Source organism: Dendrobates tinctorius, unplaced genomic scaffold, assembly GCF_039654945.1.
Source record: "Dendrobates tinctorius isolate UK_male_01 unplaced genomic scaffold, ASM3965494v1 ptg000024l, whole genome shotgun sequence".
Classification (NCBI taxonomy): domain Eukaryota; kingdom Metazoa; phylum Chordata; class Amphibia; order Anura; family Dendrobatidae; genus Dendrobates; species Dendrobates tinctorius.
This window is the reverse complement of record NW_027361692.1, coordinates 5,631,190-5,919,547: the sequence shown is the minus strand read 5'-3', so window position 1 is coordinate 5,919,547 and position 288,358 is coordinate 5,631,190. Positions and strand designations below refer to the sequence as shown.

General features: G+C 40.6%; 1 protein-coding gene across 3 annotated transcripts; it reads right to left on the bottom strand.

Annotated features, from left to right (window-relative positions):
- Positions 1–51,016: 51,016 nt before the first annotated feature.
- On the bottom strand, positions 51,017–272,089 carry COL12A1 (collagen type XII alpha 1 chain). 3 transcript variants are annotated; one of them, XM_073569320.1, is made up of 66 exons: positions 271,902–272,089; positions 262,594–262,704; positions 250,141–250,257; positions 248,261–248,404; positions 245,311–245,370; positions 242,895–243,158; positions 242,598–242,762; positions 240,765–240,938; positions 239,492–239,782; positions 238,747–239,349; positions 237,386–237,658; positions 236,119–236,391; positions 235,715–235,987; positions 210,601–210,870; positions 207,140–207,406; positions 206,059–206,251; positions 201,206–201,324; positions 198,876–199,025; positions 197,962–198,081; positions 197,666–197,830; positions 194,969–195,118; positions 194,169–194,308; positions 191,739–191,868; positions 187,667–187,812; positions 187,073–187,202; positions 186,803–186,942; positions 184,756–184,888; positions 183,594–183,736; positions 183,378–183,510; positions 183,259–183,285; positions 181,701–181,843; positions 156,358–156,487; positions 150,893–151,032; positions 150,515–150,644; positions 149,240–149,382; positions 148,968–149,097; positions 132,687–132,829; positions 129,968–130,097; positions 129,527–129,646; positions 129,278–129,424; positions 122,379–122,495; positions 121,436–121,582; positions 121,134–121,208; positions 120,634–120,773; positions 119,482–119,605; positions 119,135–119,278; positions 115,516–115,680; positions 113,281–113,319; positions 113,051–113,189; positions 111,086–111,228; positions 110,010–110,119; positions 87,757–87,903; positions 86,504–86,581; positions 79,869–79,955; positions 79,407–79,460; positions 75,630–75,725; positions 75,292–75,345; positions 75,068–75,121; positions 68,487–68,540; positions 67,776–67,847; positions 64,819–64,854; positions 64,444–64,510; positions 60,695–60,883; positions 60,435–60,512; positions 56,703–56,873; positions 51,017–51,988 (listed from the first exon to the last, which is right to left on the bottom strand). In XM_073569320.1, exons 2-66 carry the CDS (start codon positions 262,664–262,666, stop codon positions 51,828–51,830), a joined length of 9,363 nt encoding a protein of 3,120 aa, XP_073425421.1. In that variant the 5' UTR covers positions 262,667–262,704; positions 271,902–272,089; the 3' UTR covers positions 51,017–51,827. The 3 variants fall into 3 exon arrangements, with proteins under 3 accessions (XP_073425421.1, XP_073425424.1, XP_073425423.1); XM_073569322.1 differs by lacking the exon at positions 51,017–51,988 and adding an exon at positions 52,754–53,160 and having other exon boundaries at positions 271,902–272,088; XM_073569323.1 differs by lacking the exons at positions 201,206–201,324; positions 206,059–206,251; positions 207,140–207,406; ... (10 more) ...; positions 248,261–248,404; positions 250,141–250,257 and having other exon boundaries at positions 271,902–272,061.
- Positions 272,090–288,358: the final 16,269 nt, after the last annotated feature.

The following is a 288,358-nucleotide window of genomic DNA, read 5'->3' as shown; positions in this document are numbered from 1 at the left end:
GAGGGGGATGAATGGAAGGTGGCATTTATCACCAGGGACGGCCACTACGAGTATCTGGTGATGCCCTTCGGGCTCTGTAATGCTCCTGCCATTTTCCAGGACTTTGTAAACAATATTCCGGGACATGCTCACCACCTCGATCGTAGTCTATCTGGATGATATTCTTATCTACTCTTCAGATATAGACTCCCACCAGAGAGATGTTTGCAAAGTCTTTGACCTACGGACAAGCTCCCTCTATGCCAAGTTGAAGAAGTGTGTGTTTGAGCAGGACACCTTGCCTTTCCTGGGCTATATCATCTCCACCCAGGGATTGGCTATGCATCGTGCCAAGCTACAGGCTGTGATGGACTGGCAGGAACCACATTCTCTCAAAGTGGTGCAGTGCTTTATGGGGTTTAAGAAGTAAGGTTTCTCCTTGCGGAGAGTGACATGCCAGCTGTGGCTTGTCAAGGTAAGGAGACTTATTCGCCGTGCAATGCTCCTCTGGGAAAATAATATGCAAATTGCCTCTTCAGAAAGAAAGAGGACTTTTACTCTACAGCGCCACCTATTGGTAGTAGCGATCCTACAAGTCACAATCAACCCTTTAACGAGTCTTGTAGTATGACTTAGGATACAAGCCAAATCAGAATCTCAATTTGCAGACACGGTGTTTCGAGCTGTTGGCTCTCGTCAGTGCAAAGTATGAGATCTGATTTGGCAAGGTGAGAGGCTCTGGACTAGGGTCTAAGAAGTAAGGTTTCTCCTTGTGGAGAGTGACATGCCAGCTGTGGCTTGTCAAGGTAAGGAGACTTATTCGCCGTGCAATGCTCCTCTGGGAAAATAATATGCAAATTGCCTCTTCAGAAAGAAAGAGGACTTTTACTCTACAGCGCCACCTATTGGTAGTAGCGATCCTACAAGTCACAATCAACCCTTTAACGAGTCTTGTAGTATGACTTAGGATACAAGCCAAATCAGAATCTCAATTTGCAGACACGGTGTTTCGAGCTGTTGGCTCTCGTCAGTGCAAAGTATGAGATCTGATTTGGCAAGGTGAGAGGCTCTGGACTAGGGTCTAAGAAGTAAGGTTTCTCCTTGCGGAGGTTTATTATGGGGTTTATTTATGGGGTTTATTAACTATTATCGTCAGTTCATTCCCAACTTTGGTAGCTCCCTTGGTAGCCCTCACCAAGAAGGGAGCAAATCCCAAATTGTAGTAGGAGGAGGTCTCCAAAGCCTTCCTCTCTATTAAGTCCCACTTCGCTAGCGCTCTCATTTTACATTGCCCCGATGTAGATAAACCATTTATAATGGAAGTGGATGCCTCACCCGTCGGTGCTGGAGCAGTCCTCTTCCAAAAAGTTGCTCAAGGTCGGAAGCATCCTTGCTTCTTTTTCTCCAAGACCTTCACACCGGCAGAGAGAAATTATTCCATTGGGGACAGGTAGTTGCTAGCTATGAAGTTAGCTTTCTCGGAGTGGAGAAACCTCCTGAAGGGGGCTCATTTTTCATTCCAAGTTTACAATGACCACAAGAATTTGGTGTACCTACAAACCGCCCAGCGGCTAAATTCTCGCCAGGCTAGATGGTCCCTGTTCTTCTCCTGGTTCCATTTCACCCTTCATTTTCTCTCCGGGGAGAAGAACATTCGTGCCGAGGTTCTCTCACACTCAGTAGTGTCATCAGAGGAGGAGTAGCCTTGGTTATTTGTCCCTTCTGAGAGCCTGAGGACCATGGCCCCGGTTTCGCTTGAGTCTGTGCCCCGGGGCAAGACTTTTGTGCCACCTAATTTGCGACCAGAGGTTCTCTCTTGGGCTCACTCATCCAGGGTGGGTGGACATTTTGGGACCAAGAGGACATCTGAGCTTCTGGTGAGGACGTACTGGTGGCCACATATGGCCGGTGACGTCGGACACTATATTTGGGAGTGCGTCTCCTGCGCCAAGAATAGGTCTTCTCAACATTGGCCTGCTGGGCTACTCTACCCCCTGCCAGTGGCGGACAGGCCCTGGGAAATGGTCGGGATGGACTTTGTGGTGGGTTTACCCAAGTCCCGTAGTTGCACAGTCATCTGGGTAGTCACCGACCATTTTTCTAAAATGGTGCACCTGCTGCCACTTCCGTGGGTACCTTCTGCACGGGCCTTGGCCCCGTTGTTCATTAAGCATGTTTTTTGCCTACATGGCATGCCTGACAAAATTGTCAGTGACCGGGGTCCCCAGTTTGTGTCTTGGTTCTGGAGAGAGCTTTGTCGCCTACTCAGCATTGAGCTGAATCTCTCTTCAGCTTACCATCCCGAGATGAACAGGTTGGTAGAGAGGGCCAACCAGACCCTGGTCACATACCTGCAACATCTTGTTTCGGCCAGGTAGGATGACTGGGCATCCTTGCTACCGTGGGCAGATTTTGCACTGAATAACACCGTAGATGACTCTACTGGACAGACCCCATTCCTCATTAACTACGGCCCATCGGCGTGTCCCTGTGCCCTTTCCCGTGTCGTCCACTGATTCTAGGGTGGCAGACTGGGCGGTGGAGGCATGTGACATTTGGGACCGCAGATGCCATCCGGGCCTCCAAGGAGAGAATGAGGGTCTACGCACCCTGGATGAATTTGCACCCCCTATAAATAGAACACCACAGCACAGACGGCGATAACCCTGGCACACCCTGCAAACACGTTTCCTGCAGCGGTGCTCCAGGTGCGCCGAACGTCTGTGGAGAAAATCCAATCTACACGAAGATTTCATCCATTATAAGTTTATGCTTAGAACATACAACACTGCCCTTCACCTCTCCAAACAAACCTATTTCAACACCCTCATCACCTCACTGTCCAATAACCCGAAACATCTCTTTGACACTTTTCATTCTCTACTCAACCCAAGAGTAAAGGCCCCAACCACGGAGCTCCGAGCTGATGATCTGGCCAATTACGTCAAAGAAAAAATTGACCAGATTCGACAGGAAATTATCTCCCAATCATCTCATACCATGCACCATCCTCCCTTCCCCACTGCATCTAGCTCACTCTGTGATTTTGAACCAGCCACAGAAGAAGAAGTAAGCAGGCTCCTTGCATCTTCTCGCCCAACCACTTGCACCAGGTTCCCATTTCCGTCACATCTCCTCCAGTCCGTTTCCCCTGCTGTCACCCCTCACTTAACTAAAATATTTAACCTCTCTCTCTCTTCTGGTATCTTTCCCTCCTCATTTAAGCATGCCATCATACATCCACTACTTAAAAAACCATCTCTCGACCAAAACTGTGCCACTAACTATAGACCTGTCTCTAATCTTCCCTTCATCTCTAAACTCCTGGAACGCCTGGTCCACTCCCGTCTTATCGCTATCTCTTTGATAACTCTCTTCTCGACCCTCTCCAATCCGGTTTCCGCTCTTTACACTCTACTGAAACTGCCCTCACTAAAGTCTCTAATGATCTACTAACAGCTAAATCAAATGGTCATTACTCCATGCTAATTCTCTTGGATCTCTCTGCAGCATTCGACACTGTGGATCATCAGCTCCTCCTCACTATGCTCTGTTCCATTGGCCTCAAGGACACCGTTCTCTCCTGGCTCTCCTCCTATCTCTCTGACCGCTCTTTTACTGTATCTTTTGCCGGTTCCTCCTCCTCTCAGCTTCCCCTTACTGTTGGGGTTCCTCAAGGATCGGTTCTAGGCCCCCTCCTCTTCTCCTTGTACACTGCCCCTATTGGTCAAACAATCAGTTTGACCTATTGGTCAAACAATCAGTACCATCTCTATGCTGATGGCACCCAATTATATGCTTCTTCTCCTGACATCACGCCAGCCTTTCTAACACCGGCTATTGTTTAAACACTGTGTCTAACATCATGTCTTCACTATATCTGAAACTGAACCTGTCAAAGATTGAACTCCTTGTGTTTCCTCCCTCTACTAATGAACCTATACCCGACATTGCCATTTCTGTGTGTGGTTCCACTATTACTCCCCAGCAACGTTCCCGCTGTCTTGGGGTCATACTTGACTCCAAGCTTTCCTTTGCCCCCCACATCCGTTCACTGGCTCACTCTTATCATCTGCACCTCAAAAACATTTTTAGAATTCGACCTTTTCTTACTTTTGACTCTGCAAAAACTCTTACTGTTTCTCTTATTCATTCTCGTCTCGACTATTGTAACTCTCTTCTAATCGGTCTCCCTCTTACCAAACTCTCTCCTCTCTAATCTGTCTTGAATGCTGCAGCCAGGATCATATTCCTCACTAGTGTTGAGCGATACCTTCCGATATTGTGAAATATCGGATCGGATTGGATCGGACCGATACCAAAAAAGTATTGGATATCGCCGATTCCGATACCGGAAACCAATGCAAGTCAATGGGACAGAAATATCAGAATTAAAATAAACCTTGCTTTCCTTGTAGGTTAATTCTACATGAAGAAAAACAACTAATAATAATGTAGAATGTATTGGGGGAGGTGGAGGAGACATTAAAGGCATAGAGGTTTAACCCAATCACATGGAATAGCAGGAATAAAAAAAAAAATTTTAAGACGTTCGGAGTTACAAAGATATTGACTATGTTAACCTTTTTTATATTTTGTCAGATATGTATGTTTCACTACTTCCATGCTCTTCACCTTCTTTTTTACTTCTCCCACACTTTCTCTTTCATGATCCTCAGCAGCGCAGCATCTTTTTCATCAACTTCTTCACCTTATTCATCTTCTTCTTCTTCACCTTCTTCCTATTACTCTTCTTTTACATGCTTCATATTCTTCTTATTCAACTATTATTCTTCTTCGTATTCTACTTCTTCATCTTCTTCCTATTATTCTTCTTTGTCATATTCTTATTTTTGACAGGCATTCCTGTAGTTGTTATCTATAAAAGTTTGAAGATTACACCAGCCGTTCTGCCTGTCACAAAAGATTTACAACAGGATTTGTCCGCGTTCAGTTTGGCCTGCAGCAGCAGGCATTTTCCAGGGGCACCACGAGGAGGAACAGACTCACCCCCATACACCGCTTAGTCTTCTTCTGCTTATAATTTAGATAATATCTTTTGCTCTGATTTTTAGTCTTATGCTTAATGTTCTTCTGCTTTTTGTTCTGCTTTTTGTTCTTCTGCTTCTTGGTCTTCTGTATCTTGTTGTTCTGTATCTTGGTGGTTGTCTTCATGTTCTTTGTCCTCTTGGTCATATTCTTCAGGGTCATCTTTTTGGTTTTCTTTGGGGTGGTCTTCAGGGTCATGGTCAGGGAGATCCAGAGTGATTACCAAAAACCATTTCAAAAAGTTTGAACTTGGAAATGTAGCAGAAGGTACAAGAAGGCTGAGGAACTGCTGAGAACCAGCTGATGGTACTGGAACCCGGAAGGGTAGCAGAAGGAACAAGAGCCAATGGAACTACCGAGGACCAGCTGATGGTACTGTAACCCGGTTACTAAGCAGGAGGTACCTGTGCTAGAAAGCACTACCAAGGACCAGCAGATGTTTCTGGAACTCGGATACTGAGAAGGAGGCACCTAAGCCAAAGGCACTGCCGAGAACCAGCTGACGGTGCTGGAACCCGGATGGGTAGCAGAAGGTACCCATGAAAAACAAAGTTGCAAGGCCACTAGCCGGCCGCAGTTATCGAAACCCACAGTCCTACAGGGGGTGCTTGTCCTATTGGCACTACGGATCCAGCCTTTATTGCCAGAACCCGCATCCCACATACTAAGCACCTAAACTGTAGGCACCATAGAGTCGGCTAACCCGACCGCAACACAACAGGACAATGTATTGGTGCCAAAGTGACGTTGACACTTCCCTGAAACAGCTGACGATGCTGGAACCCAGAAGGGCAGCAGAAGGAACAAGAGCCAATGGCACTACCGAGGACCAGCTGACGGTACTGGAACCCGGTGACTAAGCAGGAGGTACCTGTGCTAGAAAGCACTACCAAGGACCAGCAGACGTTGCTGGAACTCGGATACCGAGATGGAGGCACCTAAGCCAAAGGCACTGCCGAGAACCAGCTGACGGTGCTGGAACCCGGAGGGGCAGCAGAAGGAACAAGAGGCAATGGAACTAATGAGGACCAGCTGACGGTGCTGGTACCCAGATGGGTAGCAGAAGCTACAAGAGCCAATGGCACTACAGAGGACCAGCTGACGGTACTGGAACCCGGTGACTAAACAGGAGGTACCTGTGCTAGAAAGCACTACCAAAGACCAGCAGACGTTGCTAGAACTCGGATACCGAGAAGGAGGCACCTAGACCAAAGGCACTACCGAGAGCCAGCTGACGGTGCTGGAACCCGGATGGGTAGCAGAAGCTGCAAGAGCAAATGGAACTAGCGAGGACCAGCTGACGGTGCTGGAACCCGGAGGGGCAGCAGAAGGAACAAGAGCCAATGGCACAACCGTGGACCAGCTGACGGTGCTGGAACACGGTTACTAAGCTGGAGGTACCTATGCTACAAAGCACTACCAAGGACCAGCTGACGTTGCTGGAACTCAGATACCGAGATGGAGGCACCTAAGCCAAAGGCACTGCCAAGAAGCAGCTGATGGTGCTGGAACCCGGAGGGGTAGCAGAAGGTGCCCATGAAAAACAAAGTTGCAATGCTGCGAGCCGGCCGCAGTTACCGAAACCCACAGTCCTACAGGAGGTGCTTGTCCTATTGCCACTATGGAACCAGCCTTTATTGCCAGAACCCGCAGCCCACATAGGAAGCACCTAAACTGCAGGCACCATAGAGTCGGCTAACCCAACCGTAACACGACAGGACAACGTATTGGTGACAAAGTGACGTTGACACCTCCCGGAAACAGCTGGCGTGCTGGAACCAGGCTGGCCAGGAAGGACAACCTGTATCAAACACACTTCTGAGCAGCAACTGGTGGCATTGGAGCCCAGAGATTACAGTTCAAACAGAGTGGAGGAAGAGTCCTAATTGCAGCAAGTTTAAAATCTTTAGTTGTGTGAGTGTGGACAGAGCAGGAGACATTGCCGTACACACAGCTGGGGATTAGCTGACATTACTGAACCCCAATAACACTGGAGCATATGTTGACTGTGCAGACGGCACTTCTGAGCAGCAACTGGCAGTGTTGGAGCCCAGGATCAATCATGGTGTAGGCTGAGGCCTACTTGGAGCAAGTTTAAAATCTGATGTAGCTTGAATGTGGAGGGAGCAGGAGATAGTGCCGGACACACAGCAGGGGGGCAGCTGGCGTTACTGAACCCTACTAACACAGGAGCTAGTGTTTTTCTCTGTGCAGACGGCACTTCTGAGCAACAACTGGTGGTGTTGGAGCCCAGGATCAATCATGGTGTAGGCTGTGGCCTAATTGGAGCAAGTTTAATATCTGATGTTGTAGTGTGAATGTGGAGGGAGCAGGAGATATTGCCGGACACACAGCAGGGGAGCAGCTGGCGTTACTGAACCCCACTAATACAGGAGCTAGTGCTTTTCTCTGTGCAGATGGCACTTCTGAGCAACAACTGGTGGTGTTGGAGCCCAGGGTCAATCAAGGAGTAGGCTGAGGCCTACTTGGAGCAAGTTTAATATCTGATGTAGTTTGAATGTGGAGGGAGCAGGAGATATTGCCGTACACACAGCAGGGGAGCAGCTGGCGTTACTGAACCCCACTAACACAGGAGCTAGTGTTTTTCTCTGTGCAGACGGCACTTCCGAGCAGCAACTGGCGGTGTTGGAGCCCAGGATCAATCATGGTGTAGGCTGAGGCCTACTTGGAGCAAGTTTAAAATCTGATGTAGTTTGAATGTGGAGGGAGCAGGAGATATTGCCATACACACAGCAGGGGAGCAGCTGGCGTTACTGAACCCCACTAACACAGGAGCTAGTGTTTTTTTCTGTGCAGACGGCACTTCTGAGCCACAACTGGTGGTGTTGGAGCCCAGGATCAATCATGGTGTAGGCTGAGGCCTACTTGGAGCAAGTTTAATATCTGATGTAGTCTGAATGTGGAGGGAGCAGGAGACTGTTATGAATGAGTCACCGAAGGAGAAAAAAGCAAAAATACAAGCTAAGTCCAGAAAACCGGAGAGGTTGGTAGTTATCGGATTGCAGACCCATGATCCTATCCACATCAACTAACAGTAGCCGTGGGGGGTTCCTACGATGCCCTAGACCCCTCTATCACAGCCGGAGAACTAAATAGGCCTAAAGAAAGAAAGGGGAAATCTAAACTGCCCCAGAGCAGACCCCAAAGCAATAGGCAGCCCCCCACATATAATGACGGTGAAGCAAGATGAAAACACTAACACAGATAGAAAGATAGGTTGAGCAAACGATGGGGCCCAAGCTAACTAAAAAGGACAGGATAGAAAAGCTGCTGTCTGCAATCCGCAAAAAACCCTACCAAAAAATGTCCCAACCGTCTGATAGGAAAAACAGGCCCTGAAGTCGCTAGGACTTCAAAATGACTATATCAGCACTCAGGTAAATTCTGAAGACAGAGCAAAGAGACAAACTAATCAGAGACAAAAATGGAACTCAGCACACCCCCCGACCGGCGATGGCTGAACTCCAAAAAGCAAGGTAAACAAAACAAAACTAATAAGTTCAATAGCAGAGCAAAAACTTATCTTTGGGAAGCAGGAATCAGACTGGTCTCCAAGAATCGAGCAGAGAAATCACCAGCGATTCAGAAGGGCGTCGGCTGCCTTATATCCAGTCAGCAGTTCCTGTTACCCAGTCATCATCTACCAGATCAGGTGTTTGGTAATCAGCCTCACTACCTTCCTTCACCAGAAGAGGGAGTTCATCAGACATCGACGGTGAAGAGGAAAATGAACTCACAACAGTACCTCCCCCTTGAGGAGGGGTCACCGAACCCTCATCCACGCCACCAGGGCGATCAGGATGGGCCCGATGAAAGGCACGAACCAATATTTCGGCATGAATATCAGATGCAGGGACCCAAGAATTATCCTCCTGGCCATAACCCTTCCATTTAACCAAATACTGGAGTCTCCATCTAGCCAGGCGAGAATCCAGTATCTTCTCAACCTCATATTCCACATTACCTTCAACCAATACCGGGTCAGGAGGTGCCACCACAGGAACTACTGGCTCAACAAACCTCTTTAACAGAGACTTATGAAACACGTTATGGATCTTAAATGTAACAGGAAGAGCCAATCGAAAAGAGACTGGATTAAGAATCTCCAAAATCTTGTAAGGTCCAATAAATCTAGGTTTAAACTTTGGAGAAGCCACCTTCATAGCGATATTCTTTGATGACAATCAAACCATATCACCCACCTTAAACTGGGACCAATGGTCCTATGCCGGTTGGAAAACGGCTGGGCCTTTCCCTGGGAGAGAGACAACTTATCCACCACTTGGTCCCAGATCTGGTGCATTCTCTCCACCACAGTGTCAACACCTGGGCAGGCAGAAGGCTCCACCTGCCCTGAAGAGAATCGAGGATGAAACCCAAAGTTACAAAAAAAGGTGACATCAAAGTGGCAGAACTAGCTCTATTATTTAAAGCAAATTCGGCCAAGGGCAAAAATGAAACCCAATCATCCTGATCAGCAGAAATAAAACATCTCAAATACGACTCCAAAGTCTGGTTTGTTCTCTCCGTCTGCCCATTGGTCTGAGGGTGAAACGCAGAGGAGAAGGACAACTGAATTCCCAGCATGGAACAGAAAGTCCTCCAAAATCTAGACACAAACTGAACTCCTCTGTCAGATACAATGTTCACAGGAATCCCGTGCAAGCGAACCACCTGTTGCAAAAACAAGGGCACCAACTCTGAGGAAGATGGCAGCTTAGGGAGTGGTACAAGATGGACCATCTTAGAGAATCTATCACAAATCACCCAAATAACAGTCATTCTCTGAGAGACAGAGATAAAATCCATTGAAATATGGGTCCATGGCCTCCTGGGCACCGGCAAAGGCATCAACAACCCACTAGAGCGAGAACAAGGTTTAGCCCGAGAGCAAGTCCCACAGGACTGCACAAAATTCCTGACATCACGAGACAAGGCAGGCCACCAAAAAGACCGACTCACCAAATCTCTAGTACCAAAAATACCTGGATGACCAGCCAATGCAGAGCAATGAACTTCAGACATCACTCTCTTCCTCCACTGGTCAGGAACATACAATTTTCCAATGGGACAACGCTTAGGTTTGTCCTCCTGAAACTCTTCCAGAGCACGTCTCAAATCGGGCGAGATGGCAGAAAGAACTACCCCCTCACCTAAGATGGTAGCAGGCTTGGTTACAACAGGAGAATCAGCAAAGAAACTCCTAGAGAGGGCGTCTGCCTTGACATTCTTAGTGCCCAGAAGAAAAGAGACCACAAAATCAAAACGTGTGAAAAACAAGACCCACCTAGCCTGTCTAGGATTCAAGCGTTTGGCCGACTCCAGGTAAATCAAATTCTTGTGGTCAGTAAGGACCACGACTTGATGTTTAGCTCCCTCCAACCAATCTCTCCACTCCTCAAATGCCCATTTCATGGCTAACAGTTCCCGATTCCCCACATCATAGTTACGTTCGGATGGGGAGAACTTTCGGGAAAAGAAAGCACAGGGATTCATTTTAGATGTTACAGGATCCTTTTGGGACAAAACAGCTCCTGCACCAATCTCAGAAGTGTCCACCTCTACCTGAAACGGGAGTGAGACATCAGGTTGCCGCAAAACCAGAGCAGAAGTGAGCCTTCGCTTCAGCTCCTGAAAGGAAGAAACAGCCTCCGGAGACCAATTCAGCACATCAGCACCCTTCTTAGTCAAATCAGTCAATGGTTTGGCAATACCAGAAAAATTAGCTATAAATTTACGATAAAAATTAGCAAAACCCAAAAACTTCTGGAGGGCATTCAAAGAAGTGGGCTGAACCCAATCATAAATGGCCTATACCTTGACCGGGTCCATTTCAATAGTTGACGGAGACAAAATAAATCCCAAAAATGAAATCCTCTGTACACCAAAAAGGCATTTCGATCCCTTGACATACAGGGAATTCTCCCTCAAAATCTGGAACACAGTCCGAACATGTTCCACATGAGAGTCCCAATCCTTGGAAAAGATCAAAATATCATCCAGATAGATGATCAAAAATTTATCCACCAAGTCTCGGAAAATATCATTCAAGAAGCACTGGAAGACAGAAGGGGCATTAGTGAGCCCAAAAGACATCACCAGGTACTCAAAATGTCCCTCCGGAGTATTAAATGCCGTCTTCCATTCATCCCCATGCTTAATGCGAATAAGATTATACGCCCCCCTGAGGTCAAGCTTTGTAAACCAGCAAGCACCTTTAACTCTGGAGAATAGATCAGAAATCAGGGGTAACGGATACTGATATTTAACAGTAATTTTGTTGAGGGAACAATAATCAATACAAGGCCTTAATGACCCATCTTTCTTAGCCACGAAAAAAAATCCAGCACCTAAGGGTGAAGAGGATGGTCTAATATGACCCTTCTCCAACGACTCCTTAATATAGGATCGCATAGCCTCGTGCTCGGGTACAGATAAATTGAAAAGTCGACCCTTGGGAAATTTAACCCAGGGCTCAGCTCAATTGCACAGTCATAACTCCTATGAGGAGGCAAAGACACAGACTCATTCTCACTAAATACATCATAAAAATCAGCCAAATAGTCAGTAACATCATGCGACTGGGGAGAGGTGGAGAAAACAGGAGCATCACTAAGGGCACACCGACAACCCCAACTCACCACAGACACAGATTTCCAATCCAAAACTGGATTATGGATTTGCAACCAGGGAAACCCCAGAACAATGGTATCCTGCAAATTATGCAACACCAAAAATCTGCAATTCTCTTGATGGTCTGGGGCGACCCGCATTACCACCTGGGTCCAAAACTGAGGTTTATTCTTCGCCAAAGGAGTAGCATCAATACCCCTCAAAGGGATAGGTGTCCGCAGAGGTGTCATAGGAAATCCACAATGTTTAGCAAAATCCAAGTCTATCAGGTTCAGAGCTGCTCCCGAATCCACAAAAGCCTTAGCGGAAAATGTGGACAGGGAGCAGATCAGAGTAATTGCCAGAAGAAACTTAGGTTGAACACCACCCACAGCAAATGTGTGTGCAAAATGTTTCTCTCGTTTAGGGCAGACAGAAATGATATGCGAGGCATCACCACAGAAGAAACACAGCTTATTAAGCCTTCTGAACTCCCGACGCTGCACCCCAGACAAAACTCTATCACATTGCATAGGTTCAGACATTTGTTCAACAGGTGGCAACACCTCTCATGCGGTTTTGCGTTCACGCAAACGCCGACCAACCTGAATGGCTAATGACATAGAATCGTCAAGACCAGAGGGAACAGGAAATCCCACCCTAGTATCTTTTACGGTTTCTGACAAACCCTTCCGAAAGAGAGCTGCACCATCATTCCAGGTAGTAAGGACCGCCCACTTTCAGAATTTTTGACAGTACAACTCTGCAGAATCCTGACCCTGGCTCAATGCCAACAGGGCCTTTTCAGCCTGATCAATAGCATTAGGTTCATCATCCAGCAACCCCAAGGATTGAAAAAATGCGTTCACATTAGTAAGAATAGGATCATCAGGTTTCAAAGAAAACGCTCAATCCTGGGGATCGCCGCACAGCAAAGAGATGACAATTTTAACCTGCTGCGCGGAGCTCCCCGACGAGTTAGGCTTCAAGGCAAAAAATAATTTACAATTATTTTTAAAATTCAAAAATTTAGACCGATCCCCAAAAAACACATCAGGAGTAGGGATCTTTGGTTCAGCAGCATGTGAATGAGCAGGATAGGCGGAAATTCCCCGCACTTCAGCAGTGAGCTGCTCCACACGATCAGACAATTGCTTCATCTCCATTGAGAAAAAAAAAAAATTCCCCCTGCGGCCTCAGAGACATAGAGGAAAAAGTATACACAAAAAAAAAGTATTCTGACAAACTCTTTTTTTTTTTTTTTTACAATTCTTTCCTGCTATTGAGTACCCTAGGATCTGCGATATGGCTGGTGATTCTGTTATGAATGAGTCACCGAAGGAGGAAAAAACAAAAATACAAGCTAAGTCCAGAAAACCGGAGAGGTTGGTAGCTATCGGATTGCAGACCCCTGATCCTATCCACAACAGCTAACAGTAGCCGTGGGGGGTTCCTACGATGCCCTAGACTCCTCGATCACAGCCGGAGAACTAAATAGGCCTAAAGAAAGAAAGGGGAAATCTAAACTGCCCCAGAGCAGACCCCAAAGCAATAGGCAGCCCCCCACATATAATGACGGTGAAGCAAGATGAAAACACTAACACAGATAGAAAGATAGGTTGACCAAGCGATGGGGCCCAAGCTAACTAAAAAGGACAGGATAGAAAAGCTGCTGTCTGCAATCCGCAAAAAACCCTACCAAAAAATGTCCCAACCGTCTGATAGGAAAAACAGGCCCTGAAGTCGCTAGGACTTCAAAATGACTATATCAGCACTCAGGTAAATTTTGAAGACAGAGCAAAGAGACAAACTGATCAGAGACAAAAATGGAACTCAGCACACCCCCGACCGGGGATAACTGAACTCCAAAAAACAAGGTAAACAAAACAAAACTAATAAGTTCAATAGCAGAGCAAAATCTTATCTTAAGGAAGCAGGAATCAGACTGGTCTCCAAGAATCCAGCAGAGAAATCACCAGCGACTCAGAAGGGCGTCAGCTGCCTTATATCCAGTCAGCAGTTCCTGTTACCCAGTCATCATCTACCAGATCAGGTGTTTGGTAATCAGCCTCACTACCTTCCTTCACCAGAAGAGGGAGTTCATCAGACATCGACGGTGAAGGGGAAAATGAACTCACAACAGGAGAAATTGCTGTACACACAGCAGGGGAGCAGCTGACGTTACTGAACCCCACTAACACAGGAGCTAGTGTTTTTCTCTGTGCAGATGGCACTTCTGAGCAACAACTGGCGGTGTTGGAGCCCAGGGTCAATCAAGGAATAGGCTGAGGCCTAACTGGAGCAAGTTTAATATCTGATGCGGGGTGAATGTGGCGGGAGCAGGAGATATTGCCGTACACACAGCAGGGGAGCAGCTGGCGTTACTGAACCCCACTAACACAGGAGCTAGCGTTTTTTTCTGTGCAGACGGCACTTCAGAGCAGCAACTGGTCATGTTGGAGCCCAGGGATTACAGTTCAGGTGGTAGAAACATGAACACAACAGGAGACCTGGATACTGTTGCCAACCAATTATTTAATCTGGAAGAGGACTGGCAATTTCAGGTGAGATCCAGGCCTTGTTCATTTTCAGAAAAGTAAGCCGGTCAACGTTATTGGAGGATATTCGCATGCGACGGTCTGTTAGTACACCACCTGCGGCACTAAAGAAGCGTTCCGATAATACACTACCAGCAGGGCAAGCCTGCACCTCCAATTATTACTGTCTAAGTCATTCCAGAGCTCCCGCGCTGTGTGGCTTCGATTCCCCAAAGAAATTAATTTCAGTACGGCCTGTTGACGTTTGGCCACGGCTGTGCTCATATCGGTCGTAACAGGTAATCGTTCACGGGTCCATGTGGAGGTAGACAGTAACGGCTCCTGCAGCGCTGATTCTGAGGAACTGGAGTATGAGGAGGAGTCAATGTGTACAGACTGGATTCCTGCAATCCTTGGAGTTGGCAGAACTCGAACAGCGCCACTCTCAAGATCTGTACCCGGCTCCACAACATTGACCCAATGGGCAGTGAGGGAAAGGTATCGTCCCTGTCCATGGTTACTGGTCCACGCATCGGTGGTCAGGTGGACCTTGCTACTGACGGCGTTTAGTAGCGCATGTTTAATTTTTCCCTCTACATGCTTTTGCAGGGCAGGGACGGCTTGCCTGCTGAAATAAAAGCGGCTGGGCACGGTGTATTGTGGGACTGCCAATGCCATGAAGTTACGGAAGGTGTCAGTCTCCACCAGCCTGAATGAGAGCATTTCAAGGGCCAGTAGTTTTGCAATGCCAGCATTCAGAGCCTGTGCTCGGGGGTGGTTTGCCGAGTATGGCCGCCTTTTCTCCCATGCCATCCTACCGATGGCTGTAGAGTGGCCTGGGAGAGTGAGGATGACAGGGAACGTGGTGCTGTGGGTGGAATGTCACTGGGTCTCTGGACAACAGTGCCAGAGGTTCTTCCATGGCGATCCTGTGAGGAAGCCAAACCAGATGTGTGTGAGCTGGAGGAAGAGGCTACAACACGAGCTGAAGAGGTGGTAGGTGGTGCTGTAGGTTGGCCTACATCTTCAGTGTGTCTTTGTAACTCCACCACGTGCTTGGTCCGCACATGTTTCCACATATTTGTGGTATTGAGGTTGCTGACACTTTTCCCTCTTTTGACTTTCTGATGACACAGCTTGCATTTGACAAAGCAAATCTAATGGATGCTGAAGTGGAGGCTACAGGCAACCAAGTCTGCCCCCTCCCTCTCCCTCCTGTTTTGGCCATTCGGGGAATCTCATCCTCAGAGCTGCTCCCACCACCTTCCTGTTCCTCATGCCATGATGGGTCAAGGACCTCATCATCTACACTCCCCTCTTCAAACACCAGCTTCTCCTGGGTAGTCTCGCCAGCACAGTACGCACCAGAAAGTGGCACCTGAGTCTCATCATCTGATGCGCACTGAGGTGTGCTGACCATAGGCACTGGCCCACCCGCCTCTTCAGATTCAGAGGGACAAAGCAGTTGCGCATCACTGCATACTCCCTCTTCTTCACATTCTAGAATACTGCTTGGCTGGCCCTCTGTTTCCAAGACAAGAGATTCAGGGAACAGAAGTAGAGATGGCTCCTGTCCAGGGCTCTCTGACTGCCTGGGCAATTTGGCAGGTGGTGAAGAGACAGATGGTTGCTCTTCAGTGCTTTGGACCTGAGAGGATGTGGAAGTAATTGAAGTCGATGCGTTAGCTGCCATCCATCCGACAACGGCTTCAATTTGTTCCTCCCGCAGCAGTGGCTTACGGCGAGCTCCTACAAAGCTGCGCATAAAGGACTGTTGCCTGCTAAAACTGGGGGATGCTGAGTCACTGGTGCCCACAGCAGGCACAGAATCCCCACGTCCTCTCCCTGCTGAAACTCCACGCCCACGACCACATGCCTTACTCCCTGCCTTCTTCATCTTGGTAGACTGATAAAGATAGGCAGAAAAGTACTAAGGGGGGGCTTAGTGTGCTTATTCCTGAACAGCTGCTAACTGGTAAAAGAAACACTAATTTTATAAAGTGTGTGGACTACACTTTAATATGAGCTAATGTGGCCTACACAACTGTCAAGTGGAGTGTTTGGTGAACTTTATTTACGTGTTTTTTTTCGAAGAAACAAAAAGGATGTGACCAAAGATGTGAAAGCGATAGTATCACAAACTTTTTGGAGCTATTACAATGCAGGAAGGTAACCTACAATACAATAGATGAGGCTCCAAAAAATAGGCTAATACTAATCTGGCTGGGGCTGCAGGGCACAAGCCAGAAAAAAGGCTCCTCTATCTACTCCTATATAGTGTTTGCAACCAATCTAGCTGGACACAGATGGAAGCACACTAATAGGAGAAATTCAGGAAAAATAAGCAGCACTACAGCAAAAAAGAACAATGTATGAGGCAGTGACCCACGCTGAGCGGACTACAACCAGAGGTGGCTGCAGAACACACTACAGCATGAGCTGCACTCACACACAGAGACCTCACAGACAGTCGTGAACAGTGCAGAGAACTGTGCACTAGCACTGAAAGGCTGCAGAAAGGCTTTGCTGTCTACTCCTATATAGTGTTTGCAACCAATGTAGATGGATACGTATGGATGCACACTAATAGGAGAATTAATGAAAAATGAGCAGCAATAAAACAAAAATTAGTATGTACAGTTGTGGCCAAAAGTATTGACACCCCTGCAATTCTGTCAGATAATACTCAGTTTCTTCCTGAAAATGATTGCAAACACAAATTCTTTGGTGTTATTATTTTCATTTAATTTGTCTTAAATGAAAAAACACAAAAGAGAATGAAGCAAAAAGCAAAACATTCATCATTTCACACAAAACTCCAAAAATGGGCCAGACAAAAGTATTGGCACCCTCAGCCTAATACTTGGTTGCACAACCTTTAGCCAAAATAACTGCGACCAACCGCTTCCGGTAATCATCAATGAGTTTCTTACAATGCTCTGCTGGAATTTTAGACCATTCTTCTTTGGCAAACTGCTCCAGGTCCCTGATATTAGAAGGGTGCCTTCTCCAAACTGCCATTTTTAGATCTCTCCACAGGTGTTCTATGGGATTCTGGTCTGGACTCATTGCTGACCACCTTAGAAGCCTCCAGCGCTTTCTCTCAAACCATTTTCTAGTGCTTTTTGAAGTGTGTTTTGGGTCATTGTCCTGCTGGAAGACCCATGACCTCTGAGGGAGACCCAACTTTCTCACACTGGGCCCTACATTATGCTGCAAAATTTGTTGGTAGTCTTCAGACTTCATAGTGTCATGCACACGGTCAAGCAGTCCAGTGCCAGAGGCAGCAAAGCAACCCCAAAACATCAGGGAACCTACGCCACATTGTAGGGACTGTGCTTTTTTCATGGAATGCCTCTTTTTTTCTCATGTAAACTCTATTTTGTCTCATCTGACCAGAGAACATTCTTCCAAAATGTTTTACGCTTTTTCAGGTAAGTTTTGGCAAACTCCAGCCTGGCTTTTTTATGTCTCGGGGTAAGAAGTGGGGTTTTCCTGGGTCTCCTACCATACAGTCCCTTTTCATTCAGATGCCGACGGATAGTACGGGTTGATACTGTTGTACCCTCGGACTGCTGGGCAGCTTGAACTTGTTTGGATGTTAGTCGAGGTTCTTTATCCAACATCCGCACAATCTTGCGTTGAAATCTCTTGTCAATTTTTCTTTTCCGTCCACATCTAGAGAGGTTAGCCGCAGTGCCATGGACTTTAAACTTCTTGATGACACTGCGCACGGTAGACACAGGAACATTCAGGTCTTTGGAGATGGACTTGTAGCCTTGTGATTCCTCATGCTTCCTGACAATTTGGTTTCTCAAGTCCTCAGACAGTTCTTTGGTCTTCTTTCTTTTCTCCATGCTCAATGTGGTACAGATAAGGACACAGGACAGAGGTTGAGTCAACTTTAATCCATGTCAACTGGCTGCAAGTGTGATTTAGTTATTGCCAACACCTGTTAGGTGCCACAGGTAAGTTACAGGTGCTGTTAATTACACAAATTAGAGAAACATCACATGATTTTTCGAACAGTGCCAATACTTTTGTCCACCCTCTTTTTCATGTTTGGTGTGGAATTATATCCAATTTGGCTTTAGGACAATTCTTTCTGTGTTTTTTCATTTAAGACAAATTAAATGAAGATAATAATACCAAAGAATTTGTGTTTGCAATCATTTTCAGGAAGAAACTGAGTATTATCTGACAAAATTGCAGGGGTGTCAATACTTTTGGCCACAACTGTATGAGGCAGTGACGCACGCTGAGAGGTCTACAACCAGAGGTGAGTGCAGGACACACTACAGCGTGAGCTACACTCACACAGACCTTGCAGACAGCTGTGAACAGCGCTGCAAGGCAAAAGAAAGCTTCTCACAGGGGTTGCTAAACTAGCCTGGGTAAAGCACAATCTAGCAAATCGATATTTCTAACTGTCCCTCAGAGTCACAAGAGCAGCGTCCTGTCCTTAACTGAATTCACAGCAGGGTGAACCCAAAATGGCGGTGGCGGCTTTTATAGTGCATCATGACATCATTTCAGCAGCCAATCACAGCTATGCCATTAGTTAACATGCCTACATGCCTAACAGGATGTGCCCACACTTCTTAGGATTCCTCATTGGCTGAATCAAATCAAACTGGCTCAAAGCTTTATGGGAACTTCCGATTCCGGTATTCGATATGCAAAAAGTATCGGAACTCAGTATCGGAATTCCGATACCACGAATATCGTCCGATACCCGATATTTGCGGTATCGGAATGCTCAACACTATTCCTCACCAATCGTTATACCGATGCCTGTACCTTGTGCCAGTCATTACACTGGCTACCCATCCACTCCAGAACTCAGTATAAACTTATTACCCTCACCCACAAAGTCCTCCATGGCTCAGCACCACCCTACATCTCCTCCCTTGTTTCAGTATACCACCCTACCCGCGCCCTCCGTTCTGCTGATGACCTGAGGTTAGCATCCTCAATAATCAGAACCTCCCACTCCCGTCTCCAAGACTTTACACGTGCTGCGCCAATTCTTTGGCATGCACTTCCCAGGTCAATACGATTAGTCCCCAATCCCCACAACTTTAAGCGTGCCCTGAAAATGCATTTACTCAGACTGGCCTATCACCTCAACACATTAACCTAATCTATTCCTGTGTGACACAGCCAAAAGTTTTTCCATAACCAGGTTCCCCGCATCATGTTCCCACATGCTTTATGCATCCATTAGCCCTCTGTGTCTGTACTGTTACACACTTAACATTATGGCTGGTCCATACAATCAGGGCAACTGTTACCACCCACCTTTCGTGTCTACCTCTTTCCTCATAGACTGTAAGCTTGCGAGCAGGGCCCTCATTCCTCTTGGTATTTGTTATAATCTATGTGATTATTGTTATGCTGTAATGTCTATTGTCTGTACAAATCCCTTCTGAAATGTAAAGTGCTGCGGAATATGTTGGCGCTATAGAAATAAAATTTATTATTATTATTATTACGCTGATGCACACCAGCGCCCCACTCTGACCTCTGCTCCTGGTGACTTAGTGTGGCTCTTCACCTGTAACATCAGGCTGCGAGTTAACTCCACTAAATTTGCGCCTCACTGCATAGGTCCCTTCAAGGTCCTGGAACAGTTTAATCCTGTGGTTTATCGTCTGGCCCTTCCCCCACACCTAGGTTTCACCGACACCTTTCATGTGTCCCTCCTAAAACCTGTTAACATGTCCCGGTTTTCTGAGTCATCTGCCGGGACATCAGGTTCATCCATGGATGATTATGAGGTGAACGCTATTGTGGGGTGCAAGGTGGTATGTGGTGAAAAGTACTATCTGGTGGATTGGAAGGGTCATGGCCCAGAGGATAGGACCTGGGAGGCTATTGAGCACATTCGTGCTCCTCAGCTCATTGCAGCTTTTCAGCATAGCAAGGCCCAAGGAGGGTGGTAATGTTAGGTGTGGAGTTCCCGCCACTGCACAGGGAGAATCTCGAGCCATGTCATCTGCGGTCTCCCATTCTTTTTCCGCTGCAGAGGTTTCTGCTCAGCAGAGACTTTGGTCCCAGTATCTTGCTCAGGCTAATGCTATGCATTTGGTTGCTGCTGCTGCCCCAGGTTCAGCTATAGCATCCTGCATTAGTTAGCAGCGAGCAGACGCACCTGGGACTAAGTCCTGCTTTTCTCCATCTGAGCATGCCCGTGAGATGACCGCTCATTGGTGGTTGGAAGTCACATGCTCAGGTCCTCAAGCAGCTTGGATTGGGTCATCAGCAAGGTCCTGGAAGGCTGCGGTTATAAAAGGATCGCATGGACGCACGGCCGTGCGCTAGTATATTCCATGTGAAGCGAGTGTTGTATGCACGTATGAATGTCTCTGGTGAATGACTCATTATGAAACCCCTACCCTTGGTACGCATGTGTTGTGCATCCTTGCTAGTTAGAGCTTAGATTGATTGTGCAGGTAGGAGGCAGAATCAGGCCTAGCATCAGCGCTAAGTAGTGGCTTGCCTTTACGCCACTGTGCATGTGGTCTGCACTCCACAGTAACCAGCATCGATTAGTGGCATTCGCAGGTGCGACGCCACGCACTTAGTGGGTCTAGAGGGACTCTAACCCTGTGTCTTTGGGACAGAGTCCTGTGACTGTACACTAGCGCTCACTTTGCCGAGCTCTGTGAGCTTTAACAGGCTGCGGCATTTATATTTTGCGGTAGTGCGGTTCTGTGAAGCAACAGAGTCCGCCTCTGTACACACCGGGTGACGTTAACCCGCGTGTTTTCATCTATTATACCACCATATAGCATCCACCATTACCAGGTATCATCTCTGCACGGTGGACCCCGGGCTGCGAAAGCACTTTATTACTACCTTATTATTTGGTGCATTCCGCCAGCCCTAACAATAGGTGAGTGAAGCACCAACAACATAATGTATACGCGCAGACTGAAGGTGATGAGCGCACTTAGGTTTTTAGTATACTTATATTTTTCTGTCTACAGTGTTTAACAAGAAACAGACATGAAACTTTTTGGCATTTATCCAATATAAAAATGCTTGGCGTTTTGTGAAAAGACAATCTTAAAGTTCTGATGAAGGATCAACCATGAATACTTACTTTAATCTTATAATTTCTTTTAATTATGTACGCCAGCGCAATCTACTTTAATGGTAAAATAGAAAGCACTATTAAGCAAATATGTGCATGCATGACTAAATCATCTGGAAACAAACAAAACATAATCTAAAATTACAATTTAACCCTTTTTAGTGTCATAGTCATAAAGGAAGTTTGAACCTTTTGATCTCATTAATAAGGTTAGAAAATGGTAATTAGAAAGGAAATCATTAACCTAGATCTCCAGAATTATAAGGGTAAAAAAAAATAAAATAGGAAACGTATTGAGAAAACAGAAATCAAAGGAGAGAATCAAACAATAAGTGGGAAAAAAGCCAAGGAAGAAATGCACAAATTGAAGACATAAACGTAACAAACAAAATGGAAAAAAGTCTGCGAGTATCCAACTGGAGGATGAAACATATTTTTTAGAGAAACTGGACATAGATGGAAGGTTTACAATATTTATTAAATAGTTTAACATTTCTGAGGACGTTTCCCAATAACTCCCACTCACAAAGAAAACGGATCGGTGGTTAGTGGATGCAGTATGTGTAGGGATTTGGAAAGTGCTGAGAATATATTTGTCCCAGATGTATAGCTACAGAGATGAGTTTACAAAAATATGCAGTCCATATGCAAAACAGATCACATGAGCATTTTTACACACTGACCAATGCAAGTCAATGGGGCAGTCTGCATGAACACTGACCAATGGTCCGCATGTTAAAAATTGTAGCATGCACCACTTTGATCCATATTTCAGATAAGTCACCCATTATAAGGCAATGAATGCACAAAAAATGGATCACACCCAGATTACCATCTGGAGAACATCAGTTTTTCATAGATTCATTGTAATTATTAAGATGAAAAACTCACATTTGCATATGCTTGTCTGAACCCACATGAAGTATTTCACAATTTCTAGTATTCGATGTTTCCAAATAATATACTAACAGTGATACAGAAAATATCTATTCAAAATGCGTTTAGTTTTTCCACAAAAAGTCTAAAAGTCAGAGACCATGCAATCCAAATTTTGGGGGAAATGCAAAGTGAAATTGATTATTTTAGAATCAATTTAGTCATCTCTAATATTTGCAAGAAAAATTGTGATTTTTTTTTTTGTTTGTCCTTCTGAACACTTTTTAAAGAGTAGTGAGAAAGTGGGCAAGGTTAAACAGGAAGGGACAGGAGAACCATACATCTAACAGATCAGTCAGATCAATGTTTGTTATGCAAAATATATCTCTAGTAAATTACAATTTAATCTTCGGAAATCATCCCGTATATTTATCATCTTTTCACTCATCTGAAAGTATATAGAAATGAGAAACACGTTGCGCCCAAAATGTTCAAAAACATTATGTGTTACTAAAAGTTAACTATAATAATAATAGGTGTAATAAATAATTGACATTACTGGAATTTCAGAAATGTGTCATCTACATTTTACATTATATCATGTAACCTAAAGAGGATCTATCACTAGATTTTACAATACAAACTTCATACGTTACTAAATAGATCTCTTAGACCTAATGAGACTGTTGTACTTACTTTGAAAATACATGTCAAAATAGCTGTATAATCCTAATACTAAAATAAGCATTTCATTTCTATCCAGCTAATAAGCAATAGAGCTTATGAGTCCACATATGTGCAGCCTCCACCCACCCAGCCTGACTGACAGCTGCAGCTTGTACAGAGCAGCGTGAGATCTCAGCAGCAGGAGAGACACTGAGGAGCTGACAAAAAGGCTAGGTGGGCAGGGATTGTGTTTGCACTGGAGGACAGTGGAAGTGGCAGAAAGGTATCGACATTTTTAAGTGTTTCTTTCAGTGTCATGTGATTGTGACCAGGGGGACAAGTGTATCTGATTGCTTACAAAATTATTTATCATCTTTTTCTTTAAGTAATGATTTATATTATTTGTATTTTCCCATGAATTCCCTTATGGTTAGTGTATTGCATGTTATGATTGAACCATTGCATTGGTTCCATGTAACGGTGAAGCTGTAACTATTAACTTGGAGAATTTAGTTTGGCGTGCAGCAAAACCTTTGCCAATAGTTCTGTCACTAATGTGATCCCTTGCATATGTATGATGCGAATATGCAATATTTTGCTATGATATTAGAAAAGAGTAAACACTAATTGTTGGGATTCTTACAAGTTACAAATACTATAATCACTTCCAAGCAGTGTTGCAATAATGTTGTGAAGCACACGGTCTAAGATGAATAAATATTTCCGAGGTTTCTGTAGAAGCTTTGCGCATTAATAACTTGAGTGATATAGTATTTCAATTTATCTCAGGATTAACCACAAATCTAAGCAATTACATTTGTGGTAATGATGTAACTGGTATTTTTAGGTCTTGAGAAACTAAATAGGAATATTCTAAATTCAATTTGTGTCCATGAAACTTGTGTGATAAGGATGGCAGAAAGAAAACAGAATAGTGGAAATTTTAACAATATACTCAATCCTAATTGAATTCAATTGCAATTAACAATGGCAATGTACAATCTTTGTATTAGATATAAGTGCAGTGACTTAGATCAGATAAAAAAATCATAATCCTAAAATGACTTTGATTCCAACAGTGTTTCACCCTCTATTCGCTCCAGCAGGAGTCTCTGAGGCTTGAGTCCACTCATTGTGTTACCAAGTCTTCAAAATTCTTGAGCTACAAACTAACCCCCCACCCTCAGCTGCTGATTGACAGTTTTTACCCTAATAGCAGTATATATAATTATAGCAGGAGGGATGCTTCTGATGGCTGTCATGGTTAACAAGTGATGCTGATATCTTATACTTAAAGAGTTTTTCGACTACCTGACAACTTCTTACTAATACCCTCAGGGTACTGAATAATAATTTAAAAAACCTCTATACATAGCTCTCTGACTGGCGGCATCCCTTCAATATCAGTGTTTTGTCCCTAGCTGGTCACCTCAACAATAAACAATGTCATGTGACTGCTGTTCGACTGTCCCAACAAAATGGAAAAACAACTGTGATGAAATATTAAAGACCACCGCCGATCAGCAGATGTTGATTCACCGCAATTGTGGCATGACATTGTTTATGATATGTGTCTGGCAGGTGACACAGAGCTGAGATTGAAGGAATGGCACTGGTCCTGGAGAATAGTTTTTAACAACATATTAGATGGGATAGTATGTCATCGCGATCAGCCGCGCTCACGGGGAGAGCGCAGCTGATCACGGCCAGGTGTCAGCTGATTATCACACCTGACACCCGTCACTATGTACCAGGAGTGGTCACAGACCTCTCCCGACACATTAACCCCTGGAACACTGCAATCAAACATGATCGCAGTGTTCCGGGGCATAGGGAAGCATCACGCAGGGAGGGTTGTTCCAAGGGCCTCCTCCCTGCAGACCCCCGAATCCAAGATGGCCACGGGGGCCTTCCGGGTCCTGCAGGGAGGTCGCTTCTCAGTGCCTGCAGTAAAAAAAAAAATGTGTAAAAGTATTTTTTTTTAAATTCCTAAATAAAGAAAAAAATATATATTCCCTAATAAATTATTTTTTTTTGTAAATAAAAAAAGCAATGAAAGTACACATATTTAGTATCGCCACGTCCGTAACTACCCGCCCTTTAAAACTGTCACACTAGTTAACCCCTTTAGCAAACCCCTTAAAAAAAAAAATGCTTTATCATCATACCGCCGAACAAAAAGTGCAATAACGCACGATCAAAAAGACAGATATAATAAAACATGGTACCGCTGAAAATGACATCTTATCCCACAAAAAACGAGCCACCATACAGTGTCATCAGCGAATAAATAAAAAAGTTATAGCTCGCAGAGCAAAGCGATGCAAAAAAATTATTTTTTATATAAAATTGGTTTTATTGTATAAAAGCACCAAAACATAAAAAAAAATTAATGAGGTATCGCTGTAATCGTACTGACCCGAAGAATAAAAGTGCTTTATCAATTTTACCACATGCGGAACAGTGTAAACACCCCCCCTAAAAAAAAAAAGAGATTAATGAAATGCTGGTCATTCTGTCTTCCAAAAATCAGAATAATAATATAATAACTTTTATTTTTATATAGCGCTAACATATTATGCAGCGCTTTACAATTTGCACACATTATCATCACTGTCCCCAATGGGGCTCACAATCTAGATTCCCTATCAGGATGTCTTTGGAATGTGGGAGAACATACAAACTCCTTGCAGATGTTATCCTTAGTGAACCCAAGACCCCAGCGCTGCAAGGCTACAGTGCTATCCACTGAGCCACCGTGCCGCCCCCATAAAAAGCGATCAAAAAATGTCACATGCCCAAAAATGGTACCAATAAAAACGTCAACTCATCCCACAAAAAATAAGACCTCACATGACTCTGTGGGTCAAAACACGGAAAAATTATAGCTCTCAAAATGTGGTGATGCAAAAACTATTTTTTGCAATAAAAAAGTGTCTTTTAGTGTGTGACAGATGTCCAACATAAAAACCCGCTATAAATAGTAAATCAAACCCCCCTTTATCACCCCCTTAGGGAAAAATAATAAAATTGAAAAAATGTATCTATTTCCATTTTCCCATTAGGGTTAGGGTTAGGGTTAGAGCTAGGGTTACGGTTGGGATTAGTGTTAGGGGTGTGTTGGGGTTAGGATTGGAGTTAGAATTGGGGGGTTTCCACTGTTTAGGCACATCAGGGTCTCTCCAAATGCAACACGGCGTCTGATCTCAATTCCACAGTGGGGTGACTTGTGGGGGGTTTCCACTGTTTAGACACATCAGGGGCTCTCCAAACGCGACATGACACCCACAGACTATTCCATCAAAGTCTGCATTCCAAATCATCACTACTTCCCTTCCAAGCCCTGACGTGTGCCCACATATGGCGTATCAGCGTACTCAGGACAAATTGGACAACAATTTTTGGGGTCCTGTTTCCCTTGGGAAAATAAATATTGGGGGTGAAAAGATCATTTTTGTGGAAAAAATATGATTTTTTAATTTTACGGCTCTCCAACCGCGACATGGCGTCCAGCCAATTCTGCATTGAAAAAGTCAAATGGCGCTCATTCCCTTCCGAGCTTTGCCTTGCGCCCAAACAGTGGTTTACCCCCACATATGGGGTATCAGCGTTCTCAGGACACATTGCAAAATAACTTTTGGGGTCCCGTTTCCCTTGGGAAAATAAAAATTGCGGGTAAAAATATCATTTTTGTGGAAAAAATATGATTTTTTAAATTTTACGGCTGCACATTATAAACTTCTGTGAAGCACTTGGAGGTTCAAATTGCTCAACACACATCTAGATAAGTTCCTTGGGGGTACAGTTTCCAAAATGGGGTCACTTGTGGGGGGTTTCCACTGTTTAGGCACATCAGGGGCTCTCCAAACAAGACATGGTGTCCGATCTCAATTCCAGCCAATTCTGTGTTGAAAAAGTCAAATGGCGCTCCTTCCCTTCTGAGCTCTGCCATGTGCCGAAACAGTGGTTCCCCACCACATAGCGTGTATGGGTGTCCACCAAATAACATCCAGTGGAAGTGTGTGCGGAGTCTTGTCAGCTTGTTTTACCTCCAAACATGCTCATACACAACTCGCTCCCCAGGATGGTGCTCTGGGTGTCACGGTCACGTGTGTCTGGACGCAGCTAGTACTGCAAGGCGAACCCATAAGACACCTGTGACCCTGGATACAGCGCCTCCAGTGGGGCAAATTTAAATAATAAAATGTGCAGCTGGATACGCCGCCTCCAACTGGCGAATTTAGGTATTACATGTTATACATACAGTAGTCTGGAAACCCCGCCTCCAGTACGGCGAATTTAAATAACAAAGGGGGAACCTGGGTAACATTAACAATGGTGGGCCCTGCAATAGGGAATAGGAAAGTGGAGACCTGTACTCCCCTGAGCCAGTGTCCCTACACCCTATGCCGGTTCCGCACTGGGCGACGCACAGGAACCTAAAAACCCTAGCTCGCCCTGAACCTAAACCCTCACTAGGGAATTGGTCGGTGCGGAAACTAATCCCACCACTGCACTAAACACACATGAGGGAAAATGACAATACAGGGGAAACACCACTTAGCTTTGCTCTGTTGCGTATGCTCCTAGCAACAGAGCCCACCACCTGTGTGCATCTTCTCCTCCACCCGGATCATCACCATAACTGGATACTTCACCATAGTGCAGCCTTGGAGCAGAGTCCACCACCAATTGCTGAAGTCCAGTAACAGAGTCCCAAAGATGAGTTCAGCTCCTGCCCAAAAAGTCAAGCATGCTTGAGTCCAGCTCTCAGCAACCAAGTCCCGCATGCTGAGTGCAACTTTCTCCATAGTCTTCACTACACCAAGCCATGCAAGCACTTCCTGCTGACACCATAAACTGTGACTCCACCACGCCATGCCAGCCCTTCTTGCAGACCACAAAGCTGCCACTCGTCCCCTCTGGCTGGGTTGCACAGGACTCATGTTCAGCTCCTTCCTTCACCCAGGCTTCCTTGTGAAAGACTAACACACAATATCACCAACAGTCATCAAATACACCTGAACTCTTTTATAGCCTCACACCTGATTTATAATTACGTGCACTAGACCAAAGAAACTAAAGTGCACTACCACTCACCACCACCGGGGCAACTTAGAATGAATGACACCACGTGTAATAATTCTAATGGCCACCGGGGGCAATCACATCACTTTGGCACCTAGCCAAAGGAAAAAACGTTCACTTATCCATTTAATCTGTCAGATCCATGCTGGATCATGACACTGGGGATGTGCAACGCCACCAGAACATACGTTGCCAATACCAGCGGTGCCCATTTGTCATTAACCTAAAGTAAAGGTAGTTGCAGAGGTGATCTCTGGATCTGGGCGTCCCCTCTGTAGGTGGTTCCCTGATGAGGAGCGGTCTTGAGGGTCCAGAGGCCCCTCATTGAGGGAGAGTACTGTCATGATCCAGGTTGGATATGACAGGTTTTGAATAAGTAACCTTTTTTTTCCTTTGAGCTGGTTGCTTAGAGTTGGCTTTGCCCCTGGTGGCCAATAGGGTTATTGCACAGTGGTGAATTTGTTCTAGTTTGCCCCCGGTGGTGGTGAGCGTTATTGCACGGGAATCTCTAAGAGGTGTGAAACTCTGGCTCCTAACTATAAAGGTGTATCAGGTGTTCTCACTCGCTGTTGGTGATATTGGTCTTTTCCAACCATCCTTGGTGAAGGAAGGAACTTGAGAAGAGTCCCGGCAGCTCAGTCAGAATCCTGGAGTGGCAGCTATGGTGTCAGCGAGGAGTTCTTGCAAAGCATGGAGGAGTGGCAGCTATGGTGTCTGTGTGGAGTTCTTGCAAAGCTTAGTGGAGTGGCAGCTGTGCTGTCAGCGAGGAGTTCTTGCAAAGCTTGGTGGAGTGGCAGCTGTGGTGAAAGCTGCACTCATATGCTGGACTCTGTTGCTGGAAGAGAGCTGCACTCAGATGCTGGACTCTGTTGCTGGAAAGCTGCACTCAGATGCTTGACTCTGTTGCTGTAAAGCTGCACTCAGATGCAGGACTCTGTTGCTGGAAAGCTGCAGTCAGGTGATGGATCCGGTTGGAGGAAAAGATGCACTCTGGTGTCGGACTCTGTTGCTTGGAGCATTAGCAACAGAGCAAAGCTAAGTGGTGTTTCCCTGCTTGTCACTTTCCTCAATGTGTGTTTTAGTGCAGTGGTGGGATTAGTTTCTGCACCATCCACTTCACTAGTAAGGGATTGGTTCAGGGCGAGCTAGGGATTTCAGGTATCCTGATCGGCGCCTGGTGCGGAACCGGCCTAGGGATTGTTAGGAGTGTAGTGACACTGACTGAGGGGAGTGCAGGGGGTCTCCACGTCCCCGTTCCCTATCACAGGGCCACCATTGTAATTGTTTTCCTGGTTTTCCCCTTTATTCTGAAATTCGCCCTGCTGGAGGCGGTGTATCCAGACATACGTGTACTACTGAAATTTGCCTGCTGGAGGCGGTGTATCCGGCTGCATGTTCTATTATTTAAATTCGCCCTGCTGGAGGCGGGGTATCCAGGGTCACGCGTGTCATAAATTCGCCCTGCTGGAGGCGGTTTGTCCAGTCACAAGTGACCATGACATCAAGCACCTGAAGGGTTAATAAACTTCTTGAATGTAGTTTTGAGCAATTTTTAGAATGGTGTCACTTTAGGTATTTTCTATCATATAGACTCCTCAAAGTGATTTCAAATGTGATGTGGTCCCTAAAAAAATGGTGTTGCAAAAATGAGAAATCACTGGTCAACTTTTAACCTTTATAACTAGAGTTGAGCGAAACAGGTCAGTCAGATTCAAAAGTCACCGACTTTCGCCAAAGTCAGGTTTCATGAAACGAAACCCGACCACAGTGTGAAGTCAGCCATGCGGTCGGCGACCCAAGCGCCAAAGTCGGGTTTCGCCGAATGCTTGCTCGTGACTTTTTTCAGCCAATGAGAGAAGCGGAGTGTAGCGGAGCGGGAGCGGAGCTGGAGTGGGAGTGGAAGAGAGAGGGAGAGAGAGAAGAGAGAGAGAGATTTCGTCGCCTCTAGGGTTAAAATTCATGCCAGGTGTGTTTACAGTCCTCCACTCACTGCCGACTTTTCTCCCCATTGACTTGCATTGGGTTTCGTGCTTCACGACTTTTCCCTATAGTCGGCCGATTTCGTTCGACTGGACTTTTGAGAAAGTCGGGTTTCATGAAACTCGACTCGACCCTAAAAAAGGCAAAGTCGCTCATCTCTATTTATAACTTCCTAACAAAAAAAATTTTGGTTCCAAAATTGTGCTGATGTAAAGTAAACATGTGGGAAATGTTACTTATTAAGTTTTTGTGTGCCATATCTCTGTGATTTAAGGGCATGAAAAATCAAAATTGGAAAATTGCAAAACTTTCAAATTTTTGACAAATTTCCTTCTTTTTCACAAATAAACGCAAGTGATATCAAAGAAATTTTACCACTAACATGAAGTCCAATATGTCACGAGAAAACAGAATCACCAGGATCCATGGAAGCGTTCCAGAGTTATTACCTCATAAAGGGACAGGACAGTGGTCAGAATTGCAAAAATTGGCCCGGTCATTAACATGCAAACCACACTTGGGTGTAAAGGGGTTAAGACGTACATTTTTCCTCCAAATTTGGGAGGAAAATGGGTGTGCGTCTTATAATCCGAAGTGAGCTTACCGGCAGCGGTGGAGTGGGTTCACAGGAGGCTGCGTCGCTTCTTCAGGAGACCATTGGCAGCCAGAGCGGGGCAATGTTGGGGTGCCTGGGATCTCAGAAGGGTGTCACTACTGGTGTGCAGAGTCCATGTTCCTTATGATATCCCTGTGGTGAGCTTTGGGAAAATAGCCAGCAGAGGCAGAACATGAGCAGATTGAGATTTTGGGAGATGAGACCCTGCCTCCTGTGACCCCATTCAAACGCAGACACCACTGAGGAATATAAGACTCACCACCATTTTATTTAAAACATTTATTCCTATTTTACACCCCAAAATTTGGAGTGCACTTTCTGGTCCAGTACTTTCCTTAAGCGACATATCTCAGAAATAAATCAGATAATCTGCTGCAGAAGCTCCAGATGTAAAGGTTTCTTTTGAATTCAGCAAATGAAATGCATTTATTGTGTAATAAAAACTCTGCATTACACTTTGTGTATTACTCTTATGTGATCTTTGTATGATGTCATTTATTGGGATTCTTCATGGCTTATTCCCAGAGGGTGAAGACCATCCCTGGTCATGTAAGTGCTACACAATGACAAGGCCTATTACAAGGTGAAGCTCTCATAACTGAAAAGCGCATTCTCTAAGCCATCCTCCTGTGTCATCACGTATAACGTGAACACATTTTCAGCCTCTAAAACATTGATAGTACTTATTTTACCATCGAAGGACATAGTAACTTTGGGCTTTAAAGATAGCATTTTGGGGGGATTTTTTTAACTGCATTTTAAGAGCCATTACTGTTCCCCTTATTTTTGGAAACTTTTTATTTTTTAATCACCTTATTTTTTTATCATTGTTTTTGTATTGCTACATCAGAATCTAAACTTTTAATTGACTAGATATTCTTCAATTTTTTTACAGAGCTGTTTGTGCAAGATAGATGTGTTAACTGTATAGTTCAAGTTGCTACAATTATGGTGATAACAAATGTGTGTACTTACTTTCAATTGTAAAACATTTTTTATGGAGAAAAAAGATTTTTACTGGTTTTTATTTTATTGTTTATTGTATATATTTTTGAACTCCTTGAAGGGAACCTGTCATGTCACCAAATGCTATTAACTAGCAGATATATAGTTAATTTACTGAGATAAAATTAAATGAATTCCTCTCGGGAGCTGCCAGCCTCCAGTCACAGAGGTGTGCCCAAAGTGGCTACAGTCACCACTCACAGCACCACGCATTATACTGTGAGCACCTGCTGTAAGCTGGCCCCAACACTTTGATCGACAGCTTGCTCTGCACATATGCACTGCAGAGCGAGCTGTCACTTGATTTTCTGGGGTGCTCTTACAGCTGCCGCTCGCTATATCCATGCAATATGGCTGAAAACAGGCGGCTCCCGGGAGGAAAAAAAATCATTTTCTTTCAGTACCTACACTTTCAGTAAGCTGAAAACACAGTATTATAATGCTACTAACCTGCAGATTAACCCTATATCTGCAGGTTAATAGCATTTGGGAACATGACAATTCCCTTTAATGTAATATCTAATCCTGCAAAGTGCCTCTTCAACATGTAAGATGACATGCACTCTAGTGCCACCTATGTAAGCAACATCCTAAATGTCATTATCAACCCTTTAACCCTTTAATAAGCCTTGCCACATGACTTAGGATGAAAACCAAATCAGAATTTTTGCAGACACATGTTTTTGGGGTGTTGCTCCTTCTCAGTGCAGAACAGGAGACATGATTGGGCAGTATGAGAGGCCACTGACTGTGGCCTAAGTGGCAATATCTATCCTTGTGAAAAGTGACATTCAGGGAATGCTAGTGTAAGTGAAAGGTCTCTTATACAGCCAAATCAGGTCTCTTGTTTTCTACTAAGGAGGGGCAACACCCCAAAACACGTCTGCAAATAGAAATTCCAGTTTGGCTTTTATCCTAAGTCATGTAACAAGACTCGTTAAAGGGTCGATATTGACATTTAGGATTGCTACTTCCAGTAGGTGGAACTAGAGTTTAAGTTGGGAATTTGCATATTTAATTACCCAGGGAAACATTGCATGGCCTATAAGTCTCCTTACACTGGCGTATCAGGCATTTCACTCTCCACAAGGAGAGATTTTACCCCTTAAACCTAACTCTAATCTTGGCAGATCCAGTTGAGTAACACATGTAATATGCACTATTAGTGATGAGGACAAATCCCTGCACCTGCTCCATCCCCACACCGTACATTTACCATACATACTGATAAATACATAGCAATAGCACTTATATTGTACTAGATGGTGGCCCGATTCTAATGCATCGGGTATTCTAGAATATGTATTTAGTTTATTTATGAAGATTTAAGAATAATGCAATGAATGCACAGGATTTTCCAGGTAAAGTCACCAGGCGCGGCACCAATCAGAAAAGCGTGGTTCAAATCCAGCGGCAATTCGTGGGTGGACTGCACCTGCCACTGATTGGTCGCGCCCGGATACCGCTGGTCACAGGCATCAGCTGATGAGAGAGTACTACTTTCATCATCATAAGCATGCTGACACTGATGAGTCACATCAGCGATTCAACCGCTATCCACGTCACCAGGCTACACACTGCAGAAGCTTGATTACTCTCCTATTGTGTGTGTGAGATAGGAGAGTAAACATACTCCTGCAGTGTGTAGCGCTGAGCTCCTGTAAAAAAAGGTCACTGGAGTTCATAGCTGATGAACCCCGATGACCTCACTTATGGCACCGTTCGCTGTGTGAGAACATTTTACATCTCACAGCTTTCCCAGTGACATAGGAAGAGGAAATAATAAAAGAAAGTGTACAGATAGTTTGTATGATAGTACTTTTGTTACCATACTTTTACCAATAGTCATATTTGTTGAGGTCATTTTCACATTACTAAGGCTTTGTTTATGCTGAAGAGTTTGAAAAGAGTCACATATAGTCCTAGGAGACCTCAGCATGTCATATGCATCTTTTCAGGGAAATTGGAGCACTTGAGATTCATGCGAATCGATTCGTCATGAATCATGAGTGAACCCGAACTATAAAGTTCAAGGTTCGTACCTTGTGTCTGGTGCTGAACTCCATACATGGACCGTTTTAGTGTTCGGAGCTCGGATGCTGAGGATAGCAAAAGAAAAAGTGTCATGCTAGGTGAAGGATAAGTAAGTGAACCACAACGGAGAAAGGGAGGAGGAGCTAAAACACTAGGGAAGTGGGGAGTGGAGACCCATAGGCAGATCTAAAATCACCCTGTCTGCCCTAATTGTCCCAATATAGGTTCTACTATCATTTTACAGCACCAAAGTTTGGGTCCCCATTGAATTCTAATGGGTTCGGGTGCATGTCAAGTTCAGGTACAGTTCGGGTACACAATCCAAACGTTGAAATTCACTTGAACACGAGGAACCTGAACATCCACAGTTTGTTTATCTCTATTAGCTATATAATATGATACACTAAGAAAACTCATTATAGTATCTTGGTTCAGCTAAAATATCATACAGGCATTATTCTAACAGCTAGACAAGAGTGAAGAAACCTAAGGTACCTAATCAAAATGTCCCCTTATTGACTGGCTTGCCTATATACACACTATTTAAGTATAATATACCAAGATACTGTGTGCAAATATCAAGTATATACAAGTTAGAAATCTCTTTGTGTTATATTCTTACTAATCGTTAGTAATTATAACTAGGAAACATCTTTGGTGGTCATAAACCCTCAATAGTTGTTATTTCGCCCAACTTCCTGTTTCCCCATGCACCTAGATTCTTTTTTTTCAGACAAGAAGTAATGAGTTCTCAATGAGGAGAACAAAGTCCCAATGCGACATCTCTGGATTAGTATATTATTTGTTAACACAAAATAGTCCTGATTCAACAGAAATGTGCAGGCTACAACCAATCAGTGGTAACTGATTGGCTGCAGCCATTATAAGATATTGTATGAACAATTAGTAGAGATCTGAAAATCTTTTGAAAATCGCCAATTTTTCTCAAAAGATTTCATTTGCAGCTAATAAATTTGCAAGAATCTCAATACTGGAAAGCTTGTTATTGCTATGAAAATACACATGTGGAGAGGGAATACAGAGAGGAAAAAAGAGAGACAACTAATGACCATAATAGCTAACACTCTTCAGGAGAGAACGAGGACCCTGCTGATCATAAGAGCTAACACTCTACAAGAGAGAGCAACAGGACCTAGCTGACCATAACACTTACACTCTACAGGAGAGAGAGAGAGGGCCCTGCTGACCATAATAGCTTACATTCTACAGGAGAGAGAGAACCATGCTGATCACAAGAGCTTACACTCTATAAATGAGAAAGACTCATGCATTGACTCTGGAGATGGGAAGTAAATCTGCAGTATAAAATGTGCTCCACTGGGAACTGATGATCTGTGATGGCCCAGGTACTAGCCACCACTGTAAAATGTATGATAATAGATAGGTCTTAGTTGCAGGGCATTATGGCACTTTATGTGGCAACACAAAATTATGATAGCCTGCTCTCTGATGCTTCAGTGATGTGGGAAATGGTGTCCGGCAAGTTTTTTTTGTGAACCACGAGTTGAATCTCAAAAGGTTCAAATTTACGTGAAACAGCCAAACAGAAAATTCGGCACAATGGGATAGAACCGCGGTGTAAGTCTGGGAGGTGACTAAAGTTTTTTTTCCCTAATTCCACACTGTGGCCACATACAGAATGTTCTACGTTTAACAAAATTGACATAATTTGCAAATCTTTAGAGTATTCATTTCAACTCCACCACTTCAAATTTGTCTAAAGTAGCACCTTAATGTTAAAGTTGCTGGAAATGATGCCAATGTTACTTATTAAGTACAGTAGTTTACTTTCGAATGTTAGTTAAAAGCCAGTGACTAGGGTGTCAGATGTCGCAATTCGATGCAAAAATTTTGAACAAATTGTGACTTTTAGAATTTTAGAACAAAGCAGACCAATGTTTCAAAAATCATGGCGGAGAATTTTACACAAATTGCAACTTTTTATGCATTTCATAAATTGTTGCAAAATAAATGTTTTGTTACTGTAACGTGTCTAGAATATACAACTGTTTTGTGACTTTTATGAAGGAAATGCAATCATATGTTGTATTTCTCGCTAAAAGGTCATACATGTCCTCTTTTCTCATAGATACTAAAATATGGTGTTATAAATGATTAAAGCATTTTTTAAATTTGTCTTGCAAAAATTGCAGTGATAAATGTTCCCCAATATGTTTTAATGTAGGGGAAACTCTTAAAACTATGTAAGCCATAAATACTTAGAATTCTTTACTTGTATATATTAGTTCACACATATGATCTATTAATATACTGTAATTATTGACAGAAGTAGCCAAGCATTGTAAGGCTCACCACCTGATGAGAATTCCTTTTATTAATTGATTGAATAGAATATAGTCTTTGATGACCTGTGTATTGAAGAAAGCATATTTTTTAAATCATGGGATAAAATAGGTCTAACATACACCAGAATTCCACTAAAATCAGGGTATTGAGAGGATCAGGTTTGGAAATAAATGTAAAATGTGTCCCAAATAATCCCAGGGGTTCTCTATAGTATAGTCATTCACATACCTTCGGTTGTAGAGGAACAATAAAGTGTTTTATGTGTGCTTGTACTATTATTTGGCAGGTTTACATTCTTTTATTATTGGCTCTTACGTTATATATGACCTATGCTTGTTTGAATAATGAGACCCACACACAATACATTTTCCCATTCTATAATTTGAAACTCGTTTAATAAGATCTTATTTCAGAACACTGAAAATAAAGTGTAGTTTGCCTATTTAATAGAAACCATATATTTATTGATGCTTGCTGTGTCTTATTAGGTAAAATTCTTTAGGATGTGAACTGTTAAGCAGCAAAATGCTTTTTTGGAATGTCATTACATAAAGTTTCAAAAATATCACTAGCCCATTTACAGGAATTCATGTAACAAGCTATCCTAGAAATGAATCCCTAAACACTTATTGGATTTTGGAAAGAAGACTCAGTGGTTTGGGGTAGCAAATGAGGAGGAGAATGAGATGCTGTCATTGATAACAAATTGACAAATTGTCACTATGTAAATTAGACCAAAATGTTTTTATGGACAATGTAACTAGAACTACCATGCATTTCATGCTTGGGGAATGTTCTACAGTGAAAAAATTACAGGGTAGATAAAACTGGTAACATTACTCAAGTGTATTTATTGCTAAGGATGGGCAGACCCGTGGATGTTCTGGTCCGTCAGGTACCACCGAACTTTATTAAAAAGTTTGGTTCTGGTACTAGAACAGTACTTTTACTCGAGCCTGTTCTATGATGAAAACATGAAATACATGAAATATGAATGGCAATATTTAGTGCATAGATTTGATAATTCATGTATACCCAGTAACCGTGAAAAAGTGCCTTATCATGGCTGCTGGGTATACATGAATTGATCAATTTATGCACTAGGTATTCTCAATTTTTCCTTTTTTCTAGAGCAGTAATGCAATTCATATGTCATAGATTTCACATTTTCATGCTATAGCGCTACAGAGTGCAACTTTATTTGTCGGATAAATATGGAGATGAGTACTCTTAGTTTGCACTTGTACACACCAGTTTTCTGTCTGGAAGTGACAGGGAATTGTTTGCTAATTATGCTAACCTGTCCACTGATAATCCATAATGCTGATGTCACACAACGATCCCCAACTCTGCTACATCTGGTCGCATTGCTGAGCAATGACAAATGTTACCGCTCAGCGTCATCTGATTTCTGGGCTGAGCAGTGACATTACTGATGTCACTGCTCAACAATTCAACCAAATGTAGCAGAGTTGGGGATCGTCGTGGGACATCAGCATTATGAATTATTGGCGGACAGGTTAGAATACCTTTGATTTTTTATTTTTACGTTAATAAACGGGTAAAAGAGGGTCGGGGAGTGTTTCATTCAAATAAAGGACTTTTTACTTACTGGGTTGGCGTTACAGTGGCGGGTATCCGCCGGTCATCTGAGACTCACCGCGCAGTGACTGCTTCGGCATCCCGGCCCGCTGCTGGTCAGGGGCGTGCTCGCTCCTCTCCGGCACTTCCTGTTTCCCAGCCTGCTGCTGGGTTCCGGTGTTCACGCATGTTCCCTGGTCGGCTTAGGTCATGGGCGCGCACGTCTCCTGCACTCTATGGGGCTGTTGCATCCTGACCCGGAAGTACCTCTCCTCCAATATCAGTAACGTACGGGGCATTTCTTGTCATTTCCTCCTTTGGGCCATGCCTGATTATCTTGTTAGTTTCACTAGCTCAGGCCCCTGTTGTACTCTATATTGTTTTCCTTTTGCCCGTGTAACTCTGCCTAGCCCTTGTCTCTCCCACAGTGCCTCCTGCCATCCAAGCTCCTCGTGGTCCCTGGATCCTGCTAACCCTGCCTAGCTCTTGTCTCCCCTACAGTGCCCCCGATCGTCTGGGCTCCCCATGGTCCTTCGACCTTGCTCCTTCTCTCCAGTCTTTTTGTCTCATGTCCTCAGTACTCATCCAGCCTTGCCTGGATTCCTAATTCCTCGTGTGGCTACCCTTTGTGTTCCGGTTCCCCATGTGTCACCTTATCTTTGTCCTCCTAGTCTGCTCCTCATGCTGCTACACTCTGTGCTTCGGTCCTTTCAAGTCGCCTTCTCGGTACCAGCAGTCATGGTATTTGAACCCCCTGGGCTTGCCCCTGACAGTCCCTGTATAGGGGTTGGCCCACTAGGATCAGCTCACCCAGGGGAGGTTCGGTACCATGGCCCTGAGGGTCCACTCTTGGATAACCTATTCTATAGTGTTACAGTTAGTAAACGGGCTGTGTGACAGATGCCTCTCCATTACTAACCCCTGGGCTTGATGTCAGCTGACATTACAAAGTTGACATCAACCCCAAAACTATTACCCCACTTGCCAACACACCAGAGCAAGTGGCAGGAGCTGGGTAAAGTGCCAGAATTGGAGCATCTAATGGGTGTTCCTTTTTTGGGGCAGCTGAGGGCTGCTATTTTTAGGCTGGGGAGGGCCAATATTCAAGGACCCTTCACAGCCTAAGAATTCCAAACCCTAACTGTCTGCTTTAGATTGGATGGTTATCAAAAATTGGGAGGAACCTACGCCATTTTTTTAAATTTATTTAAATTGTTAGAAAAAAAACTTGGGGTCCCTCCTATTTTAAATAACCAACAAAGGCTATATAGACAGTTGCGTACTGATATTAGTAGGCTGAGAAGGGGCCATGGATATTGGCTCCCTCCAAGACTAATAACATCAGTCCTCAGCCTCCCCAGAAATGATACATCCATTAGATGCACCAATTCTGGTGCTTAGCCTAGACTCTTCCTACTTTCTCTGGTGCATAGGCAACTGGGGTAATGATTTTGGGGTTGATGACAGCTGTTTTATGTCCTCTGACATCAAGCCCAGGGGTTAGTAATGGAGAGGAGTCTACTGTATCAGATACCCTCATTTCTGACTCAGTAGTGAAAAGTAATAAAGACACACACAGAAAAAGTCATTTCATTCAACAAAACACTCCATGACAAGTTCCCTCTTTTTACCATTTATTAACCTAAAAATAAAAATAAAAAATCATAGTAATTCACACGTATGTATAATGTTGATGTCCCACTATGATCTCCATTTCAGCTATATCTGGTTGCATTGCAGAGTGATGACATCAGTAATGTTACTGCTCAGCAAGACAGCCAGATCTCATTGAGAACACGGCTAAGTGTGACTAGTGTTAGCCTTAATGACATCACTGCCGGCCACATGCAGACACGTTCTCATGCTGAGCTCAGTGTGAGCTAGTTACCAGGCTGACCAGTAACACTTGTCACCGCTCAGCAATGCAAACAGATGTAACAAAGTTGGGGATCATTGTGGGACATCAACATTATGGATTATCAGTAGACAGGTGTGGATTTCTATGATTTTTTATATTTATTTTTAGGTTAATAAACCTAAAAATAAAAATAAACCCCTGGGGTTGGAGTCAGTGAACATAAAACAGCTGACATCAACCCGAAGCTATTACCCCACTTGAAAATGAACCAGGGCAAGTAGGAAGAGCCAGGCAAAGTGCCAGAATTGGCACATCTAATGGATGCGCCTTTTCTGTAGTGGCTGTGGGCTGCTACTTTTAGGCTAGGGAGGGTAAATATCCACGGTCTCTTCCCAGTCTGAGAATACCAGCCACAAGTTGTCTGTTTTAGCTTGGCTGGTTATGAAAAATGTGGGGGATGCCATGCCATTTTTAAAATAATTTACTTAAATAATTTATTAACATGGTGTGGTGATGCATCTACTTTTGATAACCAGCCAAGATAAAGCTGACAACTGAGGGCTGCAGCCCAAAGCTGTCAGCTTTAACTGTACTGAATATCAAGAATAGAGAGACCCCAGGTCTTTTTTCTATTATTCTTTTACACTGTGTGCCAACCAGTCACGGCCAATAGTTGACATAGCTGTGATGGGTCAGGAAATGCCCACAAAGGAAAAGCTTGTTGATTGGCTGCGCTACAACCTTTCAACAAGCTTTGCTCTGGCAGAAGTCTTTGTTCCGGTTCTCTCATCTCTATTTATTTACAGTTATGTATCTTTTTATAGGTAAAACAGAACAAGTTTTATTACCATGTTTGTGCCTCCTAAAGAGATAGTAGACTATCTATGCATTTTCTTTCTTTCTTAATTGTTTTTCTTCTTATACAAAATCATTACAAATTATTACAAATTTCTTGATCCCACTTTAATTTAGCCTTAAGGCTAGCATCTTGAGTATAATTTGACATTAGTATTTGGAATATTTTATCATTAAGAACTTGAGTGTAATATTGTAACTCCTTTTCCTAAGCTAGAACTGCATCTCTAAGTTTCAAAAAATGAAAACAGGTTGAGTGCTTTATCTTTACTGTTAAACGGAATTTAGTGACCCTCCTAAAATAAAAGGGGAAATGAAAAATAACCCAATATAAACCACAAAATTGCCTATCATCTAACAATAATGACGTAGATTAATATTGCCAGACATGAATTGCCTTAAAAAGTATTCAATGTTCCACAGTTTCTTCACATTATATGCACAAACTTAGTTGTTTTTTTATTTGGACTTTATGTGATATACCAACACAGAATACCAAGTCTTTGTGATGTGCAAAGGAATTTATCCATGGTTTTCTAAATAATTTAAAGACCCCCCCCCCCCGAGTCAATACTTTGTATAATGATCTTTCACTGAAATTATTGCTGCAAGTCTTTTGAGGTAGGCCTCTACTAGCTTTGTACATCTAGAGGCTGAAATTTATGCCTATACTTATTTGCAAACTAGCTCTAGCTCAGTGAACGTGGATGGAGAGCATCAGTGAATGTCTGGACTTTGAATTTGCCATTCAAAGACAAGAATTTGCTTGATTTAAACCATTCCATTGTAGCTCTGGTAGTATGTTTAGGGTCAATGTACTGATGGAAGGTGACCTACGCCCCTAGTCTCAAGTCTTTTGCAGCCTCTAACAGGTTTTCCTCCAAAATTGCCCTGCATTTAGCACCATCCATCTTCCCATTAACTTTGAACAGCTTCCCTGTCCCTGCTGAATAAATGCATCCCCATATCATGATGTTGCCACCACCACCACTATGATAGTGGGGATGGTGTTTTTAGGTTGAAGTGCAGTGTTAGTTTTCCACCACGCAAAGCATTTTGCATTTAGCCCAAAAGTTCTACGTTGGTCTCATCTGACCAGAGCACCTTCTTCCACATGCCATGTAGAGGAAACAGCTAGCATGTGGATGAAAGTGCTTCAAGTTTGGCACATTGTGGATCACATTGCTTGGTAGTTTATACATTTTTTTATTAGTATTTGCCTTCTAATCTTACAAATATGTCTTTATTCTTATTTTGCTCACCATATGCAGGTGTGTGTATGTGTGATTCTTATGAGAACTTGTAGATGCTGATTTGAATAAACACATAAGGCCTTAATTATCAAAGATGTCATGTCTCAAAGAAAAATTGAATTTGCTGTGCATAGCAAACAATCACAACAAAACTCATTTTGGCAATGCAGTTTAAATATTGAAAGCTGAGCTATGATTAATAACTATGGGCAACAAAGTTTTTTCTTTCAGTTTCTCCTAAATCTTCCCAATGTCATTATGACAGCACAAAACTTGTTAGAAATCAGGACCAGAAATGTCAAAATGTCCCAGTAATACAATTCTAGCATTTTACAGAAACTTACAGAACTATTGCTATGTTATTCATTTTAAAAGGCCTTTATGAAAAAGACTTGCCCAAAAACACTGCATTTGCAGAAGAGGTCAGAATCTTGGAATAACATTATATGAATTTAGTACCAGGCTCTCACGCAGGAAAACGATGAAGAAATACATCAGGATAAGACTTTGCCCACAAACAGCAACCTTGTACGCCTTCAGAGTCCTCCTGGATGGAGAAAGAAAACTGTTGTGAAGAAGAAGCGGAGAGTGGTGGTCATGGGGGATTCCCTGTTGAGAGGAACAGAGGCCGCTATCCGCAGACCGGATATAACGTCAAGAGAAATGTGCTGTCTTCCAGGTGCAAAAATTAAAGATGTGTCTGACAGGATATCAGGACTCTTCAGACCTACAGATGACTACCCATTCCTGCTACTACATGTGGGGACAAATGACACCGCAAGAAACGACCTGGAAACCATCTGCAGAGACTTTGAAGACTTAGGCAAGAAAGTGAAAGAACTGGGAGCGCAGGTGGTCTTCTCTTCCATCCTCCCAGTGGATGGCCATGGAACAAGGAGGTGGAATAAGATTCTGCAGGTGAACAACTGGCTACGTCGATGGTGCCGTCAGCAACGATTTGGATTTATGGATCATGGAGTGAATTACCTCTACGATGGACTACTTGCTAGAGATGGGGTGCACCTTACGAAGACTGGAAAACATGTATTTGAAAGTCGCCTTGCTACACTTGTAAGGAGAGCTTTAAACTAGAACAACATGGGAAGGGAAGCAAAAGACCAGAAAAAGCCATACACCTGACAAATGCTATTGAGAACTCTGCTATTAGAAGTGGAACGGAAGAACAAAGACAAAAGAATCTAATTAATAAAAATATTGGAGAAAGAGAGACCAATCACAAACTAAAATGTTTCTATACTAATGCACAAAGCATGGGCAACAAACAAGGAGAATTGGAACTACTAACACAGGAAAAGACATATGATGTCATTGGAATCACTGAAACTTGGTGGGACAATACACATGATTGGAATACAAGACTAGAAGGATACAACTTATTTGCAAGAAACAGACTTGATAAACGAGGAGGAGGTGTCGCATTGTATGTTAGAAACGCGTATATCTGCACAGAGATTGAAGCTTCAGAGACAGGGAGTTCAGTGGAAACTGTTTGGGTAAGAATACAAGGACAGAACAATGGAAAGGACACCATTGTAGGCATTTACTACAGGCCGCCTGTGCAAGCTGAAGATATGGATGAACTCTTTATGCATCAAATGGCCAAGTTCTCCAAAAAATATGACATAGTTGTCATGGGAGATTTCAACTATCCAGACATTTGTTGGGAATCTCTCTCAGGCAAAACTAACAGGTCAAGGAAATTCTTATCCTCTCTTGCTGACAACTTTATCTTCCAAAAGGTAGGGGAGAAAACAAGGGGAACTGCTACCTTGGATCTAATCCTTATAAACAGGGAGGAAATGGTTGAGGAGGTAAAAGTGGCTGGGACCCTAGGAGGTAGCGACCATGCTATTTTAGAATTTTGGATAACTAGAGGAGGAAGACCTGTGAAGACTCAGACGTCAAGGTTAGATTTCAGAAAGGCAGATTTTAAGGGATTCAGAATGAGAATTGGAGGGATCCAATGGCTGGATATCCTTAAAGACAAAAATGTCCAGGAAGGATGGGAAATCTTGAAAATTGAAATTCTCAAAGCACAATTGTTAACAATTCCGAAAAGAGGGAAGAATAGGAAGCATTTAAGGAAGCCAGGATGGATGAACACAGAACTTAAGCACATGCTAAAAAGGAGGAAAAAAATGTTTATAAAATGGAAAGAAGGAGGCATATCTAAAGAAGAATATAATGGTGTCTGCAGAACCTGCAGGGTACAAATCAGATTAACTAAAGCTGACAATGAATTGAGGCTTGCAAGAGATGTCAGAAGCAATAATAAAGGATTTTGGGGATATGTCAAAAGTAAAAGAAAAGTCAAAGATGCTATAGGATTTTTACAGGATGAAAATGATGAAATGGTAAGACAGGATGTTGAGAAGGCCGAACTTTTAAATTCCTATTTTGCATCTGTTTTCTCTCAGAAAGGAAATGTAACATCAACTGTTCTTCACTGTCCTATTAAGGGAATAGAAGCATCCAGGATATCTATAAACAGAAAGATAGTGAGGAAACACTTAGCTAACCTAAATGAATTCAAGTCTCCAGGTCCAGATGAATTACACCCCAGAGTACTGAAGGAGATAGCAGAAGAAATTTTTGAACCCCTCTCCATAATCTTTGAAAATTCTTGGAGAACAGGAGAAGTCCCAGAAGACTGAAGAAGAGCAAATGTTGTTCCTATCTTCAAAAAGGGGAAGAAGGTGGACCCAGGCAACTATAGGCCGGTGAGTCTGACTTCTATACCAGGAAAGATCTTTGAACTTATTATTAAACAACATGTATGTCAGTACCTGGATAAGAATGAAGTGATTAAACAGAGTCAGCATGGGTATGTAACTAATAAGTCATGTCAGACTAACTTAATTTCCTTCTATGACGGAATCACTGATTGGGTGGATCAAGGAAATCCTGTAGATATAGTAAATCTTGACTTCAGCAAAGCATTTGACAAAGTATCTCATACAATCCTTATTGAAAAAATGACTAAGTATGGAATGGACAAGGCAACTGTTAGGTGGATTCATAACTGGCTTAGTGATCGGACCCATAGAGTGGTCATAAATGGCTGACATCCAGTTGGAAGAATGTCTCAAGTGGGGTACCACAGGGCTCTGTCCTGGGCCCTGTATTGTTCAACATCTTTATCAACGGTTTAGATGAAGGAATTGAGGGTAAACTGATTAAATTTGCTGATGACACAAAGCTAGGAGGGATAGCTAATACTAGAGAAGAGAAAGAGGATTCAAAAAGATATAAATAAACTGGAGCAGTGGGCAGCAACTAACAGAATGGTTTTTAACAGGGAAAAATGCAAAGTACTACATCTGGGCAATAAAAATGAAAAAAGCATATACAGAATGGGAGGAATAGGACTAAGCAACAGCACATGTGAAAAAGACTTGGGTATACTAATAGATCACAGACTGAATATGAGTCAACAGTGTGATGCAGCAGCAAAAAAGGCAAATGCAATTCTAGGATGTATTAACAGAAGCATACAGTCTAGATCACGTGAAGTCATTATTTCCCTCTACTCCTCTTTGGTCAGACCTCATCTGGAATATTGTGTCCAGTTTTGGGCACCACATTTTGAAAAAGACATCAACAAACTGGAGCAAGTTCAGAAAAGAGCGACCAGAATGGTGACCGGTCTGCAAACCCTGTCTTATGAGGAAAGGTTGCAGGATTTGGGAATGTTTAGTTTGCAAAAGAGAAGACTGAGAGGAGACTTAATAGCTGTCTACAAATATCTAAAGGGCTGTCACATTGTAGAAGGATCAACTTTATTCTCATTTGCACAAGGAAAGACTAGAAGCAATGGGATGAAACTGAATGGGAGGAGACACAGATTAGATATTAGAAAAAACTTTTTGACAGTTAGAGTGATCAATGAGTGGAACAAGCTGCCACGAGAAGTGGTGTGTTCTCTTTCAATGGAAGTCTTCAAACAGAGGCTGGACAGACATCTGACTGGGATGATTTAGCGAATCCTGCTTTGAGCAGGGGGTTGGACCAGATGGCCCAGGAGGTCCCTTCCAACTCTACAATTCTATGATTCTATGAATTTGTAAAATTCAGTTTGTTTGATGGAATGTTGAGGAACTTAGATATTTTCAAGTGATTGTGGAATTGCTTATACAGCTCGGGCAAAAATTAAGAGACCACTGCACACTTTTATAAAAATCAGCTTCTTTACATGTCTGACAGCCATTCCATTCCAGTGTCAGTTGAATTCCAACCAGAGTACACCTCATTCTACTTAATGTGCTTCTGATTAGGTGATCACCTAAACCAAATCTTACAGTATTTAACAAGGGAAAGTATAAAAAACCCTGCTTTGGTGTTCACAATCATCTTGCAGTAGGACAAGCTGGATGGCAAAACAAATGCTAGTAATGTCCCAAAAGTAATAGGCATGAAAAATAACTTTTATCCATGCCAATGGAGTTGAAAAGAAAAGTCTTGAGTGAGGAAAAGAAGGGCTCAATTCTGACTTTACTAGCAGAGGGATACAGTGAGCGTCATGTTGCCTCCATCCTTAAAATTTCAAAGACGGCAGTCCATTACAACAAGGTCAAGCAGCAGTCATTGGGGACAACAAAGCTACAGTCCGGCAGAGCAAAAACGACTCTCCACTGACCGGGATGGCTACCATCTTATTCGAATGTCACTCAGCAACCACAGGATGACATCAAGTGACCTACAAAAGGAATGGCAAATGGCAGCTGGGGTGAAGGGCACGGCAAGAACAGTTCATAACAGGCTCCTAGAGGCATGGCTCATGTTATGTAAAGCTAGAAAAAAGCCTTTCATCAATGAGAAGCAAAGGAGAGCCAGGCTGAAGTTTGCCAAAGACCATAAGGGTTGGATCATAGAGGCCTGCGTGTGGCAAGGGAATATGAACTAAGCTTCACAAACATGTGATAAACCACGGTTAATTTACTTTTTAAGGGGGGACAATCACTTTTTCACACAGGGCCTTGTAGGTTTGGATTTCTTTTCCCTTAATAATAAAGACCTTCACTTAAATCTGCATTTTGTGCTTACTTGTGATATCTTTGTCTAATATTTCAATTCATTTGGTGATCTGAAACATTTAAGTGTGAAAAAACATGCAGAAGAATATGAATTCCAGGAAGGGAAACCACTTTTTCACACCGCTGTAAATTGAAGTCATTGAGCTTTGCTGGTTAATTATTACTGATGTGTATTTATTATATACCATACATACATACCGTATGTTAAAGGAGGTTTCCAAAAGCAATATCAGATATACAATATAGCACAATATAGTCTTTAAGGAACATCTACTCACATTGAGAACATGGAAGATGAGTAGGTGAATTAGCTTACATGTATTTCCATAATTAAAGAATATTATATTGACACTGCCAAAACCACACTTTGGAGGTAGCTAACCCATCAAAGAACATTGCATTAAGACTATGGTTGACACAAGAAAGATACAGTTTTTTCTTTATGGGAAACAGCTAAATTGCATACTCTTTGCCAATAGAGTATTGCAATAAGCTTTCATACATAGTTGCTATCCTTAAAGTGGACCTTTCAATGGATTTTTTTTTTATTTTAATTGAGTACCTCATCCAATTGGTGCTATGTCACTGATTCTGAAACAGTTTTTCTTTTTATTCTGTGCCCCTCTGTTTCAAAGTTATGCCCACTGGCAATAAAAATGCTAATTTTCTCTTCAACCAACTTAGCTTATACCACACACATTTTCTGTGGGTGTGGCAGAATTTTGATTGGCCATTATCAGAGAAGAAAAAGCACAAAACCACACAAAGAATTGAGCTGTACAGTATATACCATACCAGGGGAATAACTTTGGAGGGAGAGGTACAGAAAATAAAGAAAAACTGTTCCAGAATCGGTAGAGCAGCATCAATTGAAGGACATACTCAGTTTAATTTAAATATTAGTAGAAAGGAGATGCACACAGCTGTATAGAATGGAAAAGGTGCTGGCTGAATTGGAATTATCCAAGGTTCGATATGTAAAAGTTAAATCAACTGCACTGTTTGCAACAAAAACATTTTTTAATGAATTAACGTGAATAATAATACCACAACAAAATTTACTGGTGAGAAGACAGAGATCAAATAGCGTATTATTATTATTATTATTATTTATTGTTATAGCGCCATTTATTCCATGGCGCTTTACATGTGAGGGGGGTATACATAAAAACAAGTACAATAATCTTAAACAATACAAGTCATAACTGGTACAGGAGGAGAGAGGACCCTGCCCGCGAGGGCTCACAATCTTCAAGGGATGGGTGATAATACAGTAGGCGAGGGTAGAGCTGGTCGTGCAGCGGTTTGGTCGATCGGTGGTTACTGCAGGTTATAGGCTTGTCGGAAGAGGTGGGTCTTCAGGCTCTTTTTGAAGGTTTCGATGGTAGGTGAGAGTCTGATATGTTGTGGTAGAGAGTTCCAGAGTAGGGGTGATGCGCGAGAGAAATCTTGTATGCGATTGTGGGAAGAGGAGATAAGAGGGGAGTAGAGAAGGAGATCTTGTGAGGATCGGAGGTTGCGTGCAGGAAAGTACCGGGAGACGAGGTCACAGATGTATGGAGGAGACAAGTTGTGGATGGCTTTGTATGTCATGGTTAGGGTTTTGTAATGGAGTCTCTGGGCAATTGGGAGCCAGTGAAGGGATTGACAGAGGGGAGAAGCTGGGGAATAGCGGGGGGACAGGTGGATTAGTCGGGCAGCAGAGTTTAGAATAGATTGGAGGGGTGCGAGAGTGTTTGAGGGGAGGCCGCAGAGCATGAGGTTGCAGTAGTCAAGGCGAGAGATGATGAGGGCATGGACTAGGGTTTTTGCAGATTCTTGGGTGAGGAATGAACGGATGCGTGAAATATTTTTGAGTTGAAGTCGGCAGGAAGTGGAAAGGGTTTGAATATGTGGTTTGAAGGAGAGATCAGCATCAAGGATTACTCCGAGGCAGCGAGCTTGTGGGACTGGGGAGAGTGGGCAGTCATTTACTGTAATTGATAGGTTCGTAGGGGGGGTCACGTGAGATGGGGGAAAGATGATGAATTCTGTTTTGTCCATGTTGAGTTTCAGATATCTAGTGGAGAAGAAGGATGAAATAGTGGACAGACATTGAGGGATTCTGGTTAGTAGGGAGGTGATATCTGGTCCGGAGATGTAGATCTGTGTGTCATCAGCATAAAGATGATACTGAAAGCCATGAGATTCTATGAGCTGTCCCAGGCCAAAGGTGTAAATAGAGAACGTATGATGTTTCAACCCCGTTTGGGTCTTTTTCAAACAACAACGCTACAATTATCTCATACTGGCCTTGTGCTTTGTTGTGCTATCGCTTTACTGTGTGACCACTTTTTGGATCCCTGGTCACCAAACCTTAAGCAAGAAACCCAAGTATACTTCAGCTCTATATTGCTACACAACAAAGCACAAGGCCAGCATGAGATAATTCTAGCCTTGTTTGCGAAAGACCCAAACGGGGTCTAAACATTAGATGCTATTTGATCTCTGTCTTCTCACCAGTGAATTTTGTTGTGGTGTTATTCACATTAATTCATTAAAAAAAATTGTTGCAAAGAGTGCGGCTGATTTATCTTTTAGTTTAATTTAAAAACATAAACTGAAAAGTCCTCATTATGGAGAGGAAGCCCCCCTAAAGGCTATACCAAGTGGTGAATGTAACACTTATGTGGCGCAAACAAAGGAGAAGTTGCTCCACATCTATGGACAGGATGGACTGTGCACATATTTACTCGGCATGACTTCTCTCATGAACCATATTGTTAGAAAAGAGGAAGACAATATGGATGTCATCTTTCTTCTCCAAAGATAAGGGACAAGTAAGAGCTTTCCCTGAGGGTCTTTTCAGATGGATGATCTACAGTGGAGTAAATAAGTATTTGATACACTGCTGATTTTGCAAGTTTTACCACCCACAAAGAATGGAGAGGTCTGTCATTTTTATCATAGCGACACATCAACTGTGAGAGAGAGAGAGAATCTAAAAATAAAAGCCAAAAAATACCATTGTGTGATTTTTAAGTAATTAAATTGCATTTTATTGCATGAAATAAGTATTTGATCTCCTACCAACCAGCAAGAATTCTGTTTCTCACAGACCTGTTACTTTTTCTTTAAGAAGCCCTCCTACTCTGCACCCATTACCTGTATTAATTTCACATTTGAACTCATTGCCTGTATAAAAGACACCTTTCCACACACGCAATCAATCACCCTCCAACTTCTCCACCATGGCCAAGACCAAATAGCTATCTAAGAACACAAGGGACACAATTGTAGACCTGCACAAGGCTGGGATGGGATACAGGACAATAGGCAAGCAACTTCGTGAGAAGGCAACAACTGTTGGCACAATTATTAGAAAATGGAAGAATCACAAGATGACCGTTAATTTTTATTGGTCTTGGGCTCCATGCAAGAGCTCGCCTCGTTGGGTAAGGATGATTTTGAGAAAGGTCAGGAATCAGCCAAGAATTACATGGGAGGACCTGGTCAATGACCTGAAAAGAGCTGGGACCACAGTCTCAAACATTAACATTAGTAACACACTATGCTGTCAGGTATTAAAATACTGCAGGGTACACAAGGTCCCCCTGCTCACACTAGCACATATCCAGACCCATTTGAAGTTCGCCACTGACCATCTGGATGCATTTGGAGGAAGAAGGACAAGTACAAGACCAAAAACACAGTCCTAACCGTGAAGCATGATGGGGGAAACATCATAATTAGGGAATGCTTTTCTGCAAAGTGGACAGGGCGACTGGACCGAATTAAAGGAAGGATGAAAGGGGTCATGTATCAAGAGATTTTGGTCAACAACCTCCTTCCCTCAATAAGAGCATTGAAGATTGGTCGTGACTGGGTCTTCCAGCATGACAATGACCCAAAACACACAGCCAGGGCAACTAAGGAGTAGCTCCGTGAGAAGAATTTCAAGGTCCTGGAGTGCCTAGCCCGTCTTTAGACCTGAACGCAATAGAAAATCTTTGAAAGGCGGTGAAACTCAATGTTGCCCAGTGACAGCCCCGAATCTTAAAAAGATCTGGAGAAGATCTGTATGGAGGAGTGGGCCAAAATCACTGCTGCAGTGTGTGCAAACTTGGTCAAGAACTACAGGGAACATTTGACCTCTGTGATTCCAAACAAAGGTTTCTGCATCAAATATTAAGTTCTGTTTTTCAATTGTATCAAATACTTATTTTGTGCAATACAATGCAAATTAAATAATTATGTAAAAATCATGCAATTTGATTTTCTGGATTTTTTTAATATTCTGCTTCTCACAGTTGAAGTGAACCTACGATAAAATTTACAGACCTCTCCATTCTTTGTAGGTGGGAGAACCATTAATTATTCCATTAATAATACAGCAACATGCAAGGTCATTTGTGCCTCATTGAAATGGAGTGTTACTAAATATTCTATTCATGGACAGAACTCAAAAAATGATCTATGATGTATAACTAATTAGGTGTATAAATTGTATGATTTTTTTATGAAATAACACATCGGAAAAAATGTATCTCTTTTCAGTAGTTTTATTGAAAAAACGCCTCTTTTTTCAGAAATAAATAAAAATATAAGGCAGTGAAATTCACAATTTGCAGTTAAAAATCTTGAAATAGCAAACCTATTTTCATAGTCTTCAAACTGCTTTGAGAACTAAGAAACTAAGAAACTTTGAGAACATTATATTCTGAAAATTGTCCATACTAAATATACAGTACATACATGCAATTTCATTTTCTGCAGGATCGACTGCAAGTTGACATAAATGTAACTGTTAATGTGTCTACAATATAATCCTGAACCTAATGGGCACAGTATATTTAGCTATGCAAAACGTTTTCTGGATGCTTAAAGGTAGGCAGAGTATACAAGCATTATATCCCAGGCTTTGGATGGGAGGGCTAATGACGGAACAGATGGTATGGCTTCTTGGGTGGAAATATGGTTTTGATGTAGGGTACAGGCAACATTGTTCAGACACAAAGCTGCTTGGAAGTTTGTTCCTGGTTTTGGTTTGTACTAAGTAACATTGCAATAAAATTATCATCTTTATTCACACATTTTGCAATCGACACTGCAAGCACAACCTATTTTACACGCAATTATAAAGAGCATCAGACAGGAAGCTGAATGTGGTTCATATGATGAGATCTACATGATGTAGCACTCACAGAAAATGGCTTGTGTACATATATTTAAGTGCATTTCACGACTGCAGTATTCTGAAGTGACTTGTTCAAATATCCAATCTGCTTACTTTGCATGTATCTGCTGATCAAGGTCAGAAGTGAATGACACACATAGTAAACAAAATACAAAACTATTTATGATTTCTCTACATTCTTTCTTAAGGATCTTCTCCACCGCATATGTTCAGCATATTCATGATGGTCATAGTCCTCATCCTCTGATCTTTCTTGCGGCATTGGGACTACGTAAGCTTGATTGTCAGGCTCAACGGCTCCACTTTCAGGTTGGTAAGGTTCTAGTTGAAAATATTTGTCCGATTGAACAAGACAATTATCTTATAACATTGATTCAAAGGAACAGTAAATATAATTTGGCTTTGGTTGTTTAGAGTAGTTCATTGCCAGACTTTATATATCTATATGCATATATATATATATATATATATATATATATATATATATATACACACACATACATATATATATATATATATATGTATATATAAACAATGCACGTACATATTTATGCATTTACATTGTATATATGTATGTATATATAAATTTATATGCATATCAATATATATAGATATATATGTATATATAGATATATATACCTATATACTGTATGTCTATATCTATATATGCATGTGTGTATGTTTATGCATCATATGGTCAATTAACAATTTTAGAATTGTTAAACATTTAAGACAATTAGAATTATGCACCAGTTAAAATCAGTGTACTATAAATCAGTTCAGGGTTATTTAAAAGATCAGAGATTTTACTGAAAGGTATGCATTGTGCCATGATATATCTTTCAGATTGCTACACCTGTAATAATTTAATGATAATTGTTTTGTGAATTGTCACATAATAAATAATGGAGTACAATATAAGAGCATACACTAGATCTGTGCCTGACAAGGAATAACATTGTAAAGTTCATGAGGGATAAGGGGGTCAATAGTTATTCTAGCAGACAGCAAGCAGCAGGCTTTAATGTATTAGCTTAGGGTAAAAAATGTTAACTGATTTTAGTGGATATGATCCCATAGAAATCATTTACAAGCCACAATTAGTTTATTATTTACAGACATCATTTCTATTTCCTTATGTTAAATCTCTATATATAGGGTTACCTCAGATACAGTAGTTAGTAGTTATAATGACCTCTTGCGTAACTGAGGCCCTATGTCTTTCATATATTTGACATGACTTTTTCACTACAGAAAGCAAAGAGACTTTGTAAGTTCACATCGCTGTCTTGGATCCCATTGGAATGCTGTTAGTATAAAGAACAGTTTCCCTTTTAAATGATGGCAGTATAGGTCATTAGCTATATCCATGGTGAAATTTCCCAAAAGAATCATTTCAGATTAAGTACGTGCGCAAACATCTCAGAAACAGGATTTTCATGAATTCAAACTGTAAGCAGCACTGGAGGCTTAGAAAATGTGTTAGCCGGAACCTGAAACAGGTCAAAGATGAGGTTAGTATTTAAAAGTAAGAGATGAAAATACATTGTCTTCCTCCTATACACTACTACAGACTCTACAATCTATTACTATCCACTTTGTTGTCTCCTGTATAGTTTAATTTTATAGGTTTTGGGAATTTCTCTATGAACAGTTAAAAAATGAAAATGTCTCAATTATTTTTTGAGACATAAAATCAGATTTGCTCAAATCGTCATGGGCCCCACAACCCAGCGGGTGATGCCATCTGATGAAGATTGGCCTAGCTGATGGCAAAAAGTATAGAATCCATGGAGTATGTAAGTATGCATTCTGTAAATGGATGTAAATCTTGGTTAAAAGGTTCTACAGCATTCATATTATTATTTGTTACAATTTGAATCTGTCAACAAGTTTTTTTTACCTCATTTGAGAGCAGCATGATGTAGGGGCAGAGACTCTGATTCCAGCTATGTGTCATTTACTGGGCTGGTGGGCCAGTGGGCCGCTGGCCCTTTAAAACTTCCGACTAGGCCCTGTGTCTTTCTCTAGTTGCATGTGCTGACAAGTGCCGCGGCAGCCCACGTCAGTGTGTGAGCTTGGCCCCCGCTCGTGCTTGCACGCATAGCTGCAGCCCTCATCAGTGCGGGCAAGCAGGAGTGCACGTGTGTGCTTCCAGGGAGAGAAAAGGAAGCAGCTGCAGTCAACATGGTGACAGCTTCTCCTGCTCTGTTCTGCTTCCCAGGCAGAGAAGGAGAGACTGGGGGATGTGCTGGGGCAGTGCTGCTGTGAGCAGGAGAAGCTGATGAGCTGCACATGGACATCAGCCTCCCCTGCACCACAGAGGAGAGTGTGTGATGTGTGTATGAGGTATCTGTTGTGTGTCTGATACTTGTTTTTTTGAAAAGTGTTTGTTTGTGGTAGCTGCATTATGTATGTGTGTGTTATCTGTAGTGTGTGTGAGTTATCTGTAGTGTATGTGTGTTTGTTACTTGTGTGTGAGGCATCTGTAGTGTATGTGTGTGTAATACTTATGCGTGAAGCCTCTGTAGTATACAGTATGTGTGTGTAATATTTGTGTGTATCTGTAGTCTGTGTGATACTTGTCCAGCATGCATGTGCTGTGTATATGATGTGTACCTGCTGAGCATACAGCACATGTATACTGCAGTATATGCATGTATGATGTTTGTGCCTGTGTGCCCATATGAGGTGTTTGTAACAACCCTGTGTTTTCCAGCATCTATAATGCTGTAGATAAGCCCCCCGAACTGACCCGCAAGTGAAGAAAAATACGTTTTAACATACTCATCCTGGGGGCGGGGGGGGAATTACAGAATGCTGTAGATAAGCCCTGAAAGGCAGTGGCCGCATCTTACAGGTGACAGGTTCCCTTTAACACAGTCCCATTACATACCATCCTCTCTAGTTACACATGGTGCCGTCCCTTATTATATAGCTTCCTCTGCTGTTATGTACAGTGCTATCTCTTACATAATGTATTCTTGTTATTTTTGTTATTCACAGTGCCCTCTTTTATTACATAGTCCGCTCTCTTGTTAGATATAAAATGACTGCTGATGGAGGAGCCAGTGACCAGACTACCAGTCCATGCGCTCCTCCATTAGAAAAGAAGCTTTCCCATGCTCCATCAGCCATCATTGCATTATATATCTAACAAGAGAGGACGGTATGTAATAAAAAACAGGGCTCTATATAATCCAATATGTAAGGGACGGTACTGTACATAGCAATAGAGGACACTGTATAAGGGACGGCAATGTACATAACAAAGGAGACTATGTAATATATATACATGTATGTGAGAGTGGCAATATTATTAGAGAGAGAGAGAAAGTGCTTTGTCACCATAAAAGGAGGGGGCCCAGACACATTTCTTGCACAGGGGCCCAAAGCTGTCAGTGTCCGCCCCTGGTGCTGTATAGTTGTATATAATGTGTGTAAGTTCCTATATTTATACATTATGCAGTATTGAAAATTGTATGTAATGTAGTGTTGCCCTTTATGGCGATGTTCGGGTATAGAGAAACATAAGCCCCAATTCATCAGTGTTTTCAGCCAGTTATAGAGACGCGCCTTCAGTCACCGCTCAGTACATAGTGAGCGGTGGCTGTAACCGTGCACCATCTCTAACTGATAGCCGGCTCTGTACTGATGCACTGCTGAGCCGGTTGTCAGTCAGTTCCGGGGGCTATGAATTGAGTGGTGACTGAAGTTGCTCTGGCTGCTTCTGTATAGCTAAAAACTGGAGGCTTCTGGGATGAATAAAGTTCAAATTAACCCCATATCTGTAAGATTAATAGCATGTGACTGGTTCACTTTAAAGTGGTTGTACCCCAATTTGTCAACTAAAATACAAGTGTATTTACTTCAGGACCAGCGCAGATATCATGACATTGTTTATGGCACAGGAGCAGCCTGCTATCAAACTGTACTAGGAAGGCTGCAGATCATCAATGTCCTCTGATAGTATGCAGCGCTTATGTCCATAAACAATATCATGAGACTGCTGGGGGACACAGCGCTCAGTGCAGAGGAGTTATGGATCCAGCTGGTAAGAATCCATTATTTATTTTATTGCGCAGACTAGGTGCATTCAAAAGGGGTTGTCTTCTAGTGATCAATCCCTATAATGTGGATACTAAACGCTTTGTCTGATCAGTGCTGTATTTTTTAGCATAGTCTGCAGTGTGATATAGTCAGCTGGCCGTCTGTATTGAACTGTTGTCTATTCACGCTATGGCCTCTGCAGGTTTACATGTTTCAAGTTGATTGGTGTAACAAGTAAAGCAAAAGTTCTCACAACCTGCCAGTGTTCTACGATTTGGGTGAGGACATTCATTATATGTGGGCAGGTGAATATTTTAGTCCTCCCCTGTCTACCCATCCACACCACTAACTGACAGCTATGTACACTGTGGATAGGCATAAATCTGCCAATCTGTAGTAGGGGCAAGGTAACATGGAGCTCATGAATATGGTGGACTAAATGATAATTGCCTGCTGATAAAACAGTGATTTCATCAAAACTACTCTAAGCAAACCAGTAAGTGATACATTGCTGGAAACAGGGCCTCTTCCCCACCGTTATGGTGTTTCAACAAACATTAGGTGGAAAAACTTGGTGATAGATTCCCTTTAAGTGGTGATACACTGGAGAATAAAATCATAAATTAGATTTTGTTTCATATTTACAGTAGAGTCTACTGTATTTCTAGAACACCAGATGCAGTGTATAATATACAGTGTATATTACATATTTAATCTACTATGAAATATCTAATATTTGGCAGATATTTATGAAATTAATTATCCTAGTAGATCAGGGATAATTTTCACTTTCTTTTTAGTCTAATGAATATTCTTATCTGCTTATAAGCAGACAATTATTGAAGACTTTGTAGACTTTGTAGGATACAACAAAAATATATATACTTGTTTTAACTGTGTTAGTAAAACTAGTATTAATTTTTCCACAGGAATATTAGCTAATAGGAAGTAAGAAAGTACTGAAATTACATATTTGCCTGCATACCTGGGTATCCTTGACCGTTGTAAGGAATGCTTGCACATAGTGATGCATCACAGTAGCCTGGTGGACCTGTTGGACCTCTTACACCATGGTTACCTGGACGACCAGGAGGTCCTGGTGGCCCGGAAGAGCCTTGAGATCCTGGTGGTCCTGTCCTAGAGTCACCTGGTGGTCCTGATTTTGAAGAAAGAAATACAAAACCATTTGAGGTTTGTTTTCTATTGTTTTAAAGCACAACTAATAATACATTTGGCTCACAAACCGTCTAGACATGAGTACAACGTAAAGACAAAAAATTTAAATTTGACATATGTTTCTAATGAAGGAACCAAAAATTAAGACTGCTGGCTATGATTCTCTAGGCTTTGCAATGAGTGTAACATATACACTGCCTATTTTGTATAAAATATGAATTGGCAAGAAACAACCGATTTAACAGTATCAATGAATTCTCAGGTTTGTTTCCACCGCTAAGATGTAATAATAACCTCCAGGGAAACTACTACATTTGAAAGCGCACTGAATTTCAATTAAAATTTAGAAGTGCATCAACTTTGCTACTCTGTGGCCCAAGGACAGATGAAGTAATGTTGTTTTTGGAGCAATCATTATTATGGTAAGCTAAAATGTAAATCTTGAACCAAGTGAGGATAAAATAGTTGCAAGCTTGTACATGTTGTAATGAAAAAATCATGTTTCAACTACAGAATAAAATACAGAAACAACCCAAAAAATGTTCTGGAGCCAAGTCTCCAGCCTATAAAAAGTCAGTATGGTGAGGAACAGATTAGAGTGCTGCAAATTTGGATTGTAGGACTATTTGTAATCTAGTAATCCTGTAACATCATAATAGCATGATAGGAAACGTAGGTTTAGGATTAACAATACAAATCTGTTTCCATGTTAAAGAGTTTTAGATTTCATTTTACAAAGGAGAAATGGTTTTGTTGATTTCACCATCTATTACACCAGTAGCCATGTTTTTAATTTGCAAACAAATAATACATATATTGTTGTTTTTAGAAAAAATATTTATATTATACATGTTTTATTTGATTTACGCTAACTAGGAGAAGGCAGGCTAAAGCACCATTCCCAAATTTTATTTTTTTCAGCGCTGGAGTGGTGCTTCTAATCTAAGGTTCCTGACTCTAGTTGAATACTTTCCTGCCACCATCTTCACTTTCTATATGCTGCTCCCGAGGCACCATATTGTGACTGTTATTTCTCACTGGCCAGAATTCAGAAGTGATGGTCACAAGCTCTCAATGCAAGTCGATGAGGGCCAAAATAAGGCTTTCATAGACTTGTATTGAAAAGTGTTGAAAAGTGACCTCAGGTTTGCGCCGACAAATATTGGAGCAATTCAGCAGGTCACAAACTGCCACAGACCGGCAGGAGCAGCAGCAATATAAGATGAAGACAGCGTCAAGTAAGTAGAAGTATAGGTGTACTTTCAATAGAAGCACCACTCCAACGCTGCAATAAAAAAAATGCTGAAGTGGTGCTTTAAAAACATGAAGAGCTACACTTAGGTCCATATATATTTGGACAGAGACAACATTTTTCTAATTTTGGTTCTAGACATTACCACAATGAATTTTAAACAAAACCATTCAGATGCAGTTGAAGTTAAGACTTTCAGCTTTCATTTGAGGGTATCCACATTAAAATTGGATGAAGGGTTTAGGAGTTTCAGCTCCTTAACATGTGCCACCCTGTTTTTAAAGGGACCAAAAGTAATTGGACAGATTAAATAATTGTAAATAAAATGTTCATTTCTAGTACTTTGTTGAAAACCCTTTGTTGGCAATGACTGCCTGAAGTCTTGAACTCATGGACATCACCAGACGCTGTGTTTCCTCCTTTTTGATGCTCTGCCAGGCCTTCACTGCGGTGGTTTTCAGTTGCTGTTTGTTTGTGGGCCTTTCTGTCTGAAGTTTAGTCTTTAATAAGTGAAATGCATGCTCAATTGGGTTGAGATCAGGTGACTGACTTGGCCATTCAAGAATATTCCACTTCTTTGCTTTAATAAACTCCTGGGTTGCTTTGGCTTTATGTTTTGGATCATTGTGCATCTGAAGTATGAAACGACGACCAATCAGTTTGGCTGCATTTGGCTGGATCTGAGCACACAGTATGGCTCTGAATACCTCAGAATTCATTCGGCTGCTTCTGACCTGTGTCACATCATCAATAAACACTAGTGACCCAGTGCCACTGGCAGCCATGCATGCCCAAGCCATCACACTGCCTCTGCCGTGTTTTATAAATGATGTGGTACGCTTTGGATCATGAGCTGTACCATGCCTTCGCCATACTTTTCTCTTTCCATCATTCTGGTAGAGGTTGATCTTGGTTTCATCTGTCCAAAGAATGTTCTTCCAGAACTGTGCTGGCTTTTTTAGATGTTTTTTTTAGCAAAGTCCAGTCTAGCCTTTTGATTCTTGATGCTTATGAGTGGCTTGCACCGTGCAGTGAACCCTCTGTATTTACTTTCATGCAGTCTTCTCTTTATCATAGATTTGGATATTGATATGCCTACCTAATGGAGAGTGTTGTTCACTTGGTTGGCTGTTGTGAAGGGGTTTCTCTTCACCATGGAGATTATTCTGCGATCATCCACCACTGTTGTCTTCCGTGTCTTCCGCCCAGGTCTTTTTGCATTGATGAGTTCACCAGTGCTTTCTTTCTTTCTCAGGATGTACCAAACTGTAGATTTTGCCACTCCTAATGTTGTAGCAATTTCTCGGATGGGTTTTTTCTGTTTTTGCAGCTTAAGGATGGCTTGTTTCACCTGCATGGAGAGCTCCTTTGACCGCTGTTTCCTTCACAGCAAAACCTTCCAAATGCAAGCACCACACCTCAAATCAACTCCATGCCTTTTATCTGCTTAAGTAAGAATGACATAACGAAGGGATTGCCCACACCTGTCCATGAAATAGCCTTGGAGTCAATTGTCCAATTACTTTTGGTCTCTTTAAAAACAGGGTGGCACATGTTAAGGAGCTGAAACTCCTAAACCCTTCATCCAATTTTAATGTGGATACCCTCAAATGAAAGCTGAAAGTCTGAACTTCAACGGAATCTGAATTGTTTTGTTTAAAATTCATTGTGGTAATATCTAGAACCAAAATTAGAAAAATGTTGTCTCTGTCCAAATATATATGGACCTAACTGTAGCTTCCAAAACTCTGAGAAAGGGGCACTAACTAAAGTAAGTCAATTAATTGAAGATTCACCTAATTAATATATAGAGCAGTAAAAGAGAAAAGTTTTTAGAACATACTTCATGTTTTCTGTTCACTGCTCCATAAAACACTGCAGTCAGAACACCCTCATTATCTCATAACACACGGCATTTACACCAATTGACTGTATATTTGGTTTCCCTAGTAGTGGTGTTACATTATGATCCTACCAAAATTATTGGACAGATAATATTTTCTGTTTTTTTTACAGGTCATCATTTTTTTAACATCGTAGTGTATAAACAGTGCAATATTGGAAATTTCTACAAGAAGGATTTTTTCATCAATTGATATTATTTTGTATAAATGGTGATTTTAGAATAAATCAATGATAAACAGAAATGAAACGCCTCTGACTGTGGCAAAATATTTATGCTTTAGAAGATATTACGTCACATAAAGTATCTAATCTTTGTATTTAACTAGGGCAGTTAGTAACATAATGTCCATAAATGAAAAAGCTGAATGCTGTATATATACCAACCTGGAGGTCCTGTAAGCCCTCTTGGTCCTTGTGATCCAATTCCAGGGTTGCCTCTCTCTCCCTTTTCTCCTGGTAAGCCTAAACAATGTGTGCAATGAGAAAGAATCACTGTGGATTCTGCAATATTGACATTTCAGCCATGGTTATATGTTACCTTAACTACAGTAATATTTTCACAAAAAAAGCACTTTTTTAGTTTTGTTTTTAATAATAAAATTGTGTGTAACAATGAAGAACTGTAATTTCACATATACACTCACCTCTTTCTCCAGGTGGTCCTTGAAGACCAGGTGTTCCTGGAAATCCAGAACTGCCAGAAGATCCAGGTTCACCTCTTGGTCCAGCATTGCCTGGAGGGCCTGGTGGACCTGTAGGTCCTGGTTGATTACGATTGGAATAATAGTCATTTGGAATCTGGTTCAGCATTTGATTAAATCTGCTCATTTGACCTAAAAAAATAAAAATGTAACATTAGATGTAAGCAGTAACTTTTGACTAATGTCTTACTTTTCCAATAAAGCATAACTTAGCTTGAAACACTGAGATATCTAGGTAATATTGCTTAGAAGCTAAACATCAAACATCAGCAGACTTTGTGTATTTAGAAATGTATAATATAGGTGTTCTGAGAGCAGGAGAGCAAAGAAATCCCTGAAGAAAACTATAATGAAAACATTTAATGTAGGTAGGCATAGTACAAAGCGTAGTCTGGGATTTTACTCAGAGGCAGGCTAGGTGGTTCAAGTGCTTATCTGTCTTAAGCTTTCATTCAGACTTTCTGGCACTGAAAGCCTTGCTGTATTGCAGGAAAGTAATCATTAGTCAATAATCTTGACAGTCTACTGTTAACACAAAAAGAAATCTTATTTCCTTTGTTAGTATTAAATTCCTTAATGCAGCATGTACCTGTTGAGTTATGCAGAAGGTGGAAAGGATAATTATATAGCAGAGATAAGTAAGGCAGTCTTCTTAGCCATTAGAAAAGTTCTGCTTCTTTGGTTCTTGAATTTTCAAAATTAGCAGTATTTCAAATTCCATACTTACCCCCTTAAACCCTGGGCCATTTTCCATTTTTGCGTTTTCATTTTTTGCTCCCCTTCTTCCCAGAGCCATAACTCTTTTATTTTTAGGTCAATACGGCCATCTGAGGGCTTGTTTTTTGTGGGACAAGTTGTTTTTTTTAAACCACACCATTGGTTTTAACATATCGTGTACTGGAAAATGGGAACAAAATTACAAGTGCGGTGAAACTGCAAAATAAAAGTGCAATTCCACAGTTGTTGGGTTTTTTTTTTTAGAAATAAGTCCAGCTCACCGTAGTAGACATCCTTAGGTGTTTGGATCACGAGGAATACTGTGTCAAAGCGTGAAGCAATCAAAACATGACAAATCCAGCTCAAGGAACATGTGAACAAACTTCTTTCTTTATTCACCAAAAAGTGCTCAGCAGAGGGTAAAACAACATCAGCGTTGACAGTTACATGATATGCGACATCAACGCGTTTCAGGTGGCTATGCACCCTTAATCAAGATTAAGGGTGCGCAGCCACGCTAAATGTGTCGATGTTGCATATCATGTAACTGTCAATGCTGATGTTGTTTTACCCTCTGCTGAGCACTTTTTGGTGAATAAAGAAAGAAGTTTGTTCACAAGTTCACTGAGCTGAATTTCTCATGTTTTGTTTTGTTTTTTACCATGTTCACTAAATGCTAAAACTAACCTACCACTATGATTCTCCAGGTCATTACAAGTTCAAAGACACTGAACATGTATAGGTTCTTTTTTACTTAAGTGATGAAAAAAATCCCAAATTTGTAAAAATAAAAAATGGCGCCATTTTCCGAGACCTGCAGCGTCACCATTTTTCGTGATCTGGGGCTGGGTGAGGGCTTATTTTTTGCATGCCAAGGTGACATTTTTAATGATACAATTTTGGTGTAGATAATAATGCTTTAGTCGACCGTTCTTGCATTTTATTGCAATGTTTTGGCGACCAAAAAAATGTAGTTCTGGCCTTACGAAATATGTGGATTTTGATATTGATTATATTATTATGAATGGGGCAAAAGGTGGGTGACTTGAACTTTTATATATTTATAAAAACTTTTTTTTTACTTTTTGCTTGCTTCAATAGTCTCCATGGTATACTAGAAACTGCAGTACTTTGATCACCTCTGCTACACACATGTAATGATCAGATCACCTGTGTGTAGCAGAAATGCTCACTTGCTATGAGAGCTGACCATGGAGCAGTGCTCATAGCAATCTAGCAATGACAGCCACAGAGGTCTGCTGCAGTCCTCTGGTTGTCATGCTGACCCACCAGTGACCCGCGATCATGTGACGAGGTCACCTATGGTTGGAGCCAATGACATGCTTCTTGTAAGTGCGAGCTAAATGCCACTGTCAGAGATTGCGATTCCACCCACGGCTGTTGTGGGCACATGTAAACTGTATAAATCAGCTGTTATATGCCAGGAAAGGTGCAGGCTCAGCACCAGAGCCCGCACTAAACAGGGGGAGTCTGACATTTGCGTTACGGCATATGTTGGAAAGGGGTTAAACATTTTAATGAGTTCTGCAAAATATAATACATATGAATAACCAATTTAATATTATGTTGCAAATTACTTTAAAATTGTATCACTAATCACATTCATGTACTGATAAACTTATGTGTGCCCATCTCCAGAAGTGAAAATTTGAATCATGATTTTTCAATGGGTTAACTTTGTTGTAGCATGAAAAGCAAGCACTTATGCAACTTTCACCCCAATCAGCTGTAATCTTTGGGTGTTTGATCACAACCTTGAGCAATGTAACCCTTTTCATTACTCAATTAAATGGGTATTCTCAAATGTTTTAATTGCTTTAAACAGTCAGAAAAGCAAGTCAATTGAAAACTTACTTACTTTCATACTATCTATCTGCTGTCATTCTCCCACAATGACTGCTTTTATCTTTTACAGTGTACAATACAAAATAATATTGTGGTACCGTGTTAGCCAGAAAAATAGATGTAAATACTTATGTCCCCCAAAAAATTGAGAAAAGTATACAAGGAGTGATACCTTTATTGGCTAACCAGAGAAATTATATTTGCAAATATAATTTCTTTGGTTAGCCAATAAAGGTATCACTCCTTGAATACTTTTCTCAATTTTTGGGGGGGACATAAGCATCTTTTATATTGTACAGCTCGTTTCCATGGAGCTTAGCCTCCAAAACCCAGGAATAGAGTGTGCAGTAATTACAATTCAGGAAAGAGGTTGACTCCTAGCATACCAGCCTCCTCTCACCAGCCCATTGATTTCTATACAGCAGTTAGCTGCTTACCTCCCTCTTGTCTGAAGAGATGACCTGTTATATATTTTTGTAAATATAGTAAAAACAGCACACACATTCCAGAACAAACCCCTGATGTCTAAATGTGTTACAGCAGAACTTGTACTGAGCTTTATAGTTCTGCTAATTCTACAGTTCCACTTTCAACAAAGCTGTGACAGCCCACCCTGTCAGAACCCAGAAAGTAAGTAGACGGTAAGGAGACTGCATAGTTAACAATTCATATGTAATGGAAGTATTAAAGAAAAAAAAAGATTCAGTATAATTAGTATTCTTTTCATATAAACCTCTGCATATTCTCTGCTTAAGTGTACAGTGGACGGTCCTAATGAGTGTGCATAGAGAGATGCCTAATGGACTCCTAAACAGAATTGCTACATTCTCTATTGACAAGTCATAAACATGATCCTTTAAGGCACTTTTAATCTGCTTAAATCAGCAGATCCATACAGAAGACCAGTCTGATGTAGAGTACTAACTCTGGCTATTGTGTTACATACTGTATTAGTCTTAGTACTACTGTTCAAAAATTTATACAATACACGTTTCACATGATACAGACATATTTAAGGTTAATAGAGGCTAATATGTTCATTCATACCCATCAATGCCAATAATTCCAAATTGTAACTAACAATGAACAAGGTAATTGCACAAACTTACTGTTTATCATCTGTTCACAAACTTGTCGTGCAACCGACCTCATCATATTCTGAGAAGCCATATCACCCTTAAATTCAAAAAGCAACAACCATATCATGAATATAAAGAAGATGCTGGATGTTAAACTTAACAATACTGCACAGTAAGTAAAAGGTACAAGTTAAGGGGAGAAGTTTTGATATTTTGGTTTAAATGAGCGTAAACATTTTAAACCAAATTCACCCTATGCAATCAAAGTCTTGCCCCATTAGACAACCCCTCAGAAGAGCATAAAAGCCCCCAATTACAAAATGGCCCATTTCTAGCATGCAAGTATCATCTTTAGTAACCAAGCACCTAGGAAGTAGTGCAAGACTGATACATCTATTTACATACCCTTTCACCCTTGTCTCCTTTCAGTCCTGAAGGACCCTGTGAAAAAATTACACTTGATTATAATTACTGAAATAATATATATATATATATATATATAATATGTCATTATATATATATAATATCATTAAAGTTAACCCCTTGCATACAGTTTATCTGCTGTAGAGTAAACTCAAAGATTTATTGAACAGTGGAGCAAGTATTTGTGAACTCCAGCACATTGTGTACTGGTCATGCAACAGTGAATCAGCAGACTGGAACTGTGAGACAATAGGACATGCTTTCTGGCCATCACAGCCATTACTTAAACTGATTAAGCTAAATGCCAACCATAAACTCATGTTCATTCGCATTAATCCCTCAATTATTCCATCATGTCTACTTTCCTATTTGATAAATGCTGAATAATCAGCCTTTAAACTGAAACACAGAAACATCTGCGAGCCACCCTTATTAATTTGATGTTACCCTTTTATCCTGGCATGCTAATGTTCACAAGCATTTAATATACCACAATAATTAAAACCAGTAGTGAACATCAAAGTCAATACATTTTTGAACAACAATGCCATCTCCCCACATAATACTTGCCGGCATATTTCTATCTGAAGAATAGTAAAGAGTGGCTTATTTTATCCTCTCGCCTCCACACAGAATACTCCATGCATGGTTCAATCCAGTAACACAAATAAAATCTTTAATACGGTGAAGTCTCTCTGATCTTTTATCCACAAAGTAGGATGAGCTTTTATGTTTGAAGGTTTTCTACGTCCCAATATTTCAGCTTTAATGTGACAACACAAGCACCCTTTCTTTTTGGATACAATCTCTTTTCACAATCCACTAGCTTTTAAGTTAGCTTTAGTTACAACTTGAAATCCATGGCTGTAGTCTATTCTGCTTAGGCTTTGTTCACATTTTTAGCTTCCATTTAATTTATATGATGGGGAAACTTACCAATTTATAAGTCAAATGAATGCTGTGAGGAATACCTAACAGTGGCATCCGTCATCCGTAGCCTATAAAAGTAGCCTACTAACAGATATGTCATGTGCTTTTCAATTATTTTTCATCATGTATCTGATAATCGGACACCATAATATCCTATGTATATAGATGTCACTGTAGGGCATACGTTGAGTGCATTCATTGGCATCCAGACAGATACATAATGAAAAGTTATTGAAAATCTCATGAAGTATAGCTTAAAGGGAACCTGTCACCTGTTTTGGCCGCTATAAGAAGGGGCCACAGCCTTTCAGGGCTTATCTACAGTGTTCTATAATGCCGTAGATAAGCCCCCAGTCCGACCTGAAAGATAAGAAAAATAAGTTTCATTATACTCACTGAGGGGGCATCGCGCTCCTGCACAAGTACATTTATCTACCCTGTTGAGGACAGAGCAAAGTACTGCAAGGCAGAGAAGTACACCTGCGCAGAAGTGTGATGCCGGGAGCGATGAATCAACAGCAGGATGGCATCGCAAGAAGATGGGAGGCACCGGACCCGGACCTGCGACACCCATCGGACCGGACTGCATCGGACCGCCTCCAAGTGAGTATAATAAAACTTATCTTTCTTATCTTGCAGGTCAGACCGGGGGCTTATCTACAGCATTATAGAATGCTGTAGATAAGCCCTGAAAGGCAGCAGCCGCATCTTATAGCGGCCAAAACAGGTGACAGGTGCACTTTAATCAGATCCTTTTAACACATGGTTTACAGAGCAATCAATCACCCATAGATTATAGTATCTATTCAATGGATGTTTTTTAGAGGATTCTGTATATGAAAGAGTGTAGTCTACTCTGCTATTTGATGCTTCAAACTATGTTGACATGCAATGGACTGACAAATGCCCCAAACACACTCTTTTAGCCTGTTTGTTAGGCTATTATTACAGTACAGTCATGTTTAGAATAAGGCTGTGTGCACACGATGCAGATTTGCAGCGGTTCCGCAGCGGATTTTACAGCGCAGAAACGTTGCATTTCTGCATTGTGATGTACAGTAGCCTTAAAATCAATGTAAAAAAAAACCGCTGTGCAGACGCTGTGGATTTTTCCGCGCGGTTTTCCCGCGGTACAAAATCCGCAGCATGTTACTTCTTTTGTGCGGTTTTCCATCTCCCCTGTCACCAAATCCGCAGGGGGAAAACCGCGATGGAAAACCGCACAAAAACCGCATGAAAACTGCATCAAAAATGGAAGAAATCCGCAGGAAAAATGCAGGTAATTTGACCTGCGGATTTCTTCCATTCTGCGCGAAAAAATCCGCAGGGCCAAAAAGTACGTGTGCACTCAGCCTACCAGGTCACTTTCTCCAACAAAATCAACAGTGTCATCTACAGCAAATCATACAATTCTATGCAAGATTCAAGAAATCTAAAAACTCACAACAGGAATATGCCATGATTTTTGTACATCAAAGATTTGGGAAAATTACTGCACCAGAAATAATCATCCATGAATAATCTCTAATTGACAAGCTTCACTATGACCTATTCAGTTAAGTAAATCATTATAAATTTTGTCAAAATATTGTTTCTACCAGTGAAGCACTTTCTTTTTTTACCCAAACTGATGTCTCATTAACCACTGTCTCATTTTAGTTATTACTCCAAAGGAAAATTGTCTGCAAGAGATTGGATATCACTTATTCTAAATGACATATAATTTAAGGAAGGAGGCAGCAATGAAACTCAGGCACATTTTAGGAAATGTGCTGATCTAGCTCTTAGTATTTACACAGTGTAGAACTATATATTTTGGCAGATGATCTTGGTACTGTTTCAAATGGAAAATGATTACCTCAAATTCCAACAATCAACTACTGCAACTGTTAAAAAGATGTAGTGCAGAATTATACTTCCAAAGGTTTGGCTTTCCATTACGATGTTTATTAGGTTACAAAATAAGAGCTGATATTTGTTCTCAATCAGCAGAAAATTATTTTACTTACCGGTAAACCATTATCTCCCTGTTTTCCGGGCATTCCGCTTGGGCCTGGTGCTCCTTGAACTCCTGGTGCTCCCTGCAAAATAAAGTGGTACATGTGATACAGGTTGTTACACAAAATTTTATCAGATGTTTATAAACAGAATAGTCAGGGGTCTTAGAACATGATCAGACTGCTTGATCATATTTCTTGCACCAGCAGATGCTTCCACTCTACAGTGTAACCCAGCGGCCACAATGGCATCCAAAGTGTGTAAAGGGGGCTTTACACTTAGCGATATCGCTAGCAATATCAATAAAGCGTCACCGATTTTGTGACGCAGCAGCGATATTGCTAGCGATATCGCTACATGTGATACTTACCTCCAACCGGCTCCCCCGCTGGCTATTGCTAATCGCGCGAGATCGGCCTGGTCCATTTCTCGTCGTCGGCTTCCTGCTGGCGCCGACGAGCGAGCCATGGATGGAGGCAGAAGACGGTCACCCTCGCCACGTCTGAAAGGTGAGTATGACCGCTGCTGCATCGCTAGTGAGTTTTGCCTGTTTGGCAGCTCACTAGCGACCATTTAGCGACGCACCAGCGATCCTGACTGGGTCATATCATGGTCGGGATCGCTGGTGCATCGCAAAATGTAATGGGGCCTTAAGCACTAGGAGGAGTTAATACTCTAGCAATGTACAATCTGGTATAATTGCATGATGTTATACTACTTACCACTGGCCCAGGTGGACCTCGGGGTCCGACAGCCCCATCTTTGCCTGTAAAACCCTAAAGAAGGAAACAAAAAAAACCTTCTGTTAGATAAACGCCTTAAAATACAGTGCAAAGGAAAATCTAGATTACATCTACTAAGTGTAAATCAATCACATGTTGATCATTCTTTGTATTGTACTTAAGAATGTGCAAATGTCTTGTAAAAGGAAACAAAAAAAGAAAAAAAACAGCTTGAGAGGGCCAAATATTACATCTCTCTGCACTACACTCCTCACTCTTGTATGAGCATTTAACATAATGCATATTTTTCCTTTACTTGCTGGCATAATGTTTAACAGGCATAATGACTCCAACTTAAAGGGCTTGTTTAGCATTTTTTTCATATCTGGTCATGAGCTGTGCCATATATTGCAGTTCAAAATCGTCTACTTAATGGAGTTGCACGGACACATATGTGTCACTGCTTCTGGCAAAAAAGCAGACATTTTTTCTTACTCTTTTCAATGCTTTTGATTACTCATTTATTCAGTTATAGGATTAAAATACCCTGATGAAGCCTAAAAGCCTGATAGGAGGTATACCATGAAGGTTAATTGTTGTTGAAAACAATGCAAAGCTAAATGACCAATACACATTACATTAATGATAATTGGTTTGGCTTTTGTCCTAAGTCATGTGGCAAGGCTCGTTAAAGGGTCGATACTGACTTTTAAGATTGCTACTTCCAATGGGTGGCATTAAATAGAGGGGGAAAAGGAGTATTGTGGTGAAAAACATTATTTTATTGTGTAAAATAAAATATTGCATCCCCTTGAGAAAGCGGTGAATAACATGCGAAACGCATGTTGGGGTCTCTCCGGTCCGGTACCCTCTAACAGCTGTGCTTCATTTGTGGTAAGCTATACCCTAGCTTGTCTAATATATATTGCCACTTGGCCTCTTGGAACCTGCACATGGTCTAATACTGTATCAAATATAGGGCTTCTTCCACTGTAATACTGATGATAGATCACTAGGCTCTTGCTGTTAGTTGGCACCATTCGTTTGTTCCATCTGCTATGTATTTTACTGTTTTGTATTATTGAATATATATTTATACAATAAAATAATCTTTTCAACCACAATAGTCCTTTTTCTACTCTATTTAATGCTATATATGGAGTTGATTTTTCCCCCTTTGGGATCCTTTACACAATTACTGTAGGTGCAATTTATTTTGCATACAACATGCAACCTTGTTTTTGTCTTCACTCCAATAGGTGGCATTAGAGTTCAAGTCCTCTTCCTCTATGAAAAGGCAATTTTCATATTAATGTTTAAGGAACACATTGAAGAGAGTGACAGACTCCCCCGCTTTCATTTTAAGCTGCTTCTTTTCCACCAGATATAGATTGCTGCCAGAGGCATTTTGCCAATTGCATGTTTTCCTCTATTCATTTTTAAATATGAACGTGTATTGGGGGTGAGAGATATAGTTGTCAGTCGAATAAGCTTTGAGTTGACAGTTGTCTAGCATGTGTGGTCACCTGTGGTTTCAAAGTTTTATTAACATTATGGCATCCAGTTTGTTAGGTGCCAGGATTCTCCCGCTGCATGGGGTAGATCCCAAGCCTTTTCTGCCTCTGTGGTCTTGCATTCTGCTTCGGCCACAGTGGCTGCTGTTGAGCAAAGATGTTGGTCCCAGCGTCTTGCTCAGGCTTGTGCTGTTCGTTTGGTCATTGCTGGCATTCCAGCCAAGTCTATGGTAACCAGTGATAGGTAGCAGCAAAAAGACGCTCTGAGGCTAAGTCCAGAAATCACCTTACTGAGCATGCTCGTGATGTGGCGATGTCTCATTGGTGGTCGGTCGTCAGCTGCTCTTGTGATGTGGCAGCTCCGGATTAGTCCACAAGCAAGGTCCTGTCCAACTAGACATGGCCTGAACATATAAAATGTCCTCCGAGGCATATGCTGACGCATTAGTGTCATTTGTGTTATGCGTGTGAGCGGATACACTACCACTCTGTGTGTATGTGTGCCACTTCTAGCACGGCGATTGAGTGTCTAGGTAGGCAGTGTAGGGTGGGAACTCCCACTTGGCTTAGCATCTGACTCCGGTCTTGTGTGTGGTTAGCACAGCTGAGTTTCAGAGCAAGCACAACCACCAGCCTAGACATCCCTGGGGGTAGTGATAGGGACCCCAACTAGCGTCATTGTTGCTCTACTCCTGTGACGTCTATTGTCTAACAGGGTATAGCTCTAAGTGCTCTGTTGTACAGTACTGTTCTGTGGAGTAACAGAGCTCAGCTCTAAGAGCCCTCTTGTACAGTACCGCTCTGTGGAGTAACAGAGCTAGGTACTTTGCGCTCTGTTCAGATTGAGTGACGTTTAACTCAGTGTGTTTAAAGTGCTTGCTCGCAGCCTCGCTCCACTATTGCTCACTAGCTGCGGTTTACCATCTCTGTATGGTGGACCCCTGGTTGCGATCGCACTTAATCATAATTTATATTTAATGCGACCCTCCAACCCTAATACAGTTAAGATTCTACAACCTAATCTGTTACTTAGTCTAAAAAAACAAACATTCCATCACATTTCCAAAGAATTAGTTACGCTAATGCACTATAATAAGTCATTGCATTCTATTTCTTGATTATTTATGCAGTCTATAGACATCAAATAGATGTTAGCAGTTAGTTATCATCTGAGGTTTCACTATTGTCAAATGTCTGTCTTTCAAATATGTATATTACATAAATAAATGAAGACAAGTATCTCTCAGACATCCCTGGGATTGCTTATCTAAGGGAAAATAAAAGTTCCAAAAAGTTAAAATTCAGCATTTTGGGTTTTCCACTTCCCCAACCCCAACAATTGAATTTGTTTGGAACCACTAGTAAAAGTCTAATGTCTAAAGACAGCTGAGATAAAATATTAGGCAACAAATAACTTTCAGAGACCTAGCATACCAAACAACTATATTAAATAAAATTGTTAGCTGCCCACACAGCATAATAAAGTCTCTAAAAATGAATGAAATAATGTTTTCTATTAGTAGAACGTGATAAGACTAATGAATATAAGCTAGATCTCTAACATGTAATAATGGTTAGACTGACGTGATATTTACACTCAGCAGCAACAATCTCTGACACGTTATTTTGATCAGTCTTTTATCTTCATTTTCCCAATGAACTTTTAAAATGAATCACTGATGTTAGAATCTTATATGAATTCAAGAAAACTTTATAGTGTGATTTGTGTAGTAAACCCAAAGCAAGTGTTTATATCTCCTCTGTTTTATCATCCCCGCTTCCAGCTTTTTGTTTTGGTGACAATCCAAACAAAACTTGCTTTGTATAATTCCCTATTCCCTCCTCAAACAAGACAATAAATGGCCCATCACTCCAGAGGAGTGTGCATGTGACTCACTAGTCAGCAGTTCTTCAAGCTATAACACTTTCCGTATCCATAGGCGTTCAGGTAACTACATGACAAACATGCATTCATTTTGTAACACATGGAGTTTTTAAGGAATATTGATCTTGAAACTAATTCTTAAATAAAGTGTGACTTAGTAGGAGTTCCTATGGGTCTCTGTAATAATACCTCTGTGCCAGTTTGTTACCATATAGTGTCTACAAATTGTGCAGCACAGATTTGCTTGGCTGTTTTCACATCATCTCCTTTTAGTAGCCAGAACTTGGAAGCAGCTAGTCCTTTTCAAGAAAAACGACTAGGCAAAAATGTGTGCATAACTTGCTACATGTCACAAATAGATAATGTGCCAAATTTGTTTGCACATCCCATACCATCGGCCATGACAGTGACCGCTGCACTTAAGACTTATAACCTAGTATTACCTTTTCTTTTTATCAGCAAGCCTGGGGAGACATCGCCTGTGCTTAACGCTGCAATGATGATGTTGTACCAGGTAGGTTAATAAAAAGAAGAGCTGCTGATGTTGGCAGATAAGATGCATGCTCCCGTTCCCATGCAGCAGCCATTGAAAGTGTACCCTTATATCTTTATTACATCTCACTTTTGTGGCTGATGTAAAGCATTTCATTTCTTGGACAAAGCATTTTATTGAAAAAAGCACGTCAGGTGTGGTGGGTTCCTGGATACTCTTATTGCAGGTAATGTTACCTTTATATATTGTCTTTATGTGCCTGGTTTATCACGAAGGGTTAGCAATAGCAATTACCAGGAGAAGCATATTATCTGTTGTTACAATCTACATAACTCTAAGACATATTTTAGCATTATTAATTATATATACTGATATATCTTTCCTATCCTACTATGCGCTGCATGGCTGTGAGCTGCAGCAGTCTTTCTAGCAATATACTGTGTTCATTATATATAATTTTTTACACAAAGTTCCTTGTATACTGTTATCATGTTAAGATACACTTATATTGTTAGACATTCAAACTACTTAATAAGCTATATTACTTTGTACAGTATACAGCTTTGGCAAAAATTAAGAGACCACTTTTAAATGTTCAGTTTATCTGATTTTTCTCTTTACAGGTATATTTTTGAGTAAAATGTAAATTGTTATTTTAGTCTTTAAACTACTGACAACATATCTCTGAATTTCCAAGCAGTAAATTTTGTATTTTTTTACTGACAACAAAAAATGGTCAAAATTTAAAAAAACAAACAAACAGTGGTTTCAGACCTCAAATAATGCCAAGCAAACAAGTTCATAATAATTTAGAAACAACAATACTAATGTTTTAACTCAGGAAGAGTTCAGAAATCAATATTTAGTGGAATAACCATGATTCTTAAAAACAGCTTTCATGCGTCTTGGCATGCTTGCCACCAGTCTTTCACACGGCTTCTGGCACAAAAATGTAAGCAGTTCTTTGTTTGATGGCTTGTGACTATCCATCATCCTCTTGATTACATTCCAGAGGGTTTCAATGGGGTTCAACTCTGGAGAATGGGCTGCCCATGACAGGGATTTGATGTCGAAGTCTCTTAATTTTTGCCAGAGCTGAATTGTTTTATACCTTTATTCACCTTTTCTCTGAATTTGTACTGCCCTGTTTTTACATATTCTAAGTTTTATTTTAATAATGAACATCAATAAAGAATTTTAGCCTTCTCAAAAAGCTTAATTTTTAGGTGTTGTGTTTTTAATATGCTTTTGGCTTAACAAGTTATGATTGAGGATTTTGGTGTATTGATGTAAAGGACTGTGCAAATTGATTTGCACAAGTAACAATATGTATTTTTATGGTTTCAAATAGTAACCATGAGAAGAACCCTCATTGTGTCTTCTTATACTATCAGAGGCACATGGAGAACATTGCAGACTGTAGACATCAAGTTACAGATCTTTATTTTATGTCATGTGTAAATAAGGCCTTAATTATATCAACATCAGCAAGTTTACATAATAATGTAAAGAAAAAAGATGACTGACACTATGAAAACCTAATGAAATAATGGGGGAGATTTATAAAAAGTAATGCAAATTATAACAGTGGAGTAGCTGTCTATAGCACCCAATTCCTCCTTGGCTTTTGTGAGCAACTGCCCCAAATTTTAATCAACAATCTTTGATTAATTACTTCTATGTCTTGCATCATGATTAACCCAGTATTAATACAAAAAAGAATATAATGTAAATATCATACTGCATATTAAATATCTATAATGCATGTATAATATGGTTTATTAGTCTAATGTTACTGTCCACATGGCAAGATTAGTCTTTGTCACTCCACAGGAATCCTGCAGCCCAGATGTAAAGGAAACAAATGTGTTAAATATATTGGCTAACCCAAATAATCCCTCGTTTTGTTTGGCAATGAAAAAATCCCAGATTTTCCCTCCCAGACTACTCTTTTGATGCCTGAAGAGCACAAGTCTAAAAATATAGATTTGCAGGATTTTGAACTGTGTTTGCTAAGCAATTATGTAATGTATTGGATTCTTAGTTATTAAGATGAACTAAACAATTTAAGCAAGAAAAAGAAAATTTTGGAAAGTTTCTATTTGGATAATTTATTGCAAGAAAGGATTACAGAAGAAGGACAGTTTGGCTGAGCAGAATGTTTTCCAACCACCGCATCAAGCTGCTTGCAGGTCATTTGTATAATGTGTAAGGATTAACTCTACAAGTAGTTGTGATCTGCAACTCATTAAAAGATCCAAGATGATTTGCAAGATGTTTTAGAACTGCATGTTTAGGGGATGCATTAATTTCTCACAACGGTATTATTAATAATTTGTAGTTAGCCCAGTTGACCCTCTGCACTAGGGTGACCTTTGATCCTACTGTCTCATCTTTTAAGTTTGCAACAAATGACGTTTATGACAAGCTCAACTCTCCCTACAAATAACCCGTACATTCATGAATAAGGAAAATATAAAACAGTTCCTCCATCAAAAATAGGGCTGGTTAAAACAGATGAGATAGCTGAGCTACAACAAAATCCTTGCAAAAGTTATTATAAACATTTAGCTTTGCTTTTTCCTTATTATGCTTGATGATCAGGCATACTTTTTAAGGCCATCATTGACCAACTTTACATTGCATTAAACAATACAAGAGTGATAAAAAGTTGAACATGGGAACATACCCTTGGTCCTGGTGGTCCCATAGGTCCAGGTGGTCCCGTTACACCAGGAGATCCCTTAAAATAGATTTTAAAAAATCAATGGTGACGACACATTTATTAAGTAGTACTCAAAAAATGGTGTGCCGATATTATTAAAAAAGGCTAAATGAAAATTTGTACCTTCTTAAATATAGAATTTAGCAAATAAAATTATAAACTTATAGAAACTTAAGCAACTAATTTACCATTCTTCCTGGCAATCCAGGGTCACCTTGATCACCCTTGAATCCCTGACGGCCCTAAACAAATATGTGAAATATAGATGATTCATTACAACCTATGAATGACTTTATAATGTCACATCATTTAATATGTAATCTCAAAATATTTAAAACACTTTCAACATGAAATACTTATCAGGATTGGGAGTGTAATTTCAGACATGCTGTACATCATTATGCTATACCTAGATCTATATCAGCTTATACATAATTATGAATTACCACCAAATATTTTACATGAATACTTAGAATGTAATATATTTTATGACATTTTTGACAAATTCCCATTTTTTCCAACTTACAGGTTCTCCAGGAATGGAAAGTCCAGGAGGTCCTTGAGGTCCAGGAGGCCCTTGTGGACCAGGTAAACCTTGCTCACCTCGTTGTCCTGGGGGGCCCTATAATTTAGGTTCACAAAATACATAAAAGAGTTAATATCAGCATAATAGTTCCTCTCCCCTACCATTCCTTCCCAATCTTTATGAGTGTCTGTTAAATGATGAGTCTGCTTCTGGTGAACAAATTAATAACCCTTTATTGAAGCTCCTCAACATGTATCTTCTATTTCAAACATAGGATTTGTTAAAAATTAATTTTACATACAATTCTGGTATGCTTGGAATGTATTTCACAGTGTAACTCACCTAGCTTAATTCTAGTACAATTATTAACAACTTGTATTTATACGTTTCACTATGATGTCCACTACCACTGTCACTTTTAATATGAAAGCTTCAATGTATTATTGCATGTCACCAATCAAATAGTAGTTTACATTTCCTTTGATTTCTTTTTGGTAAATATATCTAGATGCTCCAGATTGTGAGCTTCTGACATATACAATTCTATTCGTTCCTCCACTGCTTTAGGAGAATGATGTAGCTTATTTCCAAAAAAACACCTCCCATTTTCCTTTCTACTTTTTTTTCTTTAAAACCACCCCCCATATTTAACAATTGGGTGTGAAGTTATTTTAAAGGCCCTTTAACCCTCATAACCTAATAGATTTCTTCAAGTTCCATATTTGATACAGGAAAGATGTATATCTTTGTACCGTCAGCCATCTATGAACTGTTCCAATATACCATAACTGTCCATCACTCTCCCATAATGATAGTTCTGCGTCATGTGACTTGTCTTATCTATTGCATTACTTCTGTGCTGTGTTATGCATAAATATGTGAATCTTCAGATTTTGTATTAGTCAATGCCTGATGAAGAGACCTGAGTAGTCTCGAAAGCTTGCAATTTGTTATTTCAGTTAGACATTAAAAGGTATCAACCACTGAGGACTCTCAATTCTGAATTTTTTTTTAAAGTCCCATATTCACCAGATTAAATCTGTCCTAATTGTTTTAGTCTAGGCAGATGTTGCTAGAAAACAAATTGTTTAAAGATACAAAACCTTTTTTTCCTGGGACTGAATGAATACATAACAACTAGAACTGTCATATATACAGATGAGCAAATTTAAAAAAAAAAAATGATTTGGGTTTGATTTGTCCAAATTGGACGAAAAGCTCAATTTGAAGAAAATCAGTTAGTTACAAATCAAATGTGCCCTGAATAGATGTTTATTGTGCTCTGGGATCTTTCAAAACCCCAAAGCTATATAAAGGGAAGGCCAGGAAAAACAATGTAATATAACAAAACATTATATTCATTGGTCCTAGACTGCCACCACAGCTCTCCACCAAGTCCTCCGGTCTTTCTCTTTTTTCGACCTCAGGATCTCCTTCAGGTCTTTCATTTTCTTTCTTCTTATAAGGTCTTCATGTGCTTATTAACCCTCATATGAAGACATTGATCACAACATGTGTTAGGGTTGGCAGATTGCATTAAATAAAAATATAAATAAAGTGCAATCGCAACCCGGAGTCCACCATGCAGAGATGTAACCTGCTGCTAGTGAGAGTAATGATGGAAAAAAACAGTGAGCATTACCTTAAGCACACAGTATTAACGCCACACAGTGTGATCGGAATGCAGAGTACCAAGCTCAGTTACTTCACTGAGAGGTACTGCCCTAAGAATGGTAAGTACTATACCCTGTTGATGTCACAGGGGTGTTTGCCCGTGGATTGAGCTATCTCTGCAACTAAACTGTGCTAACCGCACACATGAATGAAGCAGATGCTGAGCCAAAAGAAAGAACTCTTTTTGACCTCACTCCTAATGTCATTGTTTGAATTGTCTTAACTTGTATTGAATTTATTGTCTGTACATGTCCCCGCTTAATTGTAAAGTGCTGCGGAATATGTTGGCGCTATATAAATAAAAATTATTATTAATTATTAACTCTTATGACGCTAGGTACAATACCCCTTTGCCTTCATAGAGAAGTAAAACAAGGGTTTAACTTGCTAACCACACACAAGAATGAAACAGATGCGAAGCCAAGCAGCTAGTTACCCCAATCTTGACGCTACTGACTGACCAGCATCCTAACCATGTAGCAGGCTAGAGACTCAGGCGTTGAGCCATGGGTACAAAACCGCATAGGAGTGCTACCTGCCCGCCAACGTGTACTGTCTTTGAGCACAGACAGACACACAGAAACTTGCAGATTGGTAGAGTATCCACCTATACAGACCAAACATAAATGACACTAGCACGCTAGGCTCCACCCAAAACACTCACGCCCAGTTGATCGAGGTGTTGCCCATGGGCCAACCTGGAGCTGCCACATCACCAGAGCAACTAACGTCCAACGACCAATGGGAAGACGCCACATCACGGACATGCTCAGTAAGGTGATCTCTGGACTTAGACCCCAGAGCGCAAGGCTGCACCTGTTTATCACCGGTTACCATAGACTTGGCTGGAGAGCCAGAAGTAACCAAACGTATACCACGAGCCTGAGCAAGACGCTGGGACCGACATGTGTGCTGAGCAGCAATTGCAGTGGCCGAATTTGAATTGGAGACCGCAGGACCAGATAATTCTTGGGATCTATCCCTCGCAGCCAGACAATCCCGACGCCTAACAACATATCATTGATGTCCCACATGAACAATTGAGGCCTATTCAGTGCAGGAAAACTCAAAGAGAAGACGAAAGACCATGAATTATAAGGAGATCCAGAGGCCAGAAAAGGGAAAGACCAGATGATCTGGTGGCAAGCCACTGTGGCATAGCAGGTTAAGTGAGATTCAAATTGTAAATATTCACATTAATTTGAGTAACAGATTCTCTTTAACATTGACAGTCATTATCCACGATGGTCTAAGAAGTTTAATTAGATGTTAACCAAGAAAAATCCTAGATCTTTACTGTTAATGTATATTAATACTATATATCCCAGGAGGTCTCGGTCAGATTTGAAAGCAGGTCAGTAATTTTCCTGATGTGGCCAGATGGGGGCTTACAGGTAATAGGAAACCCCCTTAATTTTGCCAATGACAATTAAAATTCACTCTTAGGGTTATGGAATTTTTCAAACATTACATTTTCAGGTATTTATTAAAATGTAACGATGAATATAAGAAATTTTCAGAAAACTACAATAGTCCCACAGATGTCGATTTCAATGCCGAACTGGTCTGACCAAAAGCTGCTATATATTAATCCCATCAGTTGTTTCAATAAAATGTTTATTTTTCCTTTATTTTAGAAAAAAAAAAGAAAACATGCTCCATGTTTTTTTTAACTCTGGGAATTTAGCACTAATTAGAACCAGTCTGTTTTCTTACATTATCACTCCACTCCTGTAGGTCTATGTGTTCCCTTACTGTTCGCAGTTTTTATGAGGTCAGAGAGCAGCTTCTATAGGACCTGAGGGTGCTGACTTATTCCTCCAAGTGGGAGAAGCCTAGGAATAGTTTTCTGCTATCACCCACTACAATGTTGCTATTCATTCCTGTCTACTGCTCACATTCTGATGACCAATTGTAAGGGAGATATTTTACATCAGTTATAAAGAACGATATAAAGCTAATCCATAAAAAAATAATAACTATTATCCAGTATTGAAAAACCAGGCTTCACTTTAAAAAATATAAATACTGTATATATCGATCATATAATTCTAAATACTAATCAAAACATCATATACACAACATAATATCAGATTTACTTACAGATGGTCCATCTACACCTCTGTCACCTCTGGGACCTTTGCTACCAGGCATACCCTAAAAATGAGAGGGTAGTTTTGTAATTCCGTTATATCAGACATAAATCTTTTAACTCCTAATAAAAAGCCTTGAGCACTCAGAGGATTAAGATATGTATTTCCTTTGACTTTAACATACGGCATTTGGCAAAAAGCCACCAGAAATTCTTCCCTTACAAAGATTCCCATTTCATTATATCTGCCAATTTTAGTCAACAGCTCTAATGAATCTAGAGCACAGAATCCTTATGTGTATTCAACAAAAAAGATGGTAAGAAGAAGATAGCCAAGGGGCTTAAAATAATTGTCACAGATCTTGGAGAAACACCAAAAAATAGGAAACTTTAGAAATCAATAAGAGAAAAACACTTTTTTTGTTATTTGACTTTTTGAGTCGAGAAAAGAAGACAAATTAATAAATGCTTACAGATGGGCCAGCTGGCCCTGGGGCTCCGACACTGTCTTGGGCACAAGTACAGGCATGTGGCAGAGCTGGGCACTTAGCTTCATCTCTCTGAAAAAGATTGAGCAACACTTTGATGAAAAGACATTAAATATATATTGTAGTTATCACCAACATATAAGCGCATGTTCTTGTTATCAAATGCCAAGTTCTTAAGCAAGAATCCACAGCCTCTTATAAGTTCAGCTGAAACTTTTCTATCCAGAACCAATTACTATAATCCATTATTTTCTGGTGATGCATTTTATGCAGTACCCAAAGACAGGTATAAACAGTCAGGTTATTTATAGTCATATTATACATATTTTATTATATCTTATCTCTTAAAAAATTAAAGCAGTTTTCCCCTTTCATCTTTTTATAAAAAATTATGGGGCAGAGCCACCAAGCTCAGTAATGGGCTGCAGCAGCAGCTTATACACAATCATCGGAGAAGTGACAGATATAGCGCTGAACCGCAGGAGAGTGAGTACTGGTTGATTTTGTAACTAAGATTTTTTACAAACAGATGAAAGGGTAAAAACTCTTCAACGCAAAATTGGTTCTTCACAATCTCTGATTTGACACCTTAAGATAATCAAGGCACTTGAAGGAACATATTAGGCCCACAAGATTTGAAGATTTAAAGAGATATGTAAGCTCCAAAATCTTCTACAGTAGTCAATTACATTTACCTTGCCCCATGGTATAATAAATAACCAAGTAGTATGCACCCATGAAAACATATTCTTTATTTGATGTGAAATATGAAAACTAAAATAAATTAGAAACAAACACACTACTGGACAGTTAATAATGGGGATGCTGTACAGTGCAAATAAAGCATAGTGAAGTGCTTATCATATCAAATAAATCTACAGAGACAATAGTACAAGGGGTAACACATCCCCCACAGTATGGCTGAATAGATTACAGCATGACAGCATTACTTACATGAAATTAGCTTTTAAAAGCGTCCCCACTGCCACAACACACATTTTGTCTTTGTACTTCATCAAGGGACGCTATTACAAGCTAATTTCTTGTAGTAATGCTGGCATGCTGTAATCTATTCGGCCATTCTGTGGAGGATGTGTTAAGGCCCCTTTACATTTAGCGATGCACCAGCGATCCCGACCACGATACGACCCGGTCAGGATCGCTGGTGCATCGCTAAATGGTCGCTAGTGAGCTGCCACACAGGCAGATCTCACAGCGATGTAGCAACGCAGCAACAGTCGTTACTTTCCTTTCAGACGCGGCGATCCTGACGTCCTCCGTCCGCGTCCACGCATTGCTCGTCGGCGCCAGCAGGAAGCCCAGCAGGAAGCTCCTGATGAGAAATGGACCCGGCCGATCTCACGCGATCAGAGACAGACAGCGGGGGAGTCGGTAGGAGGTAAGTATCACAAATAACGATATCGCTAGCAATATCGCTGTTGCATCACAAAATCGGTGACGCTTTAGTGATATCGCTATGTGTAAAGGCCCCTTTACCCCTTGTACTACTGTCTCTGTAGATTTATTTGATAAGATAAGCATTTTGCTATGCTTTATTTGCACTGTACAGCGTCCCTATTATTAACTGTCCACCAGTAGTGGGTTTGTTTCTAATTTATTTTGGTTTTAATATGTCACAATATATTTTAATAGGTGTATACTCTTTAGTTATTCATTTGACCGTTTTTGTGCACAGTGTTAATTTATATGAGTTTAACTACCCCAAATTTAAGTTCTAGTGTTTTTTTTCTTGTTGCCCATGGTATAATAGTAAAGTAATATATTCACATGTAAAACATCATATATCTGTCTATCTATCAAAATTTATCTACCATCTACTTGTCTATCTATATCTGATCTACGTATCTACGTTATTTATATCGTTATTTATATACCTATGTGATCTACTGTATCTATTTCATCTCTATCTAAATCTATCTATCCAGTATCTATCCCAAACTAAATCTGACTACCATCTATCTTTCTATCTATACAGTGGCATTTAAAAGTTTGGGCACCCCTGGTCAAAATTACTGTTATTGTGACCAGTTAAGCAAGTTGAAGATGGAATGATCTCTAAAAGGGCTAAAGTTAAAGATGACACATTTTCTCTGTATTTTAGGCCAAAAAAATTATATATTGTCATTTTTTCCCTTTTTTAAAATTACAATAAGGAAAATAGGTCAATGCAAAAGTTTGGGGACCCTGCATAGTTAGTACCTAGTAGCACTCCCTTTTAAAAATATCACAGCTTGTAAATGCTTTTTGTAGCCAGCCAAGAGTCTTTCAATTCTTGTTTGATGGATTTTCATCCATTCTTCCTAGGAAAATTCTTCCATTTCTGTGAGATTCCTGGGTCGTCTTGCATGCACTGCTATTTTGAGGGCTAGCCACAGATTTTCAATGATGATCGAATCGGGGGACTGTGAGGGCCATTGAAAAACCTCTAGCTATCGCCTTTTGAGGTAGTCTATTGTGGATTTTGATGTGTGTGATCATTATCCATTTGTAGAAGCCATCCTGTTTTCTAATTCAGCTTTTTTACACATGGTGTTATGTTTGCATCAAGAATTTGTTGAAATTTCATTGACTCCATTCTTCCCACTACCTGTGAAATGTTCCCTGTGCCATTGTCTGCAACACAACTCCAAAGCATGATTGATCCATCCCCATGCTTAATGGTTGGAGAGATGTTCTTTTCCTGAAATTCTATGCAATTTTTTCTCTGCACATACCTTTGATCATTGCGACCAAAGAGTTTTATTTTAACTTCAATGATTCACAGGACTTGTTTCTAAAATGCATTGGGCTTGTTTAGATGTCTTTTGCATACCTCTGATGCTAAATTTTATGGTGAGGGTGCAGGAGAGGTTTTCTTCTGATGACTCTTCCATGAAGGCCATATTTGATAAGGTGTCTCTGAACAGTAGAACAATTACCACAACTCCAGAATCTGCTAAATCTTTCTGAAGGTCTTTTGCAGTCAAGTGGGAGTTCTGATATGCCTTTCTAGCAATCCTACAAGCAGCTCTCTCTGAAATTTTGCTTGGCCTTCCAGACCTTATCTTGACCTCCACTGTTCCTGTAAACTGCTATTTCTGAATTACATATTGAACTGAGGAAAGGACAACTTGAAAACGCTTTGCTATCTTCTTATAGCCTTCTCCTGCTTTGTGGGCCTCCACCATTTTCATTTTCAGAGTGCTAGGCAACTGCTTAGAAGAACCCTGGTGGCTGTTTTTTCGCACAAGGTTAGAGGAGGCTATGTGTTTCTAAACCTGTGGAATCTGCATCAGCTGGCTTTTCCTAACATTGAGGGTGAACAAGCCATATCCCTTACAGGCTAATTAAGGTCTGAAACCTTGGTCAAAGTTATCTGAGCACACAAATCTCCAAAGGTGCCCAAACTTTAGCATCGGACCATTTTTCTTTTTGTAATTTTTAAAATGTGAAAAAATGACAATGTGTATTACTTTTTAGCCTAAAATACAAAACAAATGTGTCATCTTTAACTTTAGGCTTTTTAGAGATCATTTTATCTTCGACTTGCTTAACTGTTCACAATAACAGTAATTTTGACCCCGGGGTGCCTAAACTTTTGCATGCCATTGAGTGACATGTAAAAGTTTGGGCACCCCTTGTCAAAACTACAGATATTGTGAAGAGTTGAGCAAGTTGAAGATGAAATTATCTCTAAAAGCGCTAAAGTTAAAGATGGCACATTTTCTTAGTATTTTAGGCAAAATATATATATATTTTCATCCTTTAAAATTTAAAAATTACAAAAAAAGAAAATGGGCTGATGCATACATCTGGGAACCCAGCATGTTTAATACCTAGTAGAACCCCTTTTTTCAAGTATCACAGCTTGTAAACTCTTTTTGTAGCCAGACAAGAGTCGTTAAATTCTTGTTTGAGGGATTTTCATCCATTCTTCCTTGGAAAATTCTTCCAGTTCTGTGAGATTCCTGGCTCATCTTGCATTCTCTGCTATTTTGAAATCTAGCCACAGATTTGCAATGATATTCAGATGAAGGGACTCTGAGGGCCATTGTTAAACCTTAAGCTTGCGCCTTTTGAGGCAGTCTATTGTAGATTTTGACATGTGTCTGGGATCATTTTCCATTTATAGAAGCCATCCTCTTTTCAGCTTCAGCTTTTTTACAAATGGTGTTATGTTTGCATAAAGAATTTATTGACATTTCATTGAATCCATTCTTCTCTCTACCCGTGAAAAGTTTACCGTGCCGATAGCTACAACACAACCTCAAAGCATCATTGATCCTCCCCATTGCTTAATATTTGGCGAGAAGCTCTTTTCCTGAAATTCTGTGCCCTTTTTTCTACACACATACCTTTGATCATTGTGGCCAAACAGTTCTATTTTAACCTCATCGGTCCACAGTACTTACAGTATTTCCTGAGCGGCACGGTGGCTCAGTGGTTAGCGCTGCAGCGCTGGGGTCCTGGGTTCGAATCCCACCAAGGACAACATCTGCAAGGAGTTTGTATGTTCTCCCCGTGTTTGCGTGGGTTTCCTCTGGGTACTCCGGTTTCCTCCCACACTCTAAAGACATACTAATAGGGAATTTAGATTGTGAGCCCCATCGGGGACAGTGATGATAATGTGTGTGCAAACTGTAAAGCGCTGCGGAATATGTTAGCGCTATATAAAAATAAAGATTATTATTAAGATTATTATTTCCAAAATGCATCAGGCATGTTTAGATGTTCTTTTGCATACTTCAGAAGCTAAATGTTATCTTGAGGATGCAGGAGAGGTTTTCTTCTGATGACTTTTCTATGAAGACCATATTTGTGCAAGTGTCTCTGAACAGTAGAACAACGTACCACAACTGCAGAGTCTGCTAAATATTTCTGGAGGTCTTTTGCATTCAAGTGGGGGGGGGTTCTGATTTGCCTCTCTAGCAATACTACAAACAGCTCTCATTGAAATTTTGCCTGGTCTTCCAGACCTTATCTTGACCTCTACTGTTCCCGTTATCTGCCATTTCTTAATTACATTTAGAACTGAGGAAAGAGCAACTTGAAAATGCTTTGCGATCTTCTTATAGCCTTCTCCTGCTTTGTGGGCCTCCAACATTTACATTTTCATAGTGCTAGGCAGCTGCTTAGAAGAACCCATGGCTGGTGTTTTTTGACACAAGGTTAGATGCGGCTGTTTTTTTTTCATAAAAATTGAAAACTTGCATCACCAGTCCTTTCCAAATGATGATAGTGAACAAGACATAACCCTAACAGGCTAATTAAGGTCTGAAACATTGGTCAAAGTTATCTGAGCTCACAAATCTACAACGATGAGCAAACTTTTGCATCAGCCCATTTTACTTTTTGAAATTTCTAAAATGTAAAAGATGAAAATAATTATTTTTCTAAAATATAAAGGAAATGTGTCATCAAATTTACGCCTTTTAGAGATCATTTCATCTTAATCTTGCTTAACTGTTCACAATAACAGTAATTTTTACAGGGGGGAGTAAACTTTTACATGCCACTGAATCCTGAATTTATATTAAAGCTGAAAATTGTACATACTGACACCATCATGTGTGATACCCATAACGTTACAAATGAGATTGTAACTAAGTTAATTGCATACAGTGCTGGGAATTATCCCTGCAGACACAATATACCGTACTTTATTGTTTATATTTGGCTAATAGTGGGCTAATACATGATGTAAGAGATGCCAAAAATGGTCTGAAGAATTACTTTTCCAAAGCATATTAATTTCCTATGTACAACAGCCAAAAATGCATTTGCTTTTGTAGTCCCAATTTTGTATATCTTAGCAGATTGCTAGAGTCATCTGATTTCCGAAAAGCCTTTGTGTTTGTGCAAGGTTTTTAAATAAATGACATTCAAATTGGCTACCAGTTTACATCTTTTCCTGCACTAAGTATGGGCATAATTGTGTAATCATTCAGATGATAAAAACATAGCAAATGCACCAAATGATTTATTGGACTGCACTACTTTAATACTTTTACCAGAAGAAAGCCTTGAGGCTTTGGCAGTTTAATCCTGTTTTTCGACTGCCACTATGCGATACTCAAGTCTTGCAAAATTTTGTGGGAGATTTATGAGGACATTACACAATCCTGAACCAATATTTCTACCAAAATGACTGGAAACAATATAATCTCTTTAAACTATATTAAATCCATTGTCAGACAGTGCACCTCAATTCCTCAAAGAGAGAACGCAATAATTCAAATATCATGTGCTTATAATTCACCTTAATGAAAATCTTATATATATATATATATATATATATATATATATATGACATTTAATGGTAGAGAGAGATTAAATCAATGAAAAACAGGTCAATGTCTCCCAAAACATCCTTTTAAAAAAAAAACATTTATTTTGCTACCTGCACAGTCACATTAAAGTTTGGCACCGGTACTTGAGGGAACCCAATGGCCTATCTGCTACATAAATTGCACTTGTTAACTCGGGTGCCCTGTCATGTATTTTGAAGTCTTGGTAAAAAAAAAAGTATATTTCGATATATTCCTTAACTGCACAGAAAGTATGTTTTGCTACTGAAGCCATAGGATTACCACATGTAAAAATATTTATGCAAGACTTACCATAGACGGAATATCACAGCATCTATCGCGGCTTGTCCAGGTTACAGTACATACAATGTCAAACATCTGGAGAAGGAACTGGGAATAAGGCAAAGACTTGTTTACTTGTCATGTCACTTGTGTATTTCTTTATCAGACATTTCAAGACATTTGCTAAGCATCCACATCTGAACAGATGACAAATGAACATCTGCAGCTGATTACATGGCGTGATGTCATCTCGTAAGTGAATGTAAGTTCTACTTGTTTGGCAAGCTGCTTCTTTGTAAGATTCATTGTTTTGGCTATATTTGATGTGGCACATAAAAATTGTGTGAAAGTATTACACCTTGATATATTGCCAACACTGTCCCAGCTCTTGCGTTTTCAATGCATAGTGTTTTATTGTACTTCTGTCTGTACTTTGAGTGGGTGTATATGCACTAAAATTGTGGATGAGGTATGGATATTTTTAAACTAGAAAGACTTCAATGATGTGAAGCCTTAAAAACTTTTTATTAATGTCAATCTCTGAATAAATGTTCTGTTTTAGGAAATAAACATTAATGGAATCAATGATTTGAACAAATGAGTACACAACAAGCCAAAAAGAAAGTTTGATGTTTCTGTTGTTTCCATAATTATACTTTCTTGACCAGTAAAAAAGAATTACTGACAGAAAAACCATGGTAGATGACTATACAGAAAGAGTCCATCTATAGTACTACAGATGTTGTGACCAACAGAACGGCTCTGATATGCTATGACAATAGTGTAATATGCCACGAATATTAAATGTAATGAGAATGGGCCTCGAGTATAGAGCGCTGTGGTGCATTAACATACTGCAGCAGCCATCATGTTAATAGCTGCTACATCATTGTGTGATCTTTTAGCTAAAAAATACAGAATCATCTCTAACTCCCTCAAATATATACCTAGTTGGCTTCCTTGCTTAGTCTATGTTATTTCAACAAGTGGAAAGGCAAACATAGCTTAACGACACCTCAAAAATCCATGTGTGTGATATTATCCAATCTGACTGACCAATAATTCCTCAATAAAAGACATCAGGGTACATGTGTGCCTCCTCACATCCTATAGATACATATCTAATGTATATGTCCATCTCAATGGTTATATTGGTAAGACTGCATTCTAGCTACACAAATGACATTAGGCTGTAATAGACAATAGAGAGGAAAGTCCAGCCAAACAAATCTACTTGGATACTTGGCAACCTATAATTTTTTTCTATTAAAACAGTGACTTACTGGAGCAGATTTCTTGTCTCCCTTGAGCTTCCCAAGTACTTCGAACCCGTCAGTTGTAATGTTGCCAGCTGCCTTGATTGGTTTCTCCCCCACTTCATTACAGTCAATAAATATTTTTACATACGTAGGAGACACCACAACATTGACCTAAAGGCAATGACATTTTAAATCAGGTTCTAAAAAAAATGAAAGACATTTCTGAATTGAAATGGAATAGCAAATGTCTAAAAGTAAATCTTATCTTAAAATCTTATCTTAAAACATTTACATAAAAATAATGTAACACGTATGTACACATGCACATGGAATTATCGTCATACTCTAAAGAACTTTTGTCATCCGGTCACATTATTCATTGAGTCCTGCTTTCTTCCCCCCTTTCTCAATGTCTGTCAATACTCTATATGTTACTCTAACAAGTATGTACTTTAGCAGGGAAAAATGACTCTTTTCTGTCTCCATTGTATCTATTATGACTAGAACAGAAGAAAAAGACAATTTTACACCAAAAGGGTAATCAATTTAAAGCTTAGCTGAGCAAAGCCACCCACTTAAAGCTTCTATTTATCAAAAAACAGAAATAAACTGTGAAAATACAAAACTTCTGTAGAAAACTGTAAACTAATAAAGCAACAGCAATATATAAGGCATAAAAAATGTGCCTTTTATCACTAAAATGGGATATTTTTAAAACAAGTTACAAAATCCTCAGTTACAAATCCTATAATGACTCTTCTTCTTTCTCTTTAAATAAACCAATTAATATATGTACTTCGTTTTGAACGCTGTCCACACATTCTGGTATATACAGATATTATCCCATTATACTACGCAACTTCAGAACATTATTAACCACAGATGTATTAAAATCTAATTAGTTGAGTTTGTTTGCGAAATGGATAGGCTTTCATTGTAATTGCTCCATATAAACCATAATTATTTCCAGTATGCTGGACAATCCTTTGTAAAGTATACCAAATTAGATGTTATCCCATCCAATGTTCCATAGACTAGTTGGATTGTGCTGTATTGCTATTAATACGAAATATAAAATTAGTTAAAACAGAAGGTTGGGCTATCTATACAGTGGCTAAAGGTGTCCTCACTATCAGAGTTGCCTGAGTCTATCTCTACTACATCATCAGCAGAGTTAGCTTAAGGCCCTATTACACACATCAATGTCCCAGCGATCCCACCAATGATCCAACGTGGATGGGATTGCTGGGACATAGTTAGGTAATCGCTGGTGAGCTGTCACATAGACAGACCCACCAGCGATCAGGACCAGCGAGGAATCTGGTATCCAATGTAAACAGTGGGTATCTAAGAGCCGCGCAGCTCTTAGTTACCCGATATTTACCTTGGAAACCAGAGTGCACAAAGGTTTCCAAGGTAAACAGCGGTGTCTAAGAGCCGCGCAGCTCTTAGTTACCCGCTGTTTACGTTGGATACCAGCTTCCAGCGTCGCTGATCGCTGTTCTCCCGCTGCCACACGCAGCGATGCATGCTGGCCAGAGGGAGACCAACGATCAAAAAATGGCCCAGGACCATCCTGCACGATCAGTGATACCCAGCGAGATTGATAGCGAGATCGCTGTGGCGTCACAAAATCAGCGATCTCGCTAGCGATCTCGCTGTGTGTGACAGGGCCTTTATTAAGTGGGGTCATTAGGTAAATCAACATGGCCTCAGTTACTACCGTAACTCCTCCATATACTTACCTCGGGTCCAATTCAATTCTAAACACAGTCAGAATATCGCATTTGCCAAGCATATAACATTGCTGACACTAAAAGCTATAAACAGCCACTAGTGTCACCTAAAGCAGAAGAACTCTCAGGCATTATGAAATGTAGGGGTCTTTTTTTAGGTTGGAAAAGGGTTTATGGTCTGGTCATCTGAATTCAATTAGAGTGTTTACAGCAAGTGTTTTATCCAGATTATTAACAATGATGTAATAGACAAAAGGTGGGTTAATAAAACTCCAATTTATATGACAGAGAATATGTACTTACACGACTGGAGACGACCACATTGCTCACTAATTTGTCAAAAAATCAATAGAATATGGCAGAATAGCATGTAAAATATAGGCACAAAAAGAAAGGTTTTTGGAAGTTTTTTATTTTTATTCCTACATATTAAAAAAAAAATTTCTGCAAAGAGAAGACTGGTAACATTTTGGGTGATGTACACTTCATCAGGTTATGAATATTATATATTTGAGATATCCCTCTTGGACAGAAAAGAATATCCACTTTTTCTAGTATATGGAAGTATCATTAGTCTTCTCTTTCCAGTGTAAATTTTTTGGATATAAGGAAACAAAAATTAAACGTATTAGAAAATGTTCCTTTTTGTACCTATTTTTGATGTTCTACTCCTCCATACACTATTAATTTTTTGACTATATACAATGAGGTGTCTATAGTAGTTCATACTAATGATTTATAGTGGCGCTAGTTGTACAATAATTTCCCTGGTGTCTAAGACACTGGCTTGAGCTGAGACTTTTTGCACTATTTTCAACGTAATAGTAGTTTTTTTTCTTTTCCATTCAGTGTAGGTTTTATTATTTATAATGAGACATTCATGAAAGACGTATTAATGATTTATTAAAAAAAGGTAATTGAATTTTTATTTTATTGGTGCTGCTGACCTATATCGTGTTGGCCTATATACTGTAGATTGTGTAATTTAGGGATCTGGTTTATGATCCGATACTGTGGGTGCAAATTTACTTATGGGTATGATTTAGTGTTAAAAAAAAAAAGTGTAGGTTTCTGGTTTGGGGTCCAGTCTGATGATGACATTTACTTAGAGCTCTGAAATAAGAGCCCTTATTTTACTATATACAATAATGTTTGTTCTAGTCTGGGTTCCTAAGTAATTGCAGGGTCTAATTTAATTTTGGAATCAGTCTGGTCTGGGGTCTACATTTTTTAACACTAGAACTACCGGAGGGGTAATTTTGACCCTTTTGCTATTTCTTTTTCTTATAATTTCTAAAATTTTAACAAATGAGTTCTGACTTTTTGTGACTTTTATTTAATCATGGTAGTGTATATTTTAGGACACAAAAATGAATTGTAACTTTTTCAGGGGCCCGGATTTTACAATTCATACCTATAAGTACTGAAGGGGTCAATTTGACCCCATACATAAAAGTAGTAGTAGGCAAGTCACCTAATATTACAGAGTACAGAAAATCACAGTGTTTCTCCCTAGTTGTAGAGTGTAATTGTATCTTTGCATATCAGGGATGAATCAGCATTTTGTTTTGTCTAAACTTGTCTGAACATGTTTGATCCATGTCTCTTGTTGCGATTTCTGTCTGCACTTCAGTAGCAAACATTACAGTTGAAGCTATAACTCTGCATGTTTGTACAGTGTCATTTTATTACTTCTGCGATCTTACAAGTCCCTTTTTGTGACGAATATTTGAAGCATGAGTAAGCAGAGGGGTCTGACAAGTGATGAAATTTTGAAATGTCTTCAGAATTTATCTGAAAATGAGTCAGAAGAAGTGGCCCATCATCCGCAATGTCTGAACCACAAACAAAAGGACAAGAAATCCGCAAGCGTCGAAAATGTGGAGTTGGAAGATGCAACAAAAACAAAACAACTAAAACTTGCGCAAGCTGTAACAAACCAGTTTGTGGAAAATGCACTGGGAAAGTGGAAGAAAGTACTGTTTGTGTTAACTTTTGGACACCTCATGCTATGACCATGTAAAAGGAAAATGCGTGCTGAACTTGATCTTAACACTGTTCCTACTAAGTTAAAATAAATGTTCTTTAATTTGTTGGCAACAAAAAAGTTATTTTTACTCCAGAGTTAGTACTTTTGAATGGGGGTCAAAATGACCCCTAACGGTAGTTATAGGTATTATGAAACATGCGGTAGTTCTAGTGTTAAAGGTTTTGGCCTTGGTCTGAATTCATTTTAGGGTATAGCTTGGAGTTTGAATTTATTTAGGGGTCTGGACTCAGATCTGAATTTAATAACAAATCTGCTTTAGGCTTTCAATTTATTAAGAGGTCTGATATGGAGTATCACTGATTTTTAGGAAGTCTGAGGTTTGAATTTATCTATCCATCTATCATGATAATCTTTCCATTTCAGTGTTCCCTCAAATTACTACTTTCATTTGTATTGGACTAACCAATTTAAATAGAAAATGTTATAACTTTGGACCTTGTCTTTATTTAAACTAGCTGTTGATTAAAAGTGCCCAATATGTCAACTCAAAATAAGAAAAAAATAAGATTAAAAGACATTACTGACAAAGGAAGTTCTTTTTATTTAAAAGACAGAATTAATTTCTGGAACCTGGGGTATAACGTTCCATGATGAGGGCATGGCCTCTCTCCATCAGTCTCATGTATCACAGCCATCAATCCCATGCGTCAATTCCAGAACCTAGTTAATACTGATCATGGCAGTCGTGTACACACCACCTATTTTACAACCTAAATTAGCATTGTAACCCCTTTCTTATTAGCCACTCTCTATGATTTTAATAAAACTTTGGTAAGAAGTTCTGAATGTTTCTGGACGTTTGCCCATTCTATGTTCTTTTCAGTACAAAAGTTTTTTTTCTTAAAATTGAAGGGACTATTGAATGGTCAATTATGTATGACTTATTTTAATAACCTACTTAGATTATCAATTCATTTTCTCTGAACGCAGAATGAGATCTTTAACTGCTGGTTTTTGATAGCATACTCTATTGGCTGTGAAACAATGCCAAAATCAAATTCCATTACTGACTTCCAAGGTTATTTTGAAATACTTGGCATCAAGTTGAAATAAAAATAACACATTTCCTTACATGTACTGTTAAAAACAGCCTTAGCCATCTCCTGTTATGTGTATAGTATGCATTCATAGTAAAGAGGGAAGAAATATCACTGGCTGTGTACATGTACAACCTTTTAAGTATTCCAAATGGAATGTCTACAAACGTAACAGGGAACCTATTTGCCTAACCTTAATTTTAATGAGAATATAAAAAAGAGTCTGTGATACAAGATCAACTTCTGCTGATAACCACACTACCACAAGCTCACTGAGCTCTGATAAATGTAACATTACTGTCTGAGAGCACATATGGTTTCCTTCCAATAAACCACAGACAAATCCTCCAAGAGACTGACTTTTCGTTTATTTAGGATTTTGTCACTCACTTCTTATAGTTCAGGATCTTGGAAAAGTGTTTTTCGTTGCCTTGAAAACAGCCACCAACATATAAACAGTAAGGTATTTGAAGACTTCTCAAATGTTGGCCTCTTCTTCAAAGTTTAGACCTGTCTAAGTCCAGCCAACCACATTTATTTTAAACAACTAAAATCTGTGTAAACCCATTCTTCAAATCAAAGCCATGACATCACTGCAAAGTGACTGTACCTTCCCTTTTCCCTTCTACCTAACCACAGTATTAAAAAAGAAAAATGGTCACGGTTGCTTAGAGGTTAACTCTCTTGCATGTGGTGTTTTTCCTGTGGTTGAGTCACCTCCTCCCAGTACTCCATTTTTTTCTCACATCCCAAAGTACACTGGGGGAAAGTTGGATTCCAGGGAAATTAACCCCAGTGAGTGTGTGGCTGAGATAAGTAAATTGTAACGTGAGCCTCATTGGGGACATGAACTAATGTAAGTATTTAAATTCTCTGCACAGCGTTAAACAATATGTTTTCAGAACGAGTTGGAAAAAATCAAGCCACTAACTTTTGTTTCATAGAGAATGACACCTCCAAATCTACAAAACATAAAACGAAACATCTGACCCTCAAATTTAGGACTGCTGGAAGATCACAGATCCTACCTGATCTGTGTTCTTCCAGCACTGTCCATTGCCTTGACGGACATTTCTCACAATCTCAAACCTGCTCAATTAATCCCTCAGCTAATACTATAGAATCTACTGCTTCATAGCTATATTAAGACTTAAAAATCATCAAAAATTAGAGATTTCAGACTATAAGGAGGATTTGGAGTTTCTTCTCCAAAATCCCAGTTTAAGGCCCCCTTCACACGTACATATAAAACCAGTATCGGAAAAAATCAGTACTTGTGTCATCAGTGTTTTTGTGTCATCAGTGTGAACTCATGGACATGTGAAGATCACCATAGGTTATAATGGGTACGTATGTCATCCGTGAAAAAAACGGACACCACACGTACTACTGGTGATGTATCAGTGACCTGGTGGTGGTTCTGGTGATGTATTCATGTAAGTAAAAACTCTGTAGTCCATGGGATTGGTTTTGGATGGCAATGTGGTTCTTGGACTAAAAAACGTTAAGCACCCGTGCTGTAGATTGAAGAGTACTATATACTAGTATTGAAATATTTCCACTGCACTTAAAGCAATGGAAAGAAAAACATGTCAGGCTACATAATACATAAGTACTAATGACAGCTTAGACAGAAGATACCACTATGGCATGCTGTCTTAACAACCCCAGACTATACAATATGAGACACACATTTCAAAACTAGCTGATTTCTGCCACTGTGTTCCTCTATTAAATACGTAGACCAAAACCCACATAAAACAACTGAGAGAACACTAAACCACAAAAAAGGAGAAAACGGAAAATTGGAATGGCTCAATCAACTGCTTGACTACAGCTACCAGAAGGCAAATTTAAGTGAGATCCATAGTTTCCTGAGAACATGAGCAATAAAGTCTGTTTCTGAGACTCACATTTCAATCTCAAGGAAAAAGCCAAACATTTCCCAACAGTAAGTGACATCCCAAATTCAAGAGCTAAAAAGCGGCAAGTCATAAAATCCACTGCTCTGAGCCAGATTCTTCCCTCTTGGCCAAATTAAAGATCATTATCTTTTTCTGGAAGAATAAGAATCGATATGAAAACAATTAAAGTCACCCTTTCTATATCAAAGCATATTTTTTTAATTTACAAGACCAACCTGTGTAGCTATGTAGTACAAAAGTAGAATAAGAGTCAAACTGAAATGCAGGTCATCATTCAATCGCAATGACATTTTCAAGAAGAAAGAACTTCATGTTTCAATGTAGCTTTTAAAAGCCATACTCTTAAGGATGCAGAATTTTTAGTAAACTGAATTGGAGTTTTCTACTATTACTTCTACCTTTGTTCATCTCCACTGCAAGTTAATAAATGGATACGCAATGAACAGCGTAAAAGCCCCAAACAAGTTAGACTAATCTGGGCCGAACCTGCTGATATCAACAGATTTGGTTAACAGTCAAATCTATATGGGAACCCCGGACAACTGATTGTCATGGGAGATGTCAATCGAGCATGTCTGATTTCAGACTGCCTATCACTTTGTTCCCCTAGTTATTACTTGCTGCAAGACATGTTTGGCAATGGCTTTCTCAAAGAGAACACAGCAACACTTGGCTGAGCCAGCATTCCTGAGCATGGAAGAGCCAGTGTGATAGCTGCTGAAGTAATGATCAGCTGAACCTTCATTCATCGGATAGCCATCTAATGTGTATGGCCAACATTATTGCCAGGCTATGTGAACATAGATTTACTTTAGGCTTCCTAGGTTAATGAAGTTGCATTCTGAAAGTACATAAGGTCTTGGTTAAAGCTACAGCATAAACAATGACTGGGGCTCCTAAAGAGATTGTCTAGTTCAGAGTTGATTTAGGAGGGTCATACCACCGTATTAATCAGTTAAGTGCTATTCAATTTTTTTTCAGATAGCACTCAGACCAAAGATATGTAATAGAGCAATGCTGATCAACTTTTTTTTTCTAATACCGATTCAGCATGAGAAAAAAATCATAGCATGCTGTGATTAGGCACTTAAATTGGATGATGCTCGCCCATTCCAGTCTATGGTTGCACGGAAATCATCGGACTACACTCTTATGCAGTCTGATTTACGCAAACTCACAGAATGGAGAAAATGGAGAAATTTCACAGTGTGCTCTGATTCTCACATCCAAGAGAATCAGATCACACTATGCTGACACTGGTCTCAAAGTCTGATCAGAGTTTGATTGAAGCGTCATTGGCAAAATCTGCCCAATTCTCTCGAATGAGAGAACATATGGTCATGTGACCCTGTGCTTACAAAGAGCATCTTTCACTCTGGAAGACCTGTTCTCTTCTGCATTACATAGACAAAGATTTAGCGGTGGTTCTGAATTATAAGTAGTCATTGACAAAATTCTGCGTAGGCTGTTTGTTATGATGAAGAAGACCTAGCACTGGGGTCATAGTTTGAAATCCAACTAAAACAACATCAGCATGACAGCTGTTTGTATAGTGTTTGCAAGGAGGTAGTAAGGTTACTATATGCATGTGTGGCTATTTTCATTGTAGTTTATGGGGATAGTGAGTCATTTGAATTTTCAGCAGCTTGCATAAAGTGAAACATAGAGATAACCAAACCTTTTGAAATTTAAATTCACCAGATTTGGTAATTTTAAAAAAAAAAAAAAACAAAACAAAATGTCAATTTGCACAGAATTTATATGCTGTAAATCTCAAGTAGTCCGATTGCCTTGGAATGGTGTAGAACACTTTGCCATCTCCTATACTGTATCCATGTATGTGTTTCATTATTAATATAACCAAGAGAGAGAGGAGGAGAGAAAGGAGGGAGATAGAGAAAGAATAGAGACAGAGAGGGGAGGGAGGGAGAAAAAGACAGAGATGTCAATGAGAGGAGAGAAAGAGAGAGATTGAGGGGAGAAATGACAAATGGAAAGTACGCGGAGAGAGAGAAAGGGGATGGAGAGAGAGAGAATAGCAAGAAGGCAGAGAGAGAATAGAGAGAAAACAGAGACAGAGAGAGAGATTGGCTGTGCTAGATCATGTGATGTGATAGCTGCATGGCATTATGGGGAAGTTCGCCTGACCACACCTGATGTCATTAACCCTTTTTTTGACTCTTCAGCAGTGTATGAAATTGTGCCTGGCATTTTTTAGGGGGGTCTGATCCATGCAAAGCCAATTGTAAACTGTTCAAATTTGCAGGGATCTGCGAATTTCAGGAAATTCTCAAATTCAATTCGCCGTGGATTCATCTGAACATCTCTTCTGAAAAAGCCACTTTTGTGTATATATATATATATATATATATATATATATATATATATATACATATATACACCTTTTCTACATTGTGAACAGAAGGGAAGAGACCTTGCATTCTTCTGAGAGGTTAGAGTCCCGAAAGTCGAACCTGCACCACTTTTCATACATATAATGCATATGCTTATACTATGCTATAAATGTCTCAGGTGGTAATACATATTTATCTTTTATTCTAGTCCTTTACAGTTATTAAATCAGTCACCGTGGACCTATTAAAAGAAAAGGTTGCACATTCCTCTGGTATAGCGCTGGAATTTGTACTGTTAAAATGCCTGAAATGAAGAGAGTGTATCAAATGACATGTAATCAAATACTTTTATAAAGTAATATATTCTTCTATTTCTATTATTATGATAGATGGAAAAGCCAGCCAGCCAGATAGATAGATAGATAGATAGATATTCAAAAGCCATATTGCTATTCATATTTCATATTTCACATTGACATGCTTTAGCACGATAGAGTGCAACCCTTTTTTTTGTATAATGTATATGGAGGTAGATGCCCCTATCCACACTAGTTTGGATGTGCCAGTCAGTCTTTTGGTATTTGTATGTTAGCTTACTGACCGGGCACTCCGCCCTTCACCATGTGGTGATTTTAATTACAGCAGGTCCCTACCAACCCATAAATGCAGGCTTTACTGAGAGAGGTGTCCACAGTCACCCAGGAATTCAGACATCAGCCTAAGAGAGGTGTTCATGTAGGGACCGGTGGCAGGCTGGGGCAGAGGGTAGCGTGCTGTGGTATTTAGGTGGTGTGGCTGGTAGGTGGCGGAGGTGCACTGTACTCACAGGAATGGGGGGGTGACCCGCTTCTTGACGTTGACAGGCACGAGACAGAGGCAGGAAATGTATTCAACAGGGTTTGCTTTTATTGGCCGCCCTTACGACGACCAGCACCATATATGACAGATGGTTTACACTGTTTTCCCACTGCAGACAGACCCGGGCACCTTCACTTGTTCACTTTCTCCATCAGGCGTACTTCATGACTCTATCCACCGTGGCTACCCTAGGCCAATCCACCCCGGCGTTTCACCTTACAAAGTCCACCATACACCAGGCCCTCACAGGCCGTCTCTACCTGTGACCAATGTGCTGTAGGGTCACCCCCCCATGACCGTTTCTACCATCAGAAGTCTCTAAGGGGTCTCCTCTGTGTGACAGCCCCCTCCTTACTTGTGAGCTCCCCTGGCTGACTGAAGCTTCTAGAAGCTTACCTCAGTATTTATCCAGTCAGTCCAGGTAGCCCCGCCCATTGTCACCTGACAGTCACCTTCGCCCAATCAGAGTCATCTTGACCTCTGGCAGTTATGTAACCCTCATATGACAGTTACATAACCACTGCCGTCGGTGCTCTCCAGTGACCTCTAATGGGCAGACTGCCAAATGACACCTACTGTCAATCACTCAGTCTCCTATTACAGACAGAACCGTACCCAGCTCAACCTCCCGACATTCACACAGGTCAGGGACCTATCAGTTTTGAGACCACCTTGACAATGGTTTGATGGGCAGGCATTATTTGGCCAAATTTTGTGCAAAGCGTCTCATTCACTTTTTCCTAATATTTAAAAGCCATACTGCTATTCATATTTCACATTGACATGCTTTAGCATGATAGAGTGCAAGCTTTTTTTTGTAGATAGAAAGATATTGGATAGATAGATAGATATGGGATAGATAGATAGATAGATAAATATATCATTTTTTTCACCTGAAGATCCTGTGGACCCAGACAGACAAAGACTATTCTGACATTTCACTGACTGACATCTAAAAAAATGGTCATAAAAAGTGAAGAGCATATAGCTTATTCCATAATTATTTTCCCTGACTGTTCAGACATCTTTAGGCTAAGTGCACACGTACTTTTTTGCCCTGCGGATTTTTCCGCGCAGAATTGAAGAAATCCGCAGGTCAAATGATCTGCATTTTTCCTGCGGATTTCTTCGTTTTTTCTTGCAGTTTTCTTGCGGTTTTTGTGCGGTTTTCCCCTGCGGATTTGGAGAATGGAGCAGGTGGAAAACCGCACAAAAGAAGTGACATGCTGCATATTTTGAACCACAAGAAAACCGCGCGTAAAAATCCGCAACGTCTGCACAGCGTTTTTTTTCTATTGATTAACATGCTACTGTACATCACTATGCGGATATGCAGCATTTCTGCACGGTAAAATCCGCTGCGGATCCGCTGGAAATCTGCATCGTGTGCACATGACCTAAGGCCACTGTGATTTACTGTCGGCAGGAAAGACACACTATTAAACTGTAAGATGTCCGGCTTATTCCACAGAGCGCACATTCTGTACTGCATATAATACATATCACTTCATTCCAAGTTTATCTGTGTGGCTGTTGATCTTGCCACTTTCTCTGTCTCACATATGCCAAGCACTACACACTCTAACTAATGCAACTCATTTGCCTTTTTATTCCAAAATCATATAAAATAGGCAATATATGCTAAACGTATATTTCAACTAGTTTAATACTCATGGGATCACAAAATGTATGATTGCTTCTTGCAGCATTTTCTCAGAATTTAGTTGCTCTTGTAATAAAGTAAAAGTCGATTTTACAAACTTGACAGGAGTAATCGAGCTGCTTTAACTCAATCTATTTACAGACAGATTAAACATCGCAAGAGATTAAGAAGACACTTGGGAGATTTACAGCCAAGCTACTGCAAGTCAAATATGAAGCACAGACCACCACAGACTTATCACTCCTACAGCTGTTATTCTACTCACTGGTTATTTTCTTTGAGCCCCTGAAGGCTCATTAAAAATATGAATAAGACAGAAAACATCTAAATATGTAAAACTTTCGGGATTAAGTTCCAAAAAAGTGATGTATACAGAGTTTCCGTAATTCTCTTGTCAAACACCATTGAAGGATTGAGCTGTTGATTGAAGAATAAGCTAAAAATCTTTTTAAACTTTAATGCGAATATCTAGATCTCAAATAAATTATATCCAATTTATTAAAGATAGTAGTAATATTTATCCCTTTCTTTGGGTGCTTTCAGGCCCTTGCCTGTCGACCTATAAAATACTAAGAAAGGATACTCTATTGTAGATTGTCAAATGGCATGACTATCATTTCTGAAGACCATTCTGACATCCACCAAAGTGAGGAGATCCAGCACCAGGCCCTTTGCCTCTGGCAAGGTCTAATGTGAGAACTAAGCTGGTAGATCTGTGATCCAATATTAGGCCTCCCTACTGCCATATGATCTTATCAGTACTTTTCTACTGCATTGTGAAAGGTATAGTGATGAGGTTTCAGAGAGAAGCTCTGCCCTAAAGGCCTGATTAATCAAAGCTGTTACAGCAATATTCTGGAGTAAAAAGCCTTGAAAATTCACATAATTAGAGTGTGCACTAAAATTATGTGACTTTTGGTGTTCTGAAGCCATTTTCACCCAGCTACAACAAAATAGCCAAAGCACGGATAGGACATATGCATGGGGACTGACGCTTTTCAAACTCATGATGCTTCATGTTCACTATGCCACAAATTTTACTCCAGATGTTTACATACTCATCCAGCACTCCTGATACATAAAGGGGTGTATGCCTCTTCATAAAGCAGAAGTGTCGGACTCCAGCACACCTCCTCATCAAGACCATCATAAACGACGACTATCTTGATGTATAGGGCCCCTTGTCTATACATGTGACGCTAGTCACTAATCACGGACAGGCCGTGAGGCGGAAGAGTCAGACGTTCCGGGGTCAAGACAGAGAGAGTACATAGATAACCAAGGGAAAAGACGAAGGCGTAAGTCAGGTCACAGTCCAGAGTAAATAGCAAGAGATAGCAGATCAAAAGACGAAGGACAAGACAAATGGATAGTCATAACATGGTCCAAAGGGTCAGGCAGCAGAACATCAGAATTAAGAGCAACAGAATCGAGAAGCTCAAAATTCGTCTGGCAGGGATCAGGGGCAGACAGCTCAGTTAAGTAGCCATGCAATTACCAGAACACTTAACACCTGAAGGAAGTCCCGCACGCCTTTGACACAGATTGGACCGCTAAGCTGTCAATCAAGGCACCACCAGTCCAGCAAGCCCACCCCAGTATTGGACAACTAAGCGGTCAATCAAGACAGACAGCTCAGCAAGAAAGTCTCCATAGAACAGCATAGCAATCATTCATTGAGCAGAGGAATTGTGACAATACACTTTTTGACTGTGGCATATTGCATATGGATATTTACGTCCAAGATGGAATTTTTTTTCCAATTTCTACCATTGAAGCAGGAAACCAATGACAGTCATTATTACCATGAAAATAACAATGATGTAAATGTATGGCATTCTGAGGGCAATGTGCTCTACCGGTACTATTCATGTATGTCATTTGGCATTAAGAGGTTAAGAGTTTGATGATTAACCATGAATACAAAGAAACTCTTTACCTGAGTTGTATCTCACAGAACACTAGGACAAATGAGTTAACAACAAATGTCATGTCCAGGGAATTTTAACTAGAAGAATATATCTTGGTTTTCTTCAAGCCTTGACAAAGACCGTGTGAGGCCAAATGGTGACAGTTTCTGATAAAAGTCCTGAAAGTTTGTTTCTCTCTTGAAATTTATTATGAAATCCTCTCTCCATAAAAGCTTTCATGAAGAATGCTCACTTATTGCTTGTACGACAGTTAAGGAATTATACAATCAGAGCAATTCTAACAATGAGAAAAATGATCCATGTTGAAAAGTTTACTGACGAAAACAGAGACATTCTGTGTCTAGAAATTTAATTAAGATGTGTCTTCCAATTATTTAGAGTAATCTGATCCAGTATTAATGTGAACAGTGTGAACATGTGTGAGCAGGCTGTTGCTTGGATGTGCTAGACAGAATCTAATTTGACTAGAAAATTAAGCTTTTACATTTGGAATTAAATTTCTTTTGCATTCCAGTAATCTTTGCCATGGACTATTTTCTTCCAATTTTTCATATATTGGACATGATGCTAATTGTTGTTTCAAGATTATACTGGATTGATTACTTTGCAAAGTTTGCCATCAGTGACCCTATCCACTACTGTGATGATTAGACTTATCATATTCTGGTAAGAACAACAAACCCCAAGGATGATCCCCTCTTCCTCATTCTCATGTTGAAATCCCTCAGTTTATGAACATTTGATACTTGACATGGTTAAATATTATACACCACTGGCTATATTATAATTCTGACCTATATGTTGAACATGGAATCAGATATGAATCTTTTCATGGTAGCCTTTAAAGTTGGACCCTCCAGGACTGAAGATTAAATATAAAGCATTATAATATTTAGACTTCTTAGTGGTGTCTACTGTGGATACTGTGATGTTACACATTGAATACAGTTATGCTTGACTCATTACTTCTCAACTAAAAAGAGTTCACCGTGAAGTTAATATCCTTTTTTGGAATAGTCCAGCACTAAATTGACACTATATGGGGGTCACAGCAATCCTCCATGCACATTGTCCCATGGGACAAAATGAGACAAACTGCAGAAATAGACACAGTCATGCCTGTAGCTATTTCATTATGTTAAATCAATGGATAGAGTATCCAATCATCAAGCATTGACAGTTTATACTATTTAACAGACTATATGTGTCACCGGTGTGTCAGAGGCTGTAGATAGTTGCACAGTGTCTGACTACAGAAAATCTCTGCAGTTGGCTTTGCAGACACCTTCCTAGTCCTTCTGACTCTGGGACCCAGTGGCAACCTCCGTCCAGCTGTAATTGACACACCTGGACTGGGTGTTTATAGACTTCCTGTTGGCTTCTGGGAATCGGCGGTGATATTTCCATTTTCCCCTGTTAAGGCTTGGAGCTATAGCAGTCGGCTATCTTCCTCTTTGGTGCTTCTGAAGGACGTATGTGTTACCTCTCTGAGTCTACTCAAAATAAGTGCTCCCCTTGTTTGTCTATCCCAGCTGTCTTTAGTTCTAGTGGGGATTGGCTAGTGCTCACCCTGTCCTTCCCTAAGCAGGCTTACTGCCAGGGTCAGACAGGGATTAAGTTCCTGCTCGGCGATACATGCAGAACCTATATAGGGACAGTTAGGGCAGACAAGGTGATGTTAGATCTGCCTAGGGGTCCCCACTCCCACCCTCCCTAGTGTTGGGTTCTCTTCCCCTCATCCCTTTGTGTTGCACTTAGTCTTTCCTACACTGTGTGTAACAATATGTCACCATAGTTCACACTATAGACTGCATACATTATTAAACAAATCTTAGATATTATATGACTAGGGTATTTAATGTGAAATCCATATCAGAAAGACTATATAATCCTTTGAGAAACCTAAAACTCAATCTCCACACATCTAGCGTGATTGAAAGCACCTCAGTATCCCTCCTCCGTATTAATGATGAAACCTCACACTATCCAGTACAAGCTGCTGCTGTAATTCAGGTTGGATGGGAAAAAAATAAATGCTCTTGGACTTACAAGCTCTGACTCTACAGACAGATTTAAAATTCTCTTTTAAACATCAGGACTATTCAACCATTCGGTCACGTATATTCAAAGTATCTTAACCAGCCTCATTAGGTATAAGAGGCACCTGTTTTTGGAAACTGTGGTAGCAGATCATTTTTAAGTCTCGGAAAATCCCTTTAATATTTAAGTTTGTTACAAGTACAAGCAATGTAAAGTTTCAGAGTTTAAAAAAGGACATCAAAATAAAAAAATGGCCAAATAGTAGAGAATCGAGCCCACTGCGTTTTCCAACATTGTTATCTAAACAATCAGATGGCCTTAATAAATCTGAAATCTAATAGCTGTTGACTCACAAAGCATAAGCACATTGTTCATCATGTTAGTTTTGGCAGCTATCAAGGTCATTGATAGTTAATATTTCTGCATGCCCATTTAAGCATTAAATTAGCAGACTATCAACCACAGAGCTGAGCTGCAAAGTGAAAACATCATGATAAACCTACAGAGATAACTTAAACCAACTCTGTCTTTTTGCCCTCTACTAATAATTGGCATGCCAATCTACAAGTCCTTCAGCTCACACATACAGTGGCATATAAAAGTTTGGGCACCCCTGGTCAAAATTACTGTTACTGTGAACAGATAAAAAAGTTGAAAATGAAATGATCAAAAAAGGCCTAAAGTTAAGGAAGACACATTTCCTTTGTATTTTAGGCAAAAAATAGAATATATATTCATCTTTTACATTTTAAAAATTACAAAAATGGAAATAGGCCATTGGAAAAGTTTGGGCACCCTGCACGGTTAGAACCTAGTAGCACTCCATTTTGAAAGTATCACAGCTTGTAAATGCTTTATGTAGCCAGACAGGAGACTTTCAATTCCTGTTTGAGAGATTTTCATCCATCCTTCCTTGGAAAATTATTCCAGTTCTGTGAGGTTCCAGGGTTGTCTTGCATACGCTGCTCTTTTGAAGTCTAGCCACATATTTCAATGAAGATCAGGGGACTGTGGGGGCCATTGTAAAACCTTCAACTTCCAACTTTTGAGGTAGTCTGTTGTGGATTTTGACATGTGTTTAGGATCCATTTGTAGACGCCATCCTCTTTTCAGCGTCTTCTTTTTTACTGATGGTGTTATGTTTGCATCAAGAATTATTGAATCCATTGTTCCCTCTACCTGTAAAATGTTCCCCGTGCCATTGACTGTACCACAACCCCAAAGCATGATTGATCCACCCCCATGCTTAATACTTGGCGAGATGTTCTTTACCTGTTCTTTTCCCCTTTTTTCCCCTCGCATACCTTTGATCATTGTGGCCAAAGAGTTCTATTTTAACCTCATCGGTCCACAGCACTTGCTTCCAAAATGCATCAGGTTTGTTAAGATGTTCTTTTGCATACTTCTCACTCTTAATTTTATGCTAAGGATGCAGAAGAGGTTTTCTTTTGATGACTCTTCCATGAATGCCAGATTTGTATTGGTGTCTATGAAGAGTAGAACAGTTTACCACAACTCCAGACTCTGCTAAATCTTTCTGAAGGTTTTTTGCAGTCAAATAGTGGCTCTGATTTGCCTCCCTAGAAATCCTATGAGCAGCTCCCACTGAAATTTTGAAATCTTATCTGGTCTTTCAGACCTCAGCATGACCTCACAAATCTCCAAGGGTGCTCCAACTTTAGCCACATTTTCCTTTTTGTTATTTTTAAAATGTAAAAAATGAAAAAATGAGCATATATATATATGTATATATATATATACACACACAGTATATACTGTATATATATATATATATATATTTGCCTAAAATACAAAGTAAATGTATCATCTTTAACTTTAGGCCTTTTAGAGATAATTTCATCTGCAGCTTGCTTAACTGTTCACGATTACAGTAATTTTGACCAGGAATGCCAAAACATGCCAATTTAAGCAACTCAACTAAATTTGATCTGAACAGAAAGACTCAATCTATAAAAAAATATATTCAAACCCAGTCTTACTTATTACAATAAATGGTTTATTGCTTATTGTTTTGAAACAAAGCTGAATGGGGTACTAGAATTGATGTTGATATCTCAGTATAGGGCAGATTTCTTAATTTAACTATATCAGTAAACATATTCATGTTCCCCTTCTCACACATTAGCCTCTTTCTGACATTGGGCATAATGATCCATTCATGTGACCTGGGCCTATTTTACCATGGATGACTACGTCTGAGCGATCGCCCGCAATCACAGGGGGTGCGCGTTCCATCATCACCAGGTGTCAGCTGTCAGAATCACAGACTGCTCCCGACACTTTAACCCCCGAAATCCTGCGATCGAAAAAGATTTCAGAATTCTGGAAGCCGGCAGAGGGCTGACAGCTCCTCTGCCTTTGGATTGGAGACCCCACGGACCAGCTGGTAACAGAGCCCAGTGACCAAAGGTAACCTCTATGATGTCACCCCTGGTAACTGAGCTCTCCCGGTGCTAGCAGGCATCTCACCTCAGCTCAGTCCGGCTGGGAACAGGCCAATGTGACATGGCACTCTCAAACCATTCCAGCAAAATCTGAACTCCAATATGGCACCTCTTCCCTTTTGAGCTTTGCACTGTGCCTTAAAAGTAGTATTCCCCTACATATGGGGTATCGGCGTACTAAAGAAAAATTGCACAACAACTTTTGGGGTCCAATTTCTCCTGTTACCCTTGGTAAAATAAAAAATTGAGGGCCAAAAGGTTATTTTTGTGGAAAAAAATATGATTTTTTTATTTTCACGGCTTTATGTTATAAAATTCTGTGAAGCACTTGTGGGTTCAAAGTGCTCACCATACATCTAGATAAGTTCCTTGGAGGTCTAGTTTCCAAAATGGTGTCACTTGTGGGGGTTTCCACTATTTAGGCACATCAGGAACTCTTCAAATGCGACATGGTGTCCGATCTCAATTCCAGCCAATTCTGCATTGAAAAAGTCAAACGGCGCTCCTTTCCTTCCGAGCTCTGCCATGCGCCCAAACAGTGGTTTACCCTCACATATAGGGTATCAGCATACTCAGAACAACTTTTGGGGTCCAATTTCTCCTGTTACCCTTGGGAAAATAAAAAATTGGGGGCAAAAAATCATATTTGCGAAAAAATATGATTTTTATTTTTACGGCTCTACATTATAAACTTCCATGAAGCAATTGGGGGCTCAAAGTGCTCACCACACATGTAGATAAGTTCCTTAGGGGGTCTACTTTCTAAAATGGTGTCACTTGTGGGGGATTTCCAGTTTTTGGGCCCATCAGGGGCTCTCCAACTGTGACATGGCATCTGATCTCAATTCTAGACAATTTTGCATTGAAAAGTCAAACGGCGCTCCTTCCCTTCTGAGCTCTGCCATGCACCCAAACAGTGGTTTACCTGCATATATGGGGTATCAGCGTACTCAGGACAAATTGTACGACAACTTTTAGGGTCAAATTACTCCTGTTACCATTGGTAAAATAAAACAAATTGGATGTGAAGTAAATTTTTTGTGAAAAAAGTAATGTTAATTTTTTTTTAAATATTCCAAAAATTCCTGTGAAGCACCTAAAGGGTTAATAATCTTCTTGAATGTTGTTTTGAATACCTTGAGGGGTGCATTTTTTAGAATGGTGTCACTTTTAGGTATTTTCTATCATATAGACCCCTCAAAATGACTTCAAATGTGATGTGGTCCCTAAAAGAAATGGCTTTGTAAATTTTGTTTTAAAAATGAGAAATCGCTGGTCAAATTTTAACCCTTATAACTTCCTAACGAAAAAAAATTTTGGTTCCAAAATTGTGCTGATGTAAAGTAAACATGTGGAAAATGTTACTTATTATGTACAGTGGGGCAAAAAAGTATTTAGTCAGTCAGCAATAGTGCAAGTTCCACCACTTAAAAAGATGAGAGGCGTCTGTAATTTACATCATAGGTAGACCTCAACTATGGGAGACAAACTGAGAAAAAAAAATCCGGAAAATCACATTGTCTGTTTTTTTTTCATTTTATTTGCATATTATGTTGGAAAATAAGTATTTGGTCAGAAGCAAAATTTCATCTCAATACTTTGTGATATATCCTTTGTTGGCAATGACAGAGGTCAAACGTTTTCTGTAAGTCTTCACAAGTTTGCCACACACTGTTGTTGGTATGTTGGCCCATTCCTCCATGCAGATCTCCTCTAGAGCAGTGATGTTTTTGGCTTTTCGCTTGGCAACACGGACTTTCAACTCCCTCCAAAGGTTTTCTATAGGGTTGAGATCTGGAGACTGGCTAGGCCACTCCAGGACCTTGAAATGCTTCTTACGAAGCCACTCCTTCGTTGCCCTGGTGGTGTGCTTTGGATCATTGTCATGTTGAAAGACCCAGCCACGTTTTATCTTCAATGCCCTTGCTGATGGAAGGAGGTTTGCACTCAAAATCTCACGATACATGGCCCCATTCATTCTTTCATGTACCCGGATCAGTCGTCCTGGCCCCTTTGCAGAGAAACAGCCCCAAAGCATGATGTTTCCACCACCATGCTTTACAGTAGGTATGGTGTTTGATGGATGCAACTCAGTATTCTTTTTCCTCCAAACACGACAAGTTGTGTTTCTACCAAACAGTTCCAGTTTGGTTTCATCAGACCATAGGACATTCTCCCAAAACTCCTCTGGATCATTCAAATGCTCTCTAGCAAATTTCAGACGGGCCCGGACATGTACAGGCTTAAGCAGTGGGACACGTCTGGCACTGCAGGATCTGAGTCCATGGTGGCGTAGTGTGTTACTTATGGTAGGCCTTGTTACATTGGTCCCAGCTCTCTGCAGTTCATTCACTAGGTCCCCACGCGTGGTTCTGGGATTTTTGCTCACCGTTCTTGTGATCATTCTGACCCCACGGGGTGGGATTTTGCGTGGAGCACCAGATCGAGGGAGATTATCAGTGGTCTTGTATGTCTTCCATTTTCTAATTATTGCTCCCACAGTTGATTTCTTCACTCCAAGCTGGTTGGCTATTGCAGATTCAGTCTTCCCAGCCTGGTGCAGAGCTACAATTTTGTTTCTGGTGTCCTTTGACAGCTCTTTGGTCTTCACCATAGTGGAGTTTGGAGTCAGACTGTTTGAGGGTGTGCACAGGTGTCTTTTTATACTGATAACAAGTTTAAACAGGTGCCATTACTACAGGTAATGAGTGGAGGAAAGAGGAGACTCTTAAAGAAGAAGTTACAGGTCTGTGAGAGCCAGAAATCTTGATTGCTTGTTTCTGACCAAATACTTATTTTCCACCATAATATGCAAATAAAATGAAAAAAAAACAGACAATGTGATTTTCTGGATTTTTTTTTCTCAGTTTGTCTCCCATAGTTGAGGTCTACCTATGATGTAAATTACAGACGCCTCTCATCTTTTTAAGTGGTGGAACTTGCAATATTGCTGACTGACTAAATACTTTTTTGCCCCACTGTATTTTGTGTGACTAATCTCTGCGATTTAAGGGCATGAAAATTCAAAGTTGAAAAATTGCGAAATTTTCAAAATTTTCACCAAATTTCCATTTTTTTCACAAATAAACACAAGTCATAACAAAGAAATTTTACCACTATCATGAAGTACAATGTGTCGCAAGAAAACAGTGTCAGAATCACCAGGATCCATGGAAGCATCCAGAGTTATTACCTTATAAAGGGACAGTGGTTAGAATTGTAAAAATTGGCCTGGTCATTAACATGCAACCCACCCTTGGGGGTAAAGGGGTTAAACAAAATCTGTAACCAGATTTTTGATATGTAATATGAGAGCAGCATGATGTAGAGGCAGATAGCCTTTTTCCAGCTATGCATCACTTACTGGACTGCTTGGTGCAGTTTTGCTAGAATCCCTGTTTTCTCTGCTGTAGAAATAGTAGAGGTCAGAATGCTGATCTGTGTATAGCCCCACCCACACCTCTGATTGGCAGCTGTACACTGTGCACTGACAACAAGCTGCCAATCAGTCGTTGGGGTGGGGTTACACCAGATAAGCCTGACTGCCATGCACATGAGACCTAGTCAGGAAGTAATAATCTCCTGCTGATCGACCACTGATTGTAATTAAGTACAGCACATAGCCTAATAAGAAGTGACACATTCCTGGAATCAGGCTTTCTTGTGCTATATTATGCTATTCTACGATTAAATAGCAACAACCTTCTGACATTCGCTTTAAAGCTACATTTTTTTTTTCAAGAGAGACAATCCGTTTCCTGTTTATCGCAGATAGTTGGCACTCCTGATACTCAAACAGTGTGTAGTATGAATGTGTGTTAGCCCACGAACTCCAGAACCACATCATTTGCACAAGACTCAATAAAAGAATTACCAAATGGCTCACTGCTTATCTGCCTTTGCTGCAGTAAAGCCATGAAAGGCCCCTGTCTTGTGGCTATAATAAACATTTAATAGGACTGTCTAAATGTAATCTTTTCATAAGACATGGAAATGTGGCTGAAGGGCATTAAACCAAAAAGCCCTGTTTTTAAAAAAAATCAACAAAATCTTTTTTGCAAATTATCATTTACGCAAATGCTTATATAGTTGGGTAGGTTAAGAAATCCTTAAAAAAAAACAGATATAATCCAGGACTTATTTGTTTATCATTGATAATTCAATTTACATTAATACTCAATATTTGGTTGCAGTAAAGATTTACAACTTGTGACTTACCTTGTGAAAGCTTCCATAAAACAGCTTCTTTATTTCATCACCATCAAATGTGACAGTCTGAGTGTCTCCTGTAGCTCCCTTGTTGAAGAATGAGAGTGTTTTTTTGGACCCTAGAGAAATTTTGAAAATATTTTGTCTCATCAAAGAGTAACAGGATTTTATATTAAAGGCACTGTGTCCAGTAGTAGTAGCAGCTTAATCAATTCTGGGCCCTTATTAAAATTAAAACTTTGTATACTCACCTCCTGTACCAACGGCGTTCCAGAAATGTGCAGACTGCTGTTCCCAGCTGTGATGTGACTTGTGTCACGTTCCAGCTACAGCCAATGAGCAGCCTTTGGACAGCTGCAGCCTTTACAATTTCATCAGAGCGGACATCCACCCCAATGAAATATTGATGAGCCACAGCAAAAGAGTGGAGGTCTCCAGCCTGCATGTACTACAAATCACGTCACTCTGGAAACATTGGCAATGCTGTAAGAGATATGTACAGTATGCACTGTTTTTATTTTATATGGATTCCTGAACTGATTAAGTTGGGATTGTACAGTAGTGGAAAACCACTTTATTATAAATTCCTGAGAAGCAAATAATACACAGAATATCAGACATAATAGGAGCAATGCTCAGCATTGTGCAAGAATTATCATGCATTAAAGGGGAATTCCATTTTTATATCACATTTGATGTGTCATATATGATATATCATTGAAAGACTATTGTCACTGAGGCATAGCAATGATGGTAGCAGTATTCTAAGCAATAAGACCACTTTACAAGAATCATTTTAACTAATGCTAAAAACCTAACAAACACAAAGAAAGCTATGCTGAATGACTGGAGTACTTAATGCCACACCTATCTTTCAAAGACGTAATATAATAGTTATTAACTAATTTATCTTTCAGTGGTCAAAGAAGATCAAAATGGGATTAGACAGGTAAGGACAAGTGAAATATATTCACTTTGACACATCATATTTTAAGTGTCAAAATAAATGAAGTTGTAGATAATCTTCCGTTATCAACATTTTGACTTCGTAATACTGAAAACTGAAAACATGAAAAGATACTCACCATCCAGAGTCACTCCCGTCAGAGGTTTATAACCCTTATCTGTGACCTGCCATATTGAAAATGACTCATTGGGGGTTTCAGGGAGCACACGAAACAGTAGGATGAGTGTGTAGGATGGTGGAAGGCCATCAGGATGTAGCTCTCTGCGTAAAAGATTGACCACATTAAGAACATTGAGTACATTTTTTTAATATGGGCACAATTTCTTAAATAGGTTGTGAATAGTTAAAGTGGTTATTTCAAGCTCTTAAATAGTTAAAATTGCAAAGTGCTTGCAAAAACGAGCAAATTTGCTATTTATCCGTTATTAAAAATCTCAAAAATGGAGGGATTTTTAATAGCATAGTTTACAGCTCGTTGCAAAGATTATCAGAAACCCTGCAGTCTCAGAGTAGCTGGTTTGCAAGGACCATGCAGCATTTATAGGCTTTATTCTTTAGAACCTGTAAGCATTGCTCCAAAGCTGGATAGAATCCAGCTTCCATCCCCATGCACTTCTCCGATGCTGCAGAAATTGCCATTGCCTCAGTGCTCAGTTTGTATCAGTGGCACGAGAAAGGGAAGGTTTACTCTTCATCAGCCAAGAGAGTATGGAGGTGGAATAGGCCACATGGGCTGGAAATATCCACTTTTGCTGACAAGGAAAGAGCATCCACGAAGCAGTAGTGTGACAAAATTATACATGTAATGTAAGTAACATGTATACATGTTAAGGATGTAGTATTAGACCAGTTTCACGAATATGAGGCTGTTGAGTTCAGGTCATGAAACCTGTGGCCAGTACGGACATCATGCGCTGTACTCAGATCATGAATGCCAATCATGTGAAATCTGTCTTATTGTTATATATTTGCTCTGCATGAAATGACTCTGCATCTTGAACCCTTCAAACTCATATATCAGTACAATCTATAGGGATATCTGTTTGGAAGAGATACACTCTAGAAGACAAATTACATATAGTGTGGTTGTCCTTTCTGTAACTCAAAAAGTCACAAGAGCAAAAGGATTTGAAGCTAATAAATGTTCAGATACTAAAAAATTTAACTAGAGTCCAAAAATTGGAAATGTGCATGGCCCCACGGAATAACAGGGTGAGTGTGATCCGATGTTTTGCTGGAACGCACTTGAGCCGAAAAATATTGTCATGTGCACCAGCCCTTACAGCATGCCAAGCTTGTTTTAAAGAACCACAAAAAATTAGGGACAATTAGTAAAAACAGTTATTAGCTCACAAGTGCTATAAATGTGGCAGTTGCTTGTCAAAAACAATTAACCTTTCTAAATGTTTAATGTCCTATATTTAACATGGCAGCAGTTGTTTGCTAAGTATTGGATATATGAGTAGTATTTTTTGCTTTTTTTTTACATAATGAGGCAAATGTATAAAAACTTGTGGAAAGGAAAAGCTGAGTATTTTTTAAATTTGTCCTGCTGGGTTCATTTTCCAAAGAACTCTTTAAAAATGAAAGATGGAATCCCATTGATTGCTATGTATCCTACTCTACTTTTCCTTGCAATATTTTTGATAAATCTCCTTCTTTGAGTTATTGCAGTAGTCCAATCCATTTCTCTTTAACCTTACTTTCTATGCCTACTTTTCTAGGTCTAGGGTGTATTCTAGGCCTACTTTTTAGCACTTTGAGGAGAAAATGCTGAAAGTGTATTCTCACCTAGAAAATATATGGCCATACATTTCTGACAGATTTGGGTTCCACCTTGCTCAGCTATTTTTGAAGCTCTCATAGAATTGAATGCAGAGAGCCACCTATGTGCATCCAACTCTCCATTTATAGGAGCCGCCTTATCAGGTGGAATGGGGTTGTAGGAGCACAAATCTGGAGATAGGTGCAGATTCAAAAGATGGGACTCACATCTACCAGAAGTACAGTATATGGAATATTCGGAGGATAATTAATAAATGTCTAAAATGGGAATAGCTCTATAACACTGTAATTTACTTACGAGGTAGGTATAGAGAGGAAGGCATCTTTGTGGAGATTATACGCAGGGAAGCTGTTGAAAGAACCAGGTTGCAAAGAGACACCTTGGACAGATCCATAAGTCTTTTCTGTAAGGTTATATGCTTCTAGCATCCTAAAGCCTTAGAGAAAAACAAAAATATGAATACAATGCACATAGAAACAAAAGGAAAAATCTCAGTATGCAAGCTGAGAAAAAAGAGGCTCTCTTACCAGGCGACGTGTAGCCATCAAGGTATATAAGTGGGCAAGCTGAAAGAACAAGGGATAACAAGATAACGTCATCTATATTTATACCCTAGCACCTCACACATGGGTGATGTTATCAAACTGTTTGCAAATCTAAAACATCTAATATATACCGTAATTCTAGTTTGACTTATGCTCCTGAAGCTTGGTAAGCAGAATGTGATGTATTTCTTGGCACTATATCTACTGATCACACTCTAAAAAGTGTAAATTATGTTCACATGATGGTAAATGGAAGTAAAACTCACGAAAGAACACAATGTGTTCTTGTTATTGACGTTAATTTCCTGATGTGTCATTTATTATAAACTTGGAGTCTGGTCTGATACGTTTTTCTGGCATGTTTGACATTCCTAGAAATAAGAGGCGCTCAGCTTTCAATTGGGCATCGGTTTTCTTGAATTTATTTGGCATGTGCTTAGAAAAAAGGTCGGCATGACCCTATTCATTTTAATTGAATTATTGAGTAAATTCTTGTTGATTTCTTCTCTCTGATCTCTTAATCTCCAGCATAATTCAAAGAGATAGCAGTATTGGGCAATGAAAGGTGTAAGAATTATGATCTCATGGGGTGCAGCCACAAACTGGCCTGGAGAGGGGCCCATTGGTGACCAGCGTTATTATCAACCAGATGTATTTCCAAGAACATATAAACAGTTTCAACTATTGAAGAGTAGAGAGTCAATGGCTCCCTGCCCTGCACTAGCATGCAAGCCTTAGGCCTATCAGAGGCCATCAGTGTTCTGTTCCAGATGGCACAATGCTGTCGATGATCTGCACCATCTGTGCTGGGTGATGGAGGAAAAAGACCTAGCTGCTTATCATGGGAATGGTGGCAGGTGAGAGCCATTGTTGTTTATTTTATTTAATGGCTTTTGTGGGTCATTATTAATCCATGGGGCGACAAAGGGGACATTATTCATTTAGAGAATCACAGATTGAGGACATTATTATCGTAAGGGAGCATAAATTGGGATATTAATACTGTTTACAGTCCACAAAAAGGTACTCTACTGCTGTATGGAGGCATAAATGTGGACGTTAATACTGTATAGAAACTACAGGGTAGTATTATTACTGCATTGGGCACACAGAGGAATATAACCTTTTTATGAGGTCCCACAAAAGAGTACATTAGCATTAATACGATGTAGGGACACAAAGGGTGATATTTCTACTGTGAAGGGCACCCAAGATGGAACCTCAGTGCTGTAAGGTTTTTTTTATTTTTCAGAGGCACTGTTACCGTAGAAGGAGCCAAAGGGAGGTACTGTTACTGTTTATCGTATCACAGGTGCACTATGCCTTTATATAGTTTATATAGGAGTAAGGGGAAAAGTAGGGAGGGTACTCTACAAGTGATCAGCCATATATGTCTGTGAATTACATTGGCCAGAGATGAGCCCTGTCTGTAAGAAATCATTGTGGTCTTAATCAGATGAGGAAGACTAGAGAAAATAAATTATTTTAGCTGGAGATGTCAGCAGTGATCAATGGATTTTCCTGTACCAAATACACTTATACCATCTACAGAACTTGTGTATACAGTAACTGCTATCTATCAATATAAGTATAGTGGTATTATTCAGTCACTATTGTATCTGCTGAAAATATACTGTATGGTCATGATTAGGTGGGGCGATATTTGTTCCTGTATGCGGTATTATTGGTACATTGGTCTTGGTTTGGTTGGTTTTGTTCAGCAACAGAATGGTGGTGACATTGGTAATATTTTTTACAGGTTTGGAATGTATGTCTTTACAGACTCTAGCAACACCTCCAGGGCCTACACAATATAGCAACATGCTGATGGTGGGGGATAATGTCTAGGCCCAGAATTTGCCCTGGCGCCAAAAGAATTCTACTTACTCCCCAGTTTACAATTCCAAAGAAATAAACACCCAGTCAGGCAGCAATAAATTATCTTTTATCATGAAAGCAGTCAGGTATTAACTACTGAAGTATTTCACTCAAAGATAAATCAATACAAGGTACATTTGAAATCTAACATCAACGTCTTTAAAAGGACAAATTTTTCTATTGTGTCCTATCGTGTGAAGTATTGAATCATCTCTCCAGTAATAATCCAAGTGCTTTATCATGTATCACTGTACTATGTTTTGTCACAAATACAAGTCATCTTGAAGGGATAATTGAAAATATAATTCCCTTCTAAGAGCTTGATGAAATTATACTTACTTGAAGTTGCAGTTTCACACACAAAGGTGATGAGATTATCTTCAATCTTCTCAAATGCATCAAAATCATCAACAATGAAGACGTGGCGTTCACTCGGTTTACTACCAATATTTGTAAGCTCGGTATAATCCACATCAGCCACTCCAATCACGAATACGCTAAAGCCTGAAAATGACAGAAGATAAAGCCCTCATTATGGTTATCACTACATTTGGAGTTAAATCTCAAGAGGGAAAGTGAAAATGTTCCAGATCTATTTTAAGGCCAACATGCACATAACAAGGTGAGATATTAGACTTAGGAACCATTCTGTTGGGTTCACTTTGTCACAGTGGGATGTTTTTTACGCTTCTTTGATGAATATATATTAACATTAACTACTGTAGGTTTTCTACATGAATTACTATTTATTTATTTAATTACTGCAGGGTATACAGTTATTATATTTATTCTATAATTATATTTGTCTGTTAATGGCCACTGTGTGAATGTGCACCTACATATTACACTTATACCAACAGGTGTGCTGCCCCATGTTTTTGCTTTAGTTCTTTGTACGATATACATTTTGGGGTGTTCCCCCATTTTTAGGCTCTGTAAATTGTCTTTTTAGCTTTCCACATACCCGTCTATTTTGAGGCTTGCTGGCACATATCAAGGTGAGTTACTAGGGTTAAGGACCATCTTGATTGGGGAACACATTGATGTGGGGGATGGCTTTCACAGTTTTTTGACCAAAAAAGTTTCAACTAAGTACTCTAAACTTTATACACATATACTACTATTAATTTACTTACTACAGGGTATCTATTAATTGCTTTTATTATGGGTTATTCCTGTATTAAAATTAAAACTTCATCATTAGAATAAGCTTTCAGACTGAATGAAAAACAAAATGTTCAAATGCAACATCTGTTCTTAGTCATAGTCATACCATGACTAAGAACAGATGTTGTATTTGAAACATGTTGGTTTTTATTCTGTTTGTACAGTCATTCTAAGGATAGAGTTTTAACTTAATATTGGAATAAATTGGATGATTTCATCCTCAAGACCAGGAACATTTTCACTTTCCTTGTTGCTATTGACTACACATGATCAATGCTTCCACCCTATACATATTGAAGGTGAGCTGGTTACATTCTTTTTTTTATCTTGGAGTTACATCTACAGCACTGAATAAATATGACAAGTGTTTGCAAGGCCCTTAATTTTCCTGTAAGGCTACTATTTTTCCGATCCAATATCCCAAACCTACTTTTTACTTGTTTTGCTAATAACTAAGGCTAATACCGTTCTAATCCCCAGTGATTCACGCCTTGGAGAATTAATGAAAAGGGAAATTTACTCAATGTATATTTCCTTAAAGTTAATTACTTAAAAATGTGGGTGATAAGAAAACCCATGTTCAAGCGAAGGTCTTCCAGCAATCCCCACTTCAATCTCTTCTTTAAAGGTTGAGGAGCAGTTGCGAGGAAGTCAAATTTCTCAATGTTGCTGTCTGACCAGAATATTTCCTATAACTATATTTTGTGAATGAAAATAAAATCCTTCTGCATTTAGTGTACAGAGGCATTTTAACTGTATTTCCTGAATTTGGCATAGTAGAGAGAGCAAGAGGAATTTGATTTCTGAGCTGTTTCTATGCCTACTTAATTACCTGAGTCACTCCTACTTGTAAATGGAGTAATGGAAGCAATGAGGAAAACTACTGATAAAACAATTCTAATATACAAGCAGTGGTAGACTTTCCAATTAAAATACATTTCTTATTTATATTTCAATTTGCGTAACATGATCAAACTATCATTTATTGTATTGGAACCACTTGACGTGCTATGGGAACACTTTGTAACCTCGCAGTATGTATATACATATTATTCTTTAAAAAAGTATGTGATAAAAAACAATCCTAGTTTTAATGATCAGACTGACATGTGCGTTACGAACCAACGGCTTATTAACCCCTTCATGAAGGTATTTTCAGTTTTGCATTTTCGTTTTTTGCTCCCCTTCTTCTCAGAGCCATAATTTTTTTATTTTTCTGTCAATATGGCCGTGTGAGGGCTTGTCTTTTGTGGGATGAGTTGTACTTTTGAACAACCCCATTGGTTTTGGTATGTCATGTACTAGAAAACAGGAAAAAAAATTCCAAGTGCAGTGAAATTGCAAAAAAGTGCAATCTCACACTTGCTTTTTGTTTGGCTTTTTTTACTAGGTTCACTAAATGCTAAAACTGACCAGCCATTATGATTCTCCAGGTTATAGGCTCCAAACATATCTAGGTTCTTTTTTATGTAAGTGGTGAAAAAAAATTCCAAACTTTGTTGAAAAAAAAAATTGCACCATTTTCTGATACCCGCAGCGTCTCCATTTTTTGTGATCTCGGGTTGGGTGAAGGCTTTTGCGTGCCGAGCTGACCTTTTTGATGATACCATTTTGGTGCAGATATGATGATTTGATCGCCCATTATTGCCTTTTAATGTAATGCCATGGCGACAAAAAACGTAATTATGGCGCTTTGACTTTTTTTCTTGCTACGCCGTTTAGCAATCAGGTTAATCCTTATTTTTATTGATAGATCAGGTAATTCTGAATGCGGTGATACCAAATATGTATATGTTTCTTTTTTTATTGTTTTATTTTGCATGGTGCGAAAGGGGGGTGATTTGACCCTTTATTTTTTTATTTCTTTTATATTTTTAAAAACATTTTTTTTTACTTTTGGCATGCTTCAATAGTCTCCATGGGAGACTAGAAGCTGCCACAACCCGATCAGCTCTGCTACATACAGGTGATAATCAGATCGCCTATATGTAGTGGAATTACTCACTTGCTATGGGTGCCAACCACCAGGTGGCGCTCACAGCAAGCCGACAGTGACAACCATAGAGGTCTCCAGGAGACCTCTGGTTGTGATGCTAACCAACCGGTGACCCGCTATCACGTGATGGAGGTCAACGGTGGGTGGATTTCTGACACAATGGCTGGAAGCATGAGTTAAATGCCGCTGTCAGCATTTGACAGCGGCATTTAATGGGTTAATAGCCGTGGGTGGATCGCGATTCCACCCACGCATATTACAGGCACATGTCAACTGTTCAAAACAGCTGACGTGAAGATGTGGGCTCACCGCCGGAACCCATATCAAAGGGAGGGAGTCTGACATCGGCGTAAATTTACACTCAACGTCAGAAAAGGGGTTAAAGCAATATGGCCAGGAGTGCTTCTAGCAGTGATGCAGCCGCAGGCACATAGAGTAATATCCTCTTCCCAAACTAAAGATGGAAAAGAGTTGCCAGGAAAAGACATTTTCTTCCAGCTTCTTGGTGCAGGACTCAATATGTCTCATTATTAGTTATCGTTATATCAAGCATTAACTTTTCAATTCTGAAAACTTAAATTATTCTTTTAGAGACATACATCTTATATTATGCAAACATATAAAAGAAATGAGACTAATTATTAGCTAGAAAACTTGAAAATGTTTTCTTTATCTTTTTCACATAATTCATTGATCTTGTGTATCTGTGTGGTCCACTCCTGATACATTCATTCATTCCTTTTTTAGATGTTCCATAGCACATCCCACATTCAGTCTTTTCTAAGCTAATCATACCAGAATGTTGAATATCCTTGGCAGACTTCTTCACGTCATCCTGGGATCTTCCATCAGTCACTACTACTAGTACCTTGGGAACGGATCTTCTCATGCCATTTTCGAAAGTCAAGACCTTATCTCGCACAAACTTCAAAGCTTTTCCTGTGAGAAATAAAATTGGTTAAGCCGCTAGCTGTCTAGATTAAAGTAGATCTCGAGTCCCTGGCACTGGACATTTGCCTTTTTAATGCAATTTTTTCATGAATAAAGCGTAAGTACATAATTGAAGCCTTGATGATTGATTAGCTGCCTACGCTTGTATTTAAAAATTAGTATGTAGCAGTTTCTCTGCTTGTGTAACATACCTGTTTTTGTGTTTCCACCTTTGTATCGAACATTAGCTAAAGCACCAAGAGCTTGTGCTTTATCAGCATAAGTATTCAGCTTAAACTCAGTTTGGGCTTCATCACTGAACTGCACAAATGAAACCTGCAGGAAATCATAGATAAACATCAGCCATCTATGATTATATATATATATATATATATATATATATATATATATAGCACCTTACATTGCAGAAAGTATACATAATTATAGATTGTGCACTTACACTGTTGTGTACAACCTAGGGGAAACCTAACAAGAAGATTGTGCCTCCTGTTGTGGAAAACTGACATATTAGATAGTGATGCCATCCTGCCCTCTACTGGGCCTTTCTCTGTTTTAACCAATGTATACTGGCAAACTATGTTGCAATTTAGCACTACAGCACAGTAAGCATGACATGGTCACCTAGTCAAAATTACTATTATAAGATATAATGTAAAAGGATTTAATAACATAAAAACTAATGTAATATAATTTCTCCAATAGTGCTCTATCACCTATAGTGCTCCCCATGTTTTCAAACAACAATCGCCCGAGCATTATGGGTTGTAGATTATTGGTACAAATGTTGTTGTAAACAGTTTAAAGGGATTGTCTTGTACCCTTTTTTAAATACCATACTCACATTAGTGAAATCAACATAGAAGATCCTCACCTACCACACCGGTTTCTTTCCAGTAATGTTAATGCTGGGTCTCCCAGTGCTTGTGTGACATTGTTATTCCACTTGAGCACTAAAGCCAATCAATAGTCGCTGATGGGCTGCTTCACTTACACTTCCCTCAGATGAACTTTGGACATCTGAAAGAAGTTTGAGAACTGCAGCCCATTAGCAGTCACTGATTGGCTGCCCTGCTTACATGGCATAGGAATGTAATCTAAGCCCTGGGAGACCGGGTGCTTTCATTGCTGAAATGGCAGAAAGTTAGAATGAGTTATGTTCATTTTTCTAAGGGGAATATAGTATTTACGAAGGAGTTGTCCCACTTTAAAAGCTATCTTTCACTGTCCAAAAGAAAGATTATTCGTATTGAAAATGTCTGAATAGAAATAGAGCATAAGCATTTCTTTTCTTCTACAACCAATACATTTGCTTAGATCTTATCACATATTGCCATCAGTCTTACCTGGATACCTGCAGGGTTGATGACATCAAAAGCTCCAATGGTGTTAAAAATAAATTGCCGGACTTTATTGAAGTTATCATCACCAATACTCCATGAGCTATCAATTAGGAAGACAATATCTGCTTTTGCACCTTTGCACACTGAAAAAAAAATATCTGTATAAGTAATTGTAGCAGTTACTAAGGATTAGTATTAGGACAGAAGAAGGGCACAGAGTGAGGGGGAGGGTGGCTTGGAGGCTTAGGTTACAGCCTTATTCCGGTATCTAAATGTCTTGTGCAAGTGGCTAGTTAGCCCCTTTCATGGCACAAGTATGCACTGTATATACCCCAGTGGTCCCCAAACTACAATCATGCTTGTAAGTTTAATAAAAAGCAAACCGTAATAATATGTAGACATATTCTACCACTAATTAGTACCAATTTTAAACAATTTTTGCCTCTGTACCGAACATAAATGCCCCAGCCACCATTACATAAAGTCATATATATATTGCTTACCTTCACGGGCTGACGGTACTGTGGGTGGTGGAGGAGGAGCAGGAGGTTCAGTTGGTGATTCGGTTGGCTTTATCACTAAAGGTTGAGAGAAAAGACAAGAGAAAATATTAATTATTACTGATTACTTATACAACATTAACATTCTTTATATTACTGCACACAATGTATCATGTTCATTTAAAGCATATAATCTTTGCTCTACTAAGATCCAAGAAAAAGGAGAATTTAGAATGTGTTATTTCCATTTTACATACCATCCCATTTATTGGAGTTATATTACTATATATGTATCTATTACTTACAAGTACGTTCTTTGGTTGATACGCCTCTGCCCTCAAGGTTTGGTGTCTGTACAAACACAGTGGCAGTATATTCGGTGTCAGGGTTCAGACCAGTAAAGCAGTTTGACGACTCTGAGCCAGGGACTGTTATTTCCTGTCCTCGTGATCCTGTATAATACGACAAATACTGATTATTTATCACTATATATACTGCATTGAGAAAAGCTATTTTCTGCAATACTCTAAATATCACGAGAACCAAGATTTACCCACAATGGTTTTACATAGTAGTAGGGGATCCAGCACATGCGAGTAGAAAAAATGAGTTATCACTATGAACCAGGGAGTTCAAAACTTTGAAACAAGTAATAACTCCCATGTCTTATAGACCTTTTGCCTAATTTTTGTTATGAAATATACAGTGATGAATATTTTTTTAACAATTTCGAAATATAGCACGGTGGCTCAGTGGTTAGCACTGCAGCCTTGCAACGCTGGGGTCCTGTGTTCAAATCCCACCAAGGACAACATCTGCAAGGAGTTTGTATAATTCTCCCTGTGTTTGAGTGGGTTTCCTCCCATATCCCAAAGACATACTTATAGCGAATTTAGATTGTGAGCCCCATCGGGGACAGTGCCAATAATGTCTGTAAAGTGCTGTGGAATTAATAGCGCAATATAAATGAGTAAAATAAATAAACATTGAATTTTATCTATTGACATGTGATGGATTCCCTACTACCTCATAGCCTTGGTACCTTCTGTGTGGCACTGACTCTTCTAAGTGCTCCTGTGCACTGTGATTGCTGGCCGACAGGGGGGTGAGCTGATTATTTTTTCTCCCTTTTTTCAATCATTTTACATGTATTTTACATTTTTATTCATTACTGGATTCTGTTGAACTTATTTTTTTGTTCTACAAGTACGGTATCATCATTTTACAGAAAAAAAAATCTGTTCTTACCATCAACTGGATTTAGTTTCACTCTATAGGAAGTGGCAGCTCTGTGAGGCGTCCACCTAATACAGAATGAATCCCATGACACTTGGTAGCTTGTCAGATCAGTCACATTCAGGTACACTGCAAATGGAAAATCAGAAATGTTCAGTGAAAAAAATAAGAGACATCAGCTATGATCAGTATGGGGATATTTGCAATACCACAGTTCTTGAGGTTTAACATGCAGAAACCTAAACCTCAATAACAATTTCACATTTAGAATTGTGCTCTGACAGATACAGATTTGACTATCTTCACTGTAGCTTACACACATCTGTCATCAACACTTTCCTATTAACTACAAACAGATGTGTCCATCACTACGTTTTCCACAAATTTTTATAAGGACTCCCATTTATCACAATACATATGCTGAAAAAGACAAATACATTATAAACAAATCCTAATGGAGCAACACATGTTACATGTTTAATGTGGATAGAAATATTGGAGTTCACGTATTCATTAGTCACTGTGAATATATACAGTAGTGTGAAAAAGTGTCTGCCCCCTTCCTAATTTCCTATTCTTTTGCTTGTTTGTCACACTTAAAGGGAACCTGTCAGCAGGATTGTGCATAATAAACTACACACAGTGTCAGGACGGCTCTATAACCCTGATTACAATGATACCTTGGTTGAGGAAATCCGTCTTGTGAATGTTCTTTAATTTCTATTTTCGGTTTTGTGCTAACGAGATTCTCGTGCCCTAAGGCGGGCCTGGGGTATGTGGTGCTCTGATTAGATATTCATAATGCAGACGGCTGAAAGGTCACTGATCCCTTAAAAAAAAAATGCTTCTGCAGGCAGGTGCCAGCCGTGGCACTCCTGCTCTGCAGCAAAATTGCATGTTTTGTGTGCAAATAATAATTTTTTTTTCAGGTTATTCAGCTGGAGGGAAAAAAACTATTTGAAAATGTAGCCCGCGCCTGCGCATTAGCTGCTATCAGTGTCTGCTTCAGTGATCCAATAGCTACTACTGCGCATGCACCGGTGGTGTTATCTTACTGGAGAAGAAGAAAAAATTCCTCCTCCAAGATCTGATGCAGGGGACACATCAGATTAGCTAAAGCTGACAATGAATTAAGGCTCGCAAGAGACGTCAAAAGCAATAAAAAGGATTTTGGGGATATGTCAAAAGTAAAAGAAAAGTCAAAGATGCTATAGATATGTCAAAAGTAAAAGAAAAGTCAAAGATGCTATAGGATTTTAAACAAGATGAAAATTATGAAATTGTAAGAAAGGATGTTGAGAAGGCCGAACTTTTAAATTCCTATTTTGCCTCTGTTTTCTCTCAGAAAGGAAATGTAACATCATCTGATCTTCACTGTCCTATTAAAGGAATAGAAGAATCAAGGTTATCTATAAACAGAAAGATAGTGAGGGAATACTTAGCTAATATAAATGAATTCAAGTCTCCAGGTCCAGATGAATTACACCCCAGAGTAAAAAAAATTTTGAACCACTCTCAATAATCTTTGAAAATTCTTGGAGATCAAGAGAAGACCCAAAAGACTGGAAAAGAGCAAATGTTCCTATCTTCAAAAAGGGCAAGAAGGTGGACCCAGGGAACAATAGGCCAGGGAGTCTGACTTCTATACCAGGAAAGATCTTGAACAAATTATTAAATAACATGTAAGTACATACCTGAATAGGAATGAAGTGATTAATCAGAGTCAGCATGTGTTTGTAACTAATAAGTCATGTCAGACTAATTTAATTTCCTTCTATGACAGAATCACTGACTGGGTGGATTAGGAAAATGTTGTAGATATAGCATATTTTGACTTCAGCAAAGCATTTGACAAAGTATCTCACACTATCCTTAATGAAAAAATGACTAAGAATGGAATGGACAAGGCAACTGTTAGGTGGATTCATAACTGGCTTGGTGATCGGACCCAAAGAATGGTCGTAAATGGCTGCACATCCAGTTGGAAGAATGTCTCAAGTGGGGTACCACAGGGCTCTGTTCTGGGCTCTGTATTGGTCAACATCTTTATCAATGATTTAGATGAAGGAAATGAGGGTACACTGATTAAATTTGCTGATGAAACAAAGTTAGGATGGATAGCTAATACAGTGCTGTGCAAATTAATTGGGACAAAGCATTTTTTTTAAGTAAAATTGTAAGTTGGTTACCAGTCAGTGATTCAAACCAGTTTTAACTGCTTTGAACAGGTGTGAGTGCCTGTTCAAAGCAGTTAAAACTGGTTTGAATCACTGACTGGTAACCAACTTACAACTTTTACTTAAAGAAATGCTTTGTCCTAATTAATTTGCACAGCACTGTACTAGAGAAGAATGAGAGAGGGTTCAAAAATATATAAATAAACTGGAGCAGTGGGCAGCAACTAACAGGATGGTTTTTAACAGGGAAAAATGCAAAGTACTACATCTAGGCAATAAAAATGAAAAAAAATATACAGAATGGGAGGAATAGGGCTAAGCAACAGCACATGTGAAAAAGACTTGGGTATACTAATAGATCATAAACTAAACATGAGTCAACAGTGTGATGCAGCAGCAAAAAAGGCAAATACAATTCTGGGATGTATTAACACAAGCATACAGTCTAGATCACGTGAAGTCATTATCCCCCTCTACTCCTCTTTGGTCAGACATCATCTAGAAGTCCAGTTTTGAGCACCACATTTTAAAAAAGACATCAACAAACTGGAGCAAGTTCAGAGAAGAACGACCAGAATGGTAACCGGTCTGCAAACCATGTCCTATGAGGAACGGTTGCAGGATTTGGGAATGTTTAGCTTGCAAAATAGAAGACTAAGAGGAGACTTAATAGCTTTCTTCAAATATCTCAAGGACTGTCACATTGTAGAAGGATCAGCTTTATTCACATTTGCACAAGGAAAGACTAGAAGCAATGGGATGAAACTGAATGGGAGGAGACACAGATTAGATATTAGAAAAAACTTTTTGACAGTGAGGGTGATCAATGAGTGGAACAAGCTGCCACGAGAGGTGGTGATTTCTCCTTCAATGGAAGTCTTCAAACAGAGTCTGGACAGAAAAGATGGCGCTGCCAGTGCCTGGGCAGTAGCTGCTCTCAGCTATCTTCGAGTTGCTACTGCACAGGTGCCACTGTGACGCCATCTTAGAGGAGGAATTTTTTATTTTCACGGCTGATAACTGCCTGCAGATGCATTTTTTTTAAGTATTTACAGATATTCATTATGCAAAGTAGGGGGGAGGTCACTGAGGGTTCAGTGACCTGTCAGCAGTCTGCATTATGAATATGTAATCAGAGCACCACATACCTCAAACTCGACTTAGGACAAGAGAATCTCATTAACACAAAACTGAAAATAAAGATGAAAGAACAACCACAAGATGGATTTCATCAACCAAGCTATCATTTTAATCAGTATAATGACACCGACCTGACACTGTCTGTAGGTTACTGTGCACAATCCTGCTGACAGGTTCCCTTTAAATGTTTCAGAACACAAAACAAATTTAAATATTAGACAAAGATAATGCAAGTGAACACAGAATGCAGATTTCAAAGGAAGATCTTTATTAATAAGGGAAAAAGAAATCCAAACCTACAGGGTCCTGTGTGAAAAAGTGATTGCCCCCTAAACCTTATAACAGGTTGGGCCACCCTTAGCAGCAACAACTGCAATCAGGCATTTGCGATAACTGGCAATTAGTCTTTTAGAATCATAGAATCATAGAAAAGTTGAGTTGGAAGGGACCTCCAGGATCATCTGGTCCAACCCCCTGCTCAATGTAGGATTCACTAAATCAAATTTTACAATGCTCGGGAGGAATTTTTCCCATTCATCTGTGCAGAATTGTTGTAATTCAGCCACAATGGAGGGTTTCCGAGAATGAACTGACTTTTTAAGGTCATGCCACAGAATCTCAACTGGATAAAGGTCAGACTGTTGACTAGGCCACTCCATAGTCTTAATTTTGTTTTTCGTAAGCCATTGAGGTGGACTTGCTGGTGAGATTTGGATTATTGTCCTGCTGCATAACCCAAGTGCTCTTGAGCTTGAAGACACAAACAGATGGCCATACATTCTCCTTCAGAATTTATTTTATAAACAGCAGAATTTATGGTTTCATTTACCATGGCAAGTCTTCCAGGTCCTGAAGCAACAAATCAGCCCCAGACCAACACACTACCATCACCATATTTTACTGTTGGTATGATGTTCCTTTTTTGAAATGTTGTGTTACTTCTACAACAAGTGTAATGGGACATACACCTTCCAAAATGTTCAACTTTTGTCTCATCAGTCTACACGGTATTCTCCCAAAAGTCTTAGCGATCATGAAGATGTTTTCTGGCAAAACAGAGACAAGACTTTAAGTTCTTTTTGCTCAGCAGTGGTTTTGTCTTGGAACTCTGCCATGTATGCAATTTTTGCCCAGTCTCCTTGTTATGTGGAGTCATGAACAGTCACCTTACCTGAGGCAAGTGAAACCTGCAGTTCTTTGGATTTTGCTGTGGGGTCTTTTGTGACCTCTTGAATGTGTTGTCACTGCGTTCTTGAGGGAATTTTGGTTGGCTAGCCATTCCTGGGAAGGTTCACCACTGTTACATGTTTTTGCTATTTGTGGATAATGGCTCTCACTGTGGTTCGCTGGAGTCCCAAAGCTTTAGAAATGGCTTTATAACCTTTTCTTGACTGATATATCTCAATTACCTTGCTTCTTATTTTGTTTGGATCGCAGCATGAAGTCTAGCTTTTGTGGATCTTTTGGTCTACTTCACTTTGTCAGGCAGGTCCTATTTAAGTGATTTCTTGATTGAGAACAGGTGTGGCAGTAATCAGGCCTGTGTGTGGCTATGGAAATTCAACTCAGCTTGCTAAAAATGTGATAACCATAGGTAATTTATGTTTTAAGGGAGGGATCAATCACTTTTTCACACAGGCCCCAGTAGGTTTGGATTTCTTTTTCCCTTAATAATAAAGACCTTCCTTTAAACACTGCACTCTGTGTTTACTTGTATTATCTTTGACTTACATTTCAATTTGTTTTCTGATTGCAAACATTTAAGTGTGACAAATATGCAAAAGAATAAGAAATCAGGAAGGGGGCAAACACTTTTTCACACCACTGTTTGTACATACAGCTCTGGCAAAAATTAAGAGACCACCACATCAAAACCCTGACATGGGCAGCCCATTCTCCAGACCTGAACCCCATTGAAAACCTCTGGAATGTAATCAAGAGGATGATGAATAGTCACAAGCCATCAAACAAATACATTTGCATATCCTAATGTCTCCTAAAGTCTTCTGTGTCTCTGATTAGCAGAAAAGTGCTGCTATTCACAGGCGCCAAGTATTGATAACAATTCTCAGCAGAGCCGCTGGCTCTCAGAGAGAAGCATTGAGCCAGCGGCACTGATGAGAGTTGTTCTCACTACCTGGCGGCTGTAAATAGCAGTACTTTACTGCTATTCAGAAATGCCTGAGACGTTGAGGATCGTGGGTTATGTCAGAGGAGATTCATGGGAACATTTTCTTTTTAATAAATTGGAGAACGAGGGATAATTTGGGTGAGTGTTTATTAAAATAAATGTTTTTTTCTGTGTGTAAAGTGTTTTTCTTCCGTGTGTTTTTCATATAAAGTGTCTTTTTTCTGTATGTTTTTCTCTCTTCGTTTACTTACTGGGTTAGTAATGGGAGTGTCATGGGAACATATTTTTTCTAAAATGGAGAATGAGGGATTTAGTGTGGGGGAGTCTTTATTAAAATAAAGTGTTTTTTTTCCTGTGTGTTTTTTTCAAATATAGTATTTTTTTCTGTGTGTGTTTTTATTTTTAATACTAAACCCAGGGGTCGATGGCAGATGTGATTCTTGACAAATCACAGCTGTCATCAACCACAATTAAGCTAATTGCGACCACACCAGAGCAATCGGGAAGAGCCAAGGTCAATCGTCAGAGCGACGGTCAATTCGCGCATCTAATGTGATGTGCCAATTCTGGTGTGGCTGCGGGCTTGAATTTTTGGGCTGGGAGGGGCCCAATAACTAGGGACTTTCCCAGCCTGTTAATATAAGCTCACAGTTGTCTGCTTTACCTGAGCTACTTATCAAAATAGGGGGACTCCACCTGTTTTTGTTTTTAATTATTTATGTTTAGATGCATTTTTGGTGTGTTTAAGCTGTGTAAACGCACTTTACAACACATGTGCTTTTTTAACTGTTGATTTACCGCATCTAATCCAAGTCCGTGGGGAAATTCAGCACAAAAGAATTGGCATTCGAGCAAGAGAAATTGACATGCTGTGGCTTGGAAACCGCACCGGAGGTGAGTTTACGCGACATCTGTGCTTGCCCTGTAAAACACAGCGCTTTGCACACAGCAAAAATGCGCTGCGTCCAAAATCTACTATTCCTGATTGTGGGCACGCAGCCTAACACAGACTTTAAAATTAAACTTTGAACACAGTTTTTATAAACAACTACAATATAAATCTATTCCAAACTCAGAAAGCAATGATTAGGTTCAGGTTCAGGACTTATTATTTGGCAACAGACAACATGACATGATCCAGGGAAAATAAATAAGCAAGATAACAGGTAGTAGGTAACAACTCCCATCAGAAAAAAAGATTAAAATGAAATCTCAAACCTGTAAATATCTACATCCACAATCCACATTTCTAGACTCTCTAAATCATAAACTCGAATGAAAACAAGAACAAGGAACAGTTTGCAGATGCAGATTGACACACAATTGAGGGGAAAATAAAAGTAGCAAGCCAGTACTTGAAGCTCAATTTATACCAAAATACCAATTGGAGCTTTCATAAGATGTGGTACAAATATGCTTGTGATTTGATTTCCTTTTGACAATTGTATAAGCACAGGACTTACAGGTCGTTCCAGGTCCTTTAAGAGGTCCACTCAGTCCGGTGTCATATTGTGCATACACCTGAACGTCATAGGTTGTTCCAGGGTTAAGATTTTGCAGAGTGTATGAATTCACATCGCCAACAAATACTTCCATCGAGTCATCAGCATCTTCACAAGAAATAGAAAACAATTACTACTTGAAGTATGGACTATAAATTAATTTGGATATATATTAATGTAACTAAAAAAAATTTAAAAAATTGTAGTTACCTTGTGGCTGGTATACGAGTTTATAGCCAAGAACTGGAGAGGTTGCCCTATCCCAAGATACTCGGAACCTTGTGTACCATTCATCAGATACTTGTAGATTTTTAGGTGCAAGCAAGCCAACTAGAACAAAACAACGGTATTCATTATAATAACCCAAAAAGTTGTAAAGTAAAGCCTAGAATGGAAGTAATTACTAGCCCAGAATTGTGAATGTACTGACAATTATTCCTTTATTACAGCTATTCAATCCTTCCAAATGTAGAACATCTACTCTATTTTTTAGAGAAAAACTACTGCACCAGGAAAGGAATCTAATGCCAAACCATGGACATACAAATTATAGGGACATGCAGACATTAATAAAAATAATCTAGAAAAACTTCTGTGTATAATATATATTTGAGGAACATTTGTGCCATAAACACATTTTTAGTCTCTTACCTGTTCTTCCATTTCCAGTCAGTTGTCCGCCATCACCATCTGCATACACAGCTACCACAGTGATTTTATATGGTGTGTCTGACTGCAAAGGTTGTAGGACCACATTGTTTCTTCTACCAGGAACCATTGTCTAAAAGAAGTGCAATACAATAATGCAAATGTAGTAATACATTTACAAAAAATATATACTGTAAATATAAAGGTAAAATATTTAAATGTAGTCACAAAAATACAAATATAGCAATATTTCTAATAAAAAATATCATGTACTACAGTAAAATCATGAAAAAGGGATGATGAAGATGAAGTATTATGGAGCAGTAGTAACAGAGTACTAGAGCCATTTTAAGTTGTAGAACTACTGTATATTCCTCGAAAATCCTAACAAATACCAAAGTGTTTTCTTTACATGTGTATTACAATGTTTTGCAGCTATTACAGCAAATTCAAAATTATGCTGCAATTAAAAGTGTAATCGCAACAGTACAGCAGGATAGATATAAGTGCAACATGCACAGCACATAGTAAGCTTTCATTCAGACAAAACCACTGTAAACACTGGAAACCAGACATAATGTATTATACATCTGTTCTACAAAATGAGCACTGGATATACAGTCCTTTAAATAGAAAGCAGACTGTCTGCAAAATAGGGAACATATGGATAAAAGTGCTGTGACACGACATTGGGAACTGGCTTGGACGTGTGTCAGAAAACAATGCAATAAGTCTTTTATAGAAATGTGCTGCGTTCTTAGGACCTCAGAGTACAAACGGTGCTTGAATACCAGTGCAATGGTATTCTGTGCGTAGTTAGCAAAACATAAAAGCTATTCAAAATCTAATAAGCAACTGAAAACCCAATAACGTTTTCAATTGCTTATATCACTAGCTCTACTGTATGTTTGGCTACCTGTCCTAAATCTACTTGTGTAAACATGCACAAGAAAGAATTGTGATCAGCCAATGATCAATAAACTTTTGATTCTAAAGCCCCCGTCACACATAGCGATCTTGCTAGCGAGATCGCTGCTGAGTCACAAGTTTTGTGACGCAACAGCGATCTCACCAGCGAGATCACTGTGTGTGACAGCGATCAGCGACCGGCCCCCCTGCCGGGTATCGCCGATCGCTGCGGAAACCTCTGGACATTTTTAGGGTCGCTGGTCTCCCACTGGCCAGCACACAACGCTGCGTGTGACAGGCAGGAGACCAGCGACCAGCGAGTGGGAGCTGGTAACCAAGGAACACATCGGGTTTCTAAGGGGCGCGCAGCGCCTAAAAACCCGATGTGTACCTTAATTACCAGCGCGCTGATGCAGGGAGCTGGTAGTCAAGGTACACATCGGGTTTCTAAGTGCCGTGCGCCCCTTAGAAACCCGATGTGTACCTTGGTTACCAGCTCCCTGCATCAGCGCGCTGGTAACTAAGATACACTGTGGGTAACTAAACGACGTGCGTTGCTTGTTACCCGCATGTTGCTGGTGCTGATCACTGGTGAAGCTGCCTTTTTAGCAGCTCACCAGCGATCACATAGTGACTCACCAGTGATCCTGACAAGGTGATATCGTTGTCGGGATCACTGGTGAGTCGCTATGTGTGACGGGGCCCTAACAGGTGTCAGCAAGGACTTAAGTGTCCCACAGACAGGAATGACAAAAAATGTTGCCTTTATTTGTACTGTATGGTATAAAACTCAAGTTAGATTGTAAGAAACCTGAAATCGAATTCCTCCCATATCAAGTACACAGCGTATAAAAGGGACGGACACACCATTGGTAAACCTGTGCAACCACACAGGGGCCCAAATGTACAGGGGAACATTTCTACCTCCAAAGTTGCAAGCAGCTTTGTTCCTAGATACATAAAGGGATGCTTTACAATGAGTTCTTGCCCTGGGGAGCTCTCCTATGTGCGTCTGCCCCTGAAAAATTCTTTTTTAGGTACCATTCGCTGGAAAAAGACATTCACCATGACCAAGAGTCTTCTAGTGTTGCTAAAGTCAATGGAAAGCCCACAGAACAGTATAGTTTGGAGATATGGAACTATCTAAGCTATGAATGGAAGGGCATAAGGCTGAGGAAAGCACTTTAGTCCTTTTGTTAATCTTATCTATAAAGAACCCAGCCACATCATTGTCATCTTCTGAAGGGATTCCAAGCCTAAACATAGTGAAATGTGCACAAAGCTGCTCAATACAGATTCACAATAAATATTTTGACCGTGAGGTACTATGTAAGAAATCCACTGCTGACAATTAAATGGGAGATATCTTGCTTCAAATATTCACACTTAAATACCCAATAAAGGAAATTCTCAGTCAATATGGGATCCACTGAACATAGTTATTCACTAGAGGCTAGATCAGGTCCAACACATGGTGCTTGGTTTAGTACAGCCCACTGTGTAATACTTCATTTCTCCAGCAGGGGTGTTGTAGGAAAATAGAACACTTGATTGTTGGGGCTTCCTGCAGTAGAACACCAAAGACCAGCGTATCATCAGAGGTCGTTTGTAACTAAAAAAAAGGATTGCCCAAAGGAGACAGCTTGTCTGATTGTGGCTTTGAGTGAATGGGATAGTGGATTTAACAGTAGTGACCACTGAATATGTTAGATCACAAAAATAATTAGGCATTAAATAATGACATTTAGAAGATATTTAGAAACCACAAATATTTAAATTATATAGCATATAATGTAAAGGCATGCAAACTTACAAATTCATCTATAGGATCACCAACAGCTGGCGAATAGATAATTCTATATTGTTGGACAGGGCCATCAGCGTGATCCCAGTTTACTGAAAGACTGTTAGTTGTCTCTCCAAAAACTTTAATGTTCTTTGGCCCGCTCCGAGGTACTGCAGGAAGAAACATAATTACAAAACAATTATCAGTCTGGAAATTAACCTTGATTTTTCTTAACAGCGCTGTTAAATATTTATTATAAGCATGTGAATACAGGAAAATGCGAAGTTTCCAACCACACTCCGGGTGTCTGCCCGCTGTGCATGATCTTTGTAGCACAATGCTGCCAGCTAGAACATACTAGCAGATTATTAAGAAATAAACCTACCGCAGTATGAGTGAAATGTGGAAAGAGGGATACCACAACTATTTGGAAAGCTCTCAGTAGCTGGAGGGATTTGCAAAGAAGTCAGCAAAAGAAGGAAACATTCTAATATGACACAGGAGCAAACTTTCCATACAGGATCCTTTAGAGATTTTTCAGAATTTTAGAATAGCTGCATTCTCCTCAAACTATGGTGACTGGTGAGAGATTGTTTTTAAAGAGAAAATAATTTAACTACCGTAGGTGCTGCTCACAAATTTCTCCCCCATCCATTTCTCACTGCTTCAAATTGAACTCCTGATTTCTAAAACTATGGCAAGTTTAATTGGAAGGCAATTAACCTGACGAAAACAAAACTGAAAAAAGCAAATTTCTTCTTGAGACTATAATATTTCCTATTTTATTAAATATTAAATATTCTGTTTAGGTAAGGTAAAAGTAGAACTTAAAGGGTTATTCCTATCTCCAAGACCTTATCCCAATATGTAGTAGGTGTAATAATAATATAACTATTATTATTAATAATAATAAATTATTAATAATATTATTAGCAAAAACCTCCAATTAGAATTGTAGTATATTTTGGCTGATTCGCTATGTCTCTGTCCTCATGTGCAGGCATTGCAGAACCTTAGGTATCCATGGTTATGACCACTACCAACTAGCTAAAGGGGGTTTTACACTAAGCGATATCGCTAGCAATTTCGCTAAAACGTCACTGGTTTTGTGACGTTATAGCGATATCGCTAGCGATATCGCTATGTGTGATACTTACCTCCGACCGGCTCCCCTGCTGTCCGTCGCTGATCGCGCGAGAATGTCCGGCTCCATTTCTTGTCGGGCGCTTCCTGCTGGGCTTCCTGCTGTGTGAGACGAGCGACGCTGGACGCGGGCGGGAGGACGCCAGGATCGCTGTGTGTGAAAGGTGAGTATCGTGCGCTGCGTCGCTGTGAGATCTTTCTGTATGAAAGCTCACTAGCGATCATTTAGCAATGCACCAGCGATCCTGACCGGGTCGGATCGCTGGTAGGATCGCTGGTGCATCGCTAAATGTAAAAGGGCCTTAACTGTCACTATATCAGTGGTTGTAACTAATATCTAAGATCCTGCAATGCCCTTCACATGAGAAAAGAGACATAGTGAATCAGAAAAACTATACTACATTCTAATTGGAGGTATTTGCTTATATTATTAATATTATTATTACACCTATTACATATTGGGATTGGATCTTTGAGATGCGAATACCCCCTTAAGTTTTAAGACCAAATCGGTGCAATGCTACGGTCACACGAGCAATGATTCCCTCTTCCGAGAAAGTCCGATAGATTATTTAAATCACACTCGGCTCAAAGTCTGTCAGAGTTTGAGCCATGTGTTAGTTTACTGTGATCCGATTCTATCATATGAGCGAATCGTATCACAGGTACGAGAAAGACGCAGCACCTAATTTCTCCATCTTCTCCATTGTCTGTGGCCGCCTAAATCGGACTGTACTCGGATGACATCCGAGTGCAGTCTGATGTTTTACACGCATCCATAGGCATGAATGGGTGCGTGTGGTCTGATTTGTGAAGCCACTCACAGCATGTTGCGATTTGTTTTCCCATACTGTGTCGTCATAAGAAAAAAATGCAGATCTGCGCTATCTCATAGTATAACATAGGTCTAAGTGTTATCCAATAAAACACTGCATAGAACTGGTCTGAGTTATACGCTCATGATTGTGAGGCCTGATTCTTATTCAGCGCAATAATTTATGAGATTTGTTTTATTCTGAGTTACAGCCTGAACTTTTGACAAAAGCTGCATTTAGTTTTCCCTTAATCATAATTGTTGATGTATGCCTTTAACCCCTTAAGCCCCAAGGGTAGTTTGCACGTTCATGACTTGGCCAATTTTTACAATTCTGACCACTGTCCCTTTATGAAGTAATATCTCTGAAATGCTTCCATGGATCCTGGTGATTCTGACATTGTTTTCTTGTGACATATTGTACTTCATGATAGTGGTAAAATTTAATTCAAATAACTTGCGTTTATTTGTGAGAAAAATGGAAATTTGGCAAAAATTTTGAAAATTTCGCAATTTTCCAACTTTGAATTTTTATGCCCTTAAATCACAGAGATACAGCACACAAAAAACTTGATAAGTAACATTTCCCACATGTTTACTTTACATCAGCACAATTTTGGAACCAAAATTTTTTTTGTTAGGAAGTTATAAGGGTTAAAAATTGACCAGCGATTTCTCATTTTTGCAACACCATTTTATTTTTATGGACCACATCACATTTGAAGCCACTTTGAGGGGTCTATATGATAGAAAATACAAAAAAGTGACACCATTCTAAAAACTGTACCCCTTAAGGTGCTCAAAACCACATTCAAGAAGTTTATTAACCCTTTAGGTGCGTCACAGGAATTTTTTGAATATTTAAAAAAAAATGAACATTTAACTTTTATTCACAAAAAAAATACTTCAGGTTCAATTTTTTTTATTTTACCAAGGGTAACAGGAGAAATTGGACTGCAAAATTTATTGTGCAATTTATCCTGAGTACGCTGATACCTGATATGTGGGGGGGGAACCACTGTTTCGGCGCATGGCTGAGCTCAGAAGGGAAGGAGCGCTGTTTGACTTTTTCAATGCAAAATTGGCTGGAATTCAGATCGGACGCCATGTCAGGTTTGGAGAGTCCCTGATGTAACTAAACAGTGGAAACCCCCACAAGTGACCCCATTTTGGAAACTAGACCCCCCAAGGAACTTATCTAGATATGTGGTGACAACTTTGAACCCACAAGGGCTTCACAGAAGTTTATAACGTACAGCCGTACAATTAAAAAATAATATTTTTTCCAAAAAATGATCTTTTCACCCCCAATTCTTATTTTTCCAAGGGTAACAGCACCCTAAACGTTATTGTGCAATTTGTCCTGAGTACGCTGATACCCCATATGTGGGGGTAGACCACTATTTGGGCGCATGGCAGAGCTCGGAAGGGAAGCAGCGCCATTTGACGTTTTTGGCTGGAATTGAGATCAGACACCATGTCGCGTTTGGAGAGCTCCTGATATACCAAAACAGTGGAAACCCCCCACAAGTGACCCCATTTTGGAAACTAGACCCCCTAAGGATCTTATCTAGTTGTGTGGTGAGCACTTTGAACCCCCAAGTGCTTCACAGAAGTTTTTAACGACCGGGCGTGAAAATAAAAAAATCGTATTTTTTCCACAAACATGATCATTTAGTCACAATTTTTTTTATTTCCCCAAGGGTAACAGGAGAAATTGGACCCCAAAAAGTTGTTGTCCAATTTGTCCTGAGTACGCTGACACCCCATATGTGGGAGAAAACTACTGTATGGGCACACGTCAGGTCTCGGAAGGGAAGTAGTGACGTTTTGGAATGCAGACTTTGATGGAATGGTCTGCGGGTGTCATGTTGCTTTTGGAGAGCCCCTAATGTACCTAAACAGTGGAAACCCCCCACAAATGACCCCATTTTGGAAACTAGACTCCCTAAGGAACTTATCTAGATGTGTGGTGAGCACTTTGAACCCCCAAGGGCTTCACAGAAGTTTATGATGCCCGGGCATGAAAATAAAAAAATTGTATTTTTTCCACAAACATGATCAATTAGTCCCCAATTTTTGTATTTTCCCAGGGTAACAGGAGAAATTGGACCCCAAAGTTGTTGTCCAATTTGTCCTGAGTACGCTGATACCCCATATGTGGGAGAAAACTACTGTATGGGCACACGTCGGGTCTCGGAAGGGAAGTAGTGACGTTTTGGAATGCAGACTTTGATGGAATGGTCTGCGGGTGTCATGTGCGTTTGGAGAGCCCCTGATGTACCTAAATTATTGAAACCCCCCACAAGTGACCCCATTTTGGAAACGAGACCCCCCACAGAACTTATCTAGATGTGTGGTGAGCACTTTGAATCCCCAAGTGCTTCACAGAAGTTTATAACGCCCGGGCGTGAAAATAAAAAAAGCATTTTTTTCCACAAGAATGATATTTTTGCCCCCAATTTTTTATTTTCCTAAGGGTAACATGAGAAATTGGACCCCAAAAGTTGTTTTGCAATGTCCTGAGTAGGCTGATACCCCATATGTGGGGGTAAAACACTGTTTGGGCGCATGGCAGAGCTTGGAAGGGAAGGACCACCATTTGACTTTTTCAACTCAAAATTGGCTGGAATTGAGATCAGACGCCATGTTGCATTTGGAGAGCACCTGATGTGCCCAAACAGTGGAAACCCCCAATTCTAACTCCAACCCTAACCCCAACACACCCCTAACCCTAATCTCAGCCCTGACCCTAGCCCTAGCCCTAACCCTAGCCCTAACCCTAGCCCTAATGGGAAAATGGAAATAAATACATTTTCTTTTAATTTTATTTTTCCCTAACTAAGGGGGTGATAATGGGGGGTTTGATTTACTATTTATGGCGGGTTTTTATGTTTGGCAGCTGTCACACGCTAAAAGACGCTTTTTATTGTAAAAATAGTTTTTTCATCACCACATATTGAGAGCTATAATTTTTCCGTGTTTTGACCCACCGAGTCATGTGAGGTCTTATTTTTTGAGGGACGAGTTGACGTTTTTATTGGTACCATTTTTGGGCACGTGACTTTTTTGATCGCTTTTTATTCCGATTTTTGGGACGCAGAATGAACAAAAACCAGCGTTTCATGAATTTCTTTTGGGGGGGTGCGTTTACACCGTTCTGGGTGCGATAAAATTGATAAAGCCCTTTTATTCTTTGGGTCAGTACGGTTACAGCGATACCTCATTTAGGTCTTTTTTATGTTTTGTCGGTTTTATGCAATGAAAACTATTTTATATAAAAAATAATTATTTTTGCATCGCTTTATTCTGCGAGCTATAACTTTTTATTTTTTCGCTGATGATGCTGTATGGCAGCTTGTTTTTTGCGGGACAAGATGACGTTTTCAGCGGTACCATGGATATTTATATTCGTCTTTTTGATCGCGCGTTATTGCACTTTTTGTTCGGCGGTATGATAATAAATCATTATTTTTTGCTTCGTTTTTTATTTTTATTTTTTAAGGGGTTCACTAAAAGGGATAACTAATGGTACAGTTTTATAGGGCAGGTCGTTACGGACGCGGCGATACCAAATATGTGTACTTTTATTGTTTTTGTTTTTTTATTTCCAAAAAATGAATTTATTGGGGGAATATTTTTTTTTTCTTATTTATTTGGCGATTTTTTTTAAAATTATTTTAACACTTTTTTTTTTTTTAACTTTATTACATTGTCCCAGGTGGGACATCACTGTCCTGTGACAGATTGCTGATCTGTCACATCACAGATCACTGTGACAGATCAGCGATCTGTCACAGGCAGTGCAGCAGGCTTCCTCGTGCCTGCGCTTTGCAGGTACTGAGGAAGCCGGCTCCCTGCAGGCCCCCGAAGGTCCCCGTCGCCATCTTGGATTCGGGGGCCTGCAGGGACGGAGCCCCCCGCAGCAGCGCTGCACATTGCGCTGCCGTGGGGGGCTCAGGGAAGCACGGAGGGAGCCCCCTCCCTGCTGATGCTTCCCTTTAACCCCCGGTACACCGCGATCGTGTTTGATTGCGGTGTGCAAGGGGTTAACTTGTCAGGGGCGGTCCGTGACAGCCCCTGACACATTGTGCCGGGTGTCAGCTGTGATAATCAGCTGACACCCATCCGCGGTTAGCGGCGCTCACCATGTGGGTGCCGCTGATCGCTATGACGTACTATCCCGTCCCTGGGAATTAAGTCCCAGGGCACAAGGACGGGATAGTACGTCATATGGGATTAAGGGGTTAAAATGTATCTGACATACCTCTCACCACCTTCAGTCCGTTTAAAGTGTCATCCCCTATGAGTATTGACTACACATCTTTCACTTCAACAATACAGCATTTATATGATGAAGGTCCATGCGTACTGAAACGTTATTGTCACGATCCATTTTTGGATCTGTGTTAGAGTCTGGACTCTCTTATATAAACCTTTTTCCTTTCTGGCCCTGGAGGGTTAATATGGGTTTTTGCCCCCGGTGGCCGCTGGTGTTACTACATGTTTAGTGAGTCTGCTGCTGGGTCCCCCCCCATGGCCGCTGGAGTTACTACATGTTTAGTTAGTCAGCAGGTGGTGACTACTGCCACTTCCCTTTATAAGGCCACCTGGTGCTGCAGATCACGGTTGGTAATACTGTTCATTTGTAAACCAACCGTAGTGAAGACTGGACCTACCTCGTGCAGTGGTGTTGCTGCTGAAGAGAGGAGCTATCGGGAGCAGTGGTGTTACAGCTGAAAGCTGAGTTCAGGAGCCTTACTCTGCTGCTGGGAGCATTGGCAGCAGATAAAGCTAAGTTTTGGTTTTTAGTTGCTTTATCCCCATGGTGTCTGTTTTATATTTCCTTTTGTGTTATTGGTGCAGTTCACTTTATTCCCTGTCTCACCTCCTGGGGAGGAAGTTGGGTGGTTAGCTCAGGGCTAAACAAGAGATAGGGAGAGTTTGGGGACTTGGGCCTCACTACCATCAAATGTACCCCCAAGTTAAGGAGAGTCAGGGCACCCCCTTTAGCCTGAGGGGCAGTTCAGGGGCCCAGGTTCCACATCTCCTGTTCTTTCCCTACTGCCACGTGACAATCATCCACTAGCTGTTGATCCACGGACTGTAAATAAATTCACCTTGTGTCATGATCCAGGATGGGGTTTCGCTTTGGCCCGTCCTGGTCAGACACGGGGTTAATTGTTTCTGCCTCTCTCTGGCAGAGGGCGACTATTTAATGCTCACTAGACCTAGGTCCGGTGTCAGTTATATTTCTGCCCTCGGCTGAGTTAGTTGACCTCTGGTGTACGTGTGCCTTGTGCCTGATTACTTGTTGCTTGTTTGGTTTTGATCCGGTTCTGTCCCTGTTACGAGTTCTGCCTGTCCCTTTTGTACTGCACCGCTCTCTCGTGTATGACTCTCTGCTTGTGACTTAACTATTCTATGCTCGTCCCGCTGTACCACACCGCCCTCTTGTGTATGACCTTTGGCTTTGTCTGACCTCCCATCTGTATATCCCTCCTGTACCTCGTTTGCCCGTATTGTGTATGACCTCCGTTTTGCCTGACTCTGAGTTGTTGTATGGTGTCCTGCCATCTCTGAAAGCAGGATGCTATGCCCCGCCCCCTTGCAGTCACATGACCGTAGGTCCTGTGCCAGCTTGCTAACTTCAGCATCCACAGGTCCTGTGCATCTTTACTTTCCGGCGCTGACAGGATCCTGACACTGATAGTTTGAAGCACGCATTGTCACCGCTGCTGCCCTGCTCCACAGGTATCTTTGAGTACTGTTTTTGTACTCAGGTCATGTGCACTGGCTCAGTGAGCGAGTGTAGTGCGGTGTTCCTGACACCTTGTTTTGCAACATATCCTTTTGAGCGCAGTTTCATTACTACTACTGGTATGGATTGGAACCCTACTCAGGCAATTCATCTATCCCCTCTGGAGTGCCGTTTTTGATTTTTCTACATTCTTGATATATCACCAAAAAAAGGTCTTGTATATACATTTAGCTAAATGATTGGGACATGGGCGTAATGATCACAGTTGCAGAGGGTGCGACTGCAATCTGGCCAGAGCGGGATGAACAACCGCAGATGCCAGCAACTATTTCAACTCAATGTGCATCCAAGGACTCATCTTCAGCTGGAATATACTGTGACTGTCACGGGGGGCTTAGTTCCACTAAGGCTGTAATACCCAGGGCCCCTGTGATGTCCCTGTAACTAGGGGAAACCCTGTCTGACCCTCAACCCAGGGTTTTTGCTGATGGTGCAAATGCCTGAGCCTCCAACCTTTCCTTGTCTCCTGCTCAGCCCTGCACTTAACCCTCCACCCAGTGAGGAGTCACACCACCAAAGCCCCTACACAAATTATGACAGACAGGGAGAACTTAAACTGCACTGCGCCGCACACACACAGGAATATACAGTAATGTGAACAGGGCACAACTAAACACAAATATGGGAAGAAGAAAGGATAACAACGGATCATACGCCACCAGACACGAATCTCTCTCTCTGCAACACCTCCACTCCAGACCGGAACCACTTGGTATGAAACACAAGCTATAATCGGCAACGCCCATAGGCCAGCATGACTATTTAAAGACCGTGGGTGTGACTAACCATCCAACCTGGTCTCCAGCAGGATTAACCCCCGAGAGCCTGAAGATCAAGCCGGCGCCACTGAGGCTATAGTGGCTGGAGGTGGAACTACCTCTGCCTGCCGGATGCTGTGGTGTGAACAGCGTCCGACATGACATTACCCCGTCTTCTAAGAGGGACCTCTGGACCCTCAAGACTCATAGGACCCGGCTTGTCCGGATGACGACGGTGAAAAGAACTGACCAGCCGATCCGCATGTATGTCTGAGGCTGGAACCCAAGACCTCTCCTCCGGACCATACCCCCGCCAGTGCACCAAATACTGAAGAGTACGGCGTACTACTCGAGAGTCCACTACCTTGGCGACCTCAAACTCTAAATCGCCATCCACCATGACTGGAGGTGGCATAGGCGTCGTGTCCACCAAGCCTACCACCTTTTCAATAAAGCCCTGTGAAACACGTTGTGTATCTTGTACACCGCAGGAAGTTCCAACCGATAAGCCACTGGGTTAATGATGGCAGAAATCCTAAAAGGCCCAATAAACCTTGGACCCAGTTTTAAAGATGGAATTTTGAGTTTTATGTTCCACACCCATTCACCCACACACAGGTCCGGACCTGGCACGCGTCTACTGTCAGCCACCCGTTTGTACCTGGCACTCATGCTCAACAAACGCTGTTTCACCCACTTCCAGACTGATGACATTTGGGCTCCTAGCTGATCCTCCTCCGGGACACCCCCCGAGTCACCCTGACGTAAGGTACAAAACTGAGGATGTTGACCGTACACACAAAAGAATGGAGACTCTCCCGATGACTCTTGGCGGTGATTATTTAACGCGAATTCGGCCAGAGGAAGGAAAGTAGACCACTCCTCCTGGTTGTCGGACACAAAGCATCGTAAATACTGTTCTAGATTTTGGTTCATGCGCTCAGTTTGTCCATTAGACTGTGGATGAAACGCCGATGAATGTGACAACTTGATCCCCAAACGTGAGCAAAAAGCTTTCCAAAACCTCGCCACAAATTGCGTACCCCTATCAGATACTATGTCCGACGGTACTCCGTGGAGTATGACCACCTCCTTCACAAATACCTGAGCCAACGTCTTAGCATTGGGCAATGAAGACAACGCCACAAAATGCGCCATCTTAGAAAAACGGTCAACCACCACCAGGATGACCGTGTTCCCCGCTGAGGCTGGCAAGTCAGTGATGAAATCCATGGAGATTTCTGTCCATGGCCTATTGGGTACCCCCAGAGGCTGTAGCATGCCAGCAGGACGGGTACGGGTGACTTAGCCCTAGCGCATGTGATGCAAGCTGCCACGTATGAGACCACGTCCTGCCGGATTTTGGGCCACCAGAAACGACGCGATACCAGCTCTAAGGTGCCCCTTACCCCTGGATGACCAGCCAGTACCGAGTCGTGGTGTTCCTTCAACACCTTAAGCCGAAGATGCAGGGGTACAAATGATTTGTTGGCGGGAAGTCCTGGTGGTACCTCCTCTTGGGCCTCGGCAATCTCCGCCTCTACCTCCGTCGTGAGAGCCGAGACCACTACCCCTTTCTGGAGGATGGGTACCGGCTCTTCCCGAGGTTCTCCCCCCGGAAAACACCTAGACAAAGCATCCGCCTTGGTGTTTTTAGCCCCGGGACGGTAAGTCACAAGAAAATTGAAACGAGTAAAAAACAATGCCCAGCGAGCCTGCCTAGGAGACAGACGCTTGGCCGACTCCAGATAGAGCAGATTCTTATGGTCGGTGATGACTGTGACCTGGTGAGCCGCCCCCTCCAAGAAGTGTTGCCATTCCTCAAAAGCCAGTTTGATGGCCAACAACTCCCTGTTGCCGATATCATAATTCCGTTCGGCCGGCGACAGCTTCTTGGAGAAGTAGGCGCATGGATGCATCTCGCTCATGGACGAGCCTTGAGACAGTACTGCCCCCACTCCTACCTCCGACGCATCAACCTCCACCACAAAGGGTTTAGACATGTCTGGTTGCACCAGAATGGGGGCTGAAGCAAAACTATTCTTCAGACGCTCAAATGCACGTATAGCCACCTCAGGCCAGATCGCCAGATCGGCACCCTTTTTTGTCATGTCCGTGAGCGGTTTGGCGATAGTCGAAAAGTGTTTTATAAATTTCCTATAATAATTCGCAAACCCAAGGAACCGCTGGAGTGCCTTCAGACTCTCCGGCCTCTCCCATTGCAGCACCGCTTGCACCTTAGCGTTGTCCATTTTAAACCCGGCTGCGGACACAATATATCCCAAAAAGGGCAACTCCTGGACAAAAAATAAACATTTTTCCAGCTTAGCATAGAGCTGGTTCTCCCGGAGCAACTGTAACACCTGCCTGACATGCTCCAAATGAGTGTCCCGATCGCCAGAATAAATGAGGATATCATCCAGGTATACAATCACAAATCTCCCCAGGACATGAGCAAATACATCATTAATAAAATGTTGGAAAACGGCAGGCGCGGTCGTCAACCCAAACGGCATAACCAGACTCTCAAAATGACCCTCAGGAGTGTTAAACGCCGTCTTCCACTCATCCCCCTGACGGACCCTTATGAGGTTATACGCCCCCCTGAGGTCCAGCTTGGAAAACCATTTCGCCCCCGCTACCTGGTTGAACAAATCCGGGATTAACGGCATTGGGTAGGGATCACGGATAGTAATCTGGTTTAACTCTCGGAAATCCAGACACGGGCGTAACCCCCCATCTTTCTTCTTAATGAAGAAAAACCCCGCGGCTACAGGCGAGGATGAAGGCCGGATGTGTCCTTTGCTCAGACTCTCCTCGATGTAGTCTTTCAGAGCTTGTCTCTCAGGACCAGAAATATTAAACATCCTGGCCTTAGGTAATTTGGCCCCGGGTTTTAACCTAATCGCACAGTCATAGGCTCTATGTGGAGGCAGTTCTGAGTAACCCTTCTCAGAGAAAACATCCGCGAAATCCTGCAAGGCCTCCGGCAGGCTGGCCGTCACGGCGGACACACATGTGGCCAAGCAATTGTCTTGGCAGAAACCACTCCATTGTACTATGTCCTGAGTTTTCCAATCAATTACCGGGTTGTGCCTGGACAACCATGGAAAACCCAGGACCATTTGTGCTGGGAGATTACGGAGGACCCTACATGTAACCGACTCAGAATGTAGGACCCCAATGTGGAGTTTCACCTCTGCCACAAACTCCGTAATCTTCCCTTGAGGGAGGGGAACAGCATTAATGGTCACCACCTGTATGGGGTGAGGAAGTCTTTCGATCTTAAACCCGGTGGTGTGTGCAAACTCCTCATCTATGAGATTGGTGGCGGAACCGCTATCCACAAACACTGATATTGGTAGCTCTCTGCCCGCGATAATAACCTTGGCAGAGAGCATACATTGAGATACCATCATGGAGGATATGCATACGCTCAGTTGGGTCTCCTCCATACCCTCTGAGCTTAACAGTTTTCCGCCGATGTAACCCTCTTAGGTAGTACCGGGCAAACCTTAACATAATGACCACTTTTACCACAGTAGAAACATGCTCCGGGCTTCCGGAAGCCCGGAGCGTGACGCTTAACCTGTGCCATGCCAGCAATCTGCATAGGTTCAGGGAACTCATCTACTTCAACCACAGTTGCACCTCTGCTTTCCCCCAGAGGTAGCATCTCCTGTGCCCCCTGACGAAAACGGCGATCAATACGTATCACCAAACTCATGGCAGACTCCAACGATGCCGGAGTCTCATACATCAGGAGGGCTTGTTTAACCCTCCCTGATACCCCATGAATAAACTGGCTCCGCAGTGCTGGGTCGTTCCACTGTGTGTCTACGGCTCAGCGGCGAAATTCCGAACAATAGTCCTCTGCCAAGAGCTCCCCCTGGCGGAGGGCGCGGATTTTAGATTCCGCTAGAGCCAGTCGGTCAGGATCATCGTAAATGAGCCCGAGGGCAGAAAAAACATTATCCACAGAATGAAATGTAGCAGAGTCAGCTGGTAAGGAAAATGCCCATGCTTGGGGGTCACCACTCAGTAATGACAACACCAGCCCTACCCGCTGGGCCTCATTACCTGAGGAGATTGGCCGCATGCGGAAGTATAACTTGCAGGCCTCCTGAAATACGACAAATTTGCTGCGATCCCCTGAAAATCTTTCTGCAGCGGAAACTTCGGCTCTGCACCGATACCTGCAGATGCCGTTTGCACCTTCGCTACTACCAGGCACTGCTGCTGAACTGCCCCTTTCAACTTGGAGACCTGTATGGACAGCGCCCCAACTGGCGGGTTATGGAATCTAATGGATCCATGGACTCCTGAAAAAATGTGGGCCGATTATAATGTCACGGGGGGGCTTAGTTCCACTAAGGCTGTAATACCCGGGGCCCCTGTGATGTCCCTCTAACTAGGGGAAACCCTGTCTGACCCTCAACCCAGGGTTTTTGCTGATGGTGCAAATGCCTGAGCCTCCAACCTTTCCTTGTCTCCTGCTCAGCCCTGCACTTAACCCTCCACCCTCCACCCAGTGAGGAGTCACACCACCAAAGCCCCTACACAAATTATGATAGACAGGGAGAACTTAAACTGCACTGCGCCGCACACACACAGGAATATACAGTAATGTGAACAGGGCACAACTAAACACAAATATGGGAAGAAGAAAGGATAACAACGGATCATACGCCACCAGATACGAGTTTCTCTCTCTGCAACACCTCCACTCCAGACCGGAACCACTTGGTATGAAACACAAGCTATAATCGGCGACGCCCATAGGCCAGCATGACTATTTAAAGACCGTGGGCATGACTAACCATCCAACCTGGTCTCCAGCAGGATTAACCCCCGAGAGCCTGAAGATCAAGCCGGCGCCACTGAGGCTATAGTGGCTGGAGGTGGAACTGTGGTGTGAACAGCGTCCAACATGACAGTGACACAGAAATCCGCTGGATCCCTGCACAGCAATAGAGGCTATCGATCAATCAGAGGCTGAATGTTGACATTGGTCTGCCAGTCACAGTCACCACTTAACAGTGACATCATGCATCACCCATAGCAAGCACGCTGATGACAGCTGCACCTGCATCAGCCATAAAACAGGGTGCCGCACGTCATGGGAGAGGGGGAAAGTGATAAGAATCATTTTTTTGTTTTTAAATTTGTTAGAGAATGACAGCACAGTGGGGAGCATTATTACAGGACGGGTCCAGAAGTTTGGACATTATACCAGGAAGAGGCCCAGGATGGGGGACATATTACTGGAAGGGGACCCATGACAGGGGACATGCATTACTTGAAGGGGCCCAGGATCGGGAAATATATTATTGGTAGGGTCCAAGATGAGGACATTACACAAGGATGGGGACATTATTACTGAAAGGGGTCCAACATAGAGAACATTATTTCTGGAAGGGGTCCAGGATGGGGAAGATTCTTACTGGAAGGGGAACAGGCTGGAAGTATGGGGAAATTACACCACAATGGGGGACATTATTACTGGAGGGGGTCCATGACAGGGGACATGCATTACTTGAAGGGGCCCAGGATGGGGAAATATATTATTGGTAGGGTCCAAGAGGAGGACATTACACAAGGATGGGGACATTATTACTGAAAGGGGTCCAACATGGAAAACATTATTTCTGGAAGGGGTCCAGGATGGGGAAGATTCTTACTAGAAGGAGAACAGGCTGTTATACATTATTACTGCAAGGTGCCAACAAGGGGGGACATTACTACTGGAAGGGGCACTGATAGGTGGACATTATATAAGGAAGGGGCCCTGGATGGGTGACATTAGTACAATATTGGGGACAATGTTACATTATGGAGGGCAACACATATGTCTTTATAGGATTTAGAACGCTACAGTGACTAATACATCTGACCAACATGTAGGTGGGGGCCCTGGTCCAAATTTTGCACCGGGCCCTTCGGACTCTAGTTAAGCTCTGGACTGGGGATTTCTGTTCTGAAGACTTTGTAAATGTGAATGCAGCTCTGAATTATAATACTTGCTGGAATTTGAGATAAGTAATGATTGAGATGTACTGTATTTTTACAAAGTAACTTTTAATTAAATTGATGGTGTCTCAAATGAGGCTCAGAATCTTTCACGTTTCATTGGAAATTGTGAACATATGCTTGAATTTATCCAAATTCTTTTGACATACATAGAGCATTATTATGTTGGCCTAGATTTTTTACAGTTCCAAAACAAACTGACCCATCTTCATTTCATTTGGAGCCTTCTGTTAAAGTTTAGACTTTGTATATAGGATCACCTCCTTGTGTCTGTTTTTTTTAGCACAAAATCTAGAGCACAGGCAAGAACAAAGCCCTGTGATAGTTTACAAATGCATCAGGAAATGGTTCAATTTGGTAACTTTAGTAAATGTGAACAGATTTATGCAACACGGCCTTCAGTACTGCGCTTCATATATTGCACAATCGCTTTGAAACGTGATTATATTTTGAATGTGAACTGCGCAATATGCACTTGTATTCTCACCTACGGATGCCAACAGAAATATAAAATGTTCTGTGTCCAGCAGTGTTATACAAAGGAGAAAAGACACATTAGAAAAAGGAGGTCCGTTTATGTGTGAATTATGAGCTTTGATCATACTTGCAATGTATTTATGTGTGAAAATTTCTCAGATTATGAGAATTATACCGCTTTTTAGACTGGAGTGATATATTAAGGAATTAGGGAGGACGAGCTGTGGGTCAATTGGCCAGAGGAGCATTTGCAGATTATTACATAAAGATAAGGAGTGAGTTACAGTGCAAAGGAGCTCTTACAGACTAGTAACATAGTGTTGTATTCTATTCTAGAAGTGACAAGAAATCAATACTATGGCCAGCAAAAGAAAGCACAGTCATTCAACAGAAGGAGAAATATTACTATTGTATACATTTATTGCAAGATATACCGTATTTTTTGGATTATAAGACGCACTTTTTTCCCCCAAATTTGGGGGGAAGTGGGGGTGCATCTTATAATGTGTATATACCTTACCGGTACTGTTGCTGCAGGCTGGAATGAGGGGGTGTCCGGTGATGCTGCGGGGCCTGGCGGAGCTACGTGGGTGTCCGGCGCTGTGGGGGTGTCCAGCGGTGCTGCCCGGTGCTGCTGCGGGTGTTTCAGTGCTGCCAAGGTTCTGCCAACATTTGTGTTAAGCCAGAGTCCCGGCAGTTCCATGGTTTCCTATGTGGTGGACTCCGGGAAAATGGCTGCCGGGGCGGCGCATGCGCAGATTTAGAACTTGGCACCAAGATCTCGGTTAGAGATTTCAGCGCAGCAGCAGAGACACCCGTAGCATCGCCGGGCACCCGCAGCACTAGATACACCCGCAGCAGCACCTGGCAGCAGTACCGGACACCGCAGCAGCACCAGACACCCGCAGCGGCGCACAGCACATCGGAACACCCCCTCACCCCAGCTTGCAGCCTGCAGCATCACCCCACTCCTGCCTCCTCCAGCAGCGACCCTGGGACCCCGCTTCACCGCAGCCTCCACCTCCAGTAAGCAATATGACGCATGGATTATAAGAAGCACCATCAGTTTATTTTAAAAAAAATTCCTATTTTTCCCCTCAAAATTTGGGGTGCGTTTTATAATCCGAAGCATCTTATAATCCGAAAAATACGGCATATATTGCAATTTTATATAACATTTCATATTTACTAGTATCGCTGTACTGCCAACACAAAAAGCAGAAAATGAACATGTTTCTATACCATAATTTATATGTTGTACATACATGTTTTTCCTTCTCCATTACTTGGATCTGCTTCTCCATCAGCGTACATGGCCACCACATTAACAGAGTAAGCAGTATCAGGGATCAGGCGCTCCAATAACGCATTGTGAGTATTGCCAGGAACCATAACCTATAGGTAAATATGGACATTTATGGCTTATTTCTTGGAGAACGAAACTGTGTGAGTTATGACCCCAATTAGACAAGTGATTGCTACTATAGGATGGCTGCTAGTGGGAAATTGCCCTTTATAATGAACAGTTAGTACTCACAAATTCTGAAACTGTAGTTCCAAGGAGTGGTGCATAGTTGACCTTGTATTGCTGAACCTGTCCTGGGGCAGGATCCCATCGAACATTTAGTGTGTTTGTTGTGGGATTGTAAACTTGAAGATTTTTAGCTGTTCCTCGTGCCACTAAAATAAAGACATAGTTTACAAAGTATGCACTTATTTATTTAGTCTGGGCCATAATGTGTGTACATAATTGTACATTTTTTATTTCTGTAAGTCAAACACACACAACTGACATTTTTAAAGGGAACCCATCAGTAAGGTCAACTCCCCCTCCCCCAATCTAATATATATGGGCATGCAATGTCTTTAAAAACGTAAATTTATCCAAACCTTTACATAATTTTATCACTGCCTTCCCAAGTAATTTTTATTCTAATTTAAATTAGGTCTGTGTCTGACAGAGCACTAACAAGCATCTGCCTCCCTAGGTTGTTTCTCCACCCAAGCAACAGCCTCATTATCTTGATTGATAGATGACTCTGATTTCCTTACATGATGTCACTCAGACAATCAAGGATGCTAAAGGCAGCTGGTGCTGAGTGGGGAACTAATCTGAGGAATCAGAGGCTTGTTAAGTGCTCTGCCACGCCCCAAAAGTACATAATGCCTCATTTGCATATTAATGAAAATTCTAATTACCCAGGAATACAGCAACAAATAGAAAATCTAAAGATGTTGATGGATTAACATTTCAGACCTGTATGCCCATATATGAGCTTGATCTTACTGACAGATTCCCTTTAAGGAGATTTGTATTTCTAAAACAAATTGCAAATATTCTTAGTTATTTGTGGTAATTCTTAGCTATTTGTGATACTGACCAGAGATGTAACTTGAAGATCATGGGTCCCAAAGTAAAATCTGTACTAGTCCAACTGCCTACCATGTCCTATTTATAATTCTTGTGTCTTCCTGTTTGGTAGTGGGGCATTTGGGCCCTTCTAGGCATCAGAGCACATCAGTTCGACCCTTATGTTTACATGTTGCTTATGGGTTAAGAAGTGAATCTTATGGTATTCATCTTTGTTGTATAGGATACATCTCTTAGTACTTCTGTGTGACTATGTACAGTTAATAGGGATCGTTGAATGTATATGTTTTTACTACTTCTTTCTCTTTCTAATTCACCCTGTAAGTATCTATGTTAAGGAGTTAACGTAACATTTTATGTATGACTATATACTTTAAGTTTGTGAAAAGATTATAAGAAAATAATATGGAAAATAAGGAATCCAATATTTGTGCCACATACATGTCTTTCCAGTTTCAGACATTCGTCCGCCATTTCCTTCAGCATAAACAGGAACCACTGTTACTGTATAGGGTGTGTCTGACTGAAGTCCCCGGAGTACCGTGTAGATGGTATTTCCAGGAATGGTTGCCTGTAAATGTAGGAAATATCAACATATTAAAATGCTGCTCAGTCGTCATTGGTCTTTATATAGCATATAAATATACCATATATCATATAACCTAATGGGGTGTATTACTAATTCACAGTAAGGAGTTCATTCTTCATATTAATGGTTGTTAGATGTGAATATTAATGTGAATAGTAAAAAATCAATATTCTACAAGACTATGGTAATACTATATTAAAGGGATATGTATGATAGAAAAAGACATTTACCACTTCTTCAGTTCCTCCAGCAGTAGGTACATAAAAGACTTTATATTGACGCACATTCCCTTCCGCTGCTTCCCATCGGACATTTAGAGTACTCGTAGTTGGGTCATAGACTCTCAGATTTTTTACTGTATTCAAAGGCTCTGAAATACAATTCACACAATTTACAACTGATGCTATAGATAAAATGTGTAGAAGTAAATCATTATACACTATGTCACAAGACTAGGTTTAAGGGAGATTTATTAAGGAATGTGCACCCTATCTGTTCTGAAAAGTTACACATTTTGGGTTATGTATATTTTGCACAAAAATATGAAGTTTTCTCATTTTTCTGAAGATTTTGTCATTTTTTAGAAAAGTGGGTAGGGTGTAGTGGGAGGCGCAGAAATTTGCATACATTTTAGTGAAAATGTTCACCTACTAGTAGGAGACATAGATTTTATTTTTTATGACACAGAAAGGAAAATATGCTACACGAACATCAAAAATCTATCACATTCATTCAAAAAAATAAAGATGACAGCAGCACTCCAAACTCCACAAAAGTGTTCTTTAATTAGCCAAGCCTTAGGGTCCCGTTACACTAAGCGACGCTCCAGCGATCCCAACAACGATACGACCTGGTAAGGATCGCTGGTACGTCGCTACATGGTCACTAATAAGCTGCCAAACAGGCAGATCTATTCAATGACGCAACAACGATACGGCGATCTGTATAATGACCTCAGCGGTCGTTCGGACCTTTTCACACAGCAGATATGCTGACAACTCACGCCTGTGTCCCTGAGTTCTGCATCGTCAACAAGGTTGCTCGTTGGCAACAAACACAGCGATGCATGCTGGCCAGCGGGACACCAACGATCAAAAAATGGCCTAGGACATTCGAGCACGATCAGCGATATCCAGTGGGGGGGGCGGTCGCTGCTATGTGTCACACGTAGCGAGATCACTGGCGAGGTCGCTGTTGGGTCACAAAACCTGTGACATTTCAGCGATCTTGCTAACGATCTCGTTATGTGAGATGGGGCCTTTAGAGACTTAAAACATTTCAGTTCTTGAAATTGATTAAACTTTAAACTAATACTTTAATTATGATAATCCAATTTAAACTCTGGTCAGTTCTATGTCTGGGTTAAATACCATTACAGAAAGGTAGAATCACCTTCTTCTTTTTGTTGGCACTTGATAATAAATGTGTTCAAAGGGGGCGGACTACTGGGCTCATTTCATTTGTTAAGGTAGGCCTGTTCTTCATCACGACTAATGCAGAGTCAAAGATGGGGCTGGCTTTGCTATTTAACTGAGCCAGACAGTCAGAGCACCCTGCTCCGTCATGTAAAGGTTGAGAAGTAATTTAAACACCCTCTCTAGAGACTTCTCATATATTTTTGCATTAACCAATTGGTTTATGTCTCTTAATCTCTTTTAAAGCCTGCAGTTTACTGGTTAAATACTGTAGAGGTGACAGGGTTAACTCTTAATGCCAGCCCAGGTTGGGACAAGTTACATAGGAAGCTAATTCCTGTTTTGTAAGGTAGTTGGTGAGAAACTACTGAAGGAATTATTATATTCTGTTGTCTAGACTATAGGCCACAAGTAAGAAGTGAGTTCAATGACAAAAGATCTAAGGATAGTAAGTTCTAAAGCAACTGATTTCCTACACAGCCAAAGTACAGGGATTGGAGGAGGATTAAGAAAGCTCCTTTTACTATCAGTGAGTACAGCCGAAGCAAAACAGAGCTTAGGGAGGTAAAATATCCCTAGGCAGTTAGGAATATAGAGCTACGTAAAGACATGGTCTAATCCGGTTCTGGAGGTTTAGAGAAGTCCTTTTCCAAAGGAAGGACGAAAGGAAGGAAGGAGAACGAGACACTCATTTGTGTGGAGGATAAAGAAAGTAACAGAGCTAGAAGCTTGAGAAGTACCCTGACACTCTTGTATTGTACTTTAAGTATCGAAATGCCGTATTTAATTCTCTCAAAGATAGAGCCTTTGCTTGATGCAGAAGAAAGGCATAGAAAGTACAGTGGGTATGGAAAGTATTCAGACTACTTTAAATTTTTCACTCTTTGTTTCATTGCAGTCATTTGGTAAATTCAAAAAAGTTTTTTTTCTCATTATTATTATTATTATTATTATTATTATTTATTGTTATAGCGCCATTTATTCCATGGCGCTTTACATGTGAGGAGCGGTATACATAAAAACAAGTACAATAATCTTAAACATTACAAGTCATAACTGGTACAGGAGGAGAGAGGACCCTGCCCGCGAGGGCTCACAATCTTCAAGGGATGGGTGATAATACAGTAGGCGAGGGTAGAGCTGGTCGTGCAGCGGTTTGGTCGATCGGTGGTTACTGCAGGTTATGGGCTTGTCGGAAGAGGTGGGTCTTCAGGCTCTTTTTGAAGGTTTCGATGGTAGGTGAGAGTCTGATATGTTGTGGTAGAGAGTTCCAGAGTAGGGGTGATGCGAGAGAGAAATCTTGTATGCGATTGTGGGAAGGAGATAAGACGGGAGTAGAGAAGGAGATCTTGTGAGGATCGGAGGTTGCGTGCGGGAAAGTACCAGGAGACGAGGTCACAGATGTATGGAGGAGACAAGTTGTGGATGGCTTTGTATGTCATGGTTAGGGTTTTGTAATGGAGTCTCTGGGCAATTGGGAGCCAGTGAAGGGATTGACAGAGGGGAGAAGCTGGGGAATAGCGGGGGGACAGGTGGATTAGTCGGGCAGCAGAGTTTAGAATAGATTGGAGGGGTGCGAGAGTGTTTGAGGGGAGGCCACAGAGCATGAGGTTGCAGTAGTCAAGGCGAGAGATGATGAGGGCATGGACTAGGGTTTTTGCAGATTCTTGGGTGAGGAATGAACGGATTCGTGAAATATTTTTGAGTTGAAGTCGGCAGGAAGTGGAAAGGGTTTGGATATGTGGTTTGAAGGAGAGATCAGCGTCAAGGATTACTCCGAGGCAGCGAGCTTGTGGGACTGGGGAGAGTGGGCAGTCATTTACTGTAATTGATAGGTTCGTAGGGGGGGTCACGTGAGATGGGGGAAAGATGATGAATTCTGTTTTGTCCATGTTGAGTTTCAGAAATCTAGCGGAGAAGAAGGATGAAATAGTGGACAGACATTGAGGGATTCTGGTTAGTAGGGAGGTGATATCTGGTCCAGAGATGTAGATCTGTGTGTCATCAGCATAAAGATGATACTGAAAGCCATGAGATTCTATGAGCTGTCCCAGGCCAAAGGTGTAAATAGAGAACAGCAGGGGCCCAAGGACTGAACCTTGTGGGACTCCGACAGATAGGGGGCGAGGTGAGGAGGTGGTGTGTGAGTGGGAGACGCTGAATGTCCGGTCTGTTAGGTATGATGAGATCCAGGAGAGGGCCAAGTCTGTGATGCCGAGGGATGAGAGGGTCTGTAATAATAGGGAATGGTCCACTGTGTCAAAGGCAGCCGACAGGTCCAGGAGGAGGAGGACAGAGTACACTGTCATTAATGTACACTCTGTACCTCATCTTGACTGAAGAAAACAGAAATGTAGAAATTTTCACAAATTTATTAGTATTCAGACCCTTTGCTCAGTATTGAGTAGAAGCACCCTTTTTGAGCAAATACGAGCCATGAGTCTTGGAAATGATGCAACGAGTTTTTCACACCTGGATTTGGGGATCCTCTGCCATTCTTCCTTGCAGATCTTCTCCAGTTCCGTCAGGTTGGACGGTGAACGTTGGTGGACAGCCATTTTCAGGTCTTTCCAGAGATGCTCAATTGGGTTTAGGTCAGGGCTCTGGCTGGGCCAACCAAGAATGGTCACAGAGTTGTTCTGAAGCCAATCCTTTGATATTTTAGCATTGTGCTTAGGGTGATTGTCTTGCTGGTGGGTGAACCTTCGGCCAAGTCTGAGGTCCAGAGCACTCTGGAAGAGGTTTTCATCCAGGATATCTCTGTACTTGACTGCATTCATGTTTCCTTCAATTGCAACCAGTCACTCTGTCTCTGCAGCTGAAAACACCCCAATAACATGATGCTGCCACCACCATGTTTCACTGTTGGGATTGTATTGGGCAGGTGATGAGCAGTACCTGGTTTTCTCCAAACATGCCGCTTAGAATTATCACCAAAAAGTTCTATCTTCGTCTTATCAGACCAAAGAATCTTATTTCTCATAGTCTGGAAGTCCTTCATGTGTTTTTTTAGCAAATTCTATGCTGGCTTTCATATGTCTTGCACTGCTTCCGTCAGCCACTCTGCCATAAAGGTCTGACCGCTGGAGGGCTGCAGTGATAGTTGACTTTGTGGAACTTTCTCCCATCTCCCTACGGCATCTGTGGAGCTCAACCACTGTGATCATGGGGTTCTTCTTTACCTCTCTCACCAAGGCTCTTCTCCCACAATTTCTCACTTTGGCTGGACGGCCAGGTCTAGGAAGACTTCTGGTGGTCCCAAACTTCTTCCATTTAAGGATTATGGAGGCCACTGTGCTCTTAGGAACCTTGACTACTGCAGAAATTCTTTTGTGCCTTGCCACAATTCTGTCTCTGAGCTCCTTGGCCAGTTCCTTTGACCTCATGATTCTCATTTGGTTTGACATGCACTGTGAGCTGTGAGATCTTATATTGACAAGAGTGTGTCTTTACAAATCAAGTCCTATCAGTTTAATTAAACACAGCTGGACTCCAATGAAAGAGTAGAACCATCTCAAGGAGAATCACAAGGAAATTGACATCATGGGACTTAAATATGAGTGTCTGAGCAAAGGGTGAAAATACTTATGACCGTGTGATATTTAAGTTTTTCTTTTTCAATAAATTTGCAAAAATTTGTACATTTCTGGGATTTTTGAAGTCAAGATGGGGTGCAGAGTGTACATTTATGAGAAAAAAGATGAACTTTTTTGAATTTACCATATGGCTGCAATGAAACGAAGAGTGAAAAATTTAAAGGGGTCTGAATACTTTTTGTACCCACTGTATTGTGCCTGCTATCAATGGTTGAAATCCTGTTTGAAGAATTCGAATAAAGAAGTTTAAAACTTTTTAAAACAGATCCTGGTCTCTCTAATTAGTTGAGTAATTACAGGGTTCCCATACCATCAAACCACTTGTGGCCTGAAAAGGAGCAAGCAGCAAACTCCCAGATAGAAAACACACACTCAGGGGTACTGTAAAAGTGTTTTGGGACCAAGGAGAAAAATTGCCACAGTAGGTCGCTTACAGTCATTACTGATGGAAATATAGAAAAGGGTGCTAGCTTAGATAATGAACTTAGCTAAACAGCTGTTGAGCATTTTTGCACACTGTGGCACTTTTCCTAAAGGACTCCAAAAGGTGATAGGCCAGAAGAAAATTTATGCTATGATTACAAAGGGTTAATTATTGTTATTGTTAACAGAACATAAAATAAGAGCTACAATCTAAATAACCCAAAAATAATAAAAAAGAAACAATACGTAAAGTTGACTTACTTGTCTTTCCTCTCCCTGAAATTCTTCCCCCTTCTCCTTCGGCATACTGTGATGCTACAGTTATCGTATATGGAGTATCTGGCTGGAGTCTCTGCAGCACCACACTGTTCTGCCTTCCACCAACAGTTGTCTAGGGAGTCAATAAACATAAGCCTACAGTTAAAAGAGGTTTTCCATAGCTGTTCTCACTCTCCCTTCCAAAGACAACATCACTTTCAGAATACATGCCGCTGGCTGGGCTTAGACTTTAAATTCAAATAAGGAATGTATTTTATGAATTACACATACAAAGACTTTAAGGGTATGGTGTGGTGTCAAGTAGAGCCAGAACTGTCTGTGTCAGCAATTTGCAGGAAAATGTTTTCTTAAAAGAGAAGCTATTCACCAGTTTACCACTATGTAAACAGCAATGGCTCCAAAATGAGAAAAAAGAACATTTTTAAACATCCCCAGCCTAAGCCTACCACTTGATAGGGGATAAATGTGCAGTATTCCACTACTAGGTCTCCAACATACATCTTTCTTAAAGGAAAAGCTTCTCACAAACTCTCCACAATAAAAATAATAATGGCTTCAAAATGCAAAACAAAAAAATCTATTTGAACATCATTCTTAAAGGAGAATTCCAGCCTAAACAAGTTACAGTATCACCTACCCACTTGATAAGTGATAAATGATCAGTGTTTATCCCACCACTAGACCTCCAATAAAAACATAACTGGAGTAGTAGGGCACATGCAGCACCTGCCAAACCATTCAACTCTTTTAGGCTGTAGAGAACAGAGGACACGGGTACACTCCTTCCGGAAATTAGTGAGATCCCACCATTGGCTAGTTGAGGAACCTAAGGAATATGTGCACATTATCATGCACTTGATCATATGAATTTATGGCCCATGGCGTACCTCCAATTACATCTAGTTTGTTCATGCACAGATTTTATCTTACATATTCCTTGTGAATTGCTGCCAATAAACATAGTGGTATGCTTGCTCCAACAAATGCTATATTATTATTCTTCACTAACAGTAATGCATTTGGAGAGAACTTGGTACATCATGGATGTGCCTACAGGCACAGAGTGCTTATGTCAACCATAATTGGTTTAAGGGTACAAAATTTAGGTGAAATAAAATCGAATAATCATACAGTTAAAATTTGCAGGCCTTGGATATATTGATCATTTAGCTAAACTTCACTATTGGCTTCCGATTAACATTCACTTTTTATGATTTTATTATTCTGACCTAAAATGCTAAATGAAAGTTCTGTATATGCTGATCTTTAAAGAAGCACTTTCATCAACATTTTTATCCACTTAATATATTGAAATCCTCATATTATACAGCACTGTGAACTTACAATTGCTCATTTTGCATTTCTACTCAGCTAATTTTTCTCTTTTCTGCTAGATGTATGACATCACGTCATTAAAAACTGACTAGCTGAATCCTTCTAAGTTCTATGTATATAAAGAAGTTTCAGGGCGCTTCCTTCAGAGGATCCTTAACCCAATTTGCAGCAAGAAGGTTATAAAGCCAAATAACTAAGCATCTCTGATGTTAAATCAGATGATGTTTTATTGGCTAGGTAAAATGCCAAATTTTATAAAAGACAATAAAAACATTAAAACATTTTTTGTTTTAAAAAAAAATACAACGCGTTTCGGCCATGTAGGCCTTCATCAGGTATAAACAGGTTCATCTATGTATAAACGAGAGGTTATTTTTTTCTGTATGAGTCATCAGTCACTGCAAAAATCAATGGCAGGGGGAGAGGAGTAGATCAGTTGGGTCAGGAGTTGAAGAGGGGAATAATTTCTGCAGGGACAAGCCACTTCCTCTTTCTACATAGCTGTGTAGAAAGGCAAAATGAGCTGCTTCTTAATTCATGCTTGACGTTATTGTAGAAGAAGCAAAATAGATTCCCATGTAATCAAGTAGAATGAGACTAGGAAAAAGAGGAATAGAAGTCAATCCTGTCATAGCCTTTTATTCGTCATGATTCGTGAATGCTGCTGCTTCTATATGTATGTCATGAGAAACGTAGATTTACCCTTTGTATGTTTTTTCTTTCTTTTGTAAATTAATCTATTATAAGCAATTGTATCTTCCGCTTTTATCTGCACTGCTTAATGCACTAGGATGTCTTATTACATGCCTGATAAATAACAGTATGGTGTATCTAATAAAGTTCTGCCTCCTGGTGAGAGGTGAGGAAAATTTTCCTGATTCACGTTTCGCTGATTTCCTGACGTCTGGAATGCATTGGTGAATTAAATCACTATGTTTGTACTCTGCATATGTAGAATCTATAAGAAAAATAGTAGAATTGATTCTCCAATTGATTTTCCTCGATTCATAGAATTCAATTTGTCCAACCATAGGTTCGCACAAGGCTCGATTTACCAGTCAGATGCTGTATAGAAGCAGATCAACCCCTTCACCAGATTTTGTGCTTACTTTAGCAAATTAAAAGTAAAACTTCTAACACTGTAATACAATGGAAACTTGTTGACCTTCTTGAGTGTAGAAAATGTCTATGTTTTTATCTCCTGGGACTTATTCTGAACATATAGGTCCTCTTTATAGCCATGTTTTCTATAGTCAAAAATAATGGAAACAGATATATGATCTTCACTAAAGATAGGACTCTTCATTGGGAAAAGTTGCCTCAGTGCATATATTGGTATTTCAAGTTATGTTAAATTTGTCCATTTTTAGTTTGTAACTAAGACTGAATAATTCCATATTTAAAAAGAAAAACTATTAATAAGTCTTCAAAGTAAGGTGTCTTGTCCTGTTCTCAGCTCTGCAGCTGGAGAATCTTCACAAATAAACCTTTAAACTTTTGCAGAGAAGCCTCTGTGAGACAGAAGCCCAGTAATGGTGCTGAAGAGCTGCCAATATTCACTCTCTCTTGGGCTGAATAGTTTAAAGCATTTATGATAGAAATTTAGCAGTAAGAATGTGTTTTACTAGCAGCTGGAAATAACTACAAGAGAAAGTTAATTACTGGCTATTAAAAAATACACACAGATAAAAGAGATAACACTCTGAAAACCTACAAAATTCCATGTGGTGGTATATGCTATTAAATGAAAATATGCATGGTAAAAGAAAGTCTTGTGGGTCTTGATTCTTGATGTAAGACTGATAAACTCAAGTCAAGTTGACGCTACTTTGGCCAAAAACATTGAAAAAGCAGTTGTTTCCAGAAAAACGAATGATAAACTTCACACATAATGTGGGATGTAAAGATTTAAGGTTTTTTTTAATCTTATAAAGTATCGGTATATCACTAAGTCCAAACCTCCCACCAGACCTAGGCATCAAAGTAACAGAGTACTGATATAGAACTGTGTCCCCATCTGAGATTTCCCTGCAAGAAAATGATCCAGGTAACCTGGCTGGGCAGAGAACTGCAGTTTATCCCAGTCACACAAATGGAGTCACCCTGCAGTACCCTTTAGAGTGATGGCCGGGGCGCTACTGTGCAGGGGACAAAACATCAAAGGGGTTACAAATCTACTGCCCTTCATCTTTAGAATATGTAAGAGTCTCAGAGGTTGGACCTTCTCTGATCATAAATTAAAGGGAAACAGTCACTAAGTTTTTGCTATCTTATCTGAGAACAGCAAAATGTTGGGAAAATAGACAGTGATTCCAGCAATGTATCACTTACTAGGTGGAGATATGATACAACAAATGTTTTTAGATGTAGCATGCAGCAAAGCTCAGAAAGCTAACCCCACCTACACCAGGCTCTGTACATACATTGTCTATTGATAGTAAGCAGTTAACCAGTGCTGGGGTGTAGCTGGACCAGGAGGCACATAGTGGCAATGATAAAAGTACTTTATCTCCTGCTGATAAAACATTTATTGTATTGAAATAACAGCTCTTAGCCTAATAAGTGACACATGCCTGAAATCAGTGTCTCAGCCCCTACCTTACGCTGCCCTTAGATTATATAGAAAAAACCTGTTGACAGATTCCCTTTAAGAGCATATGCCAGGAATATACTTTCACTTTATAGGTTCATTTAAAGCAGCAAAAAAGCTAATCTGATATACAACATGTGGCAAGTATAACAAAAACAATAATGACAATAATATAATGGATAATGTCATGGCTGGTCATTAAAAATACAGCAATTTTCAATCATTACCAAATCAAAGAAAATTTTCTCTAATCTAAAAAAAACAAATTATTTAAATATTTAAAGATTGTGTAACCCAAGGTGCAGGCCAAAACGTTAAAAAAATGTAAAAAGTAAAATGTCCGTTATTTATGGACTCATTTTATAGATCAGTCATCAAGTTGTTTATCCCTGGTGATTCTGTTGTCTCTGGTTTCAGTTAGAAGCAAATTCCTTACTGTGTGATGTGGAGGGGATAGTAATAAAAATGTATTGGATTTTTGGATTCTTTTTGGAGAGCCATAGCTCTTCTATTGCTTTGTTTTTAACATATTGCTTGCCTGTATGCTCCACATGCTGAACATGACGTAAAATGTTGCTCTTCACTTTTGTTTTTTTTTTGTTATTTTAATCAAATTGCTAAAAGAGCAAATTGTTTGCATGGGTTTTCTTTTCGGGACACTGTTTTCCCCTCACACTACAGTGTGGTTGACTTGAATGTCTTAAATTTGTCTCAATGTGCATATATGAGATTGGGAAATCAATATCATATATTGCTATTGTGTGCTTCAAGTAACCTCATCCCCTTTTAATAATTGGGGGCGCTGCTTCAATCCTCCATAATTAAAGCTCTTCTTCCCAAAAATGCTCAAAGAAATTTTGACTGAGCACCTACTAATTCAATAGAGGTTGTACCAGATGATATGAGTATTCACAATGAAGTTCTTTACCGGGGAGGTCCTGTTTATCTTTATTTTAACCAAAGTGTTGAGGACATGATTTTGTGCTACGTACTAATAAAGTATTACAGATTTCACTCCTGTCCTGGTTAGTGCTGCCATCCTGACAAACTGCACAGCTCTGCTGTTCTCAGCATGGCTGCTGGTGGAGAAGCTTGTGACCAGATCTATCCTATCAGCCTCTATATACCTGCCCTGCCTTTCTTATGTCATAGCATAGGCAAGGCTACAGAGCCATGGTTTAGCCTTACCACTGTACTCTCCATCTCATTGATGTGGCTGCCTTGGAAGCATGAGGAACTGAACGTCAATCTCAGCAGAGGAGGTAATGGCATTCAAATGGAGGGTACCTCTTAGGGTGACTATATATGAAAAATGAATAGAACTTTTTTCGCCCAGGGTGAAGAGTAATTTTAATTTTAGTTGTCAGCATTTTTTTTAAAATTTGACAATAACCCTTTTAAGCATCCTGCTATGAGGCTATAATGTACATTTTGATAAACTAAACATCTGGATAATTTTATAGGTTCTTTCAGGCAAACTATTGTAAACTGTTTATAGTGACATATGCAATGCTCCTTCATTAACTTTATAGGGAAAACACTTCAAATTACTCAGGGTTTTCAGAAAACTTTAAATATTTTATTAGACATACATTGCATAATTTTTTACACCATTTTATTTTTACTCCAGTGCACTGACGATATTTGTCCATCTACACCAGATATAGGAAATCAACCAATAATTCAGTCACTTCAAACACTTTGTCTTTCATGTGATGCATTACATTTATTATGTGTTTTAGTCACGCTTTTGGACATGCTGCACAAAGTCTCATGGCATATAGGAAAGTGGGAAGAATAAGGGTGTCACCATCCTGTGCCCCTATACTGAGCCACAATTTGGCATAACTGAGCTGACTAAAGAAATCCAAAGAATAGATGGTGTAAACTTGAAGTGGACAGTCTAAGGCTGGTTTCACATTAGCGTTTTTTAGCGCAGCGCATCGTGCGCGTCCATGCGCCCCTATGTTTAACATGGCGGGTGCATGGTCTAGCGTTGGCATGCGCACGTATGCAATTTTGTGCGCATGTGTTTTTTTCGTAGTGTGCGCCTAGGCACGCCCGACGCAACCTGTTGCATTTTTGGGTCCGTCCAACGGCGTAAAAAAAAGCGTGCGCACGCCTGCGCACAGAATGCGTCAAAATGACGCATTACAGTCTATGGGAAAGCAGGTGTGTGCTTGCGCCTAAAAATGCAAATGCATGCAAAACGCATGATGCGTTTTTTGCATGCGTTTCTATTGCGCACGAAACGCAGCACTAAAAATTGCTAATGTGAAAGTAGCCTAAGGGTGGGATCATTTTCAAAATTTTACATTTTATGTCCAGAAAAATATGATAATTTTTCATCCATATTGTCATCCATATACAATCCGTATGCCATCTGTGTGTCCATTGTTTATGTCTGTATGCCATCCATATGTTCGTTTTGTACTTCCAAATGGCATCTGTTTTTTACTTGTATCATTTAATAAATAATAAAACTCAAATACTGTTTCCCATCTTTATAGTTGTAATATATCCCTAAAAAATGCATGACATATTGATGATAACTCGCATGTGATCCTTTTCTTATGTACCCACTGACTCGTAATGAGCAAGTTTGATCCAAAATTCAGAAGAAATTAGTGCATTATGCGATTTTTTACACTCAGATCATCGGTCTGTGTGTAAAAATGCTCATGTGACCTATAAGGTTCACCTACATTGGTATGTCTGCTGTCCGTATGATATCAATTTTGCATATGGACAGCATACAGATACTTAATACGTTTGTCTGACTCACTGGTGTATAACATGGAGGAGTGCAGTGCGATAAAATCTCTCATTGCTAGTGATGAGTGATATTGCACAATATCGTATCGGAATTCCGATTTCCAATATTTGAAAATATCGGATATCAGAATTTCCGATATCAATGCAAGTCAATGGGAGAAAAAAATCGGAATTACAAAATGACTAGAGTTGAGCGAAACGGGTCGAAAAATTTCAAAAGTCGCCGACTTTTGGCAAAGTCGGGTTTCATGAAACGAAACCTGACCCTAGGATGAGGTCGGCCACGAGGTCGGCGACTTACGCGCCAAAGTCGCGTTTCAAAAGTTTGTTTTGCGCTCTTTTTCAGCCAATCCGGATCCACGGACACTGTGGGCAACGTGATGACATAGGCAGGGGTCACCACCATCTTTCATAAGGGCATGCAAGTGATTGGCTTGCTTTCGTGGGCGTCACAGGGGGTATAAAAGGGCGTGCACGCCGACCGCCATCTTACTTCTGCCGATCTCAGTATAGGGAGAGGTTGCTGCTGATTCTGTAGGGAGAGCGTTAGGCAGGGAAGAAGACAAAAAAACTGCTTCTGCTGCTAGCGATTTGGCCTGCACAACACACCAGTCACTGTGTGTGCAGTGCAAAGGGAGGCTATATAGTGGTGTATCAGTGGTGTTGGTTGTTGGGCTGCCTTCTAAGGCTTCCTGACATTCCTGCATTGCTGTTTACCCACTGCTCCGCAAACTGCTTTTTTAAAAGCAATCCCAATTTTTTTTTTTGTCCTGCTGAGAAGAAAAAAAAACTGCTTCTGCTGCTAGCAATTTGGCCTGCACAACACACCAGTCACTGTGTGTGCAGTGCAAGGGGAGGCTATATTGTGGTGTATCAGTGGTGTTGGTTGTTGGGCTGCCTTTTAAGGCTTCCTGACAGGCTGGCATTGCTGTTTACCCACTGCTCCGCAAACTGCTTTTTTAAAAGCAATCCAATCTCCCTTATCCTCTAGTCACTTTTGTCACAGCTGTGCCATCGAGCCTGTCACATAGCGCTCAGATATTCATTGGGCCTCACACAATCCAAAAGTGTCCAGTGTCTAAAAGTGTGTGCAGAGATTCAAAATCTCCCTTATCCTCTAGTCACTTTGGTCACAGCTGTGCCATCGAGCCTGTGACATAGCGCTCAGATATCAGTGGGCCTCACACAATCCAAAAGTGTCCAGTGTCCAAAAGTGTGTGCAGAGATTCAAAATCTCCCTTATCCTCTAGTCACTTTGGTCACAGCTGTGCTATCGAGCCTGTCACATAGCGCTCAGATATTCATTGGGCCTCACACAATCCAAAAGTGTCCAGTGTCCAAAAGTGTGTGCAGAGATTCAAAATCTCCCTTATCCTCTAGTCACTTTGGTCACAGCTGTGCCATCGAGCCTGTGACATAGCGCTCAGATATCAGTGGGCCTCACACAATCCAAAAGTGTCCAGTGTCCAAAAGTGTGTGCAGAGATTCAAAATCTCCCTTATCCTCTAGTCACTTTGGTCACAGCTGTGCCATCGAGCCTGTCACATAGCGCTCAGATATTCATTGGGCCTCACACAATCCAAAAGTGTCCAGTGTCTAAAAGTGTGTGCAGAGATTCAAAATCTCCCTTATCCTCTAGTCACTTTGGTCACAGCTGTGCCATCGAGCCTGTGACATAGCGCTCAGATATCAGTGTGCCTCACACAATCCAAAAGTGTCCAGTGTCCAAAAGTGTGTGCAGAGATTCAAAATCTCCCTTATCCTCTAGTCACTTTGGTCACAGCAGCTGTGCCATTGAGCCTGTCACATAGCGCTCAGATATTCATTGGGCCTCACACAATCCAAAAGTGTCCAGTGTCCAAAAGTGTGTGCAGAGATTCAAAATCTCCCTTATCCTCTAGTCACTTTGGTCACAGCTGTGCCATCGAGCCTGTGACATAGCGCTCAGATATCAGTGGGCCTCACACAATCCAAAAGTGTCCAGTGTCCACAAGTGTCTGCAGAAATTCAAAATCTCCCCTGTCCTATAGACACCTTGTACCTTGTTTTACATTACTATATAGTTTGTTGGATTTTGTCTACATTTCTACCAAAAATGAGGAAGGCTGGTGGAAGAGGCCGTGGAATTGGGCGGGGGTTGGCAGCTGGTAATGATGGTGTTGGTGGTGGATCTGATGGTAGTGGCAAGAGCAAAATAGGACCGAATGCAGGAGGTGTTGAGCCTGCGTCATCGTCTGGCTACATAAGGCCTCGAACGCTTAGTTTTCTAGGAGTTGGCAAACCGCTTTTAAAGCCAGAGCATCAGGAAAAAGTTTTGTCTTACATTGCTGACTCAGCCTCCAGCTCTATCGCCTCCTCTTCTTCAGTTGTAAAAAGTAAAAGCACTGAGTCGTCATTGGAGGCTCATGTTCATGAACCACACCTTTCCTTGTGTCCTTCACCCCAACCAAGATTGAAGGATGACGCAGGCCATACTACTGATTACTCCATGGAGCTGTTTTCACATACCATGCCTGGATTATCAAGTCAAATGGTGAATTACCCAGGCCAAGATGAATCTGACATGGAGTGCACTGATGCACAGCCGCTGATGGATGATTCTGCTGGTACATTCACTCAGAGCACTACATTGTCCTCGCAGTGTACAGAGCCAGATTCTGACCCTGATGAGACTCAGGTGCCCCTTCCCGCACACTATACCACCATACACGGTGACACAGAGGAAGGTGCACATGACATAGAAGAGGAGGTGATGGATGACCCAGTTGTTGACCCAGATTGGCATCCATTGGGGGAAGAGGGTGCTGCTTCCAATAGCTCAGATGAGGAGTATCCACAGCAGACATCGACATCGCAACAGCTGTTATCTGGCAGGCCCGGAGCACTCCAAAGACAGGTTCCAAACATCAAAAGAGTTGCTGGACAGCTTGTCCAGAGGGTCAAAAGATCACAGCGTGCTAGGCCGCAAAATGTCTGCCAAAGTAGGAAGAGTGCAGTGTGGCACTTTTTTGAACAAAATCCTCATGATCAGGCCAAGGTTATCTGTAAGAAGTGCGCAAAGACCTTTAGCCGAGGGAAAAATCTGAAAAATTTGAATACCAGTTGCATGCTTAGACATTTAACCAGCATGCACTTGCAAGCGTGGACACAACACCAAACCTCAAGTGCCACATGTGCAACTGATCACAACGAAGGTAGTCAGCAACGCTACATTGTTTCCCCCACTGTAAGCACACCGGTTAGCACAGCAGCAAATGTTGAGGTGTCGTTGCAAGGCCACAGCAGTCAGGGAATCCCACTGTTATATCAACGAAAGACTGATTCTAGGCCATCAGAAAGAACACCAACTCCATCACCATCATCAACCCTCTCTCAGTCCGCCCTGTCCACCGCTACTTCCACCATATGCAGCTCTCAAGTCCAGCTCACCCTCCCAGACACTATGAGTAGGTCAAGAAAGTACTCAGTCTCTCATCCACGTACACTGGGTTTGAACGCCCACATTGCCAAACTAATCTCGTTTGAGATGATGCACTTTCGGTTGGTGGAAAGCACAGCTTTCCGCGAACTCATGGCCTATGCAGTACCACGCTATGACCTACCCAGTCGCCACTTCTTCTCTCGCAAAGCCATCCCAGCCCTCCACCATCATGTGAAAGACCGCATTGTCCATGCACTCAAGCAGTCAGTGAGCGGAAAGGTGCACCTCACAACTGATGCATGGTCCAGTCGGCATGGCCAGGGCCGTTACGTGTCCATCACTGCGCACTGGGTTAATGTGGTGGATGCAGGGTCCACAGGGGACAGCGGTGGTGGGACAGTGCTGCCTAGCCCACGGTATAGGAAACAGTTGGCTGTAGGCGTTCGACCCTCCTCCTCCTCCTCCTCCTCCAGAAGCGAAAGCTCGTCCACAGAGCGCAGTCGTACGAGCACTCCATCTGCAGCTGCCACTGTTGCACACGAGGTGTCCCCCTTTCGAGCAGCTAGTGGAAAGCGTCAGCAGGCTGTGTTGCAGATGATGTGTTTGGGCGACAGACACACCGCCGAGGTGCTGGCCGAGTACTTGAAGCGACAAACTGAGTCATGGCTGGGCAGTGTACATCTTGAGGCAGGCAAGGTAGTTAGTGATAACGGCCGTAATTTTGTGGCAGCCATAGCCCTTTCAAAATTCAGCCACATACCTTGCTTGGCTCACACCTTGAACTTGGTGGTGCAGTGCTTCCTCAAAAATTATCCGGAGTTAACAGCCCTGCTCCAGAAGGTGCGAAGACTGTGCGCGCACATCCGCCGGTCGCCTGTACACTCCGTTCGTATGCAGAAGCTGCAGCGATTGCTCCACCTTCCCAACCACCGCCTCATTATCGACATTGCAACAAGGTGGAACTCCACCCTGCACATGGTGGAGCGGCTGTGCGAGCAGAGGCAGGCCATAATGCATTTGTGGGAGGATACACGGCCAGGCACTTTGAGAGCAGACATGGAGTTGACAGGTGTGCAGTGGTCGAAGCTGAAAGACCTCTGTAAAGTCCTTCAGTGTTTTGAGGAATGCACACGGCTGGTAAGCGCAGACGACGCCATCCTAAGCATGAGCATCCCACTTATGCGTCTGCTCATGCAAACTTTGACGCACCTTAAGGAGCAGGCGTCTGCAGCCAATGTTGATGAGGAGGAAGAGGAGGAGGGAATCCTTGATGACATTCAGCCATTGTCTGCTCAGGGACCTCTCCTGGACGAGGTAGAGGAAGAAGAGGAGGAGGAGGATGATGATGGGGATGATTACTTAGGGGAGGAGGATGCATCTCGTGGGGCAAGTGAAAATGTTGGCGTGGCAAGGTCTGGTACAGGGTTTGTGCGTGACTGGAGGGATGTGGATTTGCCAGAAAGTGCTCCTCCACCCAGCACTCGCAGTGCATCATTGACACCGGGAACATTGGCCCACATGTCAGATTATGTCTTGCAGATCCTAAAAAGGGACCCCCGCATTGCCAAAATGATGAACGATGACGACTACTGGTTGGCCAGCATCCTGGATCCACGCTATAAAGGCAAATTACAAAACATCATGCCACAGGAGAACCTTGACCTAATATTGGCTAATAAACAAGCAACTCTGGTAAATCGGTTGCTTGAGGCATTCCCAGCACACAGCAGCGGTGATGGTTCTCACACGAGCCGTACGGGCCGGGGGCAGCTTGGCAGAGGTGTTCGTGGTGCACACAGCAGAAGTGGCGTTGGAGACAGGGGTTTCATGACAATGTTGTGGACTGATTTTTCAAATACCGCTCACACAACTGGTAATACTGCATCGATGGAAAGTGACAGGAGACAGCAGTTGTCAACTATGGTTACAAACTACTTTTCCTCCCATATCGATGTTCTCCCACACAGGTCATTCCCCTTTGACTATTGGGCCGCTAAACTGGACACCTGGCCTGAATTGGCCCAATATGCCTTACAGGAGCTCGCTTTCCCAGCTGCAAGTGTGCTATCGGAAAGAGTCTTCAGTGCAGCTGGATCAATCCTGACAGAAAAAAGGACCCGTCTGTCAACCCAAAATGTGGATGATCTAACCTTCATTAAAATGAACCATGCATGGGTTTCCAAGGATTTTGTCCCACCTTCCCCTGATGACACATAGGGTGACAGAAAAATGGCTTGCTTTGGTCCACCTCTTCCTGGGACTTCACCTATTTCGCCTTTTGCATCAGCTGAATGTCCAACATCAACATATGCCACTTTCTAAAACTCCCTAACTGTGCTGCCTCCCCCCCCATGGCCGGGGTCACCACCTAGCGCACGACACCGTGCGAGTGCCGTTGCCCTGGACAGGTGGGTAGGCCGACTCTTGGGCGCGGGCACTGGCACAGGGTCCCTCATAGTGCAATCAAGTGTCTCTGACGGTGGTGGTGCACACCCGCCGTCAGACACACCGCTGTACTATGAGGGGCCCAGTGCCAGTACCGACGCCCACGAGTGGGCCCCCCTTGCTTGGGCAGGGCCCCAGCATTTGCAATCTTTACCTCTCCCTGCTCCTCCGCTGTGTAATCTGGGCCGTCAAATCCATACTGTGCCTGACACCGTCTGAGCCTGCCTCCTGATGTATAGACATATATTTTGAATGTGTACGCTATCCATACATGTTATCCGGGGAAACGGTACCCTTTCTAACCTTTGTGCAATCACGTGCAATCCATACTGGGCCTAACACCGTCTGAGCCTGCCTCCTGATGTATAGACATATATTTTGAATGTGTACGCTATCCATACATGTTATCTGGGGATACGGTACCCTTTCTCACCTTTGTGCAATCACGTGTAATCCATACTGGGCGTGAGAACGGCTAGCGAGCTGTTAAGCAAGCTACAGCACCTGTGGTTTGCACACGTAAGTTTTTCATTTTTTCAGGAATGACGGTTAGGCCTAATTCCGGAACTGCGGTTGACCTGCACTTACTGGGAAATCATTGTTCGCGGGTAATAATTGTAATCAGTGATCCCCATCACTAACGTTGTTCAGCGGGTTATCTGCACCTGTAAGCGACAAACGCTGGCCTTTTCAGTGTAGCGCACATGCAGCCACGGACATGTAAGGGCATGACACACCAGTTATTGGCCAATCTCATGTGCCAGAGCCTCACGTGTCCCTCTAGTAAGCCGGACTCGGACAGCGGGGCATGACGGAGTCTCGTTCGTTAACGGAATTAAGCTTGCAATGTGTGCATCTGTTCTGTAGCTGGCATGGTTGAGGTTTCCCAGGTGGAGTCGAATTTAACCGTAGGCTCCACTCCTGGTGGTGCCCTTCTGGACATTCCTTTAAGGTTCAGCTTTGCAACCATACTGCCCACGTAAAACAAACACTTTGCCTTCATGAACGCTGTTTGGAGGGTCATGACTCGTGGGAATAACGCCGCCCAATTAGTTAACCTGCTAGAGAGATCCTTCGTTGCTCCCAAGCATGACATCACACTCCCTAGGAAGAAGGTAATGCCACTGTGGCGACCGTACTCCTGGGGGCGACACAAGTGCACTGATGCCCAGCCACTGCTCGATGAATCTGCTGGTACATTGACCCAGACCACTACATTCCCCTCGCACGCTACCCGGCCTGAATCTGACCCTGATGAAACTCAGGTTACCCTTCCCATATACAGTTCCATCTTACACGGTGACAAAGAGGAAGCTGCAGATGAAAGTGCAGGTTCGGCCCACCCGCCATCAGACACACCACCATACTATCAGGGGCCCTGTGCCAGTGCCGTCACCAATGAGTGGGCCCCCCTGCTTGCCCAGGATCACAGCACTTGCAAAGTTGAAATACTGTGCAGTGAGATGGAAGATGGGGACGACAAGGAGTCTAGACTAGTACAGGGATTCCCTAGCGAGGAGACTTATTTGATTGTTTTCAATGTTGGGACAGCAATTTTTGGGGAGCACTATACTCTGGAGAATGATAGATGGGGCCCACCATACACTGGAACATTCCAAAGGTGGACATCAGACACTGGAGCAGCATTTACAGGGCCCATTATACACTAGAGCATTAGAAATGGGGCCCATTATGTTTGGAGCATTATTTGGGCCCATAAGACAGTGGAGCTTCATCCATGGGGACCAACATATACTGTAGCATTATGTGGAGCTCATCATATACTGTTTCAAACATTATATGGGACCAATGATTCTGTATGGAGAAATAGATGGGCCTCGTCATGAGATGTAAAAAGTGAGGTATTTTTCATTGTACTATACCGCTATTTCTCTGCCGTATCGGAGCATGATGAGTTGTGGTATGTGTTAAAGGGGCGCTCTTTCGCTCAGGGCACATGAAAACCTGGAGCCAGCCCTCCCCCCCCACAACTTTAGCCAAATAACCCCCATTTTTCAGTGCGTAACTTGTATTATGAAGTTAATTAAGGTTGACAAGCTTAAGTAAGAAGAATTGATGCTTTTGGCATTCAAATGGGCACTTTAGGTGTGTTTCCTGTCCTCCTCTCACTGCCGACTTTTATTCCCCATTGACTTACATTGGGTTTCGTGTTTCGGGACGACCCCGACTTTTCCCTATAATCGGACGATCTTGCTCGACCCGACTTTTGGAAAAGTCGGGTTTCACGAAACGAAACTCGACCCTAAAAAACCAAAAGTCGCTCAACTCTAAAAATGACCACTACAGTGCTATATAATGGATAAAATGGAGGGGAAACACCTCAGGATAATGGGGAAGGAGTTTGCAGAGGCAGAGGAGCAAAATAAATCGTTAGAAAAATGCACAGAGCGAAAGCTGTAGCAGTAAAACTGGTCGCCATCTTCTTAACAGCGGTGTTTTTTCTTTGGGTTAGGATTAGTTGGGGTAGGGTTTATGGTTAGTAGGGTAAGGGTTAGGGGTAAGGGTTAGGGGCTATGGTTAGGGGTTAGGGTTAGTAGGGTTAGGATTAGGGGTTAGGATTAGTAGGGTTATGGTTAGGGGTTAGGGTTTAGGGTTAGTAGGGTTAGGGTTAGTGGTTAGGATTAGTTAGGGTTAGGGTTAGTGGTAAGGGTTAAGGGTTAGGGATAGTTAGGGTTAGGGTTAGTGATTTTACATTATTAAATTAAAACTGCCGGTGGTGGTGTCAATATGCCCTTTGACTGACATGTGTCCACGTTCAGCTCACCTTGATTTGCAGGGAGTTTCCAGGAGCACCACGTGGAGGAACGGATACACTCCCTTTAAACCATGCTTAGTCTTCTTCTGCTGATTATATTACTGCTATTCAGTAATTCTGCATATTGATATTCTGCTTTTGGTTCATGTACTTCTGCTCCTACTGCTTCCTAAACCTCCTTCTATGGTTATTCTGCTATTGGCTGGTGGCAGAATGTCCCAAACCCTGAGGAAATCTGTAGAAGTAACAGTAGGCACAGGAACTTGAGAGAACCAGCTGGTGAGTCTGGAACCCGTATAGGCAGCAGAAATCAGCAAAAGAGCCAATGGAACTAACGGGCACCAGCTGACGTTAACCAAGCAGGAGGTACCTGTGCCAGAATGCACTACCAAGGACCAGCAGACATTACTGGAACTCAGATACCACAAAGGAGGGACCTAAGCCATTGACTCTACTGAGAACCAGCTGACGTTACAGGAACCCAGATAAGCAGCAGAAGGTAAAAGTGCCAGTGGCTGTACTGGGCAACAGCTGACATTACTGTAGCCCGGATACCACAATGTAGTAGTGATATAAGCAAAAAGCACTGCCAAGAAGCCCAAAAAAACCCCACAAAGACGCAAGTTCAAGATCAAAAAGACAGGAGTCCGGGGACATCTCCATCTGTCTTTTTGTCTTGGGTCTTCTGCATCTGTCTTCCTGTCTTGAGTCTTCTACCAGAGTAATGTCTTCTTGGCAGAAGGTGCAAGAGCCACATTTGCCTCCGCAACCCGGACACAGTCTTCTTTACTCCGCAGTCCCAGCAGGGGAGAAGCAGGGCCTACTGGCACTGTCGAGACCAGCCTTGAGCGCCAGGTCCCGGAGTCCACGTAGGGGGTTCCTACATTGCTGACACCACGGATAACAGCAAACTGAGCCGGAATAATGTACGGCGGGGGTGTGGGACAGTGCGGCAGACACAACCGTGTAACGGCGAGCGTTGTCGAAACATGGTTTGGAGCAGGAGGTACCCGTGCCCTTGTGCACTCCTGAGAACCAGCTGGCGATGCTGGATCTCGGTTTACCCCTCGGGGGAGGCACCTGTGTCCGCACTTCACTGCCAGGAAACAGTCGGCGTGGCTTGTTCCCGCCTCTTGTGCTTCTGCCTGTAGGTGTTCGGCATCTGTCCTCCTTTTTTTCCACTCTGGTCTAACGAGGTACAGCTGGTGGTACTGTTGCCCAGAAACACAGCATGCTGTGAAAGTGGCAGTCATGGAAATGGGCACTAGCTGGTGGTACTAGAGCCCAGAAACACGGCATGCTGTGAAAGTGGCAGTCACGGAAATGGGCACTAGCTGGCGGTACTACAGTAGAGCCCAGAAACACGACATGCTGTGAAATCAGCAGTCACGGAAATGGGCACTTGCTGGCGGTACTAGAGCCAAGAAACACGGCATGCTTTGAAAGTGGCAGTGACAGAAATGTGCACTAGCTGGCGGTACAAGAGCCCAGAAACACGGCATGCTGTGAAAGTGGCAGTCACAGAAATGGGAACTAGCTGGCGGTACTAGAGCCCAGAAACACGGCATGCTGTGAAATCAGCAGTCACGGAAATGGGCACTAGCTGGCGGTACTAGAGCCCAAGGAAAACAGTATGAGGTGAAAGTCAGTCACAGAACCAGGTGCTAGATGTTGGTAGTAGAGGCCAGAGCACGGGCATAACAGATGATGCTGTGTGAAACATAGGCACATGACAGAACATGCATACTGCTACCAACCATGCATGTAACCTGTCTACTCTGGCCCAGGGCAGCAAAAGTCACCAGAAATCCAGGCCTGGTTCATTTTTATGAATGTAAGCCGGTCCACATTTGCAGCGGATAGTATGGTACGTTGGTCTGTTAGTACATTGCCAGCTGCACTAAAGACGCGTTCAGAAATCACACTGGCACCAGCACAAGCCAGGACCTCCAAGGCATACTGGCTAAGCTCGGGCCATGTATCCAACTTGGAGACCCAAAACTTGAAGGGGGCAGATCCATCCTGAAGCACACCGACAAAGGTGGAGAGGTATTGTGCCACCATGTCACGGTAACATTGCACTGTCTCAGACACTGCAGCATGAAGTCACTCATGTGCTGAAGGCTGCCAACTGGCCATGCATCGCTGTCACCAGCTGGAGGAATGTGCTCTGGCTGCTCTGCATCACCCCATCCACGCTCTATCTGGTGACTACTAGTAGAGCGCTGTGTACTTTCCTCCTCTGGCTCATCCTCATAGTCCTCCTCATCCTCCTCGCTTGCTGTGTCCTGCCTGGACCTTTGTGAGACACCCACAGAACATTGTACCAACCGGGCCGATGAAGATTGCCTGGTTGGTGCAAGTGTCTCATCATACTCCTCCTCCTCCTGAGAAACCTCACCCCTTAGTCCTTTAAGTGATGATTCTATAAGGCATATAAGGGGAATAGTCAGGCTGAGTAGGGCAGCATCCGTGCTCACCATCAGAGTGGAGTCCTCGAAGCACTTCAAAATGGTGCATATGTCCCTCATGGATGCCCACTCTGTGGTTGTAAAGTGGGAGGGCTGAGATGTGTGTCGCCTACTTTGCGCCTGATGCAGCTGCAACTCCATAATTGCAGGTTGCTGCTCACACAACCTCCGCAGCATATGCAAAGTCGAATTCCACCTGGTGGGGATTTCAACAATGATGCAGTGCTCGGGCAGGCCCAATCTGCACTGCATGGCTAAAAGGCACGATGCAGCCATGCTTGAATGCCACAAATGAGAGCACTCGTATCTGACTTTGTGCAGCAGCTCCTCAAGGTCAGGATAGTTCCTAAGGAAACTCTGCACCACAAGGTTTAGGACATGGGCAAGGCATGGAATGTGAGTCAGACCACCTAGGCCCAGAGCCGCGAGCAGGTTTCGGCCATTGTCACACACCACCATACCTGGCTGGAGGTTGAGCGGCGCAAGCCACATGTCGCTCTGCTCCTTGAGCGTGTTCCACAGCTCGGTTGCGGTGTGGCTAACATCACCCAGATAAACCAATTTCAACTCGGCCTGTTGATGTTTGGCAGATGCAGTGCTGAAATCGGTTGTTGTGGTATATCTGGGTGCAGGTGAGTCTGACGAGGAATATGAGAAGTCAATTTGTATGGAGGAGAGGCTTGCAATCCATGGAGTTGGCAGGACCCGCGCACTTGCACTGTCTACTTCAGTTCCAGGCTCAACTACATTTACCCAATGGGCGATGATGGAAATGTAGCATCCCTGGCCATGCTGACTGGAACACGCGTTTTGTAGCGCATCCTTAATTTTACGCTCCACATGCTGTTGCAGGGCGGGGACGGCTTGCCTGCTGAAGTAGAAGCGGCTGGAAAGCTGTATTGTGGGATTGCAAACCCCAACATATCGATAAAGGCTGGCTTGCTCACCAGCCAGAATGGTAGCATTTCCACTGCAAGCAGTTTGGCAATGCGAGAATTCATGCCCTGTGCTCGTGGGTGGTTTGCCGAGTACGGGTGCCTTTTCTCCCACACCTGTGTGACAGATGGCTGCACACTGGATTGGGAGTGTGAGGATGCCAGCGATTGGGATGCTGATGCTGACGAAGTACAGACAGTGTGCCGCCGTACAACACTGCCTGCAGATGCACCCTGGCATTCTGGCGAGGAAGCGGGAGCAGCTGTTTGCGAGCTGGAGGAAGAGGTGGCAGCTGTGGCTGAAGAGGTGGAAGGTGGGGACCAGCTGCGGGTGGTGAATCATCTTGGGTGTGATGCTGCCACTCCACAGGGTGCCTCTTCCTGACATGCGTCAACATATTGGTGGTATTAAGGTTGCTGACGTTCTTCCCTCTCCACACAGTTTGTCGACAAAGCTTGCATCTGACTACTGTAACGTCATCTGCAACTTGGTCGAAAAAGGCCCATGCACCACAACTCTTTGGTGCAGCCCTTGTGCTCTTTAAAAGAGCCCTGCTCCTAACGGGTGCTAAAGTTGAGGGAGCCGACAACCAATTTTTCCCTCTTCCTCTCCCACGTGGACGGCCACACTGCGCCACACCTGCAAGCTCTTCCTCTGAGCTATCTCCACTTGCTTGCTGCCCCTCAGCATGCCATGAAGTGTCAAGGACCTCGTCATCCAATACACTTTCGTCAACAGAAACTGGCAGCTGAGCTTCATCATCATCTGATGACTGGGGTCTGGTCACTGTGGGCACTGGCCCACCCTCCACTTCTTCCTCAGACGCACACAGTGGTTGCGCATCTGTGCACACTACCTCTTCTTCAGTGGCAGGAATGCTGTCTGGCTGGCACACAGATTCCAAGCCAACAGATTCTGAGAAGAGGATTAAGGTTGACTCCTGGCCCTCTGAATGTCTGGGCAATTTAGTGGGCAGTGAAGAAGCAGATGGGTGCTGCTCTTCAGTGGCCTAACCCGATGTGGTGGAGAGGTCATGGGAGGATGCTGCGCTCATTGAGGTGGATGCCTCAGCTGCCATCCAACCAACAACGGTTTCTACTTGATCCTCTCTTATCAGCCTTTGGCCCTGCGCTCCTAACAAGCTGCGCATAAATGACTGCTGCCGGGTGAAAGTAGGTGCTGAGTGACTTGGGCCTGTTGCTTGCTCTGGATGTGCACCATGTCTAGCTGCTGATGCACCTCTTCCACGGCCGCCACGGGGGGCGTCCCTTACTCCCTGCCTTCTTCATCTCTATCAATGGATTCCGAACGGCAAGAAAGTAATTATTAGGGATTAGTGTGCTTATTCCTGTAGGACTACAAACAGGTATAAGAAACACTAATGGCACTGTATGATGGTGTGTCTGCTACACTTTATTTGAATCTAGTGTGGCCTACACAAAGAGTAACGTGTGTTTGTGGTGTTGGTGTACACATTACGGTCGGATGTCACAGCGCAGTAAATGACACTGCTGTGATACAAAAAAAAAAGATTCTCCGGGACTGAGCCAGGTGCTGTGTGGCACCAGCCACAAGGGTTGTTTGGGCCCTCACAGTACAATCCCTATATAGTGTTTAACTTTAACCTCAATAGATGCTGTGAGGTAAAGTAACACTTATAGGGGCACTGAGAGTGAATTTACTGGTGAAAAATTTGGGGGTGCGTGATAGAACAAGCCGCACTAGGGGTCCTGCAGTCTGATGTGACTACAAAGAGTGACCTAGTGGGCGCAGCACTCCACAAAAAATAGCACACAGGAGGCTTACACAGTGGAGGTTACTAACTGTGCAAAGCGCACCAGGGAAAAGGGGGGTGGTTTGGGTCCCTCACAGCACAATCCCTATATAGTGTTTAACTTTAACCTCAATAGATGCTGTGAGGTAAAGTAACACTTATAGGGGCACTGAGAGTGAATTTACTGGTGAAAAATTTGGGGGTGCGCGATAGAACAGGCCGCACTAGGGGTCCTGCAGTCTGATGTGACTACAAAGACTGACCTAGTGGGTGCTGCACTCCCCAAAAAAAAAGCACACAGGCGGTCTGCGCAGCGGAGGTGACTAAACTGTGCAAAGCGCACCAGAGCACCAGGAAAATTGAGGGATAAATGGGGGTAAGGGATTGGGAAGGGGGAGGTTCGGGGGGAACCCCTCACTGAAAAATCCCTATATAGCGTTCACCAAAATGTACTGGATGGTGAAGCTACACTTTTAGGAAAAAATAGGGGAAGGGGATTTAAGGGATGAAAAGAAAAGGCTGTGAAAAGGCAGTGAGACACACACCACACAGTGCTTCAGCAAGAGGAGCTGCAGCAGCTGCAGTGAATGTGCACTGCACTGTCTCACTAAGCACCTCACTGAGAGCCTGCACAGCACAAAAAATGAAACTGAGCGGAGTCAGTAAGGAAAAAGACTGCTTCTGTAACACACAGGGGCTGCTACAGTCGCTGAAAAACAATTTCTATTGCTATTAGATCCGAGATCCTTCCCTATCTCCAACAGCAACCTATCCCTATCTGCTTTCACAGTTGAGTGAGGCTAAAATAGCAGGCGTAGCCTTTCATACTGCCTGATCACACCATCCAGCCAGCCAATCGCAGCGCAGCCCCTAGCTAGCAAATTTGGATGCCTCCTACCAAGCATAGGGGAGTTACACAATGTTGTCAGCAATTCTTCAGCTCCTGATTGGCTCCACGGAGCGCTCAGAGGCTGAAGGATTATGGGATTTCCAATTTCCGATGTGAAAAAAATATCGGAATCGGAAATCGGAATTCTGATATCACAAATATCGGGCCGATTTCCGATATTTCAATATCGGAAAGCTCATCCCTACTCATTGCACTTTCACCAGTGTTATTCAATGAGGGAGAGCAGATATGCGATTTTTTCCCTCATGCCAATTCAGCATGAGAAAAAAAATCGCAGCATGCTCAGATTGGCAACGAATCTCACATGGCGTGCACCCATTCAAGTATATGGGTGCGTGCAAAATATGGGACTGTACTTGGATGTCATCAGTCCGATATAAGCTGAGATAGGCAATCGAGGAGACGGAGAGATTAATGACACTCAGCTCCCCCTCGCAGAAGAGTTTGATCCAAGGTTCACTAGCATATCACATCTGATGCCCTCGCATTGGATGCTATACACTAATGTGACTCCGGCCTTAGGCTAAGTTCACACAAGTGACTAACAAAAACGTAAGATTTTCATCCAGAAAAAACGATTAAGCATCTCTTTTGTCAACTGTATGTTATCCTTTTTTTATACATTAGCAGTTAACACATTTTACAAGACCAAATTGAGTTTCCTATGTTATTAATTGGAATGCATCTGTAAAAATCAGATGTTATAAGGGTGATCCATATGGGACTAGATTTTTTTGAACACCCATAGACTTGAATAGGCGAGTCTCATCTGCAATCCCAAAGAAAATAGTGCATACGGCAATTTCTTTTCACAAGGGACATTGGGTTCATGTGAAAAACTGTTTTCTGAACAGCCTATTGAATAACATTGGAGCCGTGTGTGTGAGGTCGTATTTTTTATGTATGCACTTGGGCTGAAAATATGGTCTTGTGAATGTACCCTGAATTTAGCTAACAGAATGATACTTTTGATAAATCTGACACATTTTAAATTGTCATGTCAAAGTTTGTATCTGGTTAGACAGTTTTAGTAAATTAGCCCCAATAGCTACATAGAGCATACTCTGGTCATTTACATTCTAGCAAACCTGACAAAATGGGAGTCTAAAAATAATGGTAGGTTTGTGCCTGTTATCAATCTCATAGGCTGTTATTAATACTGCAGAATGGTGACTGCAGCTCTGGATTAGAATGCCGACTGTAGCTTAGTCCCGCTTCATCTTTCATCTTTGTAAGCCTGTTTCTCTTCTACAAAGTAAAAAGAAATCTGTTTTGGGGGTGTTTTTTACCAAGCTATGTCTGTGCACCTGAAAGTTATTATGATATGGCATTAAACAGAGTTTTCTGCTCCCTGAATAAACATATCTGCTAATATGGGAAAAGGCCAGTATTGCCTGCTGAGCTCACAGGATTTCAGGAACATGCCTTTGATTTATTTTTGAAAAAATACATTTTATCGTCATACTTTTAGCAGAAGCGTTTTATAGAACAGCTGGAAGTGCTTTGAAGTACGCATTTATGCCATTAACTGATAGAAAGTACTGTTTTTTCTATTTTATTTTGCTTTCTTGCAGTCCCTAAATAGCTTGCTTAGTCAGGGACTGGGGTTAAAAAAATAATTTAATATTAACTCTAGAGATTCCATCTTTGATGCTCAGTACGTGAAGTCCCCTATTCATGTCCTACATTTATCTTAAAAATCCATCTGAAAAGTTATTTTCTTTTTCAAATGGCACAAATAATGTATTTATTTTAACCCTGTGACCTGTGAATATTACAGCATTTTTATTTGCATATGATTTTTCACCATCCTCATAGAAATACTAGAATCTATTATAAATGTCACAATAAAGTATCACAAACAAATGGAAATAAACTAGAAAACAAAGTGAAACCAGAAAGAAAGCTACAAAAAAATAAGCACGCTATTTTACAACATTGTTTAGCGGGCATTTACAATATAGACAAATCTGCTGAAAAGGTAAAAAGTACATTTCACCAGTTTGAGCAGGCAAAATTGGCCACATCTTGGAATAGTGACTGCGAAGTTGGCTAAAGCATATTTTCTATTTTTTAATTTCCCCTCTCCATTGTGGATCATAAGCAGGCAGTAACATAAAGGGGAAAAAGAACACACCATCCTCTCCTCACTGATCTCTGCAGCTCCTAGGTAGATACACAGTCGAGGTGCGTCATGTACTGTTACAAACACTTCCAGATCTCATCTCAACCTGCTGTCAGTTTTCATCCTATTCCCCAAACTGATTGCCACGATTGATTGCCAAGCTCTGCAAACACTTCCAGATCTCATCTGATGGCAGTCAGTGTGGGAGATGTGAGAGGGCAGCACTGAGATGAGATCTGAACGTATTTGCAATGCTATATAGTTCAGCTCTGCTGTACCTCTACCTTTTTACACCTGTATGTTGCTGCCTGCTTATGATTGGTCAACCTCATGCAGGGGAAGAAGTACAAGCCACCACAGACTAATCTCTGTTCACACCCAGTTGATCTGTTGCATAAATCATAGCCTAAACTTTGCAAGCTAATATCTCTCAAAATGAAGAAGACATTAAAAAATAAAAACTATGATTTACTCAACTCTGCAGCCACTATTCTATGATGTGCCCAGTTTAACATGCTAAAACTGGTCAAAGGTCCTCTTTAAGACAGAAGTTAAATGCTTTTGGCCTCTTGTGTAACCCTGCACATATTTCTCAAGGCCAAAAGCATTTCACAGTTTACAAGCTGTAAATTAAATTGCTTTTCTGATTATACACATTTATAGCATGTTTTGAGACATATTATAAGAGTCTAATGGGCTGGATATGACCACTTAGACCCTAACAATACTAAAGCCCCCTCCCATACACCTTAAATAACTGTCAGTGGCACAATGGAAAGGCCAACCATTTGGCCAGCAGCTATCTCCCCCTACTCTTTCATACACAAGAGCACAATCTCTGTCAAGTAAAGTGTTTTGCAATCTTTGTTGGCAGCTTATCCGAAAGAAAAGAAGGATAGGCAGTCCAAAATCAGACATGACTTCCCTGAAAATCTTTCTGGGTTCCCATACACATTAAAATGTCAACTGAATCTGTTGATAGAAAATCCTGCTGACTTTAGTCCAATGTATATGGGGAGACTTTAGAATGAAGTGATCCTGAACCCCATTTTTGATACAATAGTAAAGCATCATAACAACAGCAGAATGTAGATAAGACATTTTCCTTCAATTTGCAGATGTTTGTGGGAACTTCGCTCAAATGTGTTTACCATTCAGTTTCTGAGCAAATGTTTACATGAAATGAACAGTGACAACTAAGCAAAAGTAGAAAAAGGCACTTTGTATTGCTTGTCTTATTAGTAAATTAATTTTTGATTGTTTCAGTTTCATTGTTGCATAATACTGGCGGTAGTGGCACCCAGACAGATGTCTCCCCAGACCCAACTATGAGACATAACTCGTACTTTGAACCATAGCTGAGCTGCCTACAACAGCAGCTCAGTAATGACATGAATCTCCCTCTTTTCATGACATTGCTGAGGGATTTACAACACGGTATAAATCTCCACTAAGAGCTTTTGGTACATGTCCCAAGTAATCATCTAATCTTTACATAACTGGTATAATGCAAGGGTGTAGCTATGGCCAATCTTGCCATTTACCCTGGGTTCCCATTGTCTGATGAGGCACCAACAAACCACTCTGCATGGATCAGGGGTGTTTAGATACATGGTAGATACAATACATTGACCCTTTTATGAAACAAAGTCAACCTACAGCTCTGTATGATGTTATTGTAAGTCACCAAAAATATCTGTTCCATGTGGAAATGTGTAATTAACATGTAAGCTTTTAAGTCTGGGTGACATTGAATCATCAACTCACCGTTTGTTCAACTCCATCTCCTACAGCAGACTGGTAAAATATTCTATATCGTTGCACTTTGCCACTGGCCGGGTCCCATCTCACTGTCAAGCTACTGGAAGTTGCATTGAACACTTGCAGGTTACGGGGACCGTTTCTGGGACCTAGTATAGTAAAAGATTGAAATGATTGCATTGGTATAGCATACAACACAATGCACATGTATGCCACTGTCCTAATGTTGTACATTAAAAGCTCAATCATTGTGAAAAGAAAAGTTTTGCAACTTTACGATATATTTTGTTTTAGGCCTCTGAAAAGTTTCTGTTCACTGAAGAAAGCTAAGAAAGGAATATTATTGCATTAATATATTAGAAAGTTGCATAACCTCTTGTTAATGATGATAAATATACATATATAAAAGTGAATGTATGTCTGTGTGTATCACCAACCAATCACGAAGCATCTTTAATTGCACCAGAGCTGTTTAAAAGATGCTGAGCTGTGATTGGTTGCTATGAGCAACAGTTTTCCTTGCAACCAATCACTAAGCAAAGAAGCTGAGCTGTGATTGGTTGCTATGAACAATAGTTTTCTCACTCCACGACAACACCTCAGCAGACACTGCCATGGTGGAAGAAATCTATTATCCCCGGGAACATAAGCTCCCAGCAATTGTCTGCCCCCAGAAAGGAGCAGAGAGCACATGACAGAAATGAATCACCCCCTCTGACGGGATGATGTGAAATATTAGGGGTAGTAGTCCAGTGGTTCTGGCTGATGGGATGATGTGGGATATTAGGGGTAGTAGTCCTGCGGCTGTGATGGGATGATGTGGGATAATAGGGGTAGTAGTCCGGCGGCTGTGACAGGATGATGTGTAGTGGTAGTAGTCCGGTGGCTCTGGCTGAAGGGATGATGTTGGATATTAGGGGTAATAGTCCGATGGCTTTGGCTGACGGGATGATGTGGAATATTAGGGGTAGTAGTCCGGTGGCTCTGGCTGACGGGATGATGTGGGAAATTAGTGGTAGTAGTCCGGTGGCTCTGATGGGATGATGTGGAATATTAGGGGTAGTAGTTCGGTGGCTCTGGCTGACGGGATGATGTGGGATATTAGGGGTAGTAGTCCGGTGGCTCTGGCTGACGGGATGATGTGGGATATTAGGGGTAGTTGTCCGGTGGCTCTGGCTGATGGGATGATGTGAGATATTAGGGGTAGTAGTCTGGTGGATTTGATGGGATGATGTGGGATATTAGTGGTAGTAGTCCGGTGGCTCTGGCTGATGGGATGATGTGGGATATTAGGGGTAGTAGTCCGGTAGCTCTGGCTAACAGGATGATGTGGGATATTATAGTGAATGTGGCTATGCGGAGTGGGCGGGGCTGTACACTCAGCTTTATATATATAGATATGATCATTATAATTTGTTATAACTAACCATAGTTAGTTACTATGCCCGGGCAGCACCGGGCTCTTCAGCTAGTATTTATATAAAGCTGGAAAATGCTTTCAAGAATGTATTGTTTTAGAAGCAGATTCTAGTAAATATTTACTAGCTTTTATATATTTACTTACTTGGAGTTGTTACAGGAATCTTTGGTACTAAGAGAGCAGAGAAAAAGGGAAACATAATTAGCATTATAACTTGATATAGCATAGAGATAAAGTGTTATCCAAAAAAGACAAGGCTTTACATGTTTTCTCAACTCCTATAAGATCTTCACTTTCTGATTCATCAGGGTAAATAGCAGTCACTGAGACTTCATATCGTGTATCGGAATCAAGCTCTTCAAATACCAAGCTGTTCTTTTCCCCTTCAAGAATGGTCTGTAATCACACAATTATATGTTTTAAATTGGAAGAGTAAAGTGAAAGCTCTTTTCAAGGTTTTTAGAAAGCTGAGTGCTTACCTCTTTCTTTCTTTCTGGCTGCCCAACTGGTGCCCAGCTTATCCTGTACAATGCCACATCAGGTGCACCATGGTCCCAGGTACCCCTAAAACTGTTGGTAGTTATTTCTGAAAATCTGAGATTGAGAGGTGCTGGCACTGGAGCTGTTTATATTAAAATAAATCAAACAATATATCAAACTGTTAATTTCTACTTAAAATATTGCTTTCCAGGAAAAATAGTGTAATGTACATTATACAGTATAAGGCCCTATTAAACTAGTTGTGAAGGTGTAATAGGCTCGATGTCTTCAGAAAATGGATGTTCATAGAGGTATTAGATCTCCTTAAAATTGCGCTATGCCTTGTGTTAAATACCTTCTAAAGAATTCCTGAGTTCCCCGATTCTACTGCTTGTTTCCATTTGAGCTGTGTTGCAACATTGCAGAGATATACACATTTATTGTTTCTGGAGTATGTGAAATAACTGCTTGAAGTCCAACTTGGCATTTCTTCAGAGTCTTTTCTGGAGGCATGTGCTTACAACCCTCCTGGCCATATGCTGCCAATGAAATCCTGGCCACATCTGAGGCTGATCATCTTCCGAGCTGTGATTGGCAGAGTCTTTTAGGGACTAGTGAAAGCGTACACCACCAGAAAAGACTCTGAAGAAATGCCTTGTTTGACTGCAAGCAGAGATGTCAACTACTGTGCTCGAAAAGCATCAAATGTGAAATCTCTGCAACGGAGAGAACAAAATGGAAAAAAAATCATATTCAGTGAAGCACTGTCGATGACAGCATGGGGTTAGTAGTTACAGAGCACCTCATTCATGGCTTTCTAAAAACATCATCACTGGTGTATCAATTCACTGGGAATTGTGAGACATGGACAAGACAATAATCCCTTTTATATTCCTAAAAAAAAACAGTTTAAACATATATGCAGTAGATAGTATATTTGAATATATGAGAACATTTTGCAATTTGCAACTTAGAAAAGTGGACAGAGCTCAGCTGGGACAGAGACTAGAGCCAAGCAAGCTTGACAATGTTATCATAAATTTAGCCAAAATGTTACGTAAATTGCGACAGAAATGTCCCTGATTGATGTACATTTGCGAACGCGCCCTGCAGTCTGAAGATTGATTATTGGATTAATTTAAGCAAGTGAGTTTTGCATACTTGTGGTCCCTTGTGTAAACCGTGCAGGAGATGATAATCCATCTTGCATTATGGCAGTGACACTGACATCATATTCAGTTTCTGAGAACAGGTCAGTTAAAGGTGTAGTAGTCCTTGATCCATCCACTTCAACCTAAAATGATAAAGAACCATAAATACAGTTGTGCTCCAAAGTTTACATACCCCGGCAGAATTTTTGCTTTCTTGGCCTTTTTTCAGAGAATATGAATGATAACAACAAAACTTTTTCTCTACTCATGGTTAGTGGTTGGTTGAAGACATTTATAGTCAAACTACTGTGTTTTCTCTTTCTAAATCATAATGACAACCCAAAACATCCAAATGACCTCGATCAAAAGTAACATACCCTGGTGATTGTGGCCTGATAACATGCACACTAGTTGAAACAAATGGATTTGAATGGCTACTAAAGGTAACATTCTCCCCTGTGACCTGTTAGCTTGTAATCAGTGTGTGTGTGCATAAAAGCTGAGTGTGTTTATGGAATCCAGACAGACTCTTGCATCTTTCATCCAGCCACTGAAATTTCTTGATTGTGAGTGATGGGGAAAGCAAAAGAATTGTCAATGGATCTACGGGAAAAGGTAGTTGAACTGTATTAAACAGGAAAGGGATACAAAAAGATATCCAAGGAATTGATAATGCCAGTCAGCAGTGTTTAAACTTTGATTAACAAATGGAAAATCAAGGGCTCTGTAAAAACAAAACCATGGTCAGGTAGACCAACAAAAAAATTTTCCACATCTGCCAGGAAAATTGTTCAAAGAAAAACCCACAAATAGCATCAACTGAAATACCGGACTCTCTGAAAATTTGTGGTGTGGCTGTTTCAAGATGCACAATAAGGAGGCACTTGAAGAAAAATGTGCTGCATGGTCAAGTTGCCTTAAGAAAAACATTACTGCGCAAATGCCACAAAGTATCTTGCATACAATACACAAAACAGCACAGAGACAAGCCTCAAAACTTCTGGAACAAGGTAATTTGGAGTGATGAGACCAAAAGTAAACTTTTTGGTCATAACTATAAACGTTACATTTGGAGAGAGGTCAACAAGGCCTATGATGAAAGGAACACCATTCCTATTGTAAATCACAGAGGTGAATTGTTGATATCTTGGGGATGTGTGAGCTACAAAAGCACAGGAAACGAGGTCAAAGTTGAAGGATAGATGAATGCATCACATTATCAGCAAATACTGCTGCGCATGGGACGTTCTCGGACGTTTCAACATGACAACGATTTAAAACACAAGGCCAAGTCAACCTGTCATTGGCTACAGCAGAACAAAGTGAGGGTTTTAGAGTGGCCATCTCAGTCTCCTGACCTCACTATCATTGAGCCACTCTGGGGAGATCTCAAGCGCGCAGTTCATGCTAGACAGCTCAGGAATTTATAGGAACTGGAGGCTTTTTGCCAAGAAAAGTTGGCAGCATTAACATCTGAGAAAATAAAGAACCTCATCCACAACTACCACAAAAGACTTCAAGCTGTCATTGATGCTAGAGGGGTATGTAAAGTGGAGTATGTAAAATTTTGATCAGGATCATTTGGATGTTTTGGGTTGTCATCATGATTTAAAAAGAGAAAACACAGTAGTTTGACAATAAATGGCTTCACCCAACCACTAACCATGAGTGGGGAAAAAGTTTTGGTGTTATCATTCATATTCTCTAAAAAAGGCCAAGATAACAAAAATTCTGCTGGGGTATGTAAACTTTTGAGCACAACTGTATATAGTCGATGGGGTCTACAGACAGCATATCCTTACATCATTTTTGCAATGTTGTTTCTTTGGTTATTAGGAAGCAGTATAAAAAAGGTGAATAGAATTTTTCACTTTCACAAAAGTTTTAAAAACTAGAAAAGTGATTCAAATATAAAAAAAAATCCATAAACCCATTAGCAAATATTTTAAAAGCCTCTATGGACTTACAGGCATAATAGTGGATTCTCAATATGGAGAATAAAAATATTTTTTTCTGGGCAATGTTTTATAAACAAACAATAGATAAGTATATATTACCTCTTTGAAATCCTCCTCTGTCTCACTTTTGTATCTCACTATATATTTTCTGACATTTCCGGGTGCAGGATCCCATAAGACTTTCATTGAACTATGAGTGATATCTTGAAGTCTTATATTTCCTGGGCCTTGAATTGGCACTGCAAAAAATTGTTACATTGAGTACATTGATAAAGTTACCACTACCTGGATTACAATTCAATACTACTCTAGTCATAACAACATTGACTTTACTCAGAGTAGTCATGATCAATAACCATAAAGTCTTACATGTCACTTCCTGAGCTGTGAGTGGGTCACTGGTGAGATCATCAACAAGTGCGTAAACGGTCAATGTATACTCAGTGTTTGGGAACAATTCTTCCAATCGAACATCAGTGACAGTTGGGCCAACACGCACCTGTAATTGGCAAAAGAGATTATTTCAACCATTGGATGAATAACTCAAACGTGCAAAAAGTGTATTATGTAATTAACAAAATGCCCATTAATAATTAAAGGGAATAGCTAAGTGTTGAAGCCAACCACTGCTGGTCATTTTCATATCTTGACTTGATTTAGATGATGAAAGATGTCATCATTATGGAATAGAACAATAGGTAAAAAAAAAGAATAGTATAGGCATATCAATTTCAGAAAGTGTGTGGATTTATCATGAACAAATCTAAGTGTGTGTATAGTTTGTATCAAACTGAGTGCACCGCCATGAGTTTCATTCAAGCCAATAAAATGTTCTCCAGATTCTAAATTTTACTCATGGAAGGAAAGTACTGGCTCATGAAAGAAGGTTTCCTTAAGCACATTATCATATGCCACAAATGCTGATATTTTATTTGGATTGGCTAGTGGAGCAGCATTCCTCACCTCTTTCTCTGTGGAAGGAACAGTAGCATTGACAGGCTCATATAACAACTGATATCCAGTAGCCCCTTGAGCAGCTTCCCATCTGACGCGCATTGTTGTTGTTCCGATGTCATAAATGTTAAGATTTCGAATGGTGGGGATGGGCACTGTGGAAATAATAGATTCCTGTTATTATAAAGTGTATTTTTTTCCCTCCATTCTGCAGATACTGTTTGAAATAGTTAATGAAGGTTTAATAATGGTTTTACAGTTTGCTTAATACGTATATAAAATTTGAGCAAATTTGAAATGTCAGTGCTTAATATCCATTGTGCAAATGGAATGTATTACAGAACATTCTCATTCACAGTTGGATTTTTAATGTTGCCTGTGCCTGATTACAAATTTACTACTAGGATATGGGATGTGTAGGTTTTACATCAGAAACGTTTCTGCAATTTGCTAAACAAAAGTGTTAGTGTTCGTCCATTTGCACGACCTGGTCCATCAGTAAAGAGAGTGATTTGTGGCTGCTGGTCAACAGCACTGGGAAAATCCTTTTATATGACGCAATTGTGGCAGTATGACACACATCTAATGAGGCTCCAGGTTGGCAAGTCAAAAAAAAAGCCACAGATGTTGGTAGGTAGCAGGTAGTTCTCAGGGCTCCTGTCCAGCAACAGATTACTGAAAAGGCCGATGAACAGGTTCCTGCAAATTGATTAGCACCAATCAATAGATTGACTTTTTCAAAGTCATAGGAAAAACTGCAGGGTGGCTCTAAAATTCAAAAAGCTTACAACTAGATCAGCACCAACCCACATAATTATAAATTCAATTATACAGCTAAAGGTAACCTGACAGCACATACATGCTCCCCTTACCACAAGCAACATGTATAAGACAATGGATGCATGATTTCAACCAGGTTGATTTGACTCAGAAACGCTGTGGTGTTTCAGAGCAATATATATTTTAAATGCGGGCCATGGACCAAGCTGCAAGGCGACTAGTCAAAAAGGCCTCTTCTTCTCACCCGCTGAAGGGTCTGTTCTTAAACACAAATGCAGGGAGGGACCTGTCACTCAAGGGGAGCAGACATGGAGAAGCCACCAGGGACTAACCTTTTTGACTAATCCCCTGTGCAGCCAAGTCCCCGGCAGCTTTTAAAGTATGTTTGTCAAACATTCATGGCTGAAATGACCCAGCCAGTGTCTGATACATGCTGTCCGGGGTTATGGAAGCATGTTTTCAATGTCAGATTCCCTTTCAAGGGAATCTGCCAGTAGGATCAACCATCAGAAGCCATCTATTTGGGCCTGTAGGTTATTAAAAAAAATCCCTGTTTTTCTTATATGTACAGTAAATGAGCTGTTCAGAACTATGGGCTGGTCACTGATCTGCATGAAAATCTGCCTCTACACTCATTTTCATGTTTTAGGATTAATTGTTCTGCACTATATTCTATATCTTTTATTTTAAATTTGTATATTTATATGTTTCTTTTAAACTGACAGATTGATAATAAGAATCAGTGATGCACACAAAAATTCCAATCGCTGTGCAGTTAGGATTGTCAACTGGTGAAAGGGCAATGTTTGAAAGCCCAAAGCTGACAACAATGACATAATGTTTGTTTCTTCTTCCTTTGCAATCATCGTAATCTATTTTGACTTGTTGCAGTTGTCAGGTCAATGATACGGGTCATTCCTGTGAACTGAATGTGGTTTTCATTTAGAGGGAACAGATGTTTCAGCATTTTTTGCTGTATGAATTTTTAATCACTTTAAACATTAGTAACTGAAGACCGCCTGTACTAAATTGACTTTAACCAATAATTCACGTGATTAGTATTAAAGCGATTACAAATTTTTATTTGAGCCATAAAATTACCCAAAGTGTGAAGGTAGTTCCTCTCAGCACTATTCATGCTATGCACATGATCACACATTATTGTGAGGCTGGAAGTACATGATAACATATAAGTCTTAACAGTGAATACAAATGAGTTTTGCTAGTGAAAAAATAGAACTTTTGACATTGGTATCCTACAGGAAAGATCTGCAAAATTTACCTTTTAAGGCTTCATTAAGATGGGCATAAATTGTAAGGCCACATTCACACATTTAGTATTTGGTCAGTATTTTACATCAATATTTATAAGCCAAAACCAGGAGTGGAACAATCAGAGAGAAAGTATAATAGAAACATGTCACCACTTCTGTATTTTTCACAAACTCCTGGTTTTGGCTTACAAGTACTCATGTAAAATACTGAACAAGTAATAACCGCGTGAACGTGGCTTAATGGTTCTTACTCTGGATATGCAGTTGTGGCCAAAAGTATTGACACCCCTGCAATTCTGTCAGATAATACTCCGTTTCTTCCTGAAAATGATTGCAAACACAAATTCTTTGGTATTATTTTCTCCACTTAATTTGTCTTAAATGAAAAAACACAAAAGAGAATGAAGCAAAAAGCAAAACATTGATCATTTCACACAAAACTCCAAAAATGGGCCAGACAAAAGTATTGGCACCCTCAGCCTAATACTTGGTTGCACAACCTTTAGCCAAAATAACTGCGGCCAACCGCTTCCGGTAACCATCAATGAGTTTCTTACAATGCTCTGCTGGAATTTTAGACCATTGTTCTTTGGCAAACTGCTCCAGGTCCCTGATATTTGAAGGGTGCCTTCTCCAAACTGCCATTTTTAGATCTCTCCACAGGTATTCTATGGGATTCAGGTCTGGACTCATTGCTGGCCACCTTAGAAGTCTCCAGTGCTTTCTCTCAAACCATTTTCTAGTGCTTTTTGAAGTGTGTTTTGGGTCATTGTCCTGCTGGAAGACCCATGACCTCTGAGGGAGACCCAGCTTTCTCACACTGGGCCCTACATTATGCTGCAAAATTTGTTGGTAGTCTGACTTCATAATGCCATGCACACGGTAAAACAGTCCAGTGCCAGAGGCAGCAAAGCAACCCCAAAACATCAGGGAACCTCTGCCATGTTTGACTGTAGGGACCTTGTTCCTTTCTTTGAATGCCTCTTTTTTTCTCCTGTAAACTCTATGTTGATGCCTTTGCCCAAAAAGCTCTACTTTTGTCTCATCTGATCAGAGAACATTCTTCCAAAATGTTTTAGGTTTTTTCAGGTAAGTTTTGGCAAACTCCAGCCTGGCTTTTTTATGTCTCGGGGTAAGAAGTGGGGTCTTCCTGCATCTCCTACCATACAGTCCCTTTTCATTCAGACGCTGACGGATAGTACAGGTTGACACTGTTGTACCCTCGGACTGCAGGGCAGCTTTAACTTGTTTGGATGATAGTCGAGGTTCTTTATCCAACATCCGCACAATATTGCGTTGAAATCTCTTGTCAATTTTTCTTTTCCGTCCACATCTAGGCAGGTTAGCCACAGTGCCATGGGCTTTAAACTTCTTGATGACACTGCGCACGGTAGACACAGGAACATTCAGGTCTTTGGAGATGGACTTGTAGCCTTGAGATTGCTCATGCTTCCTCACAATTTGGTTTCTCAAGTCCTCAGACAGTTCTTTGGTCTTCTTTCTTTTCTCCATGCTCAATGTGGTACACACAAGGACACAGGACAGAGGTTGAGTCACCTTTAATCCATGTCAACTGGCTGCAAGTGTGATTTAGTTATTGCCAACACCTGTTAGGTGCCACAGGTAAGTTACAGGTGCTGTTAATTACACAAATTAGAGAAGCATCGCATGATTTTTCGAACAGTGCCAATACATTTGTCCACCCTCTTTTTTATGTTTGGTGTGGAATTATATCCAATTTGGCTTTAGGACAATTCTTTTTGTGTTTTTTCATTTAAGACAAATTAAATTAAGATAATAATACCAAAGAATTTGTGTTTGCAATCATTTTCAGGAAGAAACTTAGTATTATCTGACAGAATTGCAGGGGTGTCAATACTTTTGGCCACAACTGTAACACCTAGACACCCTCACCATCCAAATAACCCTTTGGAACTAAACTTAGTAACTTATCATAGTGGATTCAGTTCTATAGTGTTACATCAGAAATATATGAAAAATCAAATCAGAAAAATATGAAAACTTACAGGTAGTCTCCTGGCCAACCAATGGCTGACTGCTTTCTCCTTCAACCACTGAATATACTTTGACTTCATATTCAGTTTCTGGCTTCAGATCAATCAAAACTGTTGATCTTTCATTTCTGCTAACAGTAACCTACGGAAAGACACCAATAGAAGCTAAGTACACGCATAATGTTATAAGCCTAACAGATCCCAATACTAAGCCATATCAGTTATGGACTGCCTGACTCTGATGCCAGTGTGAATAGAACCAGATTTATAAAATACCAATAAACAAAATTTATATTAATGAGAATATTTGTGGTTAGGGTACTACTTATATAATACAACTATAATGCAACACTATAACGCTGCTGTGAACTTTGTTTCATCTAATATATAGCTACTTTTAAATATATAGCTAATTTTAAATATATAGCTAGTTTTAAAAAAACATAAAAAATAAAAACAATCTGATTCTTAAACTGAAATGACATTTAGCTTATTTACTACGAGCACTGTACATCTACTGTCTTTAAAGTGTAGGTTCTCCTTAGTGATGAGCGAGTATACTCGTTGCTCAGGTTTTCCCGAGCATGCTCGGGTGTTCTCCGCGTATTTTGGCGTGCTCGGAGATTTAGTTTTCGTGGTCTCATCTGCATGATTTGCGACTACTATACAGCTTGAATACATGTGCGGAATGCCTGTTTGTTAGGGAATTCCCACATGTATTCAGCCTATGTACAAGTCGCAAATCATGCAGATGAGACGATGAATACTAAATCTCCGAGCACACCAAAATACTCAGAGGACACCCGAGCATGCTCAGGAAAACCCGAGCAATGAGTATACTCGCTCATCACTAGTTCTCCTATATAGAAGGAATAGAGGGAATGATTAGCCAAACTGCATCTTAGCATAGTCCAAACACCCAGTACCTGTGTCCAATTATCTCTTCCAAAAATTAGTTGGGGACATATGTTTTGTTCCCTGTGGAACAGCAAGTACAAAAAAAGGAGGCAAAGTAAGATTACAAAAATCTTTCCTATATTCTGTCTTGTGTAAATACCCAATGTTTACACTTTAAAGGGAACCTGTTAGGTCCGATAACACTATTTACCTGCAGATATAGTTAATGTGCAAGTTATAAGCATTATGAAAGTGCCCAGCCACAGTACTGAATGTGCGGGACCTGAGAGAAAATGCACAGAGACTGCTTTATGTCATACAGGTGTGCTCAGAGAAATTAGTCACCACTCATAGCCCTGAGAGTGGCAGCTATAACCATGGCCCGGCACTGACTTACAGCTGGTTCTGCTCTGTACTGAAGCACTGTACAGCCACCTGTCATCCAGTGCAGGAGCACACCTTTATGACTAAAAAAAGGTGGCTCCCAGGAGAAATACATTTCATTTTCTACAGGACAACAAACTGTTAGGACAGCAGTCGGGAACCTTTATAATGCTATTAACCTGCATATTAACACTATATCTGCAGGATAATATCATTATTGGACATGACAGGTTCCTTTAAAAGTAAGGCAAGCCATACACATTATATAACTGTCAGATGAATGCTCATTTCTGCCAACAGAATTCTCTATCAACCTTTCACATATACAGTATGTACATTTGACTCGGGTGAGAATGCATGTTTTCTGTATGACAAGAGTGGAGAAGGCCACTGCCAAAGACCACTAAGAGCAAAAAGATCAGGCATGTTGGTAACATGTTTTGCCTGCATACACATAAAGGGGGTTTTACACATAGCGATATCGCTAGCAATATCGCTAAAGCATCACCGATTTGGTGACACAGCAGAGATATTGCTAGCGATATCGCTATGTGTAATACTTACCTCCGACCGGCTCCCCCGCTGTCTGTCGTTGATTGCGCGAGATCGCGCAGCTCCATTTCTCGTCGGGCGCTTTCTGCTGGGCTTCCTGCTGGCATCAGGATCGCCGCGTCTGAAAGGTAAGTAACGACCGCTGTATCGCTGCTGCATCGCTGTGAGATCTGCCTGTGTGGCAGCTCACTAGAGACCATTTAGCGATGCACCAGCGATCCTGTCGTATCGTTGTTGGGATCGCTGGTGCATCGCTAAATGTAAAGGGGCCATTAGATGGTTAGCTGTTCCCACTGCAATCTCCAGCTTAATGGTGTAGCTTCAGGTTACAACTTTGAATTGGCCGCAACTGTGCATAATCAGGTAAAATAATCAGGTGTTCAGTTCTGCTAACTTCAATAGAAAAAAAGTCACAGTTTGGCTCCTTCAGAAAAATGTGGTATTCTAGCCAACAGAGGGTAAGCAAAAGGGATATGAGTAAGCTAAACAGAAGATCTGAAAGTCTGTGTTGTAGTCACAGCAATAATTCTTGCATATTTAAAACAGCACTTGACAGTTTTCAAGTATTAACCTGTAAAAGAGCATCAAGTTTTTGGGGGGGCACCTTACCTCTTGGGGTCTGCCTCCAGCTACAGGATAGTACTCCACTCTAAATCTATCCACACTATGAGATGGTGGAACCCATGTTACTCTGAAAGATCGAGTGGTGGGCTCTGAGGTCACTAGGTTCGATGGTGGCTCCAGTGCATCTGCAACAGGGAAAGATGTATAACAAAATGTAAAAAAAATGAAATAAAAATGGATTCAATGTTCCTTGTCTGAAAGATTTTGCCATACATTTCAAGGGTTGTGAAAACAGGGAGTGTCTATGAACATACATGACCTAGGGGTTGGAAATTGGGAATAATGAGTGTGAGAAACTTAAAGAAGAAAGTTACTGCTGGCAGGCACAACATTGGGTGTGTAAGATCAAAAGCATTTTTCTACTATGAATGCCTATTGTGTATACGAAAGGAATGACTTGGGTTCATACTGGTGTACTAAAGACAAATCGTAAGAATAACTGTTTGTAATCATTTTTATATGTTTTGTTCTTTTAATTGCAAGCTGGTTAATAGGTGTTCAAGTCCTGATTCCACCATCTATCTACTTGCAAATATACGGACAACAACATATACAAACTTATATCAAATATTTGGAGACTTAGCAACATATATAGGCAATGTTTCGTCCAAATGTATTTTCACATGGCGCTTTTTGACATGGTTTTCAATGTGGATTTTGTAATGTATTCACTTCAAAACCTACTTCAAAAATCTCCTTGTGAACCAATTCCTGTGACAAATTAAATTTGTAAAACGTCTGTAAAATGAACCCAGTATAACCGAACATGTAACTTTGTAACTTACCTCCTCCACCCTTAACGCTGTTACACAAATTTGTTGTGACAGGATCAACAATGTTGGTTAGCTGGCTGAAATCATTGACGTTGAAGACGTAGATCTCATCAGGATCAGTAGCTATTTCTTTGAGTTCATTCTCATCTGCATTTTTAATACCTAATAAAATACATGAAATCAAAGCATTAATAACTTTGTCATGAATTCACTAAAATCTTATATGTGTTCTACCCATTCTCTCCATCCTTCTATACCATATTTACCATATTAATCCACGGTGATGGTCATTTAGGAATTATATATACTAATAAGATCCTGTAGTGAGGAGTAGCTTGTACATGCTAGCATTCCTGGCTCCTCTTTTGATTAGTTGGCCTGGTGTGTCATCATCGCTGTGGCGTAATACACAATGTATGTTTTATAAGGCTGGCTAATCAAAGGAGGAGCTAGGGATGCCGGAAAGTAGGAGCCAGTTCGCAATGCTCCTGTACGGCAGCCACTGACGTGGGTACTGATCCAGGATCGTGTGAATCGATGTTTTCATATCTAGAAAATAAATTATATTAGGAATCAAAGCACAGTATGTATTTACTATGGCTATAAAGTCAAACTTATAGGAAGAGGTAAGTAGTAGTGATGAGCGAGTATACTTGTTGCTCGGGTTTCCCCCCAGCATGCTCGGGTGGTCTCCGAGTATTTGGAAATGCTCGGAGACTTAGTTTCTGTCGCCACAGCTGCACGATTTGCGGCTACTTGGCAGCCTGAATGCATGGGGGTTTGTTAGGGAATCCCCACATGTATTCAGGCTGTCAAGTAGCCGTAAATCATGCAGCTGTGGCAATAGAAACTAAATCTCAGAGCACATCCAAATACTCGAAGATCACCCGAGCATGCTGGGGAAAACCCGAGCAACAAGCATACTCGCTCATCACTAGTAAGTAGAAGACAAAATGACAAATCTAGGTTAGTAACCAATCAAGTCTATTATGAAATGCTGATTTCCATAAATTTTATTCAATTGTTTTATGCCAAGCATACAGTAGTAGTAGATTTCTTAACATCACATATATTTGCCAGTTATTGGTTGTCAGTTTTTCAGTTTTTCTATTTCTTATCAATTCCCACTGTATTTCAGCTCAGTGTTTTGTCAAAACGTATTAAAATACCTCTGTTACTGAATACATTTTGGCAGCTGCTATCATTCTTACTTAGGTTTTGTTATTAGTTCCAGAGTTGTGGCTCAAAGTATTAAAAATGATTGAATGTGCCAAAATTAAATTAAGGCAGCATAAAATGATGCAATTCCACAGTGAACTTTAGTCTTAAGTTTCTACAAAACTAAAATAAATATCTGACAATGCTGTTCAGGTGGAAAAAAACAAAAAAACTTCATCTATATCCAAACTATGTGCATAGTTTCATATCATCTGGCTGGCAGAACACTGGCATGCTACCTAGATAGTAGAATGAATAAGCCAGCCTTACAATGAGAATTTCAGGCTGGAGGAAATTTGGCCATTCAAAACATCACGCAATAAAAGTATTCCTTTGGATTAATGCTTTGCCAGTTGTATCAATCTGTAGCCAATAGAATAATATATTCTGCTTTCCTCCATACATTATTGCCGTGGTAATATTTTTGTAACAGTGTGAAAGCTATTGGCTATTTTTACAGGAATCAGATTAAAAGCGTATGTTATGTAAGAGATAGAGACGTGGCAAAGCTTGACTTCTATAACTGAATAGACAATTCATAATTTTAGCCCCCTGAAAGTTAAAAATATATTTTTTGTCAATTATTTTATAGAGTGTTATTTTAGTTTTAATTTTGACATGGAATACGCATTTCAATTTACCTGCAATTTTTTCCTCATGAACATACATATAAAGACCATAAGACTCAGTGGAGCATATTTATTAATGCTTTGTAATTGTTTGATAATCTAAACTTAAACTAAGAAGTGTTAAAGTGCACTAAATGTTCCAATGTGGTTCATGCTATTGAACAAATCTCATTTTTAGACTGCATAGTCTAAGGTCCCGATTCATCAATAGATTGGTTTTGTTCATGCCAAACTTGATGATGGGGTGTGCTGGAGTCAGACGCTCCTGATTCATTAAGATGTGCATGCCTCTTAATGAATCAGGCACATCTGAAAAGTGATGGGTGCCACACCAGAAATCTTACTCCCCTTAGAGACTACAGTGGGATATTTGGCGTAAAGTTCATTATAAATTTGATGAGCAGTGATTGCCACACCCCTATCCTGCCCTAGCTCCATTCATGTTGGGAAAGCCAAAATTTTAAAAACTTAGCACAACCCCATGCAGCACCAAACATTGCAATTTTTCAAAGCTTTTTAAGCAAGAATACTGGTGTACAAACTTAGGTGAATCAGGCCATCCCTTTACACTAGGTATTAGTAGCATTACTTTGTGACAGAAATTTGGGCCAGACCACGTGTCGTACATTAGACAACATGTTTTTTTCAATGTGCTACTCCCTTTTAATCAATGCCACACCAAACATATTAAATATGGTGGAAGTTATAAAAGACAATTCTCTAAATCCTTAGGCTCCCTAGAAGTTTCATAGTTTTACAAAATGGATAACCAATTACCAATGAATGTATTACCATAATTTCTATAAATGAGGACCTGTTTTACACATTTATTAAAAATATTGGTCCTTAGAATTAATCTTACCAATGGCATACAGTTCTATTCCCTCATCCCTCAACTTTTTGGATGGTCCAACGATGTCATCCTGAGACTTTCCATCAGTGATAAGTACACCAATTTTGCGTGACTTCTGTCTCAAGCCAACTGAGGCTTTGAAGTTGTTTTGTAAGATGAAATTCAATGCCATACCTAATTAAACATGTTGATGAAAATAATTAAATTGTTCAAATGTTATATCTAGAATATTCTTACAGAATATTTTTTGCATGCAGGTAGTAAATGACTTTCTTATTATGGGATTAAGCAATAATATTACTTACCGGTCAGAGTGTTACCCCCTTTGTAAGGCAAATTTGCAACAGCATCCAATAGAGACTTCTTTGTTGCATGAGCATTTAGTTGCCACTCAGTTCTGGGATCCCCACTGTACTGAGCAAGAGCTGAAGGGAAAAGAAAGGTGAAGTATTGTATAAGGCTACAAGCTTAAGGCCAGTATAATAGAAGTCATTATACAGTATCTGCATCAGTTGTGACTATCCATCACATAATACCCAAAGTAAGGCTGAATGTGCATGATCAATAGCTTAGTTTTAATAATTTAAAGGCTTGTCCAGTTTAAACAAGTTATTATAACTTATTCATACGACAAGTGATAACTTATTGGCGGTGGTCTGATCGCAGGGACCGGCACTGATGGAAAGAACAAGGAACTTTTGTCTCTGTTATAATGGAGAGGCAGTTTGCATGTCCGAACACTGCTCCATTCATTTTCTATAAGGCAAATAAGCATAACACTTGTTTTTTTTTTTCCAGCAGCCTGATAGAGAATGAATGGAGTGGCAGGTTAGATGGCTATTTTGTAAAGAGGATAAACGTGCCCTGCAGATGAATTTCCCTCTTCTGCCAGTTCGTGCAGATCTTAGTACAGTAAGTTGTCACTTGAAAACCCCTTTAAGGCTCTGTTCACTATGGTGCTATAGCTTCTCTTTTGACAGGACCCGTTGTTGATCCAGTATGATCTGCTTACTAACAGATCGACTTGGCCACATATTAAGATGTATTGCCTCCGAACTGTAGACACTCTGACCACCTGTATTCTCTGACAGGCTAATCTGTTTTGCGCACAACACATACGATTTTAAAGGCTTCTGCAAATCCCAAAAAAAATGTCTAATCTTGAAACCTACCATTTTTCAACATCACTAATCAAGAAACCATTGTTCATATGGCTTACCAATCTGCACTCTGTCTGGGCCGATCTCAAAGACTTCAACCAATCGAGAAATGAAAGTCCTGACAGTTCTAAAATTGGGCCGACCAATACTCCAAGAGCCATCTACTAGCAAGACGATGTCTGCAGCAGCATTTGTTTTGCACTCCAGGCCTGTTACAGTAATTCAGACAAAGACAGTATGTAAATAATATCACATTCATGGGTCTCTTCCGTATACATAGGACAGGGCAAAAACTTACTACATTCATTGCTATGAAGAAATTTCTATATATAACAAAAGTAAGAAGAGCAGGTAAAAGTATATGAACATTCCAAGGAAAGGAGGAAAAGAAACAACAAAATAGGACAGGAAGTACCACAGTTATCACATAGACATTGATCACACAGATTGCCAATGTAGGAGAATGCATTGGCATCTGATCATATACAACATCTACAGGTATAAAGCAATATACTAAGAATGCTTTGTCCGTCGTGAACAGTGTTCCTGTGGCATCTTGGGCAGGGAGTTTAGAAGCCATTCATTTAGAATATTCCATATACATTGATAACTTGAAACACAATGTGATTTCATATATACTTCAGGAATATGGTCCAGATAGTTTAAAATAAGGTTTTAAAATAAGTTTCCTTCTGCATGAAAAAAAAACTACATTTTATCAACAGAACAGAAATAAGTTACAAGGGTTAATAAGATATGATGAAAAAGTACACAGTTCTGCTCCATCACTGGAAACAATGAGATATATGATGCACATTTTGCGGAGTTATGCTGCAGTTCTGCTTCAGTTACGGGTTGTAGACATATGTGAAAAAGAATGTTACAATGCTAAGGAGATACAGTATAGTATTAAGAAACCGCATTAGTTGTTGCAATCACTAGGGCCAAAACCTCACATAGTGTACATTCTGTTCAGATCATTCTTAGACTGTGTTTCCTGAGGCTGAGGCTTTCTAAATATGAAAGGTGTCCCAAAAAAATAACAAATTTGAGAACTACATTTACAATCATGAAAAGAGTTCTTACTTTAAACTGAAATGAAAGAAAAAAATAAATTCTAAAATATGTCCAAGCAAATACCCTGACTTTTGGAATTTGGCCAAAATTAGATTAATTTGTCTAGATACCCAAATTAAAGCTACATACCATTTGATTTGATTCTGCTGATATCTATATGGTTAGTGACACGTCAGAAACTTATATATGATCATGTTAAATTGGGAATCTGCAGTGTGGAGACTTCTAGTCATTGGTAGGTTTAGCAATTACAATAGAGATAAGTCATGGCTTCCAATCATAAACACAAATGGTACTGTATGAAGGATCAGAATATCTCCTAAAAACTTCTGTTGCCATAAAAATACCAGTACTCATATGATTAATGCACATGTGGCCTGAGACTTAAAATGCAATAAAAAAAAACTTTTAGTAGATTTTTACCCATTAAACCACCAGTGGGTAATAGCCTTCTAAATATGTCACTATGAAGGTATCCATGTATGCATCATGTATAAATAGTAAACATACAACACAGCACAAGCTGCAAGTAAACTACGCAGGAGGAGTCATGTGGGAGGAGCGATGCAGTCCGGGCTTGAATAAGATCCCACAGTCTGGGATGCATTATTACAATCCTGCTTTGATGGCATTCACTGTATGCACAGTGAAGAAAGTTGAACTGTCCTGTGTTGGATGCTACTAGAGCTGGCTCGTACTCAAGACTCATCAGAAGGTCCAGCCCCATGACACTTCTCAGGTGATTTATATAAAGAGTGCCCTGTAGACAGTTTTAACAAGGGCAAATTTAGAAAGCTATTCTCCAAAGATATAACAAGGTAGTGGTTGAAATTCTACTCTTACGATTGCTTAGGTAATATACCATACTACATGTGTAGAGCAGTGTATCTGATGACTGGCGAGTATGGCAGACCTGGAGAACATTGTCAGGCCTCTGGTTGTCATAGGAACCAATCGTTCCTGCTGAACCATGCTACATGGTGCTGATGGGCTGACAGAGGGAGCACTCTTCCTCTATCAAATTACTCATGTGCTCTCACTATTCACAGTTTTTAAGGTTGAGTGTAGACATTAGTCCATCAAGCTCAACCTGTAACCTATAGGCCTACTCATTTTTACAGTTCATCTGAACTTTTAAAAAACGTTTTGCAGAATTGTAAGTTTTGCAGCATGTAATTAACTCTAGGCAGCCCTGTTGAATGGAAGGCAGAAAAATAATATTTCATAATATTTCAACTACTGAATAAGAAAGAAATCATATTTTTCGGTCATTCATCCCATTTCCGTGGTCTCTCATCTGAGTGAAAATTACCAGAATCAACAGCAACATCAGGTGCATCTGACTGAGTTGTCATTTCTTCTCCAATCAAGGGGGAACTCTCTCCTTTATCAAACATTCCAAAAACATTTACTTTGTAGGATGTTGCAGCCCTGCAGAAACAAATATTAATATGAAATAATACAACAATTCCATTCCTTCCATAATATGTCATGATGCCAAATCCTATAATATTTGATTTCAATACATGCTAAATGTTCCCTCATGTTTGCAACGATAACATTTCTAAAAAAAAAAAAAAATACAGGAAAGATTTTTAGAACATTTATTTACTGTTTCAGGGCACATATGGGATAAAATAAACTGGGCTTTTTAAACCAGAAAACTGGCATTTTGTGCAAAATATGGCGGTGGGTACCTTCGGGGGCCTGCAGGGAGCCGGCTTCCTCACTGCTAGCAGAGCACAGGCATGAGGAAGCCTGTGTAGTGCCTGTGACAGATCGCTGATCTGTCACAGCGATCTTTGATGTGACAGATCAGCGATCTGTCACATGACAGTTATGTCCCCCCTGGGACAATGTATTTAAGTTAAAAAAACAAAAGTGTAAAAAATAATTTATAAAAAATCGCTAAATAAATTTAAAAAAAAATACTCCCTAATAAATTCATTTTTTGAAAATAAAAAAAACAATAAAAGTACACATATTTGGTATCGCCGCGTCCGTAACGACTCACCCTATAAAACTGTCCCACAAGTTAACCTCTTTGTTGAACGCCTTAAAAAATAAAAATAAAAAACAAAGCAAAAAATAATGCTTTATCATCATACCGCCGAACAAAAAGTGCAATAACGCGCGATCAAAAAGACGAATATAAATATCCATGGTACCCCTGAAAACGTCATCTTGTCCTGCAAAAAATGAGCTGCAACACAGCATCATCAGTGAAAAAATTAAAACGTTATAGCTCGTAGAATAAAGCGATGCAAAAATAATTGTTTTTTATATAAAATTGTTTTCATTGCATAAAAGCGCCAAAACATAAAAAATGACATAAATGAGGTATCGCTGTAACCGTACTGACCCGAAGAATAAAACCGCTTTATCAATTTTACCGCACGCGGAACGGTGTAAACGCACCCCCCAAAAGAATTTCGTGAAACTCTGGTTTTTGTTCATTCTGCGTCCCAAAAATCGGAATAAAAAGCGATCAAAAAATGTCACATGGCCGAAAATAGTACCAATAAAAACGTCAACTCGTCCCTCAAAAAATAAGACCCCACATGACTCGGTGGGTCAAAATATGGAAAAATTATAGCTCTCAAAATGTGGTGATGCATAAACTATTTTTACAATAAAAAGCGTCTTTTAGCGTGTGACAGCTGCCAAATATAAAAACTCACCATAAATAGCAAATCAAACCCCCCTTTATCACCCCCTTAGTTATGGAAAAATAATACAATTTTCAAAAAAAGTATTTATTTCCATTTTCCCATTATGGCTAGGGTTAGGACTAGGGTTAGGGTTAGGGCCAGTGTTAGGGCTAGGGTTAGGGGTGTGTTGGGGTTAGGGGTGGAGTTAGAATTGGGGGGTTTTGGCACATCAGGGGCTTTCCAAACGCGACATGGCGTCCGATCACAATTCCAGCCAAAAAAGTCAAATGGCACTGCTTCCCTTCCGAGCTCTTCCATGCGCCCAAATAGTGGTTTACCCCCACATATGGGGTATCAGCATACTCAGGACAAATTGCACAATAACTTTTGGGGTCCTGTTACCCTTGGGAAAATAAAAATTGGGGGTGAAAAGATCATTTTTGTGGAAAAAATATGATTTTTTAATTGTACGGCTGTACGTTATAAACTTCTGTGAAGCCCTTGGGGGTTCAAAGTGGTCACCACATATCTAGATAAGTTCCTTGGGGGATCTAGTTTCCAAAATTGAGTCACTTGTGAGGGGTTTCCACTGTTTAGGCACATCAGGAGCTCTCCAAACTTGACATGGCATCCGATCTGAATTACAGCCAATTTTGGAGTGAAAAAGTCAAACGGCGCTCCTTCCCTTCTGAGCTCTGCCATGTGCCCAAACAGTGGTTCCCCCCACATATCAGGTATCGGCATACTCAGGACAAATTGCACAAATACTTTTCCAGTCCAATTTCTCCTGTTACCCTTGGTAAAATAAAAAAATTGAACCTGAAGTAATTTTTTTTGGGAAAAAAAGTTAAATGTTCATTTTTTAAACATTCAAAAAATTCCTGTGAAGCACCTGAAGGGTTAATAAAGTTCGTGAATGTGGTTTTGAGCACATTGAGGGGTGCAGTTTTTAGAATGGTGTCACTTTTGGGTATTTTCTATCATATAGACCTCTCAAAGTGACTTCAAATGTGATGTAGTCCCTAAAAATAAAATGGTGTTGTAAAAATGAGAAATCGCTGGTCAACTTTTAACCCTTATAACTTCCTAACAAAAAAATGTTGGTTCCCAAATTGTGCTGATGTAAAGTAAACATGTGGGAAATGTTACTTATTAAGTTTTTTTGTGTGCCATATCTCTGTGATTTAAGAGCATAAAAATTCAAAGTTGGAAAATTGCGAAATTTTCAAAATTTTCACCAAATTTCCATTTTTTTCACAAATAAATGCAAGTTATATGAATGAAATTTTACCACTAACACGAAGTACAATATGTCACGAGAAAACAGTGTCATAATCACCGGGATCCATGGAAGCGTTCCAGAGTTATTACCTCATAAAGGGACAGTGAATTGTAAAAATTGGCCCGGCCATTAACATGCAAACCACCCTTGGGAGTAAAGGGGTTAATCTTCACCATTCATACATTTTATTAAAAACTTGCTACTTTATTTTTATCTGATATCAGATTGTTTCACCTGTACAAACACATACTGTATTTTTTGGACTATAAGATGCACTTTCTTCCTCCAAAAATGTGAGAAAAATGGGGGATGCGTCTTATAGCCCGGATGTACTGGCTCTGGCTATGGTGGAGTGGTTTCAGCAGATCAGTGGGTCACAGAGACTGGAGCCGGCTGCTGCGGCTAATTACTCTGTCTGCTGCTAAAGAGAAATGAATATTCACTGCATTCCACGTCCATGGGCATGGAGGACAATGAATATTAATTTCTCTTTAATGGCATCCTGATATGATTGGCCCCCATCCCGGTCCTGGTATGATTGGTCCCATCCTTTCCTTATTCTGGTATAATTGGCCCCCATCCTGATATATATGGCCCCATCAGAAAACATTAAAAAAAACAAAGCATTACACTTACCTTCCCAGAGCTCTCATGAATCGTCCTGCTCCGATGCTAGCAGCTGCTTAATGCTTGTAAGCAGCGCATGCCAGGGAGGTCATACGCTGCTTGCAAGCCAAAGGGCAGCTGCCGGAATGCACAATGCAGACTGTGGGGACTGTGTGCGCAGACAGCATTCATTGCTCTTTAGCGAGCACAGTGTCAGCCGGAGCCTTCCTGCTGCTGCCGGCGGTCACATGTGCCGATACTTAAGAGAAATGAATATTCACCCCATTCCATGGGACCTTCCTGGCATGCGCTGCTTACAAGCATTAAGCACCTGCTTGCATTGGTGCAGGAAGATGCGAGGGAGCACCAGGAAGGTAAGTGCAATGGGTTTTTTTTTAATGTTTTTTGATAGGACTATACATACCAGGATGGGGTTGGGGGCCAATCATAACAGGGTAAGGATGGGACCATGCATACCAGAACTGGGATGGGGACAATCATACCAGGATGAGATGGGGGTGCCCTGCATACCAGGATAGGGATGAGGGCAATCATTCCTGCCAGGATAGGGCTGAGGGGGACCATTCCTACCAGGATTGGGATAAGGGGGACCAATTACCAGGATGGTGATAAGGGGGCATGCATACAAGTCTAGGGATCAGGAGGCATGCATACCAGGATGGGGATGAGGGAGCCATTTATACCAGGGTGGGGATGAGGGGGAGCCATACATACCAGGGTAGGGATGAGGGGGACCATGCATACCATGGTAGGGATGAGGGGGCCATGCATATCAGGATAGGGATGAGGTGGCCATGCATACCAGGATAGGGATGAGGGGGCTATGTGTATCAGGATGGGAATGAGGGGACCATATATACCAGGATAGGGGATATTAAGTACAGAATTGACCACATTTTTTGTTTCATTTTTTTTCCCCTAATTTCCTCCTCTAAAACTAGGTCTCCTGGTCTGGTGCATCTTATAGTCCAAAAAATACGATATTTAACCAAGCACAGTAAGAAGAGGGAGGTCCTCTCTGAGTAACTACCTTGCATGAAGGGTGGGCATAGTAATAACGAGGACCATTTGACAGTTTCTTTCTACTCAAAAAAGCGAGAAAGGAGTCCAGAAAGGAACTGTGTCTATTATGGTGGAGGTTGGTTAAGTGAATCTGCCATCACGTTTTTGCTAGTCCATTAGAGAGCAGCATAATGTAGTGACAGAGACCCTGATTCCATCGATGTGTTACTTACTGGGCTACTTCAGATCTACCAGTTATCTCAATGTTGAGCCTAATATAACAACTTACACACCACTGCTTGGCAGCTTTGTGAACACAGAGAGCTGCCAATCAATGGTGGGGGCAGAGGTATGCAGAGCTCATGAATGTGTAGGACTACATGACAGCAGATTTACTTGTCTTCCAATGGTAATCTCTTGCTAATAAAACAGTGATTTTATCAAAACTTCACTAAGCAGCACAGTAAGAGACACATCACTGGAATCAGGGTCTCTATCTCTACATTATGCTCCTCTCAGGTAGGTGGCAAAAACCTGCTGACAGATTTACTTTGAAGGGGTAAAAGTGTCATCATTATTGGACATAAGGCTTTATTCACCAACCTGAGTTCTTCCAAAACGATTGTATTATCATAAGGACCAACTATCATTTCTCCCAACTGCTCTTCATCACCTAACGGATGGAAAGTGATTTTATATCCTTTCACTTCACCAGGAGCAGGTTCCCACGTCACTCTGAATGTTGACATAGTTGGATCTGATGTTTTTAAGTTTCTTGGTGGTTTGAAAGGGGAAGCTAAAAATATAGTAAAAAACGGACTATTAACAAAACAAATCCAAACAAATCTTTACATTGTAGAAACTTCTGAAATGTTAGATAGGTATTTTCCTCTGCTTCTCAGTACCCCTAAAAATATCAATGTTTTATAGATTTATGCACTGAGTTAACCATCTTGTTAGGGCAATTTGGTGGCTGTAGCTGAGACAGAATGATCAATCTATGCTCACCATGACGGGTTGAATGACAGACTTAGTGCAAGAAAGTTGATGGTCCACTACCTGCTGTTACCTAAAGGTAACACTTTAAAGAAACAAGTTCAACAGTTGAGACTGGTCAATTTTTTGACATACAGTACTGAGTTCTGCCAAATGTACATTGGCTGGGAAGGTATAGTACAGCTATGTTCACATGTACTGCTGGAAGCCTAACAAAATATTCCACTGCAGAATTGGCCATTTATGCTACATTGGGAAAAAAAATAATCTTTCCTGGCAATGATTTCACTGGCAATGAAAATGTCTATGTTAAAAAAGGCTAGTTTTATATATGATTGTATATAGTCACTTTCTACAGACACCATTTCCATTCTGAAATGTAATAAACTTTCCATCACTGTTTCCATGGATTGTAAATTTTACTAACCAAGGGTTTTAATATTAAAATTCGTCTCAGACAGATTTTACCATGATCCCCTAGGTTTTGAAAAAAACATTATTTGTGATTTCCTGTTGTCACTTTCTTTTTCCTGTCTTACAGTATTCATTGACATTTTTGCCACAAATTTGTTCAACATGGCAAAGGTGGTTCATGAATTTGGCACAAGACAAAAACTGCTCTAACCAGTTTTCTTCAATTTCAATGTGTCTTAGAAAGTTCAGAGAATAAAGTTGTTTTTAACCATACCTGTTGTTCCTTCTCCTTGCCTTGCTTTTCCATCCCCTGATCTGTACACTGGGACTACTGTGATATCATAGGTGGTCCTGGGCTGGAGCCTCTTTAATACAGTGGAGGTGACTGCAGGTGGGACTTTAGCACTCACTTGTCTTCCACCTGCTCGTGATCGATAGATAACGCGGTAATTCACCACATTCCCTGGAGCGGGTTGCCACGTGACTTTCATTGTATTTTCTGTTTCATCAGTGACTCGGAGCTTCTTGGCATCTGGCGATACTGTTTATAACAAATAACATCCTGTGTTAGCGCATCAAATGGATTCTTCTAAGTAAAGTATTCAGGATTGAGAGTCCTCAGTAGTTGATACCTTTTAATGGCTAACTGAAAAGATGGTAATACATTGCAAGCTTTCGAGACTACTAAGGTCTCTTCATCAGGCTAGACTAATACAAAATCTGAAGTCACATATTTATGCACAATACAGCCTAGAAAAAATGCAATAGATAAGACAAGTGACGTGAAGCAGAACTATCAATATGGGAGAGGGAGAAACATAAATATAAACATTGGACCAGTTCATAGATAAGGAGTCTGGATGTTTTATGGTCCTCTGATTGGGGTCTAGTTCTGTGTTGCCCTGCAAGGTTTTAAAAGGAAATTCCTTAATTGATGTAAAAAGACATAAATCCATGCGACACATTCATTCCAGCACTGAGAGTGTCAAAGTTCGTCATAAATTTGTACTCCCAAACTCGTCTCTCTATCTGAGATGTGAAGTTACCTTTCAATACCAGTAATTTCATATCCATGCTGCTGTGATCAGGGATACAGAAATGTTTTGCCACAGGTAGATCCATTCTTTTTTCTCTTATTGTGTGACGATGAGCATTCATCCTTGTTCTAAGCTTTTGCCCTGTCTCCCCCACATACAGACCCCCAGTTGGACATTTAGTACAAATAATTAAGTACACCACATTAGATGTAATGCAGGTGAAAGTACCTGGGATCTTGTAGTCCTGATGTGAGTTGGGGATCTTTATCTTGTCCGTGGTCATTATAAATGGACAGGTTTTACATTTTATGTGACTTCAGATTTTGTATTAGTCTAGCCTGATGAAGAGACCTTAGTAGTCTCGAAAGCTTGCAATGTATTACCATCTTTTCAGTTAGCCATTAAAAGGTATCAACTACTGAGGACTCTCAATCCTGAATATTTTTCTATCTACTGGCTAACACGGTACAAAGATATACATCTTTCCTGTATCTAAGTAAAGTGAAATTCTTTGCTACTTTCATAAGTATTATAATCAAATGCACACATGTATGGGACTATTTAGAGAATTGTACATGAGCATTCTTAGGATCGCTTGTTTCTTGAATATCTGTCAATTTAAACAGGCGAGCAATCAACTGACGAATGAGCAAAGCACTTGCTCGTGAGGCGAGATGAGCTTGCTTAGAAGAACAGGATGTTCTATGGGTATAGAATGATAATATTAATAAACATTTTGTGTTCATAGAAGTGCGATCGCCTGTATAGGTTGGCGAATAAATGCCTATGCCGGGACGGTCATACCATTGGGACCGCCACACAGGGTCCTAGAGGTAAGGGCCCAAATACTGTTCTTGCACAGGGGACTTATCTGTCTGTCTGTGTCCACCAGTGGCCCTATGGTTACAAGTTTCACTTCTGACTGCAAAGTTAAAAACATTTCTTAGAGGAAGCCTAGTGATGATGACTGTGATAAACATGTGTATGTTGCCTTCATATCTATTGATTTCACTATTAATGTGGTAATCAATCATAAACTAGCAGTCCCTATAAAGTGGAAGAAAAAAATGTTTTTTTCCATAAGCAAATCAATATGATAAATACCAAGGATTCAAGGATTCAGTAAATCATCCACATGTTTTCCATATGTCTTTAAAATTGGAAATAATAACACTTGGGAAATCTGTCAACAGATGTCTCTGAGGGAATTTCCTGAAATTCTTGACATTTTATACATACAAAATAGGCCTATCTGCATCTAAGTGTAGAAGTATGACACACTCGAGATTAAACATGATGTCTAAGGTGATGCAAGTCAACAGCTGCACGAGTCCCGTCATAAAGTCTTGATGATATGGAAAATGTGTCACAGCTTAAATATGGTCATGGTCCACTGTAAGTATGGAAGTTCTATTAAATGAATGTGGGTTCTCTAGTGACTAACACTACAGTAAATGTGTTTTTCCCACAATTCTTCATTAATGCTGCCACACATGATAGCATAAGCCATCAAACTTACTAAACAATTGCATAGTACTTACTCAATGCAGACACACTAACAGTACACTTACAGTATACACAGGCAGTACAACAAAAGTTGGTAAATATTCATTATTTTTTCAAATATTTGACCATGCTGGGCTAAGTTTAAAGAGAGTCTGTCAGTAGGATAAACCCACCTCAGCCATCAATGTGGGCATGCAGGACATAAAAGAATGATAACTTGATAACTGGAATCTGATGTCTTTTTCCAGAGAAATCTAATTTTTTCTTAATCTGTAAATTAATTTTTAAGTTCTGTGGGCCGGACATAGATCTCCCTGACAATCTACCTACAGGCTTTATTTTAAATGATAGGTGGTGTTACCAGTGTGAGACATGTAGATCAGGACAACAAACTGTCAGTTATTACATGTCTCAACTTTCATTTAAACGATATCAAAGTATCATTTATTCAACTTACTATGACCTAAATTCCCATATAAATGTTTTAGGAGGGTTGATTCTACTGACAGATTCCCTTTAAGAAAAGGGATGAACAAACTTCTTAATTTTGTAATGTGTCTCACAGTAAATGAGTCCAGATCTTTATAACCAGCTCACTTTCTAAATGGTTTATACTCACAAATCAAAACACATAGTTAACATCAGAAAATGACTATGATACGCCACATTAAGCTATGGAAAACACTAATCAATTAAATTTAAACATAACGATAATTTTTGTAGAAGAGCATTCCATATACAAGGACATATTTAATATCCATTTGATCCTGAGAGATGTCAATTAAGCTCATCAGCATCCCTTATGGCTGTGGAAAAAGAATATTTATTAAGACTGGAGTTTCATATACCAGTCTTCATGATGGGTATGCAGGAGTAAGATGAGAAAGATCGTCTACAAGCTGCACTGCATATTAAAAAACAATTAAAGATATAATTTAGCGATATGACTTCTACCCTAATGTTATCTCCCAGAGATATGATTTGGCCCCTTTACTAATTTTTAATAATGCTATGGTCTCCCTTGTGCCTGTATTGCACAAGAGTATCTGGAACAGACATATGCAAGGAACCTAAGAACCACATGTGAAGCCTCATCCACTGGTTGGAGAATGTGGCTGTATATAATAGTTGAGAAGTTGTGTAATAAACATGAAAAAATCCATAAAAGGTTTTTATAAAGATTGAGTTTTACCTTCTGTAGTAGCTTCTCCTTCGAGGGGAGGTCCTTCACCACTTTTATAATTAGCAAAAACTGAGATTTGATACTTTGTCTCTGGTGTGAGGTTATCCAACACTGTGTTTATTACATCGCCAGGCACGTTCTTCTCTCCTGACTCATCATCAAACAGTGATTTCCATGAAACTCTATAACCTCGAACCATTCCAGGAGCTGCTGTCCACGAGGCTCCGATTGTAGTGTCTGTAATGTCCTTAGTCACTAAATCACGAGGTGACCCACGCTCTACAGAAAAATTATATATATTTATATAACGTTACATAAAGAATATCTGTACTCTAATAGCAACTTTACAAAAGTCAACTTCTTAAAAGTCACTTTAGTTGGGTGATGGAAATATAATCAACATGCCGTGTAGCTCATATGGTCATAAAATCTAATGGCATTCATGGGAAGAATAAAGCAATATCCTTTGTCTAACCGAGATATTCCCCCTGCTCAGATATGCCCATAAACCTCTCTGCTATAACAGAAACATACTTTACATTAGTGTCCCATAAAACCGAGTACATGTGACTGCCCTTGCTTTAAGAAATTGAATTATATACATGTCCATCCTAAGTAAGTCTTTAAAAAATATCTTATACTTGCATCTAAAGATTCCTGCCTTGACATATACAAGTCTCCTGAACTTGACATGCCGTTGCGTCAACTTACATGGCAAGACGTCAACAAAGCTATTGTAATCATCTAAGAGCTTGTAAGCTCACTGACATAAACATTAGGTTTGATTCACTAATGCAACCAAGAACACCATAAATAATGATAATTGCTTTCAGTTACAGGGTGGACTTTAGCAACACATGGATATCTGACCTCACAAGGAGCAAGGAGGAGATGTCTTTTGCAATAAGGATACAATCCTTTGTAATTTCTGTAGTCCCAAGAAACACAGGCGTAATAAGCATTTGGATGTAAAGTATATTTTGACACATTACCTTTATGAGTCTTACTCAAGTATTGAGTTAATTTGTACCATTAAATGGTTTAGACATTTGTGAAAAATAATAGGACATGCAGAACAAAATAATACCTAAAGATTTTTGCTCATATGTATACACACAAAAAATCTAAAGGCTTGACATTAGCTTATCTTCCAGCCTAAAAAAGGATTGGACATGATAAACTTGTTTTTCTAACTTTTACCATCAAGGTACAAATGGGAGGTCCCCATACAAATTATACTGCCAATATTAATCTGGGCATAGGTTGCTCTAGTCAACAGTACCTTCAGACAGCAAGTTTAATTAACTGTGAGTATGAGGATTCATGACTTTGGAGAAATTTTCTATAAATCAGTTATAAAAAGGGGGGTTTATATTCAAATAAATGGATGGTGGTAATAAATGGATATATTTGTTTTATATTGACTTGTAGGTTTCTGTAACTCTCATTCACTTGAAATAACAGATAGCCAAATCTATGGTTACTTATGAAGACCAAATAAACAGCCCATTGAAATCACTGGGTGTTCATGCTCCGATATTTAAAGCTATGTAAATAAATGAGTCAGCTATTTATTACATGCAAGGATCTTCTTGGGCGTTTGAGGGAGTCTCTGCTCTAGATTCATAACATTACACTAGTGCAAATGGAATACCATGGTAAAAATATAACTATACACAGAATAGTTTCATCACCGTTATTACTAGTAGATACTGTGCAGACACTTTATAGATATTGCCAAAAACTGTAACATGTGTGCGTATACTGTATTGATTCTCCATGCTCGTTCATCAATCTGGCCTTGCACATCAACTCTGGTGGGCCCATTGAGCCCACATCAGCTTATAATGATACATGTGTTAAAGCTCATTTAGACAGGCCGATCTCAACCCGTTAATGAGTGGTGGTCAACTATATATACACAAGTCGATCAATGCTCTTTTTCTGGCCTCTGTATATGAACCTCTGAAAACTTATGTGAATAGAACAAGTGTTATTACGTTTGTTCTGCCCCCATACAGCATCATGTTCTTACTGGGTGATGTACTGCCAATAACGATGGATTTTATGCCAACATAAACGATTTGATCACCAAATACACAATGGTCTTGCTCATTCGTCGGGTAATCGCTGAAATGTTTACACATTCTGGTAATTGAGAACACGTGTTCTTATGCACACTTATTCGCTAATCATCGGCTTGTCTGCATGTACCATTAGTAAGGTACAATTATAAAAAATATAGACCCTGATTCATTAAGACTGGTATCTTGAACACCACCTTTAATGAGGACCATACAGCAATAAGATGTGCCAAATTCTTTAAGAGACGTATGCCGCTAAATGAATTCTATGCCTCTGGCACATCACTAGAAATGCTACTCCAGTCAGGGACTAGAGTATCAGTTCTGTCATAAGAAATACTGGCACTATTGATAAATTTGATGGTTGAATGTAGCAATGCACCATGCTATCTCAACTCCTCTCCAATTTTCTGATTTCTAAAAAAGGGTTTTATGTCAGTTTTGTGGCGAAAACACTTTGATGAATCGCCCCAATAGCTCAAAATGATTTAATAAGATGCACTTCTTGATATCACTAATCATCCTAATTAATTATAAGTCACAATTATTAACTAAACAGGTTTAGGATTTGAACCTAATTCCATATGTGTTTATTTTCAAATTAAAGGACATTGAATTCGCACTAGTAGTAAGTCAACTAAAATAATGAGGAAGGGTACATGATTATCTTTTGAAAATGTAGTTTAAGTGAATGTGATTTCTTATGTATTTTCTCATTCTGTAGTAGACTACCCTTTGCCTTCATAATAATAATATATTCTTAAAAAAGAAAATTCTAGCAGGGCCAATAAAGTGAATATTATTTAATTCAAAATCAAATTAGAATTGAGTTGTTAAAGGATTTTTACTATTTCAAGAACTTTGAATTTAGCCCTGTTTCACACATCAGTTTTTTCCCCATCAGTCAAGATCCGCCAAATTTTGTAAAAAACGGATCCGCCAAAAAAGGGGCGGATCCGTTTTTTAAACCCATAGACTTACATTATTGGCGGATCCTGACCGACGGTCGTCCGTCACACCCGTTATTGTACGGATCCGCCAAGATTTTAGAGGCTCCTGGGCAGATGAGACGTACCCTGCAACGTTTTTTTGCAGTGACGGTCCGCTATTTTCACTCCGGGAGGCAGTTTAACCCTTGACTACCATCCCGGGAGCCGCTAACATCTCTTTCTCTCTCCCCGCGCCGATATCTTCTCGCGGACATCTCTGCTATGCCGCGAGACCATGCGAGATCGCGCCGATATCTTCTCGTGACCATCTCTGCAATGCCGCGAGATCGCGCCAATATCTTCTCGCGGCCATCTCTGCAATGCCGCGAAATCGCGCTGATATCTTCTCGCGGCCATCTCTGCAATGTCGCGAGATCGCGCCGATCTCTTCTCGCGCCCATCTCTGCAATCGGGAGCGGGTTCCTTTAAATTCTAACCTTCCCTGGATCCGTCCATCCGCCACTCCGATGACACCCGTTGCTGTCAGTCCGCCTGCGGATCCATTTTCCGCTATTTTGGCGGATTTCGACTGACCTTAAAAACTGATGTGTGAAACAGGCCTTACTTGACATCGAATTAAAAACTGAAATATTTAACACTTTAATAAACGTAGCCCTGATCATGGCTGAAGTTTTGAATTGGATTGTAGGTTTGATACAATGTAGCTCAATAGATAAAAAAAATAACAAAATGGGTTACATCCACTGACATCACAGGACTAAAAATGTTAAAAATCACAAAGTACATTTTGGAACTTCTTATAACAATAAGGCTTCATTTTCATAAAAAGGAGGCCCCTGAAGAACAAATATCTTACATGCCATAAGTAGTTTATTTATCTTCTGTATCATGATATACAGTTCTGTAAGATAATATGACAGGGAGAACTGGTGTCAAAAACTTTATGAGCAGAGTTCTTAAAAATATGAGTTTTCTCACATAATGAATGACTAATAGTCTCAGCATTCCCTGGATAGTCAACCAAAAGTCTGCCTTATTCTGAGTCAGCGTAATTGAAAATGTATGTTGTAAAACTCCATAGGCAACCCTTAATAGGTCCATTGTCCTTTCTTAGTGAAATGTGACCCGTCTTTCTCTCACACAGGATCATTTTACCAGAAAATAATCCAGATGCTGCTTTTCTAGAAATAGCGAACTAGGTCATAAAACTGACAATCTGCTTAACAATCACCTATTGTCATTGAATCACAGATGTATACTGTACCTCTGACCTCATGAAACGCAGTCTTCAGTGTGGTGGCAGAAAGGAGGCACAACTGCCAATAGTGCACATTCTGTATAGTCTACAATACCATTTAAAGGGGATCTGCTTCCAAATTTCACAAAACAAACTGTTTACAATACTAAATAGAACTGATAGGCCCAATGAAGCTGATGTGCTCACTATGTAGATCAATATCACATTGGCTGCACAATCCTTTTTTAAAGTTTTCTGCCTGATATTATGACGTGGAATGTGAATGCAAACAAACCAGCCTCACTAGATATAAGAGATCTGTTTAATAATATATAATCTTTATATTGCCAAATCTGGTGATACACTACTATCTTGGCATATGAGATTATCTACCACAATTTTAGCCTGTAGACACCTGAAAACTCATCTCTTCAGCAAAGCCTACAGCTTACAATAAAACCACTTCTAACTCATTACCACCTGAGATGTGCCAACTCCTTAAGTTATTGTCTCTTTCCTTAATAGTTTGAAGTTTGAAGATTGTAAGCCTTAAGGGTATGTCACACTAAGAGATATCGCTAGCAATATCGTTATAACTAGTGACGTTATAGCGATATTGCTAGCGATATCTCTGTGTCTGATACTTACCAGCGACCGGCTCCCCCGCTGCTTATCGCTGATCGCGCGAGAACGTTCAGGACTGTTTCTCGTCGTCAGCTTCCTGTGGCGCTTCCTGCTGTGAGGACGAGCGACGCGTGGAGCCGGGCGGGAGGACGCAGGATCGCCTAGTGTGACAGGTAAGTAGCGATCCCCGTCTCCAGCGATGTCGCTAGTGAGATCTGCCTATGTGGCAGCTCACTAGCGACCACTTAGCGATGTACCAGCGATCCTGACCGCGTCATATCGCTGGTCGGGATCGCTGGTACATCGCTAAGTGTGACAGTACCTTTAGGTTATGTTTATTTTACTAGTATATATATATATATATATATATATATTTATATACGCAGCAGGTGAAATAAGTTTTGAACACGTCACAAATTTTCTAAGGAAATATATTTCTAAAGGTGCTATTGACATGAAATTTTCAACAGATGTCATTAATAATCCAGTTCACGCAGGCAAAAAAAATGCTACCTCATATGAGAGCAGCATGATGTAGACAAAGAGAAGATAAGTCCAACAATGTGTCACTTAGATTACTGGGTGAAGTTGTTCTGATACAATCATAGCTTTTAGATTTAGAATGAAGCTGAGCAGAGAAAGATAATCCCGCCCACATCAGGCTCTCTGTGTACAAAGTCCATAGACAGTGAGCTGCTTAGTTGCAAGACTAGTCTGGCAATGTTAATCTCTTAGGGATAAATACTACACAGTTAGTAAACAGCAGGCACTTTGACAAGTGACACATCCCTGAATTCTGTGTTTTAATATATCTCATAAAATGCCCATGCGGTCTCGGATATGTTGGGGAATCTATATAGCGCTAACATATTCCGCAGCGCTTTACAGTTTGCACACATTTTCATCACTGTCCCCGATGGGGCTCACAATCTAAATTCCCTATCAGTATGTCTTTGGGGTGTGGGAGGAAACCGGAGTGCCCGGAGGAAACCCACGCAAAACGGGGAGAACATACAAACTCCTTGCAGATGTTGTCCTTGGTGGGATTCGAACCCAGGACCCCAGCGCTGCAAGGCTGCAGCGCTAACCACTGAGCCACCATGCTGCCCACATCATAATGTCTCTCAACTCCACTATCAAATAATCGATAGTGTACCTCTTGCTAGATGAGGTGGCAACAGGATACAAAGATTGAAAGAAAGAGAGGCTTATTGAATTTATGCTCTTCAAACTGTGGAACCTCTAGGCCTGAATAGGGAGTATGAGGTTTTCTATTAATTTCCATCAATTTCCATTTGAACTCTCCCTTTTCTCCAGACTTTCTACTATGGTATATATAAAAAAAAATTTTGTCTCTATAATAGCAATGTGGAGTGCAGGTGCTTTGATCCTCTTTTTATAGAGAACAATACGGGTATTCCACTATATTAGGAGTTTGCGTATGCATGTATATGTATGTATGCATACATATAGACACCTTAGGTTTTGCATGTATGTACTATATATGTATATGTATAAGATATGAATGTATAGGGTAGATGTATTGCCAGATATATATGTATATGTTTATATGATGTTTAACGTGTGTAAGCATGTGTACTTTTTTATTATGTATATCCATTTAACTACCATATATATATTTTTTTTTTATGTAATTCAATTATTTTTTCTTTTTGTCTCTTACAGACCTAATCGCGGGAGGAAGGTACCTATCTTTGGCTCCTATTCTTCCACTGGGTGTTTTTTTTCTCTCTTCCCTTTCTTTTCTCCTATTTTCCTTTTTTCTCCTTTCTCCTCTCTTTTCTGTGCATTTATTATCTTTCTTGTATAGACATACAATTATTTTTTTCTGGACCTGATTTAGTTCTAACATACAATAAAACAGAGTATTATGTAAATTCTTTTTCTCTCCCTATTTTTGATGTTTGCGCCGTTGCGGTTATTCATAATTTTTTTATATTACTTCTCCTGCCACACTTCCTGTTTTAGACACGTTTATGCCCCACTTCCGTCAGCGCTGACGGTCTGCACATGCGCGATATAATACCGCGCTTTTGTGACACACTTCCCTTTTACTGTTACGACCTATGCCCCACTTCCGTCCTATTAGACGGTCTGCGCATGCGCGATGCTGGCGCAAGGTACCGTCCCACCTGTTGCACATTTTAACAATTAATGGGCTATAAAGAGGCTCGTTCTGGCCTAGACACACATACACGCTTCACAGACAGCGGTGCAGATCCACACTACCACTTCTCTCTTTTGAGGTTTGTAAAGTTTAGCGATATATTGCCATATACAATTTCTTCTTTGATTACAATGTGTTTCTTACTTTATTCTTTCCTTTTTCTCTTTTACCTTACAGCTTCTGAAACTCCAATTTTTCACCACACAGGTACTTTTATTTCCTTTTGCTGCACAATCTCTTAAGGGTACCTTTAGCCGCATTAGGATGTATGTTACATATGGTTTTGAGTAACTGTTCTCTTCCCCTTTTCCTCATTTACAGATTGAACCCCCCCTTTTTTTGATGTACTATGAGGATTTACTCTGATGATGGAGTTCTCACTCCAGGGAGAGGAATAAATCTCCTATGTTTATTGTTTAATTTTGGCAATTATTAAATGTCTTTCTTCTATATTACCTCTGGTACTAAATACATAAGTCAGTGATACTGTACCAACTTTATTTTATGTCTATGGCGGACAAGATGTCTAACTTTATATTATGGTTGTATTTTGTTTAGATAAATACCCTTGATAAAGGCTTATTTGGCAAAACGTCGGGGATTCTGTGTGTGTGACAAAATAAAAATTGCATATTCAAGACTACTTGATCAGCCTCAGGTATTTATAATAATTTTCTAAAGGTGCTATTGACATGAAATTTTCAACAGATGTCATTAATAATCCAGTTCACGCAGGCAAAAAATGCTACCTCATATGAGAGCAGCATGATGTAGACAAAGAGAAGATAAGTCCAACAATATGTCACTTAGACTACTGGGTGAAGTTGTTCTGATACAATCATAGCTTTTAGATTTAGAATGAAGCTGAGCAGAGAAAGATAATCCTGCCCACATCAGGCTCTCTGTGTACAAGTCCATAGACAGTGAGCTGCTTAGTTGCCAGACTAGTCTGGCAGTGTTAATCTCTTAGGGATAAATACTACACAGTTAGTAAACAGTAGGCACTTTGACAAGTGACACATCCCTGAATTCTGTGTTTCAGCCTCTATCTTCTGCTGACTTCAGATTACATAATCAAAACCTGCTGAAGGATTCCCTTTAGGTTATGTGTAATAATATATATAACTAGCTGAAGAGCCCGGCGTTGCCTGGGCATAGTAACCAACTGTGGTTAGTTATAACAAATTATAATGATTATATTGCACATAAAAACCGTGCATCTAATCCTATCCTGTGTGATACTGACTGCTGAGCCATGTATCTAATCCTATCCTGTGTGATACTGACTGCTGAGCCGTGAATCTAATCCTATCTGGTGTGATACTGACTGCTGAGCCATGTGTCTAATCCTGTCCTGTGTGATGCTGACTGCTGAGCCGTGTATCTAATCCTATTCTGTGTGATACTGTCTGCTGAGCCGTGTATCTAATACTATTCTGTGTGATACTGTGTGCTGAGCTGTGTATCTAATCCTCTCCTGTGTGATACTGACTGCTGAGCCGTGTATCTAATCCTATCGTGTGTGATACTGCCTGCTGAGCCATGTGTCTAATCCTCTCCTGTGTTATACTGACTGCTGAGCCGTGAATCTAATCCTATCTTGTGTGATATTGCCTGCTGAGCCATGTGTCTAATCCTCTCCTGTGTGATACTGACTGCTGAGCTGTTTATCTAATCCTATCCTGTGTGATACTGACTGCTGAGCCGTGTATCTAATACTATCCTGGGTGATACTGGGCTCCCCCTGCAGTCTGTGTCAGAATGTGGTCTGTGTTGGCACGGTAATAAATTGTGTTATTTCCAGCTTTACGGAAGGACGATAACACCATAGAAATGATAAGAATAATAGGCTTCAGTTACTACAACTGTCTACAAAGAAAACTGTTGCTGATAGCAACCAATCACAGCTCATTTTTCATCTTTTAAACAAATCTGGGACAGCGTGGCGAGTTTTGAGTGGCGACTTTTGTGTTTCGACTTTTATGTGGCGAGGTTGATGTATGTGTGGTGAAATGTGTGCTGAGGGTGGTATATGTGTTGAAGCACGTGGTAGTGTGTGGCGCATTTTGTGTGTGGTTCATATCCCCGTGTGTGGTGAGTATCCCATGTCAGGGCCCCACCTTAGCAACTGTACGGTATATACTCTTTGGCACCATCGCTCTCATTCTTTAAGTCCCCCTTGCTCACATCTGGCAGCTGTCAATTTGCCTCCAACACTTTTCCTTTCACTTTTTCCCCATTACGTAGATAGGGGCAAAATTGTTTGGTGAATTGGAACATGCGGGGTTAAAATTTCGCCTCACAACATAGCCTATGACGCTCTCGGGGTCCAGACGTATGACTTTGCAAAATTTTGTGGCTTTAGCTACGACGGTGCAGATGCCAATACATACATACACTTTTTCCCCTATTATGTAGATAGGGGCAAAATTGCTTGATGAATTGGAACGCGCGGGGTTAAAATTTTGCCTCACAACATAGCCTATGACACTCTTGGGGTCCAGACGTGTCACTGTGCCAAATTTTGTGGTTGTACCTGCGACGGTGCGGATGCCAATCCCGGACATGCACACACACATACATACATACACACCCACATTGAGCTTTATATATTAGATTAAATTAATTAATAGAATTAATGGTGCTTTAAAATTATAATTATTACACAAAAGTATGTGAACACAACTGTAACTGTTAAGGCCCCTTTACATTTAGCGATGCACCAGCGATCCCGACCACGATATGACCCAGTCAGGATCACTGGTGCATCGCTAAATGGTCGCTAGTGAGCTGCCACACAGGCAGATCTCACTAGCGATGCAGCAGCGGTTGGCGGTCGCACTTACCTTTCAGACGCGGCGAGGGTATCCATCTTCCGCCCGCGTCCATGGCTCGCTCGTTAGCGCCAGCAGGAAGCCGACGACGAGAAATGGACCAGGCCGATCTCGCGCGATCAGCGATAGCCAGTGAGGGAGCCGGTCGGAGGTAAGTATCACATGTAGCGATATTGCTAGCAATACCGCTGCTGCGTCACAAAATCGATGACGCTTTAGCGATATTGCTAGCGATATCGCTATGTGTAAAGCCCCCTTTACTCATTGAATTCAAGTTTTTAATTCAGTCTCAGCCACCTGATCCTTCTATAGAGCTCCTTGAATTCAAGCGTGGTCCTGTAATCAGATGCTAGAGTGTAAACAACTCAGTTCATAAAACTCTTTCCTCATAAGTAGAGATGAGCAAAAAGATTCCCAGGACTCTGTTGCTTAATGCCAGTGCAAACATCCTCAACTGGCACTTGAATGCCGCCACCCTGGTTGCCACTGGTGCTTACAACGCAGTGTGACATCATGACGTTACAGTCTGTCGCATGTATTGACATCTCACATGACGCCATGATACAGTATCATGGATGCCTAATGCCTTGCAAACACCAGAAGCACCTAGAATACTGGCATTTCAGTGCCAGCTGAGGAATGGCTGCCACAGGGTACTGATGTAAATGCCAAACCAGGGTCATACAAATCTTTTTGCTTTTTTCTACTCCAAATAATTTCTTTCAATTCATTGGGAGTGGTATTATTGAAAAGTGAAAGTGTTTAGGAACAAAGGCAACTCAGCCATGAAAAGGAACTCGGCCACATAATGCTACAATGCGGAGGAGGGGGTGTTTTGCCTCTAGCTCCTCTCTATCCCCTTTATATAGAATCTTTTAAGTAGCAGCTGCCATCTTCTATCTCAGTAATGTAACTATTTGTCTTCATTAAATACAGATTTGACCCATAAATTGGGAATTTTCAGAATGAATGATCAGCCGTCATGGAGAAAGAAGCAGATTTCTCTCATAAGATATATTAAAAAGTTGCTTATTTTCACGTGTATGATCGATTTACAAAAGTAAAACAATGGTTACTCTTTAAATCACCAAGAGCAATGTCCAGCATCGAATGTGGTAATGAAAAGCACGCTGCCACTGGACAATGGAGCTGTGGAAGCTGGTTCTGTAAAGTGACCAAACATACTTCCACATAGTATTCTTCAGCATACCAAGACATTTGGATAGTTGTATGCTTCCAAACCTGTAGAAATAGTTTGGTAAAGGCCCTTTTCTGTTCCCGCATGACTGTGCCCTAGTGTACAAAGCAAGGTCCATAAAGAAATGGTTTGGTGTGGAAGAACATGACTGCTCCACACAGCCCTGATCTCAAACCCATTAAACACTTTTGCGATAAACTAGAATGAAGATTGTGAGGCCCATCAGTTTCTGACATACCAAATGCTCTTTTGGATGAATAGGCATAATTTCCCACAGACACACTTTAAAATCTTGTAGAAAACCTTCCCATAAGAGTGGATGCTGTTTTAACTGCAAAGGGGTGAACCAGGTCCATATTAATGCCTACGGGTTTAGAATGGGATGTCCTAAAAATTCCTGTGGATGTAATGTGTAGGTGTCCCAATACTTTTGTACGTATAGTGTCCGATTTATCAAAGCTTTCATACCAGAATTCTGGTGTAAAAGCTTTGAAAAGTCTCAAAATTTAGGCGCAACTCGAGGTTGTGTCAAAATTTTGCGACTTTTGGCATCTTTATGTCAGTTTCTCTCAACTACTCCAAAATGGGCAGAGCTGGGGCAGCACAGAAACGGAAACGGAACAGCTCGTCATGAGTTAGACAAACTATAGTGTTCTGTATGCCAGAATTCTCACTCCTGTACCTGCCTGGGGTGACACTTCTGGCAGAGCACATGGAGGTATGTACCCCTTCATAAATCAGGAGTATCTGACTCCTGTACTCCAATTCTTGACTAATCATATCCATACTGTATATACCCTTTCTCCTTGTTTTTGGTCAGAAAGCTAAATTAGTTATATGGATGGACAGAAAGAATATGAATACCATAAGGGGCAGTTTCTGCCAATAGTTGCTGAGAACTGAATGCTGTCAGAGAAGAGGGCGCTACTGCTCTTGTATAACACAGTTACATCCAGCAGTATTTATTTCTTCTAGTGTTAAAGACCTATAGTGTGCAGGGCACCTCGGAAATAAGCATTTTAGAAACCAGAGTGAAAGCACTAACAGCCCGGATACAATATATCTATCTAGCAGTGATTTAGTAGGTCTTTTTGGCCTACTAAATCAGTTTTAGTTTAGCTTTTGCATGTTTTATTTTCTCAGAAGACACAAGAATGGTTCCAGAAGGGAGGTGGCATTTAAAGAAAACCTTTCTGGGTCTAATTTCAGTTGACTAGAAATAGATATCAATGCAAAGACCCCCAAATGTGAACAAGCCCTTTAAATGGTCGAGATCAGATATCAAAAGTGCTAAAGTTAGAAGCAAACAGCACATATAACATAAAATAGAAATACTTATTAGAGGACTAAAGAGAGCAAACAAATGTACAAACAGATTTGCCCTTTTATCATTATTCCCAGAACAGTGGGTGGTACTACAGACAAAATACACAATAAATTCATATTAACCATGAAGTGACTTTCAAATGTCACAGACATTGGTACGTATCTTAAAATGGATTCAGCAGCAAACACTCACGATATACACAAAGAAACTTTTCACCAAAAGAGAAACGCACGGTAAACATGACATATGCTTCCAGCAGGAGGCCAAGAGCTTCATTGTAGAGAAATGTCAATTCATTTTAATTCTCACTGTAGGAGGAAGTTGATTTCTCAAACATTTGGAGGTTTCTAAAGAAACAGCATTAATAATACAGAATGAATTAACTGGCATATCAAGTTTTGCTCATTTCATGTCATGGAATGCCTTTCATAAAATCAGTGATGACATCATTTAATAATTGAAGATATGTTTTCACTACAGCGGATGTATTATGTCATAGCTCTTGGGTAATTGACATTGTTTTAAATGTATGCTATTATTACATACATATGTAGGGTATAGCATAGCTTCCACTTGTGGAGGATTACATGGAAGCTCATTCACTACTGCAGATGTTGTAGCCCATTGTTTGTCATTTACACAAAGGAGGTAAATTCGACATAAATTCAAAGTATATGCTTTCAGGCGCTAACTTAATCTTTCATGACTGTTCTGTCTTAAAGTTGTCTTACACATTATATTAATGCTGGCAAAACAGCCCATTTTGGTGGGACTACAAATATCCCCTATGGTAGATGTGGAGCGAAAATAGGCTAACCTGTTGGATTTCAGGATACTCAAACCTATCATTCTCTGGGAAGATAAGCTGTTGGCAGGTGCTTCACAAATTGATCCGTTAAAAAAACTTTTTTTCACAAAAATTTTCTTTTAGCCTCAGTTTTTTCATTTTCACATGGGCAACAGGATAAAATGGATCCTAAAATTTGTTGGGCAATTTCTCCTGAGTACACCGATACCTCATATGTGGTCATAAACCACTGTTTAGGCGCACGGCTGGGCCCGGAAGGGAAGGAGCACCATTTGACTTTTTGAATGAAAAATTAGCTCCAATCGTTATCGGACACCATGTTGCGTTTGGAACCCCTGTGTGCCTAAACAGTGAAAACCCCCCACAAGTGACACCATTTTGGAAACTAGACCCCTTAACGAACTTATCTAGATGTGTAGTGAGCACTTTGAACCCCCAAGTGCTTCACAAAAGTTTATAACGCAGAGCAGTGAAAATAAAAAATCATTTTTTTTCTTCAAAAAATATTTTTAGCACACTATTTTTTATCTTCACATGGCTAACAGGAGAAATTGGACCACAAAAGTTGTTGTCCAGTTTGTTCTGAGTATGCTGGTACCCCATATGTGGGGGAACCACTGTTTGGGCGCACGGCAGGGCTCAGAAGGGAAGGAGCGCCATTTGACTTTTTGAAATGAAAATTAGCTCCAATCATTAGCGGACACCATGTCGTGTATGGAGAGCCTCTGTGTGCCTAAACTTTGGAGCTCCCCCACAAATGACCCCATTTTGGAAACTAGACCCCCTAAGGAACTTATCTGGGTGCATAGTGAGCACTTTGAACCCCCAGGTGCTTCACAGAAGTTTATAACGCAGAGCCGTGAAAGTCAAAAATATTTTTTTTTCCTAAAAAAAATATTTTTTAGTCCGCAATTTTTTATTTTCACAAGGGTAACAGGAGAAATTGGACTCGAAAAGTTGTACAGTTTGTCCTGAGTACACTGGTACCCCATATGTGGGGGGAACCAATGTATGGGCACACGTCGGGGCTCGGAAGGGAAGTAGTGACATTTTGGAATGCTGACTTTGATGGCATGGTCTGCGGGCGTCATGCTACATTTGCAGAGCCTCTGATGTGCCTAAACAGTAGAAACCCCCCACATGTGACCTCATTTTGGAAACTAGACCCCCCAAGGAACTTATCTAGATGTATGGTGAGCACCTTGAACCCCCAAGTGCTTCACAGAAATTTATACCGCAGAGCCGTGAAAATAAAAAATAATTTTTTTTCCTCAAAAAAAATTATTTTTAGCCGGCAATTTTTTTTCCACAAGGGTAACGGGATAAATTGGACCACAAAAGTTGTTGTCCAGTTTGTCCTGAGTACGCTGGTACCCCATATGTAGGGGATGACCACTGTATGGGCACACGTCGGGGCTCGGAAGGGAAGTAGTGACATTTTGAAATGCTGACTGATGGAATGGTCTGCGGGCGTCATGTTACATTTGCAGAGCCCCTGATGTACCTAAACTGTGGAAACCCCCCACAAGTGACCCCATTTTGGAAAATAGACCCCCCAAGGAACTTATCTAGATGTCTGGTAAGCACTTTGAACCCCCAAGTGCTTCACAGAAGTTTATAACGCAGAGACGTGAAAATGAAAAAATCATTTTTTGTTCCACAAAAATCATTTTTTAGCCCCCAAATTTTTATTTTCCCAAGGGTAAGAGGAGAAATTAGTCCCCAAAAGTTGTTGGGCAATTTTTCCTGAGTACGCTGATACCCCAGATGTTGGGGTAAACCACTGTTTGGGCACATGTCGGGGCTTGGAAGGGAGGGAGCATCGTTTGACTTTTTGAATGCAAAATTGGCTGGAATCAATGGTGGCACCATGTCGCATTTGGAGACCCCCTGATGTGCCTAAACAGTGGAAACCCCTCAATTCTATCTCCAACCCTAACCCCAACACACCCCTAACCACAACCCTAACCCCAACACATCCCTAACCCTAATCCCAACCCTAACTATAACCCTAACCCCAACACACCCCTAACCCTAATACCAACCCTAACCACAAGCCTAACCCTAATCCCAACCCTAACCCCAACACAACCCTAAACCTAATCTTAACTCTAATCCCAACCCTAACCCTAATTCCAACCCTAACTCTAATTCTAACCCTAACCCTAACTCCACCCTAACCCTAATTGCAACCCTAACCCTAATTTCACCCTAACCCTAACCCTAATTGCAACCCTAACCCTAACCCTAATTCCACTCTAACCCTAACCCTAATTCCAACCCTAACCCTAATTCCAACCCAAACCCTAACCATAATTCCAAACCTAACCCTAATTCTAACCCTAACCCTAATGGAAAAATAAAAATATTTTGTTTATTTTATTAGTTGTGCCTACCTATGGGGGTGATAAACAGGGTGTTTATTTACTTTTTTTTCATTTTGATCACTGTGAGAGTGATCAAAATGAATGAATGGAATCTGCAGCCGCAGATTCGAGCGGGCGCACTGCGCATGCTCCCGCCATTTTCCAAGCTGGCGGCGCCCATGATCCAGGACCGTGGGACACCAGGAGCGACAGCGGCACTCGGAAGGTACCGGGGGGTGATTGGAAGCTGGGGGGTGATCGGAAGCCGGTGTGGGAGCCAAGGGAAGGCGGGGGAGCAGATGATGACAGCAGCGGCACATCACCACTTTCATTCAGTGGTGGGGGGCAGATCGCCAGTGGGGGGGTCAGATAACTGTCTCCAGCCATGTCTGATGCTACTGCAGCATCGGCCATGGCTGGTTTGTAATATTTCATCAAATTTCATTGATGAAATATTACTATCGCTCTGATTGGTTGCTTCACTTTTAACAGCCAATCAGAGCGATCGTAGCCACATGGGGGCGAATCCACGCTCCCTGTGGTGACGTACAAAGCCCCCTGTATCTGCGGGTCAGGTGACCTTTCATTGACCCCGGTCACCCAACCCGCAGGGGAGCTTTGAAGTCATGACACAGCATATGCGTAATGGGTCGGATTGGCACCGACTTTCATGACGCACATGCTGTGTCACAGGTCGGGAAGGGGTTAAGAATACCAATTTGGTAGGGAAAATGCCGATGACTGACAGCAGATACTACAATTGACTGTATCAGTAATATCAACAGACATAGAGTCAGGGGCAGACATAAAATTGATATCAAGCAACAAGATTACATCACACAATGTACAAGATATACACCAGAAAGCCTATTATACTTATATATCAAAGCATTAATAAATAGTAAAGCCACAGTAGATACAATGGCATAATGCTATATAGAAAACAGACAGTGACTATGTAAGGGGGTGACAGAGGCCGCCATGGCCTTTCCTTCTCTAAACAGTGTTTGCATTAAATATGAGCTGCTTCATAGAGTTTTCTGAACGTTAATGTATTTGTTTACTGCTATTATAATGTGCATGCACTTTACATCTATTTTGTACAAGATTATGGAAATATATAAAAGATAGAAAAGGACAAAATTGGGAATAGATTAGTGGGGCACAATAGAGGTAGGAAATGAGAGTCCCAGAATAAACTTAGTTGGAATAAGGGTTTTTCCAGGTTGGGAGGAGTTAGAACTGGGTGTAGTGTAGAGCAGTGAGATATAGTGGTGAGACTTCCTGTTTGAGGAGGGACAAGTGATGTATCATACACAACAGATGGGACATTGTGTTTCCTTTGTGGGGTGCCAGGGTGTGGAGACACAGCAGCTCCTCCTCACGACTACGACGCTGGTCACCTCACAACTACGTAAAGTGTATAAATGTAGTACCTAATGTGCCAAAGTGATGATCTAAGTACACATAGAATGTAAACAAATCCCAGATTTATGTACTTAGTGTAGATGGTCCAGAGTCCATCATAATGCCACTGTGAGGGAACAATACCCCAAGTGTATCTCCAAAAATGATGACTCCTCAGGGTTCACAATCTGTGACAGAGAGTAGAGAGAGAGGAGACAGCATAGTAGAATGATTCAGCCCTTAAGACTCAGTAAGGGTGCTCAAGGAACAACCACCAATCTGTTTCAGCAAACGCTGTAATGGGATAACCTTCACTGCAGCTCTTCCAGGACTTTCATACAATGAGGTAATATTTTAGCTCTGATGTCTGACCAGAGAAAACTCACATTGGACAGACAAACAGACTAATTTAGACAATTTTGGTTGGATAACACTACAACACTTATTGAAGAATGGAGCTTCTTTTCACAGTTATAAATTTTGAACTTTAAAAAAAGGACAAAAAATTGCATCAGTCCGATGTCATAAAAAAGCGGGCATAGCTGTAGTGACAATAGGGGCACTAGGTGACGCTAGGTATTTCATGCTACTAGTCTATTATGCCACTAGTTCTATTAAAGCAAAATAGCTCATGAAACATACTATCTCACAAGTATCACCTAGCAGAGGCGATCCTGTAAGTCAATGTCTGACCCTTTAAGTACCAAGCCAGAAAAAACATTTATAGACAGCCTATTTTGGGGATAGTTTTTTACTGTACTAGAGAGCTCATTTGTAATTTTTTTAATGGTATTTTCCCTATAAAACTGCATGATCAACTGGTCTCCCAAAGGATTTTCAAACCTGGAGAGCTATTTCAAGAAAATTGTTTCACTATTATTATTTATTATTTTAGCACCATTTATTCCATGGCGCTTTACATGTGAAAAGGGATATACTGTACATAAAAACAAGTAGAGTAATCTTACACAATAAAAGTCACAACTGGTACAGGAGGAGAGCGGGCCACTATGACAACACATGTCCATATGCCTTATTAGGGCATATACTGTAGATGTTATAGTCAAGGTGCCCAATTTGTGACACTCCTCTCTAGGGCAAGTCCAAGCATTTCATAGATGGATATTTATGTGACTGTCCATAGCCTCCTCTAAGTAATCACCTTTGGTAAAGTAGTCAGCTCTTTTTAAAAAAGATTTTGCATTCAAGAGGCAATCCTTGCCAGAGTATTTCCCATTTAAGTAACATTTTAAATCAGGCAAAAAACACCAAAATGAAGTTTCCATGCCTGCGCTCCAAGCAGGTTATGTAGGTAAAGAGTGGTGCAATTTTTCATTTGTTGCATCCAGGGCTTGGCACTCACATGCCATTTTGAAATATAAGGTTATTAACATGTTTTGTAATCAGATGACACATTTTTAAGAGGCATTAACTGGGTTACTCTCAATTCTGCCTACAGCAATGGAAAAAGAGAAAGTATTCAACCTCTAATTTCATCTCAGTAATCAACATCAAGACTGATTTAATATATTAACAACTAAAATGTATTCTGTGTTTGCTTTTTTAAATGTGTGCCCTTAGGTTGTAAAAAATGAACTTGTGCCAAGATTCTTCTAACCACCTCCTCACTCTTGGGAAATTCGATTACTAAAACAGTAGCATTAAAAAGCAGCCACAGATTATTGAATTCCGAGTTCTTCTGCCTGTAATTTCCATTACGTTTCTATTTGGGCCCTGAAAAGTTTGGTAACAATGAGTATTGTAGGACTATTAAAGTTGGACAAACAGGGAAAGCTGCCTGCACTTTTCATTAGCATTGTGCATTGAAAAGTTAATTGGATGCCAGCTACCACAGAAAATAGAACATATGAGGCTTTCTGTCCAAAAGATTAAAATGAAAATGACTGTCCACCTCCAGCATATCGGGTTCCATTTTCCCCTCAGTTTAGAGTGCCTGGAAAGAAAGCACGGTCAGCTAAATTTGTGTCTTCTGTTTAAATCATCAGTCCTAGCATATATTGTAAATGGTTGCTATACAATGAGACTTCTTTAATTTCCTTCTGTATATGAATTTCCTGAGTAGACCAAACATGCCGCATGATAATTGGCTGTAAACTCTGTTTAACAAATGGCAAAGTATTTGAGATAGTCAATAGGTTAACACTGATCTCTGGTTAAGGGACATATATTATTATTGATAAATGTTGGCATAAGCACATGACATATGCCAATCATCCATAATTTAACTAAATTACCTGCCTAAAATTATTAAGTCCATCATGTTCCATCAAACATCTCTGGTTAGTCAAGGTGTGGACTCCACAAGAACTGTTAAGGTGTCCTCAGGACTACAAGACAAAGGCATTAGCAACAGATCATTTAAAGGGGTTGTATGCTTAAACTATATTGTTGCAAATGTGTGGGAGATAGAATTTTCTGACACTAATATATTAGTATTATAAGATCTCCTTTTCTTGTTAATGCAACCTTTTTACAAATTGAACAGAATGTCTGTTACCAAAGTGGCTGCCATTGATTGAGAAATGACCAGATTTGTCCACCAGCCTCTGAAACTGAACAACACTGTGCATTCAAAATCAGAGGAGATCGAACAGATCTAGTCACATGCCCCTCCATTAATAGTCATTTTGTGGACTGGAGAGCTGTGAACACTCTAAGGAAGGCTACAACAATAAATGCAGGAGGAGAACCTGTAATATATATATATTAGTGCCTCAAAATCATGTTTCCCCCAACAGATTTGCTAAATATAAACTGTACAACCCCTTTAAGGCTGGTTTCACACTTGCGGTTTTTTTTTCGCTGTTTTTTTTTTAAAAACGCACCCAAACCCGCAAAAAAACACACACAAACGCATGATGCGTTTTTTATCTGCGCTTGCACTGCGCAAAAAAATGCGAGTGTGAAAGTAGCCTAACTCCTGTAATTTGCAAAGCAGCTTTTATAGATCGGCCTCGCTTTTCAAGATGCTAAATCAGAATGAGATCTGGGGAATTCAGATTACAAGTCACCACTTTGAACTGTTTATCAAATTCCTAAAACCATACAGTGTGTCAGAGCACATTATTCTGCTGAAAGAGGTCACTGTCATTATGGATTACTGTTATTATGAAAGGGTGCACTAACATTATAACATTGTCAGCAGAACATTGTCTGGGTCTGCCTCATTTCCATAGTGCATTTTCTTGCCATCTTTTAGCCAGGTAAGCAGCCCACATTCAGTCACCCATGGGTTGTAAAGGAAAACATGATCCATCAGACAAGAACATTTTCTTCATTGCTCCATGGTCTAGTTCTGAGCTCACAAGCCTACTGACTGTACATTTGTGGTTAGCATGTAGCTAAACATCTTGTCAATGCAATACCTTTCCATCATAGCATGCATCAACTTCTGTGGGCATGGTCATTATGGACTTCATTTTGCTCCTTTCCAGAGCCTTTGCCATCCATAACCCTGATACTGATTTTACAGCTGGCCTTCTTTTCATGTACTGGGAGCACTTCACAAGTCCTGCTATTTTGGACATTTGCTGACTGAGTAGTCCAGATGGCACAGTTTTGTTCTTGTCAATGTTAAACCATTTATTCTCTTTACAATGTATCAACTTCATAATTTACTGTTCACGTGCTGCCTCCCGTATCCAACTATTGTATAGAGACAATGGCAAGTAATTCATGTCAACTGACAGTGGTTTTATCATTATGGCTGATCGGTATACACACCCACCTAAATGCAATTATATGTTATGAAAATGAAAATAAATTATACTAATTCTGCTAAAAAGTATATTATTTTCTGCTAGTTTAACAACCTGATTTGTGTTTGAAAGCTATACTGTACTCAAGGGTAATCCGAAGAGCAAGTGTTTGCCTTCACGCTACATCACATTTGAGTCTTATTCAGAATGTTCAGTTTAAAGAACTTGCTATAAAAATAAACAGTTGTGTGGCTTCCATCAAGAATTGCTACGTATAGTCATAGTAAAGCTCCCTAGGCATAGTAAAAGTAACTCTACATAAAATTAATGAGTAATTTTGATTCTATAAACTAAAATAATATTTAGAAAAAAGTAGTTTTATAAAGTCCAGCCTTCACCAAAATCGCAACACTATTATCCTGAAATCTCTTTTTATCCCCTTAGCGACAGAGCCAGTTTGCAGCTTAATGACCAGGCCAATTTTTACAATTCTGACCACTGTCCCTTTATGAGGTTATAACTCTGGAACGCTTTAATGGATCCTGCTGATTCTGAGATTGTTTTTTCATGACATATTGTACTTCATGTTAGTGGTAAAATTTATTCGATAAGTCTTGTGTTTATTTATGAAAAAACAGAAATATGGCAAAAAAATTTAAAATTTTGCAATTTTAAAACTTTAAATTTTTATGCCCTTAAATCAGAGAGATGTGTCACATTAATTTCTTAATAAATAACATTTCCCACATGTCTACTTTACATCAGCACAATTTTGGAAGCAAAATTTTTTTTTGTTAGGAAGTTATAAGGGTTAAAAGTTGACCAGCGATTTCTCATTTTTACAACAAAATTTACAAAGCCATTTTTTTTAGGGACCACATCATATTTAAAGTCATTTTGAGGGGTGTACATGACAGAAAATACCCAAAAGTGGCACCATTCTAAAAACTAGACCCCTCAAGGTGCTCAAAACCACATTCAAGAAGTTTATTAACCCTTTAAGTGCTTCACAGGAACGAAAGCAATGTGGATGGAAAAAATTAACATTTAACTTTTTTTGGAAAAAAATTACTTCAGAACCAATTTTTTTTATTTTCACAAGTGTTAAAAGAGAAAATCAACCACAAAATTTGTTGTACAATTTCTCCTGAATACGCCGATACCCCATATGTGGGGGTAAACCCCTTTTTCAGCACACGGCAGAGCTCGCAAGGGATGGAGCACCGTTTGACTTTTTCAACGCAGAATTGGCTGGAATTAAGATCGGATGCCATGTTGCGTTCGGAGAGCCCTTAATGTGCCTAAACAGTGGAAAACTCCAACAAGTGACCCCATTTTGGAAACTAGACCCATTAAGGAACTTATCTAGATGTGTGGTGAGCACTTTGAACCTTCAAGTGCTTCACAGAAGTTTATAACGTAGAGCCGTGAAAATAAGAAATCCATTTTTTTTCCACAAAAATGATCTTTTCGCCCCCAAATTTTTATTTTTACAAGGGTAACAGGAGAAATCATACCCCCACAGTAATTATGCGATTTGCCCTGAGTACGCTGATACCCCATATGTGGGGAGGAACCACTGTTTGGGCGCATGGGAGAGCTCGGAAGGGAAGGAGTGCCATTTTGGAATGCAGACTTTGATGGAATGGTCTGCGGGCATCATGTTGCGTTTGCAGAGCCCCTGATGGGCCTAAACAGTGGAAACCCCCAACAAGTGACTCCATTTTGGAAACTAGACCCATGAAGGAACGTATCTAGATGTGTGGTGAGCACTTTGAACCTTCAAGTGCTTCACAGAAGTTTATAACGTAGAGCAGTGAAAATAAGAAATCCATTTTTTTTCCACAAAAATGATCTTTTCGCGCCCAAATTTTTATTTTTACAAGGGTAACAGGAGAAATCATACCCCCACAGTTGTTATGCGATTTGTCCTGAGTACACTGATACCCCATATGTGGGGGGGAACCACTGTTTGGGCGCATGGGAGAGCTCAGAAGGGAAGGAGTGCCATTTTGGAATGCAGACTTTGATGGAATGGTCTGCGGGCATCATGTTGCGTTTGCAGAGCCCCTGATGGGCCTAAACAGTGGAAACCCCCCACAAGTGACCCCATTTTGGAAATTAGACCCCCTAAGGAACTTATCTAGATGTGTGGTGAGCACTTTGAACCCCCAAGCGCATCACAGAAGTTTATAAACGCAGAGCCGTGAAAATAAAAAGTCTTTTTTATTTCCACAAAAGTGATTTTTTAGACCCCCAAAGTTGGTAAATAGTGGAAACCCCTCAATTCTTGCTCCAACCCTAACCCCAACACACCCCTAACCCTAATCCCAACCCTAATCCCTAATCCTAATTCTAACCCTAATCCTAGTTCGCCCTAACCCTAACCCTAGCCCAACCCTAACCCTTAACCCTAGCCCAACCCTAACCCTTAACCCTAGCCCAACCCTAACCCTTAACCCTAGCCCAACCCTAACCCTTAACCCTAGCCCAACCCTAACCCTAGCCCTAACCCTAGCCTAGCCCTAACCCTAGCCTAACCCTAGCCTAACCCTAACCCTAGCCTAACCCTAACCCTAGCCTAACCCTAACCCTAGCCTAACCCTAGCCTAACCCTAACCCTAGCCTAACTCTAACCCTAGCCTAACCCTAACCCTAGCCTAACCCTAACCCTAGCCTAACCCTAACCTAACCCTAACCTAACCCTAACCCTAGCCTAACCCTAGCCTAACCCTAACCCTAGCCTAACCCTAACCCTAACCCTAGCCTAACCCTAACCCTAGCCTAACCCTAACCCTAACCCTTATGGAAAACTGAAAAAAAAAATATTTTTTTTATTTCATTATGTGTGCCTATATAAGGGGGTGATAAACGGGGGGGTTATGTACTATTTTTATTATTTTGATCACTATGATCGTTTATCATAGTGATCAAAATAATGAATGGAATCTGCCAGCCGGAGCCAGCAGATTCCCGGCGGGCGCACTGCGCATGAGCCCGCCATTTTCAAGATGGCGGCGCCCATCGGATGACGCCGGCGGGCGCGGGACCACCGGGAGGGGACGGAGGACAAGGGAGAGGTACCGGGAGGGGACCGGGGGGATCGGGGACCCTATTTCGCTATCCTCTGATGTGCGATCACATCAGAGGAAAGAGAAACTAAATGTAAAATCGCGGCTTTTTTTTTTTTGCGGTCTCCGTTATAGGGTTAATAACGGCGATCGCAAAAGTGGGGGTCGGTAAAAACCGACCGATTCATGTTCTCTGGGGTCTCGGCTACCCCTGGCAGCCGAGGCCCCGGAGAAAATCTGACACTGGGGGGCGCTATTCACTTAAATCACAGCGCCGTGAATTAACGGCGCTGTGGTTTAAGTACCCTTAATTACCGCCGTTAAAAGGCGTATCGGCGGTCGTTAAGGGGTTATACAGATTCAAACATCTGTTTGGACCCAGAAATCTGGGGCATACAGCAGAGATGGATCAGAAAATAAACTTAGCAATCAGGTTACAGTTCTTTTTTTTATAAGGCAATGATAGCAGGTATCTGGGTTGGTGGTTGGTAGGTAGGTTTGTAGTTACTGTTTTGTTTTCTTCCTCTTATGCTCTTCATGACCATAAGAAGAACAATGTAACAAAGATCTTTTTGAGGTCACTGTATTTGTAGACAAATGGTGATACTTGAAAGGAATGTGTCGCCACAAAATGGCCTTTTGTTTATACAATTTTTCTGTGTAATATCAATTTTAGCAATGATTTTTTTCCATAAAATGATCTATATCAAAAATAAAATGGGGCAGTTGTAAACTTGTATTTCACATTGTTTCAGGAAATACACATGTACATTAACAGCAACAGACTGACTCAGGCACTATCTTTTGTATTGAAGCATCTAATGAGCATGTGCAAAAGTCACTGAAGGGAAGGGGAGCAGGAGCAACTATGATATCACTTATTGTGAATTGTGGATCCTGAGTTATCAATTGTGTATAGAGGTGTTACCTGACATTGTAATCCTGCCTGTAAAACTGCTGTAAATTCTTCCTGAGAGGATAGGAAGTATGGGTCTAATAAGGCTCCAGTGGCCAATATGAAAACTGAGCTTTATTTAATTATTTATTATTGTAGATTGTGATATGGAAAAAAGACATATATTTAACACAAAAACTTGATTGAAAAATAGGTAATTTTCCAAAGACACATTTGTTGAAATAGCTTGAACACAGCCTTATATTATTCCATAGGAAGGAGATCATCTGTAGCACTGGACAAAAACTACATTTGAAACATTGCAAAAAGTAATTCACTTGCCACAAAAATTCCTTTATAAACATCATAAAGCTACAACAACCAGAAAAAGAAACATAACAAAAATAGTTCTTACCATCAAGCGTAGTTCCTTCACCGGTGACGGCAGCTCCAGCTCCTGATCCATATAAAGCATTTACAGACAGGGAATAAGCTGTACCAGCATCCAGTTCTTTTAATACTGTATCAGTTACTGTTCCTCTCAGTGTGACCTCTTTGGGCTCCCCTCCTGCAGTTGGCACATAGGTTACAAGGTATTGCTGTACTTTGCCTGGTGCTGCACCCCAGGATAACCTCAAGCTTGATGTGGTGGCATCATAAACTCTCAGATTTCTTGGCTCTCCTAATACTGTATGTAAGATAAAACATGAGCCAATGTTAGTAATAATAAAACACTACAGAGAATTTTTATCATATTTATATGAAATTAGAAGATGTAAAAAAATACTAATGGGAAGTAGACTAAAACAGGTACTGTACCTTCCTCAGTTGCTCCATTTCCTAGTAAAGGTTTCCCTGGACCTGAGCGATATTCAGGTGTGACAGACACCTGGTACTTTGTGTCCGACATAAGATTCTGTAGTGTCACGGCTATTTCATTCCCTGGAACTGTCACTTCTTTACGTTGTCCCCCAGAAACTGGACGGTATCCAATCCTGTACCTTAAGACATTGCCAGGAGCTGGTGACCAGCCTACCTTAAAGCTATCCGTGGTCTCATCACTTACTATAAGGTTTCGAGGTGCTCCTTTCACTTTAAAAGTAAGGTGGAAAGAAGGAGAAATGTATGAATTTAATTTAAGAATCATGTGAAAGGTATAAAGAATTAGAAAATCATTTAAAATCATAAGTATAAACTGTGTCATAGGACTGAATAATCAAACACTTGTATGATCTCTCCATGTTTGCGTGGGTTTCTTCTGGGTACTCCAGTCTACTCCCACACTTAAAATAATTTAGATTGTGAGTCCCAATGGGGACAATGATGAAAATGTCCATAAAGAACTGTGGAAGATGATGGGGCTCTATAAATGAGTACAATAAATAAATAAAACACTTTTCAAAACCCCTTTTTATACATAATGGCTTTTTAATCTAGATTTGTCAGTGCAAATCATTGAACAATAAGAGTTATTTAAGTTAATAGAGTGCTTCACTTTATGAGGTCTATCACAACTTTATGTTGAAATGTCAATTGCTGCCAAAATGTTTTAGTATACTAAAGACTAAAGATACCTCCCAGCAAGAATTTAATAGAACATTTTGACAGGCTGACTCATCAGACTCTTTTCAGCTGTCTTTTTGTAAACATGGGTGTATTAAAATACTTTATGAGATACTATTATATCATTATTTTGTTATGCTTCTCAGCCACCTACTTTAATTTCTAAAATATGCAGAAATAAAGACAATGCCCTGATATATCTACGCAGTTTTGATTCAAAAGTTACAGGGTTTATGAAGGTCATAAAAAATAAGAGCTATTTCAAGTGAATGGCCTTGATTCCCCCTACATGATAACTCATTTTAGTTTTTGATAAGCAAACAAAAGATTCCTCTCAAGAAATGTTCCATCCAGCTCATATTCTTGTTACTTGAGTAATAAGATCATTCTCTACTAATGGTTTAACGTACTCAAGGTCAAAAAAGAGCTCCAGGCAACCAAAGGACATTCTGGTGAACCCAGACTTTGACATTATTATGATCCCTAAAGGTCTAAGAGTTTTTTATGTCTTGTGTGCAATTACCTTCTAATGTTGTTTCCTCTCCATCCAAAGGAGGACTCTCTCCTTCTTCATAGTCTGCAGAAACTGAAACAGCATAAGTAGTCTCTGGAAGGAGATTGGAAAGAAGAGTGGTGGTAGTTGTCCCTGGAACAGACACTATGATGTCTTCTCCACCAACAGCCACTTTGTACTTGACAAAGTATGACAGCACATCTTCACCTGCTGGTGACCAGTGTACTCTAAAGCTCCTGGATGTGACTTCGGAGAAAGTTAGATTCTGAGCAGGCGTTAAAGCTGTAATGATACCAAAAATAGACTGACAAAATTAGAACTATCATTGATAAGTGCTTTTAGTGTGTTTTTTTGTTATCAGTGGGGCTTAAGGCATAAAAAGTTTTGTGTCTATATGGATCCTAAGATGTAAATTTATCAGTGGAAGTCAAAGTTAAAGGGAATCTATCAGTAGGATCCACCCTATTAAGCCATGTACATGGGTATGCAGATCATGGAAACTTGAATAAAATTATACCTTGATATATGCAATCTGATGTCTTTGGGCCCTTACAGATTGCTTTTTTCCTATGTTCCGTGGCTCAATCGGTGGTCATGTCTGTACCCCCTGCCAAACATGATTTGAGCCTATACGCCAACATGGTCACTGACCATGATGATACAGATGAAGTCACTGTGTGCTCTGTCATGCAGTATTTTTGGCCATAGACACCTATTCGAGGGGGGAACCAAGACATATTAAATATAGTCATATATGGCTGAAAATGATGCATGACAAAGCAATTTGGGTTCTGCATAATTATAGTCAATGGCCCCAACGGCATATATGCACAAATCCGTTTAATGAGGGAGGAGGGTGGGACGTAAGCCCCAATGAGGCAACTGAAAGTAGGAAAAAACGCAATGTGAAAGGGCCCTTATTCCATAGAAATCCAAATCTTTCTTAATATGTAAATGAACTGTTAGATCTATGGGCCGGATATAGATCTCTCTTAGAAGCTGACTCAAGAGCTTATTTTAAATGAAAGGGGGAGTTACCAGTGTGAGATATGTAGATCAGGAGAACCAACTGTCAGCCATTAAATGTCTCACACTGGTAACTTCCCTTTTATTTAAAACAAGCTCTGGATGCATATTCTCAGTGAGATCTATGTCTGGCCCATAGTTCTTAAGAGCTCATTTACATATTAAGAAAAATGTGCATTTCTATGAAATAACATGTCAGATCCCAGATATCAAGTTATCATTTTATTCAAATTTTTGAATTCCTTTAACGGCTAAAGAGAGCATAGTCTTTTGATGATTTGCTTAGGCATGGATTGTACAGGTACTGAGAGTACAACATCCTTTTATGTCCATTAAAAACTTACATTTCCTCTTTATTGTTTGGAGTTCTTGTTCAATACGAAGACAGATGGATTGAGTTAGCTCAAAGGAAATTCTTTGAAAGGCATCAAAGTCTTCTACTGTGTAGACATGGGTTTCAGCAGGTGGAGAGGCAATTGCTTCCAACTCAGTTCTTACTGCATCTTTAACACCAACAGCAAAAATCTCCACATCTGAGTTTCTCAACTTTATAGCAGGGTCTTTGAAGGCATCGGAAGACTTTCCATCAGTAATGAGTATCATGACTCTTGGGACGTTTGCTCTTGCTCCCTTGCTCTCAACAAACACCTTTTCCCTGACAAAAGTCATAGCCCTTCCGGTGTTAGTAGAGCCCCCTCTATAAGGAAATGTATTTACTGCTTGAAGAATATCTTCAATACTGTCATACTTGTTCAAAGAAAATTCTGTATATGGATCTCGGCTGTACTGTACAAGACTGATCTGGACTTTATTGGGTGAGATGTCAAAGCTTTTAACTAGCACTTCCAGGAAGGCTCTGACTTTTGCAAAATTTACCACTCCAATACTATAGGAGCCATCAACAAGGAGGACAACATCAGCTTTTATATCCACTCCGCCGGAACATTCTACAAAATACAATACCATCATATGTTATAGCTTTTGGACATTATTGCAGGGAAGCATAAGTCAAAAAATATTGTTTTTACTTTGTATGCTTTGGGAAACTTCTTTACACAGGAAGGTAAACAATTTGAGTCAATATCTTACCTACTCTTATTTTCGTTGCCTGGGTTTTTTCCAGTGTTGAGATTGGCTCACTTGCTGTGAGTTCTTTCATTGCAAATACATTAATCTGGTACTCTGTATCTGGGGAGAGATCCTTTAGAGTAAGACTTGTAGTTTGAGGGCCAACATTCAAGGCTTGCTGTTTGCTTCCTGCCAACATAGGAATAAGCTGAACTCTGTAGCCTGTGATTTGGCTCGGTGAAGGCCTCCAGGTGATCTTCATGGATTTAGAAGAAATTTCTGTGACCATCAAGTCTGAAGGAGGATCCACAGCTGAAGTTTAAAAAAGGAATAAATAGATTAATAATATTTGAATTTTGTGGAACTATCCACACAGATGTTCTGAAGACTGCAGATATTAAAAATGAAATAGTATACTGTTAATATGTTATAGACAGTTAAAATTAACATGTTTTTCTACTGTTTTGTTCAGCCTGTGCTTGCTACTAACACGTGTTCTTCCAATAAAATGACATATCACTGCAACTCAAACTGTTTATATGGTCATGGTGCTCTCTGAAAGATAATTTATGGATTTAGCTATGCAATCTATTTCCTGAATGATAAATTGGTCTTTTAGTTTTTATGCAAATTAGGCGTAAGTGCTCTAGGAGTGCCAATGCACATCTCAAGGCTCTGACTCCATTGATCATTTACAGGTCCAGCCCTGTTTAGGCAAACCAGTAAGCTGCCAGTCAAGCAGAGCATGGTGGTGTGGGGTAGAGTATGGAGTTTGGAAGGCAGAGGCTTGGGAGGTAATGTGGCACGCCCAGAGCACTTAAGCCTCTTTTGCAAATAAATTAATACAGCATTTCTTTAGTCAAGGAGCAACAGACTGTCTCAGTAAAAGTATGGATATGATTATCATTCATAGAGCAAAATGATCATATAAACAGTTTGGTGGCCTGTCTGAATACAATATGGCCTGATTAATTCAGTATTAGGAAAGGTAAAACATGTTACAACATCTATACTACAGGCACATCTCTAGAGATATCAAATCAACAGTGAGTTAGCCTGATTGTTTCCAAACTTCCGATAAAGCTACAAATAGCAGCAGTGTTACAATTGTTCCTTACTGCAAATGTGATGGTGTGGGGTGGTGAGGTAACTAGAGTAACTGATTGTAGCAATCCGTACAGTAAGAACCCCCCACAAAGTAACATTTATCAGTGGATAGTTGAAAAAGTAAAGCCAGCTGGAATAGCCAAGTATACATTTATAAAAATAAAAAGGGATAGTACTGTCTACTTACCTTCTTCTCCACTAATAAGTTCACTTAGTTGTTCATCAACTCCAGAGCAAACTTGATTAATAATTTCATTCTGCACTTCCACTATATTATCAAAATTGGCTACACTGTAAACATGCTTTAGAGAAGGTAAGGAAGCCATTTGTTTCAGTTCTCTTGCATCTGCAGCCTTTATTCCTAATAGGAAAAAAAAATAGTACATCATTAATTGGTTATTTCCATTTGGAGGATTTGCATATTCCAAGGTTTCTGCAGCATAGTGTCCAATGCATTTAATACAATCGCTATCGTAAAGTGGGTAAGATGGGTTGATTACGTTAATTATGTAAAGTTACATTCCTTTTTGTCAAAAGAAAGTAAAAATATATAATCTAATGTGGTGTACTTAATTATTTGTACTAAATGTCCAACTGGGGGTATGTATGTGGGGGAGACAGGGCGAAAGCTTAGAACAAGGATGAATGCTCATCGTCACACAATAAGAGAAAAAAGAATGGATCTACCTGTGGCAAAACATTTCTGTATCCCTGATCACAGCAGCATGGATATGAAATTACTGGTATTGAAAGGTAACTTCAATTCTCAGAGAGAGAGACGAGTTTGGGAGTACAAATTTATGACGAACTTTGACACTCTCAGTGCTGGAATGAATGTGTCGCATGGATTTATGTCTTTTTACATCAATTAAGGAATTTCCTTTTAAAACCGTGTGGGGGCATCACAACACAGAACTAGACCCCAATCAGAGGACCATAAAACATCCGGACTCCTTATCTATGAACTGGTCCAATGTTTATATTTATGTTTCTCCCTCTCCCATATTGATAGTTCTGCTTCACGTCACTTGTCTTATCTATTGCATTTTTTCTAGGCTGTATTGTGCATAAATATGTGACTCTTCAGATTTTGTATTAGTCTAGCCTGATGAAGAGACCTGAGTAGTCTCGAAAGCTTGCAATGTGTTACCATCTTTTCAGTTAGCCATTAAAAGGTATCAACTACTGAGGACTCTCAATCCTGAATATTTTAAAAATATATAGAAAGTTTACATCCACGTATAAATATATTTGTTATGAAAAAGATTTGTCGTTATTCCTCCAAGTTTCTATTAAAGAGGTATTATCAAGTTGTCTCTTCAGCAGTTCAGAGCAATGCAATCCACTCACATTCTCCTTACTTCCTGATTTCTAGAAGGGCGTGCACTCCATCTTGAGCGACAGCACTGGGAAATAGAACTGTAATAATAGGAGAAATATAAAGCCCTGCAGAAATTCGCTATACCACATTCAGCAATCAGTGGTTTGCTCTGAGTCTACACTGTTGTCCCTGTACTTACACATAGAGATAACAAGGCATTTGAACAAGCACACAGCTCTGGACAGTGAGAGCAGAAAGTCGTGATCATGAGAACTATTGTGTAAGCTGCCACAACAGCATCTCTTCAGAAGATGAGAGAAAGAGGAGGGATGGAAAATGGGGAGAGAAGCTATAACTGCTTGAAAAAAATCAATGGGCTGGAGAGTTAATTGGGATTTTAAGACTTAACTCCTTTCTTGGAATGTAACTACTGGGCACTGTAGGCCAGGTACTAAAGGCCGGGCTTCATGGAATCAGCTGTACAGTATAAAGACAAAAAGCTTTCATTGCAGGAGAATGACAGCAGATAGAAAAAGCAAGTCGATTGCAAAATTGCTTATTTTCATGTTGTCTAATTAATTAAACCAATTTGAGAAATTGAGAATACTTTTTTAAGTTATTGATATATGTTACTGTGATAATATATTTTATTCAGTGGTTTAAAGCATGCTTGATATAAATAAAGATAATGTTTCTTACCCAATGTAAACACTTCAACTCCTAAATTCTGAAGCTCCTTTGCAGGAATTTCAACTTCATCTTGGGATTTTCCATCAGTAATAATAATTGCAATTCTAGGAAATCCTTTCCTGGATCCAGCAGATTGAACAAAGGTATTTCTTATCAAGTAATCTATGGCTTCACCTGAAATTAAATGATTGAATATTGCTGTTTCTATGCATAACTGCATGATGGTGGTAATATACATATGCTGTATGTGAACCTTTATCATTTCAGTCACTGTACCTCTCCCAATTAACACTGTAAGACCCATACCTGTCATGGTATTTCCTCCTTTGTATGGTATTCTCTTTATAGCAGCCAATAACTCGTTCTTCTTAAAATATTTGTTGAGGTTAAACTCTGTCCTGGTATCAGAGCTGTACTGAACAATACCAACCCTCGTCTTGTCTTCTCCAATGTCAAATGCCAAAACCATCGAAGTCATGAAATCAAGGATGTATTTGAAGTTAGCTCTTCCAACACTCCAAGAGCCATCCACAAGAAAGACTACATCAGCAACTGCGCTAATAGAACACCCTTAAAATAATATAAAATAAAGAGTTGGTATAAAAACACATCAGCATTTTAATGAAAAACATGTAACCAAGGTCAAGAATCATTCTGTAAACATGGGTGGACAATTGTATTACTGTGGCATTATGTAAGGCCAAGCACAATGATTGATAGCTCTATATCTACTGTGCAGATCTATACAAATACAGTATATATATATATATATATAGTGTAGAAATAGATGTCTGTGCTTTTTATTAGACACTTACTAGATAATGCAGCATAACTTGCTCCATATGTGAAATTCCTAGCATTATACGTATCACATCTGCTGCATATCTTTTACCCCTTTACCAGAAAGCAGTACTTTCTGGGTGCAGATGGGTAATTGGATAATTTCATTATACCCCAAAATTGACCTTATTATGAAGTAATAATACAAAATAAATACATTCAGTGATGACCACTTCTATAGTGATTCTTCTAGGGGACAAAACTTCCCTGATGGGCATCTACTGAATCTTTCAATATTGTTCTATAGTTCATGAATATAAAAGAAGAAAACCTTTGTATGTGTTTGACTAAACAGGAGGCATTAATAGATACTTTAGGGCTCTACAGAAATCTATTGGTGGCCTACTAGGTCTCTGTAGAACTTAGAGGTTACCTAAAGCAATTGGGGATGGAAGGGGTTGCCTTTGAATCTTTCATTCTCACCCAAAATGAAATTGACTTTTAAATACTCCATGTCAAAGTGGATCCGTCACCAGCTTTTACAATACTAGCTGCTTACATTATTAAACAGATTTCTTAGACCTGATGAGAGTTATGGATTTACAGATATGATAGTGTAGCTGTGTAATTATATTTAAAGAGAGCCTGTCATGTAAAAAAATGCAAATAACTTGCAGGTATGGGGTTAATCTGCACAGTTACCACACTAATAGCCTGGCTGCCAGAAGGAAATGAACTTAATCGCTGCCAGCAGCTACCAGCTTTCAGTCATAGAGGTGTGGGAGCAGTCACCACTTGGTATACTGTGAGCGAAGGCTGTAACCATGCCCAGCACTGACTGACAGAGCGAGGTGTCAGTCAGTGTCAGACATGGTTACACTATTTATACACATATTGAGAGGTGATTGAAGCTGGGCTGGCCACGCCTCTATGACTGAAAGCAGGAGAAATAAAGCTAATTTAATCCCAGTAGTCAGGCTTTCAGTGTGTAGACCATTTAGCTTTCGAAAGCTATTAACTTGCATAATAACCCTATATATACATGTTAATTGCATTTGGGGACATGAAAGGTTCCTTTTAAAGTTTTCACACCTGCTATTACAGTGAACATGTAGATGAACTAATAAAAAGCTCATTTTAATATCAGAAATACAAAGCAATTTCAATGCTGATTTACAAAATAAGTTCACCAGCATCATAAAGTCTAAGAGGTCTATTTAATGATGGATGACAGAGCTGTATGAAGGCACCTTAATCTAAACCAAACATCCTCAGTCATCATCTACACTTATAGTATGTGTCTTTTGGTTAATTCCCAGTGGTACTGATAGATACTGCAGATTACAGCACAGATAATATGTGACATAGCCAAAGGGCTAGAGTTAAATTGATGCTTCTACTGGCTCAACTCATAACATGAAACCATGAATGAATGCCAGTAACTTTTTATAGGGTTTTTATAGGGGTTGTTCTTGCCGCTTCAAAGTTTTTAAGTAATTCATAAAATTTAAATGGGTTTTGCTGTTTACGCAGTGAAAATAAACAATTCTGCTTTCTTAACAGTGCTGCCAAAGACATCACATAGGATACAGAGCAGCCCAGTTAGTTGGTCACATTTCACACCCAACCGAATTAGTGGAAAATGAGAGTATCCACGCAAGGTTACAGGAAGATAACAGAATATAGAACCACATACTACAAGTTTCCTATTTACTAGCAGGGCTATCACAGAGAGACAACCCAGGCTTTTAATGTGCATTTAATTTATTTGAATGTGATTATCCTGTGTTTCAGCAGACACTAGATAAATGCAGGGTTAGCACTTACTGCTTGACTTCTTTTTAATGACTGTAAAGGGAGAAGCAATTACTAAGATATATGTGCATGCCCCTTGACCTTATCCAATTCTTTATTACACATAGTATTTCATTAGAGTACATACGTGGTGAATCAGTGGATAGAACTTTCTTTTCTTCTGTCGTAACACGGCCTCCAGTTTGAACTTAAAAGAAAAAGTATAAGATTATATAATAAGTATTGAAAGTCTGGATTATACACAATGGAATTGGCAAGTTTTTATAAAGACTCCAGATAAAATGAGTGCTTGATAGCTGGAGCAGGAAGGTCAATCATTATTATGCAGTTTTGATGTAGTTTTTAAAGTCAATACCATGAATGGATAGAAAAAAGAGAGAAGTAGTAACTGTCCTTTACACTTTCTCTCTCTTATAATCCATGCATGGTTTAGGCTGTAAAAACTGCATTAAAAAATAGAAGAAAACTCTTTTTATAAGCTGCTATGTATAGGTATCTACAGGTGCTTCCCACAAAATTAGAATATCATCAAAAAGTTAATTTATTTCAGTTCTTCAATACAAAAAGTGAAACTTATGTATTATATAGAGTCATTACAAACATAGCAGTGATCTATTTCAAGTGTTTATTTCTGTTAATGTTGATGATTATGGCTTACAGCCAATGAAAACCCAAAAGTCATTATCTCAGTAAATTAGAATGATTATCAAAAAAACACCTGCAAAGGCTTCCTAAGCGTTTAAAAAGGTCCCTTAGTCTGTTTCAATCATGGGGAAGACTACTGACTTGACAGATGTTCAGAAAGCAGTCATTGACACACTCCACAAGGAGGATAAATTTTGCATTTCATTTGGAAATCAGGGTCCCAGAGTCTGGAGGATGAGTGGAGAGGCCACAATCCAAGCTGCTTGAGGTCTAGTGTGAAGTTTCCACAACCAGTGAAGGGTTGAGAAGCCATGTCATCTGCTGGTGTAGGGCCACTGTGTTTTATCAAGACCAAAGTCAGCGCACCTGTTTACCAGGAAATTTTAAAGCATTTCATGCTTCCCTCTGCCAACAAGCTTTTTGGAGATGGGAATTTTATTCTCCAGCAGGACTTGGCACCTGTCCACACTGCCAAAAGTACAAATACCTGGCTTAAAAACAACAGTATCACTGTGCTTGATTGGCCAGAAAACTCGCCTGACCTTAACCCCATAGAGAAACTATGGGTATTGTCAAGATGAAGATGAGACACCAGACCCAACAATGCAGATGAGCTGAAGGCTGCTATCAAAGCAACCTGGGCTTCCATAACACGTCAGCAGTGCCACAGGCTGATCGCCTCCATGGCACGCCACATTGATGCAGTAATTGATGCAAAGGAGCCCGACCAAATATTGAGTGCATTTACTGAACATACCTTTCAGTAGGCCAAAAAATGTCGATTTTAAAATCATTTTTCAAGCTGGTGTTATAAAGTATTCTAATTTATTGAGATAATGACTTTTGGGTTTTCACTGGCTGTAAGCCATAATCAACATTAACAGAAATAAACGCTTGAAATAGATCACTATGTTTGTAATGACTCTATATAATATATGAGTTTAACTTTTTGCATTGAAGAACTGAAATAATTTAACTTCTTGATGATATTCTAATTTTGTAAGAAGCACCTGTATATACTAATACAAAAATGCTAATCAATTTTCCTGTTTAGGGTGATGAGCAAAGTACTGCAGTGCGCAGGCGCTGGGCCTCTCTGACCTTTCCCGATGCATGCGCACTGCAGTACTTTGGGGAGAGAAGTACGCCTGCACAGAAGTCCGAGGCTGGGAGTGAGGAAGCAAGCAGGAGGGCAGCGTTGCAAGAAGACGGGAGGCACTGGACCCGGACCTGTGACCCCCATCGGACCGGACCGCATCAGACCGCCCTCCCCGGGTGAGTATAATAAAACTTATTTTTCTTATCTTGCAGGTTGAATGGAGGGCTTATCTACAGCATTATAGAATGCTGTATATAAGCTCTGAAAGGCGGTGGCTGCATCTTATAGCAGCCAAAACAGGGGACAGGTTCCCTTTAAAACACTGAATTCAACCATGTGTCACTTATCAAGTAGTGTGCTGTTGTTTACTTACAGTGAAGGTTTTATCACTAGGACTTTATCATTGCTGTGACTAACTGGCACGCACTTGCTAGTCCAACTCAACCCCTTCCTGTGATAAGCAGTTCACTGTCAATAGACAATGTACATAGAGAGCCTGGGTGCTGGATCTAATACATTTCTGCATGACCATCATTAAGTCTTTTGTTCAAAATGCCATTCTTAATAAATCAGGTCTATGGTGACAGTGAGTTATTAGAAAAGGAAGCAATAAAGATATTCTTCATCCCTTGGTGCAATCTGATTTCAATCTGATTTCAAGAAGTCCATCGCTGTGTCTCCATTGCTTCAATTTGGGTCTGACATTGCCTGTAGCACTGATGTCATGTGAAAAGTACAGCAGCCAATCAGTGAGCTCTGAGTGGGGCATTCTGTGTTCACTGGCAGAGCCATTGAGCTCACTGAATTGGATGCCATGCTGTCGACGTGATGTCAGCAATGCAGCCAGTATCAGATACCTGAAAAGGGACAGCCCCTTTAAGGGTTGGTTAACCTTGGCATTATCATCAGCTAAACACACTAAGCACATGGTAACAAAGGGAAAAGACATGAGACAGGGAATAGAGAAGACAAAATAGTTTTAAAAAAGTTTGTTTTATGCTCAACGAGGTTTCAGAAAGGTAACTTTCGGAAAGTTATACACTGCTTTGACTGCATACAACCTCAAAGAACCTGCGTAAATCCATCTGATCTCACAGCCAGAGATGAATGTAAGCGTGGCTATGCCGCCACATCCACTGTTTCTCCATTACGCAGAGAGATGAATTTAATGCTTATTAAGGTGGATACAATAATTGCATAGAATCAATCATAACAAGGCTAAAACAATACATTCCTCATCGATTGTGTAGTGCCATCTGTGAATGTGCTAATGAAAACAGTCGGATTGTGTATTCGTAATCATTTCAATGATGAATCTCAGCTGAGTACTTACTTGTAAGTTGGCCAAACACAGGTAAACTTTCCTCCGATTCATCATATGAAAGTATTGTGACCACATACTCAACATCTGGTATAAGTTCTGTAAGCACAGTTTGGGTTGCGGAAGCTGGAAGATCCAATTCCTTTGCAGGTCCATCTGGTAAGCATTAGACAAAGTATATTTAGAACATTTATTAAAAAAATTCAATGTCTTACTCAGAATTCTCTGTTTACCATTAGAGACTATATTACTTCATTATCATAAGCTCCTCATTCTGAAATATTTTGTATTTAGTATTTTAATGGTTGTTGATCAAAAAATGAAAAAATCAGGGTCAGACTAAGCGTATCTTGACCACATAAATTAAAGATTGATGGCACTGTAGCAACCACTATACATATGATGCAGTTGGTTGAGAAAACAATTTCAATTTAAGACTCACATGCAACTTTTGATGATCTTGCTACCTTTAAGGATTGTTATAACACTCTACACTGTGGCAGCTTTCATTTGGCCATGATCACTTGGGCACTGTTCTATTGGTCAGTTTACCCTTGGTTTTAAGAGAACCTGTCATCTCGGAAAACACTAACTACCTGCAGTTGTAAGGTTAGTCTGCAGGTAAACAGAGTTGCAATGCTGCCCGGCAGACTTACTGAAAGCGTAGCTTTTGGTAGAAAAATATCTTACTCTCTCACAGGCGCCACCAGCTTGAGTCATTGGGGCATCATTTTGATGGCTAGCTCACTCTGCACAAACACGCTGCAGAGCTGGATGGCCACCAAAGTGCCATTCTATAAGGCAGCCTGGCAGCATTGTAAAGCTATTTACCTGCAAATTAACAGCATAGCTCGGGTCACTTAGTGTTTTCTCTCATCCAAAAGAACCAGGCCGATTACCCTAATCACACTCTGATCAAACTCTGAACAGAGTATGATCAGTGATCTGAGTGTGTTACGATTTTCTCGGACGTGGAGAAGATAGGAAAAAATTCTCCATCTTCTCCATTCTGTAAGTCTGTGAAAATCAGATCGCACTTGGATGCCATGTGAGTGTGGTCTGATTTTTTTATCTAACTCAGTGATTTGCATGGCCGAGTGTGATCCGATTTATGGATGCAATTTGAACACATTTGGTGCAAGGTAAAATTGAACATGTGCACGACTCCATAGAATAACATTGGTCCGAGTGTGATCCAATATCTTGTTGGATCGCACTTGGACCTAAAATACGGTCGTGTGTACGAGCTCTGGATCTGCAGGTAAATAGCGCTTTCCTAGGTGTCCAGTTCCCTTCAAATTATCTAACTTAGCACAAATATTGTTTGTACATGGAAACGGCCGTCGTCTGGCTCTATTAATGCTAACCTCCTTCATCTGCTTGTCCCATGAACTGTGTCAAAATACCTTGTATGGTTGAATAAAGGACTTCATTTATTACAGCATATGGGTGAGTTCTGCATTTCTTCTACCTTTTTCCAGTTATGAAAATGTTTCACAACCTGTTAGGTTTGGTGATGTCATCTGGCCCTGTCCTTCCAATACTATTTGCACTGCATGAATGGCAGTTTAGAGAAACAATTCTGTGTCCGCTGATTTAGTCCTATTGTTACACTTCTACTTTGCCACTTGAAATAAACTTGTAATTCCCTACCAGCATAACATTAGCAGCACTGAATTATATCACTTTTCCGTAATCTAGCAACATAATATTTGGCAAGTCATTGTCAGACTCATATAAGGCAAGAAAAACATTGAGAGCTATATGTTTAACAGACCAGAGGCTTACGTAAGCTGAACTGTATAAATAACATCCAACTGCCAAAATTTTCCTTAATCCAAATCATGACTGTATGAATATCATAAACTGGAAGAGGCAGGCATCTGACTTACCAACTGTTGGGACAATAGTGATCTTGTACCCTCTTATCCTCTCATCTGGCCTTTGCCATGACATTCGAACAGTACTTTCATTTACTATTTCAAAATTTAGATCTGTCGGAGGCCCAACTGGAAGAAAACATAGATATATCAGTGACTGATGCATGTAGCAAATGTTATTGCACCCATCTTATCTTCGTGTGAACATTTCTTTGATAATATGGTTAGATGCTTTGGAGTTCCAGGGTATTCATGCAAAACCAAAGCAAAGGTGCAATAACATCTGCTACTCCGATGATTTTTCCCAAAACGGATGTAAGCTACAGTATGCATAGAAAGCTGACACAGAATAGCTTCACATACAGTTGTTTCCAACACCATAGGAGACTTCTGCTGGAAACAGTTCAAGCTGACATCAACGATAATAAAACTTACAATGCACAGCACAAACATTTACATCTTGAGTTGCTTAATCATTCAGGAATGATTAAGGATGATCAAGAATATTAGAAAACACACCAAGGAACATGGAAACTCACAGGGAGTAATGAGAAGTGAACAGATTTTCTGAGACAACCAAAGATTATTTACTACATGCTTGGTGTAGATCATGCCATAATTTGTGTAGTTTATACAATCTCGGTTTCCTGAGCATCACTGATCTAATATTATATACAAGCAATGCATTGATAATACTGATGGACGCTGTTACTCTTCGTTCTGTTTACACTACTTTGTTTTTTTTCATATATGTAAGGGATACTTTACGAATATGTTTCTGGCATTTTAATACATAAGGTATTTCCCAAAAATATCCAGCTAAAGAGAATTTTTTTATATCTATAAGTAAAATAATGACCGTTTACATAATTGCAATAGCATACAAATGCATTGCATAAATATTGTTTTATGACTCCTGATAGCACCAAATAATGAATATTGATTCAATAAAGAATTTTCAATTAAACTAGGGTATTCAAATATTATTGGAAATATTATTGGAATTATAGAGGGTGCAGAGGATGAGGTTGCACCCAGACCTTAGAGCAAGAGAGGGCTCAAAAGGTCCTTTTTCCTCTTTTGAGATCAGTTCTATAAATGAAATATAACAGTATGGGATTGCTAGTATTTGCATTGAGATCCAACAACTTTACGTTATGACTCTGAAGTCCATAGCATTGCAAAGCCTCCAGGAACCATTCCTAATGCATGGACAAGGGTTGGCAGGCTGTTTATAAAGAATATGGCCAATTATTGATCTGATATGGGATCCTTCGAAAGGAAAGAGTGCTTTATTTCTATAACAGGCAGACAGGTGGTCCATACTATAAAACAGCATTTTGACATCAAAATGCAAGTATAGACTTTCACAACAGACTGGTTAATGATGGCAAGACGGAATCACAGCATGTGGATGAAAGTTGTATAGAATACTGCGAGCACACAGTGGAGAGGGCATTTGTTAACCCACACATAACTGCACACAGAAAAAAAATCAGATGGCTGATAACAGGTATGATTGGACATTAAAAAATGGAAGGAATTATCTGCAGGTAGATTATTTCATGGCATCATGCGATATACATGAAATCATGATTTGCTTGAGCTCACCAAAATGAACAAAAGCCTCCATGTACAGATTGCATTACACACAGACTTTTTGTGACTTATTTTATAATGATATTCACTCAGTTTATAAATCAAGGCGCAAAGTGAGTATTAATCAGCAGGTAAGGAAGCATGTCTGCATTCTGAAGGGTTACTAAACTGAAAAGACCCTATTATTATGGTTCCAGATTACATATTTTCTTGTTTTTTTATTATTTAGTTTTTGAGCATCCACTTGAAAGTTGAAAGACCTCACTTGTGTCCTATGGTGTACAAATCATAACCAAGCTAAGCTGCAGTAAACATTTATGATACAGTATGTGCTTACTACTATTTGCTTCTGTATCTTGGGCGATTTTTCAGTTCATTTACTGTAAAAATACTATTTCAGTGTGTAAAAATCTTTTACAGGATAGTATTTATAATTACAGGGACTCTGTCAGAAAGCTTTTGGTATGCAATTTGAGAGCAACATGATGTAGGGGCTGACACCCTAATTTCAAAGGTTGTGTCATCTACAAGGCTGTGTGTTGCTGTTTCAATAAAATCAGTGTTTTATCCGCAGGAGATTATCACTAGAGGACTAGGTTCTTGGGCCTCCTAGTCAACTGCTCTGTGTAACCCCGCCCCACCACTGATTAGCAGCTTTCTGTCAATATACAGAGTACACAGAAAACTGCCAATCAGTGATATGGGTGGGGCTGTACAGGGCTCAGCACTCAGCAGAGAAAACTGATGCTCAAAAAGAAGTCAAGTTGTCTTCTGGACATTTCTTTGCCTTTACATTTAATTCTATTGTAAAGTATCTTCCAAACAGAAAACATCTGAAAAATGGACATCACTTCTTATAATCATTTATTGTTTTTGGAAACTTGAAGCAGATATAGGATGTCCAAAGGCCTGAACATATGAATAGTAAGTCCATTTACATAGGAATGGAAAAGCAGACTCTCAGACTCTTTGTGAGGGTTTCTGAGCACGTTTTTCAGGATGGATATCTGAAATCATTATTACACACTGATTACTTATACCTGATGACACCAGTGTACTTACTTTGCACATTCATGTCAGTTTGGCTGCATAATCCTTTTTGAAAATTCCTTTGAACGATTTTGAAAGCTAGACTAAACATCAGGATTTAACCCTCATTTTTTAAGGATTTTCCAAGTAAGTACGCCAGCCTCGTCAGGTTCAAAAAATCTATTTTAGTACTACTGTTTATATTGTGAGAATTGGTGACAGATTAGCTTTAAAAGTCATAGACTAATCTATAGATGTCTTTGCAACCATTAGGGAACCAGAAAGGGATATTCACTAATTCTGGCAAAACTGATAAATTTGGTTCTTCTCTGTATAATGGGTATTATTAAGGATAAATGGGTATATATTGTCATGGTACTTTTTTAGATGTTGAACTTGGGATTTTGGTTAGTTAGTACATAAATATTTATTAATATATGTTAATGCATTATACGCGTCATAGAGGACCCTCTAAACTATCAATGAGTCAAGCTTTATAATAAAAATATATTTAAATTATACATAGAAATATATATTTCTGAATATTTTTATTATGTACACTATTTATAAATTTAAACTCATACATATATATATATATATATATATATATATATATAAATAAATAAATATTTTCTCTTTATAGTTTAAATGTATGTTAGATGAAGGATTTTCTGAAGCAGTCAACCATAACTCTCCTGTCATTTTGTTATGTTGGAGTCATGCAAAAGCTTCTATAAGTCAAAAAATAAATACAATAATAAATACACGTTTCAGGCTTGCAATTGAATTTAAGGAATATCATTATAAAATACTATTTCGGTAGCAAAGGCTCAGGACAAATTTAATGCAAAGGCAGACAGAACTGACCTGAGCATGCTTCAAAAAGTACATGGTAAAGAGGTGACACCAACCTGGACAGCAATTTGACCTGTTGTGCAGATGACTTAGGTTTTACTGCCCGAGAACAGTAGCAGCCAAACTTGGTAAACTTCAAAAGACCGGATTCCAAGAGAAAAAAAAATAACTGTGGGGAAAAATCTGTAGCATCTGAAAAATCTGTCAACCTGTACAGCAGCATATGGATTTTGTGGCAGGTTTGCTTAAATTCTCTCCATATAGAAGTGTTTGTGAATATACCTCCTGATACAGTCATAACAGATCTTCATCACATAGCATACTTGGCAAAAATTCCCAATTCTTTGCATGCTTAAGGATCCTTCTCAGCAAAGAAAAGAAAATTATGAAGTGTCATTACTCCGCTTTGTTTTGACCTTTTTAGGTGACATTTCCAGGCATAGAATTCGCCAGCATTTCTTCTATGTTGATGAATACAGGATTATTTGGGGAAAACAACTAGTTACATTCATACAGTATTCTATAATGTTTTGTGTAGCCTTTAATCATTATAGGCACATTAAAAACCAGAAAGAATTAATGAATGGCATGCATACAAATGTCCTTCCATCACTACTGACATTTGTTGCCATATTCCTTTATTATTCCATCAGGAAATGTATAGATAACTTCAAGGGGCTGTCGCTACTCGGACAACTCCGTCTCAATCCCCTAAAATAATAACACCTACAGTATAATCACCTCCAGGTCTGGTGACAATCTGCTGACTCTCACTCCCTTTGGATGTATGTGATCTACCCAAAGGAGGCGAGCGTAGAGCCAATGCCAACACTGCTGGATCAGAGGTAAGTATAGGTGTTGATGCTTTACTGGGGGGGGGCCTTTTGGGATTGAGAATGGGTTGTCAAGTAGTGGACAAGGCCTTTAATGACTACCTATATTCAAAGCAAATGAACCTCTCTAGACCCTGGGTTTCCAATCTCCACTATTAATAAATGTGACACAGGCAATACTGGCTGGAATGTGTCACAGAGCATAGGAATACACCCTATTGACAACGGGGTTGCCAACCATCCGTATATTTACAGACATTAGTGTCCGGCAGAAAAATAAAAAGTCCATGATTTTTTAAAAAATCGTGATAAAATTTGTAATGCATATGCGTAAAAACCGCTCACATGTACAGTACATATAGAAGAGTGACCAGAGCGCACTGTGGACCCTGCAGAGAGCGGGATTCCTTACGTTGATGTAGTGGCCAATGTTAACATGGGTCAAGAAGCTGTCAGAACTTCTCAGAAGGAAGGAGGAGAAGTGTCATATTCACTGACTGCTCCAATGCTGTTCTCAGCATCTATTAGAGGTAGTGAAGAGGCAGAAGGACTGGCTGACAGCTGAAGATCTGGTCAGTAGTGCTGATTGATGGACAGAACACCACCAGGATGGCGCTACTGAAGATGTAAGAATGCATCAGCCAGAGGAACATCATATGTCAGTAATAAAATGTGTACAAATTTACTATTACCTATGAGTATTAGCATACTTGTGTGCACCTGTTCGTAAAAGTACATATAGATGTACCTGTGTAACGTGTTTACATGTATCGATGTGATTTGTGGTTATCTGTGTATGTATGTGTGTACACACGCACATAGCCACACTACACTATATATGTATATATATATATATATATATATATATATATACACACATACAGACAATGCACATTGCCATTTTTCCTATCCTTTATGCTGGCTATAAAATTCAGTATGTGCTTATGTGCGTATTATTTTGGACATCTCAAGGGGCGTGGTTTTATCAAGGGGCATGTCAAATGCCTGTATAAAATTTGGACAGCCCGTGAATTTTGGTCCAGTTGACCAGGAAAAATCTAATATAAGGTTGGCAACCCTAACTGACAAGGAAAATAAGAACAGCCAGTTTTCAATTCAGTGATGCAATTTCAGGAAGAATAACTGAGGAACAGAAGAACACAGATTTGTTGGAAAAAATGCTCCAGAATTATTTCATGGCAATACAAGCACTTACTAAAACAAATATGTCAGACGTGATGACAGGTCTTCTTTAACACATGCATTATACATATGGAAGCATGAGAAAAGCCCTAAAGGTGACGTCAAACATACACTGTATTCAACACCTGCAAATATATAATTCTTTAACACATTTGCTTATAAAAAGCTGAGGCTGCTGAAATGTAAAATGATTACTCAGAGGAAGAAATTCTGCTTCCTGCCATTACAAATGTTAGTCATGGCTGGCACATTATAACACAGGGTTATCCAACATTATTTTCGATGGGTCTGAAGGTTCAGCTCTTCTTCCTAGTGCATACAGAATGACTGAAATCCTGTAGACACCAAATGTTCAAATTAGAGTGTTATTCTTCATAGATGGGCATTGTTGGATAGTGTTTGTAAAAGTAATCTCTTTAATAGTTTTTAGTATATTAAAATTTGCAGCAGTACTTTAGATATTACCACATTCCTTATCTTTTGTTGACAGATCGTTACCTAAGAGACCGATCACCGCCGTCTAGCTTGAAAGAACTGCATTGAAACTGGCCAGGACTAGGAGGGAACCACACATTCCAGAGATCCTGACTACCTTCAAAACAGTTCTTATAATCTCAATAGAAAAGAGCTTGTACAGACTGAGGATTTTCTGCTGTCTAGCCGCGGTGGTCGGTCTCCTAGGTAACAAGAATTAAACAAAGGAAAAAATAAAGTGTTAATATTATATTGATATCTCAAGAACGTGTTAAAATTTTAATAAGCAGAAAATTGGAATATTTACAGTACAAGCACTAGCCAACAATGAACATGGAAACAACTCTTTGTTCATACATTTGTCATACCCATGGAAATGTAATGAATTTTTCTTTATTTTTAAAAAGTGTAGACATCAAGCAAACGCTAGTCACTATCTTGTGGATAGAAATAGGAAACAATATGCTATAGCAGAGGAGATTCCGTGATATTAGGCATCTATAATGACCTCTTCCTGTGCTATTACACTGCAGAGCAATGCTGTCTGGTTCAGTAAATATAGCAAATGGAATGGAGAATAATAAACTTTCTGGGAAGTATCTTGGCTTGTCTACTTTTCTAAATAAACATTTCTGACTCAGATCTGGTGGTGCAGTAAATGCAAGCTTCCAACTGAATTCAATTGTGTGTTTGATCCTTGTAACTAAGGTACAAATTAATTATTGCAGAATGTTAGTCTACTTGAACATTCAACGTAAAGTTAGAGTCACTGACCGTTTCTGCCGCCAATTCGGCAGCTGCCACTGACATCACATCGACAGAGCAGCAGCTTCTTTTTGCTCTGTTCTACTGACAGGGCTTGACTGCTGAAGTCATGCTGATTGACAGTCAGCTCCCCGATGTCTTACTGCAGGAAACCGGCTGTCAATCAGAATGATGCCAGCAGTCACGCCCCATCGACAAAGCAGTCCAGAAGAAGAAGAGCTGCTTTGTTGACATGCAGAAGATGAATTGCTGTCAGGGACCACTCTAAACCGGCATAGGATACAACGGCAGTTAGTTGCCTGTGTTAGCAACTACCTGTTTGTTAGTTTTTAGGCGCATAGCAAAAATAAATTCCTGGATAACCTTTTTAAAGGTGAAATCAGTACTACAAGCCAATTAATACTGAGTTGTCTTGGACAAACCAGAGCTGCAAAGGGAATGAGGATTAGTAAAAACACCATCCAAAAATGGTTGTTCCAAGGAAAGAGCTTAATAGAAACCTGTCACATTGCACATCAGTCTGATCTGTAGGCGTAGACAGAATGGTATAGAGAAAGAAGCTGAGCTGAATAATATGAAGGTTTGTTAGAAAAAGTTAAGTAAATCCTTGATTATTATGCATGAGTCGGTTGGGCAGTCCTACTCAGTGATTGGCATTCTTCTCTTTATGACTGCATGCAGAGATGGCTCTCAATTCCTGCGTAGGACCGCCCACTGGACCCATACATATAAACGCCAATGAATAAAATGAGCTTTTCTCAAACTCCTCCCACAACAATGTATATAAATCTGATCAGCTCTTCCCGCTGTACAATATTCTGGCAGCAAATCAGATACTATTTTAAACATGACAGGTTCCTCTTAAATGTGATGAGTTTTGGGTGCTGAATGTGGATATAACATTACAATATTATAAATTTACTGTCTTTAAGGTATGGAATAACAGAAAGATGAGATATAGTGTGATAGCCTGATATAAGGAGTCATAGTGGGGACAATTGTATTCCAGTGCTGTGCAAATTAATTGGGACAAAGCATTTTTTTAAGTAAAATCGTAAGTTGGTTACCAGTCAGTGATTCAAACCAGTTTTAACTGCTTTGAACAGGTGTGAGTGCCTGTTCAAAGCAGTTAAAACTGGTTTGAATCAATGACTGGTAACCAACTTAAGATTTTACTTTAAAAAAATGCTTTGTACCAATTAATTTGCACAGCACTGTAAATAACTTTACTATACTTTACAGTATAATACATTTACTTGTTATAGCAGTATATACCAATAAAATGTAAAATGCAGAACAGTATATCTATCATTTACAGGGTCATTACTTAATTCATGTACCCACAGAATCATGTAATATTGTAATTGCACTCTTAATAAATATGCTAATCTCTACATGCCTTTTAAGTACAGTGTAACAAGATTTGCCTAAGGAGTCTTTCAAATATTTATTTCATTTAAGTAGAGAGTAACACGATTTGCCTAAGGAGTCTTTCAATTATTTATTTGGCAACCACTCTCTAAAGAAAAATTATTAGTAGATTCTAATTAGTTGTTAATCCACTATCCATATTTAGCAATATTTATTACATGTTTTAAGGAAAAATGCAATGACACGCCCGATTAGTTAAAATTAAAAGGAGTCGTTCGTCAATTTTTAAAATTAATGGCAGTAAATTATATAGTATAAAGAATAATCACCTCTTCAAACCCCAGCTGTTCCAGTGTTGCTTCACCGGTGGTCCCCACTGGTCCTGTAGCAATGATGTCACGTTCTTCAATCACATGATGGTTACATGTATGACATGTGACTTCTGCGCTCAGTGATTGGCTGCAGTGATCATGTGATTGATAGAAATGATGTCATTGCTGCAGGATCAGTGGGGTGACGACAAATGGAACCGGAGGGGTTTAAATAGTTCGATAATTATTATTTTAGTATATTATGCCATGCAAATCTCCAACAACATATTTTACGGAAATTAGTACTAAAAATAATGTTACATTTCTTGCTTTTGAATAGAGGGAATGACCTCTAAATTAAATGTGCAGTCAATCCTTATAGATCCTAATAATGAAGCCTGCCTTATAGACATCCTATGTTAATATAGTCTAATGCAGCATTCCAGGAATATTCTTCATATAAACACATGCTCCATGTTGTGTTAATGTATTATCATCTGCATACCATGTCCAAGAAACCACACAGCTCAGCAGCATCCCTGTTAAAAAAGTCACTGCCAAAAATGGTTGTAACTCATTCCTCTAGTTTAGAAACAGATAAAGGGTTAGCAGCAATAAAATATACTGCATTTTGGCTATTTTCTGTGTGACAGCTGTTTGGTTTGGCTGCAAGGCTGGGTAAGAAGACAGCAACCGAAAAGCATGTAGATAAATTAGCCCTATTGTCTGTATGACTGTAAATTGTTAATAGAGTGCTACTGAAATGATTTGCTGTATATTTAATTCTAATAATCTACCAAAGAAGACAAGATTATTAGTTATTAAAGTAATACATAAGGGGTGGGGGGTGTGCGGGTGTACTCGGCTATTGTGGGGCAGAGGTAACACATTGGCTAGAATGCCAAAAGGCACTCATAAAAATTAGAAGACAGCAGTAGGTCAATGCCACATGGCAAGCAGGAACCCTATTACAGGCTTTCAATAGGGTTCCAGGAGCATCAAAGTATGCCTCTGTCATAAATGCTGGGTGCCATGGGACTGTCACCAAATCATTTGCCTTGGTCTGGACATTTAGATTTAAAACTAGGGCAGCAAACTGAATATTTGACCTATGGAATAATAAAAAAATACTACTATACCAATAATAGAAGTCAATGTTTTTAAAGAAAAACGTTTAGTAGCCAACAACACAACTGTAGACCATTTAATTTACTGACAGCAAGGTATGTCAGATCCATATTCACATCCATATTTTAGATTGGCTGAAGAAAGATGGAAAACTTTTTTGAGCTATTAAATATGGTCCTGTCCTCATCATGTTTTTGCCCTACATTTACTGTGTAGGCTGATTAAGCTCCCAATGTTCATGCTAAAGGTGTGTATAGAGCTTTAATGCTAGAAGACTGTCTTTTAGGCCTCCATCTGGTCAATGTAAAGCAAAAAAAAGGTATGCCAATTCCATCCTGTAGAGTCTAGTAAAAAAAAAGTATACGTTAAACTTACACCTTTTGAATAGGGAAGTCCATTGGTGATGGATGCCAATATACGGCACCGGTAGTAGGCATCGGTTTAATACTTCATGAGCTTTTTGTATTAAATAACCATTAAGGGTCATCAATACATTAAAGAGATGACTAGCAGAGACATCCATCATCCGTATAACAAGCTATAATGGCATCTAATTAACATATATATCCATGGAACAGATCCCATATAAATCTACAGGTAATGACTGCCACTGTTAGCCATCCATCACAGCCTCTGTTCAATGTAAATATCACGATATGTTCTTGGCTTATACATTAACTAGAGTCAAAAAATGTGATGTGAACAGGAGGCAAATATATGAACTAAAAGATTTACTGTTGTGACTCCATGCAGAACCAATGAAAAGTCAAATGTACAATAAAGAAATGATGTTTCCATGTGTAGCAAACTTTTATCTCAGTCATTATCTATAACATCTACTGAACTGCAGATAAGCAGCCAAAACCTACTATAGATGCTCTCGTTAAAAGCCAAATTAAAGGTTGAATTTCTTCTTGTCTTGATAATATTTTCTGGGGCTTTGTAGGAAAAAAGAACAGAAAATGGAGGCTGGATGTATGTGATCAATACTTTGTAGAAAAAGTTGTAATGTTGTCCTGTTAAAGTGCATTCTATGAAACTGCACTTTGACCTTGCAGGCAAGTTGACATGTTACTATTTTTAAGTCTTCTTATGAAACCTATTACTTAATTGATTGACTATTATGTTCTGATTTCCTAAACCAGAATCTCTTGTTTCCTTTCACATGGCCAATTAAAACATCACATTTCAGCTGACTGCAGCTGCCACTAGAGGGCGCTCAATGCATACACAGTCATGCAGTTAGTTTTGATTTAAAGGGAGCTGTATAGATTCATATGCAGGGAGTTCCCACAAGTAGTGACTTCATGCTACCAAGATGTCATCATTTCAAGGGCTTGTCTCACAATAGTTATGGAATAGATAATATTTAATTTTTTTGCAATTCCCTGTTATAATCTTTAAAGTGGCCTATAGCTCAGCTATGTATCTGACTAAGGCTAGTTTCACACTAGCGTTTTTGAGCGTAGCGACGGCCTGCGCACGGCTGCTGCTAAGCCCCGCCCCCTGCCGCGCTTCCGCCGGTAGCTCCGCCTACCGGCGCATGACGCTGCATGCGCCCTGCGTCCCCTATCTTTATCACTGGGGGCGCAGGCCGTGCGCAGTATGCGTTTGGCGGCGCATGCGTCCTTTTGACGGTGCGCCGACCTGCGCCAAACGCAACCTGCTGCAGTTTGGTTGCGCCGGCGCACCGTCAAAAAGGCGCATGCGCCGCCAAACGCATACTGCGCACGGCCTGTGCCCCCAGTTAGGGGACGCAGGGCGCATGTAGCGTCATGTGCCGGTAGGCAGAGCTACCGGCGGAGGCGCGGCAGGGGGCGGGGTTAGCGGCGGCCGTGCGCAGGCCGTCGCTGCGCTCAAAAACGCTAGTGTGAAACTAGCCTAAGTCTTGCAATATTAGTTACGAAGAACAACACTTATAAAATACTTTTTACATTCATTTCTAAATTTTTAAGGCTGAGTGCAGACGGACTTTTTGGCCCTGCGGATTTTTCCGCGCAGAATGGAAGAAATCCGCAGGTCAAATGACCTGCATTTTTCCTGCGGATTTCTTCCATTTTTCATGCGGTTTTCATGCGTTTTTTGTGCGGTTTTCCATCGCGGTTTACCCCCTGCGGATTTGGTGACAGGGGAGATGGAAAACCGCACAAAAGAAGTAACATGCTGCGGATTTTGTACCGCGGGAAAACCGTGCGGAAAAATCCGCAGTGTCTGCACAGCGTTTTTTTTTTCCATTGATTTTAAGGCTACTGTACATCACAATGCAGAAATGCAACGTTTCTCCGCGGTAAAATCTGCTGCGGATCCGCTGCAAATCTGCATCGTGTGCACACAGCCTAAATGTTTTATGAACATGTTCTAGTAGTTAACAGTTTTAGCATACCTACTGTTACAATGCCATAATGCCCATAGTGCTTGAACTGTGGCATTGGCCATGTACCTTACCACAATACACAGTATACACAGAGTGCAACAAGGTTTTATCAACATTTTAAAACAAAATATAAATAAATAATTATTTACAACATGTACAAACATTGTAGAAAATTTTATTATATGTAGATATTCCATACTGCAGAAGTGCCAAGCAGGAGGGGTGTGCCAGTGCCAGGAGGCTTGTAATATTGCAACTTCATGCTTACACAAGCTTTTTCCAAATCCGGATGCCATGAAGAGTAGAGATGACAGATGCCAAGTCTATTCCTGTTGAGCTACAATACTATCTCCTTGACTGTGTTTTTGGGAACAAAAATGTTTTATTTGCACAACACAAAAATGGACAAAGAGAAAAGACAAACAAAAGAGAAAAGAAGAAGTTGAAGAAGAGAAGTAGAGGGAAAAAATGACAGCCCTATTACTTATTGATTCAATAGTTAGATGATAAATTAATGTATTACCTTCTGCCTCAATAGAAGATAAGAGCAGGACAGCACATAGTGCAGTCACTGCAAAGTGAAGCCGAATTTTCATTCCTTTCAATTTTCTGGTTTAAACCAACATGAATAGATCTGAAATAACAAAATTAATAACATTTTTAACAGTACATTACAAACATTGTCTTCATTTGTATTACCAGTTCCTACCTTGTTTCTTTTGATATCCAACATACTGAAGATAGATAGATAGATAGATAGATAGATCTGGGATAGATAGATAGATAGATAGATAGATAGATAGATAGATAATAGATGGATAGATAGATAGATATGGGATAGATAGATCTGGGAAAGATAGATAGATAGATAGATAGATAGATAGATAGATAGATAGATAGATAGATAGATAGATAGGGGACAGCTAGATAGATAGATAGATAGATATGGGATAGATAGATAGATAGATAGATAGATAATGAAAGAAAAAGAAGCAACACTTATCCCAAGTGACAGTTGGTACACACCCATTAGTTGTTATCAAACAACTCTGAAGATATATATCCAAGAAAAATAGGCAGCAGTCTAATATTTCAATTGTAAAAATACACAGATTTATTAGCTCATGTGCAAAATAAACTGCAATGGTTCAACTCTCAAATAGCTGAGCCAAAGGCCTGACAGAGCTAGAAAAGAATCATTACATGGGTCGTCTGCTGATGGAGATCTGAATTAATGATCCTAGATACAGAGTAGACTTGATGCGATTTTATTATCAACGCATTTCGAAGTCTTCAGACTTCTTCATCAGGATAAACCACAGGTAGGTGTATCCTTAGATATATTTGTAGATTGTGAGCCCTCGGGGGCAGGGTCCTATCTCATCCTGTACCAGTCGTGACTTGTATTGTTTAAGATTACTGTACTTGTATGTATTATGTATACCCCTCCTCACATGTAAAGTGCCATGGAATAAATGGCGCTATAGTAATAATAATAATATCGGGTTTATCCTGATGAAGAAGTCTAAAGACTTCGAAACGCGTTGACAATAAAATCGCATCAAGTCTACTTTGTATCCTGGACCATTCTTTCGAATCTCAATCAGCAGCGCAGATGACCCACCTATTTTTGATAGATAGATAGATAGATAGATAGATAGATAGATAGATAGATATTAGCTAGATAGCTAGATAGAGGATATTTAGATATTAAATAGACAGATATGTAGAAAAAAATGGAACAGCACAAATATTAGAACATCGGGTGCTCAGGCCTCCCCAGCAATACATCCATAACTTGCCAGAATTCCATAGAAACAATAAAGAAGGCGGCACTCCATTAGTATTCCAAGTGACAGTGGATTTCATTCAGACCCACATAGCGTGCTGTCTTTCCTTTTGTCTCTATAGATAGATAGACCTTGGACAATTTTGGTATGATCTATTGACAATGAAATGTCTACAGATGTATATTTGGTAGCAAATTCTTACAAAACTGTCTGACTTTGCAAAAGAAAGTACATAAATGATTTTGGGATTTATTCTTAAGTCCATACTTGGTGCAAGAACCAACATTTTTTTCTGCCCACAATTAGGATTAGGGGTTTTCGGTATGTCTGTCTTCCTTTACAATAGACTGATTAAATGGAATTGTTTCTTTTTTTGAATCTAAGCTAAATTACACAACTAGAACATATTTCAGTTGTGAGAATCCTGCATATAATATTGATATTGTGTCACATAAAGTATCGTACCCACAAAACTTCTGATCCTGGGAACGCTTCAGCAACTGCAACTTATTTGTGATGTCACATAACACTTTGCATGTTAGTCAAAATATGACGTCATTTGAAAGGATTTAGTATGGCAGTGCCAGGGCTCATGTACTGTATTTGATATATCAATGTACACAAACCCTGAACATGACCACACAGAGCTCCTATGGATCAGCACTAAGGACCTGTAATCACTGAATAGGATGACTGAAGTATTATAATCTCCCATAGAATCAATGATTCCAGGAGAGATTGATTCCTTTTGAGCATGGCATACTGTAACTATGTTTCTCTAAGCATGTATATCAATCTATAAGGTTCATTAGCCACAAATGATCAGTTAGAGCTGGTGCCTTCGAAGTTTGCACAGCTTTGCCACTAGAATAAAATGTTTATGAGTAGTGAAGGATAAAATTATATAAATGAAATACAAGACTTTTTTGGGGGAAAATATCATTTTCATTTGGGGTTTACTACATCTGTGCAAAGGCACTATACAGTACCTAAACAACTTTATGAGGCTGTAATGCACATGGCATTTGGCTAGTTTCATCAGATGCCACATTACATACAGTTGTGGCCAAAAGTATTGACACCCCTGCAATTCTGTCAGATAATACTCAGTTTCTTCCTGAAAATGATTGCAAACACAAATTCTTTGGTATTATCTTCATTTAATTTGTCTTAAATGAAAAAACACAAAAGAGAATGAAGCAAAAAGCAAAACATTGATCATTTCACACAAAACTCCAAAAATGGGCCAGACAAAAGTACTGGCACCCTCAGCCTAATACTTGGTTGCACAACCTTTAGCCAAAATAACTGCGACCAACCGCTTCCGGTAACCATCAATGAATTTCTTACAATGCTCTGCTGGAATTTTAGACCATTCTTCTTTGGCAGACCGCTCCAGGTCCCTGATATTTGAAGGGTGCCTTCTCCAAACTGCCATTTTTAGACCTCTCCACAGGTGTTCTATGGGATTCAGGTCTGGACTCATTGCTGGCCACCTTAGAAGTCTCCAGTGCTTTCTCTCAAACCATTTTATAGTGCTTTTTGAAGTGTGCTTTGGTTCATTATCCTGCTGGAAGACCCATGACCTCTGAGGGAGACCCAGCTTTCTCACACTGGGCCCTACATTATGCTGCAAAATTTGTTGGTAGTCTTCAGACTTCATTATGCCATGCACACGGTCAAGCAGTTCAGTGCCAGAGGCAGCAAAGCAACCCCAAAACATCAGGGAACCTCCACCATGTTTGACTGTAGGGACCGTGTTTTTTTCTTTGAATGCCTCTTTTTTTCTCCTGTAAACTCTATGTTGATGCCTTTGCCCAAAAAGCTCTACTTTTGTCTCATCTGACCAGAGAACATTCTTCCAAAATGTTTTATGCTTTTTCAGGTAAGTTTTGGCAAACTCCAGGCTGGCTTTTTTATGTCTCGGGGTAAGAAGTGGAGTCTTCCTGGGTCTCCTACCATACAGTCCCTTTTCATTCAGACGCCGACGGATAGTACAGGCTGACACTGTTGTACACTCGGACTGCAGGGCAGCTTGAACTTGTTTGGATGTTAGTCAAGGTTCTTTATCCAACATCCACACAATCTTGCGTTTAAATCTCATCAATTTTTCTTTTCCGTCCACATCTAGGGAGGTTAGCTACAGTGCCACGGGCTTTAAACTTCTTGATGACACTGCGCACGGTAGACACAGGAACATTCAAGTCTTTGGAGATGGACTTGTAGCCTTTAGATTGCTCATGCTTCCTCACAATTTGGTTTCTCAAGTCCTCAGACAGTTCTTTGGTCTTCTTTCTTTTCTCCATGCTCAATGTGGTACACACAAGGACACAGGACAGAGGTTGAGTCAACTTTAATCCATGTCAATTGGCTGCAAGTGTGATTTAGTTATTGCCAACACCTGTTAGGTGCCACAGGTAAGTTACAGGTGCTGTTAATAACACAAATTAGAGAAGCATCACATGATTTTTCGAACAGTGCCAATACTTTTGTCCACCCTCTTTTTTATGTTTGGTGTGGAATTATATCCAATTTGGCTTTAGGACAATTCTTTTTGTGTTTTTTCATTTAAGACAAATTAAATGAAGATAATAATACCAAAGAATTTGTGTTTGCAATCATTTTCAGGAAGAAACTGAGTATTATCTGACAGAATTGCAGAGGTGTCAATACTTTTGGCCACAACTGTAAGTGCCACATGCAGAAAATAGAGATGGGTTGTGTGCTTTTGGTAAGGATCCGAATGAATATAGCACAAGACACATAATATGCTAATGTGGTTTATTTTCAACGTGTTTCAAAGTCATCCAACTTCTTCATCAGGGAAAAACACCAAGGTTTTTCCTGATGAAGAAAGGACAAATAGTGGATACCATGTCCCATGAGAATTCTAATCCAACACCGATTGAGCAGAACAGCCTACCTTAATCGCCACTCTTTACCCTCTACTATATAAGCCCCAGGACGCTAATGGGTCTCTTCATATATTTACACATAGGATATATAAGCAGTCGGTACACTGATGAAAGTCACTGTTACATAATCAAAACGTTTATGTCACTGTACTGAAATTGTGGCTCTGTACCACTTTTGGATCACATTAAAATTGTTCAACTTTCACCATCTTGTGCGCCAAATTTTCAGTCAGCTTTCCTGATGAAGAAGTCAAATTACTTTGAAACGGGTTGGAAATAAACCACATTAACATGCTATGCATCTCGCGGTATCTTCGTTTGGATCCATACCAACAGTCCAGACAACCCATCCCTACTTTCTCGATTTGGCACTATATCGGTAATCCAACCCGTGGGGTTTCTCAGTGCACTTCATGTATTGTATCTCTCAAAACTTAACCAGGTGAACATAACCATTTTTACTTACCATATACTACTGTCCATCAGATAAAACCCTATTGCGCTTTTCTGTTCCCAATCCCTAGCTTCTTCTCCATATTACAGAAGTGACAACAGTGCTTTGCACAATATCTTTGTAACATGGTTTCAATCCAAAGGCACCATATAGCAGAATGTAGATTGTCTACCTTTCTGTAGTATAAAGGCTTTTTAAGATGTGAGTTAAAAAAAATGTTGTTGGCCCTATCTGCATTTGGTACCAAATGGCTCAATAACTTACTAAACATGTTGCATGGGTAAAAGTCCAATTTTCAAATGTACTGGCCATATTCTTTTGTCCTTATATGGCTGATATATGAGCCATACTATGTGTTAATGCTAATCTACAAAATGCTAAAGCTGAAGCCAATTCCAGACTACCACAACCCTCCAGAGGTCCAGCGCCTGTGGCAACTTGCATTTACAGCTCCTGAGTGTGTATTCTAAGTAATCATACCCAGGTGATTGGCTACAGGAGGGTGACGGAGTGCGGTTATTCACTTCCACAGAACTGCTAACCACTTTAGTTTTGGTGACTAAGCAAATTACTCTTCTACGCTTTCCAGCTCTTTATGTAAACTGGGTGTGATTTCAGGAATCCATTACCTCAGATGTTCTTCATGAAGGCTCCAAGGGTCTCTTCTTTCTGAATAACTTAGCCTCATTTACATTGCATTACTAATATCATAGTAGCATACTAACCATTCATTTTATTGTCAGGACTAATTCGAAATTCTTGCTATGAAAAATTCTCTAATAAAGTAAGCCTAAAGGAGAGAACTTACATAACTGGAGGCAAGAAACTGTGTACATACTATAGAAGCAGAACATGAACTTCGGTGTGGCCCTTGGATGTAGCAGATATAGGCAAGGTTGGTTGTAGCCCCTATTTTAATGGGTGGAGAATCTGAGCGGAGGCCCATTTTTAATAATTCTACAATTAAGAGTTTTGGTAATTAACAATATAACCATCATAGAAAGGAGATGGTAGCAAATAAACACCAAGATCTCCTGTCTTGGGTTGTTAGCTTAGAGTCATTATGTTAGCCATCACCAGAAGGGCTCTATAGAACCCCTCATGCCAAATACTTTCCTGGCAACAGGTATGCAGTCTATATAGCAAAGTAAGTATATGTTAATGCTATACAAATAGCTGGTAAAATAAAATACCGTTGCTAAATATACATAGAAAGAGCGAGAAATAATTGGATCCAACCCAGTTGGACTTGTAAGAATGCATATTTATGCTTCTGTCTTTAATTATATTTTATTACATTTTTATGGAATCTAACCATCTCTGATGTGTTTATGATACATAGAGTTTCCCAAAACGAGAAAATACTTGGACAGAGTCTCATAAAACCATGAGATGATGGATGGGACTAAACAATGAACTCAACAGTTCAACATAAGAAATGCAGACAGCAACTTTGGAGAATAACATTTGTAAAACGGTTACAGAGTGTTTCGTTGGACTGAAGATACTGTAGACTTCTGCAGACAATGGACATTCTTCCAGTGGTTATGATGAATTCCATTCCAATCCTAACTAGCTTAGAAATATGAACCCACTACCGGCGATGTGGTTAAGGACCCTTTGGACCCTAAGAAAAGTGCAACCATGATGTAATGCCCACAAGGGAGTCATTCAAAGATTGTAAAACACCATGATTGCTGCCACAGATGTTGCCTTAGAAGCAGCACAAAAGCAGAGCTCGCAGGATTAAGGGTCACAGTTTAGGTTTCCTTTTCTAATCATTCAGGCAGACACAATAAGGCTATGTTAGGTAGTGAGTGCAAAACCCATTACCAGAACAGTGTAGACATGTGTCCCTACGGCTCCTTTACACTACATTTACTCTGCTTGGCACATGATACAAGTGAGATGTGGTTAATTTATCCAGTGCTGACCATTCGCAAAACTCTGCCAATGTTTCCAGGAATCAAAGCGAAGCACACGTTCTACTTAACATGAATTCCTATTTACTCTCAATTATAGGAAAATTCGAAACACATTCAAAAATAACTGGGAATCAATAAACCTAACCTAATAAAACATAACTCTACATATCAGTTAATACAGTAATTGAAATAGCAGGAGTAACACAGTCAAAACAAGAGCACCAAGGAAACAGGCGCCATATGCCAATAGGTAGGACACGTTATTTGCAGCTTTGTATTTCCAAAGCAACTGAGTCACAAAAGTCTGCACTTCCAGCAAGGACTAAGAAATTAGTATTTCCTTAACACTGTCATCAATGATACATCCACATTCTCTGCATTAGATTCAGTTGCTTAATGTTCTTTTCTTAAGCTTGGAAGTGAACTAGAACAGGTATCATATATCACAGGACATGTCTTTCTTGCTCCCTGCATCGCCTAGTGGTTGGAAAAAGTACTACAATGGTATTAGAAAAAATAAAAAAAAACTCTTGATGAGTTTCCCTTCTGCCCAATACTTTCCTTTAGGTTTATACCTGTTTTAGCACTTTTTATAGAAGGAAGTCTACTGTGAGACAGTCATTCATAATCTGCTTCTTACTGGTTCCACAACACCTTCAACCAACGTGCAAAATTTATTATAAAAGCGACATTAACATTGAATGGCCAAGGCCCACTACAAATATATATATATATATATATATATACACACATACATACATATATATGTACACGCACACATACATATACACACGCACATACATATATACACTCACTGGCCACTTTATTAGGTACACCATGCTAGTAACGGGTTGGACCCCCTTTTGCCTTCAGAACTGCCTCAATTCTTCGTGGCAGAGATTCAACAAGGTGCTGGAAGCATTCCTCAGAGATTTTGGACCATATTGACATGATGGCATCACACAGTTGGCGCAGATTTGTCGGCTGCACATCCCTGATGCGAATCTCCCGTTCCACCACATCCCAAAGATGCTCTATTGGATTGAGATCTGGTGACTGAGGAGGCCATTTGAGTACAGTGAACTCATTGTCATGTTCAAGAAACCAATCTGAGATGATTCGAGCTTTATGACATGGCGCATTATCCTGCTGAAAGTAGCCATCAGATGCCTGTTCTTAGCTGAGAGGAGTGGTACCCAGTGTGGTCTTCTGCTGCTGTAGCCCATCTGCCTCAAAGTTCGACGCACTGTGCGTTCAGAGATGCTCTTCTGCCTACCTTGGTTGTAACGGGTGGCAATTTGAGTCACTGTTGCCTTTCTATCAGCTCGAACCAGTATGCCCATTCTCCTCTGACCTCTGGCATCAACAAGGCATTTCCGGCCACAGAACTGCCGCTCACTGGATTTTTTTTCTTTTTCGGACCATTCTCTGTAAACCCTAGAGATGGTTGTGCGTGAAAATCCCAGTAGATCAGCAGTTTCTGAAATACTCAGACCAGCCCTTCTGGCACCAACAATCATGCCACGTTCAAAGGCACTCAAATCACCTTTCTTCCCCATACTGATGCTCGGTTTGAACTGCAGGAGATTGTCTTGACCATGTCTACATGCCTAAATGCACTGAGTTGCCGCCATGTGATTGGCTGATTAGAAATTAAATCTTAACACACAGTTGGACAGGTGTACCTAATAAAGTGGCCAGTGAGTGTATATACATATATATATATATACGTACACATAAATATATACATACATATATATATACAATTATTTAAATATATTGCAAAATAGGAACAGAGAATCAAAGAATAAATTGTGGGACTCACCCTGAGTGTCACAGTTTTTTCTCTGTTCCTATCTTTGATATGTTTTGATGAATAAGGTAGCAGTGAACAGCCAATTCTGACCCTATCTGTCTATCGATCTATCTATCTACTTATCGGAGCTTTTCTAGATATGTTATCCACCAATATGAGAACAATATATGCTTCATAGGAAGTGGTAGAACTACAAATCTCAGTATTCTCCCATAAATAGCAATGCAAAGTATTGATATTGCAAAAAAAAAGAAATGCTATAGAATGAGATAAATGGATAAACCACATGGCAGCTGCTTATTAGCCATTAATTTCCAATCAGGTGCTGCTCTGGCTGCACAGTAATGACAGTGAGTCTATCCATGAGGAATTCCAGATGGTCAGCTTTTTATACAGACGTTTGCGGATCTCACAATAAATCATGAGAACTTTCCATACTTATCTTCCATAGGATCCCTGCACTTTAACACCTCTGTTGCCATGGGCTCCTGGAGGAAACTGACATTAACTTCTTCCTAGTCCTCACTGATCATCTTAGCTGACTCCCAGGTCACCAATCACAACTCCATTTTTCTTACTAGTTCCTTTCCATTGTGTGTACCCTGTTTGGTGCATTTATTACTGTACGAACACTTTGTAACAGACGCAAAGTCCAAATTATTCTTAAGTCATATGGAAAATATTTAGTCTGCAACCAGCAAAAGAACTGAATTTATAGCAAAAGTCCCAATTTCCCCAGCAGTGCGAGTGTTAATAAACATACAGTAAAATAGACATAATCAGTCCCAGACAGTAGATAGTAACTCTTTCTATGAAAATGGCAATATATTACTACAGACTGAAGGAGATGGGAGCTAGCAGTTTAAAAAAAAAGACTAAGAAAGTGACAGGAGCATAGGAAGAAGCAGAACGACTATGCAGAGGGTCCAACCTGCTCTCTATGAAGCTCTGTGGACTCAGGTCTCCTGGTCTCTTGCGGTCCAGCAGTGGATGCGATGCACAGGATCTTCTCCTCCCAAAGATGCTCGTTCCTTAAGGACTGTCTTCCTTCAAATGGGAAGTGTCTCTCCCCAATCTGCTCCTTATGAGAGGGCTGCTCCTAAAACTCCTCTAAAGCTCTTACGAAACAGCAGGGGAAGGTGGACCACTGCCACCGGGTGATAGATGCAATGCTTCTGTATGGGGGGAAGGAAGGAAGGTGGAAGGAGGGAGGGAGGGCTGGAAAAAAAGGGGGAGACTTTTACTTTTTTGGAAAGTTCCACATACTTTTCAAAATTCTTTCTCCATGATTCCTGTTCAGGAGCTAGTGCCAGGGGGTCCTCTGTGTCTTCTCAGAGCCAAAATGAGCAGCCACACTTGGAAGGAAGCTGGAAGCTCTCTTAGGTTTCCCTGGCAAATTTACAAAGGGATTTCTCAAACCAAGAAGAACAATGAGGGAAGAAAATGAACAGCTTTAATCTCCAAATGCTATTTGTTTCAGGCAGAGGAAAAAATAACTATGAGGTTTGCAAAGCAGCAATAGTAGTGGGTGCTCTTGAAACATCCAGCAGGTTTTCCATGAAGTAACTGTCTGCCTATTCCACTTATTTTCTGTGCCTTGTAGGTTTATTTGGCAGGGGCTCAGAACATTTGTAGAACCAATAAAACGTAAATTGTTAGGAGATGCAATGATTTTCGCAGCCTAGTTCTCTCAATGAGATTTCACCGACCCAGAAACCTAACATTCACTTCCCCCTAGCTGGCAGGACTGAGAATTGGAAGCGTTCGCTGTTAGCTGCCAGTGCAGACTGTGGTCCTGGTGCAGCACCGTCCTGCTCACAATACTGTGAACTACAGATCTCAGCATGCTTCCTAGCCATAATGCTTATTCTAGCTTGACCCAAGCTGCTGTTACTAAATCACTGCTCTCCCCATGTGTGCATTCTTGTCCCTGCTTGTAACATAAAGCTAAGGGCATGAAACCTTCAGTGTGCTAGGTGTGTGCTTAACTAACATCTACTGTTCTCTGTTGTCAACCCTAAAGAAGTGGAAGGAGCTGACTATAATGCTATTTAATGTCAAAAGTCCCCTGATGGTTAATTAGATTTCAGTTTCGCTACTTTCCTACATTTTTCACACCTATACATTATTAGCTACTGGCATCCCTAAGGCTATGTACCCACAATGTATTTTTGATGAGTTTTTGACTCTGCGAACTTTCGCTGCACTAAAAATGCAGCATACAGTTCCAGCAGAGTGGATGGGAGCTCTAAAAATCTCATGTCCTCTGTGAGGTTTTACTCAGTGTAAACTGACCTGCGGTGTGAGTTTCAAATCCGCATCATGTCAGTTTCTCTTGTGGGTACCCTGAGTTTTGTGTGTGGATTTTTCCCATAGACTTACATTAGATGTGGAAAATCCACAGGTAAGGCTACTTTCACACTTGCGCTTTTTTGCTGCGCGTTTTTTGCGCACACAAACACATGAAAAAAATGCATCATGCGTTTGTGTGCTTTTTTGCGGGTTTCGGTGCGTTTTTTTAAAAAAAGCATGCTTTTTTTTGCGTATTACAAAGCGCATGTATGCACACCCATAGACTTTAATGGGTGTTTTGCTGCAAAAAAAATGCATTGCGTGCGCATGCGTTTTTCGGGGGCAAATCGGACGCACAAAAAATTGCAACAGGATGCATTTTGTGCACCCGAGCGCACACTACAAAAAAACGCATGCGCGTACAAATGCGTACAAACGCATGTGTATGCGCACCTATGCGCACCCATGTTAAAGTATAGGGAAAAAACGCATGCTTTTTTTGCGCTAAAAAAACAGCGCAAAAAAAGTCAGTGTGAAACCAGCCTAATGGATGAAAATGCGTTTTTAGTGAATTTCTGCAGCGGAAACTCATCAAAAACGCATGTAACCGCACATGACTGTACCAATAAAGTTTTGTCAAAGCCAAATAAAAGGAAGTATCAAAAGCAAAGGAACTTTGTTTAAAAGATCACAAACCAAGAACAGACAAAAGCTCAGGGACTCAGGGTCTAAAACACATATAAAAAGACAAACGCAATGAAAAAATGCAAGTAACCTTATTTACCTAAGGCCAAATGCACACCTTCTGTATTTTACATTAATGTTCATAAGTTAAAGTCTGTAGTGGATAAATACGTTGAATATTTGGTGAGTATTTTACCTCAGTATTTGTAATGTACAAGTAGGAGTGGAACAGTCAGAGGAAAAGTATAATAGAAACACGTCACCACTTCTCTATTTTTCACCCACTCCTGTTTTTGGCTTACAGATACTGAGGTAAAATACTGACCAAATACTCTACATGTGCACATGGTCTTACACTTTTCCTCCGTCCTCCAAATTTGGCTTACAAATCTTGAGGTAAAAACTCACCAACTCAACGAGTGCACGTGGCCCTGTAGAAACACGTGCACCATTTCTGCGTTTTTACTCACATCTGGTGAGCATGCAAACGTGTGAAGTGAATGTGTGAATGTGGCTTAATAGGGGCAGAAATGGTGCAGAAAATTTGCAACATCTAAAACTCAACCAGAGCTCATCATGGTAATGCAGCCTAAAAGTTGTTTAGCTTTCAATTAATGTTGAATAAATGTAAGCATATAGACACTGCATGTCTTGCACTATGGCACTACCCATGTCATTTTGTACCACTGCCCATGTAGTGAGATTTGAAGGCTGTTCCAAAAGCAGATATTGCTTATTAGATTTAATAATCTGGGTTTCAGAACAGACCTGCCTGAAGAAGACATCATGTGCACATACCCTAAGGCCACGTGCACTCATTCAGTATTTGGCCAGGATTTTACCTCAGCATTTGCATTTTTCATCCACTCCTGGTTTTGACTTACAAATACTGAGGTAAAAAACTTACCAAATATTCAACATGTGCACATAGCCTAAGAGCACATTTACACTAGCTGACTGCAGCCGCTAAATGACCACCAATTACCTGAATAGAAGCTGATCAGCAGTCGTTTAATAGCCTTTTGAGAACTGGCCATCAGCACTCCACATGCGCTCATAATGAGGGACAGCATAATTGATCTGTGTGCATAGGCTGTCATTCTTGGACAATGCGCTACCAAGACAGATGATTTTTAAGCATGCTTAAAAATCATTTCAACCAATGGACAAAAGTTTTGCTCATTTGTTGGGTGCTTATCAGCCTGTGTACACTAGCCAGTTATAAAAAAAAAATACCACCCCCCCTAGAAATGTATTCTAAGAAGATAGTGTTAAAGAGAATCTGCCAGCGGGTTTTTGCTACCTCATCTGAGAACAGTGTAATGTAGGCAAAGAGACCCTGAATCCAATTATGTATCACTTAGATTACTGGTTGCATCCATTCTGATACAATCAGAGCTTTTAGATTTAGAATGAAGCAGAGCTGAGAAAGATAACTCCGCCCACACCACAGGTAACCCCGCCTACACCAGGCTCTATGTATACAACATCCATAGACACTGAGCTGCTCATTTCCCAGAAATGTTGCGGACTAGTCCGACAATGTTAATTTCTTAGGGATAAATCCTTCACAGTTAGTAAGCGGCATGCACTGTGACAAGTGACACATCCCTGAATTCCACGTTTCAGCCTCTATCTCTTGCTGTCTTCAGATGACATAGCAAAAACCTGCTGACAGATTCCATTTAAATCAGAAAAGAAATATTACAGAAAGTGATAGGAGTTTACACATGCTACTTATAATGTTAGCACAAAGGAAGATTGTGAGCTCAGCTATCAGGCAAAAAAAAAAAACTTGAAGATGACAGGCACTCTGCTATCCATTCATCATTTATACAGCGTGCATAATACCCCTGTCCTTCAAGATGATTACAAAGGGAGGGAAATCTGTGACCACAAAAGTTTGGTTTTAGTGGACACTGCTGAGAAGGAAATGACTTCACCTCCTGTTGATAAAACCATGATAACGTATATCCCACAGGAATGTACATCTCTGGATGAAGGCTTGACCACACAAAAAGTTTTTCTGGCATATGGAGTTTAGATAACTGTTAAGAAAGTCCATTTTAACTATTTTAATGTCAGGCTGTGCAGTGATGTCACTATGGTCTAGAATATATTTACAGTATTAGAATAGATGGAGGACACATACTGTTAAACTCAGCAGAACCACTATTTTCACCTCCAAGTTAGAACACTAGGGGTTAAAGAATTCATAGTCCCCTTGAGTGGTCCCTGTGCTTTCAACAAACTTTGTATCAATCAGTACAGGGAAATATAAGAAACTTTGTAATATAGGTAAATGTTTGGTCTTGTTGTTTTTTAACACATACTAAAGGTATTTTTTTCTTTCACCACTTATGAGCCACTCATCTCTTCTGCCTTTTAGACTTGTAATCCTCCCTGGAAAAAACTAAGAAAATCCATGCTGCTCAAGATAAAATGGTCTCCCAGCTCACCAAGAAATCAAAAAGCATGCCGTCTATTGCAGTCTGTGGAAAGTAGAGCAAGTGAAAAGAGGATGCTGCAGAGACAAATACACAGAGATATTGCTTTCTAGTAAGTGTTTTCTCTCACCCTGCACTTTATTATAGTATTATACATACTGTTGCTTTCAGTGGTGTGCTACCGCAGGTTAAGGGAGCAGGAGCTCCTCATGTCTCTGTGAGGTGGATGCTAGTCTTCACCAACTAGCTCAGCTAAAACTGACAATTAGAGATGGAGCTTGTAAAAAAAATGTGGAAGCAAGTTATACAATTTGCAGACTTTATAACTGCCCAGTATTTAGAAGTTCCCTTTTCTAAGTGACTCTCTTGGGTTTGGTTGCTGATACAATATGCTGTGGGGACCTACACATATCATGGTTTATGGTGTCCATACATTGTTTGTCCTGTGAATGGAAGGATCTCAAAGCAGAGAACCACCACTATCATGTCCATTTACCCTCACTGGGGATTTGTAAAGAGGTTGTCCAAATTGACATTTTATTTTGGTATAATCCCTCTACAAAATTGATTACTTCATCTAGGATATCCTCTGCAACACAGTGCAGTCATATAGGACAGAACATGATTCTCAACCCCCCCATATGCATTTAGAGAAATATCAGTCAAAGCCAATGATATTGAGGGGTATAGCCTACAGTTTATTGAGTAAGGCTGGGGTCACACTTGCGAGAAACTCACACGAGTCTCGCATCTCAATACCCAGCACTGCCGCCTGCGCTCGAGACCGGAGTGTGCGGCTGCATGTATTTCTATGCAGGTGAGCGCTCCGATCCCGAGTGCCGGCGGCAGTGCTGAGTATTGAGACACGTGACTTGTGTGAGTTTCTTGCAAGTGTGACCCCGGCCTTAGGGGGCTGATTGTCATTCGACTTAGGAATTTAGACTGTCGATTCTTTTGTTCTCCCAGAAACCCAGAAATATCTTTGGTGGCAGCTCGCTCATAGAAAACTTAGATGAGATCAGCCCAACAAACACTTCTGTGTATGGAAGAGCCAGTTTAAACAACAGCTATCCAATGCATTTGGCATATATATACTGTATATAATGCTTTACATTGGTAAATAGTTAAATGTTATGTACTAAGTTGATTCCATAAGCAGTAGTAGTATTTCCAACTCACAGACATTATGGGAAGTTTCTTTCCCAATATTTCTGAGGGATTACTGTAGACGCACAAATAGTTCTAAAAACCTGTAAATGACCGTTCCAATCTTTAATCATGAAATTAATTCTATATAGTCTCCATCACTTTCAGAAATAGCTACATTTAATTGGCTTTATCTTGGCTTTATATTTCCATGGCTATAATGTTTCAATGCAAACACATTTCGGGTCTTAATTTTATTACATTTATTGCTGTTTGGAATCAAGCATGACATATTGCCTCTTGTATTTGCTTCGTCATATGTTGCATTTGAGACCAATCAATAATTCCAATGAAGCTCTATTACAATGTATAGCCTAGAGAACCAAAGTCACGGACCTGTTGACAGATAGCCTTTGAAGCCCTAAAGGTCATCCTCTTTAACACCATTGTAACAGAAACCTTAGGGAACCAGCTGGAACACTCTGAAAGTATCATTTACCAGCAGTTTTCTTGTATGCTGTGTATTTTGGCAGTCACCGAGTGCAAATCTTAATTTTCCTGAAAAGAAGCAACTAAGAGAATTTCATTATTATTTTACCTTATTTGGTCACTTACAGCAAAAAAGTCTAAGTAAAAATGATTGTGATATTTTATTTCATCCATGAATTGATTATTTAGCACTGTCGAGGAATAACTCCACCTGAAAATGAGAACTATGATTCCGATTGCTTCACGCTCACCACTGTCAAGACCGGTTGCTTAATTTCATTTTTGCAGTGACAGTGAGCTGAGTTTTCTCTACAAATCATAATGAAGCCCTGTCAGAACACATTACTCCGCTCCTGCCTTGTAGGTTTATCCTTACCTCACCTTTGCAGAGGCATCAAGACTGTCTCCACCCAAGACGAAAAAATATATATATATATTTTGGGGTGTTGTATGATTAAATAGCATTATTTTACTGCTTATATGTGGATTGTGTTGGAATACTGAGTAACATATTGGGGTAGAAAAATGAGTTATGCTATACTTTATTCCTACATATATTATTATAGACAGAATTTCACGTGAGATCGTATCTGTATTTAGCAATGATACAAACTAACAATCTAATACTGTTTGGAAAGAAGTCAAATACAGTGAAAACTCGTTCAGATGACCACCCACAACTGTTTTGAAAATGGTCTTCTGCAGAGGTGGTCTTCGAAAAGTATACAATGGGATAAAAGAGTGGGCTTGTGTGGGGAAAGTGACTTGACGGACAGACGTGACTGGTAGAAGGAGAGGACGGTTTGTGCACTAGGGACAGAGATTGACAGGTTAGAAAGGTAACAGCAGGGAAAGACAGAAAAGGGAGTGCAGTACCGTGAATTGACCACAAGATGGCAGGGGGGAGTAGTACAGGACTTAACATCAGCTTGGGGCTTAGCAATCCGCTTAGTCATGGGGGGCGGGGAGATAGGAGCCCGGGTGGGAAATTCCCCTGTGAGCGAGGGGATAAATAGGAGAAGGCAGGGCTCCAGGAGAGATTAGTCCTGCGAGGAGCTCAGAAGAAGATTGGAAAGGGAGAAGAGCTCGGCCAGGGAAACGGACAAAGGAGAGACAGTCAGGGGGGTGGCCCTGACCTGACAGACCGCAGGACAGGCAAGGAGAAGAGACAGTCAGGGGGAGACCCTGACTCAACGGACTGCAGGACAGACGAGGCCCCGGGGGTAGCGATTGGAAGACGACCTCGGGCAGGTGAAGCGCTGGGGGTAGATTGGTCTTGGACAGCCCCCAGTGAAAGATCCGCGAGGTGCGTTACTGCGACTGGAGCTGAAGAATAGGTACCCAGGCCTGACGATACAGTGGTGTAAAGAAGTTGCGGTGCATGTTTGGTGGTCGTCAGGAGGACGACAAATAAATCCGGAACTGTTACAAGTGGAAGCTGTCTCCGTCTCGTCTTTGCCTCGTCTGGTAAGCAGTGGTCCACCCTCCAAGCCCGGCCCCCTACCACATTTGTGAAAGAGGTGGTCTCACAGACAGGCTTAACAAAATATAGTTTAAGGTTAACAGTTGTTTTAGGTTTTATTTCATAAATAAATTAAAATAAATAATTTTATAATATATCATATCAGAAATATCTACTTCTTTCTCCCCCCGGAACTGATCATTCATATTCAATTCATGGGTGAAATCTGTATTTAGTGAGGATAGATTTTCATGATATTGAGATAGGAGATGACAATTGGTGCTTATAAAATTCAATGGCAAGAGGAGAGTTAAAAGCAGACAAGGACATTCTGCTGCAAGTTCTCCTGAAATGACAGTTACAGTTCTCTGTAGAACATTATGAGCACATTATTTATCACAGTAATGGTGAATCGGACAAATTTTACCCACAAATTTTAAAGTTTCTTATTTTCACGTGTACTATTGATTTGTTAAAAAAAACCCCGAAAATGAAGGTTATTCTTTGAATAATCCAATTGACCAGTTTTAGCTGCTTCCTGTACCAGACCCTTTCTGATCTTTTCTGTCATTGTTTCATATTCTTATATCTATTTTTCAGGTAATTATGACGAGCCCATGTCTGGAGGACTCACGCCCATGTATAATACTGGCACATGGCCAAATCCAGGTGACGACCAGAAAAGAACACATGTTAACAGACACCCGGAGGCCCGTGTGTTGTCTCTGCATGTGCACACATCACACCCTCTGGGTGCAGACACAACTCACATTTAAACTTCTTACCTAAAGGCATATCCAGTATAAGTGATTTGGGCCACACCACAAAAAAAAAATGGATGAGCATGATTGATTAAACACTTACAGTCACAGACGCAGTCACTGCTAAATATTTGTAAATGGTGTTAGCAACAGCTTAGTATGCAAACCTTGAAATAATTGCAAAGCCTTCCCATAAATCAAGGCATTAGTACTAGCTTGGCAGCCAAGTGTTAACATGAGACCTTGTATGGGCAGCATAAGAACAAGTGAGGGTGAGAGGTTAAACCTTGTACATCCATATAATGACACGCAGGATGACCAAATTATTAAAGAAAACATCATTTATCTGATACGCCTGCCGTGTGCATGCAGGCCATATACCGCTTAATGTTATCTACACAGCATGCTGCTTGTGCTACCTTACAGGGGGTTTAGCAGTAATGTGGTAGGGTGCATATATGTTCAAGCCATTAACGGCACAATTCCACCTAATCCAGCATTACATGTATCCAAGTTTCCACGTTGAAACTTTTCTTAGCCCTCAGATAGATCTATTACAAAGTGGGTATGAAACTCTTACCAAGGAAAAGATACTGATAAAAAAAAGTCACAAAATGATTTTACATAAATTGCACCGTGCGATGTGAACTTTTAGCCTTGGACTTCTAAGTGACAGATTAATATGTAATATATACACAAATATCTAGAAATGATCATGCTTAGAAGAAGGTCATTGATATTGTGCAATGTGACATAATAATTAAGAAATATCAGGTAAGAGATAAATATCTACCAGAACAGGAGTCGCAATAGATTACTTATTTATCCAAATATTCCCATGGACAGTGATCGCAATGTTCTTTGTCTCCAATAGCAAATGATAATCTCTTTGCTGACCTTATTCATACACACTAAAGAAGGCCATACACATGTAACTTTTTTACCCAGTATAAATGCTGTTGTTCTCCAGAACCTGGCATTGTCTTTCTTTTGATCCTATTCCTCTCCATTTCTGTTTCAATAGATTTTTATTTATTTTTCCATAAAGAAAAAAAAAAAAATTAACAACAACACATGGGCGGACATACCACCGGTTCAACCGGTGCGGTTACATCGGGGCCCAGAGGCTCCAGGGGGCCCCTGCAGGGTGGCTAATAATGAGGGCAATCTGGCCTTTGTATCCGGCCCCGAGGCTCGGGGGGCCCCTGGCCAGATTGCCCTCATGTGCGGCAGGCAGGGAGAGATCCCTGCAGCTCCGCTGCCTACAAGAGAAAATAGCTGTGAAGCTGCAGGGATCAGTCCTGCTTCCTGCTCGACGCCAGCGCTTCCTGTCTCTGACACAGACAGTAATGCCGCTGGATGACGTCATCGTTCAGGGGCTGGCTGTGGCACAGAAAGGAAGCGTGGGCGCCGGTAATGCTGCAGGAGAGCCTGCAGTGCAGACAGGTGAGAGGTGCTGTGTGTGTATGTATGTATGTGTGTGTGTGTGTGTGTGTGTGTGTGTTGGTGTGTGTGGGTGTGCGTGCATGTGTACTGTTGCTGGGGAATGTGCAGACAGGTGATTGTTGCTGTGTGTGTCTGTGTGTGTGTGTAGATAGAGAAGAGGGCAATGATGGGGGTGATGGGGAGAAGGACATGATGGGGGTGATGGGAAGAAGGCAATGATGGGGTGATGGAGAGGGCAATGATGGAGATGATGGGGAGATGGAGGTGATGGGGAGAAGGCCATGATGGGGAAGGCAATGATGGGGTGATGAAGAAGGCCATTATGGGGAGAAGGCCATGATGGGGGTGATGGGGAGAAGGAAATGATGGGGTGATGGAGAGGACAATGATGGGGATGGTGGGGGAGGAGGAAGTGGTGGAAAGGGCAATGATGGGGTGGGGGAGAAGGCAATGTTGGTGGTAGTGGAAAAGACAATGATGGGAGTGATGGGGAAGGAGGCAATGATGGAGGGGGTGGAAAGTGCATTGATGGTGTGGCAGGGGAGAAAGCAATGATAGTGGTGGGGAGAAGGCAATGATGGAGCTGGTAAAGAGGGCAATAACGGGTGGGTGAGAGGACAATAATGGGATGAGGGGGGAGGAGGACAATGAGGGGTGTGGGGGATTGGGATGGGAGTAAGGAGGACTTATAATGGACGTAGGTACAGGGTGAGGTGGAGGAAGACATTATTGCTTATTATGTCTAACACAGTCCCTTAGTATATAGTGTACTCACTTATTATGTCTAACACAGTCCCTTAGTATATAGTGTACTCACTTATTATGTCTAATACAGTCCCTTAGCATATAGTATACTCACTAATTCTGGTTAACACCATCCTTAGTTACATAGTTTCCTCTTTTATTATGTATAACGCCGTCCCTTATTACCTACCATCCTCTCTAGTTATATATGGTGCCGTCCCTTGTTATATAGCTTCCTCTGCTGTTATGTACAGTGCTGTCTCTTACAGAGTGAATTCTTGTTAATTTTGTTATTAACAGCACCCTCTTTTATTACATAGTTCCCTCTCTTTTTAGATATAAAATGACTGCTGATGGAGGAGCCGGTGACCAGACGACCAGTCCATCAGCTCCTCCATTAGAAAAGAAGTTTTCCCATGCTCCATCAGCCACCATTGCATTATACAGCCAACAAGATGTGACGGTATGCAATAAAAAACAGGGCTCTATATAATCCAATATGTAAGGGACGGTGCTGTACATAACAAGAGAGGGCACTGTATAATATGGGACGGCAATATACATAATAAAGGAGACTATGTAATATATATACATGTATGTGTGTGTGGCTATATATATATATATATATATATATGTGTGTGTAGCTTTGTCGCCATAAAAGGAAGGGGGCCCAGACACATTTCTTGCACAGGGGCCCCAAGCTGTCAGTGTCCGCCCCTGCAACAGCAAGCTGTACATGTGGTATATCACTTCTACTGTATCTTTTAATTATATCTTCTTTAAATATCTTACTAAGACATATTATTTATTGTAATGGGAGAGATGGGCAGGGGAAGGGTAAGGAGGGGTGTTACAAGGGTAAAGGAATGGGTATATCCAAACCTAGGATAAAAACAGGAGTAATTGCTGTACAGTTCATTATCTCAGAAAATGAACACACAAATAAAACAATAAAAATATCTATCTGTTTAAACAAGTATAAACATACTATTACCTATTTTTAAAGAAAATACAATTATACCAACTTTATATCCACCAATAATACACAATATATTTACGTTTCTAATAATTCTACTCTTAATAGTACAAATTTTTGTATTACCAGCCTTCATTTCTTTTGCAATTGTGAATTCTCCCATTGCAAGGGAGGGATCCTTGTCAGCCACCCAAGGACTTCTCATACTGATTTTCTTTTTTTTTTCTTTCCTTTTTTTCCTTTCTCTTTCCTACTCTCTGGTTATTAGAGGGGACCAGGTGAATGAGGCTACTTTCACACTTGCATTTTTTTGTTCTGCGCTGCGTGCTCAGTGCAAACGCGCATAAAAAACGCATCATGCGTTTTGCATGTGTTTTCTTCTTTTTTGCGCATGGTTTTTGCAAAAAAGCATGCTTTTTTTGCGCTGACGTGCGCAGTCAGCGCTCCCATAGACTTTAATGGGTTTCTGGGTGAATTTCGTGCGCATTGCGTGTGCATGCGTTTTTTTTTAGACAGGTCGGACGCACAAAAAATGCAACAGAATGCATTTTGTGCGCCTGGGCGCACACTACAAAAATGCATGCGCATAAAAACGTGTACAAACGCATGACAATGCGCACCCATGTTAAGTATAGGGAAAAAACGCATGCGCATTTATGCACAAAAACGCAGCGCAAAATACGCAAGTGTGAAATCAGCCTGATGTTGTGAATTCTTTATTCCAGTGGGCCTCTCATTTCTGAAATACGGGCCCCATCTTCCCTGTATGTATCGCTAGTCTTTTGTGGTGCTCAAATTTTGCCTATGGGAGTGTTTCTTAAGGACAACGCCCACTTGGCTAAGAAGGCAAGATTTATATACAGGAAACAACAGGGAATATCTCAGGAATAGAGAGGTGCAAGAACAAAAGAAAATCATGCCAAATAAGGGAGAATGGAGGCATTTATACTAGGTTAAAGAAGTAACTATTTATGGAAAATGACCAATGCTCTTTAAAGAGAATCGGTCATCAGGATTTGATGTCTCAATCCAATACCATCTATATGAAGGTGCTGACTACATCCATTTCTCTATCATATTTTTTTATGTTTTACATACAGGACAGGCAGGTCACTGACCGTAGACATGTGGCAGGTGCCCGCTCACCGCACTTGAGCCTCATTTGCATAACAATTCAACAGTAAAATTCTCTAAAACTTAAGATCAGATTTTAAGGTAAAAGTGTGGATGCAATCAGCGTTACAGTGCCTTGAAATGAAAGAAGGCATTAGCTTAGGGTAGAAAAACTTGATGACAAATAGCCTTTAGAAAAAAAACGAAAAAGTTCCATATGGCCAAGCCCATGCAGTCAACTTATTACTTGATATTCTTACATTGTTATGTCACATGAGGTTACCATGTGTTGCATTAACAAACAAACACATATGATGAGAGAATAGACAGAGCCATAGGACTAAAGTACCAGTCGCTTCTAGACCCTGGTAGCTATATACAGACGGTATTGTAAATGGCACATGGCAGGTGATGGGCCTTGTTAGGATATGTGCCCACGATCAGAAAGCAGCAGCGCTTTGGATGCAGCACATTTTTGCTGAGTCCAAAACGCTGCGTTCTAATCATGCAGGTAAATCCGCATGTGTTCAGTGAACAATGCAGATTTACCGCATCCAATACACTCTATTGTGGAATTTGACACGCTGTGGGTGATTTCACGCAGCAGTACATTGATGCTCAGTGGCCATGGGATTTCTATAAATCCCATCCACTGTGCTTCTAATGTAGAACACAGCATTTTGGACGCAGCGCAAGGGTACTACGTCCAAAACACTGCTATTCCTGATCGTGGGCACGTACCCTTCCACATTTAGTGTTCAGACACAGGAGTTTCAATCTTTTCCTATGGGAGAAATCTCTTGGTTGCACCATTGACATCATAGTACTTTAGTTTTAATGCACCACTGTAAAGGACAGTTCAAAGGTTAGTCATACAATTAACAACGTCTCATAACGCTGCCATTTCTAAGCTACACACCTTAAGGTCCCGTTACATTTAACGATGCACCAGCGATCCCGACAACGATACGACCTGGTCAGGATCGCTGGTGCATCGCTAAATGGTCACTAGTGAACTGCCAAACAGGCAGATGTCACCAGCGATGCAGCAGCGGTCGGCGGTCGTTACTTACAGTACCTGTCACACGCAGCTCTGATGATGTCTTCCGCCCGCGTCCATGCGTCGCTCATCGGCACCAGCAGGAAGCCGACAATGAGAAATGGACCAGGACGATCTCGCGCGATCAGCGATATCCAGCGGGAGGCCGGGTCGCAGGTACGTGTCACATGTAGCGAGATCGCTAGCTATATCGCTGTTGCGTCACAAAATCGGTGACGCTTTAGCGATATCGCTATGTGTGAAGGGGGCTTTAGATATACCGGAGAGCGATCTGGGGTTCCTTTCTACACAAATATTAAAAAAGAGACTAAAGCAGTTAATGAAGTGAGATGACATGTTGTATTATTTTGAGAGGAAAGATGATAGCGAAGCTCAGAAAGGTAATAATAATGACATCAGCTCCTTGCTGCTTGCTCACACCAGACTACTTTGTTTCTGCAGCTAAATAAGTCACAGATGGTGGAATGGAGGTGCACTGTGAATTGTGTTACCTAAAGCCATTTGTTTAACAGCCTAGAAAGTACGTGGCAATAAATCTTAATAAACAAAGTGTAATGAGCTGAGTTAGCGCTACTTACATAGGGGATGTTTGCAATCTGTAAATAAATTACATAGGAGGCTTCTCACACGTAAAGATGCCCCAAGTCTGAGACTTCATAGTGATGTGACCCTTCTACTATGGCAAAAATGTGCGGGGTTTATAAATGGCTACCGCTGAAAATGCCTTTGCTAAATTCGTCTTACACAATCGACATGTTAGAAGTAGTGATGAGCTAGTATGCTCCGGTGTTCTCCTAGTAGTTTGGGTGTGCTCAGAGATTTATTTTGTGTCGCCACAGCTGCATAATTTGCAACTCCTTGACAGCTTGAATACATGTGGGGATTCCCTAACAAACAGGAAATTCCTGCATGTATTCAGGCTGTCTAGCTGCTGCAAATCAACCAGCTGCGGCAAAATAAAATAAGTCTCCGAGCACACCAAAATACTCGGAGAACACCCAAGCATGCTCGGAAATCTCGAGTAACCAGCATACTCGCTCATCACTAGTTAGAAGACTAACCAAAATAAGAGATAAGGTTTAGGTGAGATTCATCTAGCAGCCACTTATCAATCTCTGCCTTGCATTCCAGTCTTAGGCCGGGATCACACATATGAGATACTCAGACGAGTCTCGCATGTTAATACCCGGCACTGCCACCGACACTCGAGCAGAGCATGCGGCTTCATGTATTGCTATGCGGGCGCACGCTCTGATCCCAGTTTTGGCGGCAGTGCCGGTTATTAACATGCAAGACTCATCCGATGTGATCCCGGCCTTAGACTAAAAGTCTGCAATCTCTCTATGTGACAGCAGACTTGTGAATCCTCACATCACTCGCACTGTGTGGTGGGAAGAAATCTCCAGTGCCAGTGTCAGGAGCAAGTATGTGATTAGCATTAGTGATGAGCAAATGTGCTCGGATAACGTCTTATCCAATCAAGCACGCTCAGGTTTTATCCGAGCATCTGGGAGTGCTCGTATATTATGTTCAAATCCCTGCAGCTGTATGATTTGTGGCTGATAGCCAACCTCAACTTGTGTGGGGATTGCCTTTCTGATAGGGAAATCCCACATGTGTTGAGGCTGTCTAACAGCTGCAAATCATACAGCCGCAGGGACTCAAACATGATATCTGAGCACGCCCAAGATATTTGGATAACACCTGAGCATGCTCAGATAAGACATATCCGAGCATGTTCGCTCATCTCTAACTAGCATACATCCAGCCACATTCTGACGAGACTGTTTCCAGCCTCACTCAACACACTTCATAGAATCAATCATAGAATGGCAGAGTTGGAAGGGACCTCCTGGATCATGCAGGGGATTGGACCAGATGACCCATTTGCATTGAGTGAGACCACACCCATCTATTCATTATGCAAATCAGATTCTTGTAGTCACATGTCTGCCCACTCCCAACACCGAAGAATCCTCACAGCACGCAATGTGCACGATGTGAGGATTTACAGGTCTGTAGTCACAAAGTGACTGCAGACTTGCAGCCTAAGGCCAGACAACCCCTTTAAAAAGGACTTGTCGCTTGCAATAAATATGTTAAATGCTGCTGTTCTCCTGAATTTCACATTGGTTTACTTTTGTTCCTATGAGTCTCTGTTTGCGAGATATGGTCCACTTTTTCTTGTATATATGGTAAAGCTAATCTTTTTCTAAACCAATGGGTATTGCTCGCAACATGCCCTTTGGGAGTCTTCTAGAGTACTACAACCAGTTGTCCAAAAAGTTTTGTATACAGTGAAGAGAGAACCATATCTGAGGTACACAGAGGCACTGGATAAAAGAAAATACAAGATTCATGGGAACAATTAAAAAATTACAATCCTCCTTAAGGAATAAGGCTGGATTTAGCCTAGGTTCACACATAGTAAAAATTCTTAAATTATGTTGTAGATTTGGGTGTGGAAAGATCTAGAGATTTCATGTTCTGAAAAGTAATGAATGAATAAACCCATGTTGAACATAGCTGCATTTCCACAACAGGTAGGAAACAAATAGTGGTCGTAAATGATACATTCTCTAAATGGGAGCAGTGGGGACCGCAGGGATCTGTGCTGGGACAGATTCTTTTTAACCTCTTTATTAATGACCTTTTGAATGGAATTGAGAGTAAAGTGTCAGTCTTTGATGACAACACCAAACTATGTAGGATACTAAAATCTGACCTTGACATTATAATATTCCAGAATGATTTATTTAAGATGTCTT

Coding starts and splice junctions, on each gene's coding strand:
- COL12A1 (XM_073569320.1), bottom strand. CDS start 262,666: ATGAAAATTCGGCTTCACTTTGCAGTGACTGCACTATGTGCTGTCCTG. Junction 243,159..245,310: donor TCTATCCACTGATTCACCAC/GTATGTACTCTA, acceptor TATTATTTTAAG/GGTGTTCTATTAGCGCAGTT. Junction 121,583..122,378: donor GAAACTAAATCCAGTTGATG/GTAAGAACAGAT, acceptor CGTATTATACAG/GATCACGAGGACAGGAAATA.